At 40.5% G+C, this 279,363-nt stretch overlaps 6 protein-coding genes across 8 annotated transcripts; 1 reads left to right on the top strand and 5 right to left on the bottom strand.

Annotated features, from left to right (window-relative positions):
• Positions 1-23,779: 23,779 nt before the first annotated feature.
• Positions 23,780-26,148, bottom strand: LOC139303443 (zinc finger protein 503-like). Its single transcript, XM_070927264.1, has 2 exons — positions 25,894-26,148; positions 23,780-25,328 (listed from the first exon to the last, which is right to left on the bottom strand). Exons 1-2 carry the CDS (start codon positions 26,146-26,148, stop codon positions 23,895-23,897), a joined length of 1,689 nt encoding a protein of 562 aa, XP_070783365.1. The 3' UTR covers positions 23,780-23,894.
• A 107,780-nt stretch (positions 26,149-133,928) lies between these two features.
• Positions 133,929-212,373, bottom strand: LOC139302918 (calcium-activated potassium channel subunit alpha-1a-like). Its single transcript, XM_070926569.1, has 29 exons — positions 212,170-212,373; positions 201,617-201,760; positions 180,319-180,380; positions 175,180-175,273; positions 174,982-175,093; positions 169,299-169,374; positions 168,297-168,372; positions 167,986-168,156; positions 166,236-166,327; positions 162,289-162,399; positions 162,060-162,165; positions 161,887-161,969; positions 160,791-160,860; positions 160,375-160,530; positions 160,075-160,184; positions 159,439-159,507; positions 158,846-158,932; positions 158,072-158,148; positions 149,554-149,647; positions 144,400-144,523; positions 143,772-143,996; positions 142,890-143,082; positions 141,846-141,959; positions 140,431-140,561; positions 139,439-139,633; positions 138,548-138,666; positions 138,208-138,429; positions 134,969-134,997; positions 133,929-134,101 (listed from the first exon to the last, which is right to left on the bottom strand). The coding sequence occupies exons 1-29, from the start codon at positions 212,347-212,349 to the stop codon at positions 133,950-133,952; spliced, it is 3,474 nt and encodes a 1,157-aa protein (XP_070782670.1). The 5' UTR covers positions 212,350-212,373; the 3' UTR covers positions 133,929-133,949.
• A 1,488-nt stretch (positions 212,374-213,861) lies between these two features.
• LOC139302971 (disks large homolog 5-like) lies at positions 213,862-244,263 on the bottom strand. The gene is made up of 34 exons (XM_070926636.1): positions 243,966-244,263; positions 238,409-238,477; positions 237,383-237,551; positions 236,864-237,007; positions 235,134-235,317; positions 233,275-233,531; positions 232,646-232,958; positions 232,015-232,245; positions 230,755-230,939; positions 230,483-230,608; positions 230,099-230,231; positions 229,875-229,999; positions 229,390-229,565; positions 228,717-228,820; positions 228,277-228,369; positions 227,000-227,977; positions 226,764-226,887; positions 226,496-226,640; positions 225,731-225,852; positions 224,751-224,828; positions 224,506-224,665; positions 224,145-224,192; positions 223,504-223,666; positions 223,285-223,418; positions 222,762-222,920; positions 222,360-222,543; positions 221,548-221,696; positions 221,022-221,192; positions 220,701-220,897; positions 219,768-219,911; positions 219,426-219,553; positions 218,816-218,925; positions 216,577-216,686; positions 213,862-214,939 (listed from the first exon to the last, which is right to left on the bottom strand). The coding sequence occupies exons 1-34, from the start codon at positions 244,261-244,263 to the stop codon at positions 214,836-214,838; spliced, it is 6,015 nt and encodes a 2,004-aa protein (XP_070782737.1). The 3' UTR covers positions 213,862-214,835.
• A 4,012-nt stretch (positions 244,264-248,275) lies between these two features.
• anxa11b (annexin A11b) lies at positions 248,276-255,607 on the bottom strand. 3 transcript variants are annotated; one of them, XM_070926559.1, is made up of 15 exons: positions 253,716-253,746; positions 253,368-253,652; positions 253,135-253,172; positions 252,802-252,945; positions 252,603-252,690; positions 252,387-252,481; positions 252,153-252,266; positions 251,873-251,963; positions 251,346-251,425; positions 251,149-251,205; positions 250,949-251,042; positions 250,695-250,790; positions 250,039-250,097; positions 249,790-249,912; positions 248,276-249,676 (listed from the first exon to the last, which is right to left on the bottom strand). In XM_070926559.1, exons 1-15 carry the CDS (start codon positions 253,744-253,746, stop codon positions 249,617-249,619), a joined length of 1,455 nt encoding a protein of 484 aa, XP_070782660.1. In that variant the 3' UTR covers positions 248,276-249,616. The 3 variants fall into 3 exon arrangements, with proteins under 3 accessions (XP_070782660.1, XP_070782659.1, XP_070782658.1); XM_070926558.1 differs by adding an exon at positions 255,538-255,607 and having other exon boundaries at positions 252,603-252,945; positions 253,368-253,755; XM_070926557.1 differs by having other exon boundaries at positions 253,368-253,773.
• A 2,455-nt stretch (positions 255,608-258,062) lies between these two features.
• Positions 258,063-270,029, top strand: LOC139303760 (zinc finger CCHC domain-containing protein 24-like). Its single transcript, XM_070927595.1, has 4 exons — positions 258,063-258,275; positions 259,649-259,849; positions 268,637-268,801; positions 269,826-270,029. The coding sequence occupies exons 1-4, from the start codon at positions 258,063-258,065 to the stop codon at positions 269,937-269,939; spliced, it is 693 nt and encodes a 230-aa protein (XP_070783696.1). The 3' UTR covers positions 269,940-270,029.
• Positions 270,030-272,247: 2,218 nt separating this feature from the next.
• ppifb (peptidylprolyl isomerase Fb) lies at positions 272,248-275,636 on the bottom strand. Its single transcript, XM_070927677.1, has 6 exons — positions 275,373-275,636; positions 275,152-275,182; positions 274,570-274,658; positions 274,388-274,484; positions 273,636-273,711; positions 272,248-272,721 (listed from the first exon to the last, which is right to left on the bottom strand). The coding sequence occupies exons 1-6, from the start codon at positions 275,523-275,525 to the stop codon at positions 272,586-272,588; spliced, it is 582 nt and encodes a 193-aa protein (XP_070783778.1). The 5' UTR covers positions 275,526-275,636; the 3' UTR covers positions 272,248-272,585.
• Between the last annotated feature and the right edge of the window lie 3,727 nt (positions 275,637-279,363).

Here is a 279,363-nt window from a genome sequence, read left to right as displayed (position 1 = left end):
GCAAGTCCAGTATTGCCTTGAACTTTGAGTAGCCTATTTAAAATAAAATAACTCTTACACAACACAGAATTGTTGTTACAACTAGGTAATATAATATAATAATAATGATATCATCATTCATGTGATAAAGCTAATAAACAGACTTTGCAGACAACACGTTTCCTTCCTATATGAAATTATAACAAATTAAATGGACAATACATGTAATGTAGGTGTTCATACAGAGAGGGGCAGTGTTGTCAAGGCAATGAAGCTCATTTATACTGATGTTAAACATTTCAGCTCCAGTAAATATCACTGATGATGATGCCTGAAAATAGTTTGGTGTTGGACTGTTCTGATATATACACTTGATTTTCTGATAGAAAAGTAGATGATGGAAGACATTTTGTGGCCTTTTTCAGTATTTTTGTTTGTGCAAGGATTTAGTTTCTTCACATGTGGATTATATGCCCGACCTTTTTAATAAAAGACGATTTCTGGCTTGATATACTGGTTTGACCCCAGTATCAGTGTGGAAAGAGAAAAAAGCAGCGTGACGCAAAAGGCCTTGTAAATTAGAGACCATATGATCGTGTTTCACGCTGTGTTGTGAGTCTGTTTTTGTTTCTGCCTTGGTCACATCTCCTCCACACCCAGATACTGTGTGTGTGTGTGTGTGTGTGTGTGTGTGTGTGTGTGTGTGTGTGTGTGTGTGTGTGTGTTATGTGAAGGTGTGTTTACAATTGCCCAAAGGGAGTCAGGTCTTTAGACAAATGTGCTTTGTGTGAACACTGTCATGCTACCTCCCTTATGTGTCCACTCAGACACACTCTTTATCTGTGACTGATGCCATGATGAGGGCTGTCACTTGGTTACATCTGTGTGAGACATGAGCAGGAGGTCAGAAGCAGATCATATTGTTAACTACAGGGATAATAATGCTGCAGATGAAGAGGAGGAGTTGCCTATTTCTTTATTGTGTTTTGTTGTGTCACACTGGGCCATTATTGTGATATGCAGGACGTATGTTAAAATTGTTAAAATTAAGCTTTTATTCCGTAATCTGCCATTGAGAGCTATTGTTGATAATCACAGCTTTCATTAACATCTTAATAACTCTCATAATTGATAGGAATCACGCATCACCCTTTAAATGTAGAAGTGGGGAAAAACTGATACATGTGCAGCTTCTTACTTTTCAAATATGATTTAAGTCTTTGCACCAACTCTCCTCTCACTTTAATTTAATCCATTTCACACAAAGAAATGCTTTCAGATAATTTCAAATATATTTTTATTTTGAAAAGAACAAACTCAGAGTCACATAAATCTTTTAATAAATGCCTCAAGATTTCATTAATCTGCATTTAAGTAATCTTTAAAGTAAGTTATCAAAATCCTTAATAATAAGTCTAACATAAAAAGTATGAAGTCTTTTCATTTATAAATGTAAGGGTTTCAGTCCTCCTGTGCATGTAAAGCACAGACTCTGGAGGTAATGTAGTTCGTACTTTTCTGTTTTCTTTATTTTCTTATCTTCTAGTGAAAAAAAGGGAAGACAGATAGAACTTCATCCACTAGAGGGGGAAAATGGGCCTTTTTTTAGTGCTGCACACCAGACAACAGTATAATAATAATAATAATACTACACTAATATTTCTAAACAATAACAGGGAAACTGTATCAAATACAAATGGGAACAAATCCAGTGCATGTGAAGGCCACAGTGTTAGCACAGGTTCCTGTGTGACAGTGACAGAGGGTAGTACTCATTCTCACAGGGAACAAGATTTGGACCAAGTGCTGTTTTCTAAATTACTGTATACTTCCTCGTACTTGTTCTGCCTGATGGATAGCTTGCTATCTGATGCTCTCTCTGCTCACTGATCTCCAGTTTCCAGGCAGCCCTGGCTGCTGGCCCGCCGCTGCTGCTTACTGACAGACTCTGGACAGCAGGGGAGGGTAGAGTATTCCTCCAGGGGGCTGGGACGCTTCCAGCTGGGCTGCTGAGGTGTGGAGCTCGCCTCGGGGTAAGCCTCTCGTGTGAGTAAACACCATAACAATCCAGCAGAGAGACACGCTCCCTGGGTCGGGGAATTTTCTGGTATGCCAGAACAATGTCTGACACTGTCGTGATGATTGAATTTTATAGGCCGGCCTGACTCGAGTCTACTGTCTACGAGAAGAAGTGTTTTATGATGTCACATGCCGGATGATTAATGTGCTCTGAAATGTGTGGGCCTGCTTTGTATGGGCGATGAGGCAATATTCTGTTTTTATCACAGATTACAGGCAACTTTATGAGTCCATTATCTTTGTCTGCATTGCATTTCAGAGCACTTGTTAAGATTTAAGTGACCTACTGTACCACCTTGTTACTCGCTACTACCCTTTATTACTTAGCAAACATGCCCCACAAATTTAAAATCAGAGCTGAACTGTGCTCGTCAGACTTCTTTGCTCTCCCACACAATGAAATGTCATGTAAGTCCGCTCCTCTCAACTCTCGAATTTGACTTTGGCAGCAGTCTTTCTCTTTGACTGACAGATGAGCGAGTGATACGACTCCATCAAAAAGTGCAGCCTGACAGTTTGATTTGACAGCCCTCTTCAAACCAAATACTGTATACTCTTTGTTCCTGGCACTACATCAACTTGACAAGAAGAAAAGTGGTAAAAAAAGAAGATATAGATTTCACTATTAAATAATAATAGAAACAAATGTCCATATACACACAAGTGTTCCTCATTCCCTCATTCTTCTGTCCTTTATGCTGTTACACAGTAATTGTGTCCGTCCGATAAGTGATTGAAGTACTATTTCTTGCCCCTTGTATTGTTGTTCTGCTACAACTAATCTTGCCATTATTGATTAATCTATTGTGTAATGTTTTGTATTAATTATTTAGTCAATAAAATGTAAAAAAAATAATGAAAAAATAGACTGAATTGCCGTTTAGTACATTTAATTCATTCAGCCTAACATCCTGAGAGATCAGGATGAGTATCTTTTGGACTTTTGGTCAGACAAAATGAGACCTTTGAAAATATAATTGACATTGAAAATAATCGTTTGTTGCTGCCCTTGTTCCGAGGTTTGGAACTAGGCTAGTGAAAATACCCATCAGATGTCCCCTGAGCCCAAGGTGATGTATTCAAATACTTGTTTTGTCCAATCAACAGTTCAAAAACCCGGAGATATTCAGTGTACAATGATATAAAACAGAAACAAGTAGCAAATCTTCACAATTGAGAAGCTGGACAATGACAGTTTTGCTTCATAAATGACTTAAATGATGACTTGATTATCAAAATGTTGTCCAATAATAAATGTATCTAATATCTCTCCTTGCTGGTGCAACACTGTCCCATTGCACTGCATGGAACTTAAATGTATAGTATATATTACTATTTTATTATGACAATGTATAATGCAGCGCTAGAATCTTAATGCACACACCAAAGAACTTTTAAAAGACCCACAGAAGACCATTGGGTAAACATGACCCTTTAATAGCCATTAAACAATATCTTTAGTCAATTATTCATCAATGTGAAATGTTTTCTGCCATTAGCAGGGGCCCTACACGAAGTTGTGATCAAGTGACTAAATATTCTTGTACTTGTGCTGTCATCACTCGAGTGTGTAAATCCTCATCATTGGGATATGCCTACATTCTGTTCTCCCATTTAGCTAATAAAATGCATAGACCTAAATGATTCATGGCAACCATTTACATAATTCATAATTAAATCACAACCCAATGGCTTGGAATTTATTAATAGTGAAAATGCATGTGCCGCCATCGTGATATACTAATTAATATCTTTAGTTATCACTGGCACATTGCTCACTCAGCTGGGGTCTGGTTATGGAGCAGGAATAATGCAATGCAACAACAAATTATCAGTGCATTTAAGTGGGAATGTCCCGGAGAGATGGCCACAATATGCATTTGCCTTAAGAACTTAATGGGGAATCTGTTTTATCGGAGTTGTCACATGTTCTGGCTAATCATTTTGAGCACTGTAAAGATTAGGGCTAATGCATTTCCATCCTCTAGCTCCAGCATAGGGCTGCAGGGCGTCTCTAATCGCGGTGTACACTTTTCCCACAGTCTACAAAAACATATGCTACATGCTCTCAGTAACACACTTTATCCTGTAGACAAAGGACAGCTGAAACTGGAAACACCTTCGCTCACAAATCAAAATTTTTGATTAAGTGTTAAATTGGTTGTAGTGCTGAAACATTTAGTTGAGGAATTGACAAAATAATTGACCACAAAAACATTTTTTGGTTCTGGCTTCTCAAATGTGAGAATTTGCTACAAAACCAGCAAATTTGAAGAGGCCACCTTATACACTTTTCATTATTTTCTATACAGTTAATTAATTAAAGGGTTGGTTTACCCAACTTTCAATATTTTCAAATTTTCTCACTTACCTATAGTTGTATTTTATTTTTCCAGGTTTGATTTAACTCTACTTTGACTACAATAACATATGTTAGGAACTTGCCTTGTTGAGTTCATAGTGCAGCAGGACAGTCAGGACAACACTGAACACAGCACACTAATAAAATTGACTAAAATACAAGTAGCTATAAATATAAATAAATCAACCTGACAATGCTTTACAACTTAAATAACAATTGGAACAATTGGAAAGTTACCCTAAACATTAAAATATGCAAAGTACCACAAACATGTATAAAGAAAACAATAAGCTAAAAACAAAATGTACTTTTAAAATGTCAAGAGTTATTAGGTTTTGAGATATCCATCTGAGATTTCTGCCTCCACCCTAACACAATGGAGGTGAAATGTATTGATGTGGTAGCGTAAATCTTCAGAGACTTCAGAGGCAAACAAACCCAGAACTATCTGCATGGCTAGGTACCACTATAGAGAAAATGTTTCAGGTGAACTGACCCTTTAATCAAAAATATAAACTGGTAAAGGAATTAAGCTCAAATTGGTTGCATTGCAGCCTGTAACAACAGTAGACTGCCTGTGTTTAAAAGAATAAAAGAGGAGGTTGGTGTGATCTCATAATGACCACTGATGACCCTCTCTTTTCAGAAACACATGGGTCAGGGTAATGAACTCGTGTCACCAAGCGCCTTTTCCCCTTCTCTTATGAGCTCAATGTATTCATAGTCTTCGACAGTTAATTCAGAACTGAACATCCACTAACTCTCCCCACCAGTGGACAAACAAAGGGGTCCTCTTCAGTAATAGTCCCTGAGGCTTCACCACTATCTATTGATCTGCTGTCACCCAATTTCTCTGTGACTTATGCCCTGCTTAATTCCCATTACTGTGCACACTGAAGCCTTATCAGCGAGAACAATAGGCTTGTTGTCACTGAGGGCAAAAATATGAGCGTGCCTGTGACAGTGTAAGCACAAACTCATGACTTCAACTCCTCAAGCCCTCTCTGTGACCTCTACGCTCATGTAGGCCAGTTTGCAGCCCGGCGTTAGAATACTAAACTCAATCCGGACCGCTTGCAGATGAATCAGAAAATTGGATCTCGCTTGTTTCATAAAAACGACCCCCAAAAAAACAGAGGGCCGGCTCCTCAGCCATAAAACTGTCGTTGTGATATGTCTCTAGCAATGATGAGTCTCAGTTCCTGCATGCCCCCTCTCTGGCTCTTCCACCCGCTCGCTGCTATCTCTTCCTTTCAATTATATGTTTCTGTGCTCTTTTAGACAAAGAGTAATAAAGCTATAAATCGTGTATCCGGCAGAAGGTATGGACATTCTGTCTCTGAACTGCAGTTGAAACTGCCATAAACCACCCACAAAGTCAAAGATAAGGATTTACAGTTATTTAACATCATCCTTGTCCCTTAAATCACACTGATAAGAGAATTAAGTGATGGCTATAGGTTCTTTGTCCTCTAGCTATTGATTTTTTTTTTTTAACAGAGAGGGCCAGTGCAATGTTTTTATTGAGCATCCTATTTGCTTTAAGCCTAAGAGTGGAAACTGAGCTATTTGGATTGTTTTATTGAACTACAGATTCTGCACTCTGAATTAATTTATCTGATAACTGACCCTTCTTTTTGTTTTAATTTCCATTCACAGTGGAAATGTTTTCAAATGTAGAGTTGCAAAACATGGCGAAGATGTTGCTAATAGTAATCTGCAGTATTGGAGTCCAAGCAGAGGTACATAACTATATAAACCAATTGCTGCCTTTCAAGGAGGTTAAGGACAATTGGATCTTTATGTCAATTGTTTTCTGGTATAGCACAATTATAATGCTTTTCTACATTATTCAAGAACTGAGTATGCTGAATGTATCCAGTCTAAATAGGAATGATGGCCTCTCCAGACAAAACACGTGACTTGATTTACAGGAAGACATCCATCTATAACAGTAATTGGTATTAATATCAAATGCGAATAATCTGCTTGTTAAAGCGACCATTGTTTCACTAACCCCGGAGTATAAGTCCCTCTTAGCGCATAGTGTCCCAGTTTGAACAAAGACGTGTTTAGCTTAGCGGAAGTTAGTCACTCGTTTCAGCATGAAAACACTTATGTCAGTGCCTCCGAGATGGTGAAGTTGCAGCCGTTCACATTTAATGATTCAGTCGCTGTTTAGCCTCGAGTTCGTGACCCCGAAGCTATGATAAATGTCAAGCGCAACAATGTACCGCTAACTAGACATGCCACCGCCAACCAATCATCTCGTTATTGACTGGGAAGGCATAAGGCGCTGTAATGTGACTCTAAATGTTACGTTACAGTGTATCTGTCTGGGTGACCATGTGGGCCGGTTATTCAGTCTGATTCAGTCTTGTTCATTTGGCTCAGAGCACCACTGTCACAGTTTCTACTCCGGATCACCTAACAGGCGTCAGGGCAGATCTCTGACTATGTGTCAATTTCATTAATCATGGAAATATCAGGGTGGAGGAACAGCTGTTCATTTTACAATTAGCTGTATTTTAGATCCTTAGACCCTATTAGCTAGGGGTCTCTTTTTCTGTTTCCAGTTGGTTTGGTCCAGTTTGACAATAAATCAGAATCAGAATCAGAATCAGAATTACTTTATTGATCCCCGGGGGGAAATTGTACAAATATACTATGCATCAGTTTCACACCAATTTGTATTCCTATTTGTGTGTTCATTTTCCTCCTAGTACCCCTGGTTGGGAATCACTGGCCTATACTATAATATATTTCAACATTATAACATATTTCAACATTAAATATTCATGACCAAATAACAGCAATCAAAGTTTTTTGAAAAAGACATCCTTAGTTATTATTTGTGTGTTAACACTCAAATACTCAGCTAATCGAGTTCATCAGGAATGTGTGGGTGTGGTTTGATCAGATTTTATTGACAGCGGCCCAACAACATAATCAAATTTTGATTAAATGTCTCTGGTGCATCAAATACAGGAATCTGTATATGTGAAATAACTCATGGACAACATGTGTTTTCACTGCCTTTAAAATCCTGAATAGCTGGCATCCTGCGCTATTTAGAAACACAAGGCTCAGGTTGATGAACTTGTGTCTCCAGCCACCCTCCCCCCCCTGTTATGAGCTCAATGTATTCTTAGCTTGGACAGTTAATTATTTTAATTACGTCTCAGTCATGGAAACATCAGCGTACAGGAAGATATTGACTTATACTTTAATTCACCAATTAATGCCAATTAATGAATTTGATCCTGTGTGTTAAAATAGCCCAGTTTGTGTCAGTACCTAATCAACATATCATTCACATAATAATAAAGTGGTGACATCAAGCCCCAGTTGTTAGCGAATGTCATTAGTGTCTGAGTGTAACATTTCAGAAATTAAAAGGTTAGAAACTAGGGATTAGTGATATGGTTGAAATCAGTATCTCTGTATTAATAAGAATATTTTTTGATAATAACATATGACACAACATGTATGCAAATCACACACAAAGTAATGAAACTGATGTTCAAAGCCATGAGCTCTTAACACAAGTAAAACAAAAACTTAACTAAGTCATTTTGTCAAGTCAACCAATCCCAGCACTGACCCGCCCTGCTCTGTGATGGGAGGTATTTATGATAGTTAGAGCTGCTGGGTGGGACAGCGTCATGCTGCTACCATATATCAATCCCAGAAAAAGCTTTAGGGCTACTTCTATGTATAGCCCAGCTGAGTTGTATTTAGGTGGGTCATTCCATTTTGTATACAGACCCCCCAGTTTGTCAGTGTAGTGCCTACTGAAGAGGGCTTAAGCAGGTGGCAAGATGGTGACAACACAGTCACAGTAATCCTTGTTCTTTCATTGAAATGTGCATTTTTTTTTAAACAGCAATCACATATCGAGAGAATTATATATATATATATGTGTGTGTGTAGTCAGATTTGTTTTGTAATCAATGTAAAACCAGAGCGTTTTTTCCCCCTTATCCCAGAATGACTTGTGTGAACGTGTTGAGCCAGACCTTTCTCTGAAATGTTGAGATGTGAGACTAGACCACCAGTAAACCTATGGAACAATATGTGCACAAGTCGGCCCACGTTTAGTTTGCATTGTGCTTGCGGGGAAGTTTAAACTATTTCACTGATCGACAGTTGGTGGTGGTAACGAGCAGAGAAGCGTAGCAATGTGCTTCCAAAGGCCGTGAAGAAGACTGCAAGCTAGCAAAATTGGATGTAAATGGTGCATGAATTAAGATTAAAAAAAAATCAGCTTTGCAAATGTTTTATGACGAAGGAAACACACTCAACATGTTTGTCAAGAATACATGCAATGTGCTTGCAAAATGGATTATTCCAAAAAAAAAAAAAAGATTCATATGTAAAGAAAAGAATTGTTAGTTGCAGCCCTAGTTAGGTTTTGCCCAACCGTGATGATATGCAGCCTAAATCCATCAATGGTCCTGAAAAGGGTTAACTGACCGAGAGCAATTTATTTGCCTATTATCAGCTGGCCAAGCATGTTAAAGGTTTCCTGGAGATTTTTTAAAATCTATTTAAACACTCCTATTTTGGAGGTGACCACATCTCAGCATCCCTCCACAAAATGCCCTTAGAGATGACCATGGCCACTGGTGGTGCTCTGCCTCATTAGTGAACTGTGGGAACAAAAGACTCAGAGCAGAGGAGTCCAAAACCCACATAAATACAGCCAAGCAGAAATGCTCAAATGTAAAACTCCCAAACAAATGAGATTGGAAAACTCTCCGGGGCGTCTTCTAAACTTTGCTGCTGTCATCAATCAAGAATATTGCCATGCGAGTCCATACAGAATTGGACAAACTGCTTCTTTAAGCATTTCTCCGGGAGGCATAAAAGTGTATTTATGGTCACCACGGGCAGGTATACAGGAAGATTGGCAAACATGAAAATCAAGTCCTCTCCAGGGTGCCATCTAGCCGTGCTCGGCTGTGTTAAATCATAGATGGAAAGAACAACAGTCTGGTGGCACAACAGTCCAGTCTGACAAAGCACTGCCTTGGGCCTGTGTTTTACATTCTCTCTACCGCCCGTTATTGGAGTCAATGTTTTGTCTTCATACCTGTTTTCAGCTCTGTAATGAACTTCATCTGTCTTGTTCTGTACATCAATGACATGTTCCAGTTTAATGTAACCTACAGTTTAGCGTGTATTACCCATTGCCAAGGTTTAAGGCTGCAGAGGATCCTGTTTCTGCACTTAGCTGATGTGGGATTGATTTCCTTTACGGATATATGAATCACTAGGGTCATTACTGAGTCGGACTATTTCATTAAATTGAGCTATATCTCCTGCTTCAACACAAGGCCTTCTGAGAGCCTTCCACCAAGAATATACTGTACCTCCATGCACTAAAGCCCCTCTGAAAACAGGAACATGTAAAGTATAGCCTCACAAATGCAGAGCATTGATCCTCTGCAGAGAAAACAGGTGACAACATACTCTTGGAGCCTTTTACTAATTCATTTGTATGTGGAGGGATTGTAAATATACTGATAAGTGGATCTGGCTGATAAATGGAGAGGCAAGTATTTTAATGAGTAATATCAAGCGCGGTAGAAAATTATAAATACAGTGCAATGATACACCCGTGTACTCAAATGCCAGCGTACCTTAATGCTTTCCAAAACCCTTTTAATTGGGAGGCTTATAACGGATCACTGCAAGTCGCTCTCACTAGAATATTCCTCACAGACACACGGTCGGTATTGACTTTTCAAATAAAAAGACATTAATGTAGATAACGGCCATTTTGAATCCTCATTAGTCACCGGTAATCTAGAAACATGGGCGATATATTAAGAGTGGTGTTCGCGGCTAGTCATTAAAGGAGAAATAAAAGACAAAATAAATCCAATCTTGGAACGCCTGTGATTAATCATGTTGGCCACCGCTGGCTGGCTGGCTGGCTGCTTAACAGTTTTATTGAGTCATTTATGCTGGTTTCCCTGATAATCCATTTATTCTGAATAATGCCTCCCTTCATGCTCAAAGTGCTGTGTTCAGGTGATACCGCTATAAACTGTATTTTTTTTTTAACCCCCCCCAGACAAACATATATTACAACAATTACTGGCTGACAGAAGAAAAGCAACAATTGCACATTATTCAGGGAAAGCTTTTAATGAAAGTGTTAATTAAGTATATTTTCAATTATTCCTGAAGGGGATCACAAACAAAAGTATAATGAATAATTTACTGCACAGTATCTAATTAGAACTATTTTAATGTAATTGTCACAGCAGAGAGCTGAGAATTACTAAACAAGAGCAAGCAACACATACAGAAAGGTTCACTGGTGTCCCTGAAATAGCACATAGCGTTATGTGATGTGAGACAATGGAGCGATAATCAATGATTAAGATGTTCCAGTGGACAACACAAGGGAGGATCCCATTCAGTTGCTGTGGAGCGTAATCACTCTGTCCAGACTCCTGAAGTGGCACAGACAGCTGTGCATCTGCACCTTTGGAGGCTGGCAACACTAAAATACAAGCAGAACACCAAGGCCCAGACCAGAGTCACCCTGGCCCCACTCGGCCCCGGCACCACCACCCTCGTCTGCAGTGAGAAGCGTGTGTTTAGTGTCCAGATGCACAACAGGGTTACACAGGAAAGCAGGTTTTTAAAGGCAACATCCTCACATCTGACTAAAGACTGACTGCTGTGAATCACTGAAGACAAATGCTGCTGACAGCCACCGCTAAACTCCTTAATTAAGTGTGTGATAGAGCTGGCCTGGGGTCCTGGGGTTTCACTATGATACACAAAAAAGGAGAATACAAACACACGGGGAAGTGTTTCTTCTCTCAAGAGTTTCTCTCTGAGGAAAGACTATTGAGTTGCCTTACAGGACCTTTGATACCTGAGCTATGTCCCAAATCCATACTAATTCCATACAGTATATACTTCATACTTATCATCACTGTGTGTATAAAATGGTAAAGTATGTTGATATTTTTAACTGCTAACAGGAAATGATACAATACATGTGCAACATGTCAATCTAAGATATCTCTTTCCAAACATGTAGTAATTACTTATTGTTTTCTGAGATGTTCCTGGAGCTGTTTCACCACCATCCACAATTACTTTTAATTTCTTCCAGCTGTGAGCATTTCCATTTTATTTGTGCATTGCATCAACGGCACACTCAAAAATGTGTTTTTTAATTTATTTCATTTTATTCAAACTGTCACTGAGTATTCTTTATTTCGTCGCTTTTTAAGTGTGAACTACATACTGAAACTAGCTAGAATTAGTACGTAGTATGGATTTGTGAGACAGCTTGAGTCCCAATAGGCCTTTTTACAGCAGACATTTTGACTTGTCATAGTACGGAAAGCACAGGTGTTACTAATAACATTAACGATGGCTCTGTTCTATTAAAGTGTCCCAGTAAGTCATGCCAGTTGCGACAGTGAGCCAGTACGCCAGGGCCCTGAAACTGAAGCAGCTAAATGAAATTCAGCCATCATTAATTTTATTAGTAACACCTGTGCCTTTGCTGCTGTAATATGTCAAATGTCCTCTTCAGTGTGTAGCGCATTCACACTGTAAAAGTGACAAAAGTACACTCAAAAAACACTTCAGATTTGAGAATGTGTTGTTGGTGGAGACTATTGTCCCACAATGCAATGCACAAAGGAAATGGAGGAAGTAATTGTGGGTGGTGGTGAAACAGCTCTGGGTAAATCTCAGAAAACAAAAAAGTAAAATCTTAGGGAAAATATTTTCTCTTTGTGAAGCTTAATCAAAGTTGCGGTTTGATTGACTTTGATTAATTCTTTTATTTCCTGTAATTACAAAACAGGAAGGTACATTGATTTCTTATAGCATTATATGAAAATTAGTATTGAGTACATACTGTATACTGTTAATGTGTAGTATGAAAATGGCACACAGCACTAGTGTAAAGGTGACTCAGAGTAGAGGTTTGAACTCCCAACAGGAAGTAATTATCTGTGACATCCTCATATAAATAAAAGTTTCATATAATTCAATAGCAATTCAGGCTTTAGGTAGTTGTATATTTATTGCTCTAAAATGTGCAGTGTTAGGTAGCTTTTTGCATGGATGAAGGAAGGAAAGAATAATCTGACACCTGCAGAGAAAAGAAAAACGTAATCTTTACGAAGTTTAAGGAAAAAAATATCAGTCTTGCTGACAATTATTTATTTACAAGTGGTCTTTGAGAAGTGCTGTTCAAACACACTAAAGCAATAATGGGTCTTCACCAAAGGTGGCGCCATAAGCCAAAGAGCACGTACCTCTGCCAAGGCCGCACAATCCTTTAAATTAGTTTTTTGTAATAATAACAAATGTTTAGAAAGTTTTAATTTGTTTGTACCCAGATATGCTTAAGAAATATACATAAACAATTATGAGATACATGGAAAGTAACAAGTGAGCGCAGTAGTTCATGAGAATATGGCAATGTTCAAATGTTCATAATGTTAGATCCATTCTGGATCAGGACTTAAAACTAATCACTTGTTCCAACATTCACCAAATTTAATTTCATCTGTTCCCTAGTTTATGAGATATTTGCTAAATAGCAAACCAAAACAGGGCCAAAAACTTAAAATTCCGCAGCAGGGGTAAAGTATGAGAATCTGGAGGATTACCCCTTTAAGCATTTCTAGTTTAAAAAAAATTCACAGCTGCTACTTTTCAAGCCAAGTGTGAGTGGTCCGTTTCCGCTCACCATTAGTAGATATGCGCTTGTATATTTAGTAATGAGGATTTTGAGTGTTCTCAGCAGCGTCTCTGGAGACTTTCTCGCAAGGTCTTGACTAGAAGCCCGAAGCCTATCAAGTGTCCCACACAGCACAAGTCCTAGCACCTGACGACATGGTTCTGCAGGGAGTTTCTGCTGTCACAATAAATCAGAAACAGGCAGGATACAGTATAATCATGCGAGTGTCCTGTTTCACTCTCTGCCGAATGCTAGGCAAAACGTGGTGGCGCACACCACAACTGTGTACGTCACCTTACCCACCGAGCTTGATGGTTGACTTGAGAGGAATAATCCATGGAGATAAGAGCCGTTGATGGTTTATGCTGCAAGTCTTCTATTGTACACAATGATGTTCTGTACTGCCAGTAGCCCCCTTTATTCTTAAACCTCTTTTGCTTTGATAATAGAGGGAATAAATGGGATGCCTTTGAGGGAAAGTAAGCCTGTTTTATATCTTAACTTGTAGCTCATACCTTAGAACTGAGGCGTTGAAGACATTTGACGATGTTTGAAAACAAAGTGTTTCACTCTGTAACCATATGAAGCCTGTACTTCAAAACCAAAAGTAAATTGAGATGCCTGAACTATCAGAGTGGGGACCCGTGCTGTGCTTATATCTGAGCTTCCTTCCCTTCATAAAGATGAATCATAACGTCTAATTCTCACAAATTACCCAAACATTATGTAGCTCTCTCATTTCCAACGCTGTTTAATCTGTGTCTGGAGTATTCGCTGTCACTTCATGTTGCAAACACTCCTTTCACTCTGGCAGTTCATTGTCTTTTGATGGGCCATAAAAGGCTCGGTTTGATGGATGATAACTCGGGGCATCTCTCTTTGTTGTGGGATGTGACGACTGAGTGCATGTGAGATGTGAGGAAGAAGACGCGGTGTGAATGGGAGATGTCATCGATGTCTTGCGCTGACACCGAGGCCTTAAGCGCGGGCTTTGATCTCTGTGAGTGATTGCAAAGCAAACACAAATAAAAGATTCCAGTGTGTTACAGTTTCCAGTGAGAAAGTTGAACAGTTTTTCGAACATTTTCCAAGAGCCTTCTCCCTGATTGGCATTTCTTGGGGTAGAAATACCTGCCGATATCAGGCCTCTGTAATGATTTAGAGGCTGACAAATTGGAAAAGGTGTTTCTAGAAAGGTAGAGCATGCTCCGGCTTCTACCTTTATGTAAAACGTGATTCATCAAGGGAGAAGACGGCTCATGTCATTGCCTTCTGATCCAGTCCAATAAATATTGAGCGCTCTATAGGCCTTAGACTCCCTGCTGACCCTACAACATCTGCTCAGGCACTTACTACTTAATATATTAGCTGTGAGAACAGGGCAGGTGTTTTCAGCTGGAGCCAGAGAACATGAAAAACAGATTGTGCCTCCGGTTCATGCAATTGAATTAAAATGAGTCACTACCAGCTTTTCTCATAAAATAAAATCACAAATAACGTTATGGCTTGAAGGACAGGTGGGAATATTTCATAGGTCTGCTTGATGGTGGCTAGAAAACTAAAAATGTAATTGATTGCAGCTTGCATAAGGAATTTATTGTGAGGTAAAGATCCCTGAGATAAACATATATAAATCACCATTATTAAAAACAAAGGCTTACTTTGCTCAATAAATTGCTTTGCAGTATATTGCAGTCATTTGCTGCTGTAGTGCAGCTCTCCGTGTCCACATGAGGCTCTTTGTGAGTTTACTTTGATGTTTACTTAACCAGCTGAGCATGATGTGCTTCGTGGTCTTTACATTATAGATCACAAAAAGAATACTTTAAAGGTCTAATCATGCTGGTAGTTACATGTAGGATCATGAGCAAACATATACCAGCTGTAAGCTCTACCTATTTGGAATTAAAGGAATTAAATATATTTGAAAGCTGGCTCATTAGGAGAATCCCCAGGAGGCATTGGGAGAGGTTGACCAAACTGATTACAAAACACTTGATAAATATGTGCTATTATGTGAGATACGCTGATTGCCTTATTAGTACCGAACTGGGGGATATTTTTTTCCCTCAGAGAATATAATTTGTAATCCTTAAACAGTCAGTATAAATGTTTTATTATACAGTAAAAAGTTGGTGCCAGTTCAGCCAAATTATAAAATAAACATATCTCCTCATTTACCTCTAGTCATATCTAGGAAACTCATGAAAAACATACCAAATTATACAGTGACCTGGGACCTGACATTGGGACCCTAACTGATCTGATTAGACTGAATACAGTTCGGAATATGTCTCAGATAACTATGAATCAAGATCTTCAGTGTCCAGCCATGCAGATAGTTTTGGTTGTTTTTGTCCAGAATTGTCAGAATTTGATAGATCAGCCTCTGAGTTTGGATTGCTCACAGCAGTGATTTAAACAAGTCTACAGCCATGCTAGCAGCACTGTGAGGCTGTGCTTTGAGCTAAATGCTAACGTCAGCATAATAATAGTAGTCACAAGTAGTTTATATGTAATTTAGGTGAACCAACCCTTTAAATAATGATAAAACGCGACTGGGATTCAAAATAAGACAAGACAAGACTTTAGGGGCCTAAAGATAAGACTAGAATAATTGTTGGGTATCGTGTGATATTCCAAATTTTTCTTATTGTCAACAAATCCCCTGAAAAGACCAAAAGTATTTCCTGTGTAGCTACAGCCTGACATAGCTTATTCCATAGTGCCGTTGATCTCCACTGTTTTTTAAAACGTTAAAAAACCCATTTATGAGTCTCACCGTTACACTGGGCAACATGTTCTGTTCATTATTATGATGAATAGTTTAGTCTGTGCCACAGACAGTGTGAGAGACAGACTAACGCATTGGTAGTTTTTAAACATTTTCACCTACTCATTTACTTCCTCTTGACTACTGCACTTACTTGAATAAAAAGAATCTGGCACATGTATCCCATTATCGCCTATCGCTATCATCATTAAAATATAAAATTCATTGATTATTTTGGAGGTATGTGCTCTCTGAGTTCTGCCTGGTTCAAGACAGGAGTTCAGAAATACTGAAAGCACCAAAGAGTGATTGTGGAGTTTGCGCTTGTGCTCACATGTGTGGGAGTAACACAGAGTGAAACCACATTTCAGGTCTCCTGTCAGTTGAAAATGAGTAATGTGCTGCAGATCATAGCCTCAGGATAAAGCCGTATCTGAAGCAGCATTTGAAGGATATCAAAAACCCAGGATACCTCAAATTGACCCCTGTCATTTCCTTCAACAATGTGTATATATTTTTTTGTTCCTCTTATGTGTCTTTTTCTCCCTTATGAGCTCAGCTTTATGTTATACACAGCTATCCTCAGCCATCTGGTTTTCATTTCCTGTGAGGTTCAAGATGGTAGGAGAGTTTAAAAAAAAAAAAATGAGCCTCGTTTGAACTGGGGGCTAATGTAGTCAGGATGGAATCTGTCACTCAGTCTATTGCATGTTGATGACTAAGGGCAGTTTCAGCTGTAAGCAGTCCATGATTTATGGACACCGAGTGAACTCTTGTAAGCAAAAGCCAACTAGGAGTTCAGAGCAGCAACTGGGCCCTTTTTTGGCCGCGGCTTGCCTGCATTTTCTTTCCATTCATGCCAAAGTATTTCGCACGGCAATTAGCTCCGTCCTCATTTGGGTCTGAAGTCCCACAGGGTTAGCAAAGCCATTTATCATCCTCAGGGCTTGGAACTCTGCAGCTCCGTCTCAGGTAGTTTTTTTGTAAACAGTCCTTGGCCCGGCTCTTTCCATTTCACCAAATGAGAGGAAGATACAGTAGTTATGAGGTCTTGCCATCCATCCATCCATCTGTCGGATGCTTTGCTTTTTCTCTACAGGTGTGAAAGCAAAAGGGAAATGTCATTTCACATGGCTCATTTGTCATACGGTAACTACATAGTTAGAGTGAATAGAGTGATGACAACATGGCCCTTTGCTTTTTTGGGAGGGCCAACTGCTTTGAACGTGGAGTGTAGAGTGCGGGATGGAGTAAATATACATTTTGTACATGGCTAATGAGGAGTATGCTCAAAAGAAACAGGACTGGAGTTATTTTTTTGGAGCATTAATAATATTGACTCTTTTAGTGAGCAGAATTTATAGAGCTTTTTAATAGCAGACTTGAAATTTAGCACATGTTTACACAGATACAGATGTAAGATATGTAACCTCGTTAGGCACACATTAAAGAACTATTCATGCTTTATACTGATCTGTGCCTTCAGTTATATTGAAACATAAGTGCTGGCTCTGTTACAAGTATTTATATAGCTTCCAAATGCCTGTGGGGCGTCATTAAAACACATATTTGAGCAGGCAGAGCCATAAACATATGCTGGATACATTTTTGTGTTCTTAGCCGAAACATCTTCAATGCATTTTTCTATCTATCCTTGGAGAGTCATTACTTTACAAAGAGCTTGCCAACTGAATCTGAATCCATCATTTTGTTGAACCGATATATCGCGGGCTCCGTCTCTACTATGTCTTTATCAATCAGAATTAAGGAATTAGATTGGTTTTCTCCTCCTTTAAGTGGAGTCGCACTGCAGTGCAGGCCCAGGGGTTACGGGGAGTATCAGAGGGGACTAATTGTCAAGGTTATGTCTCAGTGGATGATTGATGTGAGGCCAGGCTGTTTTTGTCAGCCTGTCAGGTGGCTGGAATGTTTAATGTTCTCATTATTGGTTGCTCTGTTGTGTATATTTCTCTGTCAGCGCCGCTGAGCCATCTGAACTGCCAGAGCACTTCAAAGGCCTGCAGGTCATCCGTCTTCCTCCTGACGCCCTGAATGTTCAGCCTCAGCTGAGTGCTGGTGATTTGTTATGACTTGAGAGCCAGCTGACAGACAGGTCTCCTATAAAAAAACATGCACCCATTTCCCTTTTGTCGTGCAGTGAAAGCATCGCTGCTCCTGTAATGGAGGGGTGGGGTGGGGTGGAGGGCTGTCACAGGAGGCTGGCACCTGACAGTTGTGTCATCTCACTAATTTGCAGACAGGATGACTTGAAGTATTTTGTCTTCTTCTTTTGCCTCAGTGTGGATTTTGGTTCTGATGTCACAGATTCTCACAGGTCACCATCTGTTGTCGAGCGCCTCAGGGAAACAAAGCTGAGGAGGGACCACTATATTAAGGCACATTTTCATATTCATCATTAGTCCGGGGTATGCCATGTGATGGCACTGAGCAGAGAGCATCATGGGAAGAATGCTGATGGCTGCAGAGCCAGTCATGCAATGAAAAGTAAGAGGTGTGACGCTAAAGACAAGAGGAGGGAAAACAGAATCCAAATCTCAGTTCTTTTCCCAGGCCCTTTACAAGATTGATTGTTTTCTGCTGATCTAATTTTGGATCGTACAAAAACAGTCCATTTGTCTTAAAGAAAAATGATGTGCCACATGGTGCAGATGGAATTTTTTTTTTTGAAAACTGAAAAAGATTAAAGAGAAACTCTGCTCCTCAGCTCTAATCACGAGCTGTAGATTACTCTGTCGATTTAACCAGATGGCAGGCTCGATTCTGCAGGCCCTCCTGTATATTAATGAACAGCAGTCTGTTATATTTGACTTAGGTAAGTGAAATGTCCATCACCTGTAATAGTCTGCCAGCTGGCATTATGCATTTTGCACCACTTTGGGTCCACGTGGCATTTTTCATTTGCAGCATTATTGAAAGAACATTTTTGTTCTCTGCTATTTTCCATCATTGTCACTGTTCTTGTAAATATATATTTTTTCATTTTTTCACCAGGAAGAAAAGTCTCCAAGTTGTGTCCACAGCTAATTTCCTCTCATAGGTCAAGGCAATAATTCTGGCACTAAAACTGTCGCGCTGGGCGAAGTACACGAGTTCGATAGTAATGTGATTAAGTTAGCTTGTCGACATGACCGCAAACACGGCAATACAGTATGTTAACAAACCTAATAATAGGAAGGGGGAGATAAAGTGGAGGGGATGGCTGCACAATTTCTGGCCAGTCATGTGTCTGGTACAACGAGCCGCTGACCTTAAAGAATAGCTTGTGTGGCTTTGGTTTATTGTTAGTTAGTGTGCAACATAATGTTTTCTTTGTCTTCTTCCTCTGCTGGCTCTACAAAAGAATTTTACTTGTTTATGACTGTATCAGATGTTCTCCTCATTGGCGTCCTGCTCACTGCTAAAGAAACTGATTGTCTTTGTCTCAGAATGTCAGTCTGAAGGGACTACAGAAAGCCTAAAGAGGCAATGAACACATGTTTGCCAGCCTGAGCACCCAGAAACTCCCTCCATGAATATGCCAAGCCTAATTTTAAACCAACAGCGGGGGAACTTTGGCTGCGTTTTCCAACCAGAGAGCACGAACAGCGTGGAAGCACAATGCCAGTGTGTCATACGTTTAAACACTCTTAAATTAAAGGCTGTTTACTGTTCTCTGAGGCCATTCATCTTACTCAAAGTTAGTCTGCTTCTTGCAAATTTGTCAGTAAGAGCTTCCACATGCCAAGACGAGGAGGGGAAAAAGTTGGGGTTATCAGAGGAGGGTTTTCATAGCGTGTATCTTCAGTCTGCCTGCAGTTAATTAGCCACCTCCACACAATACGGCCATAAGTCATTAATCACCCAGGCCACAGCAGAAGTCGACTCACTGTGAGCAAGATGTTTGTAGACAAAAAGTTTGCAGCCTATGACAGACTTCAAAATGGCCGCTGTCAGTGGTGTGTAAATTATAGGGCATGTTGAGTGCTGAAAGACAAGGGCCCACTGTTTAACTCACTGTTGCTCTTTCCTTTGCTTTGTGTGTTGACAGACTCTGTTCGAGAGAAAATTCCCCTTTTCTCCGGTTCCCATCAGCTGTCTTGTAACAAAAAAACACACTTTATTGTGAGTATACGGAATATACACCCACACGCAAGTTATCCACATTAAGATAATCTCAGTGTACCAAGCTCACTTCCTTCGTTTTATGGTGCCTCACTAGAGTTGATAGAAGAGGACGAGCTCCAAAGGTCAGCGGCTCAGTAAAACCCAGCTTTAACTTTGCATTCCTACTGTTTACTTTGCTTGTCAAAGGGAGGAAATGATGGAGTGATGATAAATATGGGGATTGTTTGGAAAAGCCAAAAGCCTTTCTCCTGCAAATATAAACCACCATGTTTCTGTGGATGATGGAAGACACACTTCTCAGCTGATTGAACATGCAAAAAGGTCATCGGTTTTTCCTTTTGCGTATGTAAACAGAGATCTGCCTGCCTTTCCAGAGTACATAAGCACTGAGGAAGATTTATTCAAAGCAGCAACAGTTTATGTAAAAATGGGGAAATCCCTTCCTTGGATCATTAATACGGCAAACAAAAGGGTGTCAAATTCATTATATGACCCCAACATGTGTAACAAGTGTTTGAAAGCTGGTTGATGTGTCTTTGATGCATGAACAGAATTTTTAAAAAAGTTAGTTTTTGTACGCGACTGTGGGTGTTGTGAGGATGAACCTGATGTTCACCACCTTCAACCATAACAGACCATAGACGGTGTAACACATGGCGTGCAGCTGTGCAGAAGTGACCATTTTTAACATCAACATCAACATGTCCGCGATGGGCCACGCTGTGCTGATCTGCTCCCCCTCGGGTGAAAGGCCACGAGTCTTGCTCATGCTCCAGTTCAAAGCAGAACAGGTGGGGCTGTCCCCGTGATTCAACATGTAGTCACAAAGCCATCCAGTGTCTCACGTCCTGACAGTGTTTTAAATTCAAACATGTGGGAAAGAGATCCTCTGTTGCTAGGTAAAGATTGATAGACTTTAACATGGTAGGATAGATGCAAGTGAAGCCCACTGAGCCGGTTAATGTAATACACAGAGACGTACCAATTATGATGCAGCATCTGCCCCCATGACCTCAAGACCTCCTTAATTAAGTTAGCTTTTTCTAAACTCAAGCTGTAAAGACAAAATGTATGACAAAGAGTCAAAGTGTTGGTGCTCCCACATTCACACCATTGACACAGTATGTATTATGTATACTGGCTGGACAGGAGATTCTCCTACAAATCTCCTGCTCATAAACCAACAATTTGAATTGGATTCTTACTCCAGGGATTCTCTTATTTCTTCTTTTAAAACAGAAAAAAAAACATTGTACAATCTGTACAGTATTATTGGTGAATTACCATTGGATACCATTTGCCACAGTGTACGTATGTATAATGTATAAGGAATTGCTGTCCATGTTTAAGGATGTTTTTTATCTTTAAAGTAGAATACCAAGCTAATGACAGCAGATTACAACATAGGTTCTTATAGTGTCACTGAACTGGGGAAAACTGGTTTCATGCACTATGTACCTTACTACTGGAATAATGGCATCACACACACACACACACACACACACACACACACACACACACTATTTAGCACTACATAAACATGTAATAAATGGTGCATAACACACAATAATGTAGTTGTATGCAGATGTAAGGACACATTTTCAAGTGTGTATTAATGTACAGTTTTTCATTATCTGTTTATATCAGCCTGCAGGTGGACTTTAATTAATAAACATTTACATCTGCTCACAACTACATTATTATATTATGTTTTTATACTTCTTATAAATGCTAGATAGGGGTAAAGTGTTACAGAGACACTTATTCATGTGAGGGACTTTGAGAGTTTTCCTTACTGATATTTTTAATCATTTGAGATAGTTTGAATTTCTCTTTTGTGTATAATGGCTGTTTTATGAGACTGACTCGTGTCACTTATATGTTTGTAATTTGTTCTCAGGTCTCTGAAAGAAGAGAGTTCTTGATTGTAATGAGACTTCCTGTATAAAAAAAATGTTACATTATAAAGTCCATCACTTGAAAATATACCGTTAATAAATAATAAACAACTTTTTATAACAACATTATAAAATCCGAGGCTTGCTAAATATTATTAATTTTCAAGCAATGTAGTCCTCCTGTAACGAGCGCAGATGCTCTGCTGTACTGCACAGACTTAACATCTATCCCTAAATTCAAAATAATTCAGCAACTGATGCTATAAAAACCAAAGTTTCTGAATCTGGTTTCTCTGTTCACTGAGGATGTGTGAACTTCTACTGCAGTGTCACACCTCACTTTAAATGTTGAGAAATAATATTCACAGGTCTTAATCCCATTTGTTCACAACACGCTGACGTGCTGCTTGTAAATGAAAAAAGATGCATCACATATGATCTACGCTGGCTTCATGGCTGACTGGTTGCAGAGCTGAATTGTGGATTAGGGGCTTTATTACCATCTATCACAGAGCTATGTTTGGGACTCATCTACATGAAGGATGGCTGGATTTGATGAATATGACATCTGACCGTTAATGATGGTGATTTTATTGCTGGAGAACAGCCTGATTTACTGAGGATGGATAATGACACTGTTGGCTTGATTTAGTTGATTTGTTTTAAGGGGCTGATTAAATAGTTCGGCCTTGCTTTATGTCATGCTCTCCGCTTCATGGCTTCATTACAGCGATCACAAAAGCTGTGGAAACGTCCCACATCTGGTGTCATCGCAAATCTTTGTTTAGCGAGCTCATCGCTGATATCAGTAGCTCGTTTGTCTTCGTTAATGAAACAATAATCCATGACCTCGTGATTGAGAAGATTCAGCATGTTTTGATGAGCCTGAGAGATAATGCCCCCCCCCCCACACACACACACACACACACACACACATTGTACATACTGTATGACACCAAGGCCTGTAAGTTGTCACCATAAGTTAATAAAACAAAAACATACATGCCTACAGAAGCTTCACTATTGTCTCATATTAGATATAAAAACATGCATTGGTTTTGTTTTGCAATTATAAAATTAGTTTTCCATCTGTAGGCCCCTTGCAAAACCCATTGTTAGCCTCATGGTAATATAAAAGACTAAACCAAAGTTATGAATAATATGAAATGAGTTACAGTTTGCCATGACTGTCAGCAATAAAATTAAATATGTATAATCTTTATATGCATTTATGTTTTCCACAGCCTCACAAACAAAATATGGACCAATTCAATAAATTCATAATATTTAAAATCCCATAGTAACCTTTCACAAGCCTACAGTCTCACTGTGCAGCCTAACTAACGCCCCAAAACATTTAAAAAAAAGAAAGACTAAATGAAAAATAAGTTAAATTCCTCTTATTAAAACTTTTTGACCAGATTTGACTTAACTGATAATCAGTTGATGTATCATAGTAAATGTGTATTTAAAAAATAAAATTAGAGAAATAGACCAGTGTAAACCGTTTCAGAGCTGTGTGAAGCTTTTAAAACGCCATCCACGTAAAAACGGGCTTCATGAAACGCTCTGATTGATTTTCCACGTCCATCGTGTCAGATCACTCAGCACCGGCGGCCCTCCAACCCCTCTGACTTACGGCAGAATTAAAATAACTTTTGCAAGACTAACCGTTGATTCAGCATGTAGAATAAAATCCACATCACTTAAAAAGGTCCCATTTAAATCTGCACAAAAACCCGCAGTCAAACATAACACAATAATCTCTCCTGTGTAAAATAATGCACGTTGAGTCTTTTCAAAGTTATATTATTTTTTTATTTTAGTCACGCTTGAAGCTATCGCAAATAAATACACTGATCCCCACGTGGATCCAGTCCCTGCATGAAGTACAATATAAAACTCATTGGGCCTAAATCTTCTTTATAAATGTATAATTCTTTGTCTCTACTGGTATCCTAAGGCCGAGGCTGTTGTCAGTCTTTGTCCATACAAGGCGTACGGGGAGTAATATGGCCCTGTGGCCGCGGGCATCGGCACCGGGGCCCCGGGTGTGGGCAGGGGGCTCTTTGAATAGGGGTGATAACGGCTGGTCAGTCCGAGAGGGTGATGAGGGCCCCTGAGGGCCAACGTGCCTGGGCTGCCTGGGCTGCCATTAGGAGGCATATGCATGTGACAAGCCATAGCAGCGGCTGCAGCGGCGTTGGCGAGAGAAGACGAGCCCGGATACCCGGATATCAACTTCTCCGTACCGGCAAAGGCCGTGTGAGTCCGCAAGTGGCTGAGAAGCTCCTCTGAGGAGGAAAAGCGCTTATCGCAAGGTCCGTTAGCAGACACCCAGTTACACACGTGCGGCAGGGGGTCATTGGGCAGCATAAACCCGTAAGGATATAAGGGGTGTCCGGTGAAAGCCGGGGCCGAGGTGTGCACGCCGTGTAACGTGTGCGTCGGGTACATGAGCTGGTATCCAGATTTGAGCGCGGCAGCAGCGGCCGCCGCAGAGTCATGTGAGCAGTTAGCGCTGGATGCACCGGACAAATGGCTTGTGCAGTGGTAGCTCAGGCAGTAGGGGTCTCGACACAGACTAGCAGACATTAGAGACGGTGGGGACGCTCCAGCTAAGGGACTCGTTCCTGCTTTACTGCATCCCAGAGAGCTGGCAGCAGCAAACTGTGCACTTAAAAGCTGACTGCTGGATTTGGTGGGGTCAAGGGTCATTCCATGAGGGAGGAAGGGCTGCGGGTAACCCGCGTAAGCACCCGCTAAACTTCCAGGATAGGAAATACCAGCAGGTGGCAAGGGGAAAACTGTATGACCGGGCTTATATGGGGAAACAGGGGCCACCAGTCCAGAGCCGAGGACGGAGGAGGACGATGAGGTTACAGATGTTGAGTCTGATGTAACAGTCTTGGATCCAGATGTGTTCTCCGGGTGTTGGCTGCCCTCAGAGGTAATTCCACTTATCCTATGGCTGCCATTACTCTCTGTCGTACTGCTTTTATTGCTATCAGACTCCTTCTTCTCCTCCTTGTCCCCCGCTTTGCCGTCAGCCGGCAGTGGAGAGACGGAGGTGCAGGAGCTGGGGCTGCCTGTCCTGGGGGTGAACGGCTGGCAGGTGGCGCTAGGCACTCGAAAACTGGTTTTATCTCCACTGAGGCTGCTGCTCGAGTCCTTCTTCTCTGACGATTTCGAGTAGGGTTTGAAGCTAGATTTGTCGTCGGCTCCGATGTCGCTCATTTTCAGCGGACCGGATTTGGTCTCCTTGTCACTAGATCCATTTGAGGTCACAGAGGACAGTTTGGAGGAGGACGGCGGGTCCGGTTTGCCGATCTGAGAGCACGTTTGCGCCAAAAGAGCCAGAGGACTTTTCTTCGCATCCAGCTGTGAAATAAGACAAAACACAATTAATGAAAATCATAAAAGCACTTGTGCATATCATGTTTTGTGGTAAATACGCACACATGACCGTTCCGCGTAGTTTACGCATTGCGCATAAACTTATCTCGGGATGAAACTCATAACAGCTCAGCGTAATAGACATGTAAAGAGGCAGCGTACGCACAGAGCTGATTTACATGCGATAGAAGATAAGACTGTACAAGTGCCACGCGTCGAAAACGACATTACAAACACGGGCATCAATTTGCAACAACAAGGTCATTAATTTTCAACGCGAGCCCAAATTCGAAAACACAGATAAAACGAATCTACCGAAGGAATCAACTCAGAAATCAGGTCTAAACATCACATTAAGAGAGTGTTATTAAACCCATAAATACAATCTTGTTTGTCATCAGTTATTAACCCAATCTGTCCACAAAATGCATCCCATAATAGCGGATTGGAAGCTCCAGTGATTTCAGAGTGAAACACTTTGTTGTTTGATATTAAGCGAATTGATGCCCGTGTGCGCAAACGTTTTCACAAAAATGGTGTTAGTGCTTACCTCGATGGGACTGACCGGGGTGGACGGTAAAGGCTGGAGGTACTCCGGGTGTAAAAGGTGTCCTGCCCGAGCCGTAAGCATTTTCAAAACCTTTATGGGAAGACGACTGGCTTGGCGAGAAGGGTCTGCAGGAGACACGGAGTTGTGGACGGATAGCTGGCGGATCTTCACTGCGCCCTTATCCCCCGAGGAGCCGCTCTCCCACGCTGGATTCGTGCTATTTCTCAGGACAGAGACCGTGGGCGATGTGATCATGACCCAATTCTCGTGGAAATGGTTGAGAAATACATGTGTAGGGTAAAAGACAGCCAACAGTGAAAACGTCAGACGGTTTAAAGCCTCTGCCAGAGATTAAAAGTACCGATGTTAAATCCTTAAGAGAGACGCGCAGTGTGAGAGCAGAATCCGTGCGTGTCACAGCCGCGTTGCTTCATCCCCGGCGTCGCTCTGACAATGTGGCTGCGGGTCCGAGAGCTGCCTCGGTTTACGTGGTTCGCGTTTAGGAGAGATCACTCCGCCTCCTCTCAAGCAGCATCTGAAGTAGTCCGCAGATCACAGCCTGTGCCGCCCCCCAATCACAAAGAGATCCCGAGGTGCTCGGAGGGTCAAGTCAATGTGACGTTTCCTCCTCACACGGGTGTGTATTTCACATTTCACCCACTCCGAGCGCTTTTAATTTAGAGTTTTTATATGCGTCTTTGCGTAATTGGCGCTTCGACGCATGCGCTGCCCATGCATCCTGTGTGGTTCTGGGGAAGGTGGACAACGGCTAACAAGGGGATGAAAATGACCAAAACCTCTTTATCAAGTGAGCGCAAGACACAGTTTAATTAACACAATTTTTATTCCAGACAGCAGAGCATGGAAAAGCTTTTATTGTAAGATATTAAGCAAATTTACACTTTTGGCCAGAATATTGTACACTTACACTCCCTGTTCTAACTTCCAGTAAGTCCTTTTGCGCTAATTTTCTTTGGATAACTAGACTGCAATTAGGCAAAAGTAGTTCAAGCCCACCTGATTGCCTGCTCTGTGCAAGAAACTTGCGAAAGAGACACATTAATGAATAACTTAAAGAAGAAAAATCACCAACCCAGGGCTTTTCTGGTCAAATATTCACCCCAACGTGCACCGATATCCATCGGCATGTTTCACATTTTCTGCAACTTTCTCCTCTCAATCACACAGCCTGTCATCTGTCAGTTGCCTGTCCTGCACGCCAGTTATCTGTCAGCTGTCTGCAGATTTTTTTTGTGCCTCTTCTCAGTCAGATTCAGGTCAACTACTGTAAAGTGAATCCACGAGAAGTGGAGAGAAGAAGTGATGCGTCTCTCCATCATCATTTAGGCCTGTTAGTCTGCCTGGTCTGGTAAAACTCAAAACTGCGATTTGTTTAATTGGAGATAAGCTTTGAGGCATTTTTACAGAGCCTTAATTCTGCTACAGACAACTATTAAAAGCATGTGATTTCTCAAGTGTTTTTTTGTCTTGGAAATTAAAAATATTCCTCCACATTTCCGCCACATTCAAGCCAAAAAAATCGTTCTTTTTTATTCCAAGAGCGCTTAAAAACCCCTCTTGTGGCTGCCATTAATCATTTAAAGCTTCCCATCGAAATAGACCCACTTATCTTATTACTCAATAGCCTATAAATGTCTTGCTGATCAGGCGAAAGTTAAACATATGCAAGTGTTTTTTGATTGATAACAGGGGGGCTGTTTTCGGCAACGGCTGTCAGGCTCTGACACAGCGCTTTGAGTTATTAGGGCAGAGAAGGGCGACCATAAATTTCGACCGTCAGGCAAAAACTCCTTTATTGTGGACGTGATGGATGGCTCGCCGCGGCAGACACCAAATTCTCGGCTTTATCCTTAAATGGCTGCACATTTTTTCGTCGCCGTAATTCATTACTTTTAAACAGAAAGCTTGAAATCTCCTGCTAGTATTTCACAGAAGGACACGTTTATGAATCACCCGGAGTCTGTGCAAACACAACCGTTTACAAGCAGGGTTGGCTACCTCAAGTAGGTGATTATGCAGAAAACAAGCCTCTATCTGGGTTGTACATTGTAAAGATTAAGGGTTCATATTTTCATTAAAGGATTCATTCATGTTTTTTTCTTTTAAAAGTCCCTTAAAGCTCATATTCTGTCATGAATTCAGGAAAAATATGTCACAACTCAAGTTTTGCTAATAAAAAGAGAGGGGGGGGGGGGGGGGTTGAGTAAAAGTTCACAGAATCCTTTTTGAAAACTTGCAAAGTTTCCTCATTAAGCACAATCTATTGCCAGTTTGTTACCAATATCCAAAATGTAACCTTTTCATCCCCTAGAAATTACATTTTTTATTCATATAAATGTGAAAAGTGTGTTCATCAGACACATTTTCAGTAATGGTCTGAAGAAAAAAGTTTTTGTTTTGTATTTTTTGTAAAGAGTTATACTGTTGGCCATTGACTGTCCTTATATTTACCCTTGTCCTTGGTCAAAGAAAATACAAAATGATAAAACACTGGGCAAATAGTGAACACCATAAAAGTTGGCAAAAACAATAAATTGTTTTCAGAATCTCATTTAGTTCTTGAAAGGGCAAAGATAAATATTTGCTTCTTAAAGTGTTTTCTTTGAATGTATTCAGGTTGTGACTTTCAGTCTTCATTGGAGTTGATTAAAAATTGAAATTAATGGCACAGTGACAGGAGCTGCTATTATGACTGCGTTATATAATGTACCATTGTATAATTCAGCTCTGCAAGTAGGATGGTTACTACATGGTTGATTAAATGAATGCATGCATATGATCCTGTAGTTCAGTCCGTTTTTGATAAACGCTCTTGTCAGTATTAGTTCTATGAAATCATAACTTGTGATATTTTTGTGAAATCCTTTCTTTTCCAGACACTTTGGAGGTTCCAAGCAGCAGTGGAAGTTTCACCCAAACAACATGACGGTAAGTCAGTGCTCCAGTTTTTATTATTCTGCTCTCTTTAGCCTTGCACATGTACATTAAAAACATCACAAAAGACCCGAAACTATTAGAAAAATTACCAAAACTCAGGTGCAAAAGCCCTTGACATAAAGCTTTCAAAAGGATATGGTTGATAAATGCGGCATTATAATGTCGAGCAAATGGAATAAGAAATTCCCTCGACATGACATGAAAATTCACCTTGTGGCAGCCGTCGCAGGGCGCGCCGCGTCAGCGGCGAGACAGGCCGACTGGATCTGACAGGTAAAAAGGGGAGATGATGGTTAGAAGGTGCTATTGTTTCATGCCGCTTTCTTGACCTGTCAGGTCCCGGTGCAGAGGCCTGGATCGAGGACCTCCTTGTCACATGCAAACAGTCTTAAAAGGCCGTTATCCAGACTACGGTGATTGCTCCTGTTTAATTGATTTGCTTTGCACTGAGGCCTGTCACATTAATAATGGTTAAGTACAGCCCCAGTGTGTCACCCAGAGTGGTGCGTCTATCGGGAAATTAACAGCCTTAACTAACTGCTGTCTGTGAAGCAAGAACTGCGTGATCACATGAGATGCAGCAGTTTCATACTTAGGCTGAAACTATGGTATTTATAATATAACTGCTCTAGTGTGCAGCAGCTGTACATTTTCCTTTTCCCCCCATAAATATATACATTAAAACCTGCCACAGTTTGACCTCTCCTTTTAAGTAGCTGTATATATGGCTATATTATATCCCCATCTCATTATGAACTACCATCCCCAGTAAAACAGAGAGCTACACTGACAAGTAAATGGTGATGAGTGAATAAGACTCAGATTACGCTCTTCACCACTTCACAGGAGCCTTTGACAGGTTGCAGTAGACATTAAGTCTCTCTGATATTTCCATGACTGACTGACTGGTTGAAATTGCTCCCATCACCTTGATAGCATGGTAATGCACCTTGCATGTGGACTGTCTTTAAAGTGCAGGAAATTAGACTCCAAGTTGAGAGTCGCCTTTCAACCAAATATGACAAGAAAATAGACTGCTTTTCTTCTGCGTCCAGAGAGGGAAAAAAAGGCCCCACAGAAGCTGGCACAGAATAAGAGGTTAGGAGAAAGTGTCAGGAAGTATTACGGATATTATGTGTTTAAGACAGGACATTTCAGATACTTAGAAGTCATACCCATTCCCCTTGACTACACCCAAGATACCCCCACCACCCACCCATCTGTGTCAAATACTGTAGCGTTGACTTCATTTGCAAGAGCTCAACTCAGAGCTGACATGAGGAACTTGCACTATCTCGCCGGAAGTCAGACGGCGGGAGCGCAGCATGACGGAGAGAGTTAGAAAAGTTGAGGTGCAGCCAAGATTGCGGCGGTGAAGGGTCTTTTTCACGTTGTCTCCTCAATTAGTTAAAGCTGGTCAGGAGTAGGAAGTAAAGCCTATGGAGATTATATGCTGTCGTCCACTTGCCATCAGGTAGGTGAGGATCCTGGCGGGTTGTAGTCATGCTGTAGAGAGGAGTTAACTTCACCTACCCTCCCTGTTAACACTGGAACCGATGGCTCAATTCAACCTGACAGCTGCCATATTACTGGTTCAGAACTTTGTGGAAACTTCATGAAGCTCCTGTAAGACCTACTGTACTGTACTTGTCTCGTAGCTTTAGGAAAAATGGGAGAGCAATCATGTTTGCTTTTGATGAGATTGGCATGTGACTTGATTTAGCTAATTTTGATTAACATTAGGGCTTCATATGATGATTTGTTTTGATTAACCGACCAATCCTTTGGTAGAAAACGGTGGAAAATTCCCATCTTGATTTCCAAGAGTCCAATTTAATGTCTTAAAAGTGCCTGTTTTGTCTGACCAACAGTTCCAAAGCCCCAAATATTCAGTCTACAAAGATATAAAACAGAACAAAAGCAGCAAATCCTGGCATTTGAGAAGCTGAAAACAGAGAATGTTTGTATTTTTTGCATGATAAATGATCTGTTTTCAAAATTGTTATTAGATTTTCTCTCCATCCACTATTTAATTAATCGACTACTTGCTGCAGTATTGAATCTCAAATGTCTTAGAAAGACACCACAAGCAGCGCATTTGTTTGTGAAGCAGTCGGTGTAAAATCAACATTCTCCACATCGACGCACATGCAGCACTAAACGCTGATCCCTCACATTTACTTGTCTAGATTTAATTTATGGAGCCTAAGCCGGGGTGAAAATGTACAGGTAGCGTGTTATGGCACTGGGAGCACTGTGCAGGTCGGGATGAATGTCTGTGATGGGCAGATTATTCAGACTAAAGTAGGCCTAAAGAATGATCTTGTCACATTTCACAGGCAGGATTAGGGATACGCAGGAGGAGCGTTTCAGTCAGGAATTAGCGTCATGTGGTCGGCTGGAGACGAGCATGCAAGGTATTCGCCGAGACAGGCTTGGACACTTACTGCTCCATTTGTCTACTTAGTAATCAAATACCAAGGTTGATGGTTATTTCTCTGTCGTTTGTGGTTTATGTGATATGTATTCATCTGTGTGCGTTTCCACGTGGTGAAATTGTGTGAATTTCAGAGATCAGAACACCCTGTGGACATCCAGAACCGGGTTCATTTAGCTTCTTATTATACACACACCACATGCAATTATACGTATAAATTTACAACATAGCATTAGAGACAACACATGATGCCATCTTGACATGTGGCCCATAGCAGCACCTACTATATTTGTGGCTTTGCATTTTAAATGGGAGTGCGTGTGAGTGTCTTCAGGCTATCAGAATGAGCTATTACCACGATGATTGAAGAGTGAGGGAGCGCGCGAGCTAAAAGACAAAGTAGAGGAGGCCTGACAAATGAAATCAAACTTCATAAGACCTGCCAGTGGTGTCAGTTGTTATCCATATCTCAAGCGCATTATGGTACTGCAACGCAGCGTACTGCCTTCTCATCTGTCGGCTCAAATTCATCACATTCTTGACTGTTTCTTTTAAGTCACAAGTGTCAGTGTGAAGAGGAGTCTTAATTGACAACTGAGTGGCACATACGTGGACCGCTGCCTTTATTTTGGTGCCAAGAAGGGTTGTGTTGTTTTGATGAGCTATTATTGGCAGAAGCCAGTAGCAGATAGCAGTCGGCCTGGAAATGGGAAGTGACATCAGACAGAGAGGAGCTTGTCATTGTCTTCAGGCGAGTTCAATCTCGCTGTAAGTTAGAAACAGCCTGTTGAAATGTCACTCAGCAGACTTACTTATCTTTTGAGAAGAGAAATTTGGATTGATTTGGTGAAATTTCAGCTGAAATTATGTAGACATTTGCCATCTGGATTTTGAATAGCTAAAACATGTTGGCATGGTTTCAAAGAAGATTTTATTCTGGTAAATTAGATTTATTATGTCGAACATAGAAAGCTATCATGAGCCTCCAGCCTTCACATGCAGTAACCCAAATTTGCTGCAGTGTTACATATTATTTATTTGTCAAAATGTGCTGCATTTCTGATTCTCTTTCATAGCACTCCCGAAACTTAACAATAATTCAAGGGTTGATTTGTCAAAAAAAATACCCCAACATATTTTCTTACTTACCTTCAGTGGTACATAGCCATGCATATAGTTTTGAGTCTATGCTTTGAAGTATCCATCTCTGAAATTTTGTGTTTTGTGTTAGTTTGTGGTGCTCAAAGCATTGAAAAATTTAATGGGGGAAAAAAAGGGGCTATTTCATCAGTAGAAAGAATTTCCAATGAAAACTGTGGATTATCCACCGTAACCAGGACTTTATTTCTAGAAACAGATGTTCTTCAACTTTTAAATGTAGCTTTTAGCCATGCCAGCGACATGGCTCTAGGGATGGCAATGTTGGTTTGTCCTGCTAATGGTCAAATTAGCAAATGTTAGCATGCTAACATGCTAAACCAAGATGGTGAACATGGTAAACATTACACCTGCTTAGCAGCATGTTAGCATTGTCATTGTGGGCATATTAGCATTTACTGTAGCTCAAAGCACTGCTGTGCCTAAATACAGTATCGCAGAGCTGCAGTAGGCTGTAGACTCTTATTCTTGGTTTAATGCTGTGAACACTACAAATGAAATTCTATTGACCTCCATTGAACTGGGGTGGAGGCAGAGACAATTATCTCAAAACATGAGCAAATAGAAACAAAATGATCTGCATGGTTAGATACCACTACAGCTGTGGCTAAAGGGAGAAAACATATTTGTGTGTTATTTGGGTGAACTGTTCCTTTTTTAATATGATTTAAGGACCCGATTGCACCATAACAACTAATGTAAACGGTTGTTCTTGATACTGTAACCAGCACTCTTAGCACATCTGGCATTTATAACCCGCTCACAGTAAATCAATGAGGCGTCTGTAACATGTAGCTCAATAGATGCACTTCTTAATCACAAGGCTCTCCTCTAATATTCACTCAGCTGGAGTACAGTGTAAATAAATAGCTCTCGGCACAATGCATCTTACTGTACATTGATCACGAGCACGAGACCCCAGGCAACAATGCACAAAAGAAAAACGGCTTCCTTATTTTCACTCATCCAAGGCTCTGTGCACCCCTTAATAGACAGAATCAGAATGTCTGCTGTGGTGTTGCAGGCTTTATGAGACCATTACCACTTTTTATTGTGTATCCCTGGACTAATGGCTTTCTATAGTCCCCCTGATTTACGGCCTGTCAGCTTTGTGGCTGTCCATTAGAGCGGGAGGTTGACATGAAGCCAGTTGTTGAAGTGCCCACTGTTAAAAATAAGGAAGTCATGTCTCACACATAGACGCCAGGCTCCTAAAACCTCTGTTCCAAAACACATTCATGTCTGCTTGTTTTCCAGACAGTTTTTGCCTTTTCATATGCTGCCCCTTTACTTCATGGGCAGTTATATGAAGTCATTTACTGCAGACAAATATTGCACTGTTTCTGAGTGACATAAATGACACACGTCTACAGTAGGTAGTAGGAAAAATAAAGGTCTGTCAAATTCATTAACATGCATTAACACTTAGCATTTGGAATCATCTGCATTAAACAGTGTTTTTATGAGTGCTTTATTGTTGTGCATAAACTGTGGTCCTAGCACTTAAACACGTCATTAAATATTAGTTTGTCATAAGGATTTTACATTCAGCTTTGATTTTGTAATGTTTTATGGGTTGGGTGGTATCCTTTTAGTGAAGTACTGTATGAGTCACTCACACATAGATGATAATTACTGGTGCTGACATCAGTTATACCTGGCAAACACCATTATTTTAAGCATAAAGGATAATTCTGTTTATTTATTTCACCATGGGTCTTATTTTCGTAGTCTTGGCCATATTTTCTATCAGTAATAATAACATTGTACTCACCAAAGGAATTGATAAGATCTACTAACATAGTGGCCTCCCTAAAAATAGGTCAAACACGAGTGGCGAGACAAAATACATATTTTATTAAATTTTTGAAATATATTTTTTTGGAATTTTCCCTTTTATTAGACAGTATATGACCAATGACATGCAACAAAGTTCCCTGGTAAGTTTGAAACAGTCAGATGTTGTGATTACATGGTCAGCATCTAAAACCCAGAGGCCAGCAGCTTTGATCTGCTATACTTACTATACTTACACAGTTTTCCTGTGCAATGAGGGATCATTACCAATATTTTCATCTAATGGCATCCCAATAAGTGTCCCAGTAAGTCATGCAGGACAAGTCGAAATGTCTCCTGTGACAAAGACCTGCTTGAATTAGATCAGCCTTTGAATTCTAATCAGATCAATATTTAAATTCATACCAGGTTAGTCTTGGATGATGATACGTTCAGACAAATCAGGGGCATTTCCCAAAAATAAAAAACGCAAAGATCGGAGATGAAAATCTGAATTTTACCTGCACTGCGTTACTGTTGCCTGTCCGGGATGAGCACATGCAGACAAACAGGAAGGAATGTTTAATTTAAAGCGGATCGTAACTGGATCACCATACAAGAAAGCCACCTCAGACTTTTATCTCTGTTGGCTCTTGTATGACCTTTCATACTGCATTTTTTTATCTACAGCTGGACTAACTTTAAAGCCTGCTGAGTCGCAGAACAGTGCTTTTACCTCAGATAATCTGTCCTCAATCTTCCATAAACCTCACTTTATTAGCTCATACACAAGGATCATCCATGTGGAATTAGAGCAAAAAAAATTATCCGTGACAATTTAACTTCCTTCAGATGTTCTGAGAAGAAATCACATCGTACAAAACACGCTCTGCAGTTGCTGTACGTGATACATAATTTGCGAAATTTACTCTGAAAACTACATATACCTCGTCAATATTTTGTTGTCTTTCCCTAATTGTTCGTGGTGCATCAGAGCCACAGGCGGGGGTTAGGCAGGTGATCCCTGACGGGGGTGGAGCTGGTCCTGCTTCACATAAAATCAATTCTGGCCTTTGGTGTTGGCAAGCCAGCGGGGTTGGGGGCGAGGAGGGGGAACACATGTCTGACACCTCCTGACTTTTTCATGAGGTAGTGTTTGAAGTTTTAAACCCCTGCAGAGGATTCTTGGGGCGATGAATATAAAAGGGGGTGCAGCTTAAAGCTCAGGCATATTATCATCAATGAAGACCGTTACCGAGTTTGATGAGGAAAGTCAAACGATTTTTTATTTTATTTTAAGACCTGGATGAATTACTAACAATATTAACAACTTCACAAGCTAATTTATTTGAACATCATAATGGTTTTTCACTAATGGCATGTGTTTTCTTTTATGATGGACGCCCTTTCATTCTAAGCTGCTCTTAAGTCGTCCTTGTCTCGAGTGGTCCTGTTCTCTCTCTGTTCACGCGCTGTGGTGGGCACAAAGAAGAGGAGCGTGACCTCAAAGCATCTTTTGTTGCAGAGGCAGTCGAGGGTGGTGGCTGTGATTCATGTGATGGGGTGAGGAGGTGTGGTAGGTACAGAGGAGGGTGGGCTGACAATGACAAGCTTGAGTTCTGCAGTCCTGGTGGTCCTGTCTTTCAGCTGTTCTTGTAATAACTCTACTCTTCCACTCTCTTCAAAACGTTTGATAGTAACATGTTCATCTCCGACGATGTGAGTGTTTGACGTGTACTTGTGCGATTGAAGTCTTGGTAGATATCTCCACCTCCGCCACGGAGTAAATGTTTTCAGTACCATTTGTTTCCAAAGATATCTAAAAATAAAGTTCACAGATTTCTATGAGTTTTGGTGTTAAGAAAAAGCCATAAGCCAAGGAACATAAGTGATTAGTTATTGGTGTAGATCTGGATGAATTAGATTCAACATGTGGCCATTTATAAAGAAAAGAAAGCCACAATTAATAAAAAAGTCTGGTGATATTCCTGTTGTTAACAAATCCCATTAAAAGACCAAAACCAACAATGAGTTGATCCTACTCACAAGTATTGTTAGCCAAAGACTGATATAGCATACACCATTGTGATATTTGTGAGCTGTTTTAAATGATTTATGTCTTCAGTAGGAACCAGTGATCTTGGGGCTGAGTAGTAAACTTAAAAGTCCAAATTTAAATGTGTAAATTGGTACAAATCACATGAAAACCCTTATACAAATTAATAATAATCCCAGACTGTATGTATTTTTCAATAATCATGGGAGTCACCAGCCAATCAGCATGAGTTTCTGTCACTATGTGTATTTTGATGTAGTTCTGTATCCAGATGCAAATTAAACATCATAAACATAAACAACTAAAAACAATAGAGAAATGTGCATCCTCTGAGCGCTTTCTAGTTAGAAAACAGTTTTGTTTGTTGAAGAAAAGAAAACATTAACAGCATTTTTGCTAAAGTTGTTTTTTCAACCTCACAACCATTTCAACTGACGGGCATTACATTGAACAGAGCTCCAAATCCAAAGAAGTGTCATTTGCTGACTTCCTCTAACAGATGCTGGTGCTCGTCTCAGGAAAGTGCAATGTCCTGTATCTAGTGGCACCGCCATATAACTGCTGTATAAATAGATTCCTATGACAGAGCCATTCATCTCCAGCCATGAACACATCAACATTAAAAGACAGCTCACAGAGACCTCTGCGCTTGTTAGGGCAAGATCAGCAGTCCAGATGCCCAAGATGTAAACTTGTGAAGGGAAGATTAATTTATCTGTCATCCCTGCCTTTGACAGTGGGTATAAATCTGATTTAGCTGTTGAGCAGGGGCCATGAAGAAGGGCAGTTGGACATTAAGATTTCAAAGGCGTGATATCAAGAGGACTAACTCGTGACTCATGGCCTGCCACAAACGGGTCAAAAGTTCGCGTGGGATGTACCGTGTGTATGGTGTGATGTTTTGCAACTTTGGGGGAGAAAAAGGCTTCTGCTCATCTCATCTTCCTTGTGTTATTTTCAAAATGGCGGCAATCATGTGAGACGCCTCGGACAAAAAGCGGGCACAGGGTGTCAAAGGAGCTATTTACTGGTAGATGGATGGGAACAGGCGATCCGAGGTGGTCACATCCTGTGACCATCTGCACAGGAGTCATGCTAGTTATTCAGATCGGACACAGATGCTCGGGCATGACATGAGCCTCTATGCAGATATTTGGATGCGTGACAAAATGTTTAGTGCCACAGTTCATGGAGTGTCTAGTGGATTTTGACATGTCAGTGTTTTCTACAGGTTCATTTGGGGTTTTCACCAAATTGCTGCTTTCTTTTGTCGATGAGAACTCCCAGTATTTGTCTTTTTGTTAAATAAACTTCACCCCCTTTAGAGCTTCAGATTTGTCAATGTGAACTCACAGTATTTCTGTTTTTGTGTTAACCCTCTTCAGAGCCTCTAATTTTAAGCCGTCTACAGGCCGTTGACTTCCTTTTTTTTTCCAACTAAACCTATCAGAGGGTTAAAGAAACTGAGGCATTTGCTGACACTGAAATTACTCTGTGCATAACACACTGCTTTAAGATGCTTAAGGTGGGGATAAAATGTCATACCACATTAAGCAGCTAAATGACCTGATCACAGCAATGTGTAGGTGTAGCGTGGGTGGGTGGGGCGACACACGATGATGAATCTCTTCCTTTGAAGCGCTTTTCTTTTCAACGTGTCTGTGTTGCTTTCACTCAGATGAAACCACACTCTTTGTGTGGTAAACAAGACTGATTTGTGCCGGGAACAAAGAGTGAATGGAGGTTTATTGTTGTTGCATACTGCACATATGTATGTCAACTGGAAGGACTCTGAATACACTGAGCAGTCCTATACATAATGGTATGTATGGTATCTATGGTAGTCTGTTGCAGTGGCGAAAAGTGGATATTTGCTCTACTTGTTGAAGTACAGTTTAGCATTTCCATGTCAGACTACTTTATACTTATACCTCTACACCACATTTCACAGAGAATATTACGGTTTTACTCTCTCACTTATTTGGCAGATATAAAGACACATCTTACTTTGCACATATTATCAGTTTACAAAACATGAGGAATTGTTTTAGACAGATAGACATAAGTATTTAAAATTAGGTCAACTGTACTGCAAACAGTTAATGCTACTAATGCTACTATGAAAATACTTTTGTATTTTTACTTACAGCAGCCACTATGGCCACAAGTAGCAATTACGGGAAAATGCTAAAACAGCAACAGTAAGTAGAGAAGACAGTCAGCAAACCGACTCAGTAATGTCAATTACACAGTACAAGCTAGTTAGTATTAGCCACCATACTGGTGGGTAGCTGCAAAACCCCTGATTGTAATGAATATAGCAAAAGTGAGTTTTATTGCTTATGAATTAAACCTTTCATGTGAAAGCGGAAGATTGTGTTGTTTGGTCTTTCAAAAGTTCCATAGTCTCACTTTAAGGAAAATTCTGAATGCACTTACATGTCTGCTACTTGTATTGAGTATTTTTACATTATGGTACTGCTACTTTTTCTTAAGAAAATGTTTTGACTACTCAATAAACCACTGGTCTGCTGTTTTAAAATCACAACTCGTTTTTCATCCTCAGCTCCAGGAACTTACAGTACTAACTGTTAATAAAGTACATTTCAGTGGTCTCCTTTCCCTAGTAAATTCCTGTACAGTACAAAGTAAGTCAAAACATACTGCTGACTTTAGTGAACCTAATTACATTAATGATGGCATCAATTACTCCACTGGTGTGGTTTGGCCACTGTGGTGCATTTTTTCCCAGAGCTGTGGCATGGATGACAGTGGGAATTTTGACATGTCAAAGTGTCCAGGGCCAGAAGCAGGATTAATAGCCGCCTGCCTGCATCCAAGGTCCTTCAGCAGTAATTGCAAGCAGAATCTGACTCTATGATCTCAGCAGTGGCATGCAACATGCCAAAACAGCCTGCTTTTGACAGATTGCCTTCCTGCAGTAATAACTTAAGCACGTTCATTCTCTCAAATTAGGCACCCAAGCCTCCCACACCACAAAACAGGAGCAATGACTTGTTTCCACCTCCTCGGAATATATATCTTAGTATATATTTCCCTGCTTTGACAGATCTGCGTTAAAATCAGTTTTTTTGTTCACAAAATCTGCTTTTCTTGGCCGTATCACTTCACCTGTAGTCGTCGAGCGTTGGGTAATGAAATGTTTTGAATAAAAGATGTAATATTCATCTCTTGCAGCTTTGCAGTGTAGACCTAATGAAATGCTTTTGGAGAATCAGGCTACAAACGTCTTCAGGGCAGTTTTGCTGTTTTAGCTGCGCTGCTATGTTAGCCTCCAGGCCTGTGCAGGAGCAAATCCCACTGTGGTTCTCTCTCTTATTCTCTCAGTTGATAGTTTGTGTCCAGCCTCAGGACAGAGGGACTCCTATTTGCTGCTCTGTGGTGGGTTGTGTTCTCTGGAGCAGTTAAAAGCCTGGCAGCTCCACCCCATGACTGTCCAAACACAGTTGACTCTAGGCATCCACATCAAACAGAGCTCTCTGCAAAGCCCATTGGAAAGTTAACCGTGGGGTGCTGAGCTTATTTATTTATTCTCCACATATAAAAATGTGTCTGGCTTCAGATTAAAAAAAAAAAAAAAAATTAAAAGCAAAATTCACCCATTAGCGTTTGTAATTGAAGGGACAAAGCTGTATTTGAAGAGCGGTTTTGACACCGCACCCGGTTCTACTCAGCTCTTCTGGACCAAGTCGAAAGCAAGATTCAGAACGAGTAACAAGAAAAGACAAGTCAATGAAAGATCTTTTCAGTCTGCTCCTCAGCGGCACTCACAACGGACATGTCGGAGCGAAATTAACTTTCCCGGCAGTGTGTGTTTTAGAGCGCACGCACTGCAATCACTAATTCATCCTACCATGAGATGCTTTGACATTGACGCTCGAGGGTAGATGCTATGTGAAAATGTAAATAAACTTTAGAGGAGCTTTGGGTCAGTGTGGGATGAAATTTATAGTTTTGGCATTTACTCTGCAGTCATCATTCATCCCCCTGTCGAGAGCAGCCGCCTTGATCAGCAGAGCCTCTGTTGGCCCTCAGATGACCCGCGGCCTATCTGACCAGCTGTGGTTCAGATGCCTCAGTTTGAGATGTTCGCATTACTGTAATAACTGAGACTATTAACCCCTTCTGCACTACAACAGCCTCAACAAGAAGACAGCTCTTTGTCACTGTCGTATTCCAGTGCTGGCTAAACATTCACTCAAATCACAGAAAAAATGAATGGAAAACAATGTTCCTAGATAATCCAGAGATCTCACTGTGGACAAAGCTCCAAGTAAAAGTGTAATCAGTGAGGTCTGTGGATTATCCAAAGAAACCAGTGCATTGTTTCTGGAAAGAGATGTTGCTGTTGAGTTTTCCAAATGTCATTTTAAAACTCTTCAAGCATCACAAACAAAATGTCAGTCACTTCCATTGTATTGGTGCAGTGGCACATATAAACAAAATGATCTGCATGGCTAGATACTACTAAAGGTAACAAAATTTATTTTTTTGTGATTTGGGTGAACCGACCCTTTAAAGAGGAAATAAGATGTTCTCACTGTAGCCTAGATTATAATGGATTTGGCAGGCGCTCTAAACTCTACAGGGTATGTGCACTATGTAGCAGAATGTACAGCCCTGTAAAAGCCAAATCAAAGTCTAATAATGGGAAGGTGGCCTTCAAGCAAAGTGCCAATTATTTTAAATTGCTCCGTTAAAGGCAGCAATCACAACTGTCATGTTAGCATTTGGACATAACAGCTCACTTCTGGTGGTTCGAGTTAATGTGGGTGTAACTGCACTGTAATAAACACATGTACATTTACATAACCTCATGAAACAAATGATTTTGTTTGCTGACTGCTTGCCATAACACATAACTGACTGACAACAAAAAAGCTAGACATTTTCTCACTTCAGCTGAGAGAACAAAGCCCCTCGCTGTTTTTCCTCCTTTTAACAGGTGAGCGCTCCAGCTATTAATTTGTGTAGGGCCACCTACTTTAATTGGTCTTAATCTGGAGTGAGTGGCTTTGATCTCTCTGACAGTTTGACTGCATTAGCACGAGTGTGCAGGCTAATCCTTTGCGTAGCTTGTTCTTTTGGCGCAGTCAGAGGCCTGTCCAGCGATAATATGTCAGCTGAGGGATAAGCCCTCATCAAACAACCAGGTCTAAGCTTCTGGAAAATGGGGGTTGAAGGGCCACCATCATGCTGTGCTTCAAACAAAGATTGAGACGTAAACCAACTCTTGCTTTCAGTTAGATCAAACCTCGAGAGGGACATTTTCAAGGTTCGTGTCCTTTATGCAATCTTCTTGTTGTGTTTCGGCACCTTGTGTCCTGTGACCGCACACTTCTTGCTTTATGATAAACACTGTTACATGGTCCTCTAACCTCGAGCTAGTCCTGGGTGTTACAATGAATTCTTTATATCCATCATCCCACCACTGTTCATGCACACACTGCATGATCCACATGTCCAAACAGTGGCTTTATCTGTGCCGTGTCATCTCATTAGGAAGTAACAAGCGTATGAAGTGTTTGTCCTGAACTCGAGTTGAACTCATGAATTATGATAACCATCTCACAGTCAACAATATCTGCTTTCAGGAAAGGCATAGAGAGATAGTTTTTGAAATGAAGAAAACAGCAGCACTTGTGCTTCCCTAGTGATTATATCACACATCATGGTGATTTACTTATCACGACTGGCATATCTTGACTTCAGTGGATCTTTTGTTTTTGTGTTCTCTGACGGAGGAATGTGAGCTTTCTTCAGAGTTGCATGTGAAAAGGCCAAATATATCAGTTAATGTTAAATCAAAGAGGACAGTTGCAAAGCAAATGGGTTCAGAAAAGATATTATGGTCATAAATCAATGTAAGAATCATTGTTTTCTCCACTTTTACTGCCTTTAAAGTTTGTTGTTTTTAGTATTTTGGTGAGCAGTGACGTTTATTGGATCTGTTTCTTGTTGGCTGAGAATGTGTTGTTTGGGCCTTAAAAAAGTAAAGAAAGCAATGACTGTGACTTTTAATTCAAAACTGATTTTCTCGGGTCTTTCATATTACGTTTTACTTTTAAGCCATTGAGCTGAGTCAAATATGTGTTTTTGAAAATACCGTCTTTGAATATGTATATCATCTGAGCTCTGAGCTGGCCACAGGATATGAATACATATATACAGCATACTGTAATAATGGTACTCCGTTCAATCGTGGTGCCGCTGTTGCCTCACTGAGTGACAAGCTAACAGGTGACTTTAGATTTGTTGTTGTGGTAATGATACTGTTGGCATTTTGTGTTGACGAAGGACACTGCATTTTGGAGTGGAGTATAAGCGGGGGACAACCAGCTGTGCTTATGCACTGTGAATTTTGAAATTTAATAAACAGATCATATATTTAAAAGATTTAACTCATTTTCACATAAATTGTGTTTGATATGTTGCATTTTATTATTTTAAATGTGTAAACTTCCCTATCTAAATCTTCTCAGCTCACTGCCTTAACACACTGCTGGGCCACCTGTAACTGGTCATCTGGTTTCATTTGTATTTGGGGCCATTTGGCTGAACTGTCATCCATCAGAAAATAGCAAGAATATTCGGTACGCCTGGGACACCGTTGGAAGGTGACTCGCCAGTCACGGGCACAAGGTAAAGATTAATCAAATGTTATGTGTACTATCACCAGCTGGCAGCACCAGCCTCTAAGCCTTTGAGTGAGTAAGTCCACAGAGAGGCCCGTGGCACAGCTGAGTTTGTCTTGTAAAAGTGCAGCTGTCCAAGACATGACAGCTACAGCATTAGCAGGGCCATTAAGAGGTGTAGAACATTTCCAGGGAAACCATTTGAAAAATGACAACCCCCGGCACTGCTGAGATATTAATTACACGCTGCACCCATGGAAAATAAGTGAAAACAGTTGGTAAGACAAAAGACGGCTTGTTTTCTCACAAGATGCCTTGTTTGTGCACCAAGAATTTAATAAGCAATAAACAGAAGACGGAAAGAGAAAAAAAACTTAACTCTGACTACTGCCAGTAGCAAACAGTCTTGAAACATGGATGGCCGGTGTAATGACTAATTGCCTATCGGCTCACTTTCCGAAATTAATCAACAATTCAGTGTGACGATTAGAAATGATTCCTAAGGTGAGCAGCTTTAAAAGCCCAAATTTGCTCTCAGGAAAAAAAATGCAAAAAAACGATGCAAAATGAATTTCTCTTGGGAGTGCTATCTGTAAGCTAACTTGAACAATGCTTTGTCCAATAAAGTGTTGTTGCTCATTATCAAAGTTTCAGTTTCAGGACTATCACTGCATGGTAGTCATGACAAGATTTTGGGTATGAATTTGCTGCAGATCATTTTAAAAAACTGGAATCACTTTGTTAATAAATTCAGCTAACCCCATGGAAAACAACACCCATTCACTGCCTGTCAGGTATAACCAATAAAAAGGACTGCCCAGGTGTGCAGGTCGTAAAGTTGACATACAGATTTTGGGTAAAAGATGAGTCATTTAGTCATAAATCAGCCTCATAAACTTCTGTGAAGTTATAAAGGAGGAGACGTAGAGGTCAGGAGGAAGCTGAACTTGGCTAAACATGGTGTTCCCATCACAGAATAAAGATTAAACCTTTTACATATGAGATATTTTCATCCCTTTATGCAGAAAGCAGTTTCATAATGACTAAATCTGCCTGTAGTGTTAATTGGGGATTAATTTGCCATGTTTTCAGTAAGTTGAAGGCATTAACAAGGATCCAACAAGGTGCCTCCTAATTAAAACCGCAAGTCCCTGAGAGTGTTAGAATTCCCATAAGAATAGTCCATTAATTGGTCATAACTAAACCCTGTGTAGAGTTGATTACAGCTATGGTGGCGAGCCTGGACAGAGTACTTGAAACTCAAAAACTATTGCATATATAGGAGCTATTTCCTGTCCTCTGGGAAGGGAATGGAAGGAAGTGATGATGGCCACATAATGTCTGTACACAGAGCCTCATAAATAAAGAGCTGCCCCTGAGTGCAAACTATGTTTATTATAGCCGCGTGAACCTCCGTGCCAGCCCTTGGAGTTACTTATGCAGATAAGTGCAGCACCATTCATCATCACTTCCATTCATAAATAGCCAATAACTCATCTCTCTCGGTATGGAAGATTAGACCTTGGAAATGTGACTTAAGCACAGGAAGTATTCAGTTCATGAAAAACATGAGTGATCGCACACAGCCATCTCCCCTTTACTCATTATATCTTATTCTACATGTCATTTCCCTGCTCAGCTATCATCTACGAGGCCCATAAAGAATCATGCGAGAAGCTTCTTGGTGGTATGCTGACTGAGAGCAGATGAGGTGTGTTTTTTTTTGTCTTACTGTAGTGTGCTGGTTTGCAGAGAAGAGGCCACAGAGGTGCATAGACTGATGAGAAGGGATGATATATGTAGCGCCTGTGTCCCAGCTCTCCTCTGGCCCATTGTCATTAATCACGGCCATTAGGCTCCCCCTCCACCGCCGCTCGCCTTGTCTGCGCCCAGCCATCACAGCCTCCCTTTTGTCTCATATCCATAAAGGGAAAGGCCGTATACTTTCACCTCGCCTCCCACTGCAGAGATACAGGGATGCTAAAAAGGGTGCTAGCATGTGTTCTGGGGAATTAAAAGTTATAATTTATCTCATTATAGCATGGAAGGCATTTTGTTACACTGCAGCAGAGGTGTTTAATTCTAAAGTTTATCCCTCTGCAGGCTTCTTCTTCCACACTGATCCACAACTATGGTGTGATTTACCATTTTATCTTAGAAATAAGTCGAATTGTTTTAATCTAAGCGCTCACATTATCATCCTGTTGTCTCCGCGAGCTAATCAGCAGTCAGAGTTGCTCTCCTCTCTTCAGCTCAGTCTTCACATCGTTAAGTCCCCCCCACCCATCCTCCATGTCATCAAACCCAAGAGGTCTGATATGATAATATGTGTGAACTGAAATGTGAAAGCAATTCATATCACTATCCAAGGGCTTTGAATGTTTGATTTGCATAACTAGAGAAAATGATATTAGATGGGCATATTGATTTAATTTCATCCTAGAGCGCTGTTAATTATGGTATCATAAAAGTGTCATCTCTTTATTATCGGGTTCAGAATGGGGGTTGATGGCTGGTGTTGGCGAAGTACTTGCACTGCTACGGGAAGGCTATCATCATGATATTGTTTAGCATAATTTTACATTATGAGGCTGGGTCACGATACGCCAGAGATAGTCTTCTTTTTTTACTATCATCCCTCGATCAAACTTCTTTGACTTTAAAGGATTAGCTGTATCTACTCTTACTTTGTTCTTTGATATTGCATCAATACGTCTTCTGAATGATCTGTTCTGTTTTACATCTGCTTCACTTTGCATGCCACCCCCCATCCTGTGTGCTGGCGTCTTGATTTATATTCCAGTTTTAACAGTATTACATGTTTAACATCATATGACCAGGAACGGTGCACGTTCTTGCTTTCAAGTGAATGAGGAACATGTGTCCTTGCATATGGCCTTTGTGTGTGTTTTCATATCATAAAGCCTGCAATCTGTATGGGATTATGGGATACCTTTCCCTGTATAGCTATGCATGCACATCCTGTACACCTAATAATGGTTACTGGGAGGATGCTAAACAAATGAAGTATCCCCTCGTCTGCTTCCAGCGGAATTCAGATCTTTATAAATGGATTCCCTGAGTGCAATTTGTCTAAATGAACAGTGATCATTATTCTAGATCTACCCCATCCTTAATGCTAGAGCACTATTGAGCAGATATCTCTTTAAACACAGCAAATAGGTGGTCTGGGCTAAGGGAAGGCTGAGTGCATTCATTACTTGTCTTCCCTCTTTTTTTTCCTCAGGAACACAAAGCAGTGCATAATGTGCAATCTGATAAGTGTTCTCTTGCGCGCGCCAGCAACCCCCCCCGCCCTCCTTCATCGTCCTATACATCACTGGCCGGCTCAGCTGTGGTTTGCAAGAGGAGGACTCTGGGATTGGTGTGGCTGAAGTTGATGAATAGGCCTGCGAGGGTGAGAAACTCCAGGGCCAAGCTGTAGGTCCATCCCCATGGCATGTGATGCTGATTGGCTTTGTCCTGTGCGGCCGCTCTGGAGAAGCGGACATTAAGATTAAGTGATGCTGTCGTGTCGGGGAGCAGTGCACTGCATCATCCTGGGGAAGAGACAGCTGCGGTGGTTAATCCTTCATCACCAGGGGAGCGCTGCCAGAGCAGAGATATACAGCCAAAGATAACCCTCCATAACTTCTGCTAAAGATCAGAAACTTTGAGTTCGCATCCATCTGTCCTCAATCCTCACTTAAAAATGAGAAATGAGCAGCGGCGGTGCTGCAGACAGTGGAAAACAAATGGAGCAAATAACATCAAGATGAGGTGAATGTTTTAGTGTTACTAACTAACGGCGAGTGAAAACCGCTCAATGTGCGGCACATACTGTAGCTTCTGTGAGTGGAGGGAAAGGAAAACAAGGGCAAACAAACAGAAACCCATTTACACAGCTTCTGCAATCGCTCTCGTGTCAGTGGCTAACGGACAGAAGTGTACTTTATCACACATTCTGGGTTGTGGGAATTCCCAGTAGATGGAAAATCTAGTTTAAACAGTGAAAAAAAGCCACTCAGAGCAGAGCTAAAGTGGTCTGTATTTATGTGTCTGCGTGTGGCGTCAGCATATTTTAGATTGCTGGGTTTGCATGTTTGTTGTTGGTTTGATGTAGCTGTCATGATGTGATGGATGAACATCATCATGTAAAGAGTAAAAGGAGAGGTCTGAGCTGCAACAGAAAGCCGACATGTTGTATTGCCCAGGATGGCCTGAAAAGACATTACAGCGGGATCAGTCTCTTTCTATCCACTTCACCCTCTCTACTGCCCAAAGCCAACCTGCTTGAACTTTACCTTTTTACATTTTCATACCACTTGTGCTTCCACTTTTCTGAATATGGTAATTTCCTCGAGAAAGCCTCTCCGAGATCCTGTGGGATGATATATTTGGTATGGCGGAGGCATACCTGCAGAGAGCACTTGTGACAGTGACATATTAGTTACGGTGTCTCTTGGAATCTGATAACTTCAAATTTGCCACCTTGTTAAGTTTTGATTTATGTGATACCATTTCACTAAAGTAATTGGCCTGGCCTGTTGTAGAAAATAATCAGCCTCTCCGCAGAACAAATGCTGGGCCATGCTAATGAGGCGGCCCGAGTGCTGAGCTGATGCTGCCGACTGACAGTTATTAATGATTGTTATGATATACAGAAGAGTCGAGATTGGACTGAGTTGGGTGAAAAAAAAGTGACATTTAAAAAATACGGCATATTGGGAAGTACTAATGAAGTAATATACTGCTAGGAAAACAATCATGTGCGTTGTCAAGGCAATGTGTAATTACCCAGCAGCCACCCTGGCTGGCTGTTTGGCAGGCGGGCTGGGGGAAGAGCTGAACAACCTGGCCGGTAATGGATGGAGCTCTGCTGGCAAGGGGCTAAAATGCACTAGGCAGTGACAGAGGTGTACAGATTGATGAATTAATTGGGTCTTTCTTGGGACATAAGGGGAACCGCTGCGGCATATGCTCGGCTTGTTACTTTGGAAAGTCTACTGACCCTGAAAGTGAAGCCATCCCACGCAGGGAGTTGTGGCTTTTTTTATTGCTCTTTTTTCCTGGGGGGGTGAATTGCACACACTGACATTCAGTCAGCTGCAATTTGTTACAATTTTATAACAGTATACTGTAAGTAGTGCTGAATGGGGCAGGCCGATAATTCAATATTATCGAATTTCATTTGAATTATATGGTGGTGATATCTTATTAAACTCCCGTTGTCAAGGTGAATGATTTTGTTTTATGATTATGTTGAATCTGGTGTCATGTAATGCAAAAGTGGATCATAGTTCATTGCTTTGAACATCAGTTTGACAAAGGCCGTGCACACCAGAAAATCTTGGGGTGAAGTTATGCTCGATCAGAACTAGTTCATAAGACACGTTATCTGACCATGTTGGAAATCAGAAGTGTTTATAGTTGTTCCGGGCGGCCACACTCAAAGGCAGAGTGAAACCAGGATGTTGTTTTAAATGTGGGAATAACACACATTTTCAGACAGTCGGGCAGAATTTGTTCAAGGATTTATCTGATCAGGGACTGAGGACTGAAACGTCGTAAATAAAGTGAGTAATCGACAGTGTGTGGGATTTCTTGCTTCTTTCATATTTGATTTTTCATAATCATGGTATGTACTGCAAGTATCAGAAAACATCCTAACATCATAATAATGATATAATAAATTATAATGGTATAAAACTTAGTTGGCAACACCACTGATAAATGATTTATCGTTTTGGTCCTTTATCAAACCGAAATGGAAAACATTTGCTGGTTCCAGCTTCTTTAATGTGAGACTGCTTTTCTATCATTTTGAATGGAATATGTTTGGGTTTGGGACAAAACAAGCAGTTTTTTTTTAACAACAGTGATGGACTTTGCTGGATCCAAACCAAAGACATGGATGGTGGATCAAAGAGTCCCATAAATGACATCACCATCCTCCTGACCGGTCAAACTCTTTCGTCCACCCGCAGCCACTTGCAGAGGTCTGCACATAGTTGCCATTTAATCACGGCGCTGCGACACCCCTCTGTCAAACCTCTCAAATGTTCTTACTTAGCGCTGACTCCCGCTGAGTGAGAATGAAAGTTCTCACAGCTGCTAACTGTCACTGTGGTCTTACTTCAGCAAGTGCCCATTGGCTGCGATCGCTCCCCCTCGCTCATCTCTCATCAAGCCGGTGCATTAAGGCCGACTGCCGACCGCATCAGTGGGCCTCCTCAGCCCGCAGAGAGTCCCAGGCCCATCACCACGAATTAAACCAGAGGCTCTGGTAGTGGCGCTGCTTTTGGTGCCACTGAGCATTACACTGACACAAATGCTGAGGATCTTTGTCAGCTATTATTTCAATACATGAGTGTGTGGTGCCTTGTCCATCCCAGTTTCTTTGAAGCTCACATATCCTCCTCCTCCTGCTTGTAACGGTTCCCCTTTGAAGTAAAGGAACAAGCTCATGGATATCGATAGTTAATTAACCTCATGTTTTCATTTGTGTTCTTTAGGAGTTACTGTATGTTATCTGAGAGCGCGCACTGTCCTCTTATGAGGTTATACATGTTTGATAATGGATAATAATACAGATAATCTGGATCTGCGCCTGCATCAAAATATATATAGTGATAGACAGTCAACCCAACATGCACTGATTTGATGATTAGCTGGTCAAAAGACATGTAGACAAACTGAGCTAAATTTGGTTGAAAAGTGAATGTTTTTTAAACGATTATTAGCTTACAAGTAACGGTTGTTTCAACCGCATTCAAAAGACAATATTGTCAATGTGAAGTAGGTCCTAAACTCAAGTTGAAATATGGTCTATATAGTCTAAAAGACGGTAACTTGTCAATCAAATTTTGCCTGGTTTTAACCTACACTTGTACACATCTTTTGCAAATGAATCAACTCTTACTGGAGAATGATACATGTACCAGATTTAGTTATTATTTAAGAAAGAAATTCAGAGATTTCCGCTAATTTCTCTTCTTGTAGCCCTGTTGTTTTGGGACGCCTGCGAAGCGATACACTCTGCACTACATCCCTTCCCTCCTTCTCTTCCACTGCCCTCTTCATCTCACTCCACCCTCCCTCTGCTCCATCTTTACACTTATCAGAAGAGACAGGTGAGTTAGTGCGCGCTCAACTTCAAACCGGCGTAATTGTTTTTCATACGGAATGAGCGCTGCGGACTAGACATGGATTGTAGAGGAACAACAGGGCTGATTAGCGAGGGTTAGATTTGCTTGCTGGACCATTTTGACACCTGTCTCCCCGCCTTCCCTGGAAGCTGGACCTGATCCCTCTATACTGTCACTCACAATGGTGGGCAGAGAGAGAGGAGAGTAGGCGAGATAATGGATTGAATAAGAGTGGGAGACTTTTCCCCCCTCAGTCAGGACCGTAATCACAGCTTGTCTTGAAAGTCACCATGATGGAGCTATTATACTGTACTCCTGTTATCTACAGCTCATATTCTGGTGACAATAAAGCTTGGGAGCAATTAAGTCCAATGACTTTTCTAGTCCATTACTGTAGTCATTGATGTAATGCTATTTTTAGATGGATTGTGCAGCATCAGTGAGGTATAAAGTTTGTTACATTAATGCCCTCTCACTATACATCAGGAGCTATTACAGTGTTTTAACAACATTAATATTAGGTTTATTTAAGAGTGTGCTGAATAGCTGGGTGCCCTTATGTTCTGGAAAACTAATGTACAATATTCAAAATATGCATCCCATCTGGCTGCATCTTGTTTACAGAACACAGTGGCAGCTTGGGGTTATTAATCATGTTTGTCTTAATTACCCCGCATAGCTGCTCCATCCCCAACTCCGCATTTGACCTTTTTTCTGGATCCTTTCAAACCATTAATCATGTGAAGATCAACGCCAGCCAAATAAGAGTAGATTGCATTGCATTGCCTCAGCTCCTCATGCAGGCAAACGGTCTACTTGGAAAGTAACTTATGTATAATTATCTGCAACTATGAACTATCAGCACAGCTGGTTTTCTTTTTCGCCACTTGCATTTAGAAAAAGTAAAGTTAAGACAAGTTTCACGGTAGAAGCTAAATTGCCTTCTACTGTAACAAGAACGTCTTCTTGTCCTGTAAGATAAACAGAGTTGCCTTCGTTTGTCTTGCTGGCTAATGTGTCTTGATTTTTGTGAATTAATGAGCGTTGACATTTTCAGAGACAAATAGTTCTTTCTCCAAGTACTGTTCCTGGTTTCTTGCCATATGGCCTGGAGCAGAGTCACTCCTAATCTTAATCTGACAGGTAAATGAGCGTCTGTGTGTGGTCTGTCTGTTGACGAGGGACAGTTTAGTCCTGTGGGCTTCAACGTCCTTGCCAGAAAGGCAATACAATTTACTGAGAAGTCTTAACCCAGGCATCTTTCAGATGGTTTTTATTTGTCACCACCAGCCTGAAGAATGAGATACTGCCATCTTTGAACAAATCACAGAGCAACCACTCAGTATAGTGATGAGACATGCATGACGAATAGCAATTAGAAGCTTGTTTTTGTTTCAAGAAATAGATTTTGATTGGAAAAATTGCATCTGATGACCTGGAAAGGTGATCGGCTGATTTGTTAACCTCTTTTGTCGATTGTTTTTCGGTGAAAGCCATGTCATTTATCATTCAAGTCACCCAAGCAGCGGCTGTAATTTGCATCACACTGTGCAGTGCTGTGATATGGAGAAGAACTCCCTTTTCCACTCCTCCTCACCTTCAGTCAGTTAAACAGATGAACTATTGCAGGACAAAGATTAAACAGTAACTGGGGGTGCCACAGCACTATGTGAATGGAGCCTGACAGACATTTTATCAGTAAACCAATTAACATGATTTATGGTCGGGGGTAACCATGAGACTTGCCCATAAATACAAAGGGCTGGCTGAGCAGCTCCTTCTAAAGCGAGATGTTATCAGACTCCTCTCGATTCCGCTTTGCTGGCATGGAGTCAGCATGCATTTGTAAATGCAGCTACTGTGCATCGAGGGCCTCCCCCCTTTACTTTGGGTCAGGAGTTCAAAGCCCAGCCTGAAGAGTTGAAGAGTGAGGCGTGAACTCCCGACCCCCTTAATGTAACAGGGCGAGCAGTGGAAAACCATTTCTTATCAGGCCTCCCTCACCCAGGTGCCTGCTCTGTCCATCCCGTGAGATGTAACATGGAAATAAATGGAATTCCTGGTAATGTGGAATCATTTCAGGATGTGCCATTTGATCTGATTCAGGAGATTAAGATTTCAATGATTAATTAAGTCCAACAAGAAAAACAGAATTAAAACTGATTGAAAGCAGCTGACCCATATCTGTCAAGCGCAAGCTAAAGGCCAGACACGTGGTGTAGTGCAGCAACTGTCTTGTTGTGTGGAATTTTGGCCTTTCCTATGAGTTCAAGCACAGTGTTTGCTTGGGGAAGATTTAGTGTTTGCCAAAAACATGTTAATTGGACTCTGTCCTTTTCTAGGTGATGTACTGTTTTAAGTGAGAGCTTGTCAGGTCTTTAATGTGAGCTCGCCTTCAGGTCTTGGTAGATTTTGACAATAAACAAAACCTTACATGTGGATTTTGTCACCACATTATCCTAGCTTCACATTAGATTAAATTACATGTAGATTGGTCGGTATAAGAAAGAAAATCCCAAAAGATCTACTAACTAAAGATCTACTATCCCAAAGATATACTAATTGCTGAAGAACTCTCTGGGACATGATCAAAAGCTTTGGGAAAAACTAGTAATTGAGCCTAAAAAGTTAAGAATATTTAATCACAGATATATGTTCCCAATGTAAAAAATGAACCTCCATGTTTAAAGATATTCAATTTGCAGTGCAGTGCAGCAAATCCTCACAGACACTAATGTTTTGACATTTTTAACCATGTGGCTCTGTGGATGTGCGATGTCAGTTGGTCAGTCCACCACTTTGGTCCTGATTGAAATATCTCAGCAACTATTGGATGGATTATCCTGAAATTTTGGAGAGACATCCAGGTCTGACTTCTCCTCTAGAGCCACCTGCAGATTGACATTTGTGGTTTTGAGTGAAATGTCTCAACTGTTGGATGGATCGCCATGAAATTTGGTACCAACACTCACGTCCTCCTTAGGATGAACAGTAATAACTTAACCGATCCCTTAACTTTTTATCTATCTCCGTCATCCAGTCAAAATTTAAATGTATTCAATACTTTGGCCTATGACCAAATACCCGATAACTAATGACATTCCCATCAGTCTCAGCTGTATTTTGTGTTTAGTGCTAATTAGCAAATGTTAGCATGCTAACGCCCAAAACTAAGATGGTGAACATGAAACCTGTTAAACATCAGCATGTTAGCATTGGCATTGTGAACATGGTAGCATGCTGATGTTGGCAATGATTTAGATCATAGAGAACTATAAAGTAGGTATTGCACATACTGAGTTTAAACTACCTGTCCCACAGGCAGCAGCATATTCAGGTTTATAAATGATCTGGTAATAAAGTCACTTTGAGATTAAAATGAGCCTTGTGTGTAATCTGCATTTTATGGTGACAGTCGGTGTTATGAGACAGCAATGATGAGCTCCTTATTCCCTCTCAGAGATCCATGTGATCAAGAACTCATGATTAATCATGGCCGAGTGATTCTCTGATTAATGTTTATACAGTCCCTAAAGGAGCTGCAGGACATACTCTCACATCCTTCAGCATGTTTACAATTTTACACCTATTATGAGGGAAGATGGAGAGCTCCATTTACAGTTCACTAACCTTTATGATGGCGGGCTCTCGTCTGCATTTTATTTTCTTTTTAACACTTCAAGTCAGCTACAAATGTCAAAATAAAACAGGCCTGTGAAGTGTTCAGGCTCTGCTTTTGAAAGAACAACGCTCTTTGATTTAGTCGAGGGCGTTCCACTCTCATTCCTGTTTTTACGAGAGCTTTTAATTTTTATTGAAGGATGGTGCAAAGTAAATGGTTTCTCATCTAAGGAAGATTAAATGGTCTTATACAATTTACAGAAACGCGAGGGCATGAGGGACAAAGGCCTGAAATGAGCTTTATACCGCATGTCCTCTAAATAATGAGAAGGGAGGTGGAGGTGCGGAGGGAGCCCAGCAGCGAGGAGGATGTGCTTCTCTGCAGACACATGTAAATCAATTTGTATTGATCCAAACAATACAGCCGGCAGCTCTGCACATTTATTGATTAAACAATTAGATAACTGCTGGATCTATCCAAATAGAAAATGATATTTGATTTAGCCTCACTGTCACTGTCATATGTGTTCATACTTTGACGTCCTCTGCCCTTAGATCTGTTAATAAGATATAGATATGTAATATTTATCATTTCTAAATACACATTGGAGGGAAGTAACATACAAAAAGTTACAACATTTACTAAGACACACTTTTACAATGTACATTTTACTCCATTACATTATCTGACAATTACTAGTTACTTCTGGTAAAGGGGAGATTACAAATTGGGCAAAATGGGCATCTAAAAGCTATACTCTTGGTTCACTGTGTGTCACTTGGTTTTCAGCAATTTGTCGAGTAGCCCTTCAGATCTGTATTAAGACCTTTGTTATTGTAGTTTATATTGTGCTCAGATGGTACATGTTCCTAAATGAATTTGTGGTACAGCAAATATTTTGCCCCTAACAGGCTAATCCAACCCGTGGCCTGGATTTTAAATGGTGTCTTTAGTCCAAGTTCCCCCACAGCAGCCCCATCACCTTAAACACTTATCGATTATAGAATATAATACAGTAATATACTCGCAGCACCTCAAGCAGCTACAAATGCTGCTTACATGTTAATGCATCAGTTACAATAACCATGATCATAACATAATGCTCTGAAAGGGGTCATTCTGCGTAATGACTACATTAACTTCTGATACTTCCGTGCATTTTGCTGATAATACTTCTATACGTTCTCTTACTGAGCATTTTGAATGCATTATCTTTACTTGTAATGGACTATTTGTACATTGTGGTATTGCAACTTTAACTTAAGTAATGTTCCACCACTGGAAATTTATGATGGAGCCGTTACAAATCCATCTAATACTGAGAATATCATAATGTTTATAACCATGGTGATTGCTGAGCAGCATAACATTATGTGTTTCTATTGTACGCTGCCGCACCCTCTCATATTTCTCTTTGGCTGCTGTGTTGCCTTTTTTTCTCCCACTGTCTTTCAGAGTTTCAGAGGGCCAGTAAATGGCTTTCAATTCCCCTGCTCAGGTGTTTTCACTCAGGAATAGGAGTGATGAGCAAACGCTTTCAGACTCAATCCTTGAGCAAAGGGCTGTGCTGACAGGGATTATTATTTATTTGTCATGGTGGATGTAATAAGCTGTAGATACAGGATGGAGGGCCTGTGATTTATTGCTCTGTCGACCGCCACTAGCAGGACGTGCGCTCTAGCGTGCAGGATGAATACCGCACTGTCAGTTCTGTCCATCCGTCACCATCACCTCTCCCCGCCGCTGCCTCTCTCACACACCCTTCCATTTCATGCCACAATACATAAACAATCTTTCATTATTTTGATACCTTCTTTTCCATATTTGTTTTCTGCACATAACGTGGGGGCCTCGGTTTTATGTGTCCCATTATTTTGATGCACTAACTTGAGTTGTACACCTTTTTGGAGTTATTGTAAAAAACGATAGACGTTTCCATCGACCACAAAGAGAATCAAATCTGTTTCTATTCACGTTTTGGTGTTTGCCAGACTCTTATTTTCACATTTTGAGCAATTGAATCAATATTCTTCGCACAAAAATCCTCTTGACTCAAAATTAGCTTCTTTTCCTTCAAAGATGGGCTTTGTAATATCATATTTCATACAGACATGCTGCGTGCCTCGCTATTGTCCACTGGCAGCCACTGGAAAGGTTGTACTCCAAGTAATTATGGCCGTATTTTGCTGCTGCTTTTAATGTTATTGAGCCGCATCTCACAGAACGGGTGACTCTCTTGCCTCTCTGTAGGTCATGTAATCTTGTTAAAAGCCTTCATGGTTTTAGGATTATGTTATTGAAATGTCACTTAATTGGATAAACATTTTTCATGCCGTAAACACACAGCACCGGGTTCTGTTTAGTCGCCGTGGATATTGTTTACACGGCATGGGGATTTGCGTAAGTGGAACTGACTCTGTAAACAGGCTCCCACTAGAGGCTTTATGTGAAAAGCAGGCTGAGAGTGAGGCATCAGGGAAAACACTTAGCCCACATATCAGGGCTGCGGACATGTGCTTGGCGAGAGGGAGCGAGCACGTCGGTGACAGCGCTTAATTAATATGAGGAATTGCCTTTGTGTCCGGGTAAACGACTTGAGCAGGAGCCGCTTTGTTGTTTAAGCCCACTCAGCTGAGTGTTTGGAGGGGGATTTTTTTGTGTGTGTTTGGAGAAAGCTGTAATCTGGGAATAACATTACACCCCTGCATGGGAAGCACCAGGCAGCCAAATTTTCATTCCCTAGATCAGACTTTGTATCAATCATTCGTCTTTTTCTTTCTTCTACACAAACAGCAGCCACTTCCCTTTCTCTCGAGGCCCTCAGATGTCATTTACCACAACTTAGCTTGGTATCTGTCTTGTTTAAAGGCTCATTTTTCCTCAGCAAATTGTTATTTATGGACTTTTGTTTGTTCTCGGGCATCATTACTAACAATACAGTTAATAGCAATCATTTGTTATTCAGTGCTGGTGCTGATTCTTGGGATGGGGGCAGTGAAGTGAGAATACTCATTTGGAGGCTGAGGAAAGTCTTGACAGGGCCCATTTATAACAAGATCATTCTGGAAAGTCCAGCCTATTAATAACCCTCCATCGCAGTCTAATTAGTGCTCCCTGATGTAAACGAGTCTGAATCATGGAGTTGTGTGAATTTCTCCTGTAAAGATCATTGTTGGTGTCGTCCATGTTTCTTTGAAATAGCTGAACTGTAGAAACCCCGATTACAGATTAGATCAACTCTATTCTGTTGTAGTGAATTTGTCTTTGTCCGTCTAGCTAATTATGTCATGTTTCCACCTTTCCTCATATGTTCTCTAAATACCATTTAGACCTTTTCAAACTCTAAAAGCCATTAGGGTCTGTTTACCTAACACTCAGACAACAAATTAATCCTAGAGAATACGATATTGTATATGTAAGTATATTACTTTATATTTTTCAAACATTTCCCAATACAGTTCCATTGCCAGTCTATTAAAATTTGAATGTAAAGTTTTGACTTTTAGTCCTTTGATATTTGGTTATATTATGTTATATTAACTTTTGCTGCTTAAAATTAGTAGAAATTATTAGTTGATTTGTCGATAGACAGAGAATTGTCAAAAATTTAGATAACCGATGAATTATTTTTGTCGTTTATCGAGCAAAAGTACATAAACGTTCACTGGTTGCAGCTTGTCAAATGTGACTATTTGCTGCTTTTCTGTTTTATATCACTGTTATCTGAATGTTATTGTTTGTTGTTTATTGTTTTAAACTCTTGGTCAGACAAAACCAGTATGTCCAAGACGTGACATTGAGTTCTGGAAACTTGTGATGTCCATTTTTAGTATTATCTGACACTTTATAGACCAGCCGATTAATGGATTAATCAAAGCAATAATAGACATGGGTATCCTGGTAGCCTAAGACCACGTTCAGAGCAACCGAAGCCCTGTGTGAAAACACACGTACATCAACACAGAGGGCTCATGCCAAAAAACGCAGTGTTGTCAGACATAAAAATTGAACCAGGCTCGACTTTTGCTAAACCACAGCGGGACATAATCTGGCAACAGCCCCCACCAACACAACCCCCTGCGTTGTTTTAACACGCACTTCATAACCACAATGCTTTGATTCCAGCAGGGGACCTCTGTTTCATGTCATGCACTATTTCTGCTCATATTCTCTGTCTATCTCAATGTTATCAGCTATCAAAAAAAGGCAAAAACGCCAGAAGATTACTTTAAGAAAGTAATCAAATCAGATTAATTGATAATGAAAATAATCATTAGTTACAGCCCTACTTAAAATAGTTGAAAGCTAAATAAAGATTTATATTGTAAGGGTTCATAAAGGATTCAGATATGCAAAACGGATTCAACACTAGCTTTAGATTTGATAGAATGCTATTGAATGCAAACCCTATGTTCCATATAGCTTTAGTCCCCTGAAACCTCCATGTGGAATAGCTGACTCCCTCCTCTTCCTCTCTCTCTCAAAGTGCAGTTGACTTGCTGCTTATCAAGCCTTAATTAGTGATACATTTTCTACCCTTGATGTCTACTGATGTATTTGAGGAGAAAAGGCAAATTGAGTTGTAGCCTGACCCGAGAGCCAATCCCTCTTGAAAATGTTCCCCCTCTTTACCTCCCTGCCTCTCTCAATCTCACCTCATTCCCTCTCTTGCTTCTCTCTCTTTTTGCAATGCGAGGCCAGGAGTGGTCTGGAGAAATGAGGTGCAGCATTAGTGTTTTTTTGCTTGCCTGTGCAATAGAAAACACTGCACGTCAGGGGCCCCGTCAGCAGATCGGGGAGATGCAGATGGGAGGTGAAAAAGCTCCCCGGTGGCAGTTGGGCCCTGCTCGGATGTGATTGCAGCCGCCAGGATGAAGTCAGCACTGACAAAGTGCGCCCATTGATGGATGGACAAAGCCGGGAACTGGATGTGAGAATGGATGGGGCCAGAGTGGGAACTTAACACAGACAAACAAAATGAAAGACAGAGAGGAATTACCTGCTAAAGCATTCCGGCAATACAAATCCCAGAGCAATTTACTTACTGCTAACTGAGCACAGGAGGACTGTTTGCATGAGTACAAGTGCGGCACACAGCGGGAATGGCTTTCATTCAGTTGATAGAGGTTGCCTGATTTTACGCAATTGTTTTATGATTGCCTGTTTTTCAATATAGTCAAATTCATACATATTATGTGCAAGCACACACTCTCACGTAACCGTGCTTGTACACACATACACCTAAACACACGTACACATATCCAGACTATTGAGCTGCAAATTGAATAACCTGTCAGTTACTTTTTTGGTTAATCAATCAAAAGTGTTTCATGTCTCATTTAGATTTGGACTTCTAATGATAATTTTATTCTCAAAAAGAAAGTGAAAAATTGCCATTTAAATGACCTAAATAATTAATAGATTAGCGCAATTATTCTCCATTTATTTTCTCTCAATCGACTATTTGTTTCAGCACTATTCCAGACTGCATCTAGGCTGTTTAAAGGAGCTTTAAATCGTCTGTGTGCTCAAGCACAGTTTAATTTGTCCTGCCTCAAAGTGGACTGTAAAACACAAGATATTTTAGGTACCTCATGGCCTGAAGAGAACTAATAACCCCTGAAATTCAGGGCCCATAACCTTCCCAAATCCAGGACCTGTGTGGGGGGTAGAAGAGTTTGCTCCCTTGTTGGGGAATGAATTCTCATTACCATTGGACTAGCACTACATTAAATGTCAGTGTTGCTGCTGGATGGGGCCTGGAAGATTAAGACTAATGCTGTTGGCCTCAGGAACTCCGATTAGAACTATTCTCATTAATCAGAGTCTCAGAGATGGAAGCAATTTAAAGCCCCGGTCCTCTCTGAGCAAGGGGCAGGGCAGCACCCTGTCACTGACGAGGGGCGACGCACTCGCACCCATTCACAATCCCTTCATTACGCCCGCCAAGGACATGTGAAGGCCAGTCACCCCTTGATCTCCACTTCCAATTAATCTGACCACTGAAGATCTCCTTTCACTCACAAACAGATTGTCAGATTGGGATGAATAAAACTTGTTTTAAATTTTTTTCGGTTCAATATATAATACAAGGCTCACGGTACAATACACAGTTTTGTACGACTGTTACGACTCTACAAAATGTTTTATTTATTTCTTGTCATGTGCAAATCATGCCTTTTAAAGGCCCTGCACGCCGATGGTCCACCCACACAGGTGTTTTCACTTATTTTGTGTGTACAGATTGCCGCTTGATTGACGCATTGACTCCCCTTATTAATTTTTGTTGCATGTGTTTGCGTGGGAGAAATTACACCTTCAGCATCCTCATTGGTTCATGAAGTTTGGTGACCTTACTTCTCAATATAATTCTCAGCATAGCTCTGCCTGTCTTCCACCTTAGCAGCGGTCCAATTAGCCAGAATAAATGAAAACACCTGTGTGGGTGTGCTGAGCCTATAAATCTTCTTTTTGAATCTTTTTAGACACAAATATCCAGTAACCCAAATTACATTCACATTCACAACGGGTCAGATTTAGTTCCAACGATGTCACATTTTTGTATTGTGACATGCCATCTTGTGATGTGTGTCTTTGTGTGAGCATCCAAGGTTATCTATGCCAGTGTGGTAACGGAAGGCCAAAGACAAGCTTTGAGCTTTAAACTGGATGCAACCTGGGTCTCAGTTCTCAATTAGCACCTGTCACAGGAGAGAAGCTGCCGGGCTCATGCTCTCTGTGACACCCAATGGATGGGCTCCTGCTTTGTAAACCACTGGGGATGGAAGCCGCTCCTTGGTGGGAGTCAATGTATTCTGTAAACAGGGAGGCAAACAGGAGTGAATCTCTCATAAATCTTGTGGTGTAGTGGTATCATTTCCTTCAGCTGACCTTGGCGAGGTTGCGGGATGGGAAGCCTGGATGGCGAGAGGGAAAAAAAGCATCTTGTGATATACGGGCAAGTGGAGCGAGGTGTGCCATGAATCAGAGTGGCTTGTGATTAGCTGTGAAATCTTACACATGTGAACTCTCTCTTTGCTGTTTGCTCATCACCTGCACTATTTAACACTCATCTCTTTTGATCTGGCAACTGACGTCATAGAAAAGCTGAAAATAACCTCAAACATGATACTAGTTTGTGGTAAGAGAAGGTCGGAGATGGTTAGGAGTATTTCGGGTTTTTTTTTTAAGAATATATGTATTGATTCCCAAACGGTCAAGCAACTAAGGATGAAAGGGCATGAGAAAAATAGAACCCTTTTTTCCATATGTTCCACACATACAATACATAAATCAATAAATAAGCAGAGAAAAACAATTAATGAATAATGAAAAACACAAAAACAAAACAATTAGATATAACAAGGGTAATCAGGAATAATGAAGGGATAATGGCATATTAAACACTAAGACCTGCATGGAAATGTACCTCGAGATTTCAGTCCATGCTGGTCCACTCTGAAGTGGACACCTGTCATCTCAATATAGTCCAGAAAAGGGTCCCAAATAAGAAAAATATTTAATGGTTTGTCCTTGAGTGCCCTTGAAATTCATGAAATGTTTGCGTCCCTCATAGTGTCAGGCAGAGCCCCAGACTCAAAGGAGTGGGACAACATTTTAAGCAAAGGGTCAATCCGCAGGCTCTGGAAAGCTTTATAAAATTCAGGGGTCAGACCATCAGACCCCGGGGCCTTGTTATTTTGTAGATCATTGATAGCCTCTGTGATTTCGTTACAAGTAACAGGCCTGTTCAGCAGCTCTTTCTGTGTATCTGAGGCTTGAGGGAGAATAGTTGATGAAAATAATCTATGTATCAAAGCCACAGAAGACAGTCTGACTCAACAGTACAAGCATTCATAGGATTCAAGGAATGAGTTGTTAATATCTTTGTTGTTATAAACTCTTTTACCAGATCTGTCTTTTATAACTGGATTAGCCTGGGAGCCAGCCTTTGAACCAAATTTGCCAGATATTTACTTGGCTTATTCCCGTATTCATACATCCTAAACTCAGCAAACAGAATGGATTTCTGAGCCTCTGAAAACAGGACAGTGTCTAGAGCCGCAGTAGTGGCGTCAATTTAAAATCTCAGGTCCTCTGAAGGGTTGAGGTTGAACTCTCCCTGGAGCTTGCTTAATTGTTGTTCAAGAACCTGTTGTTTATCCCTCTGGTTTTTCTTTAAACTTGAAAATGATGCAGTAAAGCCACGGTTAACAGCCACAGCGGTGTAGAAATATTTCTGGTAGATTGCTTCCTCCGTGCAGGCTTCTGAGCAGGGCCATCAAGCACATTTCTCTCCCCCCACTTGTGTTTCAAACAAATACTTATCAACAGGCCATGAAGTAATCAATGAGGATAATCCATCTGGGAGCCTGTCGATATGGTAATGACTCTGTCTCATCGTTATTGCTACACAGCCATAAATCATTCGCTTTACCAGAAAGCTTAGCAGCTGTTGCAACAATCCATGGTTGTGTGGAATAAAGTTCTGCCTCTCGTGATCAATGCCTCAGCATTGTGCTGCTCGGCACGCTGATTGTTTTCAGATTTTCTGAAAAAGCTGGACGGATTGTATATCAATAAGTCAAGGGGCTCTAAAAAAAAAAAAAAAAAGGTGAGTATATCACTCTCACTTAATCAATGCTCCTATTATACTTTGTTAATGGTGCATTCATACTAGCATTTGTGCCAGATGTGTATTAGAGGAACAATCTGTAATCCAAGTGTAAAGAAAAATGTCTCAACATTACCCGCCGTCACTCTCAAATTGACTGAAAGTTCTTTTGATACAGAGAATAATAGTACGCAGCATTAAAGTTATTAATGTTTTCTTCTGCTGTTAAAGGTTTATTTGCAGCAGTAATTTTCAAATTATGATCATCTGACAAACATCTGAAAATTATTAATTCATCAGTAAGATGAAGGTAAGTACGTAAATTTAGCTGAAGTTTATATGGTCAAAATTATTATTAGGCGGTACAATAAATATTAAGCTTAGCTCATCATAAAGACTGGAAACAGCTATCCTGGCTCTGCCTAACTGTAAAATAAATCTGCAGCAGCTCCCTAATTAACATGTTTTATGTTGTTTGTTTAATCCATACAAAAACAGAAGTGTAAAAATGACACATTGCAGACTGGCTGGACTGGGTGCAGTGACTTCTTTGAGTCTTTTCATCATCAACCAGCAGGTCCTCCAGGAAGTGAAGGAGCTCAGCCAAGAAATAGTTCCAGCAAGTAACCCCCGCAAAACCAAATGTTACCAGTCTTTATGCTAAGCTAAGCTAACTGGATGCTGGCTGTCGTCTCATATTAAATGGACACATATGACAATGGTATCAGTCTTCTCATCTAATTCTCAGCAAGATAGTGAATGGAGATGCAAACGTAATCCAGGCAGCAATTGCGTTTCCTTCAAAACAAATTTAGCAAAGCAAATCAGTACTGAATAAAGATATTCTGTAGGAGATTGGGTTGGCTGAATAGTGTGTAAAGTGCAGTTGCTGTAATAAAAACGTTATTTATTAAAGATGCTCATTATGTGCAATCATTAACAATACGTACCCTTACAGTCATGTATTTGGTCAGATAAATTAAGTTATGGCTGATTTAAAGTCTGCAGACCCCATGAACTCCCAGCAGATGTGAAATATTTATAAAACTTTAGAGTTCTTGTCCACAGTCGTGTTGTACAGCTCGCACGACCAAATCTCAAACTGAACTTAATTTATTTTGGCCTTGTGTTCCAGCGAGGCAGGAAGGAGTTTCAGACGCGGGCTGAGCGAAGGAAGAAAGACAATTAAAACTGATAGCACTCGTCTACATGAGTGTCAGCAGCAGCCAGGATGGAAGCAATTTATTCACCCAATCATCCAAGTACATGAAGTGCGCCGGTGTTCTGCCGTGGCTGCAGTGGGACGCTGGAAAATGTGATAGTTGTTTCCTCCCAATGAATCACTAGAGGCAGGATGCTCGCCGGACGCAAAGTGGATTGTTCAGTGTCCTGATAACAATTTAAATCCTGTTATGGATAATGCCGGGTAATGCCGTCCTGAAAATTGAACATGACACTCAAGCGATTTATTATCTTTGTGTTCTTAACCTTGGATATCGGATTGTTTGTCCAACCATATCCTTTTTGATCCTCTGGAAGGTGCACTCTTGATACAAGCGTGCATTTTTCATTGCATGTAGATTGTAGCGGTGAGCAAACAGATAAGCACGGAAGGTGGAGAGAGGAGGTGATGTATGTGTCTACAAGCATGAAAAGGATGGTGAGGGTTGCGCCAAATAATCCCAAATCGCTTTCAGATGTCACACAAAGCAGGAGATATGCTGTATTTATCTGTGGTGAAATACCACTGCATTATGCTGCAAATGCTGTTTAATGCCGGAACAGTTAAATCTTTCATGATGCAATTTATCACATCGTAATTTTAGCCACAGGACAGTTTCAGAGTCAGACAGTTTGCAGATGTGAAACAGTCGTGGGGGTAAGAAAACAACAGCCATCAAATAAATCACAGCTTTTTCGAAGCTTTCTTGAATGAACAAAGCCTGTAATCATTTTCAACACGTTATCTCGTTAAACTCATGCCATTCCTATGAGTTAGTGAATAACCCGTAGTTCCCTATGACCCAGAGGCATGTGCTCAGGTCTTTCATACTGTAGCCTCTTTATGTCCAGCTGCTTTTTCAGGCCCAGCTGGTAATGCCAAAAAAAATCCACAACAAATAGGCCTCCCTTCAGCCCCTCCTCATTGTTGTCGAGAGTTTCCTCCCCCTCTGGTCTTGAGCTGACACCAGGGCTGGCCTTTAGTCTGATTTAAGACCCTGGCCTACTGATGACCCTGTTTGCTGCTCTCTCCCTCCCCTGCTCTATCTCTGGCTCTAGTTTAGCTTGACTTAGGGAAATGCTTGCTCATTCTCTCCACCGCTCATTAATCCAGTGAACAATGAAAGGAGCTGAGCACAAACACTGCTGTGCGTAAATCTTTAATGTGGAGCTTTTACTTTTCTGTCCTTTTGTTTTACGAGGCCAGGGCTTTTGTCATAAACAGATTTTGAAATATATTTTGTGTCTAACGCAGCTATAGTCTGAGAGAAAAGATGATTGTTTCCAGTGTTGTAGAGTTTCGTTAGCACATTATCTGTTTTCCTGTCACAGGCTGAGAATCACAGCGATCCTGACTTTCCTGCTCTTGACTTTTTGGCATCAGAGTGTGTGTTTGATGATTCATGCGCTCCAAATGAACGTCATTACTTTAAGACGAACGACCAGCCCTTGACCTTGACACTCGGACTCTTGCACTAGCTTTTGTACAGAGATGTGTAGCCTGTAAATAAATAAATATATTATTTATGTGTGCTTAAGTTATTGCTATTGTTGTCTCAGCACATACAAAGGCCAGAGCTGTGGCCTTGGGCCAGGCGACAGCACACTTTGTCATGGTTTTTCATTCTCATGCATAATTAAAAAACTTAAATTACTTGCCATGTACAAAAATTATAATGCTGCAGGAAACAGACTACATGAAAATTTATTTTCTTTTTCGTGAGACTGACAGGAAATCAATTAATCCTGATGTATTATTTTATGCTGGACAGGCAGTAGGCTCCAGGAGAGGGAGGATGGAGATTGGCTACAGCTGTTCTCATTGGTGCAGCCATATATTATAGCTGGCGTGTGTGACAGCTTCTGAGGAAAATGGCTGAAGGGTATCAGGCAGGTGACTCGACTGTAAAAAGAATAACACTGTGGGATACAAAGTGTTTTCAAAGACTGATATAAGATTTGTAGTGGTGAAGAGGCACTTTACTGCTGCCCTGCATGTGCTGTAGGTTTTCCCATATTTTTTCCAACAACGGCTTTCTGTCACTGTTTATGATGAAGCTTTCTGTAGCTCATGTCAGTCTCTGTTTGTGTGCCAGCAGTTGTCATACAGCTTCTTGCGACTGGACCTTATTTCAAACTTCTTTTTCACAAGTTTACAGCAACGACTTGTTTGTGTCTCCATCTTTTAAGTTGTATGAGATTCTTATACTCGTCACTATGATTTTAGTAAAATTTAACATGGGTTTAAAACATTTTAAACACACTAAAGGTGTGCCAATCTTTTAGTCACTACATTGTAAAATATCATAATATATATAGTGAATAATCTGATCTTCATTAACTCAATGTAAGGAGATACGCTTGACAGTTTCTTCCCAAATGAATCTAGTTACCTCATTTAAAAGCATCTTATAATGGTGTTGTAACTTGAGTGTGATTAGGTGATTTTATGTCCTGCTCAAAAATATATTCAAATGGCTGCTAACAACACATCAAAAGCAACCCTGTCTCCTCGAAATGACATTTATGTACTGTAGAAATGTAATGCCTCCCAGATTAAGTTTCAACATGAGGAAACGTTGTTAATAAACGTGTTTGCCAAGTCACTATGTGTTGATATTCCGTGTATCTGCTAAATGTTCACTGGGTTTCATTTGTTTTCCCTACAATATCTGCTCTTGCAATACAATACCCACTCTTAGCAACTAAAAGATAATTTAACTTTTTTTTGCAGAACAAAAATGTATCACTTCCCTCACTGGAACAAATGTTGGCAGTCAGCATAATCCAGGCAGCACTTACATTTCCCATCAAACACAACTGGCAAAACAGTTGTATATGAATGTGATTTCTTGGAGACGGGGTTCGTCAAAAGCTGCAATGATTTAGCCTGTACGTGGATACATTAGCATCTTTAAATATGATTATTTACGAGTTCTGTTAACTCAGTGAGTCTTACATTAGAGCAACTAATGAAGACTTTTAACAAATTATTGAGAGTCTGCTCAACTTTCAGCCAGCCTGATCATCTATAAGTTGAAATATACTTAAGCTTTTTTTTTTTTTTGTGTAAATAAAAATCACATTATTAAAGTCAAGGGAAGCCATACATTGTTCATCATGTATATATACATGTGTATATATATGTTATATATATAATATTATTGAAGCACGACACTATATTTGCTTATAAATCAGTCAGCTATAAATAAATAAAAATGATATCCTCTGCCACGGTATCTACATGTACTTCCAGGTTGTTGTTGTTCTTGTTTGTGAGATTGAATGGCAATCTGTCTGCCGTCAGATGGAACAGCTCATAATAAATGTGCCAGGTTACTGGTTCGCCAGTTGCACGGCAGGGTGTGATTGGTTTATCACCCTCACTTCTTGTTAATGGATCGCTTTTATGAATGAAGGGAGACGCAACCACTCAGTTCTTGTTTATAGCCAGATGAAGTGTGCATTTACTCAACTTCCTATATCATCGCTGTCCAAATATTGAGCTGTAAATTTTATTTTGCTTCCCTAGGATTTTAAGTCGGTTGTTCACAATTATGAAAATTGAACACATTTTGGTTGGAATTTCTATTAATGTAGGAATTCAGAGTTGTCCACTGGTTGTGTGTAAGAGACCATGATGAAGATGGGAAAGAACTATTGAGTTGTGTCAATCATTCACTGCTTCACAGTTGGTAGACCTTTGTAAAATGACCAAACAAGTGACAGTATAATCTTATATCAGAGAGAGATTGAAAACGAATAAGAGCAATTACTTTTTAGTATTTTTAAGTATGGCAACAAAATTTGATATCTGCTCGATTATGAACCCACCCACCCACCCAGAGTCGAATTCACAATTTCTTGTGTGGATGACATGTGAGGTGACACCCACCAGATAACACAATGCAGAATCCTGCAGAGGGCAGATAACACTTCACCGGTGAAGCCATAATACTCACAGCAATAATATCAGCAAGGACAAACACAAAAAAAGGAACTATGAGCGATTCGGGGAACTGACGGCAGCTGGGCATTTTTTCTTCTTCTCTGGGTTAATTCATGGGATGAAACGTTGTGGCACATGATGTGTCATATATCAAAGGCAGGGCATCAGTAATCTTTGCTCAAGGGCATGGATAACAGGCAGATAGACATGTGAATGAGATGGAGAGGGGGGTTGGTGAGCGACTCATCCCTTTCCGCCATCACCACAGAGAGGATAGAGGAAGATTTATGGGGCATCACGGACCACATACTAGCAGGCTGACCATCTTATATGTGAACCCATCTCTCCCACAAGCTTCCTCCATCTTGTTTTTTTTAAATGCAACACCCTATCAAGCAGTTGACTCACATATCAGATATTAAGAAACATAATTGTTTTTTTTTTGCTCCTTAGGCAGCCATGTTGTTTTTAGTGGTAATGGACCCACAGTTATCCGACCTCCATCACACTTGATGCTTTGTGCATTTTTTTTTTCCAACCTCAAATCCAACTTTTTGAGAGCCGTGCTGCTGATACCGCCCACTGATGACTGATTGGAGCTCACTGGGTTCCAGCTCAATGATTGACACTGATAAAACTGCATGACTAACTCCGTGTTCGGGCTGCCTGACACATATATCCGTCTCACGCTGTGTGATTGAAATAATCTCAGAACAACCATCAAATTTCTCCAGGGATTTCCAAACAAAGAGCTACAACACAAGCACATCTAATGTTCAGGATATCTGTATTTGTTTTTACACATTAGCAACCCATTGAGGTTCGATAAACACAGATGGTTTGGAGTCCGTCCAGTTTCCAAAAGTACGGCACAAAGCACAATAGTCTTACGCATTATTTAATTACAGTCATCTGTAATGCTGTCACTTTGGCTCCACCTTTGTTGCGCGGCCCGGCGCTGAAATGCTAAACAAAGTCTGAAAGCATGAAAAAGCAATGTGACAGAAATTAGGGACAGTAATACGTATACGTTTTAATTGAGTGTGATCCCTGAAGTAGCGCTGTTGTGGCCTGTCTGATGGGATGTAATCTGAGCCACAGTGATTGTAACTGTGAGGACAGATAATCACTACGGTACATGGTGTCGTTTGATGAATTCCCAACTTTCCTGGAAGAGAAGTCGTCACATCTGCCTAACAGGTCGGAGGTGATTTCGGAGGATCACAGCTGGTGCCCTCCCTCGGGACACATTCATGTGTTATCATCAGTCATTACAAAAAGTCTTTATAAATTAAATGTTCAAAGTCCCTTTGGGTGTATCAACTGCACTGTTCCCAGCAGAAACATCGTGGACTGCTTTGGAATTAGGAATTAAGATGTGCTGTTTTTGTTGAAACAAGAAAATGAAACTATGTTGTTTCGAGCTATAATACAAGTCTTTATTGCTGTACACTGCCAGGTAGGGCTATTTGGCAGACAGAGCGCGCAAATCAGCACATATATCCTCAGGGAGCAAGAAGAAACCATTGCAGACATTCTGTAGAGTACCCAATAATTTCAGGTAACAATTACAGTACAAACTTGAGCCTTTCTGCACAGTAGACTTGTAACTTTGCTCTATTTAATACAGAAGACAAAAATCATGCAAAGTAGCCAAATGCTTAATATCCTGTGATTTAAAAAGGATGCTTTTTTTTTTTTGCTCTTGTATATGTCCGCACACACTACATCAGCTTCAGTCAATCATGCTGCACTTGGATGTTCCCTGTAGCAAAGAGACGCCATCTTTCACATAACTCTGCTAATTGACCTGAGTGACCGATGAGAACTGGGTGAATTATAACATCCACAGCGAGTGTTCACTTGTTACATAGCAGTGCAAGGACTCTTGTGAAAGACTATGAAAACATTCAGACATACGCAGCTTTTCTACAACTGATTTAGTTGTGAAGTTGCATTTAATTGTTGAGTTGGGTTGTGAGTGATGTTTAGTGTTGGGTTACATCTATGGCCTTGTGATATAGATCGCAGTCAAGGAACAGAAACAGGACAAACCACAACCTCTGTGTGTATCAGGTTGCTTGCCAGGAACTATTGAACTTTTCTTTGACAGGTCATTCAGACTGTGACAGAAGCAAAAGGACAGTGGGATCAACTTAAAAGCTGGGAAACAAAGTGAGTCTGTCGACTCTACTTCACATCTGATCCACCACAGACGCACCGGTTGGCGCTCACGTACCTGTCAGGAGCTATGAGCAGAAGGAGGAAGTGGCTGTGTTCGTCGGGTGATATCCTTCCTCTCCTCAGCGGCGAGGGAGAACGCCCTGCTCACACAAAGGGTAGCCTCACTCCTTTCGCACTGTTTATTTTTAGTCATAACATCCACTACAATTGAAAGTATGGGTCAAGGTGAGGCTAGGACACTTGTGAGGGGAGGGTGCCTGAGGAACAACAAACAGATGTTCTTTGATGATAATTGCAGAGAAGGGAAAAGGAGTGTGGAGGGTCGGCTCGTAAAGCACTCACTTGTTGAGACTGTCCCTCCTGCCTCCTGCCCCCTCTGAAGCCCTGTGGTGGTATGTTGTTTAGCCCCAGGAGTCAGAGTGGGCCTGCTGGTGCCATTACCCTTACTTGCCAGAGGTGACATCTGCTCACAGTAGCAGTCACAAATTTGAATGCCAATATCCTCGCCTTGAACCGACCTGGAAAAGCAGGAAAAAAAAAAAGTTTGTGTCAGTCAGTGACAATCTTTCTTAACATGAAAGGTTAGGGAGCCACAGCCCTTAATCAAGTGTGGCTGTCAGCAGGCGCCCTTTAAAATGGAGCTGTAAAGACAGGCTGCCAGTGTTACAGCCGATGAGCGCTAGCACTGAATGATTGATTTGTGTAAATCATTTTCTTTTTTGCTCTCTCCCTCTCTTTTACGAGCCTCAGCAGCGGTGGAGGATGGTGAGGATACCATCATGGGATTAAGTATAGCTTCTCCGGGCTGTCCTGGTGATTAATGAGCTGCCACAGCCTTCCCAACTGTCACTAAGAGGAGCATGGGTTCAAATCATGTCTAGACTGATGATACAAAGGATAAAAATCAGTTGTGTCATCATGTCATTAATGCCCTGTAGTTCTGATGTTGATTTAGCAAGTTGCCAATCGCCCTCAGGGGATTGTGGCACTCACACAGAATTATTGATTTATATTAGTTTTAGTGTTTGGGTTAGCATCCATGCAGTTTAGCATTTTGTTGCAGCACTGATCTTAGATGAGTGTTAATACTTTAGCATTAGCTTTAGCATTGTTTTTTGAGTTGCTTGTTTCTCCCTTTCCTCTTCTCTGACCCTGCTTCCTTACTCTAACTTTATTCTTATATTTAGCATTAATGCCACAGTCAGACCAGAAGCTAACCCTTCAAGCTAAATTTACTAGCATATTGCGGCAAAACGCAGGCAAGATGATCCATGTCTGTGCATTCACTAGCAACCGAGACTGCTGCTTGTATTCTTTCATCTTGAAGTAACAAGAGGAGCCAAAAAAACATCTCAACCTGGCTGAACTTCAGAGAGTCGCATTGAATTTTGAAGCGAACTTCAATACTCATAGTCACCAGTCATAGTCACCTTCCAGCAAAGAGATTTGTTGTGTATGGACACTATCTCACTCTTTCTTTTTAATCAGTACTTTTCTAAAATCTCAGATAGTGGTAGAAACTTCAGTCTCTCCTCACAGTTAGCTCCGTCTGTCTTGTTCTTCAGATCCTCCTGAGATTCTTTATGTCTTGTTTTAGAGATCGTCCCTTGTAATGTCTTCTGACCTTTTGCATTGAACTAGAAAGTCGGGCAGAGAGCTGCGAGGAGAGCAAGGAACGAGGGAAATTGAGCCGCTCTACATCTATCGCTCCCCAAGGAGTGTCGTGTTTCTCTTTCCACCATTTATTTGAAAGCTATCATTTCCTGGGATTCATCGCTGAAAAATGGCATTGATTTTCCGGATGATAGATGCTAAGTGTCCTTCTATCGACATGCCTATTGACAGGCCTGTGTAAATTCTGCATCTTATAACCCCTCCGGATAAATGATACACCTTGTGAACAGGGAGGATGTAGCTCAGTCGATGCCGATGTCTGAGCATCTCCTACAGTGGCGGGTGTCACTTCAGAACAGCGTGATTCATTTTGTCAGAAAACACCTTATCAGTCACTGTGCTGAATAATTAAACATAAAAAGAGTGACAGGAGATAACGTCCCCCTGCAAAGCATGCGCGCTAAGAAATAACAATGACTACAGAGGGTTTTATTCAGCTCTGTGCTGCAGCTATTGTAGGAAGGTCACATCTTAATTTAAAGGTGTTTTTGAATCTAATATCCCCGTCTGGAAAGTTTGCTGTAGCATTAAAATGACTTATGTAAAGCCTTAAACCTACTGCATGTGCTGTGAAGCAACTCGTTTCTTTACTGGATTGTTTACAAGGGCTATTTTTCTTTGACTCTGTGAGGTTTATTGCATCTTAATCTTACCCTTTTGTAGCATTGCCTGCAAGGACGTTAAATAATGTCCCACTGCCAACCGTTTTCTCCATCTCAATTTGTTTTGTAGTAATACACAATTTAACCTTCAGAATAGCATTTGCAGGTTCATAACACTTGGAACAGGTGTAATTTTTCTAACAAACAGAGCTGCAATGTGACCCTATTTATCTCTGTTTCTTATAATGCATTGTATTAATCTGCGGGCCATTCATGACCCATTACTTCAGCAGGACAATAATTCACTCTTATTGTTCAGCCTCGCTACTGAAGAAAATCTTTCTACAGTTGTGCTGTAGTGCTCCAGTGTGCAGCTGCTGTGTGGCATCTGTGGGAGTTTACCATTGTAGCGTCTTACACAAGAATCCATGAACCATCCGATGTTATGGAGAGTGAAATGGGCTCTTGTGGTTCAGCCGCTTATAAAATGTGAATTCCCTGCCTTGATTGATCTCAGTGATTTGTGTTTGTGGCTCTTCTGGTGGCTTTTTGGATAACACAGAGGTTATTTTTTTCTATGATTCTATTTCACCACAGACAGTTTAAGTAATCAATGCCATATGATCTTACACAGGAGACATAATTGCAGTTTTAAATACCAACAGCTTGTAGGTGTGAGCAGTCAAACAATTTGCGATCCATTAAATAAGAGATAAAACAAAATTCAGTCATAATCGTATCATTTCTGCAAGATCATTTTCACATTCTGATTAAAGAAACTGCACAGACTTTAACATTGAGGCTGCAGCCTAAAGCAGAGCTCTGTACCAACGTTTCTTCCCCTTGTTTCGAAGATGAATTAGCAGCTTCTAAATAATGCAGTGAACCCTAATTCTCTTTGATTAGTAGTGAGTTAGATGATGGCGACCCATTGAAATTGGTCATCAGCATAAATAACGAGCGAATGAACTGATAAAATGCAAAGTCCTCGGCCATCATAAATCAAATGGAATCCACTGGCCGTGGAAGCGGGTGGAATTAGAAGTCCATGCTCCTATTAATTATGTTGCCTTGTGAAGGCGACAGCGTGATAAATCAGCGCTGAAAGGCCCTTCACTGGCTGAGCCGGAGGAGTTAGACTGCCTGCAAATTGCTTTGTGTATGCTCCTAATTGTTTCTTAAATAACCCTCCTTTTTGAGGCAGGTTGGAAAGGTAGTCTACCAAGAAGGGTCAAGGAAGTCAGAGCCGCTGCCTCTCTAAGATAACATTATAGAAAATCATCCCCCCCCCCCCCCCCCTCTCTCTGTGTGTGTGAATTGGTGTTAGTCATTATACAGTATGAAGCAAGTATATAACTTAACATAAAAAATGTTGATTAGTCCAAGTAACCAATAAGAGTAATAAGTGAAATGGAACGTCTATCATGAAACGTATATTTATATTAAGTCTACACATACTATGAATACATAAACACACATGTATGAATATACAGTACATTAGACTAACAGGTGTGTCATTATTACACAGCTGTCTCCTATTTGAGCTGATGTCTTTTTCTCTCGAATCCCTCACTTTCAATCCCTGCTGTGGTCATTGACTAACTTGAAACAATACATTGATCCATTTTTTAAAATAAATGGCTTTATTGGTTTTATTGTCTTTTTTGTCAACTTTTGCTTTGAATCGATGCAATCATTAAGAATTACAACAGTATAAAATGTGGACAGAAGCCAACGTTCCTAATTTGGTAAGATACACATTCACTTTGATAATTTCCCTGTTTGCCTATTCTTCTGTGCTGAACAAACACATGCCAACACAGTTTTATAACTGCTTTTATTTGATTACCTCTCCAGAGTCATATCCTTTATTTGCACCCCTCTTGTGTAATATTTCCCTGCAACGGCTTTTTTTGGTGGCCAAATAACATCAAATGGCTTAAATTAAATTACTTCAACTTTTGAGGCATGTAATAACGATCAGACCTCTGAGGAGCATGTAATTAATGTGAATACTGAGGCAGGCATGAGCTATTGCTCATTAAAGTACAACCAACTATAAAACTCTGTGAATTTGGCCCAGGAACTTAATTTGTATTTGTTGAGCAGTGGGCATCGTCTAGCATGAAATCTAGAGTTTCCAGAGTATTTAGCGGGAATAAGCGGTAAAGTTCAATTGTGTGTGCTGCCTGAAATGCCCGCGGTCATGCAATGTCAGTGTATGGCTTTGTGTCTGTGTCTGTTGTCAGTGTGCGTGATGCAGGGCTTCAGCACTTTGAGTGCTTTGATCTGCTGACAGTTCTGCAGAGGAAGATGTGTGTGTATATGTGTAGTAGGGCAACTACTGAATGTTGTCATTATCGATTTATTTTTTCCGATTAACCATTTGGCCTATAAAATGTCAGGAAATAATGATGAATGCCTGCTACAAGTTCTCAAAGACGGATGTGACATGTCAGTCCCAGGATCTCACAGTTTTTCTGATTATCAATGCAAAAATAATGAATACATAAGTCAGCTGTAAAAACTGTTATTTGAAGAAACTTATGATAATCGTGATATATAAAAATTCCAGTGAGAGTAAATATGAAATTCCCTATTAGTTGGAGCTTCTGTTGTTAGCCGCTAGCATATGTAGCATGTATTCTTTTATGTGATGTGACTTCATTTTGACATTTTTTCGTGGAAAAAAAAATTATAAGCTCTCACAAATGTTAATGCCTGGGTGGACTGACATATACAGTTTGTCTATTTTGCCTGAGTAACAAATAAAAAAACAAAATGGCTTAATTTTACAATGAACGATTCTTTTCATTACTGATTCATTTGCGATTTTGTCAAGTAAATAATTCATCGTTTTGTCTACAAAACGTCAGAAAATAGTGAAAAATGCCCATTATAGATTCCCACAGGTCAAGGTGATGTCGTCCAAAAATATTCAGTTTGCTGTCAGATATGACAGAAAAGATAATTTTGAATTTTCTTTCAATTAACTAATAGACTCATCGACTAAGTGTTGCAGCTCTGACATTAAGAGCAGCAAATGTTCACGTTTGAGAAGCTGCAGCCAGTGAACATTTGGCATTTTCTCTTGATAAATGACTGGAAAGGACAGATTGATTCCTAATATTGTCGATTAATTTTCTGTTACGTGTGTGTTGGTGGGTGTCCTTCTGCTGACATTCAGCCCCTGGTAGATGTTTGAGTTTAAATAATGCTCCTGTGCGGTCGGAGGAATAATGGTGTGGACTTTCATGACATTGCGTCAGTGCCAAGGTGACTGACTCGAGGACTGATTGCTCCCTCTGTCTCTCTCTCTCTCTCTCTCTCTCTCACTGTCCGTCCCCCCTTCTCACCCTGTCAATAAGCATCCTCTTGTCTGATGGAGTCACATCAGGGCACTGCAGCTGACACCATGGTGTCTTTATTTCCTGCAGCAATCCTTTTACAACACACATCAGTGGTGATTAATGCACTGACAGCAGCCAGGAGGTTAACCCCCTGCTGCCAGCCGGCTACTGTTCCTGACAAACACACGACTCACCTTACATACCTAACTACACCATGCTGCACTTTCTGCTTTAATATACACTGTGTTTAATCAAAGAGGAGAAATGACAGTGCAGCATTTCAGTTGCTTGTCCAGCACTGTACACTTTACATTTGATTGATGGGAGCAGATAACACTTGGTATTCCAAAACTGTCTTTTACATTAAACCAAATGGTTGCTCTCCCACTTGCAGCTGTCTGCACGGTTATTAAATTGGAGGTCTTGCGATTTAAATTTATGGCATCCATTACTCAAGAATTTACATGTCCAGGTGTTGCATCTGTTTGGCTTCAGGTAGGGGTCACTTTGATTTATTAATATCCGCGGTTTCATCTGGTAGACAATCACTGACATATTGTCACTTAGGGCAGCGTGTCTCTCTGTCTTTAACAGCTGTGACAACCTGCGTGTTATTAGCTCCCTGGCTGATTATGCAGACGCGCAGACCGAACATGTCAGCCTCTGTAGGGCGAGATTACACACAGTACTTAATGCTCATAATAGCCAATAAACAGCAAATCATAGACTGGAGGCTGAATGAGAGTTTTTCTCATTATATCTTATCAACACCTGCTTAATTGTTGAACATCTCAGAAATCTCATGATAGAAGAGATAAGTTAGCAGTCTTCAGGAGTGATCGGACCGTCTGGGTCATTCAGAGCCATATGTTCACACTTTGTTGTTGTTGCTGCACAGCTTCATGAAAACACTTTTGTTTTTCGTTTGTTAAAGCCCATAAGCTCTGCAGTTTCACAGCTTTTGGGATCCGAGTAGTTGGTGGGTGGAGGAGATTGTGTTGGATTAATGGATTAGTCAGCAGAAAATTAACAACATTTTTGATTATCAATTAATTTTTTAAGTCATGCCAAACGCTGGCTGGTTCTAGCTCTTCAAATGGGAGGATTTGCTGCGTTTTATATATATATATAAGTGTAAATTTATGTCGATTTCACCTTGAGCTCTGGGAACTTGTAACTGGCATTTTTCACTATTTGTAACATTGTATAGCTTTAACAATTAATCGATTAATATTTAAAAAATCACTGATAGACTAAATAAAGTGAGAATAATCACCAGTTGCAGCCCTGCCTCAAACCCCACAGTAATATGGGATTATAACCCTATTGGGAACACATAGGATCTTAATAAACATTACAACTGGATTTTAAATGTCATATGTTACAAATTCCACCTTTCATGTAAATTTCATGTAAATTTCATGCCTGCTATTTGTCTGAAATCTTCAGCAAAACAACTCCTCAAAGTGGCAGACAATCAGGATGTAAGCAGGGGGACTACAACCTGGTTTGGCACCAAACATCACTGTCTCTCCGCTCACAGTGAGTGTCAGCAGGACGGACCACTGAGGGCCATAGGTGGCCCAGTTGTTAGGACATAGCAAATGTCATGGGCAGAGGGAGAGAGCGTCCCCTCGAGTCCCCCAGATGCTGCTCCCACCTCTCATCATTAACTCTCACACTGAGATAGTAATTAGGGCTCCTCGCGGCACAAGACAGATTCTGCATCAGACCAAATTTTCTAAGCTGTCATTCTAATTATATAGGCCAGGGCAAGATGGATCAGCTCGGCCGTGTGTTAGTGTTGATGTCAGTTAATCATGGGGACTCGGCCCCAAGTCACAAGGCTCTCTGCTGTGTCCATCTGAAGGTACGGAAAACAAGTTTGTGGTAGAGGTGGCGATGCTACTAAATTGTTACACCAACTCTGTGTAAGGGTTGTTTAACTGTTATTAGTTCTATCTCATGGCTCATAGACTATAACAGAGTATATCCCAGTGTGACACTACAGTGTCATGACTCACAGTGAGAGTTTAGCTGCTCATTTAAGTCTGACTTTAGCCCCCGCTCCTCAAGCAACTGGCAAATTATAACCTTTTCTCGCGGTGCAAGCTAGGACATGTTAATTGGATTTGACAAGGGCATATTATGCACAACAAATATGCATAATTCGGCAAAAATGGAACAGAAAATTGGAAATAAAGAACAGAACAAAGTAGATTTACATGGTTGGGTAGTCTGAATGTCTGGTATCATATTCTCTCCTGCCGCCTCCATAAAAAGGCACAGAACTGTAACAATGGGTATCAGTGGAAAGTGCTTTAAAGTTAAAGCTGATGGATGGCTTGTCAAAAAAAATAATTGCACTGGTGGGAAAGTGGGTCTGCGTGCTTAGAGGGGGGAGAGCAGGATCTACAGAGAGGATGATGGGAAGTGACAGTGGTCTGTCAAGACGCAGTGGCTGCCTAGAGTAGTGTGAAGCCCCAGCTAGAAGGTGGCAGAACAGAGCAGGCTGTCAGAGCAGGAAAGTGCCTTTAATACATTGAAATGAAAAGGAATCCGCCTGTCAGACCTGTTCAGCCAGTCGAGGGGGGAAGAGGGAATATGGTGGAATAGGTGTAGACGTGGTAGAGCTGGGTGAAGCCGGCGTGCCACTGGCCTGGCTACAGGTACAAATCATGCAGTCGGATGGGATGGAACATCAGCCGCAAGTGGCTGCTACCAGTTACAACTGGTTCCTTTTGCTGTGACAATTCATTAATCAGTTTGACAGATCTGGCCTTATTACCTGGAATATTTGACACTTGAGCAATTGGATTGTCAACTGCATCCTATTATAAATGCAATTCAAAGTGAATTCTGGCTCTCTTGTTGTAATTCAGAGAAGCCTGTTATCTTTAAGAAGTCCTGCACTGACCTTGGGAGGCAAGCACTACTGCTGTATTAAATAATGTATGCAGTATTAGTGAATATACATACAAAAGCCTCTAGAAAAAAACATACACAATACACAGCTCATTCTTCTGCTTGGTCCTTGCCCATGCATGATATAAAAGTGTCAGGCTTTGATTGGAGGAATGATGTATAGACTGACCTAACAAAGGATCAAGTGCCCAGTAAGACAGACAGCTAATAGATAGAGAAGCAAGAGGAGCCTCATTTAGAGAGGAAGGGCTGTTTGTGCTGCCAATATGACAAAGGGGAAGTCGACAACCATTGATCCATACTCACAGATGACAGCTTAAAAATTCAGCAATAATCATGACAAATGAGGAGAGGCACCACAGCCAGAAAATTATCAATAATCGGCAGCTGAGAAGAAATGCCAAGGTCAGAGAAAAGGCTACTGAAGTTCTCTGTGTGGACGCTGCCAGGTGATATATTGGTAAAGATAGGAGGAGCAGCCTCTAAAGCGAGGAAGAAGTTATTAATTAAGTTTTGGATCCCACTGGGACATGAATGTCCCTCAGTATGGATTCCTTGCCAGAGCCCACTGAATGCCAAGGGCAAAGAGACCATTATGTAACAGGCAGTTTCTGGTGGCTTTTTGATCCCTCACAGGGGAGCTGGTGGATGGATTTGCTGTATCAATAACTCAATCCCTTTTCAAAGGAAACCTGAACAGGGCCGAGGCATTAGTAGCATCGCATTTCATGACAGGTCACTGCTGATGGGGGCTCAAGCAGGAGGGATTTGCCTATTCATTCATCCAAACATTTTTGAGTCGCTTGTCCAGGTCAGGGTCATGACGGCAAGCAAACCAAACAACTTTCTCCAGATACTCTTACAGGAGTACAAGGTCCTCAAGCCTTCTCTGTGAGATGTAGCAGAGATTGTCCAGAATTGGTGAACTCCTCACTTTATCTTGAAACCAACCCCCCAGTGGAGAACCATCATCTAAGCTGTGTCTGTTTGTATCTCAGTCTTTCAGTCACGACCCAAAGCTGGTGACTGTTCAAGATTTTTCAGGTAAATTAATTGATAGAGCTTTGTCTTACACAAAGATTATTGTACCAAATTCCCCTAACCAGTGGTCAATCTCTTAATCACTTTCATCATCACTTGAGACAATTACCTCATGATACCTGAGCTCCGTCATTTGAGGCAGCTGCTCCCCCTTCAGCCTCAGGGGTGTTGGTCTTCATCCTCACCACGTTGCACTGATGCAAACCACTACAGATCACAGGTCAGATGCAGGTCAGTGTAGATATCATTGTCACCAAACCATACACCTGTGTAGTCTGCTCCTCGTCTCTGCTTGAGGCCGCTACTAGCATAACACACCCAAATCTCTGACCAAACTGTTGGCAGTCGAGTTGCTTTGCGCGTAATGTAGGTGCCACGTTTTAAAAAGGAAGAAGAGTACGAATTAAAAAAGATGTCTCTGCCACTGCTGCGTAGATTTTGATTTTTTTTTCCTAAACTGTTCATGGTGAGTATTTACAACTTTGCCATTCAAACATTCCCCCTGTACTAAATGTGAACTCATGTTTTATATAATTGTATATAGAGGAAACATTTTGTGATTAATCAGATCCTACTAGAGGATGAAACACTGCAGCTATGATGATTTAGAGGGCAGTTTGAGCTATGTACACACACACACACAAATAAAAACACTGAGTCACAGGCATCTGAGCAAGTGAATGACACAACCTGCATTGTTGTCATATCTGAATTTATTAAATTTCTGGAAAACAAACCCACCATATTAGGTTGTTCATCTTATACACAAGGTGACCCTGCTATGTATAATCATTATCTGTAATGAAGTCAATGGCTTGTTTCGTAGTTGGGGCAATTAATAGTTGCATCATTAGATTTAGCTCTCTTTTCATTTAGGCTTAGCAAGTTGCATAACGCTAATGTCCTCGGTTATTTGCTTCTGAAGTAGAGTGAAAGAGGAGTAAACTGTAAAGCAGTAAAAGGAGTTGCTGACACAGCCAACAGAGCTCATTTCAGTGAGATGCTAATACAGCAATGCAGCTGCAAATGCACTAGTTTTTTGTATCTTTTCAAATCAACCAAGCAGGTCACTTGTTCAGCCAAGGTTCAATGGGCCACGAGTTCAAAAAGACAAGAGAATAATTTACTAGCTGTATCATGCTCCTGTGATTGAGTCGTCATTCTGGCTTTGGGACTTGATTTGTGGCCTCTGTGTGAAAAGTGGCATGTGGCTGTAGGTATGCACACTTCAGGGGAGGTGCGCTTTCTCGCATCTCTGGCCCAAACTAGCACACTGCTAATAACAACACGACATATTAATCCTCAGCTGGTGAAAATGATCCTGCAGCAGAGAGAAAAACCTCGGTGGAGGTGTGAAACAATTAAGTGTCCTCAGCAGCTCATTTGTTGAGATGTTTTTGGCTTCTTTACCGGGTCTGTAGAATGTCCACATCCATTCACACAGAGTTGTACATTTTTTAAATACTGTTAGCAGCATAGCGTTATACGTCGCCTCAAGAGGGATGATTATTCTGTCATATTATTGCCGCCCAGACGCTGCCCACACACTTCCTTTGCCTTTGCTGTAAGGATAAAGCACAGTTCCTGTTTTTCTGGGACCATCTGTAAGAAAAAACCAGCCCAAGGTAAAAACGATGACTGCAACTTGGCAGAAGATTAAACGGGCCCTCCGCAAAAGCCATTAATAATTCTCATATTTTGGAAACAGACCATACATACAGAATCTGTGGTATTTAATCTCCTCTCTCAGCGAATAAAAAAAAGGTCAGCTGGGAGGGGGAGACTTTTTTTTCTTCCCCAGCCCAGAGTGATGGGCCTAGCTTTTCCAAGGCACCCCATTTGTCTGTCAGGGCTGTGAGCAGAGCCAGTGATTTAGTTTCCATCACATGAAGCTCATGTCCGGTTGATGATACTGCCAGGCGGGATATGGGGAGAATTTGTCACCTGGAGCTTTGACAGGGAGATAATTGCTGATAGTTAGCAGAATAATAGGATATGAGCATTACTAGCCACACAGGGTTTAGGGAATATTTGTTGCTCACACTTCAGAACACATTTTCCCAACATAATTTCAGTACTGACTTTGTTTACACAGAGATAATTTAACCTAATCAGGGTGAAGCAACCAACACATCAACTAAGTATTTAGAAAAAGATATACATGCAAAATGTTTTCATTACACAGCTGAAACATTAGCTATCATGTTAACATTTTAAGCATGTGACATCATTATCTATACAGGTGTCCCAACAGTCTGGGCTTTGCTTTGAGATATTTGCTTCAATGGTGATGAAATATGGAGATGAAAAATACCCTACAAGTGTCAAGTAACATAAACATAAGTCCCTATTTTTCCCCACCCATGCAACCCCCCACCTCCATAACAACAAAGGTGGGGAGATGAATGAATGAATAGAATAGAATAAATAATTACAGAAAACGGAGCAGGTGTAGCACAGCAGGACAAGTGTTGCCATGGTTGATAGCAGAATCTTACACACCTAATCACAATGTTGTTCATATATGCAGTGTGAAAGTAAAAATGTGCGTATGTCATGCATCAACAGTGCCACGCCTTCTTGTATCTGCCTGTGTGTCATTGTGAATAATCCACGGGGTCAGGCAAGAACCTTCTGGCCCATCAGCGGGTCTCACACAGCCTCAACACCTCTGCCGAGCAGCTACTGCAAACAACAACTGTGCCTGTGGCTACAAACAAGGCAAGGCACATCAGAGCACAATACAGAACCATTTCAAACTCACCAGGAATTGCAGTCCCCCCCAGTGAAGTCAAAGGTTATTTTTCTCTCATTATTTCTTGGTTGATCCTCGACTAGTGCCAACTGTAACCTCCAAAGTGCAGCAGTCAGTGAATACGATGCATGCTGTTTTCTTTCTGGAGTTTTGGGTGTTCTGGGTTTCTTCTTGACAGGATTTCTAAAATCCTCACATTCTCAGATTGCAGCTGGTCTGAGAGTTCATCTAGGGTCCCTTAATGTTCTGTTTTAAGGATAATTTGGACCTATTTAAAACCATTCGGCCCAATTAGTTTGAATAAAATGGCCAAAGTTGAGTATTTATGTGAAGTTGTACTATTGCCCAAGGTGCTTCTTGATTTCCCTTTCCAGTGGTATTGGCACCACGTTGGGAGGATAAGTGTTGTGTGTTTTACATTCCCTTCAAATGTAAGACAATGAAGATCTTTGTTGAAGCTTAATTTGACCCAAATGTTGGCAAGATGAACACACAGTTTTCCTTGAGTGACTTACAAAAGAGGCAGGTCACATTAGACAGTCGTAATAGATGGAGCAGCAAAAAGAGTGGTGCAGATAAGGGAAATGTGCCAGAAAACTCAGCTGTGGGGGTTAGGGAATAATCTCTCTATAATAGCCAGTGTTGGGTCAGAGAGCACTCCCGGACCCCCCCGCTGTCTTCCTGTGTGTTAACTAACGCTCACCAGAGTGCTGCCTGAACTCGGGGCTGGCAGAGCCACAGAGTGGGATCCAAACTCTCAGCAGCTCTGCGACCTGGCTGAACCTCTACCTACCGCCCCTCAGTGGGGGGGGGGGCTGCTGAAGAAGTCCTCTGAGCCAAGGAGAGGCTGATTTGGGCAGATTTACCCCCCTCCCAGCAAAAATATAACTTTGAAATGAAACACAAATTATCTCTGTTGGGAGCACCATGAAATATTTACTGCTGTTGTTTCAGTTGGTTTGGTTTTATGTGCCGTTTGTGTATTGGATAGTTAATGGTGTGTATTTTCCGCCCGTTTGTTGTACTCTTTTTTTTTTTTTTTTTTTCCAAGGATACATAAAAGGATAAATCTTTTTACCATGCAAAATATGAAATTGTTGTTGCCTTTCCAAGGCAATACTTCATGGAATGGAAATATTGTATTCTCTCCTGGGCTTGAGGGCCATGGACATCAGGCTTTTTAAAACGATGATGTGGTTGATATGTTCCAAATGGGAAGGGGTTGCGAGACATGTCGGTCCCACCCAGTAACAGGGTTTAGCCCTATGACTTGTCTCATTCTAACTAGGCCTAATGAAGGGGAGGCTTTAAGAAGTCTCCAGCATGCAGCCAGGCATTACCGATTAGGTCAGTGGAACGGCCGCTGGGCTGAGCATGATGGATGACTGGGGGAATGAGTTTCTGCCTAGCGGTATTGTGAAATCTTTTCATTGTCACTGACGGGGCCTATGAAGGGGACTGATAAATGAGGGAGCAAGTGTCAGAAACGCCCTTTTTTGCCCTGCTGCGGCTTTAATATCTCCCCCAGCTACACAGCAGGGAGTATTGATAAAAGCAAAAGTTTTAAAAATAACCACGGTCTGTGAGATCCAGGCGGAGCGAGGTGGGGATGATTAAGACGACCGGCTGCCGGACTTACCCAGGGTTGGTTGCTGTAAACACCAGTCGAGGCCGGTGCCCATGCTGGGAGGAGGGAGCCGCTTTTTATTGGGAACGGGTGTTACTTCAGTGACACGGTGCTGTGATGAATGTGTTGCCTCCATCTGGTTTCAGCACATGTAATAAATATCTGGACTCATGTTTGACCTCTCTCACTTAGCAGACACGTCTTTCACATCGGAAACATCCAAGAGGGAATCACGATTATGGGTGTGTGGAAGGGAGGATGCAGAACCAGTATTTTTTTCCAATATCTTGAGGTATTAGTGCAGAAAAAACAAGTGCACAGAAAATAGTTGAAAAGGCCCATTGCAAGGAACAAGGGCCCCAGATGACGTTTTCTGTCCAACCAACAATATATGATTTTAAAAAAGCAGCAGATCCTCATGTGTGAGAAGCCAAATGCTTAGTTAATTACTTAAAAGGACTAATCGTTTGTCAAGATTGTTGTCATTTATTTTTCTGTCGATCAACCAACTGATTAATCGATTAAGTGTTTCAGCAGTACCCTCAACAGATTAGTATTTCTGAAGCAAACCGAGGGGAAAAGAAATGACATGCACGCAGGCACAGTTTTTCCTTTACTCGTCCCCGTCCTGCAGGTTTGTGGTCTGACCTTGCAGCTTCTGTGCCCCATCCATCTTGGGCTGTTTAGCCATTTCACTGGATACATACTGCGCAGATTAACACAATTCATCACCACAATCATCCTCGATTCATCACCCTTCCCAATGAATGTTTTGACATCTAGTTAATTTTCTGCTGATGATTTATCAAATTATAATTACCATACTCTGAAGGAGTCATTCATTATCTTGATACATGATAATGATGCCAAAGTGGATTGAATTTTAAGTAAGTTCTCTGTGATTATAGCATATGCATTATTGTGAGTAATGCCTTACAATTTGGTCCCCTCCAGCGGTAGAAAGACTGTTAATGTTGTGACAATAAATGCAGAAACCGGCAGGTTGTTAATTCATTGTTTCACCACAAATTGTTGAACGTGGACACGCAGAGCATAAAAAAGTCAGATTCAGGACACTGATTTAAGGTGCTTCGTGATTAAAGGGTGCACTAATTCAGTCAGGATGTCAGTTATGCTGCTGGGGAGCAAAGACTTTGTAATAGCTTAGGTTTAGCTGCAGTGTTCAGGTGCTTTATTAGCAGATCACTTGTTCATTGAGCCTTACGACTATGGCTCAAAAGCAATCAATACAGTGACTGGTCAGCTGTGCATGCCACAAGACAGATAGTTAATCTATTGATTAATCTTGTTATTATTTAATTAAAATGCTCATAAGGCTGCTAAGTAGTCAGTAGAGCTGCAGGTAATTATTATTTACATTACATCTTTGATTAATCTGTTGAAAAAAGTAAAAAAAATGACCGCCTGAGACAGTGTCTTTAAATAGTTTTTTTTCTTTTGTTGGTTTGACAAACAGTCCAAACCCCAAATGTATTGAATGTATAATGATATAAAACAGAGAAGCAGCAAAACCAGCAGATTTGCTTCATAAATACTGTGAATGAATCGACTAATTGTTACCGTATGAGTTGTCAGGTAATGGTAATATCTACATTGCAAAACTTAAATGTATGATCTAGACTCATTCAGTCCGTGCACCTTCCTTCTGTCAGTTCCTTTTACTGTCAGTGGTAGTCGGTCTGGGCTTTGCACCTCTTGCTTCGCTGGCTAATTGGAGGCGACTGAGATTGAATTAATTTTGTGTGCGGTGTTTGGTATGCAAAAGACATTAATCTATTGTTTTGTTCAGAATGACCGCATGTCATCATGCTGTTGTTGGGCCATTAATCAATACAGTGATCACACTGACGTTATAAGGTCAAGAGGCCATTCTCCTTTCAGTGGTTCAGTTCAGCTTGTTGTTTCAATTCAGGTAGTGATGGTGGCCATTTTCCAGGAGTCTGATGATGATGTGTCATGGATCTAAAAGTGGAATAGATGTTCTACTGATTGAGGGGGGAATAAAACATGAACGATGTTTTTTAAATGCCTCTTTCTGTACCTCTTACACAGATGAATGAATGGTCATCATAAATAACAATGCTGCATTTCCACCATCATCAGAAGAATAGGGAAAACATCCCTTTGTTACAACATGGGGGTGTTTACTCATTATTAGCTCCTTTGCAAATAGCCACATTGATATATTTATGGTAATATTTCATTTTCATTGAACTGCCCATGACGATAACTTGCAGCCATTTTGGCACCTATTAGTTTGCACTACTGTACTTCCTTCCGTTAAATGAGAGACATTGTAGACATCAGAAAGTCTCCAGCAAATGTTTTTTTTCCCGACTTGGCTGTTCGTCTGTATAATATAAATGGTGCTTAAGGAATAACGGTATTTCTATAAACTTTATTTTGCCTTTCGGACATTTGCCTTCCCAGGTTCCTACTTATCAAGAGACTTATTTGGCTGTCCACTTCCATGTTTCTCTTGTATCTCAGTAGAGCCCATTTAGTCAAGCTAAGTGCTCAAATTGAGCCATTTTGTCTCACTTTAAAATAAACCAACATCTATTATGGTGATCTTTCTTTCATAGCTCCTTTACCTCTCACCTCCACCTCCCTCTGTATCCCCAACCCTCTCTTCCCTTACTAGCCCTGGCCCCCAAGAAATGCATGGTGGGTAACCTTGTGAGGGCTCGCCTCTCCACTCCAGGCATGTCAGCCTCAATCTGCAGTCATTTGGTGTGAAATGTGCGCCCTGGTCGAGAGCTCTCAAGGTCAGGGCCTGGTAATTGATGTTGCTTATTCATCTGTTTCCTGTGTCTTTTCTCCCTCCTTACACAGCGGCCTTTGTTTGGATAAATTGTTTGAAGATTTACTGTAGTTCTTAAAGGCCCTGAGAAGTGTCCCCCTGCTGCCGGGGCTCAATGTCCCTGCCTCACTGGAGGCCCAGAGCTGATGACACACTGCTGGTCTTGGACAAAGGCCTGTTTTTCTAAGACAAGATGGAGGAAGCATCTCTCTGCATAACAATTGAGGCAAGACTTGAATGAGACTTACAGTCATTCTTGTGGGCTTTAAATCAAGTATCAAATGGTTCGTAAAAGAAAAGAAAGAAAAAACGATTGAATTTTGTATGTTGTACACGAGGAGTTTTTTCTCTCTTTCTTTCTGAGCCCAAGTAATGAAAAAGTGATATAACAGAAGGTTAAATTGAGGGGTTTGTTCAGAAATACAACAAGTGCCACGTCCAGTCCAAAATTATATGCATATCAAAATTTCCTTCTCCTAAATCCTCTAAATTGCCTTTTCTTTGGCAGGAGATCCTGGCAGCTCTACAAATCTAAATCAGAATTTCCAAGTGCTACGAGCATCTCTAAACTAAAGAAAAAACTTTGAACACGGGCTGAAATGAATTTCCTACAAGCGCATGAAGTATCTGTATCGCCACTTCTCAAGCCTCCACAGTGCTGTGCGCCCTTGATGGCTGTCACCCAAGGTGCAGAAAAACAATGGGCTCATTTGAAAACAAAGAAATGATTATGGGGGGACGTTTAATCCCAGCTTGACATGTCAGCAGGCTGCATGGGCGACAGCTTTCAAGAGAGGCTTTGAAGTGGCAATCTTTTCAGATTCTTGGCTCATTACACAATAAAGAACGCTTCACATGTAACTGAAGTGGGCTGGGAAATGATGGTTAATGATGTTTATGGGCTCCTTGACTTGCAAGTGAATTTACAAGATTGGCCGTCATGTGGCTAGCTGGTTTTTTTTAAGTAATGGAGAGGTAAGGCAATAGGAAACATCTCGTGCTCTCAGGTTCTGGAGAAATAAAGAATTATATAGTTGGAAGTTAACTTCTTGTCAAACTCATTTTTCTGTCTTGTGTAACATTTGCTTGTGTCTGAGTCATAGAAAACCCAACCTTTTTTCCAGATGTGTTGAACTCCTATAATGGCTTCCCACTGGCAATAAGTCCTTTATCATCCCCAAACAATAGTCCTAATCTCCTTGATCATTCTCTGTGAACAAGTGGGAGAGGAATGTGAGTGACGTGCCCACAGTAAACATAGGAAATGCACCTGTGAGGACAATGTGTTGTGGAGGAACAAAAAAAATGCGCACAAGGCAGCTGGAAACCTTTTAATTAGTGCTAATTACCTTAGCAGAGGAACGTCGGGAGGCTTGAAAGGATTTGTGTCAGCGCGTGAGAGATCAAAGATTGAGGCGGTCACGTTTTGTTCTGCTGAGTCAAAAACTAATAAGGAGGGTGATAATGGGACCCAGGAGAATGACAACCCAGGTGGTGTGTTTAATCCTCACTTAAGCCTGGTTCCAGTTAAACAATCAGATTTAAGTTCAATTTTCTGTTACTTTTTTAGGAATCAATGCACAAATCATTCAGTCCAGAACTAAAATGTTCTAAAAGCAGAAAAAAAATCACATTAAGATTTACTTTTAAAGGTGATAGCAGCTATCTCTATATTCATTATTCAAGTATGAAATGATTAAACACTATGATGTCAGGTAGGCCTGTCAGCCAGCAAGTTTCATTTTTATGATTGTATAAGCCAGAGGGTCAGCAAGCTTTTCAGTCACAACCCATCAACCCAACCCGTGTGATGGTATCTGCAAGTTTTTCTGGAGGTGGGTCAAATCTAGCTTAAAAGTCGGTCCCCTTCACATCCAATTCACCGTCACATTCTTACCTACAGGCAACCTCTGCTGAGCCCCGGTCATTAATCAAAGCGGAGTGCTGTCCTGACCTCAGCCCCTTCCCTTTGAAGTGCTCTGTCCTCTGCAGCATGAGGAAATCATTTGCTGCCTGATTCAATGAGCCATCAGTCGAGCCAGCAGACCTAATGACATGTGAGAATATTAACCTCCTACCACCAAGAGTGCTGCTGCTTGGGAAGCAGTCTATTATTCATCCAAGGTTTAACTCAAACCCTTTTTCACAGGACTGCCTCTCTGTTAAACCCTCCTACAAAAACTATAACCATGCAGGCATCCAGTGCTCAACTCTGAAGCTAGTTATTCCACTCTTCGTAAGAATTGTAGGAGATTAGATTTTAATGCCCTATTTTAACATCAACATTTTCAGACAGTCCTCAATTCCAACAGTCTTGTAAAAAAAATATTTGGCGTACATATATACAACAATGTGTTAAAAGGTACACTCTGTGATTCAAATGTGAGTAACAGGGTCACCACAGGACCAAAAAATCTTTTAACTCTTGGCCTTTGTCCAGTCCACAACTCTCTAAATCTAAGTTAATAATGTTTTCTTATGCCGTTAAATGTTTGTTTACATTATTAATAGACGCAGGAATAAAACAAGTCATATTTTCAATTATCAATTCAATTATATATCTGAATTTGGTTGAATTTATATAGTCAATAAATATGCTAATTTCTATGCTACATGTAGCGTAGAAGCGTAGCATAGTTAAAAGGTACAGTCAAGTCACACTGGTACGTCTACTGCTCTATGTTTTATGTTTTATATAACATGTATGTTTACATGTTCTATGTAATGTTTTGTTGCATTGTTAAAGATTTTTCTACATTTGTAAATAAGCCTAAAAATACAAGTATTGGGAACACTGTCATGTCTTTTTTTAATGAAGGTAAAGAACCTTATATTTTTACGACCATGCTCCTCCATGCCATTCATTATAGTTTCCTATCTCGACAGGCAATCTGTACTGAGAAGCATCCAGTCCATTACACACATATGAGGCCCATCACTCCTGCAATATTGACAAATTCATCAGGCATTTTCTCTCTGCTCCCTGAGCAGAATTTAGATTTGACTGCCATTCCCAACCCAGAACAGCCTTTTTAGAATACAAACATGACTTCTCCACTCTGGAGCTAGTTGGGGGAGCCATTACCTGTCAGTGGTTAGAGCACGGCCTCGAGTTTACACTGATTTGTCAAGTACAACACAGTGTCCAGTAGAAATGCATCCAGCATTACCTGAGGCATAAAAAGACAAGACTGCTATTTTATTGTACTTTGACAATGAAACCTTTAAATACAATATATGCTGCCAATGTAAGTGGTGGCGCAATTCAAAATAGTCACATTTTGTTAGCTGATTCATTGATTAAACATGCTGATTTTTGTCACTTGGGGGCAGCAAAGCAAACAAGCACAACACTGACATATTATCACCTTTTAAGAGAGGAAGAGATGGCAACATCAGACCCATTTCAGCTGCTCATATACATAATCTGTTCATCACTGTCAAAAATCAAGGCTGCCTTATTCCTTGTCACATACAGTAGTCGAGAAGCCCGGACTGACACCAAGTGCAATCAGTTCTGACAAGTGATAAAAAAGTGTTTTGGCATGTTACGGGCCTTGTAGGCTGGCCTTAGTACCCCACGGTCACAGGTTGAGGACATCCGACCTGAAATGCATGCAAACTAATGGCCAACATGACTGACATTTCCACCGATGAGCCCAAAGTGTTCGCCCGTTGTCAGCAGGAGTTTATCAATAGGCACGTCTGCATATGCAGTCGTCTATCGATCCATCCATCTCTGTCCGCCTGTCTCTGCATCACTGTAGCTGTCTGTTGTCATTCAGTGGATTGGCTGTGAGGAGAGATGGCTGCAGGAGCCTCAATTTGCAATCCTTCCACCTTGGGAAAAGGGATTTAGAATAATGGCGGCGTCATTTCGTGACATCATGTTGAAATCTCACCTGACCTTGCTGTTTTGGATGCAGAAAATCATATTATCACATCAGCTTCACATTTTTAGCACCTTGTAGAGAACATGCAAGCAGACGCTGTAAGGTGCATTTGTGTTATCTCGAGTCATCACTGTTGACATCATTAATGGATGCGAGGTAGCTGGGCTTCGTTTGCACTATCCTCCCGTGGAGACTGACTCGCTGTACTGAGTGTTTTGGTTACAAGGCCCCAGGTTAATTGCGGCGAGTACCAGAGGCCTTGCCCCTCCAGATAACGCGGAGCTTTAGAGCAGCTAGATGATTTGTGATTAGCGAAAGGGACCAGGTAGGTGACAGAGGTGAGGATAAAGAAGCCAGATCAGGTCTCTGGGGAGAGAAAGGTGTGAGTCTACGGGGGACTGAGGTAAACAAGATTGTACCTGTGAGGGAGATAGAAGCTGCTGCCCCCAGGTCATTATTGCCCTTAGAGCAGGAAGCGGAAGGCTCACACACACACACACACACACAGTGCTTATCAATGTTCAGGGGATAATAGGGTTACTATTTTGCCCTAAACTGTCAGCCAGTCAAAGCAATCTTTCATGATGAGCAGACATTCAGGGGCTACAAGGAGTAAGTGAAAATTGAATTAATGAAACGGCATTAACGCAATGAAGGAGCCAGATAATAACTTCATCCCATTTGGCTAATCAGTGTTATTCAGTGCACATATATGTAAATCATCCTCAGAAATGAATTGGAATGACAGATTCATTGCCAATATATTATTATTACACCTATAGCGTTAAACCTGGCTCGGGCCGCAGCTCCCACAGCAGTGAATTTAGCTGATTAAATCACTCGGTGCACACAGCAGTGGTGACACGAAAACAACAATTAATAAGCCAACCCCCAGTGCACAGCGGCTCCATTTTAACCAGGCTGCTAATAACATTACATGGCAAAAATATCCTAATCAGACAGGTGAAAAGGGATTTGGAAGCAATTTGATTTTCTTCTTTAGTGTGTATAGCCTGCTGCTATATTTAAGAATTTTATTTATAGGATTATTCATATATTTTGCTTGATATCGTATTATAACTTGCACTAAAGAGGCTGCTTGCTTTACGTACAGTAGAGATAAGAATTCTGTTTTTACTGTTTACTGTTTGTCTTGACAGCTGTCTCTTTATCTCATTTGTATCCTCAATCCCTCCCCACAGAAAACCACCCCCCTCACACACACACACACACACACACACACACACACACAATCACTCACAAAGAATGCACATTAAAAAGGATTTGTTCCCCAAGAAGGTCGGCATTTGTAAGGCTACTGACAGATTTAAGTGTCAATTAAGTTGATGTACAGTGGGCACATTATCATACAAGGTTGTCAGCCACGGCCATTTGAGAGAAACAAATACCCGGAGCTTTACACCTTCCACGGCTTGAACTTTGTATGGACCCACAGTTGCAATGAATGTCACAGTCAATCATTTATCCAGTTGGCAAGCTTTCCGGTGGGGAGTGTGAGATCAAGTCATTTTATACAAATAATAACCACAAGAAAATCTGGATTCCAAAATGCTTTGTCATGTTCAGTGACGAGGTCCCATCCCTGGCCCGTTCGGAGGTCTTAAACTCATTACTGGGAGGGGGGGAAATTATGCCTCTGCACAAGGATGATGGATGACAAGTTAAATTTGTGTCCAGGGACTGAAGGTGAATGGTGACAGAGGTATTTATCTTGAGAATGGAGGTTGGGGTCAGGCGAGGCTGGGTGCCTTAAGGCACAAGACATTGACAAATTTATCCAGTGGACCCCATTGCTTGGGCCTTTTCTTTGTTTTGAATCCTTGCCACTCGCTAAGTGACCCACATCGCTCATGCTGCCAATGTGTGAAGAATACCCTGCCATGCCAGGCATCCCACCTCTGCTGATGCTTGTAGTTCATTCTTCTGTGAGGCCTAAATATTTGACTCATTTTGAACCATGTTTGTTTGGGGTATTCAGGAGGTGTTAGATTCTGGGTCACTGGGTTAATTTGATTTCTCTTCAGAAATATTTTAAATGACAAGTGAGTTTTTCTGCTCAGCTTCTTAGCTTGGTCAGAGCTAATCTGGTGCCATTTAAGTTCCACCCTACATGTATTTTTCTCTTTTTTAGATAAAATTCATGTTGACTATTTTCCTGCATCATCCCCAGTAGTGTTTACTGAGGCAGAGGACTGTGTTTACTTGTGCCTATAAGGAGATATAGTGGAGATTGAAGAAGCCTTTTGAAGGTTGACAAGGAATCTGATAACATTACTTCAGTCACTGTTTGTGAGAAACCATTCCTTAAACCACTCCTTAATGATACATTTGTTGCTGCTGAACTGAAAACAACTATGTATTTCAATGATTTGTACACATTAATTTGTATGTTGTAAGAGTCCTGCTATAATATTGTGCACAATACACAGCCAATCAATGTCTTAATTAGTATGATGAATTGGCTCAATAATAGACAGTAAGCGTAGCTCTCATGTAAGGAAGCTTGTAAGTAATGTTTTTATTAATAAACATTACTTACAAGCTATTACAATTTGACTGTAAGTACGTTATTGTTGGTGTTTTCGCAACATTAACTTTGCAGATTTTAACAGATTTGATTTTCATTGTAACAGAAATTTGTTGAAGCTAGCTGAGTAGCTAGGCTAGGTTGCATCAAAGTGAAGAGCCAGTGTTAGCAGTGTTAGCTTGCTCGTGTTGGCTAGTGAAACCAAAGACAAGTACTGTCTTTTTGCTCTTCACAGAATGGTGTAGAATCAAAAAGCTATAAATTAACCAGCTAACGTTAGCTGCTGCAGTTAACACTGGATCTTCACTTTGATGTTGACTAAAAAGCTAGGTAGATAGCAATCGGAGCCTTGTTAAACTAAATAAAAAGAGAGGTTGTCTGTGTACTGTGTTTATTTACACCCGCAGCCTTTAGTTTGTTGATTAATTTGTAATTGTTATTGCCCTAGCTAACAGGAGCTAACGGGCTAAATTTAGTAGCCATTGTTGAGCTGTCTAGCTTAAGGGGGGTTACGGGCATGAGAGAGATGTGTGAATGAAAGGTGAGAGGGTGGTGACATTACCACAGTCATGAAAAGTGACGTGGTTATTTATTTCATAATTACCTACTCATTTATTGATTATTGAACACTTTGGGGTTCCAAGGGTTCATTGTGTACGTAGCAATCTAGCCGAGTTAAATTTGTATTCCAGCACATTGTGTCTGAAAATGAGACCCTTGGTATCAAAACACAAAACCACAATTAGGACAATGTATCAGTGATGGATACAATGTGAAGCGGTCATTTGTTTGTGCTTTGGGAGAAGTTTTCAGAGCCTTTACAATCGCTAACCACTTTACCATGCTTCATCCATCATTTTGTCAACACCCTAATGTTTTGAACCTATACAACCTCGGCCCAGAGAGGAAAGTAACACAGACAAAGCAGTTTGTTGCTTTCACAACATGCCAAATTTTCAACCTACCTTGTAACTCCCTCCTTTTGTCCGTGACCACCATTTTGAGAGGATTTGTGAATTTTGAATGGCAGGAAATGGTTTATGGGCAGAACAATATATGTGTCTGGAGTTCACAGTGTTATTCAAGTCACTGTTCAATAGCTAACACCACACCAAAAGCTGTTGTTATGGGAGATATTTACTCATACCTCTTTTGTTCCCGATGACAGACGACCACATGCAACTTGACAGTTATATTAAATTGACATTATGTCATATAGTTTGATACATATACAACATTAATGAAAGCTGATGCTATTGACTTTAAAAAACTGCTTATTCTGCAGTGAAAGCATATTGTACTTCTTAAATGTATTTCCTGTTTCTTCAAAGAAGAGTATTGATTTCCTGTCTGAAATAATGATGTTAAAAAGTTAAATTAACTGTTACATTGAGGCATTGATTGTATTTCAAATAAAACATAAAACATGTGTTACCTTTCAAACAGCTACTAGAATTAATTATATTTGGATGATGAAAGAAGATTTTCTTTCTTTAAAAACATTACCAGCAAAAAGGGAATAATGTCATTAAAAAAATATAGAATGACTTACTGTGTCATGTTAATTGACTGTTCGAAGTTTTTGAAGGGTGCCAGGACAGATCTATTCAAGCTAAAACACTTCTGAGCCCTTTGTATCCATTAACAACCCTAGGCATTAATATGCTTTTAGACAGCCCTGGATAATGCTACAAGCTTTTTCACCATGACTTGTATTTACTTTAACCAGTCCCCCCTTAAGTGCTGTTTTTAACAATGCAGGCACTATGAATCATTTACCATACAGGAATACCTTAAAGGAATCATTTGCTTTGGAGACATTTGTGGTTGGTTTGATGCTGACGAAAGGCATTATCTCCTGACTGACAGCTTTGCGGGCTCCTCTGATGCAATATTTATTATATGTCACATAGCCGCGCATTAGGCCAAGAATGGGCCATTGTTTCTATGTTATGGACAAAGGGCTAACAGTGGTTGAGCAGAGGCAGGGTTAGTTAGGCCAAGGCAAATAGAAACCTATAGTCACTGCACAATGCATGCAGTAAGGTGTGGTTACATGTTTTTTAAACACATAAAAAATAAATTTAAAAAAGCAAATTATTAATGATTTGCACTCAGTGGGGAAATATTCAGAGCCTTCACTTAAATAAAAGTAGCAAAACCCAATTATTAGTTGATTAATTGATAAGTTGATCAACAACAAAAAAATATTAACCCACAGCTTGTCTGATAATCAATTAATCGTTTTGGTCATTAATCAAGCCAGCTGTTTTAATGTGAGGATTTGCTGCTTTCCTCTGTTTTACATCATTATAAATTGAATATCTTTAGGTTTTGGACTGTGATGGTTATTTTTCACTGTTTTCATTTTAGTGACTAAATGATTATTTGATTAATTTAGAAATTTGATACATTAATGGAAAAGGAAATTAATTGTTAGTTGCAACAGTGAAATACTTAATTTGAAGTAAAAGTAAAAAAAATGTAAACTGAAAGTACAGAAGAGTTATCAACAAAATGTACGCAAGTATCTGTAAGTATCAGCAGTAAAAGTATTCATTATGCAGAATGACCCCTTCCAGGTAGTAGTATATGCTAATAACAGGTTTTATTTGTAAACGTAAGTAACTGTAGCTGTTAGGTGAATGTAGTTAAGTAAAAAGTACAATACAAGTACCTTAAAACTGTATCTAAGTATTGTACTTGTGTAAATTTACAATGTTATTTCCCATCCCTGTCTGAACCAATGAAAAGGCTTGGTACAGTGGGACTGGTGAACACGATTCCTGTGATCTTAGTTTTGGGTTAATGCTTAAAGCAAGGACACAGGAGGCACTTTGGGTTTGTATTAATAGTGTAGTATTATATTGTATCTTCCTGGTGTTGTGGTGGCTTTTAGCTGTCTGGACAATGAATTTACATAATCTCAGTTGCTTGTTTCCAGCTCGTTTCTCTCATTGTAATTTCCCTGCAGTGCATGCACTTTATGTAGCCGCAACAGAGGAGAAACTGCAAGGCACAGTGAAACAATATCAACTAATTTCAAATATCTTCGAAGAAATACAACATGACATGAGAGCAGACCGGCTGTGGGACTGGTCCTGCTTTCTTGCTCAGGCAAATGATCCCTGTAACTTCTAGCGTTCTCATCGGCCTGAGTAATTGAGATGTGTAATAACTGTGACAGAGGGCATTATCTGACCCATTTTCCTTTTCTTCTCACATTGCTTTGTTTATACATGCCTTCCTGTCATAATCCCTTACAAATCTCCAAAGTAAAAGCCCTTTGAAGAAATTGCCTCTCGTAGCGTGATATCCCTTGTAAAGGAGTTCTTTTTAATGACCAGGATCTGACCTCATTTCATATGCATAAGCCTACATCAAAGTAGACAGCATCCGTCCAGTCTGTGCAGCGTTCTTCCACTTGACAGTTTTTCACATTGGAGCGACAAAGCACATACATGGAGCTTGTAATTGCTTAATTAGTTTCAGGCCGTGCAGTTTTACCTTGGGTCGACCTTGTATGAGGAGGGCCGCTGCTCCCGTCAAAGAAACGTATGATTTGATTGATTTACATGCCCATTTTCTCTTTCATCCGTCATTATTAGATAAAGGGCACCTCTGAGGGAACTGAGAGAATACAATTTGTATTGTTCTATTTATATAATTCATCAAATCTGCTTCTCAAACCTGAGTTATTTCAGATCTGTTTTCCTGCTCCGGTACTTTCTTTGACCTTGTCCTGGCTCATGTTTTCTATTACTGTGAGAGAAAAAAATGCAATTTGGTCCTCGCTGCTTTAGCTGTGTAGCATCATGCTAATGTTTCAAAGTTTGTTCATTGATTTTAGTGAAGTGTACTCACCACTAAGGAGCCATTTATGTGCTCTGCCATGTTCAGTCAAATAAAAAACTGTCTCTCTAAGTTAGCATGCCTTTGTAGTGCATCATAAGTTACTGACACCAACGCTTAGCATATGCCTCGCTAGCGGCTCTGTGAGGTTGTAGGCTATTTAGGCTCAGCGGTGCTAGCATCAACATGTTAACACTCACAATGAAACATGCTGATGTTTACAGGGTATAATATTTACCATGTTCACCATGTGTGTTAGCACGGCAACAATTTCTAATTAGCTTAATTAGCAAATTTAAAATACAGCTGAGGCTGATGGGAATGTCAATAGTTTTGCAGGACTTTGGTCAAAAAGCAAGCAATGGGACAAACTGATGTTTTGACCCAATGATGGTGTTTGATGAAAAGGGAAGTGATTAGAAAAGTTATTACAGTCCAACCTGTGGGGAATATAAATGTGTTGCATGGCAATCCATCCTGTAGTTGTCAAGACATTTCACCCAAAGCCACACATGCAAACCTCATGGTAGCGCTAGAGGAAAAGCTGTTGGTATGATTAGAAAGAGAGGCGAGAACAGATTTGTTCGACTCAGAGCTTAATGAATCCAGGTATTATACCAACTTGAAACTGGCTGCTACAACCCAACCCTGAATGCACACACCCTTAAAATCTCTGCACAAGGAGCGTACAATGTGCTTGTACACTGCATTTTATAGCCAAAGTCAAACAGGCATCTGCTGTACATCCACATACAAAGAGGCAGCTCTGTGATATTTAACTGTTGTAGCTACAGTAAGTCACACTGTGAATTATATATAGTTTTTCGCTTATTAAACGTGAGGTTGGACAAGGTTACCTATAGCAGTCCGCATTATGATGTACTATAACAAACTGTAGTGACAGACCATCAACAGATCTCATAGCTTCAATATCAGGCAACGTTTAGACAGTCATATAAATGACACTCACATCCAAACACGTGTCTTGGATTGGCAGCATTTCAGCTCTATCTGACCTATAATGCTGTGAGCACCACCTGCCAGCTCTGCAGGCACATTTTTCAGCTATTTGAAGTTAGTTATTGACCTCACTCTGCTCTCTCTGTTCAAAGAACAAGCCCACAGTTCAGCACCTCTGCCAGGTACTCTGTCTTTGTGGCAGGTCTTTGATGCTTAATCTAAACACCGCTGTTTATCTGACTGGACCTCGATGAGATCATCAGGACAGTGTGTCCGGTTGTTTTGGTTATGATAACAGCTGGGTGTTCGCCATGTTCACAGCCAAAAGCCCACTGCATCATCATCTTTATTCTCTCTTTACTGTTTCAGCAGCACATAGTGTATCTGACTCTTTCAGTACGATTTATCCTCGATGTCACTCTCACTAAAGGTTTTTTCCTTCTTTTGTCCTCACTGCAGTTAAACTCCTTTACAGTCATTTTTCCTGCTTAACAACTGTAACAACTAAATTTCGCTTACACAACAGTTTAGACCAATTTAAATAGAGCTGTGTGGTTTCATTTGTTAAAGCCTTTTTTTTAATCCTTTAGAGAAAGAAATCTATAAAATTAGTTATTTATTGTACAGGAAACCTTGATGAAAGTGAATTGTTGGGTTTCTCAAAGTTTTGAGAGAACAGAACTTATTATTTCATTATGTAATTTGACTTTATGTCATATTTGACATTCAGTAGTAGTAGATGAAGAAACTACACTTTCGTACCGCCAATTCCTAACCATCTGTTAAATCAGATAATTCTATCTGACGCCTCACAGTCCAAAGACATGCAGGTCAGGTAACTGTGAACTCTACATTGCCTGTACAGTAGATGTGAATGTGCTTGTCTGTGTGTGTTGGCGACCTGTGTTTCACACAATGCATGCTGGGACAAGCCCTGCAACAGAATGAGCTTGTATAGAAAATCCTGAACTTTGACACACAAATTTTGTGCCACCGACCACCAGCAAAGCAGTCACAAAGTAGACTGCAAAATGAGGAGGCTGCTATTTCTTACAGTTCTTCTCCAGTAATATAAAAATGGCAGTAATATTCCCTGTGTGATAGTTTGCAGTCAGATGGATGAGTGGTGTACATTTAAAGGAGAGAGAAAAAACATGATATTAAAAGTGTTTGTAGTCCTTGAAACTATTTGGGGCAGGATCAGGGAACCATTACGTACACTGACCATACTGGTGGTCCACCACTGAGCTCCTTCGTTAGTCAGGGTAACACCCCAAACACATGTAGAACAGAACATCAGCACATATTAAATCTTTTTTTTATCAAGTCAGCAGAATACCTGATGGAGTGTTTCCTCTTTAGTGGATGTGTGAAGGTTTAGGTCCTCGCTGCAGCTTGAGCCTTTAATCTCTCCAGCTCCACATGTTGTAACCTAAAGTGCCAGAGGGAGGGCTGTACTGTATGTGTATGGAGGTCACGAGCGGGTCACCATTCACAAAAACAAGTGCAATTAGTGCAATGACTCAACTTGTTCGCATAATTCACACAAAACTGCACCTCGTAAAGGAGACTGTTAAACTTTAAAGCACATGCGATCACTCATAATTGCTCCAGAAATTGATTTATTAGCTCGGGTGTGAGGCTGTGTGAGCCGAGTGCCATCTGACCTCCAGCTGAATGAATAATCAACAGGCTCCCCGAGCAAGCAGATGTTTCAAAGTGTTGCTGTTTTATCAGGCCTGTAATGTGAACAGGCATGAAACCAGATTAAATTAAATGATGTGAGGACAGACAGCTGTGACACATTTGGACTTTGCTGCTTTCCCCCTTTTGTGCTAATAGCAGCTTATGTTCCCAAACATAAAAGAGGCGCTGGTCTACCTAACACTGTTTTTAATGAATGCGCTGCAACGACATGTCGAGAGAAGCTGTTGAAATGTTTGTCTGCTTTTCTCTGTTGCCTGAAATAAATCATAAAAGTAAAATAACCAATGGAAACAACAGCTTTGCAAACAAGCTGTTTTTTTCCTCTGGCTGATGTTGCTCAACTGGCTGTTTTGTAAGACATGGTGTTCTTTAGGGACATGAATGATGATCCCTTAGCTTCAACCCCTTTTTCTCTAATTGCTGTTTAATTTCTTGCTTTGCTCGCGATTATAACGTGTAGCCAGCTTAATGAAGCACAGATGAGTTGTTTATGAACTCTGTGCACTTTCTCTTGTTACCATGGAGGAGCATTACGTTAGTTTATACAGTGAAATACGGTGCATGCATTGTTTATTTTAGTAGCTTTCTTCTTTTACAGCCTTTTCAGGCAGCACAGACAGGAATAATAATGCATACTGTAGCTGTAGAAAATGGTCTGATGGCTTTTCTTATCTTTGAGTGTTTGCAGTACGCAGTAAGTGATACTTTCAGGTGGAGGGTGGTTTGTATGTTGAAGTGGCGGCCGTTGTTGTGTCTGCCCCGAGGAGCTGTCGACTCAAGTGCTTTTCTCCAAACCTGTCACACTTTTCAGGAACAATTAGAGAAAAGAAAGTAAATTGTTCCCAGGCACTTGGATTGCTGTCCTCGCGACATCTGCCACCGCAGTGCGGATGATAGATTCCTCCTTCATTAGCCAGGGGTGTGGGATTACCCAGTGAGAACACATTAATCACCACTTTCTGTGGCAGCCTGAATGCACCACGCTTTGTTAGAAAAAAACTTTTTTTTCCTGACGTGTCACTCTTCTCCTGTGACAGGCCACAATCAATCATCTTGATTGACAGCACTGATAGGTTACACTGTTTACACAATGTGTAATGAAAGATCATGTTACCCACTATTGTTGTTACTGAGACAACTCTTTTGGGCTGGATCTGAATAGAGTGGCTGCTTTGGTACAAGTACGCACTCGTTTGCTTTCCCTCTCTGTTTCCATAGAAGTTCCTCTTCTGTCCTTTTCTCTCTCTCTCTTTGTATGTACAAACACTTCAGAGATATGGGCAATGTGCACAACATCTATTGCTGTATAGGTAATTTTATTTTGTGACAGCAATATATATTGTGATGTTGTAGATTTTCTGAAAAATCAACTGATAAGTATTTTATACAACAATAAAACAACAAGTTCACCAAACTAACAGACAAACTGCAGGACGACATTGTTTGTTAGTCCCCTCCAAAATAGTTACAAATCACCTTTATAAGAATTATTCATATCACTTTTTGATTTGACACTGCTATTGTCAAGGTTTGATAAGGTTTAGGCACTAAAACGACTTGGTCAGGGAAAGGGAAGGATTGTAGTTTGGGTTAAAATAATTACTTTGTCAAGATTAAGGACCCTTTGTCATCATGGTTTACTGTTAACTGTTGATAGGAATGAGGAAATGAAGAGCGGACTCACATATCAAGGTCGAATGCTCCCTATGTGAACTTTGTGGCTCAATAATGTCATGCTACTGTTGCTTTGGCTCCTGACAGACGGGAGTCATAACTGAAGCGACTGCTAGAGGTCTTTGTCAGTTAAACATTTGTCATTTTTAGGCACTGGCAGAAATGAACTGATGCAGTCTTTATTTTCTTGGGAGAACAGTCTCTCTGAAGATACAAATATTAAGATACAAACTTAATACAAATCAAGGTATTTAGTCACATTGATGGAAATATCCTAAAATCGAATATTGCCATAAAGAAATTCTGCTCATTGATTTGCAACATTATCCACTATACGTAGTTTAATACAACCAGAGGTACTGAAGGAATAGCTACCTCAGTAGAAACTGTATACAAAAAAAAACTAATTTCTGATTGGCTAGCAGGTATTGTATTGTGGTGTTCTTCACCTCCACCATTATTTTACAATATCAAGATACCTTGTTGTGTATTATTACTTACATATCGTCCAACCCTAAAATTCAATATACTCAAGTCTTGGCTTGAAAAGGTATTTTGTTTGGGAAAAAAAAACAGTTTGGAAACATAAACCTGCAGAACTTCATAACCAACCAATCAATAACCTCACAGTACAATAAAGCAAAAGAGAATTCAATGAAATAATTAATTTTCTCAAGTGTGTGTCAGTGTGATATGAAGAACAATTACTGTAAACTGTCCTCAGTATTGATTAAAAGTCTCTTTGACACATTGTGATGCAGAGTTAAGCAAGGTCCTTCTACAAGGTTGTTCTAATGATGCTGTTATGTCCTGAGAAGATGCTACAGTACTTGTCAGACACAATGTCGACTGTTTTTCCACCTTTTGTGATGAAAGGACACAAATGACCTTTAGTCTTTCTCTGCAGTGTTCACAGCAAGCGCACGCACTGAAGTGGACATGTTCTTGTCATAGTCCAAGTGTTCTTTCACTTTCACTGGTTTTTCTTCCTCTCCGTGTCACCTCTAAATGAGCCCTACAAAGCACATTCACTATACAGGCCTAACACTGTTTTAATGAGAAATGTATTAAACTTTCAGGAGCTGTAACACCTAAAACACTCATACATCAGTTTAATGTGGACAGGTTGGTAATTGTGCTCAGGAGCGATCAATCAAGATCAGCCCCTTAGTTATAATTAGCCCTTCCAGATTGATGTATTGACCATTTGTATTGAAGTTCTTTGTTATTGGAGGTTTCTCCATCCACCATCTGTCTCTCACTTTTATCACTAATCTGGCCTGTCTTACCTGGACGACCTCATAGTGACACACAAAAACATGCACTTTCTCACGTGTACACACAGACGCAGTGTGGCCTCCAGATGATACTCTTCCTGGGGTCATGTTGTGGTCAGTGGAGGGGTCAGGTGTCGCTGTAGTTACACTTTAGCTGAGAAGATCTTCCAAAAGTATCAGTGAATTAAAAAAATTACACATTCAGCATAGATGTTGTAATAACTTCCAGTGAGAGTAAAACTTTAGTTTAGTGTCTCAAGAACGCCCCATTCAGGGACATTTCTTTTGGTAGCCCTTAGCCTGTGCATGTACTAGCCAACCGGTTTGATGCATTTCTCTGACTTTCTTCTTTTCCCTGATTTGAGTAGTAGTATTTGGTAGTGCTTCCTACCAAGCTGCGTAGCACTTACTGCAAACTCCATAAACCATTTTGAGAAGACAAGTCCTCCTCACTGTACAAGGAAATTTGTTTGCAGAGATCAATGCTTGACTTTTATTTGACTTTAGCTTGAAAAAGTGGTTCTGAACTGGATTCATTTTATGCGGACAACTGAGGAGACTGGTGAAATCAGCAAGCTCCACTTTGATTTTAAAAATTTGCAAGAACTCGCAAAGATAGCAGGTTTGGTTGATCTTGCATTAATTCATGCAATTGTAAATTCTTGGACTGGTTTTGTTTTTCATTGGAACAAGGACTTCTCATAAATATTTGGGTATTTTTATTTTAGCTCTGAGCAGAACCAAAGATGTTTTCAAGCTGTAACAGTCATGTTGAATTACTCATATGGAAATATGCCATTATTTGGCAACGGTGGACACATCTCTTCCTCCTGGGCACCAGAGATAAGCTGTATTATTTTACATCTCTTGAGCGGCAGTGGTGTCTTTCCTTTTCTGGTGTCAAGACTCTATTCAGAGAATTTTATACTCCCAATCATTTGATACAGTAAAGTACCTGTCTGACCCAAATGAAGGTGTGATACTTTATGTCCTTCCAGACGTCAGACGGCCGTAGAGATTGGTTTGCAGAAATATGATGAGGGGACATAAACCAGCCGAACTCACTGCCCTTTTTTGGCAAAAGAGCGTTGTGTCCTATTGCTGTTTTTCAAGTGGAACATCAATCCACTTTTTATAGGAATATTATTTATTCTTGAACTAAATAAATCTCATAGCCAAACTACCCTTTTTAATATTCAGTCTTTTAGCACTTGATACCTACATGGAAATGCAGATAAAGATGGCGCAGCAGCAGCTCTAATCGGTCCTCACACTGGGCACACACCAGCACCTTTATTGTTATACCACAGGCAGTGCTGGACGGAAAGTTGACTTTCTCTCTCATGTTATGTTCTGCACATCCACCTAGTTAGATTAGAGTCCACAAGACAGAAAGCGACAGTGACCGGGGGAGATAAGAGCTGCTGTGCCGACTGAAATAAAGCCAACTCATTCCCACCCACATTGCTGCAGGAAGAGACATCAATTCTTACCTGTCATCTTTACCCCAGTACACTGTCTCATTACGATTATCTCCCAAATACACACAGTTTATTAAGTTCCAGTAAATCAGATCCTCTTCTTTAACAGGTTGGGCTTCAGTACTGTAATGAAACTCAATGATCCATTATCGAAACGGGGTACAAAGTCAAGGAGTTCTCTGGAGATACATAGAGGGGATTATATGTGTTTGGTAGTTTTGATTAAGCTGAAGATTATCGCAGTCATACAGCTTTCTTAGCATAGACCCCTCTCTGGCTCCTCTTGGGGGGTCTCTCAAGATGACTTTGTCTGTGTGGCCTACCTCCTGTTTGATGGCTATTGTATAATACCGACAGAGCACAACAGCAAGACATACACTCCTGAAGAGAGAGCCACAAAACATACTCTGAAGCTTGAAGCTTTTGGCGTCTGCCTCACTCCTTTAAAGAGACTGTTAAATATGAGTCAGCTGTTGTGCTCGGGACTCCAACAACAGCTTTAATTCCTCTGCCTCCCCCTCCTTTGCTTAAAAGGGGGCTTTGTGCCTGTAGGGCCCCCATCAGTTACCTGCTGACAGGCCGAGCATGACTGATGAGCTGCCCGAGGCGTCCCAGTATACTTTGTCAGCTGCTCATAATTTATACATCTTATCTCCGTCAGAACAAAAGACAGAGCGAGGCTTTGTGGAAATGAAAACAGAGACTTGTTTAGACTCCAGCATGTGAAGTGATCCTACTGATAGTTGTTTCTCTCTGCGAGCAAGACGAGCTGCCTCGTCTGGCTCTGAGCTCTCCACACCCTTTCTGTCTGCCCACACCTTGACTGTGTGTGTGTGTGTGTGTGTGTGTTTTTGTGGTGACCCCGAGAGGTTGTTCTGGTTGTGTGTCTGGCTCTAGGTGGCAGGTGACAAAGACATGAAACACAGGTTTGTTTATACAGGGTCATATCAGTTGTTTAATTGGTTACTTTTCATGCACCAAATTAAATCAGAGCGCCAGTAAGAAGTATTTTTGATGCTGACATTTAATCATATTGCTCTTAGTACCGAACCCATTGAGAATTCACACCCAACATGACGCTTTTAGTTGCTTTAAGTCTCATTGTTTTTGTTTTCTGGCTCCACATATAGCTTAGCATAGAGACAGGGGGTAAGGGAAACAGGAAAAACTCTCTCTTACATGATTTATCTTCAGGCTAGCTGTTAGCAGACAGAATCGATGCTATGACAACACAAAACAAAAACAAAACAGCAAAGTACACATGTGGCTGGTATAGAAAGTTGACCATCTGGCAGCTAAACAGCAATATATTTTTCTTTAGAGTTGGTGGAGATCAAACTGAAGCTAAAAGGAGAAGAATTGTGAAATTTGTCATACTGAAAAAACTCAAGTGAGATGATAATTTTGCTCTCATGTTTCTAGAATATGTAAGTAGAAAATTGTTTGCTAACACATTAGCTGGAAAAACATTATACGCTGATGGTGTGTCTGTTTGTTTTGACGTATTACTGCCTCCTGCTGGTCAAAATCACTAATGCAGCTTTAATAACATTCAAAACCCGAAAAGCTAGATTGTTAAAATCTATTTCCAAGCCCTAACCCAAGATGCAGATGTTTACAGAATCTATACTCTGTACATACTTTGAATGTTTAGTTTTCTAAACCAAAATATACATTAGCGATACCTGTGATGGGAGACAATACATCATAATGAATGGGATATTGATGTGAACCATGTGGAAGACACTGCAGGGAAAGGCAATTTATCACTGCCAATAGAGCACTTCCCTGCTAAGGGTGGATTTATCTCCAAATGCTGTGCTTTGGTCTGTGATATTGAGAGTGATTCATTCACTGACTCATCCTCAACTACTTTGTCAGACTCAAATTGTCCTGCCAACTCTTTTTGTTTTGGTTTTCTCAAGGCCTTGAACAAAACGTGGGATATGCACTTACTTGCAACAATTGACACGGTTGCCAAAACACGCTACTCATCCTCATCCAATCCTTTTGTTTTGCTTTGGTTTTTGTGCCTCGTCAGTAATGAGATTCTCAGAGTGCAGCTTTAATAGCTGGCCTATGGTCTTATTGGTATAATAGGTCTACAAAAACAGATAATTCTCAGCACTGTATGTAGTTTCACCATAGACATTCCTTAATATTTACTTCACGACACTCATAGAACCTTTGCTAAATATATTTTGTTTTTTCATTCTAAGGTGAGTGTGAATACCAAACACATCACTCTTGTAATAAGGGAGGAGGCGACGGAGGACTGCATTATCCAGCTTCCTTTTTTTCCTCCAACACTTCTTTTTGCATTTTATCTAAGACAGCTCATTATATGCTACTGGAGTGTTCTTGCAGTTTCCTGGTTCAGAACTGTAACAAGCAAGCCAGCTGTAGCTATCAAGCAGAGGAATGAGCAGATATCTAAACTGCTCAGCTGATATCCGTATCTTCGTGTGGTTTCTATTCGTTGCATTCAGAGCTGGCCGGGCAGTGGATCATTTGCACCCCAGTGACAAGTACATCATCATCCGCCTGTAACCTTAGCTTCGAGAGACGATGCAGGCTTTGTTCTCCGCCAGGCTCACTTGGGGATGTTTGGCAGTGTGCTGATAGATATGATTATCCTTAATGTCAGTGCATAGCACCATCCCTGATAACAGATTCTCTCAGTAGAATCCGCCCTGCTTATCTTGCTGCTATGTTGTAGGGCAGCGGCTGCCTTTCTGTGTGAAGAGATGCAATGCAGGCATTCTTTTTTATAGAGTTGGTTCAGTTCAAAATTCAAGAGAAATGTTTACAGAATTTCTTCCTGGTTAGAAACAAGTAATTATTCAGGTCTTTTGGCAAAATTCAGCAAGTACAAGATTTATATACAAAATTGAAAAAGCTGATTTTCAAGTGAGATGGCCAACAAATGTAATGTGCAAAACACACAATTATAATGCCCCAAGGCAAAAAAACACATTAATAAACCTGCAGGTTATTGATCAATACCAATTATTCAGTAATCACTTTGAGAGAAGCTGAGATTACCTGCTTTCAAAACCTAATTTACTTGTATTTTATCCACTATTACAACATAACAATTACTGTTGTACTGTTAAAGTTTTTTTTTTAGACCTTTTTTAGTTTATGTATTTCCTTGGAGGCTGTTTAAAGTCTAAGATGTCTTAATTCCCCAGTAAAATTGTTTGCAGCTGTGTTAGCAGGAGACAGTAGACAACCTCACTTGACACTTGTGATGGGGTGGAGGGTGGGTGTTGACGTTGTAGTGGTGGTAAAGGGGACGAGGAGGAGGCCTGAGGGGGAGCAGAGGATCCTGTTCAGCTCCACTCAGCAGCCTGATGATGAGCCTGCAGGAGAGGACTGTGTCTGCAGATTAGAGCCAGGAGATGAGACAGGGGCCTGGAAGGGGTTGAGGGGAGGGAGGGGGGGAGTTGCAGACCTGGGAATGCCAGCTGCCAGACAGTTCACCATGTGCAACACATGTCTCTCAGCACCTACTGTTCCACTATGCAAAGCCCCCTTCACCATTAAGATGACAGAACAGTTCACATCCTGCGCCGGGATGATAGATATGTCATATCTCTGAAAACCCTGTTTGTCTTCCACAGGTGTATGAGCTCTTTTATTCTCCCGGCAGACAGCGCACATGGCACTTTTCGACACTCTTTCCCTGATAGTGATTTGGCATGCAGACAGTATCAAAGGGGAGATCTTTCCCATGCAATTATGGCAGAAAATAAAGGTGATGAGGTGTGTCGCACAAAAGAAAGCAAGGGATCAAAAGGGCTGGAATGAAAGCTGATTACAATAAAGGGAGAAGCTTCCACCCACTGAATGCCACGATGTGAGTGAGTCAGTAGAGTCCGTAAATAAGCTGAAGTACTGAGTAGCTTCCTTATTTAAATGCTTTTATCTGTTTAGGTTCCCAGAGCCAAAGTTGACATCTTCAAATTAATTGTTTTGTCTAACCAACATACAATGATTTAAACCAAGAAAAGTATCAAATCCTCACATTTAAGAAGCGGGAATCGGATAATGTTTGCCATTTTTAAGCCCCGCTGGCAGAGCACAGTGGATGGATTGTCAGTTTGTCCACCCCTTTGGTCCAGACGGAAAAATCTCAGCAACTATTGGATGGATTACTTTAGGATGAATCCTAATGACTTTGGCGATCCCTTGATTTTTCCTCCAGCTCCACCACGAGGTTGACATTTGTGGATTTGGGTGAAATGTCTCCAAATATTGGATGGATTGCTATGAAATTTTGGTACAGACATTCAAGTTCCCCTCAGGGGGAATAATGATAAATATGATCTTCTGACTTTTCATCTAAAGCCACTAGCCAGTTAAAAATTTGATTCGCCCAATACTGAATGACCAAATACATGTGAGAGGAATGGCAGAAATAAAAAAGAAAATATAACACCCAAAAACTTAAGTAACTATGGTGTTGACAGGGTGCAGCATCAAAGTCAACAAGGCAAATTACTCTTATTATTGTATTTTGTGAACAAGATGTGCTTCTAACAGTGTTGCCGCTGGTTATGAACACTGATGGAGTCCGTCTCAGGAGATGGTGGGTCATTTGTCCTGGCTGTCAGAAATAGTGGGTAATTGGTAATGATTGGCCTCTCACAAAGCTGATTCTGTATTTTTCTTTTTTTTATTGCTAATAATGCATGATTGTTCTCTGTAATCCGCAGCACCATTTCTCTTTCATCTCCACGATGAGATAAAAAAAAGGAGATTTGTTGGCCAGGCAGCCCCATGCCATGCTTAGACGGCTCAACTCTCTCCAAGGGATTTATCCACAGTTGTTATGACTAATACTCTGTGGATTACAAGTTAGTGAGAGGTCACCTATCGCTTCTATTTCCTCCAAGCGAGACTCGTGGTGCTTGAGTTCGTTCCCTTGCCCCGACCTGAAAATGTACAAGTCGTCAAAGTGGTGAATGACAGGGCGTCGTCGACATGCAACTCTGGATCATTTGCCAAAGTCTGACTTGAAAGCTTTCTCCTTTCAACTGAACTCAAACTTGTCACTTTCTCTAATTCACAGTAGAAATCTGCAGCTGCTGAAATAATGAATTAGGTTGATGGACAGAATTATAACAGGCCGACTACCCAGCCGTCCAATGACACCCCGCTGCTCCCAAACGCTGCCAGTGATTTAGCACCTCACCCGGGCAAGATGAGGGAATTGAATTTATTCACTGGGAGGTGGCGGCTAGCACTGACTCATAGCCTTCATGCAGTGGAGCTTGTCCTAATTCATCAACAAGCATGTCCTCCCTAAAAGGGCAGAGGAAGTTCATAGTCAGCAAATAGTTACTTATTTATGAGGAAAGATTCAGAGATCTAAAACCCCTGTTAGGTGGCAACAAACTAGCCCAAAAAAACTGAATGATTTCAGTATGTGTTGCGTTAAAATCAATCTTGTGCCTGATTTTCTTTCTAAATTTGTTGTTTTTAAGGATTTATGAATGCTCAGGGTGTCAAAGTGGAGTGTCTGGCCTCTAGTAACCTGCTCAGCCCCCCTCTCAAAAATAGTAAAGTCCTTAAAGGGTTGATAGGTTTTCGACTGATGCTTAGCAACAGCATTCCTGTGCCTTAAGTAGCAGTAAGCCCCTCACTGCACCCTTTGATGTGGCTGTCAAGGCAGATTTATTTCCTCTTAACACATTGTCTTCTTGTCCACATACATAAAGGGATGAAAGAGAGTGATGTTTACACTTTTTTTTGTTGTAATTAAATTGTGTTGCTCATGATTTTTCAGGTGATGTGAGACATACATGTTGGCGGATCATAGGGGGAGGTCTGACAAAGCAGCTTAATTTGATCTTACCAGCTGACATTTGAAAACTGATGTCAGGCTCTTTTAAGGCCAACTTAATATCTATTGTTCATGATGACCGTGGAAATTGAGTTATAGGTAATGTTTACATTTTGTTGTTGTACTTTTGTTTTTGTTTGTTTAGGGAGCTAGCATACAAAACTGTGCAACTTTTCTTGTCTGAAAACAGAAAATAGAATATTTAATTCCCTTTCAGTCGTTGGTGGTTCAGCAGAGTTTTTGCTGTCATCAGATCTGACACTGACATCCCCACAGTCATCCTGTAAAGTAAATAATAGCTGTGCACATCACCTCACCTGAAGCGTTGTGTTTGCTATTGTCGTCAGTTCCGTATTTTCTCTACTTTTCAGATTATATATATATATATGTCAGCTAGATGGTAGCAAGTGTACTCACTCACTAGCTGACATATATATTTACAGGAACCTTAATACAATGCTACTCAGGGCCTCCGCTGTGTGCAAGACTTCTTGTAAAGCCACACTTGACGTCTGCTTGGCCTTCCTCCACGCAGCTCGTCTCCGGCGAGCTCTGACTAGCCCTCTGCGTGTTCTCATCGCTCTGCATATGGGAATCAGGCAGCTGGAGAAGTGCTTGTTCTTTGTGTTTTGTCAGACGGCCCGCTCTGTCCTCAGCCACATGTCTGTGGAAGAGATGTCGAGCGTGGCAAGACACCAGGAGTTTCCCTGAAGGGACCACATAGAATCAAACCTGTGTCCTCTTGTTTGACCGTTGGCTAAACGTGATTAGAGAATGAAGCAGCTCAGCCTTGACCGAAACAGTTTCGGGAATTGGTCAAAGCATCAGATGTAAACATGTTTAAGGGACCTTGATTAAAATGTTTATTGTCCCATATAAGGAACAAGGAACAGGAACATTAAGCTAACACACACAGCCCTTATAAAGTTGTTATTAGCGTGTTTATGCAACGGCATCATTCATTTGGAGTCATGTTGCTGTCCACCTGGTGAATGTAAGTTCAATAGTCACCCTTAGGAAATATATCTTCAGTTGTTCGATGTTCTCCATGCAGCTAGCTGCTAACTTTGTCTGTCAGTTGTTCGGTTGTGTAAACAGCTTTATTGCAGAGAGCTGAACCAAACCAGTAAATGTGCCGTAAAAAAAAACAATGAACTAAAAAAGACTAAAAATGTGAGTTTGTCCTTACCAGTTTCACATTACATACAGCCATTTGATGAAATATTGATGTTAAATTTGTTTGACATTTAAAGACACTCCTAAACCAACGCAGATCATTTTTCTGTTTCAGGGCTGCTCGCTTAAATTGTTCCAAATGATCCAATCACTTAACAATAAATGTTTCTGGGTATTATACCATCCTGAAGACACACAAAAACTTTTTCCACTTTTTATTTAATGCTAGTTGACTCTAGCAGCTAGGGGGTGGCTGTTAGGCGGGATGATTCAGGGAGGGCACAGCTGGACAGGGGCCCTGGGACATGCCAATACATATTTACTGAGTCAGAGCTGTTATTGAGCTGCTCTAGCAGAGCCCCTTCTACCAGCTTATTGACCAGGGTTAACAGGTTTTGCTCTGATCTTACAGATGGCTACGGAAACAATATCTACTACAGCACATGTTTAAACAAAGCATGTGTGTAGTGTTCGACTTCATTGAATCATAGTTTGTGGTTCAGGTCATCAGATACAGTTTGTTATTCACATCATCTTCTTCTGCTCCCAGGAGCCCCTTCAAGTTTGAAACACTATCACATATTTTACTGACAGACAATCTTTCCCCAAATCCAAGGCCTTGATGTATCACTGTGAGAATTTCTCCTCCTGCAGAAAAATGGTTTCTTCATTCTCTCTGATAATAACTTTGATCGCTGACAGCGAGTTGAGCCTGGCCTCCCGAATTTCTGTGAAATGTGAGGATGTGCTCTGTGCATGAGAAGTGAGAGAAATACATCTCTTTATTATGACATGAAAGAAGCAAGATAAAGACGAGATAGTAGGATGACACTGAGGTAACAGTTAAAAGTGAAGGTGTTGTTACAGTGGTTGGACGTGTGCATTTACAGCCCTGACAAGTGGCAACAAGTGAGTGACATTTTCATTCTCTCTTACTTAACGGAAGCACGTGGAGTTTTCTTCTGCAAGTGCATTGCTATATTTCTTTGGTGCTTTACTGCCACCAATTGTCCGTTGGCAGGTATGTGACACGATACATATTCTTGCCAGCGAAATAGCTTGAAAATGACGCTATGAGAGCCGTGACAGTGAACCAAAACAGTGAACCTGCAGGCCGGATAACCAAAACAGTGAGCTGAAAGTTGCTATAATGCTCCGTAGAGCTGCGGAGAACTGTATGTGATTCATAGTTAATACAAAACTATTGATTGGAAGTAGAAATGAAATGATGAACAGCAGAATCTTTCAGAGAAGCTAACAACCTTGAAATATCCTGCTTTTAGAAAAACTAAATTAATCTTTCCATTTTGAGTTTTTTAATTTATTCATGTTTTTTATTGGTGTGAAAACCTGTTTCCTTTGGCTCCTCAGCGGAGGTTTAACTCAGCAGAGAGTGCTGCTCTGCCACTGAGAAATGTTTGCTTAACTAAAACTTCAATCTGTGATGATTCACTGCTTAATCTCCGAAGGGACGACAGCAGCAGAAGACAATCTTGTATCTTTCAGTATGATACTTTGGTAAACAACATGCCTCAGCTCAGCGGGACTGTCTTCACAGCAGGGCTTTGTTGTAGACCTCAGCATAATAAAAGCTCTTGTTTGGAGATGTGAACGCCTAGTTTTCAGTTTGGACATCCCCAGTAATTTCTCACCACTAACAAAGCTGCCTGCTGCCTTCTGTGCTGAGTGGAGCCTGAGATTTAGATCTAAAGGCCTTATTTGAAAGTGCTGGTCATGCATGCAAACAAGGGGGTGCTATGAAACCATGTCCTTTGTCTGACACACAATAGCATTTCAACCACTGGGGAACAGCTTGGATCTCCATAGAACTGGCATTACTTTCATGTCAAGTGACACCGAAGGCAATAGAGTGACCAACTTCTCAAAAAAAGCCTCCACACATTCAGCTCTTACACTCTCCCTTTCTCTCCTTTGGTCTTTCAGAATTGCTGGATTGGGACATTATTTCATATTCTTTTAAAGTGGTGCCAAGCTATTCTCACAGCAGCAGCTTTGATCAGGACTATGATTTGTAGAGTATATGCTAACGGCTAAGACTTGACTGGTGGAGCTCACCCCAGTAGCTGGCTACAGTAATCACATGCGTTTAACACAACAAGACAAACAAAAGTGGAATACTGTTTCTGTTTTTTCTGTGTTTATATAATTCCCCTTCATGACTTCATGAAGCAACTACTGGCTTTTTATTATACGACGACATAAGATACATTCAGAACATCACAGCATGCCACATGAAAAGCAGTTTGTTTTGACACGTCAACTCAAACATGTTGGCTTTTTCACTTTGATATAACGCCCTGACTTCGATTTCATTCAGTTTCCAGGTGTAGTGGTGTGCTTTTCTATCTGTTTCTGATTTTAAATACCCCATGCTAAGAGCTAATTGACCCGCACACAAAAAGGAAATATTAAAGCTGCAACTGAATATTATTCATTAATATGTTGATTACTTTTTCAATTGATCCATTAATAATATAGCGAAAAATTACAATTTCTTGGCCAATCAACAGTCCCAAACTCAATTTCAATTTTGTGTTCAGCCCACTAAGGTTGTAACAAAGATAAAGGGCTAGCTTCAGGTTTTTTCTCCTCAGTATTGTCCTACATGAATAGTGCCGTCTCCTAATTAGAGTGATGGGCCGCTGAGGGAGAACACAGGAAAGATTAGAGAGAGAGAAACAGACAGAAACACAGAAAGGTAGATAGAGAAAAAAGTTGAGAGGGAACTCAACTGTGGGGTTTGAGGTGGGAGGGGTCACGTTGTTTGATCAGCAGACAGGGGGAGGGGGTTGAAAAGCCCTTGATGCTGATAGTGGGCCACGGTTTAAACCCCTGGAGTGATTGACACCTCCGCCACTCCACTGTGGGCCGAGTGAGGGGAGGGGGTGGTTGCATACAGAGTGGCCTGTTCCTGGCTTTACATTTGCATCCTCTGCCTGTGGGTGGTTGTGTTAATAATATGGCAACTGGGAAGATTAATTGTGGACAAGCAGCAGGATTACGAGGGTCTTTGTGGGAGCAAAGGGAGCACTGGGTGGGAAAGGCCTGTGATCTGTGAGGCTGAGAGGAAATTAGTCAGGGCAGGCTGGAGCTGCCTTTTAACAGCGTACCTAAGGAAATGAAAGCCTTGTGCAAAGAGGATATTGAAATAAGTAGGCAGAAAATTGTTAACATTCTTGAGAGGCTAATATTGTTAATATTCGTTGTGCTAATGTGAACGCACAAAGAAGACAAAAACATTGAGAAGGGGAAAAAAATTATCTTAAATTAACTTAAGGACTTACTAAAGAAGACACCAACAGAGTCAAATATGTTACATTTATTTTCTTAGATTAGAAAACATAATGTGGCTCCTCTCACATTATCAACACCAAACTGCGGAAATTAGGCTCAGTTCCTGTCTAGTAGCCAATTAAGAAAAATAACAACACAACAAAGGTGGCTTCAGTCCCCTGCAGCTGTGTTTCCTTTCCTACTGAAGAAAGACATGAAGGAGCAGGGCAGGAGTCTCATGCCACCTGTTGGATTGTCCTCACATAGCAGCACAAAACTCAGACAGGTACTCATCTGCTTCCTGACCCTCATCTGACCCTGTCCTCGCCACATTTTGTTCAAAACTCATGATTTGTTTCATGCTAATCTAGTGCTTTGCATGCACTACTTTCCCATAATAGACAGTCCAAAGAGAGCATCTTTTTTAATAGGTTTTAAGGGACTCATGTATTTTAGCAGTATCAAGATAACTGTGTGCTGTTAGAGGAGCACGGAGCCCGTAATGGCACAAACAACGATGTCACAGCTTCAAAGAGCCTTACAATTGTCACTGCACGCGAGAAATCTCACTTTGCAACCTTCTTGCCTTCATCGATGTTTGGCTGCTTCACTCAGGGCTTTCCCATCAGTAATCATTAAAAGTAAAAATAGGCAAGCATCTGGACACTCAGGCCTCTTAATTAAAATACTGGTGTTTTTCCAATATAAGAGAAATCATGAAAAATGGCCTGTCATGGTGAGTTTCTGAAACCAGATGACAAAGCTGGACGGCTGGCGGGGGAGTTTCCAAACAGAAACACCAGGCTTAATAGTTGTTAATTAAATCTAATTGTTCAAAACAAAACGTGAACGAAAAAACATGACGCTCAAACAGCACAACTGAAACGTTGGGTAATTTAAAGGCAGATTGCTATTACCTGCTTATTCTTGATTAATTTCAGACATATTGAGCAATCTCCAGTCAGGAAAATGATCTACAGCTTAATTCGCTTTCACTCCAAGTGTGCTCAATGAGGGAAAAACAACTTACACAGAAACAAATGCGCCATTTAATAACAGTATACTGGGCACGGGGGCATGCAAACTCATGTGATGTCGCAGTGTATTCCAGTCCACCTATGAGCATTACCAGACTTCCAGCATCACTCGCCAGTATCTGGAAAGATATACAGTTGCAAATGTGTGTGTGACATGATGTGCTTTGAAATAAATTCCTAATACGCTGAGCCTTTGTGATTTGTGGTCTCAGAGCTCAGCATCTGAGATGTAGTCTTGTATTTCAAGTATGTTTTTAGTTGTGCCAAGATGTTGCACCACTCATTATTTTCCTTGGATTTCTGAAGCACCATCGTTTATCAGGGAGATTTATTGGCAGATGGACTTCCAGATGTTTTGAGTATCTTTTGCAGCGAGAGAGTGAGAGAGAGAGAATGTTTTAAAAGTTAGACCAGTGCTCTAGACATTTTTATTTTTGAAGAAAAAAAATAGGCACTGGATTCGATTTGAATAAGCAATGTGTTATTCAGATACTTTGTCCTAATTAAGCTAAATCCAAAAACTTCGGTTGATGTTTCACAGCGTCTTCACCAGCACTCTGTTGTAAAGAAAGCAGCTGTATTATCTTGACAGAAAGCAAGGGGACTGTAAACTCTTACACAGAGACAAAATGAAAAGCTTTCTTTGTGTTTTAAAGGGTCAGCTCATCCAAATAACAAAAACAAACAAACATATTCTAAAAAATGGTTATGGTTACAGCTACGGGTGTATAGCCACGCTGAGAGCTATGGTTTTATATGTGCCCCGGTTTTGAGATCTCAGCTACTTGGGCTTCTGCTGTAACCCCAATACAATGGAGGCGAGTGGCAATTTTTGGAGACTGTTCTCCCTAGAAAAATGTCAACATCAGTCTTCATACGGAGGAGGTCAGGGTGGATGGATGGGTCAACAAAACATCAGACTTTAAACAACAAAACAAAACATTGGAAACCACAGTTTGTTTCCAGCCGACAGTCAATCTTTTACAGAACCTTAACTAAGTACTTATTTTAACCCTACCCTAACTGCAATCTTTCCCTGAACCTAACCAAGTTGTTTTTGTGTCTAAACCTAACCAAACCTTAACCATAGCATTGTCACATCATAACACTGATTTATTTTTCAATAGTGATTTGGAAAGCACAGACTAATTACATCGTCCGAATGACAGAGGCGTCAGATCAGTGTGTCATGTGTCGCTCTTAAGGCACGGACAATCTTGTGGATTTCTTGTGTTGTTCAAAGCATTGAAAAAGTCAACTCCATCTTCATGTCAAAGTGATCTGGATAATCCACAACTGAAACTGTCAACAGTTTTCATTAGGAATTATGTCCTACCAATAAATACGAAAACTGTGGAAACTGTCCAAAGAGAGTAAAGGGGATGATGCTCGAATTCAATCTTTTGAGGCTTGAAGCACTGAAAATGAAATCCCATTCACTACATTAGTCGTGTAAGACTTCATATGGCTAGATAAAAACTTTTTTTAAAAGGTGTATCTTGTTTGACATTTCACTGAGATACTCAACTGAGTCACGAGGGTTACAGCCTACTGACTGCCACATCGTACATTATGCAGATTTAACTCCTCAAATTAACCTTAAAGTCAGCTCTTTGAAATTATCATAATTTTTTTTCCATTTCAGTACATTTCCATTAGTGCTCAGATGACAGCTATTTAAGAAGCAGGAAGTTAAATAGTACTGGACTACAGTAATAGAGTCGAGACCAGTTGTAAAAATAGTCATATTCATGGGAATAAGTGAATGCATATTATATTAATAGACCTCTGAAGCGATGAATCACTACAAATGAGTTGGGGAAAAACCATCTTTGTGCCCGACACTATTAAACTAAAGTTAACATCTGACCTCTGGGTCTGCTCACAGCTCCTCGATGTAGCACTGATCCCGACCCCTGTGATGAGATTATAAAGCTGCAGGACGAGAGCTAGAAGAGAGCAGATGTACAGCACCACTTGACTTAGTTATTTTCTGTGAGGTTGATTTGATTTTTCAATGACTGATTCAACTTTGCGAGAGACAGCTTTAAGAAATAATGCATCACTGTTTGGAGGTAAATGGCTGCTTTGAAGGAGGCAGCACAAGGATTTAAGTCATTTAAGAAGGAGAACAGAAACAGTTGTTTGTGTCTGGCGATACTGAAATAACCTTGGGAGTGGAGATAAGAAGCCATGGGGCCACTTTTGTTGTCACTAACGAAATGTGACATTTGGGCATTAGAGCTGTTTCAAGTCAGCGTGCATAAGAAATTTGTATTTGAACAACTGGCTCTTTCCATCTCGTGCCTCGTGAACAAGCAGGAACAGGTTTGGCCTGGTGCTTATAGTGGATGTATCCATAAATTATCATCAGAGAGCTGGCTGCTGTTATTGTACGGCTTCACCCTCTTCGCATTGAGTTTCAGCTCATGTTCCTCTCCTCTCTCCCCTCATATCTCAGCTGCGACTTTGTCATGCAGCCAAGCACGTAATATGCTCTGAGCTCTGTATCATGTCCAATTATAATTAGCTTTGTCAGGCCTGAGCCCTACAACCCTCATGCAGATAATATGATAATATGTCTTCATAACCAAGTGACCTTACATGTGCAATATTTCTCTCCTTCTTAAGATTGCGTGTCAATAAAGTAATGGAGTCTGGGAGGCAGCGGCGGGGGAAGATTTAGATGATTGGGCTCTCAGGTGCAGTGATGTATAGCCGTTATTATTCTACCTGTCGGAGTTGTATACACAGCTGGGCGCAGCATGGCCAGGGAGAGAGCCGGGCTTTCAAGGGAGGCCTCAGTTAATAAGCCTTTAATCCTTCGTTAAAGCTCGCCGCCGAGGGACACTTTCTCATTTTCATTCTGTACATAGAGATTTTGAGCTGAAATAACGAGTTATATTATGAAAGGGCAGCAGTGTTCATAGATGTGATATCAATGAGTCCCATTGATTATTTTGGATGTCAATAGTGCAGCAACTGGTGCAGAAAAGTGAGTCAATTAATTAGTCAATTGACTGAGAATTTGATTGACAACATTTAATTATCTGATTTTTAAGGTGCTTTTTAGCATCTGTTGAACAACATAATAGGCATTGTTCCTGAAGAATACATGAACAATTTTGATAATGAATTAATTGTTTAAGTCATTTATAAATCCAAAGTGCCAAACATTCACTCTCTCCAGCTTTGCTTTTATCTGTTTTATATCGCTGTAAATTCTATATTTTTGGACCGTTGATTGAGAAAAACAAGCAATTTGAGGACATCAATTTGGGCTTTGGGAACTTCTGATGTGCATTTTCTTTCTCATTTTATACATTAAATCAAACAATTTATCCAAACAAATAGCCAGTAGCGTAATCAGTAATGACAACAATCATTCGTAGCAGCCGTAAAGCTTTAAAATGTCATACTGGTGAGCTTGTCTTTGTCATGAGCAGTTTGCACTGAGGATTTGCCTTCAGCTCACGGGCACAAACGTGTGCAGCCATGCAGACGCTTTGTGTTTCAGTTAGTAGCAGAGGTCAGCTGAAACACCTAACACATTGACATATATGTAATAGCTGTAAGATTCCCATGCGCTGTTGCATCTCAACCCTGCTGTTCTCACCCCGTGTTTGATAGAAACAACCGGACAAGAGCGGCTCTTTTAGAGAAAGACGGCAGTGGATTCCTGACAGGCCAAGGTTTCACTAACACTGACGCAACGTAATGAGGGAGCCAGAGGTGAGGCCTATCCCGGCACGTCTGTGTGGATTTCCCTGAGTGATTGATGTGTTCCAGTCAAATGAAGCAGTGGGCTGAGTGATATGACACTTGTCTCGCTGTGACACGCGTGTTCGCAGCTAACGGTTATTGGTGTTGATGGGCCCCACTCCACTCAGCCAGCCAGGCACAGTTATTTTGATCCCTTGTTCTTTTATTTCTGTCCCCCCTCTTCCCTGTTTTCTGTCTCCTTGCCACATCAAATCAGAGTTTAGAGATGGAGGCATGGCCGCAGGTACTTGCTTATTAAGCATCAGGCGCTGAGACGAGATGAAAGTAATAATGGAGGACCAGACAGCCGGGTGGGCACCTAACATCTCAGGTAGGAAGTGACATTTGGGATTTTTCTGGTGAAAGGAACCCATGGCAGAGCTTATGTGGCTTCAAAATGCATAACTGTCTCTGGTGTCAAATTGTCAGATAGAAGTCAGTCCCTTATTTTTATTAAGCAATGGGTTTTGGTTTTTCTCTCAGAACATTTCAGCTTTTAATGTGTGAGAAAGCTGCATTTTCAGGGTTCTGTATTGTGCTACAAACTAGGCATGCCGAAAATGATTATTTTAAAAGTTAAAAATCCAATAGAGCTTTATCAGTGAATTGATTTATTTTGTAATTCTGTGCAAGAACTGCTGTTGAAATGAGTTTAAAGGCGTCTTTCCAGGCTGTTATCTTGCTGTCGTGACTCAAAACATTTCCAACATCAGATGCCCTTTCTTTCATTCCAGCAGCCATGAATCAAACACTGATACACTCTAATGGTAATTACTAATAATTGGATTAAAGTGATTCCCAGATTGATCGGCATCTGATTCTGAAATTACTGTTGCTTTAGCGAGAGCTGCTGTGTAACGTCTGGGAACCCTCAAGTCCTCCTTTTTTTTTTTATATCCCTGGTAGATGGTAGATGTGGGCGACAGTTCCAGTGGTCACAAGATGGTCGCCATCAAACACTCTCTGCTTCTGCTCTCTGTGACAGCTCTCATTATTGGAGGCCACCGAATAGTTACCAACTGATAAAAGCATATCACACCACGGAGGAAATTGAATTCTGGAGGACATAAATTCTGACTGCGAGAGCTCATAGTCAGAAGCTAATTTAAGGAAGATTAAATTAATTTCGATGACATCCATTCTATCTTGACGAAGTCGGTACATAACATAATGTAGCTCTGTTGCCTTGAGATAAGAGGATAGTCATTTTAGACTGGGCACAGCAGTAGCTGAGGATCAAGCCCTAATCCCATTGCTGCAACCTTTTTTACAGAACATCATGGAGGATACAGAGTGTCTGACAACCATTATTCAGTAAGGGGATTTTAAAAGTCTTTCAGTTTAGTGTGATAATTTAATTGACTGCTGACCCAAAGCCTCAGGACACAACTTGCCTTCATACACAGCCAGCTCAGTTTTCATGTTCACAGTCATTTTTCTTAATTCCTATTTTGTCTCTAGATGGCAAATTTATTATTTTTCAAGAAATCAAGTCATGCAATATCGCTCTAGCTGAGGCCTCAGCTTTTGCATCATACAGCACATCCACCACTTCTTAAAAAAATATTAATGAGTTATGAACAAGTTGAATTCATTATATTCAGTTCATGAGTTGCATGTTTGGTTTGAAGCTGCTTTAATTGATTTATATGCCACTTGAGGCAGAAAACATTCCACAACAAGCTGACAGATACACAGCCCTCATGTATTATCACCTAACAGAGAGCTGAAGTCCTGACTTCACGTCCTGGCTGGCCTCTGATCCACCAGCCTCTGATCCACCAGCTTCTGTAACTCAATGGAATCTCTCATTCAGCATTTCTTTAATCTGTCTTTCTGAAAAAACAAAGCGTGTTCCTGAGATTTACGTCCATATTCCAGAATAATAATTGCTCCCACCCCCTCCCCCCTAATTGCTGTTAGAACTTGAAACCATTTTCATTTTAACAAAACGAAACCATTACTTTGTTAGCATACAAAAAACTAGAGCTTACATTATAATATACAGACCCCATGGATTCACCTCATTCCATTGGTGGCATTTAAGCTGCGGTGGAGTTTAAGGCCGCTAAAGACAGAAATATTACATATATAACTCTTTTTTTTTTAAATTAGCATCCTTATCTACACATCTAGAGTAAACCACACAACATGTTGTTGGGTTAGGTTATGTTCTAAGGCTAGTAGTAATTTGCGTTGATGTAACTGGAATTTTGAATGAGGTTTTTGGAACCGAGCCCAAAAGTTCCTGTCTCACCTCAGTTTTCTATAAAGCTACGTATGTTAGCACATGTTAGCAAACAGTTGCCAACTTACACATCCAGCAGACAGGTAGCAACATTATCATTCATTTGAAGTCATGTTTGGGTCCACCTGACAAATGTGAGTCCAATATTCACTCTATTTTTCACAGTAGCTCGGTTTTGGTCTCCACTTGGAAAATGTCCCCATCTCTTAAGCTGCTAGATGTTTGACGAACTTCACCAGGTAGCTGCTAGCTTTGCCTGTTTAGTGCTGGGCAGGGAGCGTACAGTGGGCTTATCAGAGTTTGTCTCCTAAACAGCCGCCTGCCAGATGGAAACAAGGATAATGGGAGTGGTGGACCATAACAATGAGCTAAAAGAGCGTAAAGTTTGGGTAATAATCCGTTGTAGGTTTGTCACTGTGAGGGACCCCTTTCACATTACACATAGTCATTTGGTGCATATGTTAATATACAAAAAATCATCAGTGGAGCTTTAAGTAGTTTATCTATACTTTAATAATAGATAGATCCCATTTTCTTCATGCTGGAGAACGCCATTACATATCTTTAATTCCAAACTTCAAACATAATCATCATCAGTTTTGCACTGAATCTTCTTTACAACATGAAATGTATTGTATATTACTGTTCGTAGCATGTAGTTTGCCTTCCACTCTGAAAAATGACCTTTTCTCTCAAGACAGAGTCCTTATGGTTGAGCTGTCTAAATGGCTAATGAATTACACATGAACATTGACGCAAATTAATCTCCCAGAAGTCCCTGGGTAATATGGCAACCATTTAAAACTTTAATCAATAACACTGAAGTTGAAAGCGTGCAGGCGCTGTACTTGTTTGGTCACAATAAACAGAATGCAGACTGCAGCCTCCTCTAAATCATGGTGACAAGCACAGTCATGCTAAATCACTGGAAGTGAAAAATAAATGTCTGCATAACTTTATCAGCGGTGCCTCCATGTTTCCTTTGGGAGCAGGAGGATATCAGCCAAAACAACAGTGGAAATGAATGATTTAGAATCTAAACTAATACTTCAGTCCACTCATATTGGTTGTTTTGGGTAATCTATGATGAAATATGCACTGTAGCCTGTATAAATATTGAGCAGGCCGAAGTAACATTTCATCAAGTATTACACGCCCTAGTTCATTTGAACGTCAGTCAGTTTAACTTTGCATTTTAACTCTCCATGACATATTTTATTGAATGTAAACAGTTTTTTCAGCCCCAATAAATTCACCACCGTTGTGTAACAGCGAGGTTTCCATTAAATTTCAGTCAAATAATGGACTTTTGTCATTATTCAAACGACATGAATGAATAACACATTGAAACATTAAAAATTATTTTACAATATAAATCTTTTAGAATTATGGCTGAATACTGATATTTATCATTGAAGATGACAAAATATTCTAAACAATTTTAGCTAAATCATCTCACAATTCTTTTGTACTGTATGGTTTGGTAAGCTCTACATTGCTGAAGCTGTCAGTGATGGGAAAAAAAAGTGTAATTATGTTATTAATAGATTTCTGCACACTATTAAAAGTCCTTGTTGATTGTTCTGTTTAACTCTGTGAAAGAGAAGAACCCACATAGACAGCGGACAGCTAGCCTCAACATTAAGTGTCACATCCTTTGGCTGTGTCACCCCTTGGCACGATAATGACCCTGAAAGGCTAAAAGCTTATCGCAGTATAAAAGTGTTCATTAAATTCACTCTGATTTCCTCTTCCTGACACATTGGCAGGGCTTGTTTAGATATCTTTGTTGTTTCTTCCATGAGGTAATGGATAATACATCTGATCTACCTGTGTATGAGTTCATCGTGCCTCATATTTCAGGGTTTTATTAAAATGTGTTTTTATTTGCTCTCGTCGACCAACATACTGTATATATGTAGTGCCCAAATTGCTTCCATACTTTCATGCTAATGCCTCTTTAATTGTCTGCAGATGCTCCTGAATGTCAGATGTGAGCTTTTTTTCTTCTCTCACACTGACACAATAACATTTTCTTACCCTCCTCCTCATCTTCCTTGTTCTCATAAATTTGGCCCTGATCCTCCTCTCCACCTCAGACAGATGATGTGTAGATGCAAGCTCTGCGTTTCTCTCATCCGTCTCTTCCTCCCACTATCCCTTTCCTGCACTCCATCTTTCAGAACTGTAACCTACAGTCGCCAGCTGTGCGGGGAGCCCCAGAGTGTATTTACGGCGAGCTGCACTTTATCACACACAGCCGCACAGCTGCCAACTTTACTCGGAGCGTACTCCAGCCTCCCTGCCTCTGGCCATGTTTTTTTTTTTTGGTGCCGGTGAGATCCTGCACTGCTGCTGCATGCTTCTTTCTCCCCAGCTGCTGCCCTGCTGGAGAAGGTGGGGTGAACTGTTAATGGCCTGTATGGTACAAACAGCGGTGCCCGCCACTGGCTGCCACTGGGCAGGCTTACAGCACACCGTCCAGTAAAAACACGAAACTAAAACAAACAGCACCATTCAGAGTCATACGGGGTTTAACAGTGCTCTTTTTGTCTTCCCACTCCTGCAAAAGCAATGATGTATTGATTGTTGGTGCTTCTCTCTGCTGGCCTCTCGCTGATATTTTGATACAGCATTTAAATATCTCCCCCATGTTTGGCCCCATAACAGCATAAATCTGTCCAGAGACTGCAGGGGGCCTGGTGATGAGCTGCCTCCTTTCCCGCCGACCTCTTGTCCCCAGGCGGACAGAATGGAATACACCCCCCCCCTCTCTCCCTTATAGGGTCCCCAGTGTCCTCGCAGCCTATCAGGACGGAGAGATCTCCACCCCCTCCCCCCTTTTAGCATATCAGGAGCCGTACATCTTCCGCTGGTGCAGAGCTTTATGCAAGGTGACAGCTCCTCACACTTCAGTGTTCGGATCACCTCAAGTAGCTCAGATATCGGAAAAAATGAGCACACTTCCCACCGCGGTGACCAAATGTAGATTGACTGAGGGTATCCGCAGGCCGCGGCGCCCCTATCCTCCTGTCCTGACAGAACAGGCCTGCTGGTAACTCTCTACATAAGAGAGAGCGGAGTCTGGAGACACATCAGAGGGGAAAGCTGGCTACAGACAGAAGAGAGGGGGAGGGCGGGAGGTGGTGGTGGTGTTGGAGGGGAGCGAACACTTTGAAGCCATTGGAGGTGATGTCAAGTTTGCTTAGACTCAAGGATGGTGTTTGAATATGCTGGCCACTAATATGGCACCAGTATCTCTGTCCTCATCTCTGTTTTCTGTCACTATGTACAATCTGGGCTCGTCTCCTCGGCTCCTGACAATGTCCTTTCACATCATGTTATTGCACACTCGGAGCTGCAGTCAGCAAGCCGTCACTCAGCTTCTTTGTCTGAAAGTCAAGCCCGTTTTTGCCGTTAATGCACTCGGTGCCTGTATAAAAGTGACAGGGGAAAACGCTATCTGCTCTCCCATCAGGAAATCATTGGCAGTGGAACTGGAATATCACTCACCGCTCGCCTTATTTACACCAGGATGTATCTACATTCTACAGGATCTGACAAGTGGCATTTTGTGTGCAGAGTGCAAAACACAACCTAACCTGCTGCCCTGGAGGTCTCTTCATGCACAAGAATCCAGGCCTTTTTCCAAATATCTATAATGTATACATCAGCGCAACACACCCATATAATTTTCCTGCCCTGGGCAAAAACGCACTCATCCACCAATTTTTCCTGAGCATGTAAATATATTTTATTCCCCCTGGGTTTGTTGTTTTTGGCGTGTTTGTGTAAGGTCAGCTCACCCTGAAACCTCGCTGGAAAGAAGCCTAAAAATAATACCACATTTTAACATTTCTTCTAATTACAAAGTTTATGTTAAAGTCATGGCTCAGCAGCACACTCTGTTCAGCCAGTGATCCCTTTAAAGAGTACTCAATCTGTCTGTCTAGACATTGTCCTGAGGCGGAAACATATTTTGAAGGTCAGACTCGAAAAATTGTTCATATCCTGTCTTTTTGTAATGTTAAACAGAGCAGCTCTAGATCACTGCTAATGGATTTCTTTCATATATCGGATTCTGATTTGTGTAGTAAAATGTGATTTTCCAAAAAACATCCTTGCTTTTGCCTCACGCAATATACACCGTGCTTTAGCAAAAAGGTTGGGTATTCATTTGTTAAATTCCCACCATTTATGAGTTAAATCAGTCAGTTGTTCGCAGAGGATAAAATCAGACATCACTTTATGGCCACAGAGCAATCAGACACAGCCCTCCAGTGTCTTCAGCTGACTCTTCTGGCCCTGTCAAATCCTCCTTCAATCTGGGAGTCTGAGCAGTCGCGTGGAGGTTGACATGATTGCCTTTAAGCAGGCCCTCTTAGCCAGTGACACACAGCTGCAGCCAGGCACCTCCTCTGACAGTAAGAGCACCATGATGGATTGCCTTGCCAAAACTGCTGATCAAAGAAGGCCAAAGTTCAGATGTGTGTCTGGCTGCCCTGGGTATGTACAACCACCAGAGATGGCTTTTCCTCAAACATCCGAGCGTAAGGCTGAATTTTTATCTCTCTGATAGCTGCCTGATTTGAGCTGCAGACTAATTATGTCATTAATTATTGGGAATTTATGAAAAAGATAGAAATGCTTGTGCCAAGAATATTTGAGTTTATCGATCCAGAGGGTTCAACTGAGCCTCAGAATCATAATAAAGTACAAGCTTCATACTTGACACTATGCCAATATTGCAGCAGATACTGCTTACTCTTTGACCAGTATTCATACGCACCATTACTACACATAAAGTGCCATCTTTGGGCTGCAGAAGCGCTCTGCTGAAAAGAGCAGACATTTAAAAGTTTCTGACATGTGTCGCGCGACCATTGAGACACTGCCACTGATGTAGGTGGAGCTGACAGCGTCCCAGCCATTGAAGATGGCTCTGGGACATACCAAGTTTGGTATGTGTCAGCTCTCATTGTTGTCAGGATGCATCCTAAGTGAAGTCGGAATATGTAAACAGCATCATTAAAAAGGGAATTCATATGAAACATTTTGGGGAGGAGTGACGGGAAAATTCTTTTTGATGTTTGTTCTCGCTCTCTTCAAAACACTTAAGTAGGTGAAATTATCCAGATACTGTAAACCATTTAAAGAATAGAATATATTATCCAGTGTGCGTCTTTTGGAGTGTATTTACTCTTTATGTATTTGAGTGACAGAGTAAGTGTTCTGACCACTGTTCCAAACGGCCACAGACATCACGTCATGGAGAGGGGGGAGGTGTGATATCATTTAAATATGGGGATAACAGTTCAAAGTTCACACCCTGCCCCCTTTCTCCCTTCTGCACCGCTGGCCAATCGCTGCATGAAGTGGGCATGAACGCCGGATTGTCGGTTTTGGAAAAGTTACAGAAATTGTCTGACACAACATGACAACTCCATGTTCAATCCTATGTCGGAAAGGTGTGGCGAGGGGGCTTTCCGAAGCCGTTCGATCATCCCACAAGCAGTTCTGATGAAGCATAGTGGCGCTTTATGGATAAATAAGTGTAGATTCAAATGACCTAACAAGAGCAATTTCACAATTTGGGGCTTGAATTCTTTAACATAACTCCATTGAGGAGGAAATGAAGCAGAGTGAAGCGTCCCTATCGTAAGATCCTGGCTGGAGTGGGAGACTTTTGCGGTTGAGGTGACTAAGGAGTCTTATTTCTGGGCCAGATTCACATTAGTGACATTTATCATTGAGAGGGAAGATGGTATAATTAGCTTGTCAGTCTACTTTAGGCTGAGCTGGCGCTCTTTGTGAAGAAGAATGGACTGCAAGCCCAAGGAGCTGACAGCCAGTCGATAATGTGGCAATTAATGTCATAAATAATTCTGAAGCCAATTATATTAAAATGGACCTCACCCTCTAAAACATCACTTTATTTCCTATCATTTTATGATGTGTTCGGTATCAAACAGCAGGGGCAGATTTTCTCCTTTATTTCTACATATGGCCGACATATGGTGAAGCCATAATGTGAGGCATAAAAATCAGAAGGGCCATGCAGGAGATTTATTTGTTGATTTAGTTTGCTTTTGACTTATGAACATCTTCCTTATTGCTGAAGCATCACCTGCGGTAAAAGGCAAATACAAAGTGTAAAACCACTTTTAATCAAAATTATATTGGGGACATGTTGCTAGCTGTGTAAAATGTTTTCAGCTCTTAAAGAATGTGAGTAATTTAATGGCAGTTGTGGTTAAATATATCAAATGCTCCTTCTGGCCTTGGGAGGGTCAAGCCCAGTGTGATATATAGAGAAGACTGTGATGGCTGAAGGTCGTGTCAGCTTCTTCTGCATAATGCATGAATCCTGTAACTCTCTCTGACTCCAATCTTCTGAACCTGAACCTTGGGATGAAAATTTTACTAAGTAAATCAGCGAGCATGCTGGCATTTCTATTAACCTCCAGTGTGGAACTGACAGAAACATGAATCACGGTAAATAATATCTTGCAAATTGTAAATCATGTTTACAACTCGGGCTGAGAAGTGATGTTATGGGATACTGCCATCTGTTTGCTGTTGTTACTGCTAATTTCTTTGCACAGAAGCAGAAGAGAGGGTGTTTTTAATGTGCAAAATTCCAATTTAGCATAACAAATATGGGAAAACACTGATTGCTGATGCTGAACTAAATTACATTCACCGCAAGCATTTATTTCTTAAACCAACCCACAAAAATGTATTCAACATTTTGTGTTTTATTAAAACATTTGCACTTAACAACATCTACAGATGGTATTTTATTCTATATTATATTACAGAAGCAATATTCTATTATTATACAGGTTATATTTTGTGGTATTTACCACTTCAAACATGAAAATAGCCAAGAGCTTTGATTTATGCATGCATGGAGTGAAACAAAAGAAAGGGAAATGTTGACCTTTACAGGGAACATAAAGGGTCAGCACGGCAACTGTGCCTTACAGGCAAATTGCCTCCCAGTGCCGGCGATCTGTCCTTACGACACGGATGAAATTCTTATCTTTTGCCATTTGTTTTCTGTTTCCCTAGTAGACATGTGGACAGGCACTATGTTTCTGTCTGTGTTCAGGTCACCTCGCAGCAAATATAAAAAAAACAACAAGAAACAGAAACAAATGAAGCCGTAGTGATGGAAATGTTAGCAGCAAAGTTTTCCTCAATTTAAATCAGATTCAGAGAAATATTCAAATATCAGCGCTGAGAATCTTTACTTTGTCTCAGACACTGCGTGCAAGCCTACAAGCTCTCCTGCCCTCTTTCATTTCTGTATCAAAGGGTAAACTAATGCAAAATGTATATGGCCCTTGGCACAAAAGATGGTGGTGCGGCTCGGTACAGGAAGATCTGTGTGCTAAAAGCTTGAAACATCTGTGTAAACACATGGCCTTTTTCCAACCATGTAGACAATGTTCTCATAGCCTTAAGATAGATGTCCAAGGCAATATACCTTGCCCCGGGGCCATGCTGGAATGGCTTTGAACATCTGAAAAACCTTGAGCTGCAAGTAATATCCACTTTCAATATCCAGTTTGACAGCAAAGCATAGAAGGATTCAACCTATGGCTTTTATTTGACTCTTAGTTTTAATGATGCAGTGATATTTTATGGGTTTTTTTGCCAGATTATTTTCAAGTTTAAGGGATTTTTTATATAATAGTGTTTGGAAAGGCAGAGGCAAACAGAACAAAAAAGAGAGGACTTGCTGCCTTTGTTGATGTTCTTTAATTCTGTTAATAGCCCAAGGTAAAGATTTATCTGCTCTTGTCAATTTACCTCAGCCTCAATATAAAGCACCAAGGTCACTTTTTCCTTGCCTGGCCCACAGGATTAAATTGTCATGTCACTCTAATAGGCAGCACAGGGAATCATTAGTCCAGCTCAGCTGCCTGACTGATAGGCATTTCAGTCCAATCATGGGAGTGTGCCGCCACAGGCCAGCCAGTATTGACACTGTGTCAGGACTGAGAGGGGACGCCTTAATCAGCGAGGACACTCTCAACATTGATTTGACAAGCTGCCGTAATGACCCCCTTGTTTTGGTAAAGGATCACTGTTTATCCAGGCTGGCATTGATGCACTTGGAGTGCTGCATTGTCATGGAAACTATTATCACCAGCCAAGTCTGTGCAGCTGGACAAGAGTTGTGTTCCAAGGGGACCATGGATTTGTGTGTGTGTGTGTGTGTGTGTGTGTGTGTGTGTGTGTGTGTGTGTGTGTGTGTATATACATGCACAGCCCAGTGTGATTTGTAACTACATGTAAGAACTGCAGTTTGCTACCTTTAGTTATTTCTTGGAGGCAGAACATTACAGTTTTTCAGAACACATGTTAGCTAACAGATACATTTTAACTCGTATATCTTCAGGATTTAACTTAAACGATGCAGTTCCTGGTTGCCATTATTTCAGTCTCAACAGAGAACGCCATGACACTTGCAACGAGAGGTCGCTCAACTAATGTTAATTCTTTTAGATTCATAAGTTCCATAGGCAAAAATACATTTTTATGCACTGCTGCAGTTCTGTGGAACATCAGTCAGTGATCTCTGAAGCATCAGCAGACTGAAGGATCTTAAAACTCTTATTAAAGAAGTGGATTCTACATCATCAGTCATAAATCTGTATTCTGCCACCAGCAGTTGGTTACAGTTGAACATTCTGTTGCTAGTAGCAACAGCCGCTACTGGCTGAATTCCACAGCAGTTACAGTTTAACTGACATTGATACGTCCAGCAAATGTTAACAAGCATCTTTTATCTACTCCTCAAAATGCCCTTATCGGAGCATTATCTGTGGCTACTCTTTCTAATGAAGCTACAGCTGTTAAATGATCGTTGATTAGTGATTTTTTCATGTAGAGTTCTTACTGCTAACCAAGCTAGCTAATTCTAACTAACTATTACTGTTGGGTTAACTGTTACGTATTTGACTGTTTTTACTAATACTCTTGTGAGTGTGTTCTCTAGATTAGTGACTGTGTTGTACTTTCTGTGGGGACTTAATGTTGATGTTTAACTGGTGGCAGAAGAGTCTGTTTTGTTTGATTGTTTTGCATGTTTTTACAACCCTCCTTGAACTTGAAGATCTATGATCTTAGCCTCTCCCTTTCCAAGGAGGACCCCATGCTGTCTATCTAGTTAGCTGTCCTTCCAGCTAGCTAACTAACTAATCTGACCGACAGGTCAGGTAGGCCAGTGATTCATCATACCTTTTCAATAAATGGGTGGCTTTCATTGAATTTTTTTATCATATTTCACCACAAAAAAAAAACAGTGGCTGTGTTGGTCTCTTTTGTTTTTGAGTCAAATCTGTTTCAAGTTTTCTGCTAGCTTGCTAATTAGTTTTCATGCACTCTCAATCAAGTATTACAACTGACTCAGGGTGGTGGAGAACTGGAAGATTACTGGCTATTGTGACAATAATTATTCCGAAGATTATTATACCTGTGTGGATATGTGTTGTTTTTAATCTAATCTCAATTAAATTTTCTTTTCTTCTTTTTTTTTTCTAATTAGCTTAGCAATTTAGCTAGCATCTTGCCTCACCCCCCTAACTCCAGTGTAGTAACTCAAGTATCCCGTGTGGTTTGAGCCCCCTACATGACACTACAGTTAGATCTTATATCAGGTCCCTAGTTGGTTTTTGGATTTAAGTTAAATATTACTGACCTAGAAACTCTGCACACTCCAATCTTTGCCTCTTTCAGCTCTCAGACGACATGCAGCCTGTTACAGTCGCTCCTGTTTGTTGTCTTATTTTTTCTTACTTTTTTCCTTTATTCATTTATCATAACTTCGTATTCGTGTAATTTCTCCCCCGGGGATCAATTAAGTATTTCTGATTCTGATATCTGAGTTCTTTTTATGAGCTTTTATTACAGTATTGGTTGATGTTAAACTTTAGACAATTTCCATCCTAATTTGAGCACATTTGTTATTATGCTCAGTACATCACTGCATAGAACCTTTTATTTAAAATCCATTAAATTAATACATACGTATAGTTTATATAAACAGTACAGTAATCAAGTGTTTTTTGGCTACATGTGTTTGTTTATAAAGTGACACTGCTGCTGGCGGGGGGGAACAGAGAAATCAGTGGCCTCTCTGCGAGGTGTTAGACTGTAAATATTATTGGCATGCTGACAGTCTCCCACAGTGCCATTGTGTGTAAAATCATTAACAAGCAACATGATGGGCCCTCTCCATCCCCAAGGTGAGAATGTGGAGAGTGTTTTTATCAGCCATTATCCAGAGGGTGCAGTGAGGTGTCCCATGTCACATGATCAGTCTGGCAGTCAGAAAGTGCCTCATGTCCTCATCACAGGAGAAGGCTATATATATATATATATATATATATATATATATATATATATATATATATATATATATACAGCCTTCTATATAAAACTAGCTTCCTGGAAAAGTCTGAGAAAATAAACGACATGACATACTGTAGAACACAATACATCAGCTTTTAATTTGTGAAAATACAAAATGAAATCATGTACAATTTATGTACAAGCCTATTTGTACAAGACAATAAACTGTATTTATCATTGGGTATTATGACATAGTCAGAAATATCGACTTAGCACTGTCATTGTATCCACAAGTCAATGTGCTAAAAAAAAAGACATCACAAAATAATACAGACTAGACTGCAATGCCGAACGTCTTTCAACCCCACAGGTACTGTCAAACAAGAACACACTAGAAAGAAATATTTTACATTAAGCTTTACAGATTTCCTCGAAGAATACATAAAAATGATTTGCAGCAGGCTCTGCTATTGACGATGATTCATTTAAAAATAGTTTTAAGACTTCAAATTATTTACTACACTTCTAGTTATCTCCAGGGAATTACAGCCTCATATTAAGAAATTCAAAGACAAGTTTTTGAAAGAATGGTCTCTGAGCTGGCAGAGAGGGAAAGCAAAGAGGAAAGTACATGTCTCAGTCTCACAGCAAAACTTAAACTTAAATCCAGCTAAATTAGAGCCTCTTTTCGCAGCAGTGGGTCTTCTGGAGTCCTCCGTTGGCTATAGCACTGCCTGGCACATTACTGGCACTGAGGGACGGGCGGTTTTGATGTTCTCTGTGCCAGTAAAAATGTCACAACCTCTCTCTTTTCACATCCAACATGAATCCTTGGCTGGACTGTGATGCATCCTCTGTGGATTAACGATTTTATGGATTGCTTTTTTTTTTTTTACCTTTCTTTCCCCTTCATTGATTCTGATGTAAAGTGACAACAGTGCCAATATAGCTATGTTGTATTATTAAATAAAGACAAGATTAATAACCCCTATTAGCTCTGCATTCTGGCCTGGTGTGCGTACAAACTGAAACAAATGATCAGTGCTTCATTAGATGTGTGGAAATTGTTAGTTTTATGAATATCAGATATGATATTGATCACCAAGATGGTTTACCAACAGAATACGATCTATCAGAACATATAAATAGCCAAACTCACTTTTTTATGATAGAGCTGTTTTTCAAGTATCTACAAAAAAGCTTTAACATGTCTGATTATGGCATTAAGATTGGTCATGGAGTACATACAAGCACTTAATGGCCTCCAAGACAATCCTGTGTCAGGCAGTGCTTACAGCCAAAGGAGGACTTAAAGATGCCCACTTCATGCGATATGTGGCTTTCACATTCAACTAACCTACAGACTTATCATATGGCGCCATGTTATATCATAATATTTGGCTTTGCTGTCTATGATGTCTCAAGTAAATGAATAGCTCTGTCACTGTGTGAGATTTTTTGGTTATTTTCTAATGTCGCCTACAAAACAGCTCTATCATATTTGGCTATTGACAAAAAAAAGACGAAAAGGAAAAAATAATATTCCTAATGTTTTACCCCTGGAGAAACTTTGCAGATACTTAAAAGCTTGACTTATTAAGATTTCTGGGGTTTTGGACATTGCAACCAAACAGTGACATGAAAACATTTATAACAAATGACTCAAAAAGGCAAAGATAAGACAAATATAAATGGATAGAGATAAGGCTGGAGCCAAATGCCATTTACACATGGACACTGGCCATCTTAACTGTCACAAATGTTGTGAATTAGCTCCAAATGGCAAAGGAATCACTGAGAGTCAGTCACTAACAATGCCATTGTGGTGGGATTGCAGCTGGATGTAAAATACACATTTCAACATACTGTACAGAATAACTCTGCAACACTGGGTATAGTAAATGCAGTAGTAGTAGTTGTTCATCATGAGCTAAAAAGGCAACTTTTACAATTGCAAAACTTGATCCAGTTATCATAATAATCCCCTCTTTTAGCAGTAGTAGTAGTAGTAATCATTTTTACATTGCTGTTCTCCCTCAAGTGACCCTCATTCCCCAAAATGGAAAAAAAAAGTCATGGAGTCTGGTCACCACTAAAGATTAGCTGTGCAAACTAATAGTTGAGTGGTTGCGACTATGATTGTCTTCATGTATATTTCATGTACGATTCTAAATCTGCTTGTACAATAAGCTTTCTGCAGAGGTGAATGAGGAAAGCAGTATGGTTCCGTCTCTTCTAATGTCAATTGATGATTTATGTTTGCAGATGAGAAGATATCCCGAGTCCCAGTCTAACACCTGCACGATAAGTCTCCTGAGAGTCCAAGCGTTCAGGTGTCGGTGCAGGTCTGGAGCTCAGCACTCGTCTTCTGCTTCTCTGATGGGTGGGATCAAGCTGCTTGTGGATTTGTACTGATTGACTTGGTTGACGGTGAGAGTATTCACAGGCTTGATCTGTATGGTCCTCAGGTGGGTATTTTCTGGCTCATCTGTAAACCATGTCTTTTCTGAGAAAGAGCCAAAATCATATAGAGACAAAGAGGGGGGACATCAGACAGTTAATGCTACATGGACGTCAATTACAGTTTTAGTGTTTGTGTTTCAAGTGCACACAGAACATTGGAAAGACATTGTATATTTTAAAAGAAATAACTGTTTAGGTTGTAGAAAGAAATTCTGACATGATAAAAATATGCTTGAAGATGGGGTTTTTAAATGGCAGGTAAGTATCACTCATTGTCCCAGTCTTCACCTCTGTAATGTTGCTCATCTCACGGCCAAAAATGTTTTTCATATATACCATACCGCCATTGAAGCATGCTGTTTTGTTGGGTCAGCAGACATGCAGATCACCAGTTATAAAAAATCTGTTTTCATACGTCACTGTAATTAGAAGTTAATACTTTGAACTTCACAGTTCATTCAGTCAAATGTTTTTTTTTTTATCTGTTTGAGGGGCTTCAGGCTTTTGGCTTGATGCAACTTTCTTTTCTTATAAAAGGACATAGTCTGGAATATCGCTGGCGATTCATCTACTTGGCAATGTCCACGGTCATGCATTTTCATCAACATGACTTAAGGCTGTGGTGCTTCAGTGCATTAACACATATGCCAGTAGATACATGTTGCCAATAATAAAACATCAAACATCACTTGATACAGAATAAAGGGAAGTAGCATCAAACCATTCAGTTGCAATCACGCAGTCAAACCTACAGTGAGATGTACTGCATAGGTCATAACCATGCGGTCCTGATGCAGTCATTTGGAAACTCTAAACTACTTGGCTTTCATTCAGAGGGCATAATGTCAGCGAGGACATGAGTGTGTTCAATGCATTATTTAACATCATGCATAATCATTCACTTCCATACCTTGGCCCACTCTATTCATCCTTGATGCACTTTGGAAAAAGAAAGTAGTACACTAAATGTAAGCTAAATGGGAAATACTAATATGACCATTAATAACAGAAATGGCACAGCATGATGATCAGAGGTATAAAAACAGCAGATGCTCTCATTACATATGGATGTAGAGTAGGTTAAACAGTACGGTGCGACCAACAACTCAACAAAAAGTAAAGAAAAACATGTATCATGTCAGAAAATCTTTAAGTGCCGTTATTATGCATCTAGCCACTGTAGCATGTGTCAAGCAGCCATATTGTATCCATGCCTGTTGCCAAAGCAATTGGAAGGATGATGCCCATGTTTCAAATGTAATTCAGAACCCAATGAGCAGCATGCAGCTGATGTACCAGATGTGTTATATAATGTACTTTGAGCAGCACAAAACAAGAGGGCTCGGCAACTTCATGTAGAAATTAATCTATTTCTGTAAAATGCGCAATGTAAATGAATTTGTGCAGCTGAACATGTTTTTATTTCAAATGGGCACAGATTACTAACCATAAAACACTCGTAGTATTCATTCAGCAGCTGTGAAAATGTAACATGTGCTCATTCATTTTTTCAATGAACACCGAAATAATATTTTGATGTGAATGTTTTCCCATAGTAACAATATTATATAAGAAAGTACTTGGAGAATGCATACCTCCGCCAATTCTGCAAAATCCCCTAAATGTGTTAATAATAAAACATGTTTAGATGTTTGTTATCACAATACAAACAACAATGGACAATAATGTTTATTAACTGATAGCAGCCATGATGTTTGGAGTAAACCTACGTCCTGTCTGGTAGTGCTGTGGCTCCTTGTACAATGTAATGAGTTATGGCCATTTAAATTCGTAATGATGCTGTATTGCCAACCATTGTCAAGATGCCATGCTCCTGGGTAGTGGTTGGATTCTCTCCTTTTCTGCCCTGGGTTAGAGGCACCAGGTGTGTTTGGGGTTACTCGCGAACCTCCGGCTGAACACTGCTGAGTTGGAGTTTTCCCCAAAAATTAGAGCGTTGGCTCTATATGACTGGGGGGATCCACCTGCCCGATCTAAACCTGGGTAGTGCTTTGTTATTGGACTGGATTGTATATGGTTCCAGAACACCTTTAGACTAATGATCGATGATCAGATTTTGAAGTTGTATTATCCAGGCGGCTGCTGTAGGTCTTAGATGCTCAGGTGAAGAGAGGAGCAGAGCTCTCAACTGGTCCCCACCTGGTTGAGAGGGTTATGAGGTGGTGGTGGGGGGCTGCCAGACAGAAAGTTCTTTTCAGAAAGTTTGACTGGAGAAATCTTTACTGCATCCAGAAGGCGGTTGGAGTCCAAAGCCTCTATTTCAGAAACAGCTCCCTTTAGAGTTATGGCCAGAATGTCATTGGTGCCCATTGCAGTGGCAACTCAAGAACCCACCGTTGTATACCAATGGTAAAGGAAGTCTCTTTTGGTGAAGATTCTGAATGCTGTGGACTGGCAGATGGTGTGTGGTTCCCCTCTTTGTATAAGATGACCTGATGGTGTGCTCCAATTATTGGGGAATCACACTGCTCAGCCTGTGCTGTGCTGGCTAGAAGGTCCTGATCAATTGTCAAACTTAGATTCAGGAGGAGCAATGTGGTTTCCGTCCATCTTGTGGAACAATAGACAAGCCAAGGATGTGGCATGCTATGGATTTTGTTTGTGGTTTTTCATGGAAAGAATCTATAGGCTCAGCTGTGGAGGGGGGATTGTCTGGTTTGGTGACTTCAGGACTAGATCTCTGCCCTTTTGCTGATGATACAGTTATGTTTGCTTTTTTGAACCATGGCCTTGGGGCAGTTTGTGCAGAATATAAAAACATGCGCAGTTGCTTATTATCCAGTCTCTGGTAGAAATGTAATAACTGGTAATCCACCAAGTAAGAAAAAACATGTTGTTAGGTGGCTAAACCTTAACTAAAATCGCTTGAAAAAAAGTTGAAAAAATGTAAAATAACACTGAAATTTGACATTCACATGTGAAGACCATGTAATTATAATTGTGGTGTAACTTTATTAATAACTGTAACATCTTCTACTCTTAAATATCTTGACATAATTAACACTTCATGGTGGCAAATAACATTTAGGTATAGCATTTGAATGTTAATGGGAATCAAAAGGCAGTAAGAGGCATAGATATGACATCACGTGAACTTTTAAGACACGTAGTGTAAAGTGCAGTTAAAGTACAATAAGGTTCAGCTTTAATTTGAACAAAAGTTTCAACGAGCAGAATTTGGAATGCTATAAGACGGAGAGACCCAGTGACCTTTATCACAGAGGTGAGAGTTGTTAACACATAAGTAAAACAAAAGGTCTTTAAATGTTGTACTCTGAGGGGACATATTTGGTTGTATTGTGTATTGTGTTGGCCAATATCACATATATAAAAAGTACTTTCTTTTGCTTTTAGGGCCTGTCCTTCACCAAGATGGCATCATCTCAAAGTGGAAGAGTTTCAATCATGTGTCACCTGTGTGTATGCAGGTGCATTTTAAATGATGGAAAAACTGACCTAGGTGAACCTGAATAACTCAAATTATCCTTTAAATTTCAGTAAAACCTGGATCAAGTCAAAGTTAATATAATTTATCTTAGTCGTAGAAACAAACACTACAATTTTGTAAACAAAATGTATCTGTTGATTTATATATCTTGCTTTAAATTTCAGAGGGCGTTTGGATGGGTTTCTAAAATTTAAAAAAAGTCCTTTGGTGGATAGTGAAAATGAAGAAAGACAATATTACATCATGACAAAATGTCATTTGAAAAAAACAACAAAACATTACCCCGCTAATGACTCAAAGAAGAATTGCTCACAACCCTGGCAAAGGTTTACTGAAGGTCTTGGCATAAAAAATATACAAGTATAAAAGAATTCTGAACCACAGTATCAACATGGATTGAAACAAACTCTCACTGCGTGGCAGCCCCCAGGAAAGACAGAAGCCCTTTGTGGTTGCATACTTTGCCTAACCCATGGGTGGCCCTGCTCAAGAGGCAAACCACACTGTACTGCACTGTATAGGGTTGTTAAAAGCAAACTAAGACATACAAGTAACACATACACACACATTCAGACAAAGATACACACATTGACACCCGGACATGTTACAGACTGTCTGGACACACAGGACAGTAACTGTCACGGACAAAGACAGTCAGAGAGTTTTAGAGGGGCACATACTTTTGTTTGTCTCGTGAGTCCCTGCTTTTGGTGCGGTTGGTGCGGTTGGTGGTTTGGATAGAGTGGACGGAGGAGCTCTTTTTGCTGGAGGAATGGGACGAATGGGAAGAGTGGGAGAGGCTGGTTCGAGACTGGCCAGCGTTGTGGTCAAACTGCATCAGGCAGAATATCAGGTCTGAGGGCACCAGCTCAAACGCATATGGTGGATTGGTTATGACATACCTAGAGGAGATAGGGAACAGATGGGAGGCCAGTTCTAAACTTAGTGTAGGTAAAAGTGATTTTTTGAGCCTCTTTCGTGGCAGTTTTGAGCATCTTAATGCAAAGACACATTACTCACCGTTTGGTACATTGGCTTTGACTGTTTAGATGTGCGTCTCTTAACCGATAGATGCCAAAGCACAGCATGTTGTATGTTTTCAGGGCTTTACAAAACAGGTCACCATAACAACCACCATCCTGCAAGACAAAACGTGTAATACACAGTTTGTATTTTAAACACTAAAGATAAATATAAAAAAGATTATATAAAAATACATCATAATAATCGTTAACATGGACTAAATATACCTTCGGCAACAGAAATGAGTCCTCAGCTGATCTGATACAGATTTAAGCCATGTGCAAATTCTTCAAAGATAACCCTGAAGGCTTGGCCACAACATCCTCAAGATCTCTGTACAAAAGTACACTGTTTATTTATGAAGCACATAGCTTAAGTGTTGTTGAGGAGGAATCAGCTCAACATATAATAGTATGTTGCTTGAAATTAACATATACTGACATGCATCAAAGTATAGTGCAACATACATGTATATAAATTACGGTATATTTGATAATAGATGGTAGCGCACTACCTATAATTTGCTATAACTTAAATTTTCTTATGTATAAGGATTTCATTCATATATTATGGCTACAGGTTACTTTCATCTGCAACTGACATTCTTTGCAGTCCATAAACTGTGCGGCTGTAGACTACAACTGACATATCAGACTCCATGAATGTATGAATATGAAATGTAATATTGCTGAGATTTTTTTTCTCTAAAAAATAAGACTTATAAAAATATAAAATAGACTCCCCTATTTTTGGACAATCCCTGTTACTTATCTCGACCCTGAATCATGGCCGTCCCTGTTAGTCTGAATCCTTTCACTAAAGTCAGCTCCCACAACACAAGCAGACAAAGATGTGCTTAGCCCTTGGGTGACAAGATCAGTCACTTACCCCGAGGTCAGCAAAGGGCCCGTCGTACAAGGCCAGCTGTGCCACGCGACACCTGTCCCTGTTCGCCAGGGTCTGTGGCGTGCTGTAGCCGCCCCGTAATGCATTCTCCTCTGCCAGCAGCCCCTCCAGCTCCGGCGTCGCCCCGCCTGTTACCAGTGTCCGGATTAAGGTGAGGATATTATCATTGAAGTATGTCTGAAGGAATGAAGGTAGAGAGGGGGTAAATCCTTAAGCAATCGCCACCAAAGTCACAACTGAGCCTTCTCAAAGTGCCAGCCAGGCCGAATGGTGCTATCTAACGCTGCTCTGTTGCGTCATTGAACTCTGCACGCTGAGTGAACAGACAGGAGAATCCAATTACTACAGGTTACTCTCACTCCCATCAGAGAGAGACACGGAAAGTCCATGTACACATGCTGTCTAGGCATTTCTTACAGCTAAACAGCAGTAATTTACAGGGGGGGAAAAAGGTTTTACAAACTGCATGTTAAGCATAAAGATGCACTTTCCTCAGTGACGTTATGATTTTAATTCCAACCAGTTACTGCTTTGTTGATTTTGAAAAAGGCCAAATGTCTGCCCTTTTCTTTGCACCGCAGTCTCTTGTCTCCCCCTGCTTGTACAGCACAGTGACATCTCCCTTGGCTGCTGACAGCACTATTGACTAAAATGATGGATGAGGGCTGTCCATTAGGTAGCATTACCTTTGTCTAGACTAGAGCACACTTGAAGGCAGCTTTGTTCTAACCTCACTCAAACTGAAAGGCAGACAAGTGAAGCCATCATACCTAGTACAGGTTCCAGTCCTGTCAGCTATTGTTTTAATGTAAGCAGAGAGTGCCTACATGTTTTGGGAGGGGCAGAGGTATTCAGCTATCTGTCCTGATATCAAAAGTACAAGATTCCTTTGCATATTTCAGACAGATATTATATGCCACAGCACAAAAACTCTATCATAAGCTAATACTGTCGGTAAATCAATTCTGACTTACAGCACTCATTAAGGAATCCAGCACACTGACTGCGAAGGCTGTCCCACAGGCAAAAGGCTGAGTGAGGTATAACTCTGTGTCTGGGTCGTCATCATCATCTTGGTCCAGGAACTGAACGTTCGAGTCATTCACTATGGGGGTAAACATGTACATTTCATTACTTATTTTATATTCATGTTATTTTTTTTGCACAACAAACCAGATCTCATGGAAAGTATGGATTGTGTGCTTAAGCAGACATTATGCAAATACTTGATTCACGTGAAGAGGAGGACACAAAAGTACAGGCTGTGCAAAACAGTCAGTAGCTGCAGATATGGACTGTATAAGAAATCTGTATATGGTTCGACAAATTCTCCTTTCTTCCGAATTTGGACAAAATTGTAGTTTCTTTTAAGCCACTGAAATGAAACCGTGTGTGGTGTTCATATTCGGCCTTGTGGCCAACTTGCCTCTGCCACATTCCATATCCAGGCCATTCATGCACACTCATGACACCATGCATATTGTCAAAGCTCCAGGCCTTGATTCAAAGTCCTCCTGTAGTCAGTATCTGTAGCACCAATATACCATTGTTTGTCTTGTGAATCCAAGACAGAACATCCAATTACTTGTACTTGCATGTCAAAACAAATGAAAGTATCTCATTGCCCCAGAACCTTCTTTGAAGATGTCTTTAAGCACAAAAACACATGCAGTAGCTGGAAGAAAGTAATGATATAAAATTTAGTTGGAGAACTGCTACTTCTGTGAGGACAGAAATAAATGCCAGTCATATCGACAGGACTGAGATGAAAGAAGGGCACGGGCCAGAGAATGTGATCCGACAGAAGATGCTATGAAAGCAGCCACAAGGACTTCTGAGGGATCAAAGGCCTTGTAATTCTTAGAAAAATAAAAGGAAAAAAAATTTGCTTTGAGATAAGGGGCCAAAACAAGACAGGCAATTCCAACCAGAACCAAGGGTAAAATGTGCTCAAAGTGATGCCATGGGAATGGACTGAGCCGCTTGTGCAGCGAGAGAAATCAAAAGAAAGCTGATATGGAGGCAGCAGCAGTTACAACACTGCAGTACAGGACAGAGGCACTTCTTACCCAGCTCAGTTATCATTTGTATGCTGGTCCCACTGCTTTTATCCTGACTGAATGAAATCACAGGCAGTTTTTTGCCTGGCTTTGCTAATGGCGCTAGACAAGTGTTGAGGAAAAACAGTTACTGGAGCATGTCAACAAGGGACAAAAAAAAAACAAATAAGAAAACTCCACTTTTAGTACGGTTAATCAAGTGTTGACAGCCTCTAATTGCAGAAATTGTGTTTTCAGATCTGTTAACAACTACTTAACTGAAAAAAAAACATGCAACAGTAGAGCTAGCATATCAATCAACTGACACATATATGCAGCAGCAAGCATACCTAGTTCTGTTATGATGGGAATATTTGCTCCAGTTGTGACAGAAGTCTGCCTTACTAATCCATGGACTGGGCTGTTTTCAGGAGAGGATCTATCCATCCCTGGTGGAGTGAAGCCTAAATGAACACACACATGACGTAAAGCACATCTGTTAGTGCAATATTCAATACTTCATCAGAGGCTACAAACAGGCATATCAGCAGAACTAATACACTGGGGATATTTCATTCATTCCCATCCACTGCTAAAGCATAAAGTTGCTGAGTGCAATGTTACCGTATACTTGACATGGTCCAATATTAGTCCATATATAATAGATGTGACATACTGCTCATTTTGTTTCCCTTAGATTGTATGTGCACACAGATGGAAACCTTTTACATACATACACACACACACACACACACACAAAAGCATGTACAGTATGGAGCCATGAAATAGAAAATAAGTGACGCAAGATTGAATTCAAATTGACTTGACATTCTTTGCTTTCCTCAGACTGACAAGTAAGCACATTAAATCAGTGATGCTCTATGTATTATACATAGGCTGTGTTTTGACATTCATCACTTACTGCTGACTAAGGCAAATGTGAGGTCATACATGTATTAGAGAAATAATGAAATTGGCAGCGATTTTTTTCTCTCTCTCTCCTCAGGTCAAAAGGTTTCTAAAAGCATTTCTCTCAATGCCAAAGAATGACCATTACTGAAGGCCATCTCAGGCTAACTGATTGCTTCCATTGCTGTAACATGCAATATTCATAAATGATACACATTATATATTTTTAAGTAGTCCCATATACTGAAAAATACAAAAACGTGTGTAAGCCAGGTAAGGCTTTTGTGCCAACGCTGTGCTTGTTGCCACCAATTAGGTTTGTGAAGAAACCAGTTGTTACAGTAACCTGAGGAATAGTCAGTAGGGTTTACTGTCAAACGCAGTGACACCAGGTCAGTCAGGCAGTACCCAGTGAGGGATATTCTCTGTGCCAGGGCCCTGTCCCTTCCAGGCGGTGCAGTGAACTATGATAGGGCGCTCCTTACCTTGAGAATTAGCCTGCAAGACCCCGATGCTGTCGTCAAACAGCATGGATTTGATGTTGAGTGACGCCAAGATGCATTCTTTGTCCTGCAGTGATGCATCGTCAATATTGTTCTGATTGGCTGACAGAATGACACACATGTCGCAGAGGTTGATGTTGACAGCCCTCAGATCTGCCCGACTCAACGGTGTGCCCTTTGAGAGGAAGTGAAGGAGAGAATTTGTTATCTCACCTATGTGATACAAGAGGTAAATGAAAATGTAGCAACTGACAACCCCGTCTCCTACAAAATACTTTTATGCGAGACTAAATGACTTCACCAAATATGTTCTGGGGGAAACTTAGTTGCTGCCTGGATTTCTCCACTGACAAAGTGGTGGTCGTTGTGGATGCTTCAGCAAGCACATTTTAACACCGAAGATCACCGGTCTTCACATCCTGCGTTCCACATTTTTTAATAGGTTTAAACAATTGGTTGAGAAAAGATCATGGTTTTGATTCAATTTTGAAAAACTCAATAAAATTGTAATTATGCTCTAGTTGCCAGGAGCGAATATTAGTATTTAATATATTATGAAAATTAAGTATGTTAAATAACGCATGTGGAATAAGTTGACAATGAACATTTTCAACATACATTTAGTATAAACATTTTGCTTTTGAAATTTTCGACCTGCTGATGGTTCTAGTGTAAAAGTTAAGGGGGTATGGCACTAGAGGAAAAGTCAGGACATCACGAAAGTCATTAGAATACATTAAAGTACCATAAATGTCTGTACAAAATTTCGGTTGACCGACCGACAGACAGACTGAGCCATGCCGCCAAAAACAGCATTGCTAAAACATATTTGCCAATGCAAATGGGTGATTTTGCTTTACTCACAGGTAAAATGGAGACCTTTGGAAAATTGTGAAGAGTCTCCCACTCCCGCTTCAGATACTCGAGGGAGCCGACAAACACAATGTGCTTCAGCTCATGGTAGTGAAAGTTGCTCGCTCTCAGAGGCATGACAAAGTTTCGGAGACCGATCAATGCAGATTTCACATCTCCAAATATGCACACAACCACGTGACCGCTCAGAACAGTCATGGCTGCCTCGCTGCGGGTCTGAGAGAGAGAGAAAGAACAAGGGATAATATATATATATATACATATATATATGTATATATATATATGTTTATGACAGAAATGTAGCATAAACTGCCTTTTCTAACTGCAAATGTTAGTGCTTTCTCTTCTGTCTGTTGCCTACTCACCCAGTAAAATATATCATGCAGTTCATGACTGCAATAGACTATGAAAGTAATTTGAAAAATGGCATATGTATTAGTACAAGAAATGTTCTATGTACAGGGCCCCCATATAGCAAATGACATGTCAAACACCTCATTACAGAGTGTTTAAGTGCCCTGTCAACCTCTGATGGTGCTCTGTGACATGACACATCTGTCACCGGGGAGAAGAGTGTCAGGGACAAATGACGTGTGCCAAGTAAAAGAGCAGAACCCACCAAGATGACCTTCTCGATGTCTTTGGACGGGCACCAGTGAAACATCCCCGTGGAGTCGTATTTCTTTATGTTCTCGTCCATGCTCTCAATCTGCTCGTTCCCCGGAATGAGGAGCGGGTCATGTCTAATCAAACAAAAAGACGAGAGGGAGGGAATGAAAGAACACCATCACACACTGTAAATGTGGATTAAATGAACTAGTTCCTGGCGTTTGACTAATAAAGCAAAATTATAGCATGATAAACCTGAGAATATAATACACAGACAGACATAAATAAAAATACGAAGGGAAGTTGTGTTTTATACAGCACCGTAATAAAAAATTCACTTTTTTAATTGTCAAAAATATTCATCAGCAGACCTTCAGAATATTTAGGGATCTTCCAACAAATCAGTTGTACTCAAAAACAGTAGCTTTCTTTCTTTTTTGTCCTCTTCGCTCATTCCTGTCAGAGGCCATCTGCAGAAACGCCAACAAAACTGCCATGTCATCAAGCACAGTGACATCAGCAGCGGCAGCCAGGCGGAAGGAGATGGCAGCAACTCACTGCCTTGACTGGCAAGAGCATGGAGATGCAATTACGCCCCCTTACTGCATACAGGTTTTGACATAGTGCGCTGCGTGGTAAAAGCTTTAACAGACCAGACTTTAAATATTTCAGCAATTTGCCCAATCATATTTGCTTTTCAAAGTGAAGGGTATTAATCTTTAAACAGAGCATCGAAACTACATAAACGAATTTCAATGGAGCGCCGTGGTGAGCTTCATCCTCCCCAACACTGACCACTAAAGTGCTCTGCCGACATGAGTACCTGCGGTTGTACCTCGCCTGTTCTGGTCAAAGTGATATGATGTTTGACAGAGTTACTAGAGATACATTAAAATATGAGATACTGGTGTTTACCAAAAATAATCACCTGACTTTCAAACCCTCCCATAGAAAAAAAATATACAATTAAAAAAGTAGATTAATTTGCAAAAAAACCCCAATAAATCTAAATCAAAACATTTAAATAAAACATATGTACATGTAAAACATGTTTAAAATCATATCTAATATCTTCCTTCTAACAGAAATAATGTTCATACATCAGGTCCTATTGTCTAAAATGACTTCATTGGAGGTTTTACTTTAACATATTATATATGAGGCTATTTCCTTGAGCCATACCTTACATTGTTATTTGAAGCATTTAAAACATGTAGTTCTGTGACGTCTTAAAGTATTACAGTTCCTGCAGTTCTATTGTAGCCCATTTCAGGCGTTTCCCATCTATCTAATCTGTCTATCACTGCTCAGGGGCTGTAGCCTTTCCCAGCATGTATTATGAGAGAGGCAGAGCATATGCTGAATATGTCCCCATTCTATCACAGGGTTACACACACACACACACACACACACACACACACACACACACACACACATACATACAGTAGAAAGAAAGAAGAAGGAAGAAAAAAACATTCATTCACACATTTACACCTCGCAATGTAGCACGTAACAAAAACGTAATAATAACTAATATAAGTTATAGTAATTTAATAAAATACAGCTTGCTTGGAATCATTAAACTGGACAACATCATATACATAAAAGGATAACACAATGCAATCACATCATCACGATATGATTCCACCAAAAGTCGACATACGATAATATTGAATTATTACCAAAGTTAAAGTTTCCAGTTCACCACCCCTGTCTGTCTTTTGACTGTTGGAGGAAACCAACACAGACAAAAGGAGAGCATAGAAACTCAATAAAGAAAAGTCCTAACCAGCCGATGCGGTCGAACACCGTCAGCTACAGCGGCAACAGTGCTATCTACGGAGGCCATGTGCTGCCCAATGCAATTCTCTTTGCACTAAATGGACTTTGTCAGATTCAGATCAGAGTTGAAGATGTTATCTTCTGGAACTCAGACAGAAGCCTTCTGTCTCTGTCCAAAACCTTTTAAATACTTCAAGTCTTCTCTCCGTAAGAAGAGCACCTCTTTAATCCATGTGAGTACTTTAAAAGAATGCTACTTTAAGTAACATGTTAAGTATGCATGAAAGTGTCAGCTGAAACTACCATCCCTCGGGCTCCGAGAGACTGAAGCCAAAAAAGCCCGCCTTGGGCTTATATACCCCTAGGCAAGACCTGGATGTCCTTTCAAGAAGGGAAGCAGTTGGAGAAGGAAATGTCTTTTCTGCCACTTTCTACCTCTCAGAATCTCATCTGTCAAAGCAAGTCTAATTTGAAAGGACACAGTGTGTGCACATTAAATTCTGTGGGTGAAAGTATGTGAAATATTATTTTTAAAGTGCAAAATGTAAGTGGAGCGGGAGAAAATATCACCTAGTTTCTTTCAAGCAATATTGCTGGAAAAACTTAAACTCTATTCCCATGCAGGGATTGACTCTATTACTTTAATTAATCAGTTTATATTGTGATTCATAGTCTACCAAATGTCAGAAAATTGTGAAAATAACCCATTAAAATTGCTCAGAGCTCAAGGTGGCGACTTCAAATTGCTTGTTTTGTCCGACCAACAGTCCAAAACCCGAAGATGTTCAATTTAGAATGATATAAAACAGAATAAAGCGGCCAATTCTCACATTTCAGAAGCTGTAACAAGCAAATGTTCACGTTTGTGATTAATGAATGATGTTGTAAATCAACAAATCGATAAATCTTCCATACTCTACACCATCTGCGTCTGCTTGAGTCTAAAATGCAAGTTCTAATAAGAGTGAAAACATTTAGTGGTTTTACACCTCGGCTAAATATTTCATCAGAAGTCGAATGTTTCACCACTCACTCAGTGGAGCCGCTGTCACTTCAGTTTGTCCTTGTGGAGATGACTGGTGAGGCAGAGCTCTGCCAGGATAGCTATCGCTCACTGTCAGCCATGACGGCCTGTCACTACCCTGCACTGCCAATTGCCTCAGCAGTGCTGTAGCAGACATGACGTGTATGTCAAGGCGCGGTCCGATGTGACCGAACGCGTTGTGACATCCCACAATTAGATGTGTCTTATGACCCATCAAGGAGCCTGTGGAAATGGTGTTAATTTCAGTGAGGCCGTCATCGCGAAGTTCCAGACAGGACGTGTTAGTTTACTGATACATCTGGAAACAGGAGACAGTTCTGCTTCCACAGCTGATCGCTTTCTTCTTTTGTGCGATTCGTTTCATTACACGGAGCGGAGGCGTCTGTGAGTGTCACTTCTGTAAGCGCACTTCTAAACACTCAGAATGATCAGCGGCATAATTCACTACTTTAGTAGTAAGATGACACGTTTGACAAGACTTCACACGTCATGACCGCAAAACATAAAGCCAGGTGTCTTCTAGAGGAGTGTAATGACAGCTGAAAGAGACATAAAGTAGAAGCTAAACATGCATATTATGTAAATTTTCTATTTCAGCATCACTGCACTTGCTGACTGCAACACTGCAGTGAGGGCAGGCAAAGTCTTTGAAAATCCTCCCCATCATGCAAACTGACAAAGGCTTGCTCTTCAAAACCCACAGCCAATCTGTTGATCATTACTTATTTACAATGGCCTTGAGGCTGCAGGTCCTGTAAAAACACATTTGATATAGTATACACCGAGATGTTTTTTTCTCCGCTTGTTGCAATGAAGTATCCCTTAGGCTACCGCAGCGAATCCCTCTCCAGCGTGTAGGCAGCACACACGCTGGATGAAATAACGCATCCACCTGTATAGTACAGAGTTTTAGCATGGCAAGTAGATGGATTGGTTTGGTGGGTTGATATTTAGCTGATGGCTATAGCATTAGAAAAGCCTGGTTTTGTTTCCCAAGAGTCTGGAAATCACCTCGAGCGATTCAACTCTGACACCACTTTAAACCAAATCAAACAATCTAACAAGGGCAAACGCCCACCTGAAAAAACAGGGGCCATAGATCAAAGGAAAATGCTAAATTATGCGTATAAGCACTCCTTTCAGATATAATACCAAATCACCTTCATAAATACTGTACTATATTGCTGATCTGTATTGTACCTCATAGTTTTAAACAATACAGACATTGGTGGGTTTAATTTCTAAATGTCAAATGAATAGCAGCCATATTAGCAATGGGACCATAAAGTCAGCTGTCAGTTTTAATTCAATTTCATCTGTACAATTCCACTTTGTATATGTCAGGCTGCAGGACTTCCCTGTTGCCTTGCTTCCTTATAACATGGCACTTAATGACAATGACTATTACTATTATCATCCCCGTAATGGCCTCTTGTTGAATAACAGCGTTATCTCCAGTCAAAATCAATGAGCGCCGATTTAATTTTACGGGACAAGATAAAAGCAAGGTAGCATTTGAATTTGCCTTTCATTGGGATGATACATATCATCTGTGGCCTTACGTGCTGAAAAGAGCTCAGAGGGATACGACAATAGATGAATAGCCCTGGGCTATCTATCCTTTAGAGCCTCTCTGACTGGCTGCTGCTGTCATTAGTGCCAGGCCTGTTTAAGAGTTGTAGTCTGTGGGTGTCACCCGAAACCTCGTGGCAAAGAGCGCCTCTGCAAGTCTGAATGTTTGTCATGAAAACAGGAGCACGCAAAAATGTTCTTTAAGATGCTTTCCATAATATAGTGTTGAGCTCGACCAGCTCTGCAGTTCCCCTCATTTCTACACCGCATTTTAGCATCTTTGAGCCCATTATTTTGGTTTTACGGCCCTCAACTTCACTGTTTTGGTTCACTGTCATCAACCTCATTTCCAGCAACAGCAGCAAAAAACTGTCTGATAAACCAACTGCACACTATCTGCACAGCACCACATGGCAGACAGACAAAGTTAGTGACTAGCGGGTGAACATAGTGGAGCATTTAGCAACTAAAGAGACAAATATTTCCGTCAGGAGTTGGTGGAGACCAAAAACAGAGGAGAGTGAACACATTCAGCATAACAGCTTTATAAGGTGATAATATATGTTGTGTTTACAGCTTGTTGTGCTGCCCCCAAGTGGCCAAAAAAACTGTTGATGCAGGTGAAAATAAGGTCAATTTGGTTATTAAAGAATGTTAATAATGTGCTGAGTGGTACGTTTTACAATTTAAGAATAAAGTTCAAAGTTTGAAGAAAAAAAATATTAACTCAACACTTACACAGAAATGTCATGATTGTTGTCCTACCTCATTATCTTGGGCGAGGAGTTTGGAGAATTTCTCATGCCTCCGTTTCGTTGCTTTTTTTTAGGCGACAGCGCCAACTGTTGGTCCTCCTCAACTGCAACAAAAGGCAACGGCATCAGGGAGCGAATTATTGGAAGACTCGCAGAAATCCAAAAATCAGTGACAGCAGAAGGACAACACAGCACAATTTGAGGTCAGTGAATTCAAATAGATAATACGGTTACAGAGACACAGAGTGGAGAGAGAGGTTGGGCGAACAAGATGGAGTGGACAGGACACTTTAACTAGTGTGCAACGGAAAACAGTCCAATGTTTGCATGATGACGACAGGATACATTAGCACGCCATTTGCATGATTGTGTATGAAGATGCAAACATGCAATAGTGCCATCATCAACCATCATGCCAACTGCTAAAGTCTAATCTGTGAGGTTTCATTCACCATACTCTAATCCAGAGAATTGCTGTAGTCCACATGTCAACAAGTTTAAAATTCAGATAATGGAGTACCACAAATACATCAAAGGGTATTAGGATACTTTTAATAATTTTTGAATCCCTTATTAGTACAAATTTCCTCAGACCTAGACTTGGATGGCTTCTCTTTTGACCGTGCTAATCACTTACATTCTCATTTAATTAAGGTAATAACCTAAAAACATCAAGCATCCAACATTATAAATAAGGCTGCTTTTGTGCCAATAGTGAATCCAGTCTGGATTGCTGGTCTTTCTTCATCTTGAGAGTGACGCCCTTGGCTCTTATAATTAGCTTGGTCCTTGTGCCAGAGTGATTTATGTACAGCTGAGATGCCCCATGGACATTGTCTTTATCACTACACGAAACTGCACAGAGCTCTTTATAGGGAACGAATTACAAGTATTACCCTCGAGTAAAGTAATCAGCGAATATTTTCAAGAGCTAATATCACAGTTGAAGAAAACAGCCCTACTCAGTGGCAGTCGCAAAATAAACACAAGCAGCAAGAAATGTGTTTTCGCTAATCGTATTTTAACAGCCATTGTTAATAGTGGGAATATCTTGTTACTGGTCATGAAAAATACGCTTGAGTATCTTTTAATGATGGTTCAAGCTGTCAACAGGGATTTTTCTTTTCAGCAAAGAAACTAGCTAAGAAAGAGCTTTCATCAGAATTAGTAAAGTCTCAGAGCTCATGCTCCTCTGCAGATGAACACAGGATTTCAAGCACTGCTAGCATGTCTAAGAGTGACACTGTAATGGAAAATGTTGAAGTACGGGGGTCTTCCAGTGGAGAGGGATGCTCCAACACACTGGCCCTTCACATCTTGCTCGGCCTGTTCAATATTTAATGTTTCACAGCTGACAGCTGCACACACTGGGTCATTAGTAAGGAATGCTACACATGCAACCACTCCAGCCTGGCAAGCACATGCTTTGGTTGTACTGTTGTTGAGCACAGGCCTGCCAAACACGCCGGAGGGGAGGGGGAAGTGGCCCTTACTGTGCCTGTGACTGAGTGTGGCATTACTGGAGTGACTGGGGTGGTATCTGTATTTCACTGGAAGGCTACGTGCCCGCTGGAGCTGGCTGGCCTCTTCTGCTACCCCTGGTAGCCGCCCCACCTGGCCCAGGTCCCCGGAGCCCATGAGGCTCAGTCTCAGAGCAGAGGGCTCCGCGGGGGGCAGCAGGCTTCCCTTTCGGTTGTTTACCAGCGGGACCGACACAGCAGCAACTCTGCTACGGGGCCCCCTACAGACCTCGCTGGCTGAGTTGTGGTTCAGTTTAGCTGACTTGTATTGATAAGTTGACGACTGGATTAGGGGACCATCGTTTACTGCTAAATGAAGAGGAGTCAAAATCAGGATCTGTACAATGCAAGTTAAAGCTTTTTAAAGGGCCAGTTCACCCAAATCACACAAAAAAAAATTCCCCCTTACCTCTGGTGGTATCGAGCCACGTTGATAGCTTTTATTTTATCTGCAGAGGCTTTGAGGTAGTGGTCTAAGATTTCTGCCTCCATCTCAATAAAATGGAGGTGAATAAAATAGAATTTCTGGTTCTTACAACAGTGAAAAAATACCTCAACTCAACAGTAATATGTCTTAGTAGAAACAATTAGTCAGGATAATCCTCAATCCTCACCGTCAACACTTTTCATTGGAACTTTGAAAATTGTTCACAGTAGATTATCCAGAGTAGCTAGGACATTGTTTTTGGAAAGACATTTTTTTGGGCACCAGAAACACAATCCAACTCACCTCCAATGTTTTGGGTGAAGGCAGAAATCTCAGAGACATTTCAAAACATGGGTGCATAAAACGGAAACAATCTGCATGTCTAGATACCACAAGGGGTAAGTTATAAAATGCTTGCTTTGTGATTTGGGTGAACTAACCCTTTAATTCTTCACACGAACCACAAGATTGTAATTTAAACTGACTTCAATAAGACCTGCAGTGTGTATGTTAATAAAACATCTTGTGACTCTTATCATAATTAAAGCACAATCACTGGTTTTGGGGGGTAATTCTTTCTGGCACAAGAATGCTAATAGCTGAATAATTAAAAAACCTCATTTTTATTAAACACCACTTAACCACTTGGTATAGCCACCAATGAAATTCTGGATTTGACATTCACTTTGATATTTATAATAAACATGAATTAATAAATATGCTTTCAGGTGTTCCAGCGGTTGTTATGCCATAAGAACAAGGAGGTGACAATGTGAATTAACAACCACTAGCTGTTGTGTGCAGTTTATATCTGATGAGGGAGGGATGAGTCAGTATCCACTTGACTGTTTGAAATGTGAAAGCTTACAGCTCCACTGGTGTTATAATAGAGGTAAAACTGGCAAAGATAACATGATAAAATAGACAGAAGGAAGCAGAAGAAAAGTGTCCCCCTTACTCAAAAAAAAAAAAAAAAAACACGTCTAGGAGCTGAAACTGGAGTATCGAGATGATTATTTCAACAGTCAGCTGTCTAGCAGATTATCCTCCCTGCTCCAGACCTCCACTATTCATCTGCCCCATGTCAAACATGCACAGCACTTCTCCAGGACAACACATTGTGGCAGATTTGCTGCCTATCACGGATCCTGTTTCAGAGGAGGACCCACAAGGTTCACACTCCTCTAATGGCTGGACAAGAACTGAGAAAATATTTTTTGATGCCTCCTGTCTTTATCTCCATTATAAATTCTTGCATAACTTTACTTTAAATGTTTTAATGTTGTATTTTCAGCTATACACCCCCACGAACAGTGAAGCAGTAGCACCATCTACTGCTGAGCTGTAAGTGATACCCAACACAAACCACTCAGAAACAATTTCCTAATGCTTTGCATATAAAACATAATGATGGATGATGATAGACTGGACAGAGCGATGAGCAGCAAAACAGTGAAATACAGCAGGTTAGAGACGGTACAAGTGGTGATAGCTGAGAATGCACAAGTGGAAGGGTTAGAAAAATAAAAGACAAAAGAGAGAGAATGGAAATCAAAACTTACTTGATTTGATATATCCATTATAGCTATTTTTAGCTGAGAAAAATGCAGAGACAGATGAGAGGTTACAGGGAGGAACAGGTTGTAATGAAAGCAAATTATAAATGACAACTGGGAACTGAGAGATTTCTCTTTAAGGCACTTGAATAAAAGAGCGGTGCCTTGAAGACAACATGGACAAAGCAATGAGAAATAAAACACGGGTCAGTTAGGAATATGATTTCCAGCCATGTGATCAGTAAGCTTAAACAGTGGATCGTTGTCAGTGTTTGTAGGCGGTCACCTGCTGAATATGAACATGTTTGAGGTGTTACAGTGAGTACTGATTTGGTGATTTGCAGGTCAAAAGACGTCTGAATGTTGAGGTTAAACCTGTGCTGAATTTGGTTAAAAATCTAACTTTTTTTACATCGAAGTTTAGGGCTGCATTATCAATGAATCTGCTGATTATTTTGTCATTTAACTGATAAACCGTTTGGTGTATAAAATGTCAGAAAATATCCTAATGTCTTCAAATAGCTTGTTTTGTCAGATCAACAATTCAAAACCCAGAAATTATAGATTTACTTTCATATAAGACAAAGAGAAGCAAATCAGCACAAGTGAGAAGCTGAAACTGAGGAATGTTCGCTATTTTTGCTTGAAAAAATTAATTAGCTGCATTAAATTACTATATTTCACTGTGAAGCAGGTCCTTACTACAGCACACATTGAAATATGGTCATTAAAACGCTGTTTAACCTTGACGTCTAAAAATGTAAACAACATTTGACGTGAGAATCACCTATGCTTACTCTGTAGATCTGCATTAACATTTAGTCAGAAGGTATGCATGTAACAAGACTTACATTAAGTGACAATACTGTATGTGTTCTTGTTCCTAAGCCTATAGTATTGTGTTTATTTTTTCTCCTCTTTCCCAAAAGCTGTTTCCTGTTCCTCTGCACTGCCTGTCACAACCTGCACGGATGCATGGAACTTTCTGTGAGTCACTTTTTGGAGCCGTGAGTCCCACACATGCTCATTAGTACCTTATTTCAACCCCTTGCTTGTAATAAAGGTCATGCATTGAGCTTAAGGCAGGACAGTGACAGCAATGTTCAAACAGGGACCTTGCTGGTCCTGGCATGTGTCGCCTGCAATCGGAGGGCGCGAGCAGAGTCACAGGACTAACAGGCTAGCATCTGTCCCACAACGAGAGCGGAGGAGAGGGGCGGGGGCACTCGGCTGCCTGGTGGTTAGGAACTGTCAAGCTGAGTTTCATGACAACCGGTAGCACTCCAAAAATGAAAATGCAAACATAATTTCCATGTCAGGCCGTATAAGGCCTCGCTCCGTGCGTCTCCCGCACCATGTCGACAGCAACTCCGGAGCTCTGCTTGAGCTTAGCTAGCCAGGCGATGCTCACAGCACACAACCCTGGAAGACATGTTAAGGGGTGGAAATGCCCAGAGACGTCCAAATATACACAGAATGGTCTTTGATCAAGAAACATTCACTAAAACTGTATGGCAGTCTACAATGTTTTCTAGCAAATTGTATCAACGCTCTGCAAACTCAGACACATTCTTCATGCCTCCTGCGATACATCAGTACAATTTAACATGCCCTCTGGCTTTAAAGGGGAATCACACTTGAATTGAAGATTCATATACAGCTCAATTCAGTTCAGGTCGATTCACTGAAATCCAATACGATCATTATCAGCATTATTCTACTGTCTTTTATTCCTCTTGCAGTCCAATACAATCCACTTCTTTTCTATTGTATTCTGTTCATCTTATTGTACAATTCAATCAATATTAGGAGACTAAAGAGCTTCTCCGTTGGCATGTCTACTGAATATGTTTTGGAGATTTTACCCCCAGTGCTTGCTCAAGCTTTTGATTTTAATTTAATAAAACCAGTACATTAACCTCAATATGTACTGCTACCCTCAGAAAATCCCCTCAGGTGCTCTCAAAACCGCCTTTTTAAAAAAAAATTAATTGTCAGTGGCGTTATCATATAAATATCTCAAATCCTATCCTGTTCACCCATTTCTGGAGGGTACAGTTGTGAAATATTTGGATTAAGTGAATTTTATTTGGGTTATTCTTGAAATGGTGAAGTTGCCCTCTCCAGTGACATCATTACAGCACTTGTACACTCCTATCAAAACAAATAGTTTAAAGAAATTCTCCACCAGGATTCCCGAGTTTGAGTGTGCATCAAGAGATTTGTGGCGGGGATGCACAGCTGTACATTTTTCATGGCTTCAGCTTTAATTTCTTGTAAATATGTTGGCGAGGTCACTGGAGGGGGGGGGGGGGGGGGGGGGGGGGGGCAGGGGAGAATTAGTTTTCACACTTCAGCAAAAATTTAGCATTAGTGACTGTTGATCTAATTAAACTACAGGTCAATTTGAATTCACATTCTCTGACAAAACACCAGCAAAACAGTATACTGGCATGCGTCACAACAGTTAAAAGTCACCTCCGTAAGTAGCAACACAGGCAAAGCAACATCTATATCCATGACAGTGACGACAGAGCTGCTAGAGCTACGACAGCACAAGCTAAAGACACACTGCACGGTTAACACAGTGCATGTTACAAACACTGATGAGCACATGTCATGGCGACAACTTACAGGCACGTAAAGTGGCTGAGCAATCATTAACAGAGACAGCAGATAGTGGGATGTCGCGTTGAGGGGAGTCCATGTTACAACGCACATTAACTGGCATGCAAGAGCAGTCCCGCTCTGAGCGGCCGCAATCAAAACAACATGCCAGTCTCATTTTCTTGTAGGTGGCCGTCTTGGCTACAGTCACGGGTTCAGACGAGAGGAGAGGAAGAGCAGGTTAATGTTGAGGGTCGTTCTGGAGGAAGAGTGGACAAAGGCAAGACAGGGCACAGAGGAAGGCTGCTGCTGGGATGCACAAGATAAACTTGACAGCGTGCAAATGTCAGATTAGGAATTTAGATTTTTTTCCCCTCTTCTTGTGGTTTATTCAGTTTGGGTCATTTCTGGGACTAGTAGGGGAAATATCATGAGGTCCTAAAGTCATGTGGTTTTGGGGTAAAAATGTGACATGAGTGGGGGTGGGGGGGGCAGATCATGAACCTTGTCAGCAGCAGAAGAAACAATAATTCCCATCAGTTCCCTCTTGACCCCCTCCTCCTAACCCCCCCCTCCTTAACGTTGCCCCTACAAGCTTACTGTATGTGTCCACGATGTGATGAGACATGATTTGAGCATGTTATCATTTTACATTTTTTATATTTGTACTGGTTTCTAATTCTGGCTGAGAATTGAAACTCTAGGAAAAGATGGCAGACATTTGTCCAAAAAAAAGTCAAAGTAAATAAAACAGTTTTCTGGGCTTGATAGATCTGTAAGTGCCAACACTTGTATGAAACTTAAGACCATAAATTCATCTGACATTCTCAAGTAACACACAACAACTTTGCTATTTGTGCCAAAAACATTGATATCAGATTTGCTGGGAGAAACTGTGCAGTGAATGACATAGTTTTGGTGTGTGTGTGTGTGTATCCAATGATTTATCCCCTTTATCAAAACAGTTAAAATGAGAAATGTTCCTCATTCCTCATCCTGGTGGCTTTCTGGCTGTGCTCTTCTTGCAGGGATGTTGTGTTTGTCAAAGGACTATGGGGACATCTAGTGGTGATCTGGAGTATTACTGACTCAAGCAGGCAGGAATGAAACGTTCTCCTAATAATACTTTGGGGATGCTGCAATAACTTTTTTTTCCAAATAAAAGAATGAATGTGGTGAGGTATTGCATGCTCAACTGTCTCTCTGGGCCTTGTTCCAAAATGATTATTTTATAATAGTAAAGGAATAATTTATAAGTTTGTTGCTCATTTGTGTTGAATGCTTTCTTCGATTTGAAAGCAACGTGCACATGACAACAAGGGGGGATCCAGGCAGCATCAACCATTGTACATGCAACATTTACAGTACATTCAAACAGGTTGCTTCAATCGGGGAGTAGCAGGCTGTGTTTTCGGAGGGGAAATGAATCCACATTACTCACAATATATCACTATAAAGTGGATTTTTAAAGAAAGTGTGTCATGTTCCCAAGCAGCAGGAAGAGAATACATCAAATGTTAAGATTAGCTGTTAGCTGTAATGGTTAAAACAAGACAAACTGTATTAAATCCAAGTGAAAGAGCAACAAAGTGGCACATGATGTTTTTAAAGTCTAGAAACACACGATCCATCAAGGTACCTGTGGTGTTAACAGTCTCTCTGAATGCCTGTTAACATCTCAAAGTTATCAGTGAACTGTAACAGCCCAGACAGCAATTATACAAAAGAAAACATAGCAAACATCCACACAGGCAAACAGACAAAATGCACATTTAGACTGTATTCACAGGTGGTTTGAGAGGAGTTAACTAGCTTGATTTCTTTCTTCTCTGTGTATCTATAATTGGTGGGAATCACACGGAAAAGAGAAAAGAGAAAAAGCTATACATGCTGAACAACTCTCTATCCTCTGATCTTGCCCATTAGAGGTGGTGTCTACCTGAGCAACCCACAAAGAAAGAATAAAGAATACTTGAAGAATCAGTTCACCCAAATCACACACTAAAATAAATAGATCTCAGAGAAGAATATCTCAAAACCTCCACTCATAAAAACAAAACTATCTGCATGAACAGATACGAGTGGAAATCTTTTGTAATTTGGGTGAACTGACCCATTAATGAGGGCAGGTATTTATGTCATACGGAGGCCCAAACATGTAGTATTACAAGGGAAACTTGCACAGTGCACCTGTTTGTTTTGGCTGTGGAAAGAAATCCTATGACCTTTCCTCATGCACAAGTTACAAGGTTTCATGACGTGAATAATTAATGCAGGAACTAAGTGGTTTGGACACATGGCTTTGTAGGTCACGTTAATACACCATCACACCGCCGACTGATGCTAACTCAGTGCTGCTTCACTTTAATATGTGGATGTTAAAGCACTTAGACAATGTTTTTATATGCAGTCACTTACATTTCTTGCATCCACATTTCTTTATCCTTTTGGGATCAGTAATGTCGTCGTGGCAGGCTTTACAGTAAAACAGCGCCCTATGGAAGAAAAACAAGAATCCCATGTAAGCTAGCTCCAACATGCTGAAATTAAGTTAAGCACATGGATGCACTACAGTAGAAAGAATCAGGTGGGAAGCCTAGAATTAACGCTAAATTATGTTTTGACGTATCATATCATTTAGGCCCTGCAGTGGTTATCAGGCTGTGCCGAGTCCTCTGAGTGGTGACACTATTCTCGAACTCTGACCTAACGTACCGTTAATCTGTCTTTGAATCTTACCCTTGCCCAAGCAAAGAGCAGATGCTAGCTAACAGCTAACATTGTCATCTAACAACTTACTAGCTAACAACAACCAGCTAACAACATGTGGCCTGACCCACCAGCCAAACCAACCAAGCAAGACTCCTACACTATCAATCTTTTCAAAATGTTTTCTTTTTCATGAATTACACCATGTTTTTTGATTGTTAATGCATTCATCTACGTTTAAAAGAAATACAATATAATACAAATGTCATGAAGGTAGAACACCCCAAGAATAAAATTATACAGCCCTCCTATGAATTATTTACATTCTTATTAAGTTTGGGCACGTTATCCTTTTCCCTAGATTTTACAACTGAATTGAAAGGATGAGAGTAGAGATACTGTATGACATGATGGCTAACAGAGCAGGGACAGAGCCTTGACTTTACTTTTAGACACCATTTAATCTCAGGTCCCATTCATTACCTCTTTACTTCTTTGGCATCGCTGGCAATGAAGAAGCCCAAGGTCCCCTCCTGCATTTTCACGTGGTTTCCAGGGTTTATCAGCGTGCTGTGATGATTTATAGACCAAAAGATGTCACAGCGGAAAGTTATATCACAGAATTTGCAAGGCTTTGCACTAATCACTGGCAGTGGCACACGCTGGCAGGATTAGCTTTCGCAGCTCATTTGGCAGGATACCCTGTGTTTATTAAATTAAGTTGATGAAAACAGATAGCAGTGACACTTCAAATAGTATAAAACGAGCATCAGTGCATCGGGGAAACCACTAAAACAAAGCTTCAGCTGTGCTTAAAGACACCAACTGCCACCTTCCCCCATTAATTTGTCAGGATGTTATCAGAAACGCCTGTGATGTCTGTGAACAAACCAATTTAGACACCAATTTAGCACATTTTATAAGGCGCCTTATGTTTGCAGTCAAACAGAAAAGCTGATTCAAAGTAGCTTCATCACTGAAAGCAAATACTGACAGCATACACACCTGCGTATTTAGGTTTTTGCATCCATGAATTTTAATGACTTCAACAATCCACTGTAAGCAGCTCCACTTACCTGCTTTCCCTTTGATCAGACTTGTACTCTATAGCTATCAGTAGTAGCTTTAGCTTCACATAGCAGAGTCTGCAAGAGAATAACAATATAATTAGACCCCTTGCACGCTAAATATTTGTTGTTTTCTGGAAATCATCATAGCAGGAATGACTACTTTTTCTACCTTTCTGTCTGATTTATATTTTTGAGGCTGAGCACCCATTTCTCCTGTGTAATGCACACTTGTTGTCTTTTTTTGGAATCAACTTAGCTCCTTCGAGTCTTCAACTTACAAATCCAGTCGTTGAAGAATGTATTACTGTAATTATAATATTTAAATAATGATAATTCATGAATATTGTAAAGAAATGGCTCATAAAACGTACTGAAGCCACAAAGTGGCAATGGTTGCTCATTTTTCTTAATCCCATTATCTCAATGTCACAATTACCAATTATTTACTTCCTAGATCTTCACCCTCTTACTGACTCTTCATTAAAAAAATATGTTACCTAAAAAGACCAATGTAAATGCCACAAAGCGTAATTTCTTGCACCCAGTAAACACAAACACAAAAATTGCAGAGAAGAAAACAAAAGAGAAAGCCACAAAGCACACTTTTTAATTATAAAAAAGTCTACATTTTAGTGTACTTACTCGCAAATAACAGGGAAGGACAAGCCCACAAAGGCACTCGACAGATACTCGGTGTACATCTCATTGGCTACTCCTTCTAGGTAATACTTCTGCCACGTGTCCTCCTCAATCTACAACAAAGATTTATCACAAAATACAGAAAGCATTACAAAAAGAACTTCATCCCCACCCCCTCACTGAATGCTGCACATGGGCCCCATCTGGGATAATCATTATTATCTACTCAGACTATGTTTAAGGCCAACTTTACTTTGTACTTAATCCAGTGAGCACAGATGGATGAATCTAAATTGGGGCTACCTTGATGAAGGACCTCATGGAGAAGAGGTTGGCCAGCATGGTGGAGAGGCCCTGAGCCAGGCAGCTCTGGGCGATGAAGCCGAGCTTCAGCTCTGCAAGACAAATAGCATCATCTCCCTCCTTCCAGGTCCAGCTTGGGATGTTCAAAAGGTGGGCCTAAAGGGAGAAACACATGGCTGGTTGCACAGTAGCTTTACAGAACTACAAACTGTTGTTAAACACTTATTAAACACTTAATTCCAACATGTTTCCAAGATGTTAAAAACCTAGACACAGAAAAGCTTAAACAATAAAATCTTTCAAACCTATATTATATCTATACAAACTAATTCAAACATAAATATCTATAACAAAATGCTAAAATACAACAAAAACAAATGTCTAATTAATGACTGAAAGTGACAGATTATACTAACCTTATTGTGGTACTGCAACATTTGAGTGATAATTCTGATCTTTGGATGGTAGTTCTTGATAGATATTACCCTGATGCATGATACAATGGAGAAATCAAAATCAGACCACATTTTCCTGTGTCACTGTCTACTTTTTCCGGGCATGTTTATATCATTCATTCACAAAAACTTACAGCTCTAAGAAAAAATTTTCATACACAATTGACAGATGGGCAGCTGGCAGTTTATGTTTATGCCCAGAGATTTAAAGGTAAATAGAAAACAGTTGTATCTTTTAATGAAAGAATTGTGAGTGTGAGATTCATGTTTCTCTCTTCTTGAGTTCTTGATGATTCTCTGAAAGGGAAAATGAGCACCAGGAGTTTGTTCATGCTGAGAGTCTGTCTGCTTACAGAGAGCCAGCTCCAACACGCTCGCTTACACTCACAATTTAAGTCCAAGATGAAGTGGGAACTGATATCAAACGCTGGCATTCACTTCCAGAAATATGATCATTTGGTAACATTACATATATCCCAGCCTATCCTATCTGGATGTCCAAATATCTGTCAGTAGTCTGCTGTTGCAGAGTTTACCAACTGTTGTTTTATTTACAGTTTTCATCCTGAATAATTTTACATTTATATGATATTTCTGTAGAACACTTTAAACTTATTTTTAAGCACTTTTAAAATCAAAAAGTAATATTTTTGTAAAGCAGTCACTTTCCGACTTCTTGGAGCTGAATATTTAAACCCCGAATGCCATTCTCCATTAAGCCTTTGTGTTGTGTTTATATAACAGTACATCTTTTGAAGAAACACTTCTTCCAGGAACTCAGGTTGTTGTTCTTGTGATTATTTCCTTCCCCAAAACAGACAGGTCCCACATTAATTCTGAAAGGGTTTGCACTCTCACTTGACAATCCCTGAAACCCATCAAAATAAGTGCAGTTTCCCGCATCCAAATTTGTCGTGGAACTTATACTAACTTCAGTTCTTACGCTCCAAACATATGTATTCCCAGAATACAGTATTTCTCAGAAGCTACGACACAATTGAACATTAATTGGTCGCAGGGTAAAAAACAAACCAAACAAGAAGCTGCTTAAGTTTACCTCATGATGTTGGATGCATCTTCAGCATCAGGGTCAGCGCAGTATTTGTTGGCCAAGATCAAACAGGCATCTGCTGATTCGATCTGGGGGGGAAAAAATCACACACAGCAACATAATCCAACTGTCAGTGACACCAAAGCAGCACAGTTGTATTATTATTATCTGTCAGTTACCTTGACTCTGGCCAGGTCGTGTGGGTTGAGGACAGACCCTTGGTAAAACTCCACCTGGGTGAAGTGTCGCTTGAACAAGGCTTCCAGCTCAAGATTAGGGGAAATACTGAGAGAAAAAAAGAACACTGTTTCTAATCTCCTGAAGAGATGATTGTTTTTGAGAAATGAAACTTGCAGTTTTTTCGGGGACACAAGTAAAAAAAAAGAAAAAAAAAGGTTTTGTACTTACTTATGGAGAAAAACAATTTCTACATTGACATCATCCCTGTCCTTGTGTAGGAAGTCTTTTAGAAAGTTGGACACACTCTCAAGTGTTATATGACCACAGACCACGATGTGCCTGGAAAACGGGGTGCAGAATAACAATGAAACTGAAATGTATTCGGAATAAAAGTCAACAACAAAACACACACACACAGAAATCCTTGTTTCGTCTTCATCTTTGTCCTGGAATCAAAGGTTAAATCTGAGATGAAAGGGATGTAATGGACATGAAAAGTAATCAGTACGGTTGTATTTAGGTGATATATTCGAAATCTGTGTGGAAAGAATAAAAAACTAAGTTACAGGAGCGATGTTTGATGTTCCTGCCGTGACAAGCGAGGACTGAATGAGCAGGTCAGAGAGCACTGTGGCTTTCAGTATCAGATTATAAAGGATCAGAGTTTACTTAGATGGAGATTATGAAATCAGCACACAGTCTATGTCGATTATCACATTTCACAGATCCTTTATGTAAGGAACCCAGTTTAGATTTATTCCTATATGCCTATATTATATTCTTATATATGAATTATTATGAAAATTATTTCAGATGTTGACTCTTTTTACATTTTGTCTGGAAGTGCTGCTGCTCCAGAAGAACCACAGCTGGAAATGCAGTGATTCTTTGTGGCTTTAATGTACAACAAATGCATCAGAATTATTTTTTTATTTTGCACCACCTTGTTCTGCTAATTTGTAAAAGGAAAACAGTTAAGAGGATGTTATATCTATGACAGTAATGATACTAATGATAACAAGTAGACATAAAGAAGAAGAGGGTAATAGAAAAATAATGATGCTAATAATTCTGTAGCTAAAGTAGACATTACAAATAACTATGCATTAATATTTAAATATGGGGAGCTGAAACTAAATCAGGGATAAAATCTGCATCCACAGATTGTCTGAATTTCTTAAAACTGTTACAACTATGCTAGCTGTTAAAATTGTGAAGCCACTGCGTCGGCAAGATGTTTGTGTGAATAATTCTAACCAATACAAAAACACAAACAAGCCGACCGTTTGTGCTTCAGCTCCTAGTACGTCTCATGTAAATAAGATTGTTGATAAATGTTCAATTCACCTATAATCAAAAATTAGACAAGAGAATGAAGACAAAATACAAAATTGTACAACATACACAAAAATGACTAAGTTTTCTACAAAACTGAGCAACAAAAGAAGCAAAGATTTGCTTTGAGAAAGTTTCCCAAACCAAGTCTGACTTCCTCAGAACTAACTGAACGACCACAAGTACCAAAAGCATGCTACAAGAAGCCATATTTTGTTTAGAGGCATCCAGCAGAATCTCACTATCTTTAGAAACAGAGCTCGGGACACAAAAGTGTACATGTTAAAGGAATAGTTTGACATTTTGTGAAATACACTTTTTTGCCTGTTAGCAGAGAGTTAGATGAGAAGATCGATACCACTCTCATGTCTGTGCGTTAAGTAGCTGGAGTGTGGAGGCGATTAGCTTAGCTTAGCTTAGCTTAGCTTATCAGGGGGAAAGAGCTAGTCTGGTTCTGTCCAAAAGACAAAAAAAATAAATGTAAAAACGACAAGTTGTATTTTTTATGGTGTGTGCTAAGCTACATGCTAAGCTAACCTAATCGCCTCGTGGCTCTACCATGATTTTTATTGCACAGACATGAGAGTGGCATTGATCTTCTCATCTAACTTTGAGCAAGAATGAATGAATTGACACAGTGCTTGTCTGCTGTGTGTTTCTGCACCTTTCTGTCTTAGCTGCTGTGACTTGTAAATTTCCCCGCTGTGGGATAAATAAAGTTTATCTTATCTTATTTCCCAAAATGTCAAACTATTCCTGTAAAACTCAAGATTTTATTTAGTCCTGAGGGTGTAGGTCCGACTGAAGATAAAGGCCAAGAATGTTCAGAAGCAAAGCGTGGAAAATAGACAAGCATAGCGAGACAGTTTTTCCAGAACAGAAAAACAAAACTCCAAAAACCAGCATGAAGCAAGCAATGACATACGAGATTTGATGTATGAGTTTGATCATTTCTTCAATATTGAACTCAGGCAAGCTTGAGTTTATCAAGTTTATACCTTTGTCATGGCTTTATTGCTGTCTTGAAATATAATTATTTATATATATAATTTTATCATAAATTAACCACTTTGGTATGAATAAATGATTACGAATAATTACCCTGCGAGAAAACATACATACATAAACTGATTCAACTCTATAGTAACTCCATACTGTACAGAGTTGTCTGTTAGTGAGAGGTACTAATAGGGCTGTCTATCAATCCTTATTTTACTTTGATCAGATATTTGCTTTATTTCATTTTATGATTATTTAGGAAATTTGTCTGGTATACACATTTGAGTTTGGGTGGGTGCACATGGAGATGGGTGAACAAAATGAAACTGTGAATGACTGAAAACACTTGATTTACAAACACAAATTTGGCACAGATGTACATTGACAATAAGCAGCTTAATCACAAGACATCACAAAACATGTAGGATTTTCTCTCAATGTGTCACAGTAGAATAAAGGTAGAATGAACTGTGATACACCTGTGAACTGGGGTGGCGGGGTCACACCTGTCTACATTGTTGTTTTTACAGTATTTCTTTACCCAGGATATGTCTGTATAGTTACAAATTAAAAATTACATTAATAAGAAATATAAAATATCCTTGTTCAATTCAATACACTCAGAGGTTTTACAGCTACAACCTTACCTGGTCTGGTGTGACCGGTAGCTTATGGCGGCTGATGTTGGCTAATGTTAGCAAACTTTAGATAGACATTGCTGTTTAAACATTACTGAGTCATTTTGCAGACTTCATGAATCTTTTCTATCATTACGTAGTGTTTACCATTTACTGTTATCATGTAATTGTCACTTGTGGCCACAGATGCTGCTCTTCAGTAAAAGTTCGATTTGCTTTAAGCTACATCACAGTTGAGTCAATGGTGAAACGAGCTAACCTAATAATGTGTTACAGCCTACCTTCCTTTTCTTTCATTATTGACCATGGTTTATTCCTTTTACGTGCAGATCAAGAAAACCATGTTTTCTCTTTTTTCCCCAACAGTGGCATTGGTAATGACACAGGGATCACAGAGACAGATCAGTGAGAAAATCCTACATGTGCCATCTTTAAGCATGACAATGGTACATGTACGCGACTACACTGCAAGAATATCTGTCTTATCAAGTCATTTTTGGCTATTTTTGAGCTCTCAGTCTTAATTTCTTAAAACAAGTGAAAACATCTGTCTGGCAGCAATGTTTCTTCAAAATGCTTCCAATAGGAGTGGAGTTTTTAAAAATAATTTGCCTTAATCTATGTAATTTCTAACATCCCTTATAGAAATATTTCATTGTTAATGAAAGCAGGTCAAAATAAACCAACAGTGCAATCAGATTGTTTAAGAAAATAAGACTTTTAGAGACAGAGATCTTTTTGCAGTATAAATGTAGACGTTCATTCATGACAAGCAGTGATGACAGCTTGCACACATATAAAAGCAGCAGCAATACAATCAACTCTACACATTAATCATGGCCAAGTTCTTCAGTCACAGTGTGACTTTAGTGCTAATTGAGGTCATTACATCTCGAATTACAGTTTCATGATGACTATTTAAGAAAAGAATCAGGGTATGTCACCTCTTTATGAGAGGGCCACTTGAGTCACACAAAACCACACCATTAAAAGTTTGCTGTTTTTCTTTTCATTTGTTTGACTTACTTTCTGCCTCTGGTCGAGTTATAACTCCCTCCATATTTCTTCCGATTAAGGATGAGAGCAGCAATTTCTGGCACGTAGCGAGCAAACATGGCCTACATGCATGAAAAAGAAAAAGAAAATGGCATGCAAAGAAGGTTCTACTGCGGCGGAGGCAGTAGAGCCTCCTTGAATACTTACTTTCTCCCATTAACAGCACTATAGGAACCACCATATTTCTTGCGGTTTCCTATTAACTCTATGATTTCAGGGACGTAGCTCGCAAACATGGCCTAAGGAGAAGATAGGAGACAGAAGAAGAGACTAAAAAAAAGAAAGGCAAAGAAGAGCAGGTCTTCTATTTTTGCTTTACAGAAATTCGTAAAGTCTGAAAGACTAAATGCAGGAGTGGTATTAAGATTTATTTGTTAACAGGAAAAAGGAGAAAGAAAATAAAAAAAGTTGCAAGTCATTCAAATTAGTCCATATTGACTGAATGTAGCCTGAAGTTACATCACAGTTACATTCCATCAAGAAGTAGTATGAAAATGAAAAAGGAACTTATAAGGCCAATATTTACAGATATTGGAAGAATAAAGGAGAAAAATGACAGCTGATGAGCGGTATGTAAATCTGTGATAGAAAAACTTTTAATTAGAGAAATTAAGAAAAAAGCCTTATGTGCCATGTTTCGTCCAACAAACACACATGACGGGTCGATTTGGATAGCGCAGCCGAATGGATGGCAGACATGAACTGAACTCTGAGACTTTACGCTGCTGCACGACGACCTGAAGAACTCTGCTGGCTCCTGTTTAAGTGTCAGTGTGAGGACTTTATATGTCTGTGTTTATGAGAAAAATATAAATAAATAAAAATAAATAAAATCCTGTTTACAACAGATTTGCAATACCCATCATCATAAATTTGTACTAATAAAACATTAACAAAAAGGGATCCTCAACATCCATTTTCCTTTCATTTCCCCTTTTTCTTTAAGTTTCTTTAAGTTTGGAACAATCATCTTGCTGTCTGACAGTATCATGTTGTTCCAGCACTTCATTGAAGCTATATGATGTATCTTTACAAACTTTAGGATCTCCGCTCGAATTTTAAATATAATTCTGTGGGTTTGAACAGCGTTTGGCTGCACACCATGACTTTGTACTGACTGTCCGAATTAAAGAGTTCAATCTGTCCTGATGATAACATAAGATTCATTAAAGTCTGAAATTTTATTGATTGCAAATGTATTTTGATGGTCACAGAAAGTTAATTTAGGCTTTCCAAGGACATATAAAATGTCACTTAAACTCCTTTCATACTCAACCATATGAAAGTATGTCACCATGCAGCTTAATCCACTCCTGAATAATACTTTATGATCCAGATAACAGCGTCCTCTAAATGATCTTTGACTACTTTCTTTATGAGGTACCTCAGGTCTGTAGCAAATCCATGAAAGGATGTTTTCTGTAAGATTTAGGATTAATTTTATCATCATATTATCTGTAAAATTCATTCCCTACTATGCCTTTGTATAAGTATTTGAGGAGGAACTGAGATAATGTTGCAACATCCATCGAGCTATGGCTATAATAAAATCATCCCGGTCTCATTGTGTTTGTTGGAAAGAGGGAGGAGAAGCAGGAGGGTGGAGCCACCTGAAACCGCAGTACTTTTACAGTTAATAACAGACGCTAAAATATTCTACATGTCATATAGGAATTAATAAATAACAAAACAAAAATGTCAGCATTATACCTGAATGAATGCTGAAATACTGTAGACAACTCGTACAATACATGACATGCAAACACCTCAGTGTAAACAACAGGTGAAGGGCGTCCTGAGTTGAGAGCGTCCCGGCGTTTGTTAACACCTGGCGGGGTGTGATGATTGGTTGCATGGAGGTTTTTAAGCAGGAAGAAATAATAAGAGGGATTTTTACCAAACCACCAAGGATGAAGAAGACCATAAACAGGCGGCCCAGGGTGGTTTTTGCATAAACGTCTCCATAGCCAACAGTGGACATAGTAACCATGAGTAAGTAGACACATTCCCAGTAGGAAAGTGCCTGGGAATTTTGGAAGTTTTCCCAAGGATCCCCTGAGTTTTCCACCTGGAACAGAGGTCGAGATTTTTTACCACGAAAACTCACAGAAGTAAAGGATTTTTATCCTCTTCGACAATATAAAGTACTCATAATGTTGCTATGCCAACATACTTTCACCTTAACGTAAACGGCTCCCGCTAACTTACCAGATGAATGAAGCCTGCTGCAGTTAGCCATGTGCTTATGAAGATTGAACACAGGTTCACCAGCTTTATCGAGTTGCTATTTAAAAAAGGGCCAGAACACAAAGTATGAGTTATGACGTATTAGTAATTACATTCGTCCTCAATGAGAAATTAATAAAAAATGATAAATAGAAATCTTCTTGATCTGTTAAATCTGAGCATGATTCAACGAAAGCACAATAATAATAGTAATGATGATGCACAAATTCTGAAGTCTCTCAAGCTGCTGCATTTAATTTAATTAAAACATATTTTTTAATCAATTTGTATGAAATTACAGTGCTTACTTTGTTTTATTTTAGTTATAAAAACATATAGTAATAAATGGCTCTATTACTTATTTAAACATGCATTTTCACAAGTTTGCAAAATAGTTCCACAAAAAAGATATTTTCATCCCCTGCCATTAAAAAAATACCTCTAATGTGAATGTAAACACATGCATTTTGTGAGCAAAGGTCTTCCTCACTACGTATGTACGTCCATCTTTAAACAATACAGTATATGTCTTATTGTGAAGTCCCTGCATGACCTCTGTCCTCTCCTACTTTGTGTGTTCTGTCTTGACCTTCATCTGCGTGAATGAGTGAGGAGATTATTCTGAAGCATTTTGTTGCGCTGTAAGCTCTTTCTGACATGACATCTGTGCAAAAAAGCTTCAATACTAAGCAGCAAGGAGACAAACAGAAAGCTGTTTCGCTCAAGACTCCATCATACAAGTAGATTGTGCCTGGTGTGCACAATACAGCACTTTACTTAATATTAACTTACTATAATATTAATGTTTTTCAAATTAAATGAAAGCAAGTGATCATGCTTGTTTTGCTTTTCCCCTTCAAAATAAAACCATATTCATGCTACAAAATAAGTGCATGCAATGTTCACACATAAAACGGGTGAAAAAAACATTACAAACGCTCTGCTACTTTGACAAAAAGTGAGATAGAATATTAATACACTTACCTTGTCTTTAGTATATTCAAAAACTGTAAAATTTCTGAGAACTGTATCAACCTTAAGGCCCTTAAAAACCTCAAGCCTGTGAGAAAAAAAGACCATAAACAAATGATGATTAATGACAGTTGAAACAACATCAACAGCATTCGACTGTGGTTTAACAAGAACATCCTACCTTTCATACTTTCATCCATGTTTATCAACTGGATTCAGACTAATAAAATAAAAAAAAACTCAGACTGAAGCGATAACAAGCCTTACTGTTTCAGAGAAGAAACTTTTTGGAATATGAGGGGAAAAAATGAAAACAAAGCTTAACATCCCAGATATCTATTCCTTCACCATCTCACAGCACTCTGTTTTAATCTGAGGACCGTCACTAAGCACCGGCATCTACCTGCTACATGTTTCATTCCTGCTAGGTAAAAACTCTGAACGTGGACGAGATGAAAACCTGGATTAGAGTAAAGACAGGTGGACGCCGTCACGCCACATTGAATGAGTAAATAGACGTGACGTCAAATCCTGAATTTGACGGTATTTATGGGAAGAAAAAAAAAAGAGCTTGTGTCTGTTGCCAAGAGTTCAAGGACGACACACCAACAAAACACCAGCTTGAGCTCCTGTACGTGATTACTGATCGACTGTTTCATACAATCATTTATAACCTCATTATAACAAGCTTACTGCCGTTTCTGTCCAAAAATCTCAGATAATCAACACAGAAAGCACATACCAGAACACGTCTGATAAAGCAAAATAACATGTTTTATTGTTTATGTTTCATCGTTTAGCTGCATGGCAGTAAACTACCTGCTAAGAGGAACCTACCACCTGAGTTTAAAAGCCAAATGATTCATAGATCCAACTCAGTTTGACAAAAAGCAGAATCCACTGCAGTGTCGGTGCTGCATAAACAATTAAAAGTCACCTCAGCCAAGAGTGAGCAATAAAGTAAAATCCATCTCTGCATGCATTAATCGGGCTGACAAATTTCCCCTGCTGGAATAGATTTGTTTGAATGCCAAATGACACAAATCAAAGACGTTACAGGCAATCATTCAGCTAGAAAAATATAAATAAATAATCTTTTATAAAATGACGTGAAGCGTGGTGTGCCTCGCCAAAGCTCGTTTTTCATTTCAAGTGAGTGTTTGCCAGATGGGGAGCGTAATACAGAGCAAATCCTGAACCTGAACCAGGTCCAGCTGACACACGGAGTCCAAAGACTTCTGGACACGCCAGCCTTCAGCTTTAGTGGAGTTTCCCCCAGTTCCCACGTCCTGCAGGTCTTACCCCAATAGGAGATTACATGGAAGCATGCACCGAGGCTGTACCAGATGCTGTCCTGGTCCTCTTTCTCGCTGACCTGCCCGTGGCCCATCCTGACCCTGTAGCCCTTCTGGAAGAGCTCCCCGGTCGATTTCTTGCGCCTTCTTGTGTTAGAAATCGCCTGAGAGTGTGTGCCTCCATCGGGCCTCCTGTACACTAACATCTTAGTGGGAATCATGTCTGGAAATCACTTCTGGTGGGCTAAAAGTTTCAAGTCCAAGTCCAAAATCTGCTTCACGTCCGCGTCATAACTATTCTGCAGATATCATGTAGAAAAAATATGATCTCCCTCCAAAAAGAGACAAAACAAAAAGAAATCAGGTGCTTTCATGATAGTCGCACCCAACAGGTTGGCGTCAAAAAGACTTGTTTTTTAACCTCAGACTTTCCTAGTATCCTCGCTGTGATGAGGCGTGTTCAGCAAGCTTAAAGCAAACCCTTTTCTCCATCAGGATATTAGAGTGTAAGCTCCTTTAGGATTCATCCAGGGAAAGGAAGAGGCCAGGCAGCGAGTCTGTCCATCAGCTGGCTCCACAATGTAACCTACAGCTCATCCCTATAACCCTGCAACTGCTCTTGACGAACCAAATGTCCTTCTCTAATCTTGGACAAGAACAGCGTGTATCTTTGTCTCGCGTTTATAGCAGGAAACAAGTCATGTGAGCGGCCAGTAAAGCTGTGTGTGGAAAAACGAGAAGCTTTGGCAATAACAGCGTTTTTCTATGGATTTAGTGATTCTGCAATAATCCCTAAATTAATCACAGCTGATGTAATAACTGCTATTGTACTTGATGTTAAAACTAAATGCGCAGCAGAAAAAAACATCACTGCATGGAGAGAAAGTACAACAGCTGACGGAAATCTAAGTCTGCAAAGTCCTTAATCTGAAATGTGAAATAAAATGTGAAACATCTGTCACTTCTGTTGTCAGCAAAACACCACAAACGCCCTAAAACATTTCAGCACAAACAATGAGGGGTATAAATGTTCTTCAGAGTAGTGTCTCAGAACGTTAACACTTTATTTCACTTGTTAACTTCCTTCAGATGAACTGATATGTGACTGTAAATTCATATGAGGAAATGTCATTTTCTAGTAATTAGGGGGAAAATTGAGACAGTGATTAACTGGAACAGTTAGGTACAGTAATTCCAATGCTAGAGCAGTGGTTCTCAACCTGAGGGGCCGCAAAGATGCTTAATATAAAGAAAACTGACAAAAAAACTGTTTCTGCTACACAAAGGTAAGTTAATCAGACTAAATTTCCTCTCTTTTTTCTTTTGGATTATTGGATCATCTTTCTTCTATAAGACTCAACTAATTATTCAAATAACAAACTCAGTCTTAAGTAGAACTTGTCGCAACTGGGAGACCCATGCATCCGGTGACAAGCGGTCGCAGGAAAACATTGCTTTGATTTAAGAGGTCACAAGCCAAAAAGGTTTGGGAAACACTGGCCAAGAGAGTGAGTGCACAGCAGGTCAGATACATGAATTAAATTATTTATTTCTTCTATGAGAAAATTATAGACCTCTAAGATAAACCATTATCCCGTTCTCTTCTTTTCCATTCAAATTATCCTTCTGCAGCGTTGTGACATGTTTGGTGGTCCAGACCCTCAAGTTATGAACCACTGCTTCAGAGCATTTGCATTTGAGGACATTTAGTTTCAGTGAAAGCTTCTTTCTGTGTTTTTTACTTCAGCTCAGTGGCCACCACCAAGACATGAATATCTTGTGTGGACGAGTTGCACTGGATTATTTTCACTGTCAGAGATAAACATGCTGCTGATAAATAACACCTGCAGCAGCTCAGAATTTCAGACTTAACAGTAAAAGCTGTTATCGTGCGCTGCGTTAAGGCATTTTCTACGCAACATCCAAAATATGTCTCATGCACCCACAAGCTTGCCGTGCATCAATGAGTGTGTTAGTATGAGAAAATATTAGTGCATACTGTGTGTGTATTTGTGTCAAAATGTTCAGACAGGAGGGTTGACAGTTTGGCAGTTTGGCTGAGCGCCCGGTTGAAATACGGGAGTTTTGATCAGAAGAGGGAGTTCGACAGCTGCGACCAGACGCTGCTGAGCTGGTTATGACCTCACCACCTGTTTAACCTCAGTTTAACTAAACAGTAAATCAGTCGCTAATCCTACATGACCAATTGTTCACTGACCATATTGACGGAGATTATGTCTTTTCCTACTGGAATCAGATCTACAAATCCACAAACCGCAGGAAATGTCAATATGTATTTTTATGCTTCATCTTAACCTGAATAACAAAATTTGAATGCCAATTTAGATACAATACAAAAGTAAACCTGTATTCGGTCAACTAGGCGCTGGAATGCTTGTATATTTGCTGTTTGAGTCTGACAGGAAGTGCTGCATTTTTGGTAAGTGTGAAATTCAGAAAATAGAACATTTAACATGAGCAGTGAGAGGCATGCGTGGCTGAGCAGAAAACAAAAAGAGCAACACCTACACAAACGCTAACAACACAACAACAAGATGGTAACAGGTTACCACTTTAAGAGCAACATTTGATTAGGTTTTACTGGAAGGTTTCCATATTGTTGTCTGTGATATCAATAACGTAGAAAAAATATTGCAATATCATGGGAATATCTAAAATAACTGATGCAGCAAACAAAACCAAAGCCAGCATAACACTGAGCATCTCACAACTCTTTGGTGATTGGTTGAAAACATTTTATTACCATCTATGAACCCAAAACATCACTGAAACATCAAACACAGCGTAGTTGTGGTATTTAATTCTGGGTTGTTGTAATTATTGGTGTCATGGTCAATTTATGCTGTATCCTTTTACACTGTTTTGGTCTGATCACATGTCACGTCACCTAACAGATGCACTGCAGGAGAGGAGGGGTCTCAGTGATTCATTTGTGATTTCTTGCATTTTCTTACGCTTTCAAACAACAGCAGGGTATCAGTGTAGAGAAGTGAAGGACGGGCTTTCACAGAAAATAAATATAAGCAACTGAAGTGAAGGCCAATGAGCATGCAAACGACAAAAAAAACAGGCACACAAAAGCACACATTTTGAAATTTTGCACATAAAAAAGCAACAAATTCAAACACAGTGAGTTGGAGATAAAATAATCTCCACATTCATTTGAGCTTGAATATAAGCACACTATAGCAATAAAATGGCCAATAAAAACTGTATTGTTGCTAAAAAACAATAACTATCTGTATAATGCTACAAGCAGTGATAAGGACTCTATACTGCTGCCCAAATCCACAACATGTATGACGAAATGATCAAATATTGTGAAAGTACTTATCACCTCATATGCCAACCATACTCTCACATGTCCACTAGATGGCGCCAGCAGCCAGCACTATAGCTTGTTCTACTTTTGTTGTTTTCACACAACAAAGTCACAGTACATCAGCTCAGGGAAAACACACAGGCACATTATGCAACTGCACCTATCAAGCTGTCATATTCACTCTAAAGTAGAGGGTGTTCATTGCTGGTGTTGGCTACACAGCAGGTTTGTTCCTCAGCTGACAGGAGAAGAAAAAAGCAGCTATAAAAACCTGTAATGCAGCAAAAAAAAAATGATCCCCCTTAATCCTCTAATTCCTCACAGACCTCTCCGAGTGATGAGCTTCACACATTTAGCAGATTGACTTCTATTCTAGCGCTCGAGCTCCGAGCAAAGCTTATTACTGTTTTTTTTTATCCATTCGTGTACTTTTCAATCACAGCATGATTGAATTTGAGTGTTATTGCAGGTGATGGCCAGAGAGATCTGCTGGACAGGTGAAGGGCATGGGAATGACACCTGCAGCACAATGCCCACTGTCCACAACACATGGCCGAAGACATGGAGCCGAAAGAAAATTACATTTCTATTCAAATCAAGTTTGAACGGCACACCAGATGACAGCCATACAATATTTGATAGTGTTGTCAAGCAAACAAGCATTAGTTCGACGAGCAAAGCTCGAGTCACCGTGCTTTTTCAGTTTGCATGCTGTGCCGTAGTAGAGTTTTTAATTTCCACAGTAATAAAGAGGATCATTCAAACTTGTCATGCATGTCATGCAACGTCCCAACATAAAGGTAATTTCATGACAAAATTATCAAACTTATATGGCTAATATTGTAGGTGTGCCCATGTAAATGACCACAAAATGCCAAGATGTTCCCATTTTGCAGCTTTAGTGACGTGCTGAGATTATCTGGTGCAGTCACTGACAGCTGCTAGACCCTGGAAATCCACTGGGTGGCACCACAGGCTCCTAAATACAAACCAAAAGGTCCACTGTACAACGCCTGGTCTGTTAATCAGCCTGTGTGAGCCATGTGAGCATCCTTACCGAGCCAGCTCCTGTTCAGGTACACCGACACAAACACCGGAGGGACCGTGAAGAAGTCCACCACCGAGTTCACCTCCAACCAGAACCACAGCTTGTCATTGGCAGCAATAAACTGTGTGGAAATGAAGGGTTAAAGATGAGATTTATGGTTTTTAGCTCCATTTTTTTTTAAATGTAGGCAACTTCAGTTTTACTTACACGGAGGCCGAAGTACAGCAAGAAGAACACATTGAACGCCATGTCGATCTGCAACGTGAAGTCTTTGTAGAAGTTCTGACAGGACTCGATAGGACTATTAGACAGAGGGAGAAACAAAGTATATTAATGTCTTACAAATATTGGCGGTCAAGTGAAGAAGGGTTTGGATATATATCAACAGTATTTCATGAAAAAAAGCATAAAAGATGCATTCTTCTTTTCCTGAAAATGCATTTTTAAGATTTCCAAAAGAAGAGGAACTTAAGTGTTGAAAAGAGTGCAATAGTTGGTATTTTCCAATGGTTTTTCTGTTGAGAAAGGACATGCATTTATTGTCACACAAGCAATAACTTGTCGAGATACCTGATTAACCCTTAAATAACTGCAGATATTCCAGGTGCCATATCACATAATGAAAATGAGGCTGTTTTCCATTCAGGCCTGCATTTCCAATCTCATAGACAACATTTCAGGTAAATATTAAGTCAAACATGGCAGAAATGCAGAGCCAAGGCAGTCGTTTAAGGGTTAAATGCATGCAGGGTTCATGTCCTCTTTTATGAAATCAGGCAGCCATAGCAAATGCTAGCAATGTAGTAAAGTCTCACCCTCAAAAAGCTTGTATCTGGCACTAAGAATTCAAATAAAGAGAAATAAATAATAAGTGAATATGAAAGTAATAGGTTAGTAGGATTGGGTAATAAAGATGATAAAAAATATCCTCTCAAAATATTAGTCACACCTAAAATGAAAACACAGGTTAAACGTGCTGAAACAAGTAGTCCTTTGACAGAAAAGTACAACAACTTTGATATTTGATTAATCGTTTAAGTCGTTTATTAAATCAAAACATTTGCTGTTTCCAGCTTCTCAAATGTGAGGATTTACAGTTTTTGTTGGTTTTATATCATAAACTGAATCTCTTTGGGTTTTGAACTGTTGGTCAGACAAAACAAGCTATTTATGATTCTGGGAACTAGTTTTTCACAATTTTTTTTTGATTTTTTGACACAAAATGATCAGCTGATCAAACAGAAAAATCATCTGTAGATTAATTCATAATGAAAATAATCATTAGTTGCAGCCCTAAAGCAGTGGTTCCCAACCTGAGGGTCGGGACCTGTTCAAGGGGTCACGAGGTAAGACAGGACAGGAAAGCAAAAAATACATACAGTTTATTTCTGTAGCGCAAAATTGTGTTTTTGTTTTGTTGTTGTTTTTTCTGAGAAAAAATCCAATTCAGAAATACATTGTGACTTTACTGTATTCTGAGAAGTAAAAATGAGGACATTTTGACTTTTGATAGATATTGCTTCATTTTAAGGGACAAAACGGTTGAGAACCACTGCCCTGAAGTCCAGGTTATTATGAATCATGCTGGTTTTTATTCCTTATACACGGTCCTTCTTCTCTGCAGCATGTTAGTGCCAAGCAGGTCCCTCTCATACATTTAGTTAATCTGTTTTCATGCCTCTTTGTTAGTCTTCTACCTGCAGGATCACTACACCCACATTCACAGGCTTCACTGACACACATCTCATCGCTCAACGGCAACAATCTGCAGAATCTGAATCTGCTTCATTGGCCAGGTGTGTGAATTTAACTCCGGTTTTTCATTGCTCTCAATGTACATAGACACACATGCAGCTAAAAACAAAGGACAACAAGCAACAAGATTTTATATATTTCTGTTTCAATCTTGTTTCTATTTTAATCTTGCTATATAAATGCAATAAACTGAAACTGACACCGTGGATGTTTGTGTCACAGGGATTGTTCCTGACACTATGTGACTGGTGTTAACTGTTCATCAGAGTGATGACCTGTCGGTAGAAACTGTTCTCGTGTCAGGCTGTTTTGGGTTAGGGTTAGGGGTTAGGGTCTGTAGCGCCTCCAGGAGGGGAGGAAGACTCAAACTATCCTCACCGGCCTCATCCTTAATACCACTCAGATTAAAGCAAATTGCTTTTGTTATGTAAAAAATTCTAGTAAACCCACGTTTGATAAAACTCTGTCCCCATGGAGTTCACGACATTAAAATACCTTGGGGATTATCTTGAACCGATCTGATGCACAGCAGTGACACTCGATTGATCTTCTGGTTGATGATCAGGAGGTCGCTGATGTGATGAGGAAGACTCAAACGATCCTCATCTGCCTCACACAACCATTGCACCCCTGCATTATTTTAACCCTCAAGTGTAAACTGGACTTGTTCCACTGCATTTGGGTGCGTCTGAAGATCAACTTTCTGTACAAGTTGCTGCATTTACTTGGTCATAAAATGGGTACAGCAGTTCCTCTTGATCCCGTCGCTAAGTATTCTGAATATTTGTCTTTTCATCATCCTTTATGACCACAAGAAAATGAAAGATCTATATTAACTTTTTGTATAAGTAAAACAATACACACCGTTAACAGTGACTAACTGAATTTTGTATCTGACGATGTAAAGAGAACTATGATGATTGTACTCTAATTTAAGTCAGGCTGCTTTTCCCCCTTCTGTTGCATCTTATCAAGTCTTTAGCAAGTTTTGTTTGTTTTCTTCTCGTTTATTCCCCCCTAAGGCTACATTTAACTGTTACATTCAATTGTCTTGCATCTACATAATATCTCAAAATTTACAGTGAAGATATAGAAAAAATATTCCTCGCCTGTCTTCTTTCAGGCACCTCTAAGAATAGTCCCAACAACTTGGAGAGTTCTGCCCTCATTCGCTGTACTGACACGTCTCCCGGCAAATCCCTGTCATAACAGGGTGACAGACCATATAGGAGAGGCAGACCTGCAGTGCTAAATAATTGAGTTCCAGTAGGCCTGGTGTGGAAGAGGACTAAGCCTGTTATGGATCACAAACCCTCCCCTGCCCACAGTAGTCCTGGTCTCTCTGTCTCCCCTCATTCAATTCAGACTAAGATCAAACAAGACAAGCAGCTCACATGTAGGAGACCTTTAGATAAAACAATATCTATAAAAATAGTTTTTGCCTTTCATTAGGCAAAATAAACCAAACATCTCAACCACATCAGCATTAATGACTTAACAAAAGTAGTTGTGCAATAATTTTAAATAAATAATTCTACAATTAGTTAAATCTTGATTTAAAGCTTCAACATTTTTTTTTAACAATTAATCAAACCCAGAAATAATCAACACCCAAATTGTAAGTTCAACAGAGTTTTCTGGTTCGTTGTTTTGGGTTTGACACCCGGCTCTACTTTAACATTGATGAAACAAATTGATTTCTGCTCTTGAATGGGAGCACCGGTACTGTATAATTTCCCCCCGGGATCAATAAAGTATTTCTGATTCTGATTCTGAAAGATCAGCGCGGCACTCTCCGTGTTCATCTTGACTTACAAATGGCACAACATGGAAGCATAGGGTGCAAAGTGAGATATGACTACTGCTGTATGACGTAAAACTCCCTTTGAGACCCAGCCTGCTTCTTCATCCCTGTGCAGCTCATAGCTTGAGCTCTTCTCTACGAGCCTAAGTGGGTCTGCTGCGTTGACGTCTCTCTCTCTGCGTCGCTTCCAGCCAGGTCAGCCCGTCCATCATACAACAGCCTCAGCAGCCCCACAGGACTAATTACAGGAAGGGCTGTATCTGTTACAGTCTGCTGCCACTTAGAAGCATGCAAGAGAGCAGCTAACTGGCTGCTCTTTGGCTTTAAGTACGTGGCTTGTTGGGTTGACAGGTAGTGAAAAAATACTGCCTGAATAATAGAAAGACCTGGACAAGACTGAATGAAAACTGGGACAAAGAGCAGTAGCATGAATATGAATATAAGCTATTGAACAGGTGCTGCAGCATCTTTCCTCATCGTGTATTTAACAATGCCCTTTCACGTGTGAACAGGTTAAAGGCAGAGGTCGTAGGTCATCCTTCATCAGGTGAAAAGGTATCGGGCGCGGCTGCGAGCAAGTTCTGAGAACAGGAGGCCACAGATGGCATTAGTGGAAAATGTAACTCTACCTGAGCTTGTCCAGTTAATGAAATGAGATGCGAGCAAACCACATCAGAGCAAGCCAAGCCCTCAGCTGTATACAGTCCTATGAAATAACAAATAACCCACATGCCTGCCTCCATGAGCCAGATTACATGAGTTTACAGCCCATTTTCTCTTCTCCGCCTTAACATTACTCCCAGCGGAGACTCCCTCTGGGCTTGATAAAAGCTTTTATCCTGGCGTATTTTGCTCTACTTCTTAATGGCACATCCTGTCCAAACACCACCAGGCTGCAGTAACAGTATACTGTCGCACACGGAGCTAACAGGGTCTTCCGCTTCCTCTTGTTTGATGAGCGATGGCGATTGTTTTCGAACAGGAACTTTGGTGCTTTCCTGCCTGTTTTGAGGGTCTGATCCTTTCATTACAGAGATTAAGCAAATTTCATCTGTGAGCACTGGCGGTGTGTCAGCAGAGATCGCCAGTAAGCTCAGAGCAGTTTACCTGGAAGGGGATTGGATGAAAACAGCAAGTACATGTTCTCAAATGCCATATACAGAGCACAAAGCACTCAAGGTTATTAAGGCTGGAACTACACTATATGTGCTATATGAGGATTTACGACAGTATAGGATCCAGTTAATGGTTGAGGTCTCTGAGGCCAATCTAAATCATACGTGCCTGAAATGCGTACAGTTTTCCAATGAAGCATTATGATCTTTATAAATGAAGCAGCATCATTTTACCAGAAGGATTGAAGCATTTTAGGCTACAATAAGACCATAATACATACAGTGTAAATGATGCATTTCTATATTTCTCTGACAGAAAAGTGACAGCTTTATTAAAGCTACTATAAGCTTTGAGCTAAAGGTCTCAGAGAGTCAGGAGAGCAGGAACATGAACTCTCGGTTTCTTGATTTCTCTTTTAAATTTATGTTTCATCCATCCATCCATCCATCCTCAGACCTGGTTCAGTCGCTACGAGGCCACATTCCCATGATGGCAGCGTTAACATTTATCTGATCTCATGGTCAAATGAACTCTGATAAATTATTAAAGCAACCTTAAAAGTAGTCTACCTGTCATTTCAAATATTCTGCAGTGGAACAGGTTAAAACAGGGTTAATTGTGACCCAAAAGCCAAAGCAGCTTTAGTAGTGAAGGCACAAAAAAAAACTTACTCAGAGGAATCTATGAAGTATATGACAAGGGCTCCGATGCTGAGAGCAAATACGAGCACCACCTGGAAAAAAAGAAAAAAGACCATTTTACTCCAAAGACCTAGACTATAACTAGACAGTAGAAATGCATGCATCTGACCTATTTGTCTGGAAACACTAATTTATTCTAACATTTAAAATGATTTATGGGATGTGGAGGAGTTTATAAGAACAAATTACAAAATGTAACTTTTGATGATGAGAATACCCTTTAGAGGTTTACAGAAACAAATGGATAAGAGTGAAATACAATAAAATGTTAGCAAATGAAATGAAAAGAATTCAATAAATATACAGAGACAGAGAATATGACATATAAACATGTTTTGTTAAAACACATGATTAAATTATCTTTTTAGAGCTGCAACGATTAAACATTTAGCTCATCGACAGAAAATGAATCTACAACTATTTTGATGATCATGAAATCGTTCTCTGGTTCCAGCGTTTCTAATGTGAGAAATAGACGCTTTTATCTGATTTATATAATTGAAAGTTGAATATCTTTGTGTTTTGCACTGATGGTCGAACAAAACAAGATATTTGAAGACGTCAACTTGGGCTCCGAAGGATAGATATTTTTCACTGTTTTCTGACATTTTATAGACTAAACGATGAATCAGTTAATAGATAGCTCTAGATCTTTCACTCAACAACTTATTTACTCAGAAGCATAAACTATTATACAACCTCAAACTTAATGTGAACAGAGGAGCAAATAGAATTACAGAAATGTGTTTCAAGGTGTGTTTCAAATGTTTAACGCCTATTAATGAGCAATGACCGACCTTGAGGATCTCGTAAGCCTGTTATAATTGTGTTATATAAACCAGAAAGAAAGAGTCACAGTTTGGAACAGCAGTGTCACAAACAGACTCATCAGTTACTGTACATACGACAGTGTAAATAAATACACAAGGGCTCGGCTCATCATGTAAATTGGCAGCGAAAGAGTGGGCGAGGTGACAGAACGTGGCTTCAGCTTTCACAGACACAAACAAGGAAGGATGCAGCAGCAGAGCCCCGAAGCTTCAGTGGCCACGGTGGAGCAGCATGACAATAAAAACCAGGGTGTTGCTTTTACTCTGTCACTCTGCCTTTGTGTGTGCGGGGGGGGGGGGGGGCTAGAGTAAGTTGATAGACGTTCAGAGTAGACTGGGAGGCAGGTTGTAGGGTAATAAACATGAAATCTGGTGTTAGCGTACAAAGCAAGAGTTGTCAGATGACACGGATAGAGCTTAGGTGAAATCAGACTAAATTGTAAACACAAATAGTTCAAAGGGAAATCAAACACAGCACAAATCAGCATATCTAGATATTTAGAGGTCTAACAGAGCTCGAGGTGACCACTCTGTCGTTTCGATCAAGGTTACCTGTGGGGAAAAAAAAAAACCCTGACACAACGCTACTGTCACTGAGAATCACACAGTAAAATTCAAAAGTGACTGCTGTCATGTTGCGTTTGTCTAACCAGAGAAGAAGGTGGAAGATTATCAGAAATGGAGGGCAGAGGACAAAATCTCTGTTACCTAACAAGAGCATACTTATTACAAAATAGGCTAAAAAGCAACTAAACCACAATGTGAGTTTATACATTATGAGGTGCAGCTGTTACAAAACACGTTTTCTGCCATTTGGCTTAGAAAAAAAAATAGATTAATTCTTTAAAAATTGTACAGTATCATCACTTGATATTTAAAAGTCAAAAAGCACAGCAGCTCATTAATACTGTTGCAAAACGAGTGTCCTAATTTCCCCTTTTGAAAAGCCAGAGCTAATGTAGACGAGGGCTCGACCCAGAGAGACACAGATACGGACAGAAAGGTTTCTGCCAGACAGCAGAACAAATGTTTTACATCCTGAAATACACTACCAGGTTATCTGCGACCCAACCGGGCTTTCATCTATTTAGAAATGACACAATGGCCATCCTGAACAAGAAGCCAGTGGGCATTCATAATGAATGAGCTCAGCCTAATTCATTTCCATGATGTGAAATTGTATTGTCAACCTGCAACCACTGATGGCTCCGTAATGACAAAAAGCACCCGCATGCATTTTTAATCGACCCTTCTTCTTTGAAAGCCAGGAAATCTCTTTATGCCTCTGACCATCCCGGTTTAGAAACTGGAAACAATGTTGGTGCAACCCTAGAAATGCTAATGCCGCCGGCAGAGGAAGATGGCAGTAAATAAAACACACAGGCTTCAACAAAGAGGGGGATATCATGACTTGGTTTGTCAATGAGGTGACGGCAGACGGTGCCAGCATTCATCTTTCATCCCAGCCACCGGATAATGACGTGTCACATCTGTATCTTCAGCCACCTTCAGCTATTTGCAGACTCGCGGAGACGACCGACCACAGCATGATGACCAAGAGAGCTGCCAAGACTCCCTCCAATTTGCATTAATTTCTGCTAACATGGTCTTCATGGCTCCTCACTTAATGTCTTTGTCAGTTACAAGATAAGAAGGAAATCACACTGGAATTAAAGAAAATGACAAATATTTTCTTTCACAACGTCGTAACGTCGCTGCCAGGAAGGAAACCATGTTCAAGAAACTACTGTGGGTGTTGTGAAAAAAATCCTTGAGAAAAAGTCTTGAGTCTGTCAGAGCAAGTCACAAGTCATTTAAAACAGGTCCAAGTCAAGTCTCACGTCAAGTCACAAGTCATTCAAGACAAGTCCAAGTAAAGGCTCAAGTCACATGAGACAGGTCCAAGTCAAGTCTGAAGTTATATGAAACAAGCCTCAAGTCATGTCAAGTCACAAGCCTTTTGAGACAAGTCCAAGTCATATCTCAAGATCTCGAGGACAAGTTGAAGCCAAGTCCAAGGCAAAATGTGTTAAAATGACACAGCATTTGAACATTTTTTTTACTTAGCTGGAATCAATCAAATATCTTTTATTGTTGCAAGAATTTAAATTTTTTTCAAAAGTTGGGACAGAAATTGAGGATCGAAGCATCGAGGGTGTTGGATGTAGTTCTGATCGAAAAGTCCTTTGAGGCAAATTTGTGATTTTGGGCTAATTACATGAATTAACTGAGTGTTTTGGCTTTTAAGTCTCAAAATAAGTCTTTAAGGAGTCGAGTAAGTCATGTCTCACAGTGGTCAAGTCCAAGTCAAGTTAATTAATGAATTCTACAGCTCTTAAGAACAAGAAAGAGTAAGCAATTAATCTGGAACACAATGAGCAATTGCCCCGGAAATCTCCATATTCAGCTGTGAGCTGTTGAAAAGAGCTAGCTAAAACTGCTTGTAAAACAACATACACATTTCTAAAGATTGGTTGAAGAAACCTTTTTAATAATATGTGTTAACAAAGAACAATTAGATTTCTTCAAGGTCGACTCTCACAAGAGATCATAATATCACCAGCGAACCCGTCTCTGATGTACTGTATGTCACGGCCCTGCGGAGAGCGCCAGCAGGTCTCAAGCATTCAGAAGTCAACCTGCAAACATCAGAGAGCCCACTCATGCTCCTCCACTCTTCCTGGAGTGTGACTCACCATCAGCCAGCATGAATAACCTGCCAAAGAAATGTGAACTTCACTTATACTGTGGGGAGCGAGCTCAAAGCCCAAGGTGGTGCCACATTTACTCATATTTTTTCTTTCTTCTGTAGTTGGGGAAAGAGACAGAGGTTGACATATGCAACAACGATCAATCAATGGTAGAATTTTAGTCGTGTGGGAATGCAATAAACATCATCATTAATGTGTGAGGAGCATTAAGTTAATACAACTGTACAACAGTATCTAATGAGGGCTCATTGAGATTCAGGTGAGGTAGAAACTCTGCAGAGGGAGGTTGTGTTACTCTGTAAGCTGCTACAGTATCTAAAAACAGGATTCAGAGGAAGCAGGGGTCAGTTTGTTTCATATTCCCTGAAAGCCTCGCGGTCACTGCGGGATCAGCGCTCTCATTGGTGGGATGCCAGAGATTTGTGTCCGCAGTCAACAGACCATCTTGGTTTAAGTAAACCTGTACAGTCTGAGCTCCATGTTCCTACGTGTCACATCCAGTTCATGCAACTTGAACGAAGTGGCAGAACGTAACATATCCATTTTATGCTATTTTATACTTCGACTTCACTACAATTCAGAGGGAAATATTGTACTTTTCACTCCACTACATTTATTTGTTATCTAATGCTAATACCTCTGTACATTTACTTCAGCAAAATTTTGAATGCAGGACTTTTACTTGTAACAGAGTACTTCTACAATGTGGTATTGCTATTCTTACTAAAGTCAAAGATCCATGTACTTCTTCCTCCATTGCTTAAATGTTAATAGGAGCACAAGTCCCTGACCTGGTGTTCCTCATCATGGGTGACTGTCTGATCCACAGCAGCGTCCCCAGGAACGCAGTGCTGCTTTCCAAAATAAAATGACCTAAGGACTATCCTGGTGAATTCCAGCCAGCCCATCTGTTTGTCCTCAAACGCCACATTGATAAATAGGGCATCTTGGACTTAATGGCACACAAAAAAAATACAGAACTGCACAATAGAGGAGGAAAAAAAATAAACAAAATCAATGTGCCATTCATAAGCTGAATGGGGTAATTACGAACCGAGATATGAATTGAAGCACAAGTGGACATTCATGTTTCTTCAGATTTATTTTTCAGAACAACTTTTTAAAAAGGTGAACGGCAGAGTGGTTAGAGAGATGTTCTCTGGCATAAAAAGGGATTTGTTAAGGTCATGAAGTCTATGCAAATACTGTAGTCTGAAAGCGTGTTTCCCTACATGAAAAACTACAGCGCAGTCACGTAACATGCATGTTACTAACTCGACATCTTCTCTCTCCCGTAGTTGTGTGCGTTCTCGTCTGATGCTTTCTGCAGGTATTTGTGCCTCTGGAGCTGTAGAGTCTGGATCTATGATTGGAAGCCACCTACTGCCCCCATGTTCCTGCTAAAATTATTATTATTATCATTATTATTACTATTATTATTTGTATTAATATCAAGGTTTCTGCCTGTTAGGAGGGCCTTTTTCCTTGCCACTGTCGCCAAGTGCTTGCTCGAGGTGGGTTGTGTTGGGTCTTAATATTATTAAGAGTGTATATTAAGAGTGCGGTCTAGACCAGCTCTACAGGAAAAGTGCTCTGAGATAACTTCTGTTATGATTTGGCACTATATAAATAAAATTGAATTGAACTAAAAATCACAGGATTTAACACTGAAATTATTCATTCTCTACATTATTTAGTTATGTTTTGGGTTGGCTGTGAATCCCCCTGCAAAAGATACAAATCTCTCATTAACTTTACCACTAAATCATTTAATGTATTTTGTTTGTGTGGTCCCATCAGGTTTAGAGCAGCTGTAAATGTGTGGTGGGCCTTGAATTGTGAGAGACACCTTGGTCATCATGACTGTCCTCACTAACTAGACTTTATCCTTCGCTCAGGGTGATAACAGCAAATTAATATGTTTACGACAACAGCCATAAACGCGATCGACTGCCGCCCTGACAGACACGGACGCTGAATGAACATTCGAGGCATTTACAGTGTCATTACTGGTGAACTCCTGCTCCTTTGCAGCTGACAGGACGTCTGTGACATGTGATGCAACTTCAGTTCTACAATCTCAAGCTGTTGTTGTTGTTGTTATTTTTTCCATATTGACAGCTTGGAAAAGAGTATTTTGGTTGTGTAAGCACCGTGATGGATGATGACCACCGACCTCATTATGACCTTTCGCTACTTTGAGGTTCTCAACTGTCTATTTGCAGCACAAAGAGCGCTTGTCGGGCCTGAAATAGGGCTACACAATTATGGCTAAATTAATAATCCTGATTGTATTGCTAGATTTCAGTGGATGATTGTCAATCAGAATTATTAGTCTTTGCTGATTAGGGAAAACAATAATTTAATGGCCCTCTTGTATATCATCCTTATGGCTATTTTCAACTACGCCAGCACAGTCTTGCAGCTTCATTTATCAATATTTTTATATCAACAATGGATCAAATTGCTTTGTATGATGAGGCCACGGTTAGCTTAGTTCAGCATAAAGACTGGAAACGGGGAGACAGCTAGTCTGGCTCTGTCCAAACAAACAAAACATACTAAAAACGCCTACCAGCTCCTCTAAAGCTCACCAATTAACAAGTTATATAAACCAAAGTGTAAAAACAACAATTCTCTGTTTTACAGGGGGTTACATACTGGACTATTTCTTGACCGGGAGCAGTTGCCAGGCAACCAGCATAGACTCCAGGAAGTTGCTCCCAGCCAAGAAATAGTCCAGCATATAACCCTCCGAGAAATCCCCTTGTTTCCAGTCTTTATGCTAAGCTTAGCTAACAGGCTGCTAGCTCCAGCAACATATTTAGTATACAGACATAAGAGCGGTATACATCTTCTCATCTAACTAACTCTCTAAAGCGAATAAGCCTATTTCCCAAAATGCTGAACAACTCTCTCTAAGTCTTTCTGTTGAATATATTCTGTAGGTATTAGCATCATCAAGTTATGACCAGAACATCAACAAACAACCACCAACTTACCTTTTTATCATTTTAATCAACCTAGTTATTTCATACTATATTTCCATTTATACATATGGTATATTGTATATTTAATATACCTACAGTACAGTATATTAATTGCAGTCTATCCCCAAAGAGGATTATTTATCTAAGTCTGTTGAGAGACATAAAAAAAATCTTAAAAGGCAAAATTGGTGCTCCAAATGTAAATATCAGGGTTGTCCACCATCAAAAATTCAAAACACAAGACCTGTTACGACTCCGAAACTGATTGACAGGTCTTAATATGTGATGAAATGATGGTAGGCAACAGCTAAATCAAAGTTGTATATGATTTCTGATGCTGTTAAAGCCAACCTCTTGTTTGTAAAAACAGCATCAAAACAGACCTAACATTTCAATTTAAATGCTTATTTTTCATCACTAAGTTAAACTGTTCAATTATACATTCAAATAGAGGCTCTACCTGTAACTATATGGTTCAAAAAATCACAGATTGGACCCGCTTCCCTGTTCAACTCAGACTTGTATTCACTGGCATCACTGGAGTCTGCATGTGCCCAAGCTTATAGCGACAGGCAAAAACACAACATGCATACTAATGGGGTCTTGGATGGTGCTGCTGAAGCCTGGCACCCTCCTCAAGCATGATCTTAATATAACCTACCCAGCATGTGTTTCATAAGTCTACAGTCTCATCTGCCTGAACGAGAAGTTATGATCAAACGGTACAAATCACAGCTGTTCTGTGTCACTTGGGTGAATTAGACAAGGTCACAGGCAGGAAGAGAAGCAGACATTCACAGTTTAAAGGTTACTTTTTATCAATCAATTTTCACCAATACATGTGGCTCATCATTTAAAAAGAAATGAATTTGATCGAGAAAATCCTCTACAAATTTAAGAGCTTCTCACAGACAGAAATTACCGTGATAAACAAATCCAACAAGCTTAATGTAAAACATTAATGGGGCTCTTGGAGTTTAAAGCTGCACTAATCAATATTTTTAGATATGAAAATCACCATTATATTACTTGGTTTGATTGTCAATCAACTTTTAAACTTCAGGAAGCACAATCTTAAAACTGCACTACCCTTATATCAACAAATGACTACAGTTACTACTCAGTTTTACGGAACGTTATAGCTCAGAGTTTTGGTTTTATGGCCCTCGACTCTGCTGTTTTCAGTAAAAAAGCTCTGATAAACTCACTGTACGCTACCTGCTCCACACCAGACAGCCGAAAGCAACTAGCTGGTGAACTGAGTGGAGCATTTAGCAGCTTAAGGACCACATATTTTTCCCTCATGAGTTGGACCAACAGAGCTAAAAGAAGAGTGAATACTGGACGTTCGTTTATCAGGTGGCCAGACTACATGACTACAAATAAATGCTAATGTTTCTTCATGTCTTGGAGTTGTAAATAGGCAACTGTTTGCTAAAGGTGGAGACACACGCTACGACTGTCGAGTCAATTATGAAATGTTACAATAGCTGCCAGTTATGTCCAGTGCGAACGCCAATTAACGGTTAAAGTGCAAAGTGTTGTACTCTGCAAATAAAAAATGTACTATGGTTTATCTAATATTATTATTACTTTTTTGTGAGTGACTTTGAACTTTGATCCATGTTATCACTTACTTAGGTTCAATTTACACTTTGAGAAAAAACTGCAGGGAAAGTGAGGCCTGAGTGGGCTGTCTTCATCAGATTTATCAGAGTAGGAAGCTTCATTACTATATTGAGCTATATGAATGCATCAGATCTACTTGAAAACATATATCTCAGCTTGGCATAAAGTGTGACATAACGCATCATCAGACAAGATAAGAATCAGTTTGCATAATGAGCTGCAGTCACTGACGACAGCAGCAGCAGGATGATAAATATTATACAATCCCTGGACGTGTGTGTGGTAAGAAATTAGCTCATCGTGTGTGCGCTGTTTTGTCAATCTAGTGATTCATGACCGAAACGAAGCTGAAGGACACAGAGCTGGACAGGTTCAATGTGTCAGTCTGCAAGCTGCGGGATCAGTGACCCTGCCAGAGTTATTTCTTCACCAAGGACATCAGAGTGATCAGTAGGAGTAGAGTGACTGAAAGACCATGTTGAACCGCAGGCTTGTTGGCTCATGAGAGGACAAGAGGAAAAAGAGCACTTAAAACCTCTCGCTATGGCATTCAGCTAATGTTTTATTTTCTTAACTTTCTTTTTTAGCACCAAGTAATTTTCAGTGCCAAAACTGCTTCATGTCTTTTTTTTCCAGGTTTATGCCCTTACTGCTTCATGTGCTGTTTCTAATTTGCATTTTGGCAGAGTCCAAAAACACAAATCCAAGATTTTTTAAGTTTGGCAAGAACATGTACAGGACATGAATATCTATTAAAACCGTATGCTGCCAAATATATAAATAATAAGATATAGAAAAGTATATCTGATGCAATTTTCAAAATTAAACACATGACACTGGAGATTGTACTGTAGGTCGGCTTTCCATCCAGGAACAAACCACAAAGAAACCACAAACCCCAGTGGATGATTCTCTCGTGTATTAAGCCCAACCAGTCCAACATAATTTAAACAGTAACTTAACACCCCCTGAAAATCGTCTTCTCACTCTGCTGCAGTGATGTGCAATGAAGTGCACTCCAGGGATCGTTTCAATGGACTTGAAACTTCCAACCAAAGAAGACCATGAAACTCTGCTCTTCAGCCTGCTGTTATGTTTACCTGGCAACTGTTGCAAGGAAAAATATAATCACTTATCAGTGTGATAACTTTCCCAGAGTTGTAAAATCCTCCCTCCTAGTATTATAAAACTTTGTTCAGAGTTTTGGTTTCTGATAAACCTTCGAACTGATGGATCTGTTACTACTGTACAGTTTTTAAAGTCTGACACGACAGACAAAATTGAGACGCCCATTTTGATATAATAACATTCTGAACTTCAGTAAATATTAATTTTTTCACTCCTATTATTATTCTTAGTCTTACTTCAATTTGGGGGATGAGCACGCTCTGAGTTTTGTAACTCAAATTACCATAATGCTTTGGGGGACATAAGAGGAAGTATAATGTTGCCATGGAGTCAGTGAATTAGCTGTGGGCTACATCTTGAGCCTGTTGAGATTTATTTTAGCCTATATTTGTTTACATTTTGGCAAACTGGTACCATTAAAAGTACGCCAAATTCCTGTTTGCAATGTAGCCGTGGATGTACAGACAACTATCACTGGATTAATTTGATACTGAAGAAAACTTAAAAACATGATGATTCTAAGGCAATTTCTGTAGTTATAAAGAGCATTTTTAAAATATGATTTCTAAGCAGATTGAAATGAATAAAAAAATGATATCCCTGAGAAGTGTAAGTCACACTAAATTAAAAAAGTGTATCACGTCTGTGTGTTCAGATTTGAGTTACGACTCCAAGAAGGAGTAATATTTTTGATGCAAATTACAGCAATAGGGCGCTGATGGTTTTAAAGTACCTTATTTGCCTCCATGAGCTGTGGGCTGTGAGCTCCAACTGCTGACCGTGTTGATAAGTGGGCCAAATCAAGATTCAGGCCAAACTACTAACAACTTATAACTAACTTTGTTATTTTTTGAGAATACCAGCATGCACCTGTCCCTTTTACATCTCTCTGCGCGCCCCACAGTTTGAACACCTACTACTGAACTTCCTGGATCATATTTCATCTGCTCACTGGTACATGAACACCCTCAGAGACCCATATTATTATACATATTAGAGTACATACGGCATGAATAGAATAGTAATTTTCAAAACTTGAATTTGATTTAATTCAACTTAAACTGAACAATTCATCTTTTTGCTGGGAATCCCTTAAAGACGGATTGAATGTAATATCCAGGCTTGTACGGCATCATTCAGAATATTCCCCGGGATGAGCACATTGTGCAGACAGTACAGTATCCTAAGCTTCATCAGTGGCTTTTTCTTCTTTTGTGCCTGCGACTTTCACACTCAAGAGTAAAAGCGGTGGGCTTAAGGGATTTCTCTCTCATCTTGTCAATAAAAGCAGATTATTCCTTTGTCTTCCAAGCTTCCAGTGCAGCTGCTTCCACATCATTAGGTATCACTACCAGCATTAAGGCAGTTCCAAAGGGATAGACCTGCTATTCAGTAATAACATCATCATCTCCAAATCTGAATGCATCCGCCTCTACAGAGAACCAACAACACAATTTACAGGCAATTTAACACAGCTACTAGGCACCTACAACAATGAAAATGTATGTGTACACAGCGTATAACTTGTTCGGTAGACACTGTTCAGTGACAAACACGGTCCTAAGATCTTAAAATTCAAGACAAAAACCTAAAATCACAGCATAACAATCTTTCAAACCCAACTTACATTAAGGGCTTGATCACACTGGCATTTACAACAGCAACAGTTTGGATCATCATCATCTTGCACCCTCGACTTGTATTAAATCTCTTTTGTCTTTGTCAACTTGATGAAATCAGCGGTCAAACTACAGTAACTAATTTCCACGTTTTTAGTGCACCTGCATACACCTGACCCTTTCACCTCACGCAGCATCTTCGCCTCTCGCCTCTCCCTCCCTGCCCTGCAGAGGCGAGTCTCACAGCTTGAAAGGCTCTGCTCTTGTCTAAATGGCTTTTCTGCTATTTACTTTAAATGTTTGTTCAACTGCACCTGGTGAGATGAGGCAAACAACTTCATTGGTGCAAAGTTTGATTCTAAATACGCCCTTTCTTATTATACCTCCCCTGATTTATACAGCTGATATAACCAATACTTGACACCATGCACACTGCTTTTGGTAATTATGGGAGGCACCAGAGGAAAGTTGCTGGTACAGCTCATTAGAGGTTTTCATTCTTACTAGGAGGCACAGTGCCTGCCTGGAGCTGCTGCAAAGCATCGCCATGTTCAGCTGCAATTCGCAGAGGGACCGAGAACAGGAAAGCTAACAGACGCCTCCGCTGACGTCAGCAGAGGAGACCAACGTTGCACACGAGGGACTTGGACAAAGTGTATACTTTGAGGCACAACATCTGTGCTTCTTTCTTTCACTTTTTCCTTTTCCTTTTCTAAACACTTCTCCAAACACACTATCCCAAAACTATGTGGTGTCAGTTTGAGTCCTTCAAAACATTGAGGATGTACTTAAAGTTAAATTTAGGTACTTGGTGCCATTTTTACAGACATTTTAAGTGAATTTAAGCTCGGCAAATATTACACGATTAAATGAGTAACGTAAAGTTAGGACACTCTTTTTATTTTTATATATAATCATATGTTACTTGTTGTGAGCATTATCATATTCTCTAACACACATCGTCAGAGAGAGTGTACACTGATGACTTTATAACTATTAACACCATTTTAGCAAATACTCTCTGGTGTTGAAAACAGTGGGTCAAAATTAACCATTGAACTTTCCCAGCAGCTGCTGTCCAAATTACAGTACGTGGCAGCTTAATGCCCATTGATTCATTACTTAATAATACCTTCTCTGAATGTGACATGTGTCCAACATATATTTTTCTTACATCATACATCAGCCATATTCCTTTCCTAGTGCAGCGAACGCCACAGAGGAAACTGGCTGTTGTCAGCAGTAGGCAGGATACTCCTGATACTTGAGGTTTGCCTGGAGACAAGCCTGCAGGGTCTCTACAGCCACTCACACTTCCTGATTCACCCTGTAACCCAACATCAACACGCCAAGCTCTAATCTGTGCTGCTCAGTGAACTTCAGAACACACAGCGTGGAATAGCAGGCTCCTGCAGGTTTCTATTGGGAATCCAAAAATGAAAGAAAAGAGTGAGGAAAATCAATTTTGAACACGTGGGAAGAAAAACAATTGACTCGGACGGGGGGAAAAGGTTCAGGGGTTTGTGAGCGCATGATTAGATTAAAAAAACTGTTAACAGAGCTATGCTCATCAGCCAGGTGTAATGAGTGCAGAACACGCCTGCTGTGCTGATAAAACATGTGTTGGATATTTCCTAAAAAACACATTTCTATGCGCATGACAATGGCAGCAGGGGAAAGGTAGGAAAGTGGAGTAAGGCCATGAAAGCAGTGAGTCACAGAGTTCTGCTGAGGAGGCCTGACTAATGTTGTAGAGGGAGCCGTTTCAGCAAGACACTCAGACCACCTTTCAACTGTTTATACAACATTGTGAAATCGGTGGTGAGTTTGCACGTTTGGGTGAAAAATTCATGACACCAACCCAAATATTGTACAAATAAGGGCATGTTCACCAAGTATGTTTGGGGTCTGAATCGAGTCTCTTGTTAAAACATTTCTTCCTCCTCCCACTGACAACTAACCCAGCAGCACCAAAGGGTACAAAAAGGTCCTCTGAGTCCATTTGATTTTTATACACAAAGCCACTAACTGAGTAACCAGCTTCTCTTTTTTCTATTCTAAAATATCCCTCCAGCATTTAGATGGTGATATGTTTCCAAGTGGCTTCAAGCTGTAGGACAGTAGCTTGATATTTGGCTTCTGACCATTAGCCATATTGCACAGATGTTTAAAAAATAATGGAGGTTAAAGCACTTGGAAACTGGATCCTCCTTTAAACCCTTGGCAGCTACACACAAGTGCTCAGTTTGTGTTTCATGTTGTATAGGTTGCACTGTAACTACCCACGGCCTGAAACCTGACCCTCTGTTTGTTTGACATCAGTCACCCTATAGTGAGCGATCCGATCTAAGAGCGCTGACGACGTCCCCTCTGAGCTGTGAATACAACGCTGGTATCCTTGAACGTTTTGGATCAAGCCTGTTGGAACGTCTCCCTCCATCATGCTGTTCGCGCCACTTGAAGCTCTATTTGGGATCCTCTTTGCTTTTTATGTCTCTTTCATGTGACAGGATTGATCCACAAATCTACTCTCATTAGACCAAAACAGCATGTTCTGCTCGGTTATAAATAAGAGACTTAAACTTATTCTACTACAGTTTGCACCATTATTCAGCTATTAAAATACCCACAATCACAACATGCAGCGTAGAACCCCAAATCCCACAGTGGCTAAGCCATGGTTTAAGCCATCCTGGCAGCAGCCCAACCACTCTCACAGTGAGGCGTAAAGAGCTTATGATGGGAGGGGATGAATCTGCCCCCCCCCCCCCCCCCCGCCTCTCACTGCCGGTCTCAGTTGAAATATGAGGTTGTAATTCACTTGCCTCTGAGTCAAGAGAAAGAAGCTGACAAAAATTTTAATTAAAAAAAATGTTATTTTGTCAAAAAAAAATAACTTCTCTGATGTCTATCGATGTGCGAAAAGGACTTTGATTGGAGTACAAGCGATGACTCACCTCTCTGGCAGCTCTTCAGAGAGGAGGCGCTCTCACTGAGAGATAGAGAGAAACTCTGCCCTTCACTGACAATGGAAATGGAAATTCCTATCATGTGTTAAAATGTAAATCATGTTCTGGAGCTGGACGCACTGTAACAGTAGAAGCCTCGTGTATTTTTGAGGGTCGATGGGGATGCAGGACGCATGAGGTGTGAACTCAGAAGCAGGAACATCTACAGTCTGGGCCGTGGTGGAGAATAGTTCTGAGATAGTAATGCAGAAGATTGGGTTCATATTCTGCAATCAGACACAATTTGGTTGCTATTAAGCATACAGAATGAGGGCTGAACTTAAAGTGAACTTTCAAAGTTATAAACTGTCATGTCACAATATGCAACAACATCTATTAACCTCCAAATATTCATTTTCTCTAAGTGGCCATGTTAAGTAATTAAACTGAACTTGCCAAAGGAAAGCCAGTTTGATGTAAAGTGCCAACTGAAAAAATCAAGAGTTACCTCATTTACACCTCCTTTATGTCTGCCTTTCCTGTGACAGGAAGAGGAAGATTGTGATGAGTTTTGAAGACTATGGGAGCTCTGATACAGCAGCGGTCTTAATGATTGTTAATGAAATCTGGAAAGCCAAATTTGTGTCGGTTGAGAATTTGTTATCATAATACTGCTTGAATGTTATCACAAACCTCTTCTCCACACTTTCTCCCTGCGCTGTGAACATGATGCTACTCCACAAAACTAATTATACTCCACCAATTGTTTGTGCCAAATGAGATCGTGCTGAAAATGTGGCCGCCAAACACAGAGAAGTTCCAAATTAGAAACGCCTGCCGCCCCTGGGGGGATGGTAATTATCACACCTGATACTTGCTGGTGTCCAAAACTAATGGTGTGATTGCTGCAAGAATTTGGCCCCACGAGTGCAGATAGTTAAGGATCAAGCAACTCTCAATCTGCAGACTCTGCAGGGCACAGATGGCCACAGGTCAATACAACCTCAAATAAATGTGTCAAAGCAACATTCAGATTTGTCTGTGTGCTGCACGGAGGGCAAAAGTTAATGGTGTTATAGATCTAGACTCCAGACACCATTCATAGCAAACCAGTAAAGAGGACAGCCTCGTTTTTGGATTGAAACGAAGAAACCTGTAAGAATTTGGCAAAGATGTTGCATGCAAAGTGCATACATCATGCTCCTCGTTTTTGTTTTTTACCAGTTTCTAGCAGAAAATACCAGGATTTCTTGCAGATTGGTTTAAACCAATTAGCAGCAGGCAAAGGTAAAGTTTCCTGCTGTATGAAAACACTGACCACCACAGTTTACACTAAATGAGGTCCTCTTGACATTTACAGCTCAGAAAATTATTCTGTTCATAAAAACCGAAGAGAAAAATGGGAAGAAAATGCAAATGAGCTTCTGATTATGCACCAGGGTCCATCTGAATAAGTAAAAACAAGACCAAGAGTCCACAGCCACGTGACCGGCTTTGTAAGGCTGTAGTTAGGCAGTTTGGAGCTTTGAGCTACATGCTAAATGTCAGCACGCTAACATGCTGATTTTTAGCAGGTATAATGTTTACCATGTTCACCATCTTAGTTTAGTGTGTTAGCATGCTAACATTTGTGCAGATTTATGGACCTGATGACGGTGCAAGATGAAAAGTTCAGGGATCAACAAAGTCACTGGGATTCTTCCTGAGACATAGAGTCTGTACCAACTGATAGATCAACATTGCCAAAACCACTGATATGTTCCTGGAGTTAAAAAAAAAAACCCCGAAAACCCTGAAAAAATTCTTGGCAAGTAATTTTGTGTGTAACTGAGTCTTTAAAGTTCTTGCAAATTCTTGAAACAACTTGGATTCAATTGGAAAGAAGTTATTCTTAAAGCTCTTGCAGACCTTTTCTCTTTCACAAAATAAAGTTTTTAAAGGCTCAATTATAGACAGAAATGACTTAATGAGATGTTCTTTGTTTTGTCTCGGGGCAACAAAATAACTTCAGTCTCACATGGCATTGTTTCCTTCTGGAAGGCCCTGACAAAACAGGCCTGGCAGCTGCTGTCACCCCAGAATAGCGGCAGACTTAGAGGCGGGCAGAGAGCCGAGCGACGCTCCCACGTTGTTCACTCTGTTGCACTGGGCGCGGTGAAAGTCACATACGATCCCCTTGGCACTAGAGTCCCCAGGTGGCAAACAGCCTCCTGTCTCTGCCACAAGGCCGCAGGCATGTTGGTAGAATATCTGTTACACATAACAACACTGACGTCCTGATCTGAAGCCAAGAGTCAACTGGGAATGTCAAGAAAAGGGCACACGCAGTAAATGCTGTTTGAGTCCTTTCATGCTGAGCTGAACACTGTTGGAAATGTGTGATAATAAAGCAGCACTAAGCTGAATTCTCAGTCATGTAAAGGATAAGTGTTTCCATCACTTCCGAATGGATATTTCTGCTGCTACAGTGTCACTGTGGAAGAAGAGAGCAAGTCCCTGCAAAAGTGTTTACTCTTTCTCTCGGTCTCTTCCCCTTTTTTTCACTCTCATCAGACAAAAAGCTTTTCCATGTAGTGGTACAATTGCTCACCGAGCCCCTCAGAGGAGGAGGAGGTGAGTTTGTCGTCCTGATGAAAATGCCCTTCTGGCCCACCTATAATTTTGTTCAGAGCTCCTTTCTCCCCCTGCGGCTGCTCCCGGGCGACATCAAATCTAGACGACAGCGGTCAAGACAGAAGACTGCTCCTTCACCCTGTCATCCAATAGGACTTCCTCCACATGTTGACCCTGGTAATCCAAGATGACTCCGAATCTGCAGCACTTTTTGTCTGACAGGTGGTGATGATGAGCTAGAGGTGACTCTATAAACACCTTTTGCAGGATATTTAACCTGTAAACGTTTGGGATGAGGCAAAAAACCTGCCGTCATAGCCTCCCCCTCGCTGTATCCTTGATCTTTCTCCAAGAACTCTGTCTTGAATTTATGTAGTCTCGACGCAATAAATCGTACAAATGGGGATAATTACGTACATTTGAAGACAGTCTCTCTTTGAAGGCACTCACACAAAAAGTGAAAAAAGTAGTAGTGTGAAGAATAAAAAAAGAGTTTGAGAGAGAAGTTCAAATCCTGCCTACTTGCTTACCTCTGCACACACATGCTTGATAGATTGTTTCAGAAAGTTACAAAAATTGTTGGATGCAGCAGTTTCAGACACTGTTTGATAATATAACAAAACTATGGACATTTTGCGCCAAAGATTGCACCACTTCGTCTCAAAGTCATAACTCAGTCACACCAAAATGCACAGATCAGTAAACACTGTAAGTTATAGCAGTTTCTCGAGAATAAGCATCCATAAATCTGCGTAAAAAAAGCAATCTTTATAACTTCAGATCTTGCTTTATAATCAGATCAAAGTACTTCAGGGTTTTTGTTCTCTGTACATCCATGGTTACAGCGCAAAAAGGAACTGCTAGTAGATGATGTAGCATGACTTTCCATTGTGCAGATTTGCCATAATATAAATTGTTTCTTCATTAAAAATGGCATTTCTAAGTAGCCTAACTTATCCTGACATTAACAGTATATGGCATGCCCAGCTGAGACGTGTAGTGACTATGTCAGAATTCTTTAAACAAAGGGAGTTAAAACCGAGAAAAAAACAGCCTAGAGTTAACCAACAAAGTCTGACTTTAACATCACTGGCTCTGCTCAACCTGTGACTGTGATTGGGGTTAGGGGGCAAAGACTGCAAAGAGAATAGTGCCAGAGGGCAGCTCGGTGCTTCCATTAATAGAAAACCTCTCTCTGGCCAGTATAATAGCTTTGCGACAGCCCAGCCCCCCCTGTGGACCTCTAGAACCGAGCGCACATGGGCTAAATGTCACTCAGCAGGGTCCCATCATTTAAGAGAAATCACATTTTCCTCTCGAAAATACACCAGCCTCAGACTTGCTCCATCACACGCACACACACCATCTTGCAATTTCTTGACGATTGCATTCTCGAGGGAAGTGTGACTGAACGGGAAATAGATGCATGACATTACAGGAGACCCGCTGGGTTTCTTGGCACAGGTACAAGCTGCAGCCACCTGTTCAGCCACCAAAGAGAGTTTTGTTTGTTTTGACACAAGCAAATAGTAACGTGATGACATTCTTAGTGAATAGGGAGGGTGGTCCCATATGATGCAAAAGTGACTTGGGGGGAGGGGAAATCCAATAATGCATAAACTGACAGATGGGATCCTTCCGTGTCCCCAATCTGGGACAAACCATGTCCTTACATACAGCAAGCTGCTGATCTGAAATTAGAGAATAAACACGAGGCCTCGTCTTTTCTGTGTTATTTGAGTGCATGAGGAGTGGAGCGCTGATCTCCAGCTGATAAACCTTTACTGACTGAAAGGTCAACAGGAAGTGTCCTCCCTGCTAATCAAATAGCCCTGAAGGCAAGGTCTGATCTTTTACAATCTGCTGAGACGCGAAGCTAGCCGGGCAAATGAACATCAGGCCTCTGGGCCTTCCACAGGGCAGCCTGCACCTGTTCATCACTCAACATCCACAGTCAGACGTAAACAGCTCGGTGAGCAGCGAGGATCGCTGTGTAACAAGTCATATTTAGTTGAAATGTGTCATGCTGCAATTGTTGAGGTTAATACCACAAATTTCAGTTTGAAATGCCGGGTTATAAAAAGTGAGAGAAGTTCATTTCATGTAATATGAAAAAAACACAACCCTCCCACTGAGATGCTATCTGATGGAAAGATCAGATGAGTCAGACAACTGAGGCTGGTGTCATGTACTTTAAACATTAACCAGCTTCTTAACCTTTGTCGCATGTCGTACCCTGCGTTTATGGAGCTAATTGAGCAGAAACATTTGACAGAAATGTATGACTGTCATCACATATGAGGTTTCAACTGGTGATTGTGCATCTCAAAACACAAATTTTCTTGAATCTTATAACTTTATATTTTGTGGTTTGTACACTTTGTGTCCTTGTATCTATATGGTTTGTTTGCTTGTTTGTTTCATTTATAGTCAGATTTTTCTTTTCTCCCTTCTGTATCGCACTTTGTAACCACTATTTTGAACTGAAAAAAGCTATACAAGTAAGTAAAATAAATCAAAATGAAAGTCTGCAGAGACGTCAACCAATGTCTGTCTGACTCATACATAAACCTACATCAAAATTGCAAAATACTGCAGGCGTCCTGCAGCTGAGCCTCTTTTCTGCTTAATCCATGTCTCAGTTGTCTTTAAGGGTTTAAGATTTATTCTCTACTTGACTTTAAGCAGGTTTAATTGGTAAAATTAATTAGAGGACACGCATTTCACTTGAATTCACATTGACCATGCGTATATCTTGGAAAATAACTGACATTTCTGGAATTTTCTGCTCCCTGGTTAAGTAAAAAGTGAAAAGCCAATTGATTCACCCTCTGCTGGCCTTTATTAATGAAGGCTGCGAGAATAAAACAGGCATAGATTAATATCTGTTAATAACTGTTTCAGAATATTTCAAGAGCAAATAGGCTGCTTGCAAGAAGTAGATTTCTAAAGAGAACAACGTGGGTGAAGATGTGGGAATAGCTCACCCCTTCTCAACAAACACACGCAGATAGATGCATGAAATAAAAACAAACACGCTGCCTTTCATTTAAGCCGTCCCATGCTCTGACTCCCCAGTAAAATTCCCTCTCAGATGGCCTGAAAATAGGCTTTAAAGTGCCCCCTAAACAGGCTGACATGGAAAACACACATCTGCCGTGTTTAGGTAAGCTGCAGTTGCCATGGTTACAGACCAGCACTCGCTAAACAGTTGTGTGTCAAGCCATCATTGAGACAGGGCACTTGAGCTGCACACACACATATAAGTTGAGGAGGAGCGTTGGTTGTTCAAAGTGCAGACAAGCTGATGTCACGCTTCTGTTAGCAATATGTTGCCGTCACCATTGACCGCCACTAGCGTCGGTGCTCAGGACGAACTAATAGAAGCCTCCGTGGGGACAACCTGAGTTCAGCCTGAGTCATCAGAGCTTCATGTGACATTAAGGGGAAAATGTGCTGTTTTTAACCCAAAAAAAAGAGGGTTTTATCCCATCCCTGGTATCAATCACCTCCTTGCAGAAGCTTACGGCTACACACATCATCTCAAAACAACAACAAATGTTTCACTTCACTGGGTTTTAAATGACAACATGCACCAAAAGCAGGAACATTATCATACAAACATGATTCTTTATGCACATTTTGACATGAAGTTTTTGTTGCCATCTTTTTAAAAGAAATCCTTTTTGTTTTCAACTAGACTTGACAATAAACACTTTTCCTATCTTCTTATCCTTCCAACATGGTCAGTAGCCTTTTTTTTGTCCCATAAACATGAACTAAGTGGTCCGTTAATATTCCTAATCAAACCATAATGCCTGAGTGCGGCTGCCCACCCAGCATTCATGATTAACAACCTCCACTCACTGAGCCAACTGGAGATGCTGCACCACATTTAGGGGGGTGGGTGAAAGTGGGATCAGCCCCGAGCACTGCAGCAAACCTTGGCATGGTGCTCCCACTCATGCAATTTCATTTCATCGCACCTCAGTCCTACTCCTGCATTGCACCTATAGCCAAATCATGTAATGTAAAATAAAAACAAATAAAAAAAGGAAGGCAGAATCTCATCATCATCATTCTGAAACTGTCCTTGGCTAGGCTCCCTCCCACCAGGTGGGATGGGTTACTCATCCTTCATTTAATCTCGCTGTACCATACAAGATGATAACATGAGGTCCAAGAGGCATGTGTTCTCCACGTGACACTGTCAACAGACACACCAGGCGTCATGGCAACCACTTCAGCTGACCAAATGCAATTGGTAAACTGTACATGTCCCTCCCTCCCTCCTTCTTTCTGGAAGGGTTTCTCTCTGCTGTCTGAGGGCATTATGGGGTGTATGACCTTAATACACTCTTTAAATCTGTCCTCTTTGTTGCCCTGACTTTGTTTTGATGTATCTGCCTCACAGTCTGAGAGATAACCTACCAAGATATGCACTTCAAAACGGTATATTAATGCTTCCGACAAGCAGAAATAAATAAATAAATAAAAATAAAGGAACGTTCAAGCGTACATGATTTGTGGCTTGTCAGATGCAAGCTCCTCCTCAGCAAGGTTTCTGGCCTGTCCTATGATAACAAATATTTTTCACTAGGCCTCGTCACAGACAAATATACTATGAATGAGTTCAACGCGAGTGCCTAGCTGTCACGAGGAAGTTTGGGGGTGATCATGATCGGCTGTCACGCTTCATCTCACTGACGTCTTAACCAACAGCCTGCTACATGTAGGCTAAACTAGCTGGAGATGTCAATCACAGATTAAACGAAGGATGATGACTGAGTGTGAACTCACCAGGACTCTTCCTGTCAGTGTCTGAGCGGATATCATGACTCCAGCCCAGTCTTTGACCGAGGTCATCCAGCCCACCTCGCTGGCCGCTGGGTCGTCCTTGTCGGTGCGCTTGATGCCATCGCCTGTGGTGATCCGATGGACCTCCTGAAAGAAAAGAAGGTAACAGTGAGAAATCTGATGCATGACCAGAGTTTAACAGTAAATGGCTCATTTCATTTATTCAACTTGAAATTTCATCCAAGTTCAATTGGAAGAAATAGCCGATGTCCACAGGAGCTTAGACGTTGGTGTTTCTGTGGTGTCATATTATATCTATGATTAGCTGTGAGTAAAAACAGAAACATCAATTTGCAAAAAGTGAAAAGAAGCAGCTAACAAATTTGCTTCTTCAGTCAGTTTGTGTGATAACAGTAATATTGTTGTGCACATCAGAGCGGCAATGTCAAGATTCAACGCTAACTTTAGCATAACAGTCACAGTTCCCTGTTTAGGACTGAGCAAGTAGCTGCTAGCATCATGCTAGCATCGACTTGGTGGAGATATCTCAGAGCAGAAGTTAAAATGGTCTCTACTGGGTGTGTTTAAAAATCTTTGGATCCATGAATATATTCACATTTAAAGTTACACTTAGTAATGCAGGTTTAAAGGGAGGTTTTGCCTTCATTATTGTCTCATTTTTTCTTTTTGGCTACTTGGGGCGCTGAGCAACAAGCTGTAAACACAACACTGATATATCACAATCCTCTGTGGGTTTGTCACTACAAGTGAGCCTTTTCACATTATAAACTGTCATTCCATTGATTGTTAATAAAAACATATGATTAGATCAGCTAAGGAGTACAGTGCCACCTACAGAAATCCAAACTTTGTTAATAGAAAGTACCACCTACGTAGTTTTTGATTGACAGCTGTGCAAAAGCACAACATGAACAACTGCTAAATATGAAAAATCCCCACTTCTAAAACCTAAATGCATCATTCTTTATATTGTGACCAGGCTCAAGGCCTCCAAAATAAACCCACACACATGCACGCACACTTGCATACAGTCAACATACAGAGTGAGAGCAGCAAAGAGACTCCAGGAGTGTATCCATGGCAGCCACTGAGCTCCTGGTGTTTCTGCTCCACTGAGTGGGCTGCCTGCCTGCCTGCCTGTCTCTCAGCCTGTCTGTCTTTGTGTCTGTGTGTCTGTCTGTCTGCTGGAACTGGCATGATTCACAGAGCAGGAAATCGAGACAGGATGCAGAGGTTAGCCATGCTCCCTGATGAAACACCCCACAGCCTCAAGGCTAACACGACTCCGACTCTTTACCCTGTGACATCCTACTCCTCCTCTACCTTAATGGTGTCACACATCACTCTCTCTGAGGCCTTTGTCCTGCAGCTCTGCTCGTCATGTGGGATTAGCTGATGCAGTTTACATAGTTAGAGGGGAAAAAAACAACTGCTCACAGTTGAAAGCTGTCACAGTTTGTAAGGTTTACATTAACCCGTGTGTCATGCATATACTATTATGTCAGTCTTTTTGGTTGTGGTGTTAATGCCCAAGATCTCAGCATGCCACATTCTCCAGATGCAGAATGGGCTATTGTGTGTTCCAGGGATAGGGCATCAGCTTCAAATAACTCCTGGCATGCAACCATGTAACATGTGTCGTGCTTCCACTCCACCATAAATCTTTGTAAAAGCTGGATGGGGGGGGTGATGAATATGGTTTGCAACTATGGGGTGCTCAGTTTTGAAGGGAATATGTTTGCCAGCAGTCTGGTTTAAGAAGAAGGGCGAAGGCTGGCGATATTCTATATTTTTGCCATTGGCAACAAATCCCATGAAAAGACAAAAATCAACAGTGCATTAGTGTGGATATCAATAGTTCTTCCCCCGCTCTCAGTATCAATCCCAGTGTTCGCTATTGAAGATATAAATCTGTATGACAAACATTACTCAAGCAGGAGTAAATTGTGCATATTTTGGGGACTATTTTTAAGCGTGAATTTCTTGTGCTAGTGAGTGTTTATGGCAGCAGGACGGTGTATATATAAATAAACTACAGTGCCCGTGTTGATCGTAATGATCGGTGCAACAGTGTGGCTCCTTTATGTGTTTTTAGAGAATTAGTCTAGTGATACTAAACTTTTCTTGATGTCTACAAATCTCTTGAAAGGACCAAAAGCAACTGAAATTGATCCTACAAACAAGTATAAGTCTGTGTAGCCAAATTCTTATATAATTTCTTCCTCTGTGTCATAGACAAACACACACACACACACACACACACACACACACACACACACACACACACACACACACACACACATGAATGAGCCAAGCTGTTGCTCTAGGTGACATGTTCCTTCATTACGATGAGTCAACCCCACATACATCCTCCTGCTGCTGTAAATACTCAATAAAGCACCAAATGTGTATTAATCTATTGCTGAAAATAGTCCCCAACAAATACACTATTTACTTTGAGTAATGTTTGCCAAAAAGTACAATGGTTCGCTGTTTTACAGAGCCGTTTTAGAAACTTAGACTTATCCTTTAAAGTAAAGTATCAAGACAGGAATAATACTGAAAAATAATCCTACAATTAAAACGGTACTTCAAAATATACATAAATAAAGTATGTGAACTTGTCAGCAAGCAGTGACGATGCTCTCAACTGACCAACTAACATGAACGTGTATATACTTCCTGAAGTATTGAAGATTATTAGCATTGTTACAATCTACCATTTAAAGGGTTTCACAAGACTCTATTATACTAACTATTAAAACAACAATACATGAATCAAAAGTCGTTAAATATCCTGATGAGCTCAACAGGTTTTATGCCATCAGATATTAAATTATCATGCCTCAGAAAAAGTTAATAGTCCACTTCATGCTAGAGAACATTGCTTGTGCAAAATCACTCTTATTTTACACCTTTTAATATAAAAATGGTTTCAGCATGGTATTCCATAATGGTGCCCACCCACACGCCACACATTTCAACCATCTCCATTATTATTACTAAATAGCTGGCTGCAGTAAGAAATTCAATCATGTTCAGAGCCATTAGTCAGAGACAAGCAGACCACCAGCAGACCATGTTACACTCCCTACAGCCTGTCCAGAGCCCCGCAGCACTAACCTGATAACACCCCGGAATAATATGTCCAGTTCACTTAGCAGCTAATGCAGTCGACAAGACACAGGAACGGAAAAAAATGCAATTTAGGAATGAGAGGCAACAGGTATCAGCTGCTTTCAGGCAGTGTTTTCCATTATTTATTTGTGAATTGCACTCAGTGTTGTTTTAATTTGGGTAGTGTGGCTTGTTTTGCTATAATAAAATGGATAAACAGTCACTTTTGCAGCAGTTATTTCACACAGTGAACTGAACCACTTTGACTTCCTAAGGTTACATCATTTATTTTGGGAGGAAAAAAAATCTTATCAGGCTGGTCTTGAAACAGAGCCTCTGGGGGAATTTAAGTTAAATCTCACTTTTGAATCCCCTTGAGGAGATCAGGGTGAGTGGATCAGACTATGGGTTAGAGACTAAAAGGGAAAAGAACAAGCTATGCGCCCTGTCAGTCGGCAGCCTGTTGAATGAGTGTTAAACTGTTTCACTATTTCACTGCGGTTAACTGGCAGTAACAGCCAATGATGGCGATCTGGAGAGCCTCTGGACAGGATGCGCAGGGTGAAGGGTAAAGGCCAAGGTATGTATGCTAAAAACAAACTAGTTGGAACTATGTGTCATCCGACCACAGAAGCCAAAAGTGTTGATAGATGTTCTGAATGGCCACACTCAAGGGCAAAAATCCTCTGCATACTTTCGTACAATCTTTGAAGGCATTCATGCTTTTGCACTCGTTTGTCAGGTGATTGAAAGTTACAAAAATTGTCAGACACAACCTCCCCCTCCCCTCCCCCTAACTCCAACGTCAGAAAGGATCCAACAAGTAGTTTGGTTAACGCATTGGAGTAGCTACAACAGAACCTATTTCACTGTACGATATAATAAATGAAAACTCATGAAAAGTTGGATAATGTCACAAAATACCATACTGATAATAGTGAAATATCATAAGTTACTTTAGGAATATTGTATTGACAGGAAGAGGAATAGGGATAGGAATATTATACAGGGTATGAATGAAAAAGTAAGTATTTCTTATTTATTAATGTTTCAGTACTTGCTGATATGCAGTCCTGCTAAATAATATATTGCATCCTCTGCTGCCTTCATGAAATATAGCAGGCATAATCAATAACAAATTGAATGTTTAGGCTCGTTTTATTTATGGCTTGGAATTCAAATTGGTTAACTAAGCCACTTAATGAAATGAGAAAAGCTTAGAGAACACATTTTGTTATTCTCAGATGATGGAGCAAGTTTTTCTTCTCAGATTTCTGTCAGAAGCTATTTGTTTGTCTGGAGGCTGATGGACCTCAGAGTTCTTCTAGGATTTGTAGTCCTTAAGAAACATTCGTCTGTGTGCAAACACGTTTGTATATGCAAGTCGGGGTAACATGGCCACATGTTTTTAAGCCTCTAGCATAACAGAAAAAAACATTCTTAATTTTTAATGAAGTATGGTCCAGTGGAAAAACGAGGGTTGCTGCATCCTTTGAGAAAATCCAGTACTAGGTTCACATTTTCATTATTGATTCGGGATTCATTACGGGAATTGTAGGATCCAGTGTTTTTTTGTAGCTTGACCCATGCTAAGGACTAGCACTCAAGTTATCTTTGACAGTTAATTTTTTAATCTGTAATTCTAGTAAGTGCCCCAAATTTATGGCAGTGCAAACACTGAAATGTTTGAATACAAACAACATCCAAAGAGAAAGATGCTAGGTAGCGTCAGTCAATCTACTAACTAGCTATGCTTTAAAAGATTAAATGGTGCTGATAAAGATCTGAAGACGTTGTAAATAAAATAAGTACAAGTTGTGGACACTTTTTTTATTAATATGAAGTGTTAAGAAGAAGTCTTCTTGACTTATTTTTAATGTTGTTTTAATGAATGAAGTGACACAGACTGTGTTGAGGGAAGTGCTAGCCGTTAAGTAGGCTTAATTGGCATCACGCTGTTATCCCCCAGCACTTTAATGACCATATGTAAAAGTGAACACTGAAAACACATATTCTTAATGCCAGTAAAGTATGAGTTCAAAGATTAATGATTCAAGATTCGTGACATGCCTCTGACCAATTATTTTTTTTACAATGGCCGGGTGGCAGATTTCATCTTAAGGTCACATGCAGGAAGATACCTTCAATGGGAAGATGGAGAGATGTGTTTTTGACTTTTACATTTCTAATTCCTTCCTGCATGAAAAACATTGATTTAGTTATAATAATAAAGTGTATTGTACTTACTTTGGTAGAAGTTGTAGTTTTAGTTAGCAATCTACACATCAAGAGGGTTAAACGATCTTCCACTGGACTTTATTTTAATGAAATGAAAATAGACGGGATACATTTTTAATAGCAGCAGACACCAAATACATGTAGTCATTACACACACTCAGGCAGCACATCTCCTCTCTGTCACTTTGATCAATAGTCAAAGCCTCCAAATTTAGGTTTCAGATCTCGACTAACTCTGGTCCTCCTGACACCAGAGGTCATCGATCACCGCTGTTAGCCTATTCTCAGGATCCACCATGATCATTTCTCAAAGGGCGAGTACATTAAACTAGATTAGAATATGCGGCTCGTGACACGATTTCTGCAAAAGTGAATGCATTATTTAAAAATATATAAATCACATTAATATTAAATCAAGACATTCTCAGAGGAGGAAAAACTTGAAATAGCCGAGTCTCATAGCTGATCTATGGCCCCTCAGCTGTGGGAAGGAAGACTGTATCTGTATCACATATGCCACTTGGCCCCATGTCCTAATAAATCAATGACTCACTGAATGAATGAGGGTAGGAGGACATGAATGTTATGTGGAATCAGAGGCTAAAATTGGACACGAGTAATATGTGTTGTTATTAATGAATGAATCACCTGTTGATGAACATTATCACCAAAAACGTATATGCAACAGTTAAACAATGAAATGTAGCTGGAAAATCTGGGAAATGGTTAGGAACCATCTGCCCAAGCCAATAGAGTATTTTTTCTTGTTATTACCAGTAATTAAGTGGGATTTCTGTTACAAAAATAGCACATAACATGTATACATACATAAACATTTCCTACAAAATTGTCTTGCAACATCACCAAGTGCATCTTTTGTCTTTCCGACTGACAAAAAGCAGTGGGCTCTGGCACCGTCGAGATGTTTAACATTTGTGTTAATCTGAGACCTGTTGGATCACAGATGGTGCAGTGACAGCCAAGCTGCAGCATGCTGCTTATATTATGCAACGTGAGTAGCTAATACTTGCCTGACTAATTACACAGCCAATTAAAAAGACATTACAAAGAATATATGTGCTTTCGTTACAAAGAAAGACTGACGAGCTAAATTGCAGAGACTTTTGTACAAAGGACTGAGGGGCTGGACCTTAAATAAATGACGCGGCCTTCAAGTGCTTCTTCTTCTAAGTTATGTTGAAGTACAACGTGTCATGTGTTCAAATGCTCCTGGCTACAGATACAACGAAATGGACACTGAAATGATACAAGCGCCTGATTTCATTAGTTTGTGTTTCAGAAATATTGAAATAAAAATAACTTATGATGGCTGATATAGTTGATGTTGTGCAGCATTAATATTCACTGACTGGCATTTTGTGTGCGTGCATGCGTGCGTGCGTGTGTGTCGACAGAGAGACAACAGCAAAGTGCCACTCAGCTATTCCAACTTTCTGACTCGTAATTACCACTGTTCGATCGTGAGCACTCGTCTCATAATTACAATATTTCAGACGGCACTTAAAAGCACCATGAGAGTGACTCTCATCTGAATCCACCAATCACCCCCCACAAGTCCCCCCACCCCCACCCACCCCATGCACCTGACACATCTAAGGACACTGAGTCACTGCCTGAAGATGCACATGGCACTCTGACTGTGCTGAGCATGACCTGCCTTTTTTAGATTCCACATAAACAATGTACACGTACAACATGCAACCAAATACACGCTGAAATATAACAACATGTGTATAAACATAAATAATGAATATAAATAAGCACATTAGTATAATAGATTAAACAAATATTAATTTTAATACAAAATGAATACAGCCATGCTAGCGGCTCTATCTACTTAGAGTAGGCACAGCGGTGCTTTGAGCTAAATGCTAAGATCAGCATGCTTATAACCATATTCACCATCTTAATTTAGACTAGCATGCTAACATTCGCCAATTAGTACTAAACACAAAGTACAGCTGAGGCAGATGGGAATGTCAAACCAAAGTATTGGACAACTTGACCTGATGATGGCCCTTTATGAAAAGTCTGGGGATCAAAATCTTTACAATTTATCATCTAGGGACCTTTAATATCTGCAGCCAATTTCACAGAATCGTCCAATAGTTGTCTAGGCATTTCACTCAAAACCAAAGTCATTACAACTCATCCTGTGGGGAACATGAATGTTTGTACTGAATTTCACAGATTCATCCAATAGTTTAGATCAAAGTGGACAACCTGCCGACATTGTCATCCCTAGAACCACACTGCTAGAGTGGCTAAAAATATGGCGTGGAGAGGGGCCTTTTTCAATACCTTGAACACACAACACATTGGCCAATGCCACATCTACTTCGGAAACAGCAGTCCACTGTTGGATATGTGGTGTCTCAAAGCTCCAGCAGCTCTCCTGAACATGGACTGAACAAACAATGACACACACATTTCCTTCAATAAAACTTGCTCACTGTGAGCCTGAAACGTGACTGAGAAGCTGCCACAGCTCGTCATCCTCCCATTGTGAGTACAGTGCCATTTACAATGAACACAATTTCTTTCTTCCACCCAGACAGATAATGGCCGTCATTCATCAGAACCTCACAAATGACGAGTTTTATCGATTATCCTCAGACTGGGAGGGCCGGGCCACAGAGATGGAGGCTCAGTCTCAGAGACATGAGAGCTGTCAGAACAGAAGAGGCCGGGGCAGCGAACGCCCCGCAGAGGGGGAAAACAAACTGATAATCAGGAAAGGAGGAAACGGATTATCAACTCCCATCTATGAACAATGCTCTGAAAGCTCCATGTTTGGGGCTGCTAATGACATGCACAGGCTGGGAGGGGGTGGGGAGGTGTTCCTCCAACACAACCTGCCACATCTCACAGCCTAGACAACTGCATAACAGAGAGAGATTTACTCTTATAATGAAATCCTTTGCTTGCTAGTTGCTTAGCAACAAAAACACTGATTCATATGGCACATACCGTATGCGCCTGACACTGCATTTCTGACACTTTGGAGGAAGGTTGATTCTTGGATGAGAAAAAGAGGGTGAAAAGAAGACGGTGGCAGGAGTTACGAAATGAATGCCAGGAGAGCAAGAGGCAGAGAGGGGAAGATTGAAAGTGAAAGGATGACCCGTCACTGGCTGACTCCCACAGAGAAGCACAACAGGTTGGTGGAGCTCACCAGCTTCACTTGGCAAAACCTGAGCAAACACACAAAATCTGACTCCTCTCTTGCATTCACACATGAGCAGTGTTCGACTGCGGACTCTGAAAGCAACAACCTCATCCTGATCTTATTTTCACAGATGTATTTCTGTACATCTATAAATAAAAATTTGGATGCAAGCTGATGGATTCTTTTAAATATTCTAACTAGAGCTGAAACACACAGTTATTTATCAAGCAAAAATATTACAAACATTTGCTGGTTCCTGCTGCTTTTCTCTGTTTTATATCTTTGGGTTTTGAATTGTTGCAATCTGATGACATCACCTCGGGTGATGGGAACTTGCGATAGGCATTTTTCAGTATTTTTTAGACATTTTTATAGACTAAAAGATTAACTAAATAACCAAAAATATATCCACAGATGAATCACTGATGACAGTGATTGTTAGTTGCAGCCCTAATTGTAACCAGCTTCAACCAAAGCATGAAACTGATACAGACGTCTCCCTTCAAAAGGTCAGCACCACCCTGCATGCAGCCTTTGCCATTTCTCCTCATCCACCCTGCCTGTCTGAGAGATGAATGCACATACATTAGATAAACTGCTCCATCTCTGGCAACTGTATCAGGTAGTCCATCTTTGTACTTTAGCGTGAGAGGAAGGATACAAACATTAAGATACTAATCTTAAACAGAGCCTACAACAGAAAAACTGCATTTTTTTCTTCTAATGCAGGACTGCGGCCTACCTCGAGCAGATGATGTCGTAACAATTGTGAAGCAGAAAATCTAGTGGCAGCCTGCCTTAAATGTTATGAAATAATTTCTGGGGATTACACTGAGTGTTAACCTCCACACAGACGCTGCAGATACACACCACTGGTACGAGAATGCCTGTTGGACATCCAACAATGTAGGACCCACGTAGCAGCAGCTGACGCTCTGTGTGTGTCCTGAACGGCCCAAAGACTATTCCTGACTTTTGGAAACGTGTCAAACAAATGGTGCTGCACGGTTCACTGGAGGGTTTCAAGCAGCAAATAATAATGACCTCAGACTATGTTGATGAGAGCATAAATGATGGGAAACTATGCTAACAATGGCATTTTTTGGACAACTACCAGGCAACCATTTTCTGATTATTTCTGCTTCTGTCTATTCCTTAAAATCAAGGGTGGGTTCATCCAAATGACAATAAACAGTGTCTCAGCACCAATAAAATGAAGGTGAATGGAATTTTGTTGTTGTTTCAAATGGCATTTGAAAGATCTCTTTCCAGAAAGTGTCCCTGTCACTCTGATTAATCCACAGAACAGTTTTCATCAGGACTAATTCTTCAATAGAAAGTAGTTCCAATGCAAAATGTTCACATGGAGGTCTGTGGATTATCTAGAATAACGGGGGACGTTGTTTCTAGGAAGGGCAGCAGCATTAATGAAATTCCATTCACTTCCACTGAATCGGGGTGGAGGCATACATCTCAAAACCTGAGTCATTTTGGGTGAACCAAACATTTACATATTCCATTGTTAACAAGTGAAAATCGGGAAAGGACAGTTAGGACGGAGAGGATGTTTAGTACGACTGAGATAATAAACAAATGCATACATTTAAATCTGCTTTTAGATTCAACCAAAAGACAAGGAATATATCCAAATAACAAGAGATAATTATGGAAGAGAAGCAGTTTATGATCATTGCAACCTGCTTTGTGTGTTGGATAATCATCTTTCAAACCCACCTGATGGATCATAGAGGTGCAGCTGACACTTGTTGGTGGACCACCTGCTATAACTAAACTACAGTATTATGAGCTGTTAATTATTCACTGTGCTCTCTGTCGATGGAGTCTTAACACAGATTTAATTAGGAGCTCATTTCATAAATGAAACTGGATGGACACATTATTGTCACGCACTGGGTGTTACACAAAAAAACCCTGTGATGAATAAGTCGTTTCCTTGAGGTGTGGTGGTTTATGAAATGACCGTACGTACCTTCTTCTTGGCGTTACAGTGGCAGCACACAGTCCACAGGTATTTGAGAGTTCTCCACAGGAGGATTATGAAGAGACCCCCAAAGAAAGTGACCATGGAGGAGGCGAGGAAAGCCCACCACATCCGCTGGCCGTTGCTGTCACAGGGCACATCTGATGAAAACGGGATGATCACATTCATCTTGGAGATGTGGATGGACGGGTCCGGGTTGAATTTCTCCCTGTTTTTCGGCATTATCGGCCTCTGGTCACCTGCCAGCCCCCCTCCCCTCCACCTATAAACAATCAACTCAACTGGGATTCAGGCGCTTTGGGGAGCTCCAGCCAGCGCCCCCTGATGCCCCAGCGGCTCAGCCATGTTTAAGTCAACCACCTCCCGCTCCTCTCTGCCTTCTCATCTGGCTTCACCGAGCGACGACGTAAAAGTTGAGTCGACAGCAGGCACGCGCGCAATAATAAAAACTTCCTTTGAAATGAAGGTATCAGTCTCGCGCCTCACAGTGCGCGTTCATGGCTGCAACTGCGGGTCATCCTTTGATCTGTGCGTTAAAAAAAAAATAAAAAAAATCACATTTTCTTGCAAACTCTTCAAACCCCTGACAGTCCCCACAGATAAAACTATATAAGTATTATTGTCGTTGCGCTGAAGTGGCGTGTTGTCCTCACCAGTCGATATGTTCACTCAGCTCCACCTTGTTCAACAGCGCAGCTTTCAGCAGCTCCGCTACTTCAGCTCCGCAGCGCGCGCACTGTTGAATGCGCTCCTCGCGTTAAAACGGTCGCAGTTTATCGATATCCGTGTGAAGAAGGTGCCCTTTTCAGAAAGGGAAAGACGATTTCTTGAGTCGAGGAGCGGATTTCAGTAGTTGCTCTCCGGCGGCCGCCCGTCACATCCATTTGTTGGGAGATGGCATCGCAGATTTACAGGTAGCAGGGGAGGAGCCATCAATAGCAGACGTCGATGCTTATCTGGATGTCTGGTTATTTATAGTGACCGCTCCATCAATTTTTGATGATTGTAACTTTGTGGTCACAGCCATCTTACTTTGAAACTATCAGTTCTGTGGAGACACTTTCAGTTTTATAACCAATGACATCCATTTCCAAACAGGGTCTTTAAATAACGGGGTGACTTCTTTAAACTCTTTTTTTCTCCTAATACCGGTTTTATAAAATTGCTGTCTGTCATTTAGGATTCAGTATGGGTTTATTTGTTCTTAATGATAGGATTTACATTATACTCAGCAAGTCATAAAAAACACCCAAAGCCTTCTGAAAGTATGAACTTAATACTTCATGACAGCAACATCTCCAACCAATTTCAGCTCTTATAAACAGCTTTATTTTACTGTGAATTTGGAAGATACATGTGAAACTATATCGAGTGGAAACTCGTTAAACAAGTCAACGAATAAGGGTATTTTTTCTAGAAGAGGCAACTATATGATAATGTGGCATGAAAAGTAATAAAAGGACATCTTACCACGTCTCACCTACAGTGGTGGTTTACTCCCCCTGGTGGATAAAAAGTGCATTGATCCTTGAGGTGCAGCTTTTCCTCTTGTCAAATATCAGCTTGCTTTGTGAGCTTGCAAAAAATCTGCCAAGATCTACCAAAAGCTGAGGATGTAATTCAAATGATCAGATGAAGAAACACAACCCACATTTAAATGGAAAACACAGACAACTTGCATTCCAATAACAGTACTCTGTTTTTAATGTTTTATAGAAATATTAACCTTCATTAGGAGAAAACCTGACCTAAAAGTGTTTCATCCAACTTGAGCATGAAATGTTGACAACGTGATCTACCTAAAACCCAAGAGGTGCATGTGAATGTGTGTAGTTGACAGCCAACCTTGAACCAGAAATAAAAAGATCCCTTCTTTAAAAATCCACTTGACAAAAGAGGAACAAGTATTGGCAATACCAGTAGAACACACAAACTGGGACAAACGAACATACCTGCAGTGTGATTTATAATGGAAGTTGTAGTGTTAATAAATCCAGGAATGGATCGCGATTAGCAAATATTTTTTTAGCTTGGCACAATATTATTTTTGAGGACTGAAATGATGTCAACAGAGAAATTAACAGAACAGAAGACAACATAACGTGAAGGTAGGAAGCAAATGTGCCCCAATTTCTCCTCTATAAATAAGAACATTAAATGGAAAATATCATCCTTCCTATTAACTAGACAACTACATTTGTATAACAAAGGTTCATAACCAACATCTTTGATTTGATTAGATAAATTAAATGGCAGGAAAATACGTATAAATATAGAGAAGGGAACACAGTGGTCCACTCTATCTTCACTTCAAGAATAAAGTCTTCAGTTTGCATCGATGCAGACTTCCTGTGGTCCGACATGTTCATGGGACAAAGTGGGATTAAAGGAGTGCTACGAGATATGAGGGGGAATAAAACATTCAAGTATTAAATACTAGTGTAAACAAATCTATCTGTAGTACAGTACATCACTATTGTAGTGGGAATATTACATGATCATCATCATCAGTGCTGATATTGCTATATGTGAGAAAGCATTGGCGTTAACTTCATGATGTCTGTTAGATGTACCGATTCACTGTGTCCCATAATAAAAATCTCTTCCTCTCGAATGTTTCGGAGTGGCGTGTGGTGAGAGAGAGGTGACATTTTCTACGGCGCTCCATCTGGAATCCACAGTACTTTACTCTGTTCCTGCTCCACGATGGTCACGATCTGAGTGCAAATGTAGGAGACGCTGCCTCCTTGGACGACGCCTGCAACACAGTGTGGGGTGTGGAGGGGTGTGGGGGTATTTACATGGGGAGTGGTAAGCATTTGTCAGATTTGGCTGAAACTTTGCCTCTTGTATATGAACATCTACAACTGTGACTAACTGATTATTTTCATCATCACTGAGTCTTTTCTTCATTAATCAATTTATTGTCTATAAAATGTTAGAAAACTGCGAAAAATGTTGCAACTGATGATTATTTTCTTCAGATTATTTCTTGATTACTCCATGGATTTAGTATTACACTTCTTTAACACTGTCAGGATCAGAATCGATGCAGTAGGACAAGAGATATTCTTCTTCCCTGTCAAAATCTGGCGCCTACATTACCCACAATGCAACTTGAACGCCAACAGTTTGGTTGGAGATATGGGGGTTGTTATGCTAGTAGTGGCTGCTTGTCTGTCTGACTAACAGTCCAAAACTCCAAGATATTGACTTTACTATCACATAAATTAGATAAGTCGATAGATTAATTGATTAATTCAAATGTTTCAGATTTAGAAAAACACACATCACAAGTTCCCAGAACCCAATGCAACGTCTTCATTATGCTTGTATTGTAAACTGGAAGATATTCAGTTTTCAGTAATATAAAACATAAAAGCATCAAATGGCCGTTGATCAACTTCCTGTAGGTTGTCTAATAATTTCAGAGGTGAACAGCACTAATGTTCTCGTGGACAAACAGGACTGTGCAGCCAAATCATTTCAGTCCTGGACTGTGTAGATTTAAGTACTTCAGGGATGTGATCTGCTCCACTTCATGCCGTCTATCACCAGATACTCAGATTTATAACTGCTGATAATTACACTCCTCTTCGTTGTGTGCAAGAAGTTGGTCGGCCAACTCTCCCTGTTAGAAGGCATCAGTGGCGGTATGTGTTCATTCCAAAGCCCTTCCCCATAAATCGCCTCCTTTTATAGAGTCATTAATCAGCTGGACAGTTGGGTGTCTCAGACTGGCTGCTGCTCCAGATACCAAAACTTTAACTCTGATCTGTGAGAAACCACAGAGATACTGTGCTCCAAAAAACTCCGATAACCTCCAGCGCTGTGAGAGACTCACTTAGTTAAACTAGACCATATTAAAATATTGCATTTGTTACCATGACTTATTGCAACTGTGTTTCTGCCACCACCCCAGTACAATGGAGACGTATTGTATTTTTATTTGTAGTGCTTAAAGAAGTCTTAAAATCACATTTGAAACATTTTGCAATTACGCCCAAAATTATCAGGGACAACAGTTTGCTGTTTATTCCCTGTACTTTGGCACATATGAAGATCACCAATTCTGCGTGTAGAACGCCTCACAAGGCCCCGGCAGAAAGGTTGGCATGTCTGAGTTTCTTTCAGGTCATGCCGGTCATGAAAGACCGAAAGATAAAACTGTTCAACGAGTAGTCTGACATCTCTTTGCCAAGTCACGGCAGGAATTTAAGGTACCATGATCACCTAATCTGATCACCAGTATTATTACATTCAAATTATTCATCACATACACATTTAGTACATTTACAGATGTCTCTATAAGACGTAAATAATTATTATATTATATATTATTATAGTTATTGCTGTAATTCCTGTATCCATCCAGCTATCTCTATTTCCACCAACCTGTGAAGAAGCGGCTGTACTCCTGCTCTGTTTTCTGTGCCGCCTCAAACTGCTCCTTTGAGTGTTTCAGTGAGAGTTTATCCCGCAGGTACAAAGGGTCCTTCTGCTCCCTGGAGAGAAACATCAGCACCTGTCAGCATCCTTGAAAGTCTCAAATCACACAGAGATACATAACAGGGTGCAACACCTCAGTGTAGATGGAGTCAGAGTTTATCAAATCCAGTAAAAACATTTCTTGAAAAATAGATTCAGATTTGAATAAATTACGCAGAATGTCCACACACAGTTGTTGTACCGCTTTAAAAATCATTTGCTCTGACAAACTCTCCCTTTCAATTTCTTTACAATGTGCTTGTATGTTTGTAAGCTGGATTTCAACAAGTCCACCTACAATTCCAATCACAACACCTTTCTTTAGAAGATCTGATCTGATTTGTTCGTTCTAAATGTGTCATTTATTCTGACCTGAATGGATGATAACATTTGCACTGTAACAACTGCGAAGTGTATTTGTAGCTTATGACTGCATACTCAGGTACCAAGGGTGGGTGATACGGATAAAATTGTCTATTGTCCATATATGCATCATGACTTTAAGCATGTAAATAAATGAAAGTACATTTTCTGGAAATTCTATTCGGAATAACCAAATGGGATGTTTTTGGCTGATCCAGTGAAGATACTTAATGAGTAGGATTTCTTAATCGATGTACAGGATTTCCGCGTAAATATGATTAAGTTGTAACACTGCTCACAATGGACTAAAACAACCATGGATACTGTATTAAAGGGACATTTTAATACATAAGGTACAGCAAAATTTCTCATTTCTATCATAAAACCATGCAACACTATCAGGTGCTACGTGTAGGTATCTAACACACAAACTACAGAGTTTTTTGAGATTCCTCTACTGCAAACCCTTCCAGCCCGCTGGTTCACTCCATATCTGCACAAACTCTTAAGAAGAAGTCACATGACTCCTCGGCCATCAGTCTTCATCCACTGGGAGCGCCTGACCTAACCTAGAATCGCAGTTCCATCTCTCCCTGGCACTCAGTATGCAGTCAACATATTGGTCTGCTGATGCCTCCCAGAGGATAAAAACAAATGAAAAAGCTTGAGCTGCAGCAGGCAGGCAGTGGGAGGTGCATTTGTGTCTATGTAGCGGCTGCAGCAGGTGGGGTCAGTGAGTGTTTTAGCCACCCACGCCACGAAGCGGAGCCACAGGCCTCGTGAGCTCTCCCTGGACAGCTGGCACTCAGCTGATGACAGCAGAGGCTTAGCAGGAATCAATCTCCACCATGTTCGCCTGCTGCACCACTTCATAGATTTGTGGGCGGGGGTGTGTATGTGTGTGGCCGAGAAAGCCTGTTTCTGCCAGATCTGACTGTGTCTTTATTTGTATTTGTGTGTGTGTGTGCGTGTGCAGGTGCATAAAGTACCATGCTGAGGTTTGACCAGATTTAATCTTCTCATGCGATTACAAATGAAAAAGCAGAGGGATCTTTGAAATATCCACAATCATCCTATCAAAACCCCGGCAGGTGGTGGAAGAGAGCAGGCGGTGGTTTCTGAACTAATGACACTGATCAAATCAAGTCCATCAATTAGTTTTAGTTGCGTCTGCAGGATGAATGTGATTATGAAAGCAGCAAGACTTCTGCAGAAGCCAATTTCTTGATATTAGAAGAGAGGGATATTTCCTGGAAGGAGAACTAGCATCAACATAGATGAGAGCTTTTTTTGGAGAAGTGTGTAGCTGACTCATTCTAACATCTTCTTGACCAAAACATTGTCCTAACTGGCAAAAGCATGTAAAGAATAAAATGTATGCCAAATAATCCTCTACATTTGTATGCAATGGTTACATTTTTGATTATATATGAATGTAATGTCCAATCATAATAAGAACAGGCAATTAAATTAGATGCTACAGACACTACAGAGTATGTTGATGCCTTGTGTGTATTCATATTTTATATTTTGATATAAACTTTCTGTAAAATCACAGTCTAAACATTATATTCTCATAAACAGCTTCCAGAACCAAAAGCCTTGCACGAAGGATTTTCTCAGTAGAAGGATCTGAACTTGAAGTGAGAGTTGAGTAAACAGCCATGGCACCAAAACACAAAGCATGCTTGACATACACTTGACATGTTTTCAGGCAAGAAACCAAAAAACAAACAAAGAACTGAAACAAACATCTTTTTAAAAAGGCATGGGATTTACTCACTTTATCTGCTTGGCATTTTTGTAGCGTATGAATATGACGATTGGGTAGATGTGAACGCTGTGAAGACGTTCGATGGCGTGAGGGGCAATGTCAAGTAAACAGTGACAGTCCTATGAGAGAAGATGACAGCAAAAGACTGCATGAGAAATGGGGGATGGTTCGAAGCAGAATGTTGCAAAGAATATGCCAGATGACTTATATTTGTTGGTTTTGGATAAATAATTAACATCCAACAGAAAGTTGACATTAAAGCTGCATTTTGGATTTATTGCACGCATCGAGGGCATAAATTCTTCCAGCAGGTTGTGAGTTATGTCGGCAAAGTAGTTCACACAACTGCTCAACTCCAAATTTGGACAAATCATACTTAAAAAAACATTCAAAAGTAATTTAAAAGTTATTTGGATCAAATGGCAGTTCGGTCTTCTTGTATTAATATGTTATCTGCAATTATAGACAACTATTATATTATCCTAAGGTTATAAAGACAGCAGAGCACAAACTTGACAGACATAAAACTAAAAGACACAATTGCTATCAGTCTTCTAGTCCACAGACATCACACTGAGAGTCCTGGTGTGGAATATAACCCACAGTGAGATGAATTTACCTTTTCTGTGATCTCTTTTATTGATGCAACAGTTGTAACATCAAAATGGCCGCTCCTCCGTTTGTAGTCGATGAACACACAGTCCTTTACTCCCCGCTCTATCGCCTGCTGAGATGCCTTCATAATCTCTGGAAGTAAAAAATTTAATTAAATTAAAAACAATTGTATAATTCACACTGATTTAGTTCCCTCTACTTGTTACTTTCATTTCATAATCTTTAAACTACGTAGGTCTTTGTGAAAACCATCTCTACAGTATGACACAAACCTCATGGACACATGTAAAGTCCTTCATGAATAAATAAACTAACAACAGACTCGTTACTGTGTGTACGAGCTCACCAGGCAGACAGCGACAGAACATGGCAGAAGACTCCTTCACCAACATGTCCTTACTGGCCTCCACTAATGGACCCAAGACCAGCACTGGTCTGGGGGAAGAGCACTCCACCCTCTGAACCCGCTGGTACATCAGGCTCACACCGTCTGAGCAGGAAAAATGGAAATACAATTCACTCCAAAAATACACAAGACAGCATAGAGATACAGCTGCCTTTAATAAGCAGAGTTATGAATTTATGTATCCTGGGAGAAGTTCTGTTGAGCCAGCATGCTTTTTATAGCAGCATCCTGCTTTATGGCCACACTCTCATACTGCCTGACATATCTGCTTACCAATAACTTTACTTTAAGTCACTATACAGTACATCTGCATTCCCCATCCTGATCTTTCTTTTCTTGAAACTTGAGGGTGATGATGCTCTTACACTGAGACACAGTAGATATATTTACTGAAGTAATACTTGAGAATTGTATTCAATAAAGTAGTACTTTAAGTATTTTATTTTAGTTTTAGTTTTATTTTTTTTACTCCACAGACAAACACTTGTATTCTTCTCCACTACATTTATCTGACAATCACTTGTTACTTTGCATTTTAAAGTTTTTTTGATTTCACATCAGATAAATTTCACGACAACCATGTTTCAAGCTCAATGAGTTTTAGAGAAGGAACTCAATCTCTCTCATTCTTTACATTTCTTTCTCCTTAAATTCTCTCTCCCTGTTTTCTTCCCTTCTTTTTCTTTCAAGCAGATGTAAACGTCATGAACTGGAGCTGCGAGATTTTCAACCAACAGCAAGGAAAGGACACTGTGGTCACTATATTAAAAATCTGAATACTTCTTCCACCGCTGCTGTGACAAAGTTCTCGCTCTACAATCCACCATTCTCGTTAACTTTCTGATAAAGGTGCCTCAGCAGATGATTTCTCACCCTCTGTGATGGGTAAAGAGTCTGTGCTTATGGCGTCCAGAGCCATCAGATCCTTCCCGTCCTTGGATCCGCTGCGTTTGTGCTTCAGCCTCCGGCGGAAGAAGGATCTCCGTGCAGCTGCCGACAGAGTCTTGCTGGTGCCGTTATCGTCTTTCATATCAGCCATGCTGTGTCTCCTGTAGAACTCCTGGTCCATCCTTATGGAGATATACAAGCACGTGCATCACACTCCTGCTCTTTAATATCTCCACTTGTTGAATATGGAAGTTCTCATTCAGATTCATGAAGATAACCACAAAGGAAATTATTGGCTGGACTTACATGTATTTACTTGGAATCTGCCCTTTTCCCAGCTTCTGTGCGTTCTCGTCGAGTTGCCAGGCCGTCCAGTAGCCAAAGTTGCCGTTTGGCAGCGTATCTTCAACATACAGGATGTCATCTTTGTTAAAGCTCAGTTCCTGCTCGACCTCTGCCACCCTCTCATAAAGTGCTCTGACAAGAGATGAATAATAAAGCCGTTATGATGAATACATTCCTCTGACCTTTGAACAAGGACATAACAGATTGAGAGACAACTTCACAGGAGATTTTAAAGATTAAAAGAGCCTTTAAGATGGATTCTGTGTTTAAGATTCAACCTAAAACACAAATCCCCAAAACATGGTCTAGGAATCCCTTTATGCCTCTTTTGTTAGGCCTCTTAAACAAACATCACACTTGCCAGTCTTACGTTTTCATGTTCTGTTGACTTCATTGCATGCTACAAAACCCAAATGTGCTATAAATCATCTGAAGTTGAAACTTGATTTGTCCCCAGTTCGGACTGTTTGATAAACATTTAGTGTACCTTATATAAAATCCATCTCCACAGGACTCTTTGATCGCAGAGAGGCTGTCCACGCAGTTCTGGACCTTGAATGTGACTGTTTCTGCCGGTTTCAACATTTCCAGGTAAGCCTCCTCTTTAGTTTTGTTCTTCATGCTGATGCCGTTGTACTGTTTGAAAACATCAATTATACAGTTGATAAAAGGACACTGAGCTCGGCTGCCAACACAGAATGACTCATCATTTTCAGTAAAAGCAAACCAAATAATAACCGACAGTTATATAGAGGACTGTACTGTACACACTGTACACACACCTGTATGCAACCAGATCTATCAAAATAGAGCAGTTCTTTGAATGTATAACTATAGAGGGCTTTTGGTCAGTCAGAGTAAATTTTGTGATTATATACAGTGAGGTAATTTCATTAGTTACACTCGCTGTACTTCTCTTTGCTTACATTTAGCATTTGTATTTTGCAAATGTGTCATTTTTTTCTCATATTTCCGTCTCTTTCTTCCCATCATGAAATTATGGCGGCTTCCTTTGTTACTTAGAAAGAGGAGGAAGAGACAGTGAATGGCTCAGTGGTAGCACAAACAAATCATCAACAAATGGGTGTATGCTCATTCAGCAATACCACAGACCACAAGGTTTCAAATGTGTGACGTAATGTGGGTGTTTGAAGGAAGCCACACTAGAACTCCTAAACCAATTCAAAAGGCATGCCAAGCTCATTATTCCTGTGTCAAATAATGTGTCAGCACCAACTGCCCAAGTCATTTTTGTTGTGCACGTGGCAAATTAAAGTGACTGCTAAACACTGCATGTACCTCCAGTATCAAGTCTCCAGGCAGCAGGCCATCAGGACTCTTAGCAGGGCTGTCGTCATCCAGACTCTCCACAAAGATGCCGCACAGGTTTCCTCCACAAACCTGAACTCCCAGCTCCACCTGGACCCTCTTCAGCCTCACCAGCCGAGGCTCTGCAGCCCAGCGTGTACTTGAACCAGGAAGTCTGAAGAAAAAAACTTCACAGTCAAGCTTTGAATTTCTTTCAACCCCACCACAATGCCTACCAATAGCTTTATAGTTCATATTTGTTAGTTATAGTTCACTATTTTTTTAAACAGAATTGTCTCCCAACACAAGACAAAAAAAGTCACAAGTGAAATACAACAGTATATGAAATATGAAAAGACACTAAAACATAAACATGAAAACAGCAGTATATACCTGAAGGAGTTATGAGGGCTGGTGGCCGGAGTCGGAGATGGCGGCGTCATGGTGCCCTCGTCCTGCTCGCTCAGCGTATCGACAGTGGAGCGATTGTCCGGGGTGGTGGCTCCGCTGTCATGGGGAGTCGGCTGGTTGCTGATGGACTCCATACGAGAACTAAAAGGACAACAGGAGCGGAGTCAAAACCTTTTCAACTCATTGCTAAATTACTTAATATAAAAGCTATTCATTGAGATTCAGAAATTATCTTAAAAAAGATTGTACTTTTTGCTACATGCTCTATTGGCACTGCAGTATGTTGTCTCTTTGGTTGTGTTGTTTGATGTGAACAAAGTGTCATGTGTCCATGTATTAGCTGTATGTAGAGTAGCATAACGAATCCATTAATTTTCTCACACTATACTGAAAACAACCTTCTCTGTCACTGTGCTGACAGGCTTTTCTCGCCAGAATGGTTCAATTTGATGACCTGAAATTCATGAAATCAATGAATGGTGTTCTTTCCTCCTCTCCTTCTTACCCTGAACGAGAGTGGTTGCCCAGCTGAAACATGTGAGGATTATACTGAGCCAAGATGGTGACTGTGTCACATTGCTGCCCGATCACCAGCCGTGCCTGCTGCTCGTTGGCATTGCGAAGGTTGATTCCATTAAACTGGAAACAGCAGTGATTTATTAGAAACAGGAAGAAACAATAAACCACAGATAGATATGTAGTTAAAGTGCGGCGGCTGCTGTACCTCAAGGAGTTGGTCTCCGTACTCTAAACGAGCTTGGTGTGCAATGCTGCCTGCTGTCACTTTGGACACAAATACTCCCCCGTTCTCTCCACTCACAATGGAGATCCCCAGCGGTTCTGCTCCTTTCTGTACTGTCACATTGCGTGGCTCCTCCAAGTACGGCCTTCAGGGGAAAAAGAGGAACATTTTGTACACCTGTAATGTTCTGACATTTGTCTAAGAAGCTCTTGCCTGCAATCATGTGTCTCAATGTACTGTGGTTTACTTCTGCCGATTTCTGGAAAGATGCATTGCTAGCCTTCAGGGTTAAAAAAGTCTCAACAATAAGATATGGGAGCTGTGTGCAACATGCCAAGTGCATTTCAGAAACCAAGTCATGCAAAAATCATACAAAATTCAACAGCATTCTGAATAAATAACAAGCAAAGAAAAGATGATGACTTAAAGGGATACACATCCATTAGCTTTTTTCATTAGGGCTGGTAAACATTCCAACAAATCTAGCGCCGCAACTGCTAAGCAGGGCGAGAATATAACATTGATATCTGCAGTGTGTAAACAAAAGGTGTTGAGATCCGTGCTCCAACTGTCTTGCAGGGCAGTGCATATACTGTATGTGCTAAAAGCAGCACGGGACAAACCTCAAGCTTTTTAAAGAGAGGAACTTGGGCTTTACTGCCAGTGGAAGTCTGACAGAGGAAGTGCTATAAGAGACAAATCTGAGAAGGAGATGGAGAGAGGGAAAGAAAGAGAGCGATCACACAAAGCAGGAAAGATTTCAGGTTATAATGAACAGCAGCAGAGAGGAAAGAGATGAGAATAAAATGACAGATGGGGAGTCTGCGTTCTAATGATATGAGATGGAGGCTCACAGCTTTGTTTACTGCTTTACAAGCACTTCATCACAATGAAGCAGACAGAGGAACAGACAAATGGTGGAAAACACGTCGTGTTCTGCTGAATGATCGCAGTGTAACGACCCGGACGTGCGGGCTGGCCTACCCATCTTTCCGCCTGTCACCAACTGGAGCAGGGCTGACTGATATCCTGGGCTGGGTGGAAATGGAGCTCTGCGATTGGCTGCTGGCGAAAGACGATGTCTCCAGGTTGATGGGGGACATTGGAGGTGTCGGGCTGCTACACTCCGAATGTGAGAGGGAGCCTGGAGTGGCAGAGGAGCAAGGTATGAATTCAGACTTGCTATAATGCAAGTTATCAGACGATGTAGCATCCAAACTCAACCGTACCTCTGTCAGATCCAGTGGAGCGGGGATAACGAGTTGGAGGGATCTTAATACGTTCTGCCCTAAATTGTAAAGCGGAGCCTAAAGACCACAAACAGAGGACATTTATTAAAAGGGTCAATCAAAAATACATATGTAGCCTATGTAGTTATCAAGACATGTAGATACAAGGTTTCCCTCCAGGATATTGCTTAGTGAAGGTGGTAAACAGTTTTTCCCGACATTGCGATAGACATCTCTGATGAATTACTACAATGCAAATGTATGATGTGGCCAATCAGTCACTGTCAGACAGAGTGATGAATCTCATGGTCAATTTAGTTGCTAGATGACGGTCTAAACACTTACTAAATGATGTGGCCTTTGCTGTGTGTTATACAGTAGCACTGCTTCCCTTTTTCACTGATGGTTGATGTTATATTTGATAGAAATGTAATAGCGTAATTTCTTATGACCTTAGTGAGGATAGTCTCCACTGATTTAGCATTGCACTCCTATAACATTTTGGGACTCATGACAAAAAAGGATAGCACTTGACATACGCAGTAATACCACCCAAGACCTGTAAACAGATGATGTGTAAACCCTGAGACAGTTTTAGTTTTATTTGTCGAAGTTTTGAGATATCCATCTCTGACTTTTCTGCCAGCCTCCCAATACAATAGTGTTGCTCAGTGTAAAATCATATCTAAATATTTCTACAGAAACCTGCCTTTCTAGAAACAATGTCCCAGTTACTTACTACTTTCTAAAAAAAAAGAAATCATCCCTAATAAGCTGTTCACAGAGTAACCAGGGCATTGTTCCTGATATCTCAAAACATGGGGAATCAAACAAGACCTACCTGCATGGCTAGATACCACTAGAAGTAAGAGAACAAAATGTGTTTTTGTCATTTGGGTGAACTCACCCTTAAAACAACAGATAATTTACAGGACATATAATACAAGTTACGATTTCTAAATCTAGGACTCCATACGTACCCAGTCTGGCGCTGGAGGGCAGGGAGTTGGTGCTGTGTGGTGGTTGGCTGCAGCTCGTCTCCGTCAAGTCTCCAGTGGGCTTGTGGCTGAGGTCCAGACTGAGACGACCTTGATGCTGGGGGCTAAAAGTGGAGAAAAGGGCTTCAGTAAGTCCCCCGGCGGTCAATTATTCAACCCAGAGCAAGATATAATTTGCTACTTGCCATCTGTTCATGAGATCTGGGGCAGGGTAAACACTGATGCTTTGTACAATAAATGCGCCTTCACAGGATTTATTAAATCAATGTTGAATGTGTAAAAGCAATATTAGGGCTGCAACTAATGACTACTTTCAGTATCAAGTAGTCAAAAAATGAATCGTTAAATATATAAAATGTCAAAATTATAGCAAAAAATACCCATCACAAGTTCCCAGAGCCCAAGGTGGCATTTTCAAATTTCCCATTTTGTCCAACCAACAGTGGACATCTTTACTCTGTATTGTTTAGTGTTACAACAATTAGTTGATTACTCACAGGACATTTAGGCCTTTTTAACAATATTTTGACATGTCACATTGGGAAAGCACAGGTGACAATAAACGATGGCTGAAATCTATTTAGCTGCTTCAGTTTCGGGTCCTGGTATTGTGCATGCTGGCTCACTGTAATGGCTTACTGGGACACTTCAATAGAACAGATCATTAATGTTATTAGTAACACCTGTGCTTTCCCTACTATGACTATCAGTCAAAATGTCTGCAGTGAAAATGGCAGATGTTAACACCTTGTGTGTGAATGTGGGTGGACGCCTGAGCTGGGAGCTGGAGGACAGTTGTTGGTCTGGATCTCGTGGCTCCAGGCGGTGTAGACCGGGTTCCTCATCACAGCCGTCACGGCAGGACACGGGGCTAGACCTCGCTGTGCTGGGTCTAGGAGAACACACAGAACAAGACCAGAGATCGTATCAGACTCAACACAAACACAGCGATGAGAGGTAAAAGTGCGGTTCTACGAATATTTGTAGAACAGGTGAAGTTGTTTAGCTGTCTTACGTGCTGTGATGCTGCCGTAGCTGGGGGGTGCAAAGGTCATGCTGTACCGATTGGATCGCATAGGAGAGAAGCGTAACAAGTCCATCGGCTCTGGGGAATGCTCGTCGTTAGAGAAACTCTGTACCTGCAACAAGCAATCAAACAGCTGATCACACGACGGCTGCAACTGACAAAATGCAGAAACACACACACATCAACAAGAACGCCAGATCAGATAAGAACAGTATCTCCGTTACCTGCATGGGAACTGGGATGTGTAATGGAGTCACATTTCTCCGCAGTGCCGGTGCTGATTTTGGCCGATACCTCCTCTTTCCCCGCTCTTCTGGCCTGTGTCGACTCCCTTCCTCATCAGCAGGTTTCTTGGAGCTGCTCTTCGTCTCTCCTGGAGGAGCATTGGTGTAATAGAGCTGGTTTCCTGCCTCTCCCTCGTCCTGTGGGCTTGTAGCTTGGGCCGGTGAGGCCGGGGGAGTGCCGGTGGTGATGGTGGAGTCCGACGCCGAACTGTTCTGCTGGCGATGTTTGAACCTAAACGAGTCGCTCCTGGCTGGCGGGGTGGGAGGGGTCTGAGCGGATTCAGATATTGAGCTCTGCGGCGAGTGCTTAGGCAACTGAGAAAGAGACATATAGTCCAGTTTTGGGGACGCCTCGGGTCTCCTGAAAGCGTTCACATCAAAGATGGACTTCCTATGTTTGGTTTTTTTGTAAATGGAAAGCTGGGCGCACTCGGGAATAGAAGCTCCCGCTATGACTTTAGGCCAAGTGCCTCCGCCAGGCTTCGCTGGTGAGCTCTGCACTCGGTCCACAGCGGTCTGTGGCGAGCTGCAGTCAGAGGGCACGGGGGTGAAGGTGAAGGGGCGATGGTGGAGCTCCTGCCTCCTGTAGCAGAAGTCTGGGTGGGGCTCTGAGGGACTGTGGGAGGTGGAAAGGGAGCGGGAGTGTAGGGAGCTGTTGGAAAAAGGCTTGAGGCAGTGAGCATCGCTGCTGCTGCTGCTGTCCAGAGAGTCGCCTGTATCTTTACACGCTTCGTCCCCTCTGTCGACCAGGTCACAGCTGCAAATGTCTGTTTGTGTGGAGCAGTTGTGCTTGGAGCAGTTGTGCTTGGAGTTCCTGCAGTTCCTGGCGTGGATCTCACAGGACTGGAGCCGAGAGGTCTTTTCTGAGTCTCTCAAACTTTCAAATAAACTCTGGCCAGAACAGCTCTGTGGGAGGAACTGTCAAGGAAGGGAGGTAAATAAATAAATACTTATTTTACTATAAGCAATTAAAGCATACAAGGATCATCTTTGAGAACAAAACCTGAGTGACTCGTAGTGGGATGTGAAAATGACTTTTATGAGATAAAAGCTATGACGATATTCCTCACGTTAAAAGGTTCTTCGCAGACTTTTCACCAGTATAATAGACCTAAAGTAATCTTCTACATGTATTTCTAAAGGGGTCTTTTTGGTTGGGTCTACATCAAAGTGGCTGAGACTACGTAAGTGGTGTGTTGTAGGTCTGAGGACCTCACCTTCATGAGGGAGATGCTGAGAGAATCACGGCCGTTCCTCAGCAGGGACTCACATTCAGAGAGCGACTTGTTATCGAGTGCAATTCCATTAATCTGTAGTGGACAAAAACACACAGTCAGAAAAATTCCAGCAATGTTGCAGTTTGATTGACATTCATTGGCAAACACTATCATTTCCTGGTAGTAAAAATTATGAAGTACATTATAGGGTTTCCTGTACAATCTACCAAAACTGTATACTATGAAGACAAGTACATAGTGTGCACTTCAAAGTATTAGTATGTAGTGTATATTTGACATAAAGCTCCAGTGTGTTCCTTGCATGTGGTCAGTAGAGGGCACTACAAGCTAACATCTCTGCACAGATGCAGTCTCATGGTGTTAAATGGGCATCATCTCTGGTCATGTAACTTAAACAAGTTTTTGGGCGGCATACTCACAGCTAACAGTCTATCCCCAACAGTAAGAGCGCAGTCTCTGGCAGCTGGACTGCCTGGAGCCAAAGTGGCAACAAACACTCCACTTTCCAGACCTATGCCACTGTCTGAGAGGTGAGACAGAAAAATAACAGAAATCATATTACATATCATGTTAACATCATCAATCCATAATAAAAAACAAAACTTCAATCATTACTTTTGCTGTATTAAACAACATTAACAGCATTGAAATGGTTAAAGGTCCCATATTATGCACTTTTCAGCTCTATATTTTATGCTAAGACTCCACCACAGTAGCTTTGCATGATTCACCGTTCAAAAAAGTCCTTATTTATCTTATACTGGTCCTTTCTGCAGCCCCTCAGTTCACCTCTGTCTGAAACAAGACGTTTTAGACAAACTGAACAACCTCCAAAAACTTGAACTCCTGAGCAGAGGGGTCAGTTAACTTAGACTGAGCGGGTGGATGAGCGCGTCCCTGTACTTGGTGGGCATGCTGTGTCTGGAGCAGATGACCTGCTGGGGGCGTGGCTAAGTGCGATGACTGTGTAGTCATGACATCACAACCTCAGGGAAGTCCTGACGGCTCGTTTAAAAAGGCACAAATTTCCATTTTTCCATTCCACATACACACAACCTTTAAGTTTCTTTCTTAATGGAGCTTGAAGCGGACCTTTGTGTCCAGTCAGGTTTATCTGGATCGGAGTGATGATCCGTCCTCCTAGTGACTTCCTTCTGCGAACCACCATATTGATGACTCCCTCACCGCTCAGCACCGCTTTGATCACCTGCTTCCTGTCCTTATTGGTCAGGTCCACATCATTAATTTTCAACAACCAATCGTTCACCCTGCACAGAGAGAACAGAGTGATGGTTCAATTAATCAAATTAAAGACACAAATAAAATGTAGGGCTGGATATCAAATCTCAATATGTCTTGAGTACCAACCAAAAAGTGTCTGAAGCATTGAGTATCCAAAAATGGCGTCAGATTCTTATGATCCAATATTTCTTAATGTGTTTACATTCTCCAAACAACAATATAGATAAATGTATTGTTTTGGTATCGAAACTCATGTGTTTTATCGGCACTGATTTAGTACATTTTCAATATTTTATTTTTTATTTTTAACCAGGTGGCAAAGCAATGACATTTACCTCAATCTTCCTTCAGCAATACTTCCTTTATCCACCTTACTGACAAATATGCCACAATCTCCTGGTAAATAAGGATCATTTACCCCTTCAGCGATATCAAACCCAAGTGCTTTCAAATCCATGTCCTGCGTAAGACAAAACATAATTCATTTAGTTACAGTTTGATAGTACATTAACTTGAACTGAACCATACACCTAAGAACAAGATTGGCAGCGGTTCTTACTCTGTGCTTTTCAAATTCTACAACTTCCGTCTCCCACTCCATGGAGTCCGTGTCGATGGCTGAATCATGTGAACTGTGAGCCATCAGCTGACGAAACCTTGCCTCCTTTTCTAACTGGTCCTCCATCTTTTCCCTGCAGGAAACATAAAATGTGCAGCTCTTAAATAAGTACAGTCATCTTTAGAAGTTAGTTTAGAAGTAGAAGTAGAAGAGTGCATGCTCAGTCAGTGACATTATTCTTCCACTGGGTGGCACAAAAGATCTGGTATGAAATCTACACTCTGGAGGAGGAGCACAGACTCTGACACAAGTAGAAACTTTGTGAAAAACCTAAAAATAGTATAAGCTTGGCAAGAAGTTAAAGAGTGAGGAGGAATGACTCACTTTAGTTCTTTGAGTTCCCGAACCGCATCGTTCTTTTGTTTCCTCGTGTCATCCAGATTCCTCAGAGCATCTGCCAGATCACTCACAGCTCTGTCCCTCTCTCGCCTCAAGTTGTCACATAGCGTGCTGACGGATGCACACATTTTCATCAGGCATCACACAAAATGTAAACAAATCTATTTTCGTCCAAGTCTTACTTCACTAACATGCAACGTAAAATATAACATATTTCCAAATAACAAACACTGATGTATTTTGAACCCACTCCTCACCGTATGCTCTCCCTCTCTGCCACTATCTTGTCCCTCTCCTGAAAGGCCCAGTCTCGTCGACACTTGGCTACCTCGGCCTCTTGCAGGGCCTCCTTCAGCTCCTGAGAGATGGCCTCGTACTGCTTCCGCAGCATCTCGATCTCCTTGTTGGCTCGTTCCATGTCCAGAGTGGCAGAGTCTTGTTTCTGGAGTTGAAGGAAATGTACAAAGGATGTGAGCAGCAAGGCACTTTTAATCTAATATTGTGCTTGATGCTATGGTAGACACAGTTTAAAGAAATTTAAAGTCTTAATTTGACAATTTTACAGTTTGTGAGACTTCATACTTTTTCCCCTGCAACAAACATTTTTGCTCAAACACATTTATGAGACTTTTGAGCCTGTGTTCATCCCGACATTAGCACTGTACATCAAAAAGGCAGCGTCTTAATTAATTTCAAAGAGGCCACAGCACTGGCTGCTCAGCAGCACAGGCTCCGACACAGGCTCTGGCAAGAAGTTAAACCTGGCTCGACTTTTGCTGCAACGCAAGAGAAGATGTAAGATGAAAGATGTACTTCTTCTTTTAACCTTGCGATTGTTGTCCATAGTAATCTTTCAGAGAGTAAAATCTTATAGTATTATCAGCCACTGTGCAGTGTTTTAGTGTGTCTTTAGCCTTCAAACATGCTGATGTATTAAACTGGACGTCGTTTAACGTCGTAAACTAAAAAGTAACTTCCATGACGTCTTGTAACAGTAGTGTGAGTAACAGTCATAGATTGGATTAGGTAGTGTGGTTTGAAGTAGGTCAGATATAGTGTTACTGGTGTATCTATAGCACATGCTCTCTCTGTCTCTCAGTCTCTTAATAACTGTACAGCAGGGAGACAGCAAAGTGTAGTGAGAGCATTAATTAAGTCCATAACTAAATCAATTCCATTAGACTCTCCTGGACTCGTGTTTGCCTTCATTATCCATTTCTGATACAGTGCAGTTTTCTTGTGCACTTCAAGTCAGAGAGCCTTTCACTGTAATTGCTGGTAATTTCCTAATGCAGGAATCTCAGCACTTTCATTGCAATTAATCTGACAATCACACTGAAAAGCTGTGTGAGGGGCGATACACACGTTTCTCAACAAAAATCAATGTGTGGAAACCTGCCAGCTGCTGGGAAAAAAAACATTTACTACTACTATATGAGATGGGATGAAGGGATTATTGTCGGAGAAAATATCAATCCCTCCACTTGTAACAATAAATCTCCCGTCTGTCTGGCTACCTGTCTGGCCTGGTAATACTCTCGCAGCAGCTGGTCCCTCTGGATGATGGCCTCTGTCCTCTCCTTGCGGGCCACATCCCTCTCCTCGCGCACCGTCTCGATGTCCTTGCAGGCCTGGCTCAGCTCCTTCTGGGCCTCGGCCTTGTCCTTCACCTCGTGGCAGTATTTCTCCAGCAGCTCGTTCTTTTCACAGATGGCCCGGTCCCTGTCCACCAGCGCTGAGGCCAGCTCCTTCATATCGCACAAAAACATGCCACAAGTGGATGATGGAGATCAAAAGTGAGGAAATACTCATAACTTTCTGACTTTTCTGTGTCACTGTGATATATAAAGCAGTGTAGCCTTTCAATTCCATATGATTACTTTTTAGGCAGCCTTAATAAGTTTTGGGTGTTGCCAAATGAATGATCACAGATATTATTCAATAAGTCATTCTTCATCAACAAATTTACTTATTATTTTCCACACACGGCAGGAAAAGTAGCCTTGATTTGAAGCAATGATCATGAAATTACTGTGTTTTACAGATCGACATGTCCATGATCCAAATAGAACTTACTGTTCTCCCAGTTCTTAATGTGAAATGTTTAACCCGATTTAATTCTTAGTATGGGACTAAAGGAGCTGTTACCTGTCTGAGGGCCTCCAGCTCCTCGTTGGCCACCCGCCTCTCAGAGGAAGTGTTCTTCAGCCTCGCCTCCGCCATCTCCAGCCCAGTCTGAAGCCGGTCCACCTCTTTGATCACCTGGTCCCGCTCGCTCATGATCAGACGGTACTCGTTGATCACAGAGTCCCGCTCCTCCTTGCATTTCTCGCAGTCTTTCGCTGCCTTGAGCTGCTGGGTCTTCAGCCGCGTGGCCTCTGACTGCAGCCGGTCCATCTCTCGCTGCAGCTCCTTGTTCTGGGCTGCGGCCTTGGACAGTTCTTGCTGCGTGTTGTCAAACCTGTGCAACATCGGGAATATATTTGGTTTTAGATGAATATTTAAAAAGATGAATATTTAAAAAAAACATTAAAAACATAACCAATAAAAACACAGACAGGCAAAAACAAAACAACAAAAACAGCAAGTGACCAAGCTCACAATCTCAGCATCATACAGGAAAAATTAAAATGGGAAAGCATCTGCTAGTCTACTACTATTTCTAATCTACTAGTTTGTAGCAAAGTCTGCTGTTAATACGTTTTACAGCTGCCAAGCCTGTGTGCGCAGCTTCTAGTGCTGCTTGTTTTGTGTGTCCGTGATGTTTCCGGCTTTACCTTCTTATAGACGAGGAGTACTGCTGCTGATAGTGGATGGCAGCATCTCTCTGCTTCAGCAGCATGTCCAGCTGTTTCTGCAGACGATGGTTCTCCTCCTCCGCCTGGTCCAGGCGACTCAGGTCTGCGTTGTGACCAGCCGTCTTCTCGTTGTAGCGCTTCCTCAGAGCCTCGTAGTCACTCTTTATGGCCTCCAACTTGTCCACAGCTGTGTCATACAGCTTAGTGAGGACATCTGATGACCCCTCTCTCATCACCTGGAAATGACATCATTCAGGTGCCTCTGAATTAGAAGGGACTGCTCGTTTCACCTATTTGTGGTGCAATCAAAAGCGAACAATAGGGATGCTGCCAAACAATGTAATGGAGTGTTTCAGTATACTTATATAAAGATGAGGTTTGGCCATTTATGATTCATGATTATTCAATTCCATTTACATCTACAATCCAGGTTAGCTTTAATGTAAATAATGAAGTCTCAAAGTGTTTTGACACAGAAAAGTAACTTAATCTCTTAAAGTAATCAACGAAAGCTTTAGGCCCTCAACTGTGTGCTGCGGTAGCAAGCCAGAGCAAGATTTAAAGCCAGATTCTGTATATCTTAGAGCTTTACTTTTATGGACAAACACATACAGAAATGGCAGCGCTTCTCTGGTGCTTTTGTTTTTAGAAAAGTTAAGACTGCCTGCAACTGCGTTTCTTGGTGCTCTGGATAAAAATATAAAAAAAGAGAAAAAGAGAACGGCTTCCTTGTTAAGTTTGTTTGTTTAGTCTGTTGTGAAAGGTGTCATTTGTGTGGACTAAACAACTGCACCGAGATCAGTTGAAAAGGTGGGTCTCGATATGCTTCCAATCAGAGGGTTACCCAGTCCATGTGCTGATCACGGGAACTGTCAAGGAAGTGGCCCTGGGGAATTCTGGTGGTATAATGGTTAATATGACCACACTGTCCCCAGTTTGGTCTAGGACCTTTGCTGCATGTCACACCTCCCTCACTCTTCCAATGTTTCCTACATTTTCTTCATGACAAATACACCCATAAAGCTCAGCATAACTTGCTGTCAGTCGCCAGAATAAACCTAAATGTGACCCAAAGGTTCATGTTGTACTGATGGTGGAGTGTGAGTCACCAAAAGTGTCCACTGAGTGAGATGCCTGTCCACATCATGTTTACCTCCCTTGTTTCTTTAACCTTAATCCTACACACTCTCACATATCGTTCCAGATATATTCTTTCTTTTTCTATAGCATAATACACATTATGGACAGAGCAACAAAAGGCTGAAGGACAAAGCAGGACACGTTTCACACAAGAGAAAGTACAGTATGTAGTATGTCACTGGCATCTAATAACTACACAATAAAGGTCGACTCTGGACTGACATCACTGAGCTAATTTGATTCCTAATTTGACTGACGCTGAACATTAGTTTACCTGATGATGGCGTGAGCTCTGAGGACAATGAGGCACGTATCCTTTCTGTCAAAGAGCCATGTAAGACATTCCCCATGGTCATGTAAGGTATTGAAAACATTTAATGATCTGACCCTCTGAATGCTGTCAGAAAATATGTCAGACGGAGAAACAGTAAAACACACAGTCATTTGTCTCATATGAAAGAATGTTTTGATCGATGGAGACATGGGAGGACGAGCTCGTCTGACCCCATTTCTCTGAATGTCGTCGTCTTGGGAGTAATGGTCACACAGAGAGATATACTTTAAATGACCTCTCAAATGTCAAGAGCCAAATGATTTAATCTCACAGGCAGTCAGAGATGGGAATGAGTGTGCAAATCCTACAGTGTGTGCATTCTCATCTGTAGCTGTATAAGCATGATGTGACGAGCCACAGGTACCTGCTGGTGCAACATCCTCATTTCAGCCACCTCTCTCTGGTCGTCGTCATGCAGCCTCCTCAGCTCCTCGCAGGCCTGCTTCACGTGGTTGTGCTCCCTGACCAGCTGGATGTTGTCCTGTCTCATCGCCTCCAGCTCCTCTTTCAGCTGGGCATGCTCACCTGCCAGGCGGCCGTGCAGCGTACTGAGGAGATAACACAGCAAGTACCATCAGAACCCAGTATCCAACGTGATGTCTTCAAGTTAGAACTGGGCGATAAAACCATACCGATAATTATCTCGGTATAATTTTTCTTGATAGAAATATAACAAATATGTTCTATGCAATAAAACCGGCCATGCACCTGGAGAGCTGCTGTTGCTGTTGATTACTGTAATGGCTGTTGATTATTTCCTTTCAAATCAACTAATCATTTCTGCACAACTTAAATATAGCACTCCACAATTTCTACAAAGTAATGCACATGATTTTACTCTCCTTTGTTCTGTGCATATGGCTTATTCGTAGATGTGCTCTGCTCAACTTTTTAGATACCAACTTCATGATAAGTTACATGTCTTGTGATGCTCTGTGTTCTTCTAGTCCAACATGGTCATTTACTGCTTTATTTCCAACCTTAATCAAAATCTAATCAAATGAATAAATACAAAGTTAAACACGGGCTACAACTGTAGACAAGTTCAGGCTCAGTCTGGGTTTCTAAGGAGCTCTTTGTAGTATAAAAGTATAAACGTATTCTCTCATGCACCCTGATATGCAGTACCTCAGTACTCCTTTTTTGAATATTGTCTCAATAGGTATTCATGCCACTTAGAGACGCTAATTAGTTTTATGCTGATATTAAAAGTAAAAAATGCCTCTTATGTAATACTGCTTAACTGGTTACAGTACAAACATGAATTACTACAAGGACTAATAAAATCCTCCATGATTACTGACTGCTAATGCTAGCCTACGTGTTAAGTGACTTATTGATATTAGTACAAAATGATTTCCCATTCACAGAGGATGGTGTTTAGTGTGAATGGATAAGTGCAGAGGCAGACAGAACAGTAATAAATAAAGACTTTCTCTGATGTGCAAACAGGGTTCAGAAGGAGAGGCTTAAACATGGCAATAATCCTTCATCTGTCTGTTTGCATTGCGGCCAGATGTCGGCTCCCTACACTTTGGAGACAGTATGGCAGCATGGAATCACACAAATGGACCAGCCTCCCCTTCTCGTCAACTCGGCACAGCTTATTTCACAGGACAACAAATGCTCTGTTCGTAGCATTATCCTCATGGCACAGATGCCGTGCCATGCACACAGGGTTCAGATGATGATGATGATGATTACAGAGCATGTTTTGGCATGAACCCTTCAAGGGCATTACTTATACAGAAGTAATTCAGTCTCCGCTCCAACCTTTGGTCTGAAAGACGACTCTGGATTTATGCTGCTAAGAAGACAATAAAAACAGTCTTTTTTTAAAAGATGAAATTAAATTGATGAAGGGCTGCAAGGATTTTTTCAAGGCTTAACTCATCCGCTTTTGGACTGGTATAAAGGCTTCATCCCTATTACTGTCGCAAAAATAAAATCTGTTCTACGCAATCTGCTGTGAATATGTCAGAGAAAGAACTGAATACCAGCTAAAACCCTGCAGGCTGAGCATGAATGCATACAGCACAAATGCGCCGGCTGCTAAAAAATTTACAAAGGCCTGGTAGTAGGCTTTCCACTCACTGGTAGAAGTCTGCTTTCTTCACAGCCTCCTCGCACCTCTTCAGGGTGGTGCTGTGCTGGTTCTGCAGGGATTGCAGGTCTGCCATCGCCTTAATGCACTGCAGCTTCAGACGCTCGTAGTCATGACCTGCTTTTGAGTTTGGTCTATTTCACACAGAGGAGGGAAGAAGGGAGACAAAACTTGATTTTGGTGCAACACAATTTTAAGACGCCATGTGGGAGGATGAGAGAAGCAGGAGCGAGGTAAACATCATGCAAACTTTGGGTTTATGGGAACACGGGAAGAGAGGCATCATTAAAATTGTAGGCTTACTCCTTGTTTTACAGAGTTGAGCATATTTTAAAACAATTTTACGTCACGCAAGACCTTAAGTCACTTGTTTTTATGTTGCTTTTAAAAGCTGAACAAGGCAAAATGCCTCTATTCACAGAGTGCAGGTATACATGGGGTCACTGCTCTTTTCTCTAAATGTTTGTTTTGGAAAACAGGCACTTAGGCGCATGAGATCAGAACAGTACCTGCAGTCATCGAAGGTGGTTCCGGGTGAAGAGAGAGCCAGGCGTTTACGCAGTTCATCCCTCTCGCGGGTCACATGTCTGAGCTGGAACAGAACTGTCTCCATCTTCTCATTCACCTGGTGGCTGTCCATGTGGGCGGGCGGAGGGGAGGAGGCTTGACCGGGCGTACCTGTGTGAGTCAGCATGTCACTGGTGGCATGTGCAGTTCACAGAGCTCAAATGATGGGGGTGTTAGTGCACCTCCATTGATTCCTTTAAAATGCTCTCTCAAGCAAACAGATATGTGTAGCTGACGTGTGCTTTCACAAAACTCCATTTTCTTTTTTACTTTTTACTGAAAACTTACAGACTAGAAAGACAAAATGAAAACATGAACAAAAGACCAGTGTACTCGCAAGGCTCAACAGTCCCAGACTGAACTTCCTTGGTCTAAATATTAACCAATGATAAGCAAGAGCTCTTTGTTGCAGTTTGTTACAAAAAATACCTTAACCATTATCTTACTGTATCATTTTTAATCATTACTCACATTTGTGAGGCCAAAATCAGTTTAATATTCTACTTCATTATTTATCTACCTCATTGTTGTACTCATTAACCTCAGTACTTGTGAATATATCACACAGAAATCCCCCCACCGATACAAATCAAAGTTTCCCTTTCAGTGGAATGGACCAGTCAAATCCTCTCTCCCTCAGAGAACGACTAAATGAAGCAGGTCTGTGTCAGTGTGTGTGTGTGTGTGTGTGTGTGTGTGTGTGTGTGTGTGGGTGTGTGTGTGTGTGTGTGTTTGGGGGTAGAGGGTTTCTAAATCCTTCTCACATCTGTGTAATCACTTGCATGTGCTCAGAGTCTACACAGGCAGCAACCAATGGCTGACTATTATTTTAGCCAATATTATCTGCCGAGTATGTTCTAAGGTTGGTTCCTTTGAACATATTCAGTGTTTTTATCCAGGAAGATAATGGTTCTTTTTTGGCATTTCTACACCTGACACCCAAACACCACCATGCGCCCCATACTCACCTAGGCTGCTGAGAGAGCTGCTGCTTTCTGAGTCCGACGGCATGGTGGACAAGATGCTGTAAGTGGACCCTGCGAGGCGAACAAAACATTAAAGTCAGCTGTGAGTGTACTCGACCATGTCTGCATTATAGTAAGATGATTATCTCCCGCATTGTATGGTACATCAAGGCACTGTGGCTTAGGTTACATTCAGGGGCCTTTACTGAAAAAAGGCCAGCTGGAGGCATAATAAGGTGGGACTTTCCCCAACTTGGGATGACGGGCCTGTGGGCTGACAGCAGAGTGTGGCTAATTATCAGTTGAGCAGGGAGCTTGAATACTGACTAGCCAGGGCCCCAAAGAGGCTGCAGCCTCAGAGCTTCTCCTTTTATCTCCTCTGACAACATCACACAGTTCCCCCCTGTGAAAGCCCCTTCTTTTATAGCCTACAGTGATTCATAATTAACTGTACAGAAAGGACGCCTCAGTACAACACTGTAACTATTATGGAGAAGATTGTGTTATTTGGAAAACCAACTTTAAGTAATTCTTGGAAAGAAGAAATTGTTTTCATCAATGGTAAAACTATGGATTTTTTCAATCAATTCAAGCTACTATGTGATTGTTTGTGTTTAAAGCTTCTTTCATTATGATGGCATATATATTAGAGAAAATAGTCAATAATCATAATAATTACCTAAACTCAAGCATCAAATTTGTTGTTTTGTTGGAACAACAGTCCAAATCCCAAAGTTAAAAAGTTTTCTATCACGTAAGACAAAGAAAAGCAGCAAACCTTCACGGTAAAGCTGGAAAAAGCGGGTGTTTAGCATTTTGCTTGAAAACTTTCTTATTAATTACTTATGATTAATCGATTACCAAAACAGTGTCACCATTACATACGTTTGTTTACTGGAGAGCACTGACAAGTTTACTCTTCAACTGAAAAATGTCCCACTCAGGACACATCATGTTCACAATTAAAGGATCACTATCAAATGTTTATGTTAAATATTCATGAAAAAAATTGACTATTGACGGATGTATTATTAATAAATGTATCAAATATAATTATTGGCCTCAAATATCCAGTATTGATTGGGCTATAGTTTGACATTTTCACACAGTTTCCCAGGGCCTAAGGTGAAGTCTTCAAAGTTTTGTCCTATAAACTATGTATATATATCAGCTATGTTTGGCATGTCTGATTGACAATCAGATCTGCAAAATTGTTGTCTATTAACGTTTGTTGGTTAAATTGCTTCGATATTACTCCCAACTGTTTACTCTTGTCATCAAATGTGAACCTAAGAAGCACCTCCACACATTTCCTCCTTTAAGTGTGTCAGAAGAAGAAGGATTTTTAATGGTGCTTAAAATGTTTAACAGCCTGTGCAAGTCTTGATCAAACAGCCGGCACATTTACTGAGAGCTAACTTGGCCGTGGGATGAGCAGCTTATAGTTCAGTTAAATCAGCAACTTCCACCGTTGATGTAAAGTCTAGCGTTCGACTCGGAGCGGGAGCATGACAAACGATTCTATTTACCCACGTCTCAGTACTCTAAATCAATCCCTGGCTGGCTGAGTTCCCACTAGCTAAAGGAGACTATGAGTTTGATTAAGACTGGAAGGAGCCCAGCTAACATGGCTCACCCCTCGTTTTCCCAGCAAAGGACTGAAAGAAGAAGAAGAAGAAAAAAAAAAGACTGATGTGCCTCAGGAACCGTGGCATCCCATGGATCAAGCTCTCTTTGTTCTCGCTCTAGCTTAAGTTTCCCATGACTCTGTTTGAGCAGAGAGTGTCTCAATGGGCAAGGTTCACTGTGTCATAGCTCACTCACTTTTCTGCTCCGTGGAAGTCATGTGACCTGGACCTCGCTGCGGGTCTGACCCTCACCACTCAAGTATCTCATTTAGGTTGATCTCTTTTCACAAAACACTAAAGTCACAGCAACTTGGTGCACTGCGTTCTCTCAAACCGCATCTCTCGAAGCTGAAAACAGGAGCACCAACGCAGAGTGCTGTTATCATCTAAAGTCACATCTGGTGCTCTGCGGCACTGATAATGAATGAGAAACACTCTGAGCCTTTTCAATGGAAATGGGCTCATGTTCTTACTCAGATCTAACAGCTCTACAATAAGTTAAATGTCATTTGGGTGTAAAAGCTCAAACTCTTTTTATACTGTATTCAAACGTGACATCACTTGAGGCAGTTTATCAGATTTCAGATTTGTGGTTGGTGGAAATGTAATTTGTCCAAAACTTTGGTTTGTCTATCTAACTAGGGTTGGGCGATATGACAGTATATACCGCACCGTATACAGTAAGAATGTGTAATACAGGTGGCAATACTGTTTCCTGTCTGCTACATATTCGGGGCTGTATTCTCGCGTGATCTCGCAAATCCAGCTGCCTCGCAATGTAACGTGATTTAGGCAGCAGGACTGCTTACCACGTTCTCACATGATGTGAGAGCGTCAGTTGGTGGCAGTAATGCACCTCTAAGCTGGTTTGCCAACCGCGGCAGAAGGAGAGAGTGAGAAGAAAACATGGAGGAGGAGAGTGAAATTGTAAATACAGAGCATGAAGTACAGTTTGGTTATGTTAAACCATTTCTTAATTGAATTTACAAAACAATTACTGTATCGTGAGATATACGATTACCGTGATATAAAATTATATATACTGAGCCCATTCATTCCGTGATAGAAGATTTTGGCCATATCGCCCAGACCTATATCTAACAGTTTGGATTTCTTTAACATGAGCATTATAACCTCATAGAGTTGCTAGCATGGCTGTAGAATCCTAGCCTTGTCAATACGCTTTGAAATCTACACTATATAAAACCTTATGAGGCTCAATCATGGGTATTAAACACTAAATAAAAATAATTTTGATTCTGTAATAAAATGCTTGTTGCATTTAACTAGTGTCTGTGGTAATAGCTAATGTCCATTGGAAAAAATGGTGGATACTCTAATGGAAATTATACAGAAAACCAGTAAAATCAAGCATTTCACTCTCCTAACTCTTACCTAACATCCAGTCTTATTTAGCAGTGGCACAGCCAAGTGAACACGTCAGCCACGATACACACCCTTATGATATGCTGCCGTCGTGTTATTGTTCCTTCAAGAGAAGGTTAGAACAATCTGTAAACAAAAGCTCTCTACTGTCGAGCCCTGAAGCTATGGTTATATAAAACTATAGAATATCTTTGTTTATTAAAAAAACTAACAAATAAGCCCTTGGCGATACACACCTTTTTAAAGTACCGTGTAGGCTTGCATCATATTCACAACACAGTGAAATACTTGCTGCTCAGTGATCATTTCAATAGGCTACTTTTTGCATCTCTGCTGTTGACATTTGAGTGTCTGCTGGGGTTAACTAACAAAGCTCTCACTCGTTAACCTTGTTTTCATTTCAAAGATGATCTAGCTCTCTGACCCTCTGGGATTCTGGGTGGCTGGGGAGTAGCTAGTTCATGCTTATTTGAAAACATAGGCTGCAACAAGCCACTGTTTTCTTGGGGAAAGGCCCTTCTTTTGGCTGTGCGGTGGAAGAACCAGTCTGCCCAGTAGCAAAAAGCAGCTCAGCCCATTTGTGTCCTGTGTGACTACCAACAGGGAGCTGCAGACTACACCAGGCAACTAAGACCAGCCCAGGACCTGTTCATGTACAAACCTCTTCAGCAGCAGGAAGCCTATCAGTACTCACTTCTAGACTCGGTGCACGATTGTGAAATGCAGCGCAAAAATAGAAAAAGCTTGGAAAAATGGACTCATGTTCTCTTATAAATAATGAGGACAGTACAAATGCATAATTAACACCTCAACATTCAGCTCACTGAGTATGACACGACAGCAGATCATGAACAAAGTAACTAGCAATGCAAATATTGCTTTTGAAATGCAAAAGGTGAGATAAAGGTGCTGAGCAAGGACCGTGTAGCAGTGTGTGTGCATAACTGCTGCTGAATATTACGTATATGAATGAAGGATTTAGTGCTCCAAGTGATATTGACACATTTTGGCACATAAACCATGACCGGCTTGGCTTACGCTGAATTTGGTGACACATTTATTAGCATCATAAAAACAACAGGAGTATTTCTGTAGCTGTAGGATTCAGCTGTGTGGAAGAAAAAACTATTTAGGAGGTACTCATCACTAGCAGGGAAAGGTGGATTTTTGTGAGCAAACCGGACAACATTATACTCAGGTTACATTGAATGAACTGCAGAGAAGAGTAAATACACAGCAAGGAGGCTGAGATATGGGTGTGTTGATATTTATACATTTGCACTCTTTCCTACTTTGTACTGAAACTGCTGCACAACATTTTCCCTCAGGATAAATTCTAGTCTATTTTATCTCATGTGCTAACTTGTCACTCTATCATCTACAAGATATATTTATGTTAAGAAACAAAATCCAGTAGAATAGATGAGGGTGAAATAATAAGGCATGAAGGTGGAATGTGTTGTATGTTCGCACATTAAATGTAATGTCAATGTGTAATATATTTTTTTAATGTTTTTTTAAATGTTACAGTAGAATACGAATTTAATACATAGCTTCACGATCTCTGTGAATTTCCCCTTAAAACGGTTTTGATCACATAAAAAGGTTATTCTGAATATTTTTTTGTACAGTACAGTGCTGAAATAGGTAGGCTAGATGGAAAAATGATGATGCACATGATAATGGATAATGGATAATGGATTTACTAACCCCCCCCTCTCAATTGTAAGGATTTGCTGCATTTCTTTGTCTTATGCGATAGTAAACTGAATATATATTGGATTTTGGACAAGTCACTTTAAGCTGTGGGATATTTTGATGGACAAAAGCCCTACAAGCAATTTGTAGGCATCAACTTACGCTCTGGGACTTGTGATGGCCATTTTTCAATATTTTCTGACATTTTATAGCTCAAACAGTTATTCAATTAATAAAAAAGTAATTCACAGACCATCTTTCATTCTCCTATATGCTAAAGTTAGTCACTGCACTGTGGGTGCAAGTGGGTTATTGATTCACACACACACACACACACACACACACACACACACACACACACACACACACACACACACACACACACAACTTCAGGCAGCCCTGCTGTCACTACATTGATTGTTTGAGTCGTTTTGGGTCCATTAAATACTTTCACAAAAGGCTGGCAGGCTGTGCTTTTAGTGACATGGCAGAGGAAACAAGCACAGTAGTGTGAGTGTAAATAAGCATCAGGTCACATGATTGTGTAGCACACACTCACTCTCTCTCCCTCTTTATTCTTGCCCAGAGAAAAAGTCATGTCCTTCATCAAGTTGTCATATGGTCAATACCCCTAATGTTAGTTAGATCATGCTCAGAGCTGGATCGAAAACAAACTGGATCATAACCAAAATAAAAGACACTAGTCCTCTAAACACACTGTACATCACTAAAATAGAGCTACAAATGCGTCCATGCTAATCTACATTTATACATGGTCTTCTGCCTGTCTTACTTCATTGTTATGACCACATAATTATCGAGTAATTAACCCCTGGCTTGCTTCTTACCAGTTGTATGATCCACCGGTCCGATGCCATTCAGCAGCACAGAGTGCAGGTGAGGGTGCGTCTTCTCCAGGGCCGTGCAAAACTCTGCGAAATGGTCTCTGTCCTTACTTATCAGTATCTTCAGGAGAAGGTCCACTTTTTCCGAGTTGGAGGAGCAGTTGTGTCCCAGCTCGTAGCGTTCAGACTGGCTGAGGGTGCCGCAGTGAGCCAAAACATCCACAACTCGGTCCGCATCTGTTATCGACTCCACCAAGTTCTGGTAACATTTCTCCAACAACTCTTTATGCTTGGGCTCCATCTCCTCTCCTTCCCTTCGGTTTTAACCAAATTTAGCTTCGGGACAAATCCAGCTTCTTACTCTTTCCTGGTCGTCAACTTCACTTCGTACTTACTACTGCGGTGACTCCCCGAAACTATCCCGCTCGGCCCAGTTGGGACGGTTTTCAACCCGAATTGAAGGATACACAAGAAGTAGCCATATTTGTTGCCCAAGGCTGTTGACTGCACGAAGATGACAACACATTTTCCCAACCGCCGCTTCGTCCTTCCCGAAAAAAAAAAAAAGACGTGTCTGCCTCTTTAAGCTTCGCTACGTTACGAAGACATTGTCGTCCTGAAATCAAGTTCTTTCGACATGTTGAAAAGTGTTTTTAAAAAAAAAAAACTCTTCATGAGCCCTCTCTGTCAGACTACTAACTCCGCCATGTCTCACCGTTCAAGCAGCTGTAGCTCTGTGCCAATCATATTTCCGTGCAATGGACATTTAAGGTAAACGTAGGCGGGGCTTTGTTTGTAGACGCACCTGGCTCCCGGCCGCTGTAATTCCCATTAACAAACATATTATAAGACATAATATTTACCAACGGCGGTGGGAAGCAACTAAGTACAATTTTGAGGTACTTGTACTTTACTTGAGATTTTCCATTTTACGCTACTTTATACTTCTATTCCACTACATTTCAGAGTGAAATAATACTTGTTACTCCGAATATCTTCAGATTCAGATTAGTAATACAAAATATATGCTAATGCACAAATCAGTTATGATGTATTATTATGGATAAAGACTTTATTTAAAGATAAGACTTTATTGATCCCTTAGTGAAATTTACAAGATACCCTACAGTTACATATGGAGGCCTTAGTAGAAACTAAGCTCCACCTTTACCAGCTACGACATTAAAGTGATGCACGCTTAATGAATCAATAATTATAACTCAATAATATAATATACATTATTCTGAAATGGGCCATTCCGCATAATGAGTACTTTTACTTTTTGTACTTTTAAGTATATGTTGATGCCAATACTTTTACTTAAGTAAAATGAATTTGAATGCAGGACTGAATGTAATGGAGTATTTTTACACTGCGGTACTGCTACTTTTACAAGTACTGGTACTACTACCAGAGGTGGTAGTATCATTAGTAAAAGTACTATTATACATTACATTAATGTGTAAGTCATTTTACTGTTGTAGTTGGTCGAGATGGAACTAATTTTAACAACTTTATATAATGTTGGCAAGTTTAACCTGTAACAATGGGCTATTTCATAAGCATCATATGTTTTGTATGAAAAATATGCATCTTTGAAGGAACTAGTAACTAAAGCTGTCAAACAAATGGAGTGGAGTAAAAAAGTGCAACATTTCCTTCTGAACTGTTGTGGAGTAGCATGAAAGTACCTTAAATTTGTACTTAACAGTACTTGTACAATTTCCCCCCGGGGATCAATAAAGTATTTCTGATTCTGATTCTGATTCTGAATGTAAATGTAAAGTAAATGCAATTGGTTACATTTCAGTGTTCAGAAGTGGGTTTATAAAGACTTGTTTCCTACTTTTTTCTATGTTGTGTGCATAAAATTACTATTGTACACAGCACATGGATTATGCGCTTCTGAATAGGCTATTATTTAATTATAAAGGAAATGCAATAGCTTTTATTTCATGATTTGATGTCTTTTTATAGTAGATTTGTATACGTCCTGATCAGATAGTTGCCTGTTCCTCATCTGGATGGACCATACACATCTGCCGCTGCTGCTCCATGAGCTTTCTTCTGCTCCACTTAATCCATGAGATCTCAAAGGAGGCAGACGTCACGTAAGACTGATATCCTTAAGAAGCAAATTATGTAAAAGCAGACAAAGAAATCACATAGAAGAGGATCTATATTTGCTGATCTGTAGCCTCAGTACAGACGGTAGAGGTGCTGAATGTGGAAATCTACTTTGAGCTCATTTACCATAATTGCTGACAGTACTTTGTATTATTAAGGAGCATCAGTGTATTGCCTTTATGAGGATTGTGACTCTCATCTGGAGCTACCTAGAGCACACAGGGCCTGGCTTTAAAGCTTAATACGGTACACAGTGTGCCATACATTTCCACTCTTAAGTTTAGCACAGCTTTGACAATGTATGTGGTTATGTAACAACTCAACTAATTTCTTTTTTCCAGCAGGGAAAATCCATTTGGCGCACACAAAGAAAACTAGTTGGAATGTTTAGGAATTATGTAAATTCCTAAAACCATCGCACTAGATTGAAACAAGAGGCTCCTACACTTTTAAAACTTCAAACTCATGCTGTTGTTTGGCAGTGAAAGCCATTTATAGAGTAATATGTTGTCTTTTGGCAGACAATGTGCTGCTTCAAAGCCTCCATACACAAATAAAAGGAACAGGTTGGACGGGTTTTATTCTCCTATTTTGTCAAATATCAGAGGATGAACCTCGAGCCGTGCAGGCTGCAGCTCTGCAGGCTGGATAGTGATATCTGCTGCTACATCTCATCATGTGTTGTTCATCTAATCCTCGGTTTTGTAATTTGCTTATATGCACTCATGAAGTTTAAAGCGGGATTATGTCCCTGGCAACCAAATGTCACTTAACCGCACATTCCTCTTTGGACGGCTGGAGAAAATCCACTGCAAATCAACAATTTGGTCAATACTTACTTTTACTGATTGTCTAGAAGACAGTATTAACATTAGAGGCCAGTGATGGGGTTGTGAATTAAGGTAAAATGTGGGCTAATCTCAATAGATTCGATAGACAGATTTTTCATTTCAGATTATGTCTAGTCTATCTACAATCTATCTAATCTTTTTATTTTTTGTTAGTTTTCTTCAAAATGACCATATAAAACAAAGAAATTACCAACATATAATAAGCATTTAAAAAACTCTCAAGTAAAACATAACATTATCATTTTTTGATTTCTTATTTCTGATAGGATCAATTTTAAGAGATTTGAGTCACCTTTTCTTGTGAAGAATTCAAATGCAAATCCTTCAAATTGTCATTTCATAGAAGGAGAGAAAGCTCCGGGGCGTGATAGGCAGTGTGAGGGTTAACAGCTAATCAAAGGCAGACCTTCACAGCTCCCACCTTCCACCAATACTGATGATGCGGACAGATACTGTTGATTGACACGACTCCCATGTGCATAAGTGTCTGACATCTCCAATAGGACAGTGTATCCCTGCATGTGTGTGTATACCAGTGAGATCATGTCCCAGAAAGGAGTGCAGCATCCTGCTATCACGTCCACATGTTAATAATTAAAGCCCCTTTTCTAGAAATCAGGATCAGGAAAGTGTTCTGTTTTGTCTCTAAAAGTAAAAGCGAGCCAAATGGGAGGCCCCTCTGATTTCCTTTTGACCTATATATTTCAGGAGGTATAACAGTCTCGGCTAGAGAGAAAAAACACAAATACCAACATCAAATATTCATCCTGTCTTGTCCTCCGGCTGGTGGGAGCTTTTCATTTTGAGGGTGTATGAGAAATAGTGAAGTGAGAAAGGTGTAGAAGGAGTGAGGCTTGGTGAAGTCATTTGTCTCCCCGTCACAGCCCCTCTGAGGCTGCACTTTGAGGCCAGTGAGCACAACAGAAAGAACTTTAGGTGTCTCCAATATGGACAGTATTTATAGCCTTGAGAAAAGCTCTCTGTGCCATATCACTCAAGCTGCAAAGCTAACCTGGACATGTTCTCCCCCTCTCCGATGATACAGCCAAGCACACGCACAGAGACATCACTTATGTAAGCCACATTACTCGCACCTTTTAACAGAACTTGCAGCTCGTGATGCTCTGAGGATTGGTGGTGGTGGTGGTGGTGGTGGTGGTGGTGGTGGGGGGGGGGGGCTCGCTCATCGTAATCCAGACCAAGGTGGTGAAAATGAGGCTGGCTTTGAAATGCAAATTGCTCATTGTGTGCCGGCTCAGAGAAGAAAATCCACCGTCAATGTTTCATGCAAAACACATGATCCCATTTCTCAAATACAATCCAGATATGCCAAAATGTTTTCTTTATTGAAATGAGTAGTGGCTGTTTGTAAGTCTCAGAAGACTGGGACTATCATATGGGAAAATGTTAGAAAACTAAAAAGGCCTCCATTGAATTTCAACCATTATCATGTTACAAGGATGCAAAGTAGAGTTAATGCAATAGATATTCAAATCAAAGCCAAACTTTAAGTCAGCAGGCAAAGCAATCACACAGACATAAGAAATGACACTTAATGTGAACCAAAGAGCCCTCTACTGGCAGTAAAACATACAAACTAGTACAGGACACCATGAAAAAAATTGTAAACACAATGTTGAGAAATGTTATTGATTATTTGCAACATAAACCACAGTGAAACATCGACTCGCTCTGAACAGTTTACACAGCTGCCCTGACAAAAGGCACAACATGATCCGTCTTTAGGCTTTGGCTTTTCAGCATTCAGGAAAAAGGCAACATTGTCTGTAAATGGTGAACAATGATCGGAAAGGTTTGCGTTTCAACAACAAAACAAAGTAATGCTGATATAAAGTGAAAAGCTAATTTGCATAGACTTGCAAGCAGGAGTAAAATTCTGGTTAGTTGACATAGACGCTTTAAAGACAGAGGAGATACCTTTAGCAGCTCTTTATGTCTCATGCTTAAAAATTACCTGGAATTTAATTATGACTGGTTCAACAAGCATTTACTGTTTTTATCTCTTCTGTGTGAGATTCACTTGTACATCATTTGATAAAACTTGCATAATAGTTTCACACAACTTCAGATTAACTTGTACATAGTTGAAATGCTTGGCAGTGAGATAAACTCAGTAACACTGAAAGTAATAAAGTAATGTATTAAATGTTTCCTTGTATATGTACTTTTTATATTAGATAAATGACACACTTGTTCTCATCTCTGCATCTTTAGTTTTTCTTATTTTGTGAAACTCTATTGTTTGTCCAAATAAACTGATGCAGACTTAAAGTTTAGCAGTTCATTGGATATTTTAATTATCATTCTATGACACAGTTAGAACAGTTATATAGTATAGTGAATTTAGTCAATTAAGTATGACATTTCCAGGCACCCACTTTTTACGTCACTATTTACCCAAAAATGACAAAGCTATCTACTGCATCTATAAAATATATTCATATTAATATATATTTACTATTTGGCAATCATCTACTACAATACAGTAGCAAAACAAAATCTATCATGTCACTGAAAAGAATACAAAAGTAATAATGATTGACTGTTGTCATAGGAGAGCTAACTTGAAGTGCATGCATCAGAGGTGATATAAGGTCCTATAACATTGTTTCAGTGTGGACATATATGGTCCTCATGTGTTATCTTCCATTCCTTTTAGTCATTACCTCCACACAGCTTCAACAGCAGCTTCTTGTAATCCCCGGAGGTATCACCCTGAGGAACAAAGCAAAAACATTAATATGAATTTCAAATGATCCCACAAATGTATCACATAAAAAAGGAACTCAAACTGTGATTGTCATAATAACATCATTAGTGGGACTTACTGAGATGTGAGTGTACAATGATTTCCCGTAGGTCTTCACATACTCCTGTCTGATGTCCAACATATCCACCTCAGAGCGGGACACCATGATGCGGATGAGGGTTGTGTCCTTGGTTCCTGCTCCCTGTCAACACATCACAATGTGACACTTCAGTGACTGCAGCAGCAACATTTTCTCCTCTGCCCCCATACAACGAACAGGTGGTTTGTGATAATTAGAATAAGATGTGATGATAAACAACAGGTGTACCTGCATGGCCTTGTGGAGCCTTTCTGCAAAGTAGGCAGGGGTGTTCTTGATGCATTTCACTAGGAAAAAGGAGAACATGTAAATAGATGAGTCTAGTATTAATCTGCAAAACCAGACAAATGTTCCAATTTTGTTATACTAAGGGGACAAGATGCAACAGACATTGTAAAGGAGGTAAATGAAAAGACAAGATACACATTTTTAGTTAGCTGCATAATCGCAAAAAACTACTTCTAAACTACCCTAACGCATTTGGATGAACCCCACAATGGTTTCCTTTAACTGGTTAATGTGGCCTATTTGAAACAACTAAATGATAACTAAAATATCGGTAACTCTTTTCAGTCTGACCCCCAAGATGATCAATAAGTGTTTTTTGATGCAGCTGTTTCTATTCTTAAAATGACACACTTGTGCAGCCTTTAGTCTTTCAGTGCATCATTTACTCTTGATCAATCCTCAAGTACTAAAAAGGTATTTAGGTCAAACGGCAGCCTGTTTGCATCTGCGAGATATTTTTAGTCCTTCCAGGAAAGCCTTTCAAAACAAACATCTTGACGAATGACTTCAATATATACTTAACGCTTCAGCATGTTTTTGGAAAGCCACTTCAGTTTGGTTGAGGTTTGGAAAAAAAAGAGACCCAAAGAACGTACCCACAGCCACCATGCCAGACTCCACATTGCCAGACATCTCCCTGCAGACGCTCTTCTCAATGTCTCTCCCACACATCTGCTGGTACTCCTGGAAGACTAATAAAGACAAGAATCACAGGCGAGATGGTTACAGTCATAACATTTGAAAACATAAGTGAAATATGTGCTTAATGGTCAAAATGTGCAGCTACGACACTGGAAAAACAGTCTTATGGGGAACTTCAAGAGATGAAGGAAGAAACAATGTTACACACCTGCTCGAAGGTGAGGCTTGCTGCGAGCACACAGGATGGCATTAAACTGAGACTCATCAGTTCCTACTTTATTTTCCCCAGCAGCATACAGTTTCTGTTGCCCACGCAGACACAGACACAAATTAAAAAAGGAACATGATCAGGCTTGCTAATTACTTTCCAAGAATGTTACAACACCAAAACCAACTTATGAGCTGCACCTGAGCGTCCTGTTTGGCCATGGCGATATCAACAGTCTCCCTTTCGTCACGGTTTCCCTAGATAGAGTAAGACATGTGTTGACTAAAATCACATTACACGAGTACACTGGCAGAGTCAACACTTAAAACTTCACATGAGCTGAGATCTGTTTTGAGAGAGCTCATAATGAATCAGGTGTAAAATGTGCAGCAGCTACCTGAGAGAGGGAGATCAGGAGTCTGCGGAAGTGACCAGAGGTGTCGCTGCTGATGGCGTCCTCCAGGCTCTTCCCGTACTCTGGAAATAAGGTGTGGCTTTTTATAGAAAATACATTCATTTGCATAACATTTGCATTTGGTGAAGACACCACGAAACACTAGAATGACACCATCAGCAATTTGAAAACTGATGAAACAAGGGCCCAACTTGTATTTTGAATAAAGATCAGATAGGGGAAACGTAAAATGCTTTTCATAGCTCAAACTCTTCAAATATAGACTGTATGTCTAGAATATATTTTTTGTCTTAGATCTAATCAATGTTTTCATGGCACAAATGTAATCCAGTTCCGTTTATTTTATGAAGCAAAAAATAATTTTAAAAATATATAGGCTGGACTAAAGACAATGTAATGATGATCACTATTTGAACAAATTAACATCAATGGTGGAGAATAGACAGTTAGAGGGCTCAATATTTTTTTACATTTGAATCAAAACTATAAATATTAAGATCAAAACTCACCAGCTTTGTAGATTGTGGTGATTTCACGAATTTCTGCATTGGAGCGTGATGAAAGAATTTCAATCAGACAAGCTTCATCAGTTCCTGCACCCTGAACAAAAAGCCTTAGTAAGACATTCAAAGATGCACCTGCTTCATAGAGTAAAAGTGGTGAACATTCAGTGGTCATCAGCCATGACTCAAGTCTCAACTTGTCTGGCCGTCTGAGTCACACAATGTCGTTTGGACCACAAAAAACAACATTGAAGCATCTGCTGAGACAACAACTCGAGGTTCCAACCTTTATAGCCTCTCTGAGTTCAGATGCATCAAAGTGTGCAGGGTTCTTCATCATAGCAAGAACCAGCTTCTCAAAGTTTCCAGTGAGCTCAGACTTCAGATCGTGGAATAAATCCTAAGAGGAAAAACAAAAAAACATGAGAGCGCAGTCAGCCTTGATATAGCTACTGTACAGGGTAGATGAGAAACAACACATTACAGAATGAACTTCAACTGTAAAAAACAGAAAACGTACCTTTCCATAGGTTGTTTTATAGGCTGCTACCATTGGAACTCTCTGCTTGTTGGTGCGACTTCCCAGAAGTTCAATAATGGCATTTTCATCAGTGCCTGTTCAAAATATTTTTTTATAATCAATTGATGATGTGTAAAAATGAAAAAAAATAAAAAATTTAAAAAAAGGATTGAGTTTAGATGGGTATATTCAAATGAATATTAACCATTTACTGACCAAAACCCTTCATAGCTTTTCGTAGAACTTCAACATCCCTCAGTGGATCAGCCCCTGGAAAGTCTTTAATAGAGCCCCTATACCCTTTCTGTAAAAAAAATAAAAACCTTCGAAGATAAGCTACAAATGTGGTTTTAGCTGTATGTGCATTGGAACATAGTTTCAGAGAAGTCCTAGGATGAAGACCAATGCATCTTACGGGAATGGCAGGTGCCTGAGGGTTGGACGGAGCTCCACTTCCATATCCAGGCATTGAGGGGTTAGTCGCCGGGGCGCCGGGGTAACTTGGCATGGGCTGGCCTGGGGCGGGGCCCCCTGGGTATCCCTGCTGAGCCCCTCCTGGCTGTGAACAGAGGACAGCTGTAAGTGCTAAGCCCATTGTGGCAAACTTCATATAGAGCAAATAAGGTTCAAGTAGGAGTGGTGGAGATAAGGTGATTTAAGCAAATAAGAGATTTAGCTTAAGTCGGTCCATATGTTATTAGTGACGTTGGCAATGCAGAAGTGAAGAGTGAGATAAGATTTTATGTACCGCTCCATAGCCGCCTGGTGCTGCACCCCAGCCTCCACCTGCAAAGAAAATATTGGCATAACACTCTAAATGCAATTCATTTAAAGAGCAAATCTGATTTTTTAAAATATGTATTATATATTTTTGGGTATATATATATATATATATATATATATATATATATATATATATATATATATATATATATGAATGTATGTGTGTGGGTGTGTGTGTGTGTGTAGGTGGAACCTCACCTGCTGGAGGCATGGAGGGATAGCCTCCTGCTCCAGACTGTGACTGGTATCCTCCTGCCTGAGGAGGGAAGCCTCCAGCTGGGGCAGGGTAACCACCAGCCTGGGGAGGGTAGCCCCCTGCTGCTGGAGGGTAACCACCCGCAGCGGGAGGGTAGCCGCCAGCCTGGGGTGGGTATCCGCCTGCCTGTGGGGGGTAGCCTCCTGCTGCAGGAGGGTAGCCGCCTGCGGCTGGTGGGTAGCCGCCTGCTGCTGGTGGGTAGCTGCCTGCGGCTGGTGGGTAGCCGCCTGCTTGGGGTGGATATGCACCTTGTTGAGGTGGGTAGCCCCCTGCCTGTGGTGGGTATCCGCCGGACTGAGGAGGGTATCCTGGGTAGCTCATCTTCAGAACCTGGAGAAAGTATTTGAAGTTGTGGCTTGTTACTGTGATGTATGTGGGTCATCATATGGCTGTTTTTGACTGCAAAAAGAGCCATATGGGTATCCGCCCATATACCTAAGCTGCAGATTACAGTCCACAGAACGTTTGACCACATCTCCACTATGACAACAGAAACTCACCACTTCCATCTGCCTAGATCTCTAACATCATATGACAAGAGTGTTTCCATTGTTTTTGGCAGAGTTCAGGGTTTCCTTCCCCTTTCTTGAAAACAACCGGAGTGAACACTGCATAACTAGCCAGGGTCCCCAAATCTGTTCACTTACACATTAGGGATCCCTATTTCATAAGGTCCTTTTGGTGGGATCCTATCCATTTGAAGAGTTTTTGCAATTACACAACTGTTTAGGTGCCTCTGTGTCATCCCATAACTAAGTAAAATACTATTCACAGCTGCCGGTCTGTCATCTGTAATGAGCAGTAAAGCAGACTGTAAATTCACTTTGTTTAGATACACACAAGAAGTATCAATGTATTTACTACCAACACAGTGAGACAAATAGTCTACAGTTTGGCTCTATATACACAACTTATTTGGAGTTATTTACAGGCAAACAAAGACAATTCAGCCGTAAAAACGTATTTAGTGCTTTAATTTTATTAAAAGTTTATATTTAATCATTCTGAACTCAAAGATGCATCAATGGGTTCTTTAAGTGGACATAAACACATTGTGTTAGAGGTGACTTCTTGAAGGACATTTGATTGTTGACATTCACTAGTAGCTTTCCAGCCTTTTCCTTTGAACCCTTGGAAGCACTGGTGAGGCTTTTAAGTGTTATCGTAAATACCAGCATTACACCACACCACACATTTACGACCCAATGATAAGACTAATATGCGTGGGAAAATCCAAATTCGTTTGTACCTGACATAACAATCGTCCCAGAAGTTAATGACATCTAATACTTCGGTATTATCTTCGCTGCATTTGAAATTCTTTAAAAAATAAGAACGATTCAAATGTTTAATAATGTCCGTCACAGACTTCTTGATTTCTTAATGATTTCAGTAAGCAACAGATTGCTTCTGTTGTTATACTGTCAATAATTTTTGCAATTTATGATACGTTAAAGCGCGAGAATGTGCATGTCAATGTTTAATTTTTACGACGAGCACTGGAAAGCAGCAGACCAGCCAATCTGACCGAGCATCACAGGCCTGTGATTTCACAACTCGCCAACTAGCTGTAACATTACGCTACATTTTTTTTTACTGTACCCTATATCCGCCTACATTAATAAGGCGCATTTAATCCATAAAGCCTATATGCTGTCAAGCCTAGCTAGCTTTAACGTTTAATTTCACTCCAACGTCTTTGATATCCGAGAGCTTGTATCCACCCTGCGGTCCGTTTACGTTACATACGCTAATACACTCGGACGAAGTTTAGCACTGTTTAGCATTCAGCATCCAGTCTGAACACATACCGGTAAAAACTATTAACACGTTAAAAGTTAAAAGTATCAATAAGCCATTTGAATTATTTTTAAATAAAGAAAGTCCTACATTTGTTGCTGCTGAGCGACGTTACCGTTAAACAGCTCTAAGCCAACTGCGTTTAATTGGGCGAGGCTAATTTCCTACATTCCTCACGCAAGGGAGTTAGCTAACAGACACCGCTAAATTTATCAAAGTACTTTGCTGAACTTCGTAGTCGCCTGTAACGCAGTGTAGAACTAATATTTTGCGGGCATGTATAGTCCAAAGTAAAGGATTTGGATTACTTACTTGTAAGATACGGACTTCAGATCCAGGAAGAGACGAGCAGAGAGCAGCAGAGAGAGTAGTCCGGAGGTGGGTGGGTCCTCAGCATTGTTTCCGTCCTGCAGTAATAACCTTTGCTCGGTTACTCTCAACAGTCAGCGGAGAGAGGATGATGTTGACTCAGCGAGCTGCGGTGTCTCATTTCCACCACAGGGGACACTGCAGTAGTTGTCTACAAGTGACCATAGCTAGATTTGTTTATGTTATGTATGTAATGTTTCCATGGTGATAACATTGTTGTTTTTGTTTGTTGATTCTTCTTCGTGTCTCCATATTAGTCATGGGGAGTATAACTGTCATTTTTAACGTGAGAAAAATTAGATGAAATGCAAAATATTTTCTGCATAAAATATTTATTTCATTTACATCTCTTCGAACTCTTATTCATCTTTTTAAAGCCCCTGAAAACTTTAAACTCACCACCCACCAGACATGTTTTAGGCTCAGCCTTAAGAAAAGTCAGTTTCATCGTTAAAATTCCTGAAAAGCACATCTCCTCCCTAATTGAACACTTCAGAATCTATGAATATGCAAATATTGTTCGTTTAAAAAGTTTCCTTTCCTTTCCTACTTCACTGAGAAAACCATTCTCAGTAGCATATGTGTTCACTGGAGTTTTCAAGTTTTCACATCACACATATTGAACCATGGCTTTCAAACTAAAATTATACTTGTGCGTACACATATTAAAGTCATATTTTAGATACAGAGAAACTTTTCCTCACCAGCAGATGAAACAGCCTTCTGGTGTCAGTCTGCACAGTGGAGGGGGGCTTTAAGCATTTCTCCATAGCAGTTATTTTTCATTTAGACATTAACAGTCAAAAGAGGTTTGATTGACAGTCACCTAGCAAACATAAGCAAACAACCCCAACAACTGTCATCACATTTTGATCAAAATTGTATTATTATTATTTCACAATTTATGGCATTTCTGAGGTGTTAATATGCAGTTGTTGCTGAAATGATGTTCCAATATCAACAGAAAACACTAGATGGCAGCAGTCTACTTGTGGCCAAGACGTGCATGGCAGCCTGCAGCCTATTGGCCTTGTAGTCAAAAACTCTCCCCAGTTATTATGTTTAGTCGTAGTTCTGTTACTATTAAAGCTGTTATTGCTATTATTGATCTCAGCTATTATTACAGCTGTAACTACTATTATCAGTCATATTTCCATTATTATTATAATTATAGCTGCTAGGGCTACTGCTAGGGCTGCCATACATCTCTGCCTGTCTGCTTGTCTGCCTGTCTGTCTGTCTGTGTCTCTACGTCTATCTCTCTCTCTCTGTCTCTCTCTGTCTGTCTATCTGTCTCTCTACCTCCCTCTTTCTCCCTCTCTCCCCCCTCCCCCTCTCTCTCTCTCTCTCTCTCTCTCTCTCTCTCTCTCTCCAACCCAACCGGTCAAAGCAGATGACCGCCCACCTAGAGTCTGGTTCTGCTCGAGGTTTCTGCCTCTTAAAAGGAAGTTTTTCCTTGCCACTGTCGCCAAAGTGCTTGCTCATGGTGGGAACTGTTGGGTCTCTGTAATAACATTATAAAAAGTCGGTCTAGACCTGCTCTATTTGTAAAGTGTCATGAGGTGACTTTTGTTGTGATTTGGCGCTATATAAAGAAAATTGAATTGAATTGAAATAAGTTTACCCTAAAAAAACCCAACCCTGATTGTCAGTGAAGAAATCCTCAGTAACTCCTGGGTGTTTTATTGTCAGTCTAACTGAGCACCATCAAGTCTGGGATTTCAAAAACATTTTATTATTTGATCTTTTGCTATTTTATTGTATTACTGTCTGTGATGAATCTTAAATCTAATTAGGGAAACATTAATGTATTTCTCGCTTTACTGTATCACTGCAATCAAAACAAAAATAAACAAACAAAAAACCCTTCATTGTTTTCCTTGAAACATTATATTGTACATCTGTTTAACTAATCCAACAAAACAAAAAAAAGACAACAAATACAAAGTACTGGAGTTTTTGGGGTAAATATTTAACGTAATTCAGTGCTTTCTTAAAATGAAATAACTCGTTACAAAATAAAATATATAGGATTAACATTAGTAACACTGGCCTATATATCATTTTAACTTTTTACCCTCCATTATAACTTGGATCATAGCACTGTACAATGAGGGTGCCACTCAGATATTCTTGCTTCTGTAGCTAAATATGTTAAGAAAAGTTCAGCAGAAACATTCAAACTCGTGTTGGACCTCCTATCTGCTGTGACGCAACCCACAGTCCTGGCCGGAGCGCTGCTTCAGGCGTCACACTGGTATTCAGGCTGCTGCGCTTCATGCTTCCACCGCGCTCTCCCCCGTGACTGTAGTCCGGTTACTGGGGTCCTTCAGGGCTCCCCAGGTGAACACAAGGATCACGCCCATCCAGCCGGAGCAGGGGGATGACTAAAAGAAGTTGGGTGATCCAGAAAACCCGGCGGTTCTGACGGTGCTGTTCCAAGAGGCGCAGTCCCTCCAAAAAACAATATGATGTCTGCTATAGAGACTGGTACCTCTGTGTACCAACCTGCACAGCTGCTCAACTGGGTCTATATGTCCCTGCAAGACACTCAGAGCGGCGCTTTTGATGCGTTCAAAGCCGAGTCGGACGCTTCCCCTCAGGACATGAACATCTCCAAGCGCAGCGCAGCTGATCTGAGCTCCAACTATCTCAACAACTTCTTCCATCTGAGGAGTGAGGTAGTGTTCAAGTCATGTTCTGCTGTCATAGTAATGATTAACACTTTGCATGGCAGTTTACAGCATTCAGGCTTCGTTGGAACTTTCATCAAATGATTCCTTTTTTGCTGCATGTCAGAAATGTCTCTCCAAAGATGTCCATGAATACTCACATATTTCACTCCAGGTTATTTTTGTTGCCCATACAGTAAACCTCATCTACGTGCCTTCATTGGGTCTCACTGTGGTGAGTGGGTAGCAGATGAATATGTGTTTTGTACCCTGGTATAGGGCCTGAGTGTGTTCAGACTGTTCTGGTGTCAGTGTGCAGCTGGAGGAGGAATGGCAGGTTGAGAAAGAGCTCTCACAAAGTTTTTAAAAATGTTAGAGTTCACCCTGGCCGGCCTCTGCTTGGTCAGAGGAGTATGCAGTGTTCACTCAGTGTGGCTCGGTGCTGCTTAATTTAATACTGACACATTCAGGAAAAGTTAGAAAAAATGACATAAAACATTACAAAGTGAGTTTTGGCATTAAAAATCACTTTGAACAATTCAAACAAATGACGTACTGTAACTGCAACAGACATGCAGTGGTTTGATGTCTCATGCAGAACATCACCCTCTGCAACATACACATGCATCTGGTCACAATTCTCTTTCAGTGATGCCCGCAGAGTAAACAGCCAGTGTCTACAGGCTGTTCTTCATGTTTGCCCTGCGGTGCCATAGCACCCGTCTCCTCCAGAGGCACAATGATTCTGATTGTGCCGAGCCAATAGAACCAGTTAGAAGAAAGCATGACAAAGGCATTTTGTTCTGATGGGGAAATGGACACTATTGGCCCACAGTGTAAATGCAGTAAAGGCAGCACATCTGCAGAAAATGAAATAATGTCGGCTACTGTCGGAGACACAAACAGGAGAATCAATCAGGGTGATGGACTGACACGCTTGCTGAAATGTTCTTTCATTGTGGAGTCACGACAATAATCTTCTGTGTTTTTGTGAAATGAGAGGTGCTTTTGTGTAGAGCTGAAAGGATACACTTTTAATCAAGAACAATTGATTAATCGTATAATTCATTCATCAGTACAAAATGGCAAATATTTGCTACTTCCATGCAAGAATATGTTGCTTTTTCTCAGCTTTATATCGTTGTAAATTGAATATCTTTGGGCTTTGGGAAAACGTGACAGGCACTTTTAACTAGTTTCTGACGTTTTATAGACGACATAAGCAGTTAAGGGATTCATCAACAGATTAATCGGTAATGAAATAATTGTTAGCTGCAGCCTTCTTTAGTGTATGAAGGTATCTACTGTATGTTTCGTTGTTTACATCGGCATGGTTCTGTTGCCAGTGATGTAGCCTCTGGGTCTTTGTTCTTCTCTGACAGGCCTTGAACAACAATTTCTACAAGAGTTCCTCACCCTACGGGTCCCTCAACAATATAGTGGACGGCTTGAGCTCTCTGGCGGACCATTTCTCAGACCTCTCCCTGTCCCCGGAGACACGCAAACCCAGCAAAAGGCCGCCGCCCAACTACCTGTGTCACCTTTGCTTCAACAAAGGCCACTACATCAAAGACTGCCCTCAGGTGAGCCCATCAATGATGCTGTACATCAGTCAGGTGCAGCTCCACACAGGCAGCAGCCTAAACTGAAACAGTGTGTGGGCCATTTGAGTTGTCTATCAAAGGCATCAACGTGTTTTGAATACCATATGAAGGGCTGTCTGATAAGGAGAAAATCATAAGTGAATATGGTGACACATTTGATCCGATTCTCAGTTTAAATCTGCATGCTTCCACCCGGTATTAAAAGTATAAATTCCAAGTGAGAATATTATGTTAGTATTCGTTTTTCAGTGTGAAATAGATTCCTCAGCACATATTTGAGTTAGATGTACCACCGCAGGCTGGTAATGAGCAGCAGATGCCAGATTGGATCTCGGAGCTGGCCTTAATGAAAGACGATAGGTTTCTCTGTGGAACTAGGCACGACCTCTACTCCAAACACGAGAGAAATATGACCACTGCTTTATGCGCAGCTGTGGTTCCTCATTGATCATGTTCAGAGGGAAATGCCTGACATTTGTTAGGCATAATGGAAATAATCAAATGACTGATGGACAGGATGTGTCCAAGAAGCACGGTAGCAAAAAGTAGAAGTTCAAATAGCTGGTAAACTTTTACTGGTCAGTTATATAAAGGGGTCAGTAAAGTGTCATTAGTTTTTTAGTCTGTCAAATGTCGTAATAGTTGGCTAACTTCTAAAACGTAAGTAGTTGTTGATGCAAGAGATCATTAATTGGCTTCAGCATTTAAAATACTTCATCTACAGCACAGGTAGCCACATTTCTTGGTGCGAGTTGAATTCCCACTGTGTGAGCTTAAAGCCATACAGTAGTTGGACATTTTGGGAAATACACTAATTTTCTTTCTTCCTGAGAGTTAAATGACAAGCTCTGCTCTTGCATCTGTACGGTAAATATGTCGCTGCAGCCAGCAGCCTGTTAGCTTAGCTTAGCATAAAGACTGGAAACAGGGGGAAACAGTTAGCTCTGCCTCTGTTCAAAGGCACGTAACCACCCCCCCAAAAAACATGACTTTTTGTGTGGATTAAACAAATGAGCTATAGAGTGTTAATTAGTGAGCTTTAGAGGTGCTGGATTTTATTACCTTTGTATAGAGCCAGGATACCTGTTGCCCTCCGTTTCCAGTCTTTATGCTAAGCTAAGCTAATCGTCTCCTGGCTGTAGCTTCATATTTAACGGGACAGACATGAGAGTGGTATCAATCTTCTCCTCGAACTCTCGGGAAGAAAGCGAAAAAGTATATTTCCCATGTTGAAAATAAAGCTGGGAGTGAGCATATTTCCCAAAATATTACTTTCACTAAAAAACAAGGAGCTGAAATGTCAGAAGAGTCCGTCTATCAGCTCACCTCTGTCCTGGCCATTAATACCACAGTTTGATTGGCCTCTCCTCTAGTCTCGTCTCTGAAAGCTTGTCCCCTTCATCACTGCCAACACAGAGCAGATTGGTACCATGTTCAGCAGTGAACACAGACAGTGAAGGAATGTGAGGAATGTAGAGAAAATCATTTGCAGGGAGCTTATAGCTCTTAACATTTTCACATCTGTGCACACCTGGACAGAAAGTGGATGAGACTGTCGGTTCGTCAGTTTCAGAAATATACCCTGATGTCCGAACGTTCAAAAGAAGCTCTTAACCACACTGTAAAAATAATACATTGACACTTATTTTTGAGTATATACAGTATCAGTCTTTAGGTTGAGTCTATTTGATGTAGGCTATAAACTGACCAGGAGGGAAACTGTGTACATCCTTGAAACACCAACATGAGAGGCACAAGTGATATAAAACATGCAGCAGTGAGTTTCTTTGGACTGTTTGTTGCGGGCTTCCTTAGCTGACTGGTTTGCACTGGAGCTGCAGTGGACAGGAATCAAAGAATGTTACGGCTCAGTAAGATGAGAGAAGAAGCACACAGGAAGTGGGTGTGCGGGGCCTTTAACAGCCTTTCTCTGGGTGGAATGGGGCCCATGTCAACTCTAAAGGTCTGCTTCTTTGATAAAGAAACACATAGTACCTCAGTGGAAGCCTTAGCTGTTAAGGTGGAGCCTTTGCATTTGGGTTGCAGCCATACTGAAAGGTATCAGATATGCTATCCATGCTGTGCTCGGCATGTAAGTGGTAAACATCCTGTTGACAGCGTAGTGGAGAGTTGGGTTACTCGCTTCACTCGAAGGTTAAGATGTCAAAGGATTACTCAGAGATATTTACGATTCTTCTTCGCAGCCACGCCCCTTAAAATGTGCAAAATCTGGAAACCATTTCTGCTGGCTGGCTCTCTGCCGCTCTTGCTCTGCTTTAGAAAGATGATGTCAGATTTTTATCATGTGTTGCTAATATTTCAGATCCAAAGCAATGATCATGGAGCCGTTGTCATGACAAAAGGCCTCTTCAGTCCAGTCTGAGCTGAACGTTCCTCTGAAGCTGTAACTAATGAACAAACTGCTTTTTGTTCTTGTTGACTGGAATCTGAGGCATTTTTAGCTCTAGACAACTGAAATACATACTGTTGGTACACTTTTGACGTCCTATTGTATGTTGTGAAAAATTACTTAATTTCCAACTTGCCATTAAATTAGTGTCTTCAGCTGAAAATCATCCGTCCTCTGTAACATTTTGCTTGAAAAACTCCAACCAAATGACCAAATGTGTTGCAAGTTTAACACCTTTCACCCCTTAACCCAGGGTCACAACATTTTAATGACCCCTTGCCAATTAAGTAGCTGAACCTGCTTACTGTAAAGAGAATACACAAGTGACAGTGTGCTGACAGTAAATGGGTGTATGGTGGGAAGAGCCTGGGCTAAATAAGGAGGGCATTGTTTCTCCAGAGGGGCTGTGGAACCAAAGGTCAGGAAGTCAGGCTGTATTGTTCGCTCAGCTCTGCTTGGCTGCAGTCATCTCCGTCTCTGTCCGTCTCTGTCTGTGCAGAGGAACGGCTGTCAGACACTCATTTAAAGGGCCAGCGAGCGGCTTCCCAGAGATATCTGCATCCAGAACGTGTTTTTGGAAACAGTGGGTAGCGCAGGAAGTGGGTGTATGTCTGTTTCAGTTTAATCATGTTTTGCATGGAGGGAAAAGATCTGCTTTGATAATTACATTGGACAGAGGAATGTTTGATAGTTGTTAGTGAGGTTTACAGCACCGGATTTATATTTGGTCTTTGAAGGCTGATATTTTTAGTTTTACGTTCATCCCATCCGGTTCTGTTATTTGTTAAAGTTCAACATTTTAACAAGAAATAGTCCAGTCCCCCTAAAATGGCGATTTGACCATTTTTTTGTATGGATTAAACAGACTTTTTGTTGTCATATTATAGGTGATCAACCACTGACTAATCACAAATCAGCAGTTAATAAACATATCTGCAAACAGATACATCAGTGTATAAGATCAGTGTTTTAACTGATGTTTGATCTCACAGTTTTTCTGCTATAATCAAATACTAATAATGACATCAGTGTTGTTTTTGGACTGGACACGGTACTTCAGGTGGGGCGACTCAGTTCAACGCCAAACGTGTAACTGGTGAATCTCAAGCAACACTGTCTGATTACTGTTGCTTTGGTCGTTTTGTTTTTACTGCTGATAAATGTCTTATCTGTCCTCAGTATGCTGTCTGTTGCTTTTGGCCGGACCATTCGCTGAGGAGGATGAGCAAGATAGAGCAAACCCTGGAATGTGGGTAGATAGATAGACTCCCTTTGATAAACAGTGGCTGTCACCCGCTCAAAGATGATGAACATACAGGAAAAGAACGCAGTTTTTGTGTGGTAGTATGTTTTCAGGATAAAATTACTTTCGTCATCCTGGAGGATTTGGTCATTGTAGATTACAGATTTTCCAGGTTCAATGACATGAGGGGAATTAAAGGGAAACGAGGATTAAATCATAAGTTACCCCGGTATGTGGCTCTAAATATATCTTGTATCTTTAGTTATTTGTACCTTGTTACCTATCAAAATAAAAGTCATCCTTGAGGTTTTAAGTTCATTCTTGACCTTGGAAACAGTTGACAAAACAATCTCACCTGGACAATTTAGTAGCTGTTCTGAAGCTTTAAATTATATTACATGATCTTCATCAGCCGTTAGAGTTTGTTCAGTTATTAAATTGACATTTACAGTATATATAACTTGTGTTGTCACCTAATGCAGTTGTTGGTTATAAAAGTTTTACTTTCACTTAAATTAAATGACACAATATGGGAGTTCTACCAAATTTTGGGATTTATGGGTGCAAAACCAGATTTTGTGTTTTGGGGATAAAATATCAAATTCTGGATTTGGGGGCACTAAACAAAATTTGGACATTATGACAAATAACATATTTGCTGAGACACAATATTAATTATTGGTACTTGGGGGCGCTATACCAAATTTTGGGATTATAAAAGGAAAATGTTATTATCAGTTTCAGGGGTGCATACAAAACTCTGGGATTTGAAGGCGCTATACTAAATTTTGGGATTTGAGTTGTTATCAAATCCTGTTTATGGCCCCAAAGAAAATAGGATCAGTATTGTGAGGAAGGATTAATGACAGAAAGTAAAATCAATCAGAAATGTTTGACTGCAGAATTGTATGTTCTTGTGTTTTCTTCATTAACAGCAGTGACAATAATTCTCACAGTGCTGACAGAACGCTGACTATAACTGCACCGATTACCGAACATGACATTGAAATCAAACCGGTCGTTGGCTTGTTGGCGACCTCCTGGGATCCTGAGACTCACTTTGACAAAACAAAGCTTAGTCCCCACACAGTAGTCAGTCTTCTTGACTCTGGCTCAGCTGTGTTTTGAACTGAAGTTGGGAATATTTTGCTGTTGTGCTTCTTGTTTGTCTGCCAGCCCACCTGCCCCTGTCATTCACCCTGTGTGAAACATAATGCCAGTTTACAGCTGTGTATGTCGTCAACTTGGCCACAGCCAGGACTGGAGACTCTGGATGGAGCAGAGTGGTTATTGATAATCATCCATCTATGACAGCAGCGCTGTGTGTGAAATAGATGCTGAGAAGTATAATATCTGTGAATGTGTATAGTTTAAAGGCTCTGCATGCTCTGAACAAATGGGCTTGATGGAAGTCTGGTGAGCCATGTAGGAAAATAGAAAACCAATCCTTTGCTCTTTGGCCTCCAGTCATTTTTATCTAATCATATTTGTTTTGGCGAGGGGGAAGGTTAATCCATTCAATATTTCAGATGTGCAAGATTTGCAGATAGGCTGCGTGGAAGGATTACAGCTTCATATATAGTAACTGTGATTTGTGTCATCATAATCTTTACGGCAGTCTGTCTGTCAAAGTAATACTTCAGATAAAGATGTAGGAGTCAAATATTTTAAGATATATATTAACACCAGGGCGTCAGAGAAAGAAAATTACATATTTATTTATTCATTACATGGACAGCTTTCTCCCAAAGGATTGGATTTCCTTGATATGTTACACTTGCTATTTGCTTAAACTGTAAACAGACATATAATCCATATTGTCCAAATTGACTAATGTGTTCTGATTAATTTCTGCATTACATTTGAAGTATATGATCAGGACATTTGTTTCAAACATAAAGTAACAGTAGTATCTGTCACATCATGATAACAACAGCCTTCTGAGTCTCTTCACTTTAAAAGTATCCACATCGTAGTCTTCTTTGGCCACTTTTAAAATCAACAGATGCTTACCAAAGTAGATATTCCATCATATTTGCATGTAGGGCAACAACTGTTATTTTCAGAGTCCAAGGTGACGTCTTCAAATAGCTTGTTTTGTCCGACCAACACTCCGAAACCAATGATATAAAACAGAGAAAAGCAGTAAATCCTCACGTTGTAAAAGCGGGACCCTGAGAATGTTTGGCATTTCTGCCTCATCAATAAATAGCAATGAATTGATTATTCTTACCAATTATTCAACTAACCGTTTCACCTCTCTTTGGGTGCAGTAATACTTGTCTGTTCTATCTACTCTAATACTCTCTTTAAGGAAGATGTAAAGTCATCAGTTTGTTGTTTTAAACTCTTCTGGAGATAACTGATTTACAAGATAATGAAAAGTATCACTTCATTCGACACAGGAGTCTTTAAAACATAGGAGACATATTGCTGTGGATTTCAGTCCAGGCATTAATGTGTTGTTTTGCTTTCGTAACAGCTGGGCTTCTCCCTGATGCTGTGGGGGTCTGATACAAATTAAACCCAGCGAGGGAGAGAGAGCGCTGCGGGTTTGTTAGTGTGGAGTAATTGACCACATGGTATCCGATAGGCTTGGTGTTGCTGTGTTCTCCAGGATGAATGTCTCATGGGGGTATGGAAGCGGGGGAGAGAGTGAATGAGGGAGAGAGAAAGGAGAAGGAGGAGGAGGGCAGGGGGTGGATTTGGAGTAGTCCATTGTTTATCCTGATGGTTTCCAGATGATGGCAGAGGGAGGCAGCCAACCTCCTGGGCCTCTCTCACCAGGCTACAAGGATCTGGGCCAAGCTTATCTGCTGCAACCTTAAAATCTGTCTTTACATCGCTCTGTGCTCTCTGGGGCTGATTCAAGTTACACAACTGAAGTTATGGCTTTTGGATGGGATGAGTTGTAATGCACATAATAGATTGATTTAATATCTATTCACCTCAAAGCAAAACAGCTTCTCACACGTGGTTAAGGCTGCAAAGATCTGCCATCAAATATGAAGAATCTGATTTGGGGAAAAATGTGGTGTTTGTGTCTATTTGAATTTTTTTTACTGTGACAAAGAAAAAGGGGCCAAAATGGAACATTTCATGGTTTCATGGTAGCAGCATGGCTTCAGGAATGATATTGTTGGTGCTCAGTCGGTCCTCCACTTTGGTGCAGACTGAAATATCTCAAAATAATATATCAGATGGATTTACATGAAATTTGGGGATGACATTCATTTTCCTCGGAGGATGTATTCTAATGACTTTGGTGATCCCCTGACTTTTCCTCCTCATGGTGGCACTATCATGATATTCACAATTGTGATTTAGAGTGAAATGTCCCAACAACTATTAGATAGATTAGACATTATAACTGCTACCCATCAGCATGTTTGCATTGCCAATGGGAGCATGTTAGCATGCTGATTTTAGCATTTAGCTCAAAGCATCGGTTTGGCTAAGTGCAGCCTCTGAGAGATGCTAGCATTGCTGTCGACTCTACATTATCATATTAGAGAGCACCTGTACCAAATGTTGTTGTGAGCACAGTGTCTTAGTTCAAATAATATGTATTATTTTATAAATATTAAATATGAACTACCCAATTGCATTTTCAAGACAGACAATGAAAAATATTGTTAGGTGTGTTAAATAAACTGGTTGTGTCACGCACACAGACGGCTTGATGACGGATTTGTGCATTTTTCTGCATTCACTCAAACTTTCCTGCTTTCCATTAGAGTGCCCGTTCACTCGGGTCACAAGTGTGATTTTCATTTGTCGGTTGTCAGTGTCACATCTTTGATGGCACCGGTGGAAAATGTGTGTGTGTGCCATGCCCTTTGCTGCCCTGTGGGCTCCAGACTTTAGGTAGAGTTTGTTTTGCTTGCTCTGCAGAGTGAAAGCTGTTTCCTCCCTCAGGAAGATGATGCTCTGTCTGCTCTCCCTGTGTGCGCTTGAGAAAAAGGTCTGCCATCAAAAGTGACCTCCCACAGTGCCTCATGGTGGCTAAATGATGCAAACACAGGCCTCTAAATGCTTCACTGTGGCCTTAACAGTTTGAGACTTGGCTGTTGGAGCCTTAGACGTGTCTTGCTAAACAGATGTAGTCCTGGAAATGAATGAAATGAGCTGGACGTTTTGAACCGACATATGTTCCTGCTGTGAAATCAAAACAAGATTTTACGTGCTCTCCTCTGGTGCTGCAGATTCAGTTTTAATTTTGACTTGCCCTACTTTTTCGGCCGAGGTGCTTCTAATTTAAACCAGTCTTGTCAGGATGATTTCTTTGTGACGGCTTTAGGATTTTGTCATGTTATACAAGTGCAGATTTCATCTGGGTTTTATTTCCTCCCCGCTAAGATCTTTGTGTCCTGATTGGTGGGTCGGGGCCAGCTGGGAGGGATGACTGAGAGCCTGAGGTATTTGTCCTATAGCAGGGAGGCCTCTCCCATTGGTCCCCCCACAGGCTGGGGCCTCCTTTATGGTCCCTTGGGAACACAGCTGGAGGGAGGGAGGTCATTTCTAATGGGAAAGCTGAGACTCCTTCTTTTTCTGTCCAACAAATAAATTACACTTAACCATTACAATATATCCCAGCTTCCTTGAAATAAACCGTTAAAACGTTTGTTTTTCTTCTACAGCACAAGAAGTCTTCTAAATTTCTACACAGTCCTTCTATACTTATAGTTTAGATAAGATAAGAAAGGTTCCTTTGAAATGTAAGGCTCACTCTTCCAGGACTGCATAATCAAGCATCAAAGCAAACAAGCTTTTTAACCTGTATTGACAGAAACCATAAATAATCATCTGATTCCTGAGACAAAACTACTCCACAGACTCGACTCTCTTGACCACCAACAGGGCTGCTATCACTTCCCGCTCTAATCACGCAGAGCTTTGAATTGGCTGCCATCCAAAGAAACCAAATGGGTCAGTCAGTCTTCTCCAGTTAAAGGTGGTGAGAGGCAAAAGCCAAAATGTTTGCATAGCTGTCAACATTTACACGTTGAGAAATGTCTTGTTTTTAAGCCTTTAAGTAATGTAGTAAGCTTAAAGTGGGTTGTGCATGAGGTCAGTATGTAAAAAATTCTGTCTACTGTATGTTTGTGTTCAGGCACGACCCAAAGGTGAAGGCCTGACCCCGTATCAGGGAAAGAAGAGGTGTTTCGGTGAATATAAATGCCCTAAATGCAAGAGGAAGTGGATGAGCGGGAACTCCTGGGCCAACATGGGACAAGAATGTATCAAGTGCCACATCAACGTTTACCCTCATAAGCAGGTAACAGCACATCCGAACTAAGGACCCCTCAGCTACCAGGGGGCCCCCCAGATGAGGTCTTATTCATATGAACTTTTTGAACAGGCCCTGATCACTGTTTTCTAACCTAACCTATACAGTCGAATCCTCACAGGAAAACACTGCTTCACTGCACTCTACAGTAGTAGGTAGTAGACTTTTGCTTTACTCTTTGTGACTCCATGTTGTTACAGTATATTTCATTGTAGTTTGACCCTTGAGGCCCAGAGCTGCTTCATGTTTTCTCTATGACCCAAACTAACCAGTTTAACTGTGGAAATCAAATCCGGTGGAACTGTAGAACAGGCATACTGTTGCAGGTAAAATGTTCTTATCTGCAAACATACATGCATTTAATTATATTAAACATTTGATTTCATCACTACCTTATGGGGTTATGATAACAGCAGACTGGTTCAACCAAAAGGTTAATTCTGAATTCCATTTGTCTGTCTGTGTGTTTGTTATTTAGGCAGCAGGACATGTTAAAAACATGTGACCTGATCATGTTTGATGGAAAGTGGTTAGTTTTTGGTGCAAATAGTGCCACCATGTGTCAATTTATAAAGGACTTGAATAAACCATGGGGTTTATTCCCCCAGCAAAACGCCTTTTTTTCAGTAGCCATCAAAAAAAGACTGAATTTTCTAATTATTCCATTTTTTTTTTACGTTGAATTATTTATTTAAGTGTTCAATACAATTTTAGCTCCCTACATGATGCTCAAAACAATGTTTTAAAAAATTCATCACACTGCCAGGAATATAATTCTGGTGGAAAATCCCTTTATTTTATTGAAATATGACTTTATTTACATAACTGTTTGCCAGAAATAGGATCATTTTGAATATAAAGTACAAAAATAAGCCTTAAATAAATCATCATGTATGATTTATGTGTGACTGTAGAACGTAAACTCAGGTCATTAAAACCCTTGAGTTTCCAGAAACAATACTGAACACAACTTTGGTGTAATTCTGTTGTTCTGTATGTTTCTTCGTTGCAGCGACCTCTGGAGAAACCGGATGGGTTGGATGTGTCGGACCAGAGCAAGGAGCATCCGCAACACCTGTGTGAAAAATGCAAAGTCCTCGGCTACTACTGCCGCCGTGTGCAATAACACACTCTACTTGCCTTGCATACTCCTCCAAAGTTTTCTCAAAAAAGGGACAGTTATATTTGAATTACTAAAAAATCCATGATAATTAACTTTATTGTACTGTAATGCATCTAACGGTTTATATCCTCACTGTGACTCTCAGTGGAAGAAGAGGCTCATTTTTCTCAGTGGAGACGAGTACTTTGCATTCGCTGGGTTCTTGTAACCTACTCAGTTATCATTATGTGAATAATCATTTGAAGTCTTAACTATGAACCTTAAGAATCTTACCAACTGTGAATTAAGGAATCTGAGCTCTGTGTCCGTCTTCACTCGTGTCCGACGTGAGTGAAGTTTCCAGATGAGGATTCTCTTTTACATGTTTGTATATTCCAGAAATAACTTAAATGAAATGATGTTTTCTGTATAAAATATGCAACAAGTCTTTACTAAGAAGGATATGCAGTATTTAACTGCATTATTATCTGTATTATCAGTACTGGAGGGTACAAAATGTTAATGAACATATTTTTAAGTTGATTATTACACTTTGTGAAGGAACATATTCGCCTAACTAACATTTATTCTTTACATGCTATGTGCCTGTATTTCTGAAGACACCTTTTATGTAGTTTGTCATTCAAACGTTTTATAAAACTGTAAACCAATGCAATATGGTAGAAATGTACTACAGCACAGTTATATTTTTGGCACCCAGTGCTAAGAGAGACTCACCAAAGTGCTTTTTTTTTTATGGGTCATAGGTCGTAATGTCTCACATGTAACACGAGACAAAGAAAGGAATAAAACTGAATGTACCAAAGATCATGAAGGATGAAGTGGAAGGTTGCATGCGCATGTTGCTTTTTGTATTTCCATGAGGCTTTTTGTATTTCCATGAAATTGTGATGATACGTGAATATGGAACAGAAACACCTTATGACTTAACAGTTTAAGAGGTGTGAAACGACATTTAATGTGCCTTAGTTTGAGCGACCCATGAGATTGCTCCCTTGATCTCTTAAAATGTTTTTGTATTAAAATGTATTTAAACATGTTAATCAGTGTGTTCCTCATTTCTCTACAGGTCTGTAAACTATTTGTCTCTAATAACAATATAAGCACATAAGACCATGTTTTTTAATTCATCCATGTGGCAGTATGGCCTCGGGTTGGGGAGGCTTGGGGCTGGGAAAGTCCCCACAGGGCTGCACAGTGATAAAACCAACTTCTCTCTTCAGCATTAACTGATCCAGATGTTACACATTTTTATCTCCCCGCAACATAAAACAACAGAATGTCGATCTTTCTTAATATTTCTTGAGCATCTGGTAAAATGTACTTATGGCAAAGCAAAATCAGATTTGGCTTCGTCACCCTCTCATATACCACTGCTGGCAGCAGCTACAGTACGCCGAGATCCAAAATGATACATGAAGCAAATCCAAGCTGACCCCCAAAAAGAAACATTTCCCTGTGCAGAAGCAGTAACATCTGCCACTGTTAGAGCTTAATTCTTCTGGACAGACCTCAGCAGAATAAATACTTAGCAGAATAAGATCATTAGTAAACTGAGGCTGATGAGGAAAACAGAAGGAGGCGGGACGACTGACGGGACACTGATCTCATTCCTCAGCTGGTGATAAAACATTCGGCTTCCCCCAGTAAATGGACACACCTTCAACTCTAAAACAGCCTTATTTCAGCCAGATTTTTAAGTTTGCAAAACTTTTCTTATACGATGTCAAATGACAATGTGAAAGGGGTCGCTCGTAGTGATGAACCTACAGAGAATAATCACCTGAATCTGAAGCTACCCTCAACATTACGAAGCTTTATAGTTAGTTAAACTCACTGTTTTGACTGGTCTGTTTTGGTTGACTCTCACAGCTCTCATGTGTCATTTTTGGCTGCTTTCAGTGAAAAAGCTCTAAAAAGCCCACTGAACACTACTTACTGAGCACCAAACAGGCAGACAGACACAGTTAGAGACTATCTGGTGAACATAGTGGAGCATTTAGCTGCTGAGGAGGCAGATATTTCCCTCAGGAGCTGATAGAGACCACAAACAGAGCTAAAAGAGAGTAAATATTGGACTTCAGCAAGAGGCCAGAAACTCCAAATGAATGATAATGTTGCTCCGTAACTGCTGGATGTGTAAATAAACAAGTTTGCCATATCAACTTAAAAACTGACAACTTTGTGTTCACAACTTGTTTCCGCTGCCCCCAAGTGGCCAAAACAAATCACATATTGCAGGTTTATGAGACTTTTACTTTTAATTCTAAGTCCATGTTGTTTAAAATCTGATGGCAAGAACAAGCTTGCATATTTAGAAAAAATGACTTTATTTCTTTACAAATAAACGCCTCTTTTCCAAACCAGTTTCCATGCAGTGTTAATGAATTATTAGCTCTCTTGCAAATACATAAGGACCCGTTACCCGTCTTCTATGCTACAATACAAGTTCACATTTTATAACATGACACAGTTAAGTGCGTTAGTTGCAACCTGATGAAACACTAACAGTGTGTGACTCTTTCTGCGATAATGACTTGTCAGCAAAGAGAGGTAGCACTCTGTGCCGAAACCGAAGAATGAGCCTCTTTCACTTTGAAATGACAGCAGGAGATGAGACCACGATCGCGTCCACTGCCCATATGGAGTCTACTTGAGCTCTCCACAGTCTGTGATAGTGATCCTCTTGGAGGTTCGCCCAGACCGTGAACCGAAAGACTCCACTTTCTTGACCACGTCCAGTCCCTCCTTCACGCTGCCAAAGACAACATGCCTGCCATCCAGCCTAAATGAACAAAGAGGAGGTTTATTATCGCTGCCCCCGGACGGTGAGACAATCCCTGATGCACCCAACTGGGTTTGACTCGAGGCTTTTTGTTGGGTGATGCCTCTATTTCTGCAACGACTCTGCTATTTTAGGCCATCATTCAAATCTTCACTTTTTTTTTTCTTGTTGCTTTCATGCAAAAACATTAGAAGAATTCACTGCTTCCACCAAGAATTTTATTCCCAGTAGGGTAGGAAAAAACCTCTGAAACAGCACTTTAACAATGAACACACTACTGAAGCCATGTTAAAGAAAGCTACAATAACAAAAGCCTTCCAAAGGTAGCAGAATTTAAAGGTTGGATGGTTTACCAAAGCTATTCAACGGGACAGATTACTATTTTAAAAAGAGTGTGTATTTATTAAAAGAGGAGCCTCTGACACACCACAACTACTTGCTGATGCCTGGACTGTAAATAGTCTGGTGGTGCTTTTCTGTTTTGGATCCTGGGTAAGCTGCTGCATCATGCACTATGATTAAAATATGCAAATAGGCAACAAAACTCAACCTACAATATATATAAAATTTTCAATTTTCCAAGAGTAGCTACTCTCCTTTTAATGTCGCGTTCTACAGATGTTTTCACATGCATAGTGTACAGTCAAACCCTTGAAATGCAAGTTCAAACTTGTTTGGTGAAACTGACACGAAAAAAGGGACAATATTTATCTCATTATAATGCTGCATAATACTTTACCGACATGTCTGTTTTTGTTCAGTTTTGCTGAAACTTTTCCAGACAGCAAATGATCAGAGCTCTGTGCAGATGTCTCTACAGGCCAGCCAGTAACAGACTTTAAATAAGGCCAGTAATGGTGCAACAGAATAACTCCAGTGACATCCACTCTTATAATGTGTTTGTCAGCACCTACCATTCTGTTTTACTGGTGCAGATGAAGAACTGGGATCCGTTGGTGTCGGGTCCAGCATTGGCCATAGACAAGATACCTACAATGCAGCAATCAAAGTTATTATTTTCAACATGTCATGCTTAAAGTTAGCTTTAAGTAATAAAACACGCCTGCAGGGCTTTCTTTCGCCTGAGCTACACAGAAACCTGAGTGATGAGTTAACTTTAGCAATGTGTTGAATCACAAGTGAGAAACACAACAGAACAGAGCTTTTCCCATTAAAACAAGTCAAAATGGCTTATTACAGGAAACATATTGCATCCATCATGTAAAACTTCACTTTGTTCATTTTTACAGCTCATTCAACCACATGATGCATAATGCTGCCACCTGGTGGTGAAAATGAGTAGGACTAAAAAATAAAAGTAAAGAGTTACCCTCTTGCAGATGTAAAATAGCACAGCAGCCACGACTTTTACATGAAAAAGTGCATAAAACATCTAATCTGATCCTGGTCTTTTTCTTTTTGGCTCAGTTCTACATTATTAATCCACCTGGTTTCCAATACTTTGCCTGAAAAACACCAGCTTATCTGCCTGCCACGGATGTGGTGTATAATGCATTCACACCGCCCTGCGTAGTGTCACACTGCCCTGTGTATCCCACTGTGCTGTTAAATCTCATTAAACTCTGCAGTGATCTATTAACTCGATCATCTTAATGCTGCAGTTTGTGCAGCCCTGTCCTGTTTGTTGTATCAGGTCCAGTATTACCAGGTCCAGCGTGCTTCAGTTTGAAGTTCTCGTCTGGAAACTTCCATCCATAGATAGACTTCCCTCCAGTTCCATTGTGGTTAGTGAAATCTCCACCCTGAAAACAGATATCACTGTAATTACACTGAAACAGCATGCTGGACAACAAAAGGACACAAAAGAAAAAAGGGAGGAAAGCCTACCTGGCACATGAACTGAGGGATCACCCTGTGGAAAATTGATCCCTTGTAACCAAAGCCATGTTCTCCTGTGCACAGCGCTCTGAAGTTCTCTAGAAGAAAGGCTGCATGTCAGATTCTCTCTGTGAAAACCCTCACAGGTCAGTGGTTTCCTTAAATATCATGCAGGGACATCAGGGAATCTCAGCACAAAAAGGATTCTTTAATGTACAGCTGACTCCCTCTTATAAGAAAATAATCAACCAATCTATGCTTCAGTACTGGTTATTTCGTGTAGTTCTTTAGGGCTCAGTGTGCAACGTCACACCCTTTTTAAACCGACCAAAATGTGACTGAATGTCTGGTGAGATTACTATTATAATAACTGATGTTCATATTCTACACAAAGTTCTTGTAAAGCTGTTTGTGTTCAGACAAAATGTGAAGGGGTTTCTGAAGACAAACACGTTAAGCTGTATTATTTTGGCGTCCATACCAAAAGTCAGGTATTATATATTTGCAGTAGGATCTCAAAATGTCAAACAATGCCTAACTTGTATCCGTTTTATATGAAGACTTATATGAAATCAACCGATCATAAGTTACCTGCGGTTTTTGGCACAACTTCGGCGTTGAGCTGCAAAAGAAAAAAATCCTCAGGGTCAAACGTGAACAAGTTGTTCTCTGGAAAACTGCGACTCACCGACTGACAGCAAACCTCACTGAAATGAATTGAGGTGAGTAACGGCCGCTGTTTTCTTACTCATCCAAAAGTAAACATCGACAACCTGAAATTAAAAGTTGTAGATTGTTTTTTATCTTCTCACCTCGAAGGTTACCCTGCCGAGGGGCTGGTTGTCTGCAGCAATGTCAAAGTAAACGGTGGGGTTGTTGTTAGCAGCTGCGGGGCCGCTGCTGCACAAGCGCGCGGCGGTGACCGCCAGAGAACATAACTTTATCCTGTTTGATAAAAGCAACATTTTGCAACGTAATGCCGCTCACTTTACTCCCTTTACTCACTTTACTCACTTTACTCCCTTTACTCCCTCGGGTCGGCGGTTGGCGAAAGTCACGCTTACATACGCGATATGAGGAAGTTTTCCTCATTCAACCGGAAATACATTCATTCCGAGCGGTTACGGTTAAAATCTCGCGAGATTAAATGTGATTCCGAGCAATAATACATGTTACACATAATTTGTTGTACAAAATGAAGCTTTTGCAACGCGTATACAATTTTATATTTTTATTTTTATCTTTTGCTACTTCTGTTCTCTTACTCAAGAAGGATTTTAAATACACATTTTTAACTTGCAATGGGTACTTTTAGTTAAATAAAGGCTCTGAACGCTTCTCCGTCTCTGTGGTTGTGTAACATTACAATCTTGTCTTTAAACTAGATTAAACTAATGGTTGTATCTCAAAAAGTAGTGTGGCCTAGATTTGTACACTGTGGGCTCAGATGAACATTCTGACATAGATAAATATGTGAACCCATTGTGGGAGTTTTAAACTGTATATGTGTCTGTGTTCAACAGAAATATTAATTAATGGTATTAAAGAAATGTGTTCAAATAGATATGTATGCAATGAAAAATGTAGGAGTTAGAGCACTTTTCCGTGGGAGAATCTGGTGTCACCACCCATGGTAGCGTGGCTCCATTGAGTCATATTAACGTCTGAAAAAGTCTGAAAAAGTCTGAAAAGCACAAAACAGTAATTCTACCAATTTCCACTCCATCCATTTCTGTTTCTTTCTAAATGCTCAAGAGAAATTATTTTCTCACCTCTTTTCTTTTGCATTTCTTCTTATATTGTCCTCATTTCCTTCTCAACGGATTACACAATAACTGCTCAGCGTCATTCCTATGAGCAGGTTTACAAACCTCATCTGCTTTATACTGTTGTGTTAATGAATGTGGGCTCATATCATTTCCACATGATGGCTATAAGCTATATTAATCAAAATGTGAGTCAAATCTGATACCCATAATTTACACCTTCTGCTTGGATAAACAGCTTGGATTAGCAGGCCTAATCGTCAGTCTATGATGCAAGTGCACAAAAGACAAGACCACAGCGGCATACAGGTATCATCTGAATACATATTTATTAGATAAATATTAGGTTGTCACATCATCTAACTACATACAGTTCTGCAAGACTAAAAATCACAATTAGTTCCTTTATTTTCTGACCAGTTTAGAATATGAAATGATTGTACATACAATGTACACAATAGAGACAATGGCCACATTGCATGAATCACCTTAGATTGTATCATTTTTCCAACTGCTCATGATATCAAAAATTGTACAAACTATGGATTCGGTTACAATCTTCTGGACCCGTCCCTCCCACCGCCTCTTTCGCACCCCTGCAAACGATTTTCTTTATAACCTTGTATTTTTTTTCTCTTCCTTTTTTAGCTTTAGCACCTCCCGAGTATGCAGGTGACAGACTAGAACATTTAAGCTAAATATTACATGTAAAACATAGCTGTCCCAGTTCCCCTAACAAAAGAGGTGAAAGTATATTACAGAGGGGGAACAAAAATGCTGAGAGATACCCACAGACACTAACTAACAAGTTTCATTTTCCATATTCAGCCACTTCCAGTAGAGGGGTTGCAAGCTTTTTATTATTCTGAAGAAACAATGCACATTCCCAGGGAAAATGAATACATTTCTGTTCACATGTCTCTATATTCATTTACATATATACAGGCATCCTTGGGACATTTAATCTAGCCTTGCCCTCAACATCCTTTCCAGGCCAGAATGATGAACGTGCCCTTCCTCTGTGTTTTTTAAAATTTTTATTTTATTTTTATTTTAAAACAACCTCCCCCAGAGAAATGGCCCTTTATTGTGATTGTGCAACTACAGATTTGGGGTGCTGCCTTTTACACCAAATTGGCTCACTTGGAAGTGAGAACAAAATATGAAACGATGATGACTTCCATGGGACTGATGAAACGTTTCAATTCAGACAGTGATAAATGAAAATGTGGCAGTGTATCGTTAAAAGAGAGATTATTTGATTTGATGTCTCTTTGTGACATAAATATGAAACAACATGTCAGTGTGCTGAACTGGAACAAATAATATTTCTTAAATGACGTTTAAAATAATGTTTACATAAAACCAGGACGATTAAAATCAGCACAATGCTACAGTTGAAAGAAATTGGATTTCTAGCCTTACAGATTAATAAGAAAACCAGTACAAAATAATTTACCAAAAACAATAGGGGATAAAAATGTATATGGTCTCGTGCTTTTAAAAAAGCCACATTTTCTATAACAAAAATATAAACAATATCATGGATTTCTTTAAAATATGGTTGTGATATATCTTTAAAATACCACTGTGTATTGACAATTAGCAACAATTATGATATTCACATCGCTCACTAATTACAATGAAAGCCAGCTGATACCACATCTTTTTAAAACCGTTACTGTTCAGTATCACTGATAAAATGTTAACGTAAATTCATGAATAGACAACATTGATCATTTTCAATCAAAACCATCTGAGCGTGAAAGAAAACATTGCGTCCGACTGAGCTTGACATGTGAAAACTGAAATGATGCTACACAATCACCTTGAGCTGACGCAGGGAAGTGGGAGGGGCCACATAAAAATTGGACACCTGTCTACAAACGACAGGTGTGAGACAGACAGAGTGCACTGGGAGGAAAGTGACTAGAAAGCACGATGACCTGCAGGAAATAGCTTATGAGACATTTGGACTGGCTTCCCCACAACGGGGCGGCGAGACAGCTGTCGTATGCTGGTTACAAACAAAGTCAGTGGTTAGATGGGAGTTTGGGAGCATACGCGGTTAGGTTTGGACGACTAATGATCAACGGACAAATATTATCAAGATGATACAAAAATATTCACAATGATATTTACAGTACAATAGCATTTTCTTAAAAAATAATACATTTGCATACTGAACAGCACTCTTCTCAAAAAGTGAAATTGAAAACAAATGTGGCAAAAAGGTCTGCACCAATACTGCTTTAAAAACCACGTCTTGAACAGCAGTGATGGATAAACTGTATTTGTCCTCCCCTATATCTTTGAAATCAATATTACCTCCGATCACACTAATAGAAACACACACACTCACACACACACACACACACACACACACACACACACACACACACACACACTCACAGTCTTACACAGGACCAAGCAAACACAAACGTCTCCGTTCTCATCCCTCTAACTTTGGTGATGTTGAGCAGTTTTCCCAAACGATTTATGGATAGTCTAATTATGCAACAAGAAAACAGACAAACGTAACACAGTATATCCAGCACATACATGATAAATGTATCGCCGATATCAGCATTATCCCTTCAATGTTAGTGTTAAATAAATCATACTAAAATCTGACAGAAATCAAAAACAAAACGTACAAACAAAAGAGCCGTGGAAACAGCAACTGATAAAAACCACACTATCTTTTTTTTTTTTCTTTTTTTTTAACCACTTGGAACAGCACTAGACAAGGGCTTGGCACACATGCACTTTGTAGACTACTTAAACAGCACATCATTTAACAGGGAGAGAGATTGCAAAAATGTTGACAGCAAAACGACACCGGGCTCATGCAGAGCAGACAGCGTGGAAGGAGTTGCAGCAGGAAGCAATAAACGCAGCAGGATCGTTACAGGAACTCCAATCTCTCATATTGTACCTTTCGTTTCCATTAAAATCACTCCTCTATACAGGAGGACGATAGCTATACAACATGTAGAAGTACAGGTATGCTATTCTTGGTATGCAATATAAACTT

This window comes from Enoplosus armatus, chromosome 20, assembly GCF_043641665.1.
Source record: "Enoplosus armatus isolate fEnoArm2 chromosome 20, fEnoArm2.hap1, whole genome shotgun sequence".
NCBI lineage: Eukaryota > Metazoa > Chordata > Actinopteri > Centrarchiformes > Enoplosidae > Enoplosus > Enoplosus armatus.
The sequence above is the reverse complement of the archived record's forward strand: the minus strand, read 5'-3'. Positions and strand labels throughout refer to the sequence as shown.

What these genes read in the sequence shown, in the direction of transcription:
- anxa11b (XM_070926558.1), bottom strand. Translation starts at nt 253,746, where the DNA reads ATGAGCTACCCAGGATACCCTCCTCAGTCCGGCGGATACCCACCACAG. An exon ending in TCCTGATCTCCCTCTCTCAG is followed by an intron (nt 251,206 to 251,345) that starts GTAGCTGCTGCA and finishes TACTCTATCTAG; the next exon opens with GGAAACCGTGACGAAAGGGA. An exon ending in GTCTGGCATGGTGGCTGTGG is followed by an intron (nt 250,098 to 250,694) that starts GTACGTTCTTTG and finishes CCTTTTTCCTAG; the next exon opens with TGAAATGCATCAAGAACACC.
- LOC139302918 (XM_070926569.1), bottom strand. Translation starts at nt 212,349, where the DNA reads ATGAATGTGATCATCCCGTTTTCATCAGATGTGCCCTGTGACAGCAAC. An exon ending in ACTGTAACGCCAAGAAGAAG is followed by an intron (nt 201,761 to 212,169) that starts GTACGTACGGTC and finishes CTTTTCTTTCAG; the next exon opens with GAGGTCCATCGGATCACCAC. An exon ending in CTTGCAGGCTAATTCTCAAG is followed by an intron (nt 141,960 to 142,889) that starts GTAAGGAGCGCC and finishes GTGTTCATTTAG; the next exon opens with GCTTCACTCCACCAGGGATG.
- ppifb (XM_070927677.1), bottom strand. Translation starts at nt 275,525, where the DNA reads ATGTTGCTTTTATCAAACAGGATAAAGTTATGTTCTCTGGCGGTCACC. An exon ending in TCGGCAGGGTAACCTTCGAG is followed by an intron (nt 275,183 to 275,372) that starts GTGAGAAGATAA and finishes TTTCTTTTGCAG; the next exon opens with CTCAACGCCGAAGTTGTGCC. An exon ending in ACTGAAGCACGCTGGACCTG is followed by an intron (nt 273,712 to 274,387) that starts GTAATACTGGAC and finishes GCTGCATTGTAG; the next exon opens with GTATCTTGTCTATGGCCAAT.
- LOC139303443 (XM_070927264.1), bottom strand. Translation starts at nt 26,148, where the DNA reads ATGATCACATCGCCCACGGTCTCTGTCCTGAGAAATAGCACGAATCCA. An exon ending in CCCCGGTCAGTCCCATCGAG is followed by an intron (nt 25,329 to 25,893) that starts GTAAGCACTAAC and finishes CTTATTTCACAG; the next exon opens with CTGGATGCGAAGAAAAGTCC.
- LOC139302971 (XM_070926636.1), bottom strand. Translation starts at nt 244,263, where the DNA reads ATGGAGCCCAAGCATAAAGAGTTGTTGGAGAAATGTTACCAGAACTTG. An exon ending in AGCTGGAGGCCCTCAGACAG is followed by an intron (nt 232,246 to 232,645) that starts GTAACAGCTCCT and finishes TGCGATATGAAG; the next exon opens with GAGCTGGCCTCAGCGCTGGT. An exon ending in CTCTCTTTAAAAAGCTTGAG is followed by an intron (nt 223,667 to 224,144) that starts GTTTGTCCCGTG and finishes TTTCCCCTGAAG; the next exon opens with GCCGTACTTGGAGGAGCCAC.
- LOC139303760 (XM_070927595.1), top strand. Translation starts at nt 258,063, where the DNA reads ATGATGTCTGCTATAGAGACTGGTACCTCTGTGTACCAACCTGCACAG. An exon ending in ACATCAAAGACTGCCCTCAG is followed by an intron (nt 259,850 to 268,636) that starts GTGAGCCCATCA and finishes GTTTGTGTTCAG; the next exon opens with GCACGACCCAAAGGTGAAGG. An exon ending in ACGTTTACCCTCATAAGCAG is followed by an intron (nt 268,802 to 269,825) that starts GTAACAGCACAT and finishes TCTTCGTTGCAG; the next exon opens with CGACCTCTGGAGAAACCGGA.